The sequence below is a fragment of the Mesocricetus auratus genome, unplaced genomic scaffold (assembly GCF_017639785.1).
Source record: "Mesocricetus auratus isolate SY011 unplaced genomic scaffold, BCM_Maur_2.0 Super-Scaffold_4256, whole genome shotgun sequence".
Lineage (NCBI taxonomy): Eukaryota > Metazoa > Chordata > Mammalia > Rodentia > Cricetidae > Mesocricetus > Mesocricetus auratus.
Window position 1 is genome coordinate 27,801,793 of NW_024429182.1, and position 288,358 is coordinate 28,090,150.

At 41.0% G+C, this 288,358-nt stretch overlaps 4 protein-coding genes and 1 long non-coding RNA gene across 10 annotated transcripts; 2 read left to right on the forward strand and 3 right to left on the reverse strand.

Moving 5' to 3' along the window:
- Positions 1 to 8,651: 8,651 nt before the first annotated feature.
- On the reverse strand, positions 8,652 to 77,829 carry Pten (phosphatase and tensin homolog; the record flags this gene model as incomplete). The annotated part of the gene is made up of 9 exons (XM_005063688.4): positions 8,652 to 12,121; positions 13,965 to 14,189; positions 17,381 to 17,547; positions 23,263 to 23,404; positions 35,924 to 36,162; positions 38,233 to 38,276; positions 41,703 to 41,747; positions 57,529 to 57,613; positions 77,052 to 77,829. Coding segments are annotated over 9 exons (1,911 nt in total), but the record flags the coding sequence as incomplete, so codon positions are not given.
- Positions 77,830 to 77,934: 105 nt separating this feature from the next.
- Positions 77,935 to 81,103, forward strand: Klln (killin, p53 regulated DNA replication inhibitor). Its single transcript, XM_021230180.2, is given in 4 exon segments — positions 77,935 to 78,271; positions 79,026 to 79,183; positions 79,186 to 79,329; positions 79,331 to 81,103. Coding segments are annotated over 4 exon segments (777 nt in total). The 3' UTR covers positions 79,469 to 81,103.
- A 16,911-nt stretch (positions 81,104 to 98,014) lies between these two features.
- Positions 98,015 to 161,194, forward strand: Atad1 (ATPase family AAA domain containing 1). 4 transcript variants are annotated; one of them, XM_040745463.1, is made up of 11 exons: positions 118,863 to 118,984; positions 121,299 to 121,392; positions 124,492 to 124,666; positions 129,301 to 129,399; positions 131,064 to 131,184; positions 135,589 to 135,789; positions 141,307 to 141,413; positions 147,431 to 147,520; positions 150,385 to 150,435; positions 157,149 to 157,282; positions 159,572 to 161,194. In XM_040745463.1, exons 3-11 carry the CDS (start codon positions 124,505 to 124,507, stop codon positions 159,690 to 159,692), a joined length of 1,086 nt encoding a protein of 361 aa, XP_040601397.1. In that variant the 5' UTR covers positions 118,863 to 118,984; positions 121,299 to 121,392; positions 124,492 to 124,504; the 3' UTR covers positions 159,693 to 161,194. The 4 variants fall into 4 exon arrangements, with proteins under 4 accessions (XP_040601412.1, XP_005063746.1, XP_040601397.1 ...); XM_040745471.1 differs by lacking the exon at positions 118,863 to 118,984 and adding an exon at positions 119,844 to 119,964; XM_040745478.1 differs by lacking the exons at positions 118,863 to 118,984; positions 121,299 to 121,392 and adding an exon at positions 98,015 to 98,152.
- Positions 161,195 to 164,417: 3,223 nt separating this feature from the next.
- Positions 164,418 to 235,666, reverse strand: Papss2 (3'-phosphoadenosine 5'-phosphosulfate synthase 2). 2 transcript variants are annotated; one of them, XM_040745451.1, is made up of 13 exons: positions 235,509 to 235,666; positions 196,771 to 196,885; positions 193,752 to 193,987; positions 191,811 to 191,949; positions 191,163 to 191,281; positions 190,877 to 190,990; positions 188,837 to 188,948; positions 185,683 to 185,697; positions 180,396 to 180,601; positions 170,033 to 170,168; positions 168,384 to 168,652; positions 166,889 to 167,118; positions 164,418 to 166,161 (listed from the first exon to the last, which is right to left on the reverse strand). In XM_040745451.1, exons 1-13 carry the CDS (start codon positions 235,533 to 235,535, stop codon positions 166,020 to 166,022), a joined length of 1,860 nt encoding a protein of 619 aa, XP_040601385.1. In that variant the 5' UTR covers positions 235,536 to 235,666; the 3' UTR covers positions 164,418 to 166,019. The 2 variants fall into 2 exon arrangements, with proteins under 2 accessions (XP_040601385.1, XP_040601384.1); XM_040745450.1 differs by lacking the exon at positions 185,683 to 185,697 and having other exon boundaries at positions 235,509 to 235,659.
- Positions 235,667 to 254,527: 18,861 nt separating this feature from the next.
- LOC121134278 lies at positions 254,528 to 274,250 on the reverse strand. Of its 2 annotated transcripts, XR_005871349.1 has the most exons (5): positions 274,023 to 274,250; positions 273,587 to 273,722; positions 273,356 to 273,485; positions 256,490 to 256,624; positions 254,528 to 255,765 (listed from the first exon to the last, which is right to left on the reverse strand). It is a non-coding gene; the product is annotated as an uncharacterized LOC121134278 (long non-coding RNA). The 2 variants fall into 2 exon arrangements; XR_005871350.1 differs by lacking the exons at positions 254,528 to 255,765; positions 256,490 to 256,624 and adding an exon at positions 268,074 to 268,115.
- Positions 274,251 to 288,358: the final 14,108 nt, after the last annotated feature.

Here is a 288,358-nt window from a genome sequence, read left to right on the forward strand (position 1 = left end):
GTATGTGATATGTTACAACCAGAGGAGCAGACCACAATAGATTAAGTATGGATGTATACACAGAAAGCCAGCTGTTTTCTACTAAGCCAAATATTCAAGAGAAATCAAGAAGTGTTTTCAAAACAGCAACCCTCATAACTAAAATCTTTACACTGGAAAATGTATTTTTAAATGCAATATTTATGTATGTAATGGCTTATTGTTATTTTAAATCAGTAAATATTTATCACACAAGTAATCTGTTTTAATTTCAAATATGTTCAATATCAGTACCAAACCCTACTTAAAGCCTTTAAACATTACAAGTGTGCAAAGGGGTCCTGAGAACTAGGTTTCAGAACCACCACTGACATCATGATTCTACCCATTCCAGTTTGCAGCCTATGCTCTTCAAAGAAAACAATATGTCCAACCTGTGTAGGAATTAACACATGCATAATTAATTTAGGCTTAGCAATCAAACTGACCTCTTGTGTCGCATTACTTAGCATCACTGTGACAAAATACTTGAGATAACTTATTAAAAGGAGTCAAATTACTTCTTAGCTTACAGTTTGGGGAATGTCAGTCCATGGGTTCTTGGTTGGTCAGTTTGAACCAAGGCAAAGAGGGAGGTCGGTATGTCCACAACTTTGGAGTAAACACCCTGATGTGGCCTTGTACTTGTCAGAACAGCCTACCAGCAAGGGGACCTACTGTCAGGAGAAAAAGCCCACCAGGCCCTTAGGCCTTTGTCTCAGGTCAGGAGTATAGAGAGAAGCCTGAAGTTGGCCATCTTTCTCATCTCTTTTTGGCCCCTTTCTCTGTGAAGGCACTGACAATGATGATTGCTTTGACTCGTCTTGAGAAGTTCTCAGGCATCCACTCCTTATGTAGGAGTCTGGGGTAATCAACAACTGATTGCAGATACACTTGAATCTGTCAAACAAAACTTAAGCTGGCCTTGGTGGAAACAAGATCATTTTCTCTGATGTCATCTTTTTATGGAGTTTTGGTACACGGTCCAGTCAGCTGCACAGTTCCATTTTATTTTACTAAATAAGACTGACTTAATATTACTCATCAAGTTAAGGAATTTTCATTAAATTTGTCTCTTAATGTTCCCCCATGAGGCCATGATAGAACAGACCCAAAGGCCAGCTTTTAAATTTGAACTGATAAAAAACTTCTTGAACTGTCAAATCGGACTAATGGCTTCCTCCACAGGATACGTCCTGCAATGGACAGAGGTGGCAAAGAAAGTATCAGTCTTGCTGATGCTGATGACAAAGCCTGCCAAGGTTCTTTGAATAGTTGTGCGCTTCCTCTAATAAGGACAAAACTACCTCCCAACAACTTCTTTTTGGACACAGCCTCTCTCTACCATAGTCCTGACTATCTCAGAAATTACTGTTAGACCAGCTGGCCTTGAACTCAGAGATCTGCCTGCCTCTACCTCCCAGATGCTGGGACACGAGCTATCACACTCAGCCTCCCCAATAATTTTAGTGGGACTTGTAATTGTACTAACAATCTTAGTTGGGTGTTACAGAGTCTATTTCACTCACATAGCTAGCTCCAAGGGTGCTTTGTCACTAAATGGCCATCTTATGTTCAGAATCCTTGCCACTGGTTAAGTTTATCAAAGCCCTTACTGGCCCTCCTCAGAGGCGCTCTGCTGCCCCTCCCTATGTTATCCTTTTCCAGCTTGGAAGAAGTTAGAATGGTCTGTACCTCAACACAGGTAACAGTCATTAGGGTGACCTTTGAGAGGGGAATGAGGGACTAGGAGGGACTAATCTAATAGATTAGATTGATTGGTGTGGAGCTTTTTAGTTGCTGTCTGTGGGGTAGGATTCCATACTTTTATTCTGCTTTGGTCAGCCCCTGACAACTTCCCCCAGATTCTCCTCCTACCACCCATCCTGCTATCTGTTCTGCCTTGCCCTCTCTCACTCACGGTTTCCTACGGTTGTCTTTGTTCCCACATCAAACCATTGCACTTGCTCCTCCTTCAGCACAGCTAGCTTCTCTGACGTCTACACTACCGTAATTCTAAGCTGAGTCCCTCAGACTTGCTGAGTTAACTGAGGACCAACACTTGAAGCAATCTGGGTATTCCAGTTCATACAGTAATAATGGCCATTATTTAGTGGCTTTCGCACATTAGCAAATGTCTGTCTGCTGATACAGGCTTTTATACACAAATGACTTACCAATCTAGCCTGTTGAGAATTTTATGGCTGGAATAATGAAATCTTTGCCTTTTTAAAGATTTATTTTCATCCTATGTGGCTGGGTGTTTTGCCTGTGTGTATGTGCAGCCCTACATGCATGCAGTCCCCTGGCACCAGAGTTACATTTGGGTGTGAGCTGCCATGTGAGTGTGTGTGTGGGAACCAAACCTGAGTCCTCTGCAAGAGTAGCCATGTTCTTAACCACTGAGTCATTTCTCTAGTTCTAAGTGTTTATCTTTCATGTCCATTTTGCAAGATTTGTATCTTACACTGGTTTGCTTTTTTAACTATCTCTAACAAAGAATATTGAGTGACTTCATGTTATAAGTTATTTCAGAGTTTTTGCTTGTTTTGTATTTGATTCTAAGAGATCGTGGTCATACTATGGCAGATGCCAGACTTCTCTGTGTTCAAATCCAATTCAGTGCTACCTAGCTGTGAACTTGGGTACTTTTGTTTTTAAGGTCGAGATCACCTACCCTAAAGGAAGGTAAAGCATGTTTTGCAAACAGCAGACTCAAAGCCACCAGGTTACTATTCCTCTGCATATTTGGCTGCCCTTTTCTACAGTTTAAGCTCTCCCTACACTTTCTTCATGCTGTTCTCTTAGTTCGGGTTCTTTTTTCTTTTCCTGTACTCCTCTTTGACTTCAGGTAAGCGAAGCTGCCTTGCCACAGAATTCCCATATATTCCAAATCAGTCTTCAGGTTCTTTTTGGAGATTCAATCAAGTTGCTTGAGACTTTCAAGTGCTTCTTAGTTAAGATTTTATAATTGAGTAAATCAAGTTATGACCTTGTTTTAATCCTACTAGATTTTTATAGGGACAACAGCTGAACCCACTAAATGGTGTCTACTGAGTCTAACATAGGGGAATTGTACCTTACACCTACACTTTTACCAAAGAGTAAATCAGTCATTTAATGTAGAACACTTACAGCCAGCAGTGCTGTTGGGAGACTGAAGCAGGAGGGTTGTGCTTTGTAGTCCATCTGGGTGACATAGCGAGTTCAAGGCCAGGCTAACTGCATGGTGAGACCTTGTCTCAAACAAAAAAAGAAACGAGTATTTTTAATGCTAAAATACGACTTTTGCACCAGCCATTTATTTTATCGTAAAGCAGCCCTGTTGCTCATGTGGCTCGAAGTGGCTGCACCTTCTGGAGCACTTGCTAAAGAATGGCTTGAATGGCAGGCGAGATGCTCAGCAGGTGAAGGTACTTCCTAAGCCTGACAACCCAAGCTTGATTCCTGGGATCCACATAGTGGGAGGAGAGAACAGACTCCCCTTGCCCTCTGCCCTCCAGAGTCCCACAGCAAACATTTGCACATGCTTAAACACACAAACAACTGTCATAAATAACAAAAAAGAACCAGCTGTGGCTCCATGTTAAAGGTAATCACATAGAATGTTTGGTTTCCGACCAGTAATAATCTCATGAAAATATTAAAAATTTCAGACTTTTGAGATTGTAATTTGTGTCACTTCTCCGTTCACTTCCCTCCCTCCAGAAACCCTTCCATATATCCCTTTGCTCCTTCAAATTCAGTCTCTCATTATCGCTACATGCATATATGTTCATGCATATACACATAATTCCCAAATGGAACACGTCAAACTCCAATAGACCAGCTCAGGTGACAATCTATGCAAATTTTAAGTTAAAGGGGGACCAAAGGGTCTTGTGATAATTTTTCTAAATCTACATAAATTCTCTCCCACTTGGAAAATTCACTCAATGGTTTTATATCCTGTCTGAAAAAAGATGACTTTCAAATAACCTTACATCTATTTTTTAAATTAAGAATTATGAGGAAAAAAGGAATAGTCAACATTTTCCCTTCAGGATTTCATACCTGGAGGCTGGGGAAGATGGCTCACTGGAAGCGTTTGCTGTGCAAGTGTGAGGACTGGATGGAGTCAGGATCTCAGCACCTACATGCTCAGCAGCACACCCACCAGTAATTCCAGATGAGCCAAAAAGCTCCAGACTTATGGAGAGACCCTGCCTCAGTAAGGAGCTAATGTAGATTTATGAAGAGACCCTGCCTCAGTAAGGAGCTAATGTGGATTTATGGAGAGACCCTGCCTCAGTAAGGAGCTAATGTGGAAGACAATCAAGTTAACCTCTAATCTCCACCTATATGTCCACCCACGTGTCACACATTTCCACACATGTGAACATGTATACACAAAAATAAAGATTTCATACCAAGTCTATGGCCCTGATCTGAGGGGAGGACCCAGTCACTAGCAAAATGTTGATGGTGTAATGAGTATACAAGTTTCAAATGTTCATTGTATCAGATTATTAAACTATTTTGGATCCAAACCTTGAGATGAGGCGGGAAAGGTGGGAATTTCATCTTTGTGTGAAAATGTTGCTTCTGATATTTAGATATTGGTGTTTTTCCAGATGTTTGATTATGAGTTAAGAATTAATATACAGAGTACCAGGTCATAAACCTCATCCATTTCCTGAGTATTCAAAATTTGTCATTTTCCATCAACAAATCTTAAATGACATGACCCTTCAGCTTCACAGAAATGTTTAGAAACTTTTAACTTCTGACTGTTTTCAAAACACAACACAAAGAAAAATACCAAAGAAAATTTTAACTGAGAAGAGCAACCAATTGTTTACATTTTATCAAACCAATTTAGACAACAGAATGGTCGCAGCTACTTAGGGTAGGATAATTATAAATTCTCCTTAGTCATACTAAAAATTTTGAAACTCAAGGTGTCAGAGTCAGAATAAGGTTTTATGGAGGCTACTGAGTGCAAACTGCCTCAGTCTACTGAAGTACTCTCCTGCTGAAGCCATTCCCAAATAACCTCCCGGTCCAATACTGCAATCACCCTGGAACCTTTAGCTGACCCATTTCCCCCAAATTCACCCATTAGCCTCTATATGAGATTTTCGTTCTATTTCTCTAGCTAGATTGCAAACTTCACAGACAGGAAAAGAGCTCTTCACCCAGGTGCCACTCAACATCCAGAATAATATCGCCTGACATACCTCAGTAGCTACAGCTAAATTGGACCACGCAATCTATGTTGTTTTATTAATTCCCTCTGTTGCTAAAGGAATCGAAGTTTTTCGAAGCACATTACTTGGAATAAAGTACACCCTAGTGATGTATTATCCCAAAATGTTAATGTGATTGCTTCTTGGCTAGGTTAACTTGCTTGAAGGGGGTGGAGGAAGACCCTCAAGAGCTCTGCTCCATGTAGTATATCAAGAAGTGGGCTGACAGAGCCATGGCATTGCACAACAGGACACACTTCAAGTCACTGCAATGGGGAAGGACAAAGGAGAGGCACAGGGGTTTCTCACTGCCTCTCCTTGGAAGTGCCTCGGCACGCTGTGGCTACTTCACTGAAATGCACTAACAAACGGATGCATGGAACTCGGAGGGGATGGACACGCAGGGTGCCCACAGGCACAGTGTACCACATGCACCTCACACTTCCCAGCACACCCCAAGCAGTTTGAAGCAGTTTACTCTAGAGTCTAAACTCCACCAGGACTGGATGCACCTCTTTCGCTCAATAACATTCCAAATACCTGTTATTCACAGCAGACTTAATATTCGGTGGATGAATAAAAAGCTAAGAAACAAATCATCAAAAATAATGAACCTTTTTAATTGTTTAAAGGAAAAATATTCTCCACAGGAAGGTATTTCTAGTCTTATGTCCATTGGTAGCCAAACGGAACTTCATAAAAAAAAACTTTCACAACTCCAACTTTGGTTTAATGTACAACTTTGATATATCTTATTAATGCACACATCAAGAGGCTAACAAATTCATTAATATTCAAGATCATCCAAGATTAACATTTTATTACAACAAACTGCAAAATCCCAGTGGGAAAATTATGCTCGAACCAAATTTCATCTCTATTCTAGCAATTAAAAGCTAACTCTCCCATACACACCCCACAAACACACTTACACAAATGTGCACGCCTGCAAACTAAGTAGAGAATGGGGGTAATTTAATGGAGACAGAAATTGGTACTAAGATGGTATTTGTAAGTGTAGGAGTATCATTTAGACAACCGCACAAAACAGGCAGACAATTTCAAAGGCATACATGACAGCCAGTAAGTGAACACATTTAAACATGAAGCATTTTTCCGTAAGCTGAAACACACACCTTGCTCTAGTCTACATAAATCTAACCATTGTGACAGAGGATATCCCACATGAGAAGACATAAGTTATTTTCAATCTTAAAAAACAAAAAATATAAATCCTTGTTAAACACTTCATTTAAAAATATGCAGCTTTATTTTAAAATGCAGTATGCTTAAAAATGACAGTTAATGTCTCCCATATACGTAAGTTTAAGATAACACATTTTCTTATAAATTATAAAATGCTTTCAGTTAAATGTTTCATGAAAATTTTCAAATGACTGTCAAGAGTTTGTTATAAGCCCACAAGACTAAACACTCAGAGCTAAATGGTAGTGATTTGTGAACAATTAAGAGTCTAGTGATGCGGGTCACAGGCGCACACATACAGACAGCTGGGTGACAATAAATCAGTAGTAGATCTTGCTTTTTTAGGGGACAGGGTTAGATACAAATCTGCTCTAAACCAAACAACCGTTTGCAAACTACACGAGGAATAGAGTAAAAGGTCACTGCTCCTGCAGAGCTTCGCAAACCCTGCTTTGAAATGGTTCTCAAAGAGAAACAGCCACATTAAGCTTACTCTGCTAAACCAATGTAACCAAGCTTACTTATTCACCATCCTCACGCCAACAATAAACATTCAGGTAGACCCACAGAACTGGAAAGGTCTCTATAATGCACATGTTCCATACCTGCTATATTAAAAAGGTGACCCAATCAGTGTCCATTTCCTAAAATTAAGCTAAAAGGCTTTGGAGACATACACAGTACAGAATTAGGTTTTAAAAATGTACATGAGTAAACAAAAAACAATGATTGTTTAGTCGCTAAAACATATTTAATAATATGGGGTATGCCTCCAAGGGCAAGGAACTTGTGATGACGTTATGTAGGGAAAGAGTTCTCAGAACAGCTAAATTAAGAGCCAGAGGACTGTAATTGATGACATTATCCTGCTGTCTTCACATTCAAAGTGTTTAAAGCTACCCACCCACATCCTGATACCTGTTAAAAACAACCATAGTATAAACCATAAAAACGTGTTCTAACATTAAAAGGAACTATACCAGTAGGTTTCCTGTTACAATGTAATTCCATAGGAAAATTGACCTTTTAAGACTCCTACTTTAAAAAACAGTGTTCCATTGACCTGAGGGTGGGATTTCAGGTACTGTTCAATGTACCAGATTGGACTGGGTACTATTGTTTCCATTCAGCAGCATTTCTCTCTGCCCTAGAAACAGCACTGTTAAACAAAGCTACCTACAAGACTCTGCTTTCGATGTATCTTAAGCAGTATATTAACTGGACTTACAGGTCTTGATTTTTTGGGAACCTTTCAGAAGCCTGCATGTTAAACACTGGTGATTTTTAAATTCTCAATGGAAATGGTGATGGCATTGACTGAACCAAGGCAGCTCAAATTACATTACAATGGAATGAGGACATGATATGAAGGCAAAGTGTCAGAAAAACAAACATCTTAATCAAAATATCTTTATATTCAAGTTTTAACCCATACACACTAGCTAAGAATTCTAAAGAAAAATGTGTGAATTCATACAATCTTCAAATTTCTTTATATAATTACATCACTCAATTTGCTTTCTAAAAAAGGTCACAGAAAAACTATTAACTGTATGTAACATTAAAATTTCACAGTGACACGAATGGTCTGCTTACTTTCAAAACATCAGTACAAACTACACTGTCACAAATTCTCTGATTGTTGAAAGGATTTGCCTTACTCTTTAACCCTTAGGAATATTAGAAACAAGATTATATTTGAGCCCACTATTCTGAACATTCATCTTCATGTGGGACAGGTCCTGATGAAGCCGACCATGTGCGGATGGCCAACTGTAGAGTTGGAAAACAGAAAGCCACAGGCCTGAGACAACAAGCCCAGGGGGCAGGGGGACAACTATCTTCAGACATCTGGCTTTATAAAGCAAATAAGCACCGTTTTCCAGAAACCTTGAACTTTTTCAAGATTAAAATATACCTTACTGTGCCTGGAAAAATTTATGACGTGACGACTAACTAAGGCTCAAAGTGCTTCTTTTAACCATGAGTAGACAGATACAAATCTACTCCCAAGCTGACAAAAACCATGCTTTTCTAATAGTAGGCTCTGAAGCATATCTAGGAGGGGGAAGAAAAAAAAAAAAAAAGAAAAACCTACAGGATCTTTGTAATCATATTTGGCTGCCCATTACTGGACATTTCAATAGGTTTAACCAATTTGAATTATAAATACTCTCATTTAATAAAACAGCCACACAATGACAAGAATGAGACTTTAATCAGTTTTAAGTGGAGTTTATAACACTAAGATAAAGGGTTGTTAACAAACACAGTAACAAATGGACATCTGATTGGCATGAGGCATTATCCTGTACACGTCATACTTGTGTATCCTCAGTGCATAGCATTTACACACAGAGCCACTGCTGCACAGCACAAGAGTATCTGAAGAGGCTGAACCAGATTAAGGCTGTTTTACAGACTCAATTATTTTAGTATATATATATATATATTCTATATGAAAACAGATTGAACTTTTGAACTGGCAGGTAGAAGGCAACTCTGCCAAATACTACAGTAAAAGCCCCCGGTTTAGTGCACAGTTCCACCCCTTCCATCTGCATGCATGACACACTAACAGTATTTAAAGGTAAACGAGGCACTTTGTGGCAACCACAGCCATCGTTATGAACATATTGCACAAATTTTCTAGAACTAAACATGTAACTTGTAACCTACTTTTATTTTTAAAGCTGAAACATTTGATGCTGCCGGTAAACTCCACTTAAGTTTATAACCTGTGCCACAGCAAAGAATGGTGATGCTATTTAATTCAACTACCCTTTTACAATTATGGCAAAAATGTCCAAGAGGAATTACAGAGGACTTGGGATGGTACAGGGCCCAACTGTAAGCCTTCTTAAAAGGTGATGCCTTCAAGTCATTTCAGACACGTAAGCTGCTGCACATCCAAAAAGTCTAAGAAAGCATTCCAGAAACACAGGAGAGATTACCTACAGAATGCATTTCAGGCTAATCGTGAATACTGTCATAAATAAAGTTTTAATTAGGACTCAAAAACCTTTCAGTCATAGCAATTCTTGTCAAATTCTATGGGGATGGTAACTGAAATAAAGTAAGGAGAGTATGTATAATATATATTTATATATATATAATATATATATAATGCCATTTTTCCATTTCCAATGACTACACCATAAAATGTAAGCAAGGCTTCTCAAAAACACTGAAACATTCAAAATCAAAACCCTCATTCAGACCTTCACATTCCAAAGGAAAAATATTAACAGTGCAACAGCCCATTGTAATGTCATTATTCATGACCTGGCCCTCTGTGTTACATATTGGAACAATACAAGTTATAGTTTAGCATGCTGTGCCCAAAACTAACAAAGAGCAGTGCTCATCACTATCTCCAAAAGACCAATAGCTGCTTTTCATTTGAGTTGACTACTTTCAGCTTTTAGGAAAGACAAGGTGGTATACAAATTTCAGTGGTGAGATCTTAGGAAAAGTTGTCTCTAACTTTGTCACTTTATCAATAGTCGATCAATATTCATGTATCAATGTTTAAATATAAATGTGTAAATCCTAAGAGCTTTGTTACAATTTTTAAATTTTTACTGGTTGAGTGAAACTGATGAGGTATGGAAAATACATCAACATTATTTTCTAAGAATATTTTAGATGACCTTCTGCCTAATCTACTTACCATCAACCTATAAATGCTTCTGTGGTGGGTCCTACTCAATCTGTACTTGTTAATTAACTAGGTCAGACCACAGCTAGTGAACAATTTCAGCACCAATAAGTTTTGAAAATGGGACTTCACACCATTAAGAAATATAATGGCTGGATATTCAAATGTCAAGGTCAAGGTCTAATTTGAAAGACACCAAATTCCCAGGGGGGGAAAAATCCTCTTTAATAGTATCTTCACATTACCATTACAATAGTAGTTGTACTCTTGCTTTAAATTGTATGCAGTCTGGGCATATTGAACATATAATGATATTTAAGAAGTAAAATTGAAGCCCTAATCCCAACTCTACCACTATAAAGAAGTGACTCAACACTGCACATTAAAAAAGATCTACTCTTTCAATAGCAAGTCGATAAAGCATTTGTAGGACAATTTCTACTGAAAAACTTAAATGCCTTATTATTCGTGCAGTGCTGAAAATTTACTGCAACTCTAATTTCCTTTTTTTAACACAAACAATGACTTTTTTAATATACACATTATATGTATTCAGTATTCAAGTAAAATTCCCTAACAGTTAATGACATTTAAAAAATGTGCAAAACTGCAAAACTCATTGTAATAGAATGTGTAAGGTCAAAAGGGTGGGGCATCTGACAGCTACTGGACTGAGTAAGTGCATCATCCATCTCTACAGACAAAAACTGCTTACTGCTGAATCTCAAGTTGTAATTTCCTGTGAAGAATTACAAAATAGTTTCTAGTTAATGAGAAAAAGAAACTGGCAGCCAGCACATGAAGCATCCACAGTGGGTATATGATTGAAAATTAATAAAAATAGATGTAAGTTGTTGACTGATATAGGTACTAATAGCATCTGACTTTTAGCACTGGCCTTGATTACAGAGGAGATGGAGCAGTCATTACAACTGAGAAAGCATACGGAATAAATCATTGTCAACTTTTCTGTTTCCAGCCCATTCTTTGTTGATAGCCTCCACATTTGTATGGTTAAGTCATTGTTGCTGTGTCTCTTATCCATGACCATGTTATTTTTACATCCCTTCATTTGTGGATTCTTAAGATGCTGTAGAAGGTTCATTCCTGTACCCCAATACAAATTGAATCACTCTAGCTGCCTTTTCTAGCACCAATAATGCTCTTAAAAATGCACAAACAACAAGCAGTGACAGCGGCCAATTTCTTGGATGTCCAGATTAGTAACTGTAGCATGCTAAAGAAAGGTGCGTGTAAGTAGCTGGAGATGGTATATGGTCCAGAACCCAGCTAAATATTCCTTTCTGAGCATTCCCTCCATTCCCTCAACCCAAGTACATGCATTAGAATGTAGCAAAACCCTGTAAGAAACTTCTCTTAGCCAACTGCAAACTTATCTGTTGCCACAGGTGCAAAGGGGTAGGACGTGAACCTGGGAGTCAGAGCTCTTCAGCCACTTCAGCTGGTGACAGAAAAGAAAAGGGAAAACTCCTACGTGTACACATCAGTCTGTCTCCACTTTTTATAAAACTGGAATAAAATGGGAAAGTGCCATCTTTATTTATCCTAATTGAATTTTAAATGTCCTTTTGACACAAAAAGGTATATACATGACACAGCTACACAAGCCTTTTCAACTGGACAACAAGTGTCAAACCCTGTGGATGTATAGGGTAAAACAAGATTGGTCAGGAAAAGAGAATTGTTCCTATAACTGCAATCTGACACAATGTCCTATTGCCATTTTAAAAAAAAAAAAAGGTCCATTTCAGTTTATTCAAGTTTTTTTTTCATGGTATTTTATCCCTCTTGATAAAAAAAATCAGACTTTTGTAATTTGTGAATGCTGATCTTCATCAAAAGGTTCATTCTCTGGATCAGAGTCAGTGGTGTCAGAATATCTATAATGATCAGGTTCATTGTCACTAACATCTGGTGTCACAGAAGTTGAACTGCTAGCCTCTGGATTTGATGGCTCCTCTACTGTTTTTGTAAAGTATAATTTCACCTAGAGAAAGAAAATTTAAGATGAAAATGAAGTTATGATGAGTTTTACATTAGCAAAGACATTTACTTTCACAGACTCACTTTGAAAGTACTGTAACAAACATGAATTTGAAAGGTACTGCTTTTCAAATGACCATGAGATTGCCTACTTGCACTGAAAAGATACACTGACATGTTAATTACTATTTCTAAAGAATAAGCTATATGATTCTATAAAAGGAATGCAAACTGAAGGCAATGACCTTAAGAACTCACTACATACACTTTTCAATCACAAAAATCAATTTACAAATGCTTAAGTTTACAAATGGTTAAGTTTCTAAAACATTTGTTTTTATCTCCATCTGAGACTATTTTTATTATTAGTAACACTATACAAACACTGCTTGATAATAATGTGTTCAAGATCTATTAGCCCTAAAATCCTCACCTAAACAGAGAATGGGGGGCGCTAACAGTGGTCCAAAGAGTGGGTCAATGGTCTTTCCATGTGTGCATGGCTGCAGTAAAACTTAAGTATTTCCTTTTTAAAGGAAAAGGAACAAAGACCCAGAAGACCAGGCATCAAGTTAAAGGACAATACCTGGTGAATTGAAGGCTGGATTTAAACAGGATCTTTATCTGTAGCTTCTCTCCCATTTAAGTCATTATAATTTTTTCTTATAACCAACATTTGCTTTAAGTTCCCTGTTCAAAGTATTTTACTAATTTTACCACCTCTCCCTGCCATTACTTTAGACCATGCAAGCACAACCTCTTATATGCAGGAACTTGCTGCCAGTGGGCTCTCTTTCCCATTCATTCCCCTCTTCTATCCTATTACCTCTCCCTAGTTTCCTAGACAGTCTCAATGTAAGGGAGTAAACTGAACGTTTAAAGACAAACTGAGGTTATACCTTTCCTATACTGCACACTCCACATTGTCACATCAAGACTGGTTCTCTTGTGACTCTCTTTCAGTGGATCTGACTTCGGCCACTCAAATATATCAATCTCATTGCTGCCTCAGGGCTCTGGCATCAACTCTTCCTTTTCCCAGTTTGCCCATTTCACTCAGACCCCTCTTTACATATCATCCACTTGACCAGGCCCTCTTTGCCAGTTGCATGTTCCATAGTTCTTATCTTGATATATTTGTTCAGGTACAGCGAAAATAGCATTTATGTACAATAAAATACTTTATTTTTTAGCGACAGTTTTTTCTATTACTTGGTGTTGAACTCAACGCATCACCCATGTTAGTCAAGGACTCAGGTACATTGCCAAAGAAATATTAAAACAGTAAAACTAGAGAGAAATACATTTAAAAGCAATGGGTTGCCAAGTGAGGCAGGAGGAATGCCAGTTCCTATATAGCAAGACCCTACCTAAAAAACAAGAAAACAGAAAAACAGTTGAGAGAAATGTAAATTTATGGAAAAGAGAGGAAATGAAAACCTGAGAATACTATAGGAAACTTAAAACAACCTTAAGATCTAAAAGCATTGAATAGTAGTGCTACTGTCACTAACACATGGAATTGTCCATCTCTAATTCAAGTATTAGGAGTATTATTGTGTTCACAATCAACAGTTAAATTTGTTACATGTGAATGAAACAAATACAACAGAATTAAAAGAGGAAAAAGAAAAGGCTGAAGGGGAGGAGGGGGGAGAAAGAGGAGGAAAAGGAACGTGAGTCAGTAGAGTAATAAATAGAAAAAGGAAAGGCTAGGCAACCATTTGGGAATGTTACAAACTAAAGAGTACTAACACAGGTTTGGTTTTAAATGAGTGAAGCCAGTTCTTCAGCTACACACTTAGAATAAAACATACATTCCCATGTCAAAAATGGGTTTAACTGACCTTAAAATTGGGAGAAAAGTATCGGTTGGCCTTGTCTTTGTTTGCTTTGTCCAGATCATTTTTTGTTAAGGTAAGAACTAGATACTCTTTGTCATTATCTGCACGTTCTATACTGCAAATACTGTCAATTTCCTGATCACAGAGACTTCCATTCTCCACTTTTTCTGATGTTTCCTCTGGTCCTGGTATGAAGAATGTATTTACCCAAAAGTGAAACATTTTGTCCTAACAAAGAAAAGAAATATTTTACTCATTTAAAATATATCACAAATAGTCAACATAATAAATCATATACAATGTGGTATTCTAATTGAAGGCAAACAACTTATGGAATGTTTGTTCCATTCTTTTTTTTTTTTTTTTTTTTTTTTGAGACAGGGTTTCTCTGTGGCTTTGGAGGCTGTCCTGGAACTAGCTCTTGTAGACCAGGCTGGCCTCGAACTCACAGAGATCCGCCTGCCTCTGCCTCCCAAGTGCTGGGATTAAAGGCGTGCGCCACCAACGCCCGGCTGTTTGTTCCATTCTTATTCACTAAGTTATCTTTTACTCAAATTTCAGATAAAAATATCAACATGTAAACTTTCTTTTTTCCCTTTGGTTTTTCAAGACAGGGTTTCTCTGTATTGTTTTGGAGGTTGTCCTGGAACTCACTCTGTAGACCAGGCTGGCCTCAAACTCACAGAGATCCGCCTGCCTCTGCCTCCCAAGTGCTGGGATTAAAGGCATGTGCCACCAACGTCCAGCCGGTAACTTACTTTTTTATGTTAAAAGTCTAAGTAAAGTATTCTCTATTCTAATATCATATTTTAAAATGTTTTGAATTTAGGAACTTCCTTAGCTGTCATTCCCTTATAGGCGAGTGTGATTTTCTCTCTGAGAGCTCGCCCATGGCATACACTCACCGGTATACACTGAAGACCAGCTGAAACATCAATAGTGTAAGGAATCAAATACTCGAACATGCTTTATTGCTCTTTCCTTGTCTTACTTGAACTGTTTCTGGTAAAAAGGATACACACCACCCTCCCTGGGGCATGGATGGAAGTGGTATGGAGGGGTTGTCAGTGGAGAGTGTCGGAAGATGGGAGGGAGAGGGAACTGGGATTGACATGTAAAACAAGGTTGTTTCTAAATTTATAAAAAAGTAAAAAGAATGTTTTGAATTTACATGTTTGTAGATATAATAAAATTCAGGTGTTTTACTTCACTAGAAGCCCTAAAAAAGTTAGCACAAGCTCCCTAAGGAAATATGGCAACTTTATTTTGCCTGGATATACGTACGTACACCCTGTGCATGCCTGGTGCCCACGGAGTTCAGAAAACAATTCAGATCCCCTGGGACCGGAGTTACAGATGATTGTAAGTCAACATGTGAGTGCTGGGAATCAAACCTGGGTCCTAACTGCTGAGCCATCTCACCAGCCCATGACAAGTCTTTTTAAAACCTTACTGATCTCACTTATTTTAGCAAAGTTGTTAACTTAGCATCTCTACTTTTCTTTAAAAAAAAAAATAGGTAATATTATTCCAACTCCCAAAATGCAGTTTGTTGATTTGTACTAATTTTCTGAAACTTTTTATTTAAATCAGAGCAGGCACTTAACTAAGTCAGGAAAAGCTATGATAAATGCAAATTTACATAAAGTAATCTAAGATATACAAATATCCAATCTTCAGTTTTATGTATATAAATGTGCAATTGAGATCTGGAATAAGAAATAGCGCATTCTTAAAAGTACAAGGAGATGGTGAGGTAAATACATATTTTAAAAAACAATATAAAGTCAAGTATGGTGGTGCATGCCTATAATTACAGCACTTGGGAGATCAAGGCAAAAGGACTGCTTCATCTGAGGCCAACATGGGCTACTTAGTGAGTTCGGGTCAGCCTGAGCTACAAAGTGAGAACCTATCTCCAAGCAATCAAAACCTAACAAAGAAAATAAGGAATGAAAAATTGCACATGCGTGCACACGCGCACATGCACACACAATTTTGTGTGAACCTTGAGTCTTCTAGGAGGTAGGAAGAAAAAAACAGAGCCTTCTAAATACCCAACTTTCAAGATACTGCTGACTCACACCTACTGTATTTCAAAAATAAAGACAATAACTAAAAGATAACAAGTTATACTTAGCGTTTTTTCTTTCTTAGAGGTAGAAAATTGAGTCTATGATAGAATTAGTAATTTGGTATGGTTGGGATTTTTTGTTTTTTGGTTTTTCAAGACAGGGTTTCTCTGTATTGTTTTGGAGCCTGTCCTGGAACCAGGCTTCGTCTCAAACTCACAAGAGATCCGCCTGCCTCTGCCTCCTGAGTGCTGGGATTAAAGGTGTGCGCCACCACCGCCTGGCTATGGTTGTGATTTTACTCTTTTAACTACTTAGATCCTAGAAAATGGAACTATTTCTTCTGATAAATCGAATTAACATTTAAAAGTTTTATAGTAAGTGAAATTTCCATTATCACTTTTTGTAAAATCTAAAAATTGAGAAAATAAAATCCTGCATGCTTTACAGGTGTCAGTCAATTCTAAACAAAGTTGGTGTCTTTCTCTGAAACTTGTGTACCTTACACTCTTTTACATGTTTGCAACATTCCAAATTAAGGATATTACAGCTGAGCTTTTGCCTTCTCTTAAGTGTATCTCAAGCCTTAGCATTCTGAACTTACATGTTTAAGTATATTTTGTTTGTTTGTTTTTGTTTTTTGAGACAGGGTTTCTCTGTGTCACAGTCCTGACTATTCTAGAACTCATTTTGTAGACCAGGCTGGCCTCGAACTCACTGAGATCCTCCTGCCTCTGGCTCCTGAGTGCTGGGGATTAAAGAAATGCACTACAACAGCCTGGCTCACTTTTTTAAAATCACTTCTTCATAGCCAGTTCTTTCAACTAAATAATACTGACTAAACTCTCAGCAAATCTTGGGAAACAAAGTGTAAAATAGCCCAATCTCAAGAAACACACACCCAACTGGGTAAAATGAGGCTTGTGTCATTCATAAGATCAGAGAATAGAACAAAACAAATAAAGCGAAAACAAAAAGTCCACAAAGGCTTTGCTTATATGCCCCATCAATGTCACAGATGAGGCAAGGTGTATACAAACCTAACAAGAAATCCATCAAAGCTCAATGACTGGCAAAGAAATACTGTATCTCAGTCTCCTTAAGAAAAGTGTCTGAGGGCCAGGTGGTGATGGGAGGGAGGGAGGGAGGGAGGGAGGGAGGGAGGGAGGGAGGGAGGGAGGGAGGGAGGGAGGGAGGGAGGGAGGGAGGGAGGGAGGGAGGGAGGGAGGGAGGGAGAGAGAGAGAGAGAGAGAGAGAGAGAGAGAGAGAGAGAGAGAGAGAGAGAGAGAGAGGTATGAGGTTACTCAAGGCACAGCTACTTCTACCCAATAGAACTAAAGTGCAAACCTTTTTGAGCATCTTGTTCTGCTTGTGAAAGAACTCTACTTTGATGTCACCACACACAGGCAATGGCTGAGGAAACTCAAAGTACATGAACTTGTCTTCCCGTCGTGTGGGTCCTGAATTGGAGGAATATATCTTCACCTTTAGCTGGCAGACCACAAACTGAGGATCTACATGGTTAAATACATATATAATCATTTCACAGGAAATGCCTTTAACACTTAGATTATCAGAAACTATTTTAATGACAAAGTAACGGAAGTAAATATAAAATAATTCTTCATATCGACTGCTAATCTAAAACAAATCAATAGAAATAAATTGGTTTAAAGCATAACCACTCCTCCCAAGTAAAAAAAAAAATCACTCCTCTTTTGAACCCTTATGTAAAGGAATGCAAGGAAAATCAATTGCTACTTCATAAACAGTAAGTTCACAGAGATTAAAGGTATGTGCTACCACTGTCTGGCACTTTATTTCTAAAATGTATTCATTCATTTATAGCTAGAAAGAAACAGGACACTGTTTCATATGTTCAAACTAGAGGACTTATGTGACATAGGAATATCAATACCAGCCGGGCAGTGGTGGCATATGCCTTTATTCCCAGTTCTAGTTTACTAAACTTGTTTACTAAACTGGTTTACTAAACTTGTTCCGGGACAGCCAGAATTGTTACACTGAGAAACCCTGTCTCGAAAAATCATTAAAAAACAAAAAAGACAAAACAATACCAAAGGTATTATTTCTTTCAAGATGAGGAATTTTTAATCAGTATGACCAACGACTGAGAAAATGTGACAGCTAAACCAATCTAAGTGAAATTTCTAAATTAATAATACACAGAGGTCTATGTATTCAACATATAAAAGCAGTAACACAACAATCATCTCATAGAAACCCTTAACAAAGCATGTGGGCTTATTCTAACATGGATTTATAAGACATTTATCATGAAACCCACCCAAAAGGGAGAAACATTGCACCAAAAATCTGCCAAAGCATTTCACTTCTTTGACTAAAGGTTTAAAGTGCATGAGACATTCACAAAGCTCTATACAATAAGGATGCTAACATGAAACACATGAACAAAGCATGGTTTCAATGCTGTGGTAAAAATTATCAGAACAAAATGCCTGATAATCTTATTAATGAACTATTTTACTAGTTCAGAATCTGATACTACAGGTTTTAGGATTTGAAAACTGACAGTATAATCTCCATTTCAACTAAACAACATCTAAGGTGTAAATCTCCAAAGCTTGATCAACTGTCATAAACAATCGATAAGTTAACCACAAATCCTTATTACTTAGAACTTCCCCTAAAAATAAGATAAAAAATGTTTCACTAATCACTTTTGCCTTTCTGGGTCTGGGTTATGTCACTCAGGATGGCTTTCTCTAGTTTCGGCCATTTGCCTGCGCAAATTTCAAGATGTCATTGTTTTTTAACCACTGAGTAATATTGTGTAAATGTACCACACGAATATATGTACTCACTCATAAGTGGATATTAGACATAAAGCAAAGGACAAGCAGCCTACAGTCCACAACCCCAGAGAACCAAGGTAACAAAGAGGACCCTAAGAGAGACATAGATGAATCCATTTAGAAAGAGAAATATACAAGATCTTCTGAGTAAATTGGTAGCATGGGGGGCAGGGGGAAAGGAGGAAGGGAAGAGAGGAGAGGGGAGGAGGGAAGGGAGAATGTGAGGGGAAATGCAAAGGAAAAAAAGGAAAGAAAAGAAAATCTAATTGAGAAAAAAATTAATAAAACAGAAAAAAATGTTTCACTAAAAATAATTAGCCTGATCATGCTGTTTGCTGGCAAAATGTGAACTTTTGAGACTTTGGATTAGGAAAGCAGTTCAACACTCTATGCAAAGCTTAATGGACCATACTAATAGGAACACAGAGGACAAATTATGATGTGTTGGAGTAGAGGCTAGGTAGTGGAATACCTGCCTAGCACACAAGACCCTGGGCTACCCTCTCTGTCTTGTGTGTGTGTGTGTGTGTGTGTGTGTGTGTGTGTGTGTGTGTGTGTGTGTGTGTGTGTGTGTGTGTGTGTGTGTGTGTGTGACCCTGGGCTACCCTCTCTGTCTTGTGTGTGTGTGTGTGTGTGTGTGTGTGTGTGTGTGTGTGTGTGTGTGTGTGTGTGTGTGTGTGTGTAGCTGTTGAGTGATTTTTAACTGGGTCTGTGTGGCGGTTAGAATAAGAATGGCCCCCAGAGGCTCATATATTTCAATGCTTAGTCATCTGGGAGTGGCACTGCTTGAAAGGGATTAGAAGCTGTGGCCTTGAAGTAGGTGTGACCTTATTGGAGGAAGTATATCCCTGGCTTGGGTTTCAAAAGCTCAAGCCAGGCCCAGTGCCTGCAGATCCATATGCAAAACCCTCAGCTCCTCCTCCAGTCCCAAGTCTGTCTGAATACCACCATGAGGGGAATGAACTAAGCCTCGGAAACTGTAAGCAATCCCCAATTAAACGTTTTCTTTTTTAAATCCCCAATTAAATGTTTTCTTTTTTAAGAGTTGCTGTGATCGTGGTGTCTTTTCACAGAAAAAGAACACTGACTAAGACAGTTTCCTTAGTTGCCTTGTACAATAAAACAGCATAAAGTTTTTTAAGGAAATGAATAAATGGTGCCAGCCTACAATCCTACCACCAGAGAGTCTGGGAAACAGGGAGGATCCTAAGAGAGATGTGCAAGGTACCCCAGAGAAGGGGAACCAGACAGGATCTCCTGAGCATGGGGAGAGGGGAGAAGGAACTGAGAGAAAGAGATGGGGAGAAGAGGAGGGCAGGGGAGGACATGGGGGAGCAGGAAGGTTGAGTCGGGGGGGGGGAGAATAAAGGAGAGCAGGATGAGAGAGATACCATAATAGAGGGAATCATAAGTTTGAGGAGAGATCTGGCACTAGTGAGATGTCCAGAGATCTACAAGGATGACACTAACTAACAATCTAAGCAATAGTGGAGAGGCTACCTTAAATATTCTGCCCCAATAATGAGATTGACCACTACCATTATATGCCATCCTAGAGCCTTCATCCAGTGGCTGATAGAAGCAGAGGCAGATACCCACAACTAAACACTGAACTGAACTCCTGGAAACCAGTTGCAGAGAGGAAGGAGTGATGAGCAAAGGGGTCATGACCGGGCAGGTGAAACCCACAGAAACAGCTGACCTGAAAAAGGGGGAGTTCACAGACCCCAGACTGATGGCTGAGAGGACAGCATGGGACTGATCCAGAACCCCTGAGTGTGGGTGTCAGTGAGGAGGCCTCGGCAATCTTTGGGGCCTCGGGTACTAGATCAGTATTTATCCCTGGCATCCAAATGGACTTTGGGAGCCCATTCCACATAGAGGAATGCTCTCTCAGCCTGGAAACATGGGGGAGGGCCTAGGTCCTGCCCAGGATGATGTGACAGACTTTGAAGATATCCCATGAAGGGCCTCACCTTCCCTGGAGAGTGGAGTAGGGACTGGTTGTGGGGGTGGGGGGGGTGGGGTGTTGGGGAGGAGGGAAGGGTGAGGGAGCTGGGATTGGCATGTGAAGCAAGCTTATTTCTAATTTAAATTAAAAAAATAAATGATTTTTTAAAAAAAAGAAATGAACAATTGGAAGCTTTTCCTAAAGCCACTGAGAAAAATAATCTCTGGTATGAGATTCACACTGGGATGGAAGTCCTAAGAACAAAACTCTAATGTTATTAACGTTCTTTTGACTTCTGAGGTACACATCTGAAATATAACCTTTGATATGTTAACTATGTTCTAAAGAAATGTATCCCAACAGATACATGGGTCATCATTACTAATACTTATAACCTACACACAACTTTCCTTCACTTAGAAATATTAAGGCAAAGACCAAGAAAGAAAACTGCAGAGATATTTTAGTTTCCATCACTAGTTTTATCTGTTCACTGATGCCTCCTCTTCTCCCTGAACCTACCCCACTCTTCCCCTTTCTCAGGCTTCACCCTGTGCTCTCCTTCACCCTTTCCTGCCTAAACAACATACTCACCAAAAGGCTAAATCACTATCTTGTTCCTGACGTTTCTCCTTTCTGATTCTACTCAAGTACTACACCTGAAACAAACCTCTAGCCCCACTGCAGATCTTTCCATAAACAGCTTGTTTCATTAGATTTAAAAAACTTTAAAGTGATAATATTTATGTCTCCAAATTTCAAACGTACTTTTCATGTCCTTTCTGTGAATCAGCCACCTGAGTAAGATAAGCTAAAAAAAAAAAAAAAAAAAAAAACCAAAGCCCATTTCATTGCTCTAGCAAAATTTGGCAAATCACATAGCTGGTTTTAGTCCCGCCTCCTATGTCACAACTTTCTATAGAGTATACAATTGTCCTTAAAACACAGCTAAAGTCCCTAAAATCATCATGACACCAATATTTCAAGTCTATTCTCTCTCACTCAAGATCCATTAACAGTCAATCACACCTTCATTTCTTGTCTAGCTTGTTTCCTTATGCTGTGCTTCAGTTCAACCATCTCCTATTGCCAGCAATATTACCTTCAAACTTAAAACTTAATGCCAATCTAAGCTACGTGTTCTCCAATGGCAGACTTTCTCCATGAAATTGTTTCCAAAACCTTTTATGAACACAGCATTTTTAATTTATGCATGCAAACCCCCATAAGCTGTATTTTAATACAACTTCAATATACAGTACATAAATAAGTAACTAGAAAATTTAAAAGATTAAAAAAAATTATTAGTCAATAACTTTAAGTCTAGAGATGTGAATATAATATTGTGAGCCCAAAAGTCAAACAAAACAGAATTGAATCATAGACAGACAGCGTAGAACTGACAAGAAACCTCAGTAGGACTCAGGTCAGTGTAAGCACCTGGTAAGATTCCTGAGTAGAGCTTTTCCTTACTAAGCATCTGCATCATCTTATACTGATACAGACTATAAGAAGCACTTCTCCACGAATCTAGTGAGGCTCCTAGGTCAATCATGTTCAACCATTCATTGTGCCTTGTACTCATGGTTTTTAAAATTATACTGATATGATCAGTGATGCTCCTTAGAACTTTCTGACAAGCTATATTAATAAATCTGGGGCCTGTGATAAAGTTGTCACACTCATGGTAACACACCCATAAGACAAAGATAGATGAGTTCAAGAAATTAATTTTCTCTATGTAAATTAAATTTACCTAAATAACTTAGCTTAAAGCTAAAAACTAAAATCACTAACAAATTGCAAAACATCTAACGAGTGACATCTATCCGAAACTATGACACTGCATTGCAAATACAGATAAAATATATTCTTTTTTTTAATATTTTATTTATTTATGTATTGTGTATACAGTCTTCTGCTGCATGCCAGCCGAGGGCACCAGATCTCATTCAAGGTGGTTGTGAGCCACCATGTGGTTGCTGGGAATTGAACTCAGGACCTCTGGAAAAACAGTCAGTGCTCTTAACCACTGAGCCATCTCTCCAGCCCCGATAAAATATATTCTTAAGTATAAAATATGATTGACCACTCCCAGGAGTCACTTCATTTGTCTTCCTCAGATGAAGGACTTGGTTCCTGTCCCAAGACCAACTTGTGATCCATTGCCACTCTCATGCTGGCCTGTAAGCATTTCTTTCAGCTTTTTGTTCAGAGCAGAGATTGCAGTTGGTGGCTGTAACACAGAACATTTCTCCCAAACATATAACTAGCTTCAAGAACACTCAAATTTACCATTCTTAGTTTTCTGAGCCCAACGAGCTGAACAACTGAGCTAATTAATTCTGACACTTTATTTCTAAACTTTTACATAAACATTTTGATACAATTAAGAAAAGTTTTCCAACACACACAGAAGGATGAGGATTTAGAGGACTTACTGCAAGTTCCGCCACTGAACATTGGAATAGTTTCAAACATCATCTTGTGAAACAACAGCGCCACTGGTCTGTAGTCCAGGTGGTTCTTTAACAGGTAGCTATAATAATATACATAGCGCCTCTGACTGGGAATAGTTACTCCCTAGTGGACAGGAAAAGAAAAAAGGTAAGTCAAATTTAAAAGAAATAAACAGAAAAAAAAAGTAAGTCAAATTCAAAAGAAAAATTTCATTGAAGTTATTGTACTGAATAGCTATAACTGAATTATTCCAAAGGTTTTTCTAAGTGGCTGATACTCAAATCTAACTCAGTATTATAATCAATGAAAGCAATAGCAAAAGAAAGGAAAATATCACATATTCTTAAAAGGTAGTGATTAAGCACCTCATTTATTCAAAGATTAAATACTGCTCTAATCTATAAACCCAATAAGCAAAGGCCACTGCATATCCAAAGTAAGAGCCGATGGCCTTTGTACTATAGCTATTTTTTTTTTATACCCAAGGTTCCTCACAAAGATGGACTCCAGCACAATTCTTCAAAAACCTGCTTACCGACTTTCTAAGCAAAAGCATATCAGGGTCAGAGTCAGCATGCTAAAGAAATGTCCTGCGTTTGTGCAGAAAAAGAAGTAGAAAATGAGATTCTGACCTTAGAGCACAACAAAGGATATGCAGCTGAATGATAAACAAATACAACAACCTGTTAGCAGAGGTACTAAAGTGCTACGGAATAACCTTTTTGTACAGAGTTTTGGCTATCTTTTGCCAAGGTGCCTTCTGATTGGTTTAATAATCAGCTTGCTGTCCAATAGTTAGGCAGGTTCTTCAGGGCAGAGAGAGTGCTGGGACCATGAACGGCAGAATTTTGAGGAGATGCAGAGGAAGTACGACTTGAGAAGGTGAGATAACAAGCCATGAGCCACACGGCAGCATGTGATGGGTTAATTTAAGTTGTAAGATCCAGTTAGTAACAAGCCTAAGCTATCAACTGAGCATTTATAATATTAAGACACATTTGGGAGTTGGCAGGTGGTTCCAATGAAAAAATTCCACGTACACTAAAGGGCATCCCTGTGCTATCTAGTCCTTGAAGAAATTAGGAAAGCATAAAATAAATGGCTTAGAAAAAAATGAGGTATTGCAAATGTTTAAAAGACATAATTTCATATGATATTAAAAGGGAAACCTAACCAGGTATGGTGCCCCACACCTGTAATCAAACCACAGAAGCAGCTGAAGCAGGACTGTTGTTAAGTTCAAACCACAGCTACACAATTAGTTCCAGGCTAGGCAGAAGTAGATAAAATCCACACACCCCCCCCACCCCCTACCACACACACAGGTTGCAATGATTCAGTTGGTAAGGTGCTTGTCTTACAAGCATGAAGGATCCAAAACCCATGAACTTATGTTTTCTTAGCTTTTTAATGCTTATTTTATATGTACAAGTGCTTTGCCTACATATATGTATGTACACCATGGGTATGCCTAGTGCCCACAGAAACCAGAAGACACTGGATCCCTTGGAACTGGAGATACAGATGGTTAAGAAAAAACCATGTGGGTGTTGGGAATTGAACCTAGGTACTCTCCAAGAGCAACAAGTGCTCTAAACCAACTCTCCAGGTGACCCGATAGATAGATAGATAGATAGATAGATAGATAGATAGATAGATAGATAGATAGATAGATAGATAGATAGATGATAGATAGATAGATTAGACAGACAGACAGACAGACAGACAGACAGACAGACAGACAGACAGACAGACAGACAAAGGAACCGTGCAACCGTGCATGTAATTATAATCTCAGCACTGGGAAAGTAGAGACAGGCAGATCCCTGGATTCACAGGCAGCCAGTCTAGCCACCTTGGTGAGTTCCAGACCAATCAGAGACCCTGCCAGAGGATGAACACTCATTCCTACATGCATACACGCGCGCGCGCGCACACACACACACACACACACACACACACACGGGGGGGGGGACGGACGGACTAAAACAGATAAATTTTAAAAGCCCTGAGTTTTCTTTAAAAAAAAAAAACTCACAATGCATCCACCAATGAGTAATATTTTTCTACTACACAATATAATTTAGGGAAAAGATCAACTTAGAACTATAAGGAAAATAATTAGCATCAAGTCTAACAGTAAAAAAAAAACGAACAGCAGCTTTGGCATGGTGGTACCCATTTTTAATTTCAGTTCTTGGGTACAACAAAGATCAGAAGTTCAAGGTCAGTCTGGTCTATGTGAGGACCTGTCTCAACCAACAGAAAGAATTATTTTTAAAAAATGATATTTGATGTTCATAAAAACATTTGCAATATTCTTTATTTACTGATGGCATCTAAACCTCTATTGTGTTAAGAACTCTAGACACAAACATCCTTCTTTGGGTGAGCAGAAAATAGAAAAGCTAAAAAAATATATAAGACAAGTGTGCTGACTCGCAAGTACAGGAGTATGGGTTCTGGTCCCCTTCCTTTCCCTCTGTCGCCTATCTCTTTGCTCCATATGGGTATCAAAGTAGATAGAACCAGCCACGAGTGGTGGCACACAACTTTAGTCCAAGGACTCAGGAGGCAGAAACTGGTGAATCTGTAAGTTCCATGACAGCCAGGGCTACAAAGAGAGACCCTGTCTCAAAAACAAAAATAAACAAAAAAATGGATATAAACCTGAAATCATCACTAGCTATTTAAGATTTTGGACAGAGCTAGGCATTTGTGGCGCACGCCTTTCATCCCAGTACTCAGGAGGTGGAGGCAGAGACAGCTGGTCTCTGTGCGCTAGCCAGTATGGTCTATATAGAGTGAATTCAAGGACAGTCAGAGCTGTTATACAGAAAAAAAACTGCTTCAAAAAACAAGCAAACAAACAAAAGATAGCATAGCAAGTAAGTTGGAAGAAAGAGCAGACAAAAGATAGATGAGGACCATTGCTGCTGCTGCTGCTGTTGATGTTTAACAACATAAACTTCTGAACCATATGAATTTGTTTCTAGTCAAAAGATTAAATTAAAAAAATTAAGTTGTATAAAGCATACGGTAGCACATGCCTGTAATTCTAGTTCTTGTGAAGTAGAGGCATGCTGGGTCAAAGTTAAGCCTCAGGCCACATAATGAGACCCCCATCACAAAAACTTTAAAATAAAATTAATTTAAAAAGACAAAATGCAGCCGGACGTTGGTGGCGCATGCCTTTAATCCCAGCACTCAGGAGGCAGAGGCAGGAGGATCTCTGTGAGTTCAAGGCCAGCCTGGTCTACAGAGTGAGTTACAGGACACCATCCAAACAATACAGAGAAACCCTGTCTCGAAAAACTAAAAAAGAAGGAAGAAGAAGGAAGGAAGGAAGGAAGGAAGGAAGGAAGGAAGGAAGGAAGGAAGGAAGGAAGGAAGGAAGGAAGGAAGGAAGGAAGGAAGGAAGCAAAGAAAGAAAGAGAGAGAGAGAGAAAGAAAGAAAGAAAGAAAGAAAGAAAGAAAGAAAGAAAGAAAGAAAGAAAGAAAGAAAGAAAGAAAGAAAGAAAGAAAGGAAAAAGGCAAAATGCCAGTCAGTGAGACCGGGTTATCAAGTTAGTAGCTGATGAGGTTCAGATATTTTTCTCTTGGCCTCTATTTTTGGTACACATTTGTGTATAGTAATAAATGGTTCTCAACATTTTAGGTTTTCTTGAGTGATGGGTAGGATGTGATTAACACAGCATTTATATGCCTAGTCCTTTTGAAAAGAGCGTGTGGACAAGTAAATGATACAAAGATCAAGTGCAATGTGTAACCAGAGCTCAGCCACTGCTGAGAGGCAGTGGACGCACAGAGTGAAGCTCTGTCCCATGCAAAGGCCTTAGGCAGCAAGGGGAGACTGGAGTTCCATGCACCAGCTAGGGTTCTAACTACCTGGCTAAACACAAGCACACATAGGAAGCAAGAATTAAATCCATTTACACTATTCATCTTTGAATCTCGCATCTATTCAGTTACCAAAACCCAGATTTGACCCTAAAGATCACTCAAAACACTAGCTCTGGTTTTCTATAGTCACTGTTCTGATTACTAATCCAAATGGTTTCCTGTGTCCCTGTTTCATTCACTTATGTTTTCGTCTTCATTTTCTACTGCTTAATAATCTTATTGTGACTGTATCTTTCTTCAATGACTAAAAAATTAAGAAAATGGTTTCACATTTCCATAAGGACTTGAACTTTAAACTGCAGTTCTACTTAAGTGTCATCAAGAATGAGGTAATCTGTTTCTACTTTCAAGGCTTGTGGAGAGGATTTGAACTTAGTCTAATAAGTTATTGATCGAAGTGAGTGGATACTGTGAAGTGTTTATGTGCTAAGTTTGTTACTTTCTTCACTGAATACATATCTTGCTTTGTGCTCCCTCAGAGTTTATTTAAGATTTCTAACACTGTTGCATCTTCTTATTTTAAGGTGAGACCCGATCTACAGAATCTTTGTGACAAGGGTTAAGCAGATCATTTCTGGCCACCATTCTTTCCTTTCCTTAAGTAGAGTTTTCTTTCAGAAGCTATCATTTTCTCTGTGGTTTCAAAGTATCAAGCCCTGTTCTTCAATTCAGATATATGAGCCAATCAGAGGATTCCAATCCCCAGCAAGAACATTTGGTTCTAAGAGAGGTACATGCTTTAATCCAGGGAAATCAGAACCTGTCCTGGAAACTTTTACTCAAACTGTAGTTCTCTTCCCTTTGCAGGTAAAGTAATTAGAATGCAAGCCCAAAGGTACTGGGACCACAGCTGACCATTACTTGAAAAGTCCCTTTCTGAAATAAATATAGGCAAGAAAGAAAAAAGGAAGAGAGAGGGAAGGAGAGATTCCTAACATCTGCTGAGCATTTAGGTCCAGACCTGAGCATACAGGTTGTATTAATCAATACATGTCTCCTTCTGTGTAATCTTACTTTGAGTTGGGTTTCTCTGACCTGAAACTAGAAAACTCACACATTTAAAGCAGCTATTTTTCTTTTTTTAGACATTATTTTCTATTTTAGAAATCAAAAGAAAAATTAACTTAGTACAGCAGGGAGATTTTGAATATGACAAAGAGAAACTGCGACTTAGGACAGCTTGATCTTTGATGATTTTCTTACTTTGAATTAAGTAACGGCTTAAATCTTTCAAAGCATCAAATAGTACAACTTTATGAACGTATAGACTAGATGATAGGCTAAAATAGTATGCATCACAAAAACACTCTACCCCATGACAGCTGATGTCAGTCACAGGAAATTCAATTACACTATAAATTTTTTGCTTGCTTTGTTTAAGGACAGTAACCATAGTTTGTTTGGTTTAAAGTAAAAAAATAAGGTTATGATATGGGGGAATTTAATAAATGAAACAGAAAAAATTGTTAATAAGTTATAAAACTTCACTCCTCAGAGAAAATAATGAAAACTCTTGATAGCAAAGTTATCATTATTATTTTATAAACTTGACAAGCTGAGGTACTGAGGTCATCACACACACACACACACACACACACACACACACACACCTCACACACAAACAAAACACACACTTTCACACATAGGTTTCCAATAACCAATTTGGAAGCAAAGAAAAACAAGAGTGAAATCCTTTCCATTTTTTTCCTTAAAACTTTAATAAGAGAAAATAAAATTAAAGCTTATTTTACTTGCCATTACTCAAGGGCAAGGGAGAGAACAGTGACTCTAAATAAGGTTAATAACAGTGTCTTTAATGCAGAAGTTTGGGAAATCATTCCAAAATATGCACTCATCAGCATTCTTAAGAGTTTTCCCTCTTTCTTTGCCAGTGTACATAATGTAAACTATGTATTGCTGTACTGAAACCTAAGTGCATTGACAAACAGAAAAGAACAAATGGGAACCAATCCCAGGAGGTGACTTAGAGCATGGGGGGGGGGGGGGGGCAAAAGTACCCCAGAAGGTGACTTACAACATGGGAGGGTACCCTCGTGGCTTTGCATTTGGACAATTTGTCACTTTCATAAGGTATCAACTACACAAGCAAATAATTTCTAGGGAAATGGAATAACATAATTGTTTAGCTTTACTGAATAAAAGACATGAGTTTTTGCTCCCTTCAATAGTTATTTGTCTTCATTGGAAGTATCAACTACTGGACTTCTCTGCAGTATTAAAAACCTAAAGCATTGTTTGGACATTAAGAACACACTGCTAGGCTGGGCGGTGGTGGCGCACGCCTTTAATCCCAGGACTCGGGAGGCAGAGGCAGGCGGATCTCTGTGAGTTCGAGGCCAGGCTGGACTGACAGCCTCCAAAACAGAGAAACCCTGTCCTATAAAAACAAACAAACAAACAAAAAAACAAAAAACAAAAAACAAAAAAACAAAAACAAAAACAAAAACACAATGCTACATTTTATGACCAGCTTGTATATCCAATCTGCATCATAGCATTTTGTATATTTTGTATATCCAATCTGGTCATAGCATTTTGAAAAGCTATGCAAAGTCCACAAATGTTTCACAACATGTCAAATGCCTCCTCCTTTAAAGTAAGAAGAAATAGAAGATTCTGCAAGAACTTAATTTTCTTTAGCTTATTATGGTCCCTCCATAGTTAAAATTAAGAACATAGGTAAAATAATAAAGACAATTCTAGTAAAATTCATTCCATACAAACTGCAAAATAGATTTTAAAACTATTCACTTCCAGTTGTTTACAATTACCCAAGCGCAAATCCATAGACTCAACCTAAACGACAAGGGGGCAAGCATGACTAGGGAGGGATTCTTAGCTAGCATACAAAATGTTAGGTATTATTATGACATTCTCAAGCAAAATTTCATTGTGTGTACTGCCACATGTTTTAAGAAAGAAATCACTCTGAGTAATCAGTTATATTTATTATAAAGGTACTCACTTCTCAGGAAGAATTTCTCAGTTGTATCAAAACAGCTATGCCATACTTAGCTAAGTTTTCTTGTGATGAAAACAAGTTAAAATGTATCCATTATTTCATTACCACACTGACCATTACTAGATAAATGAGTGATACCTTTATTTATTTTTTGTTAACAACGTGTTCCATTATGGCATTTCCACACATAGGAATCATTGCACTTCCTATTGATTCGTCTCCCCTCCCCCAAATAGCTCCTTCTGCATTTATGTCATGCAGCTGCCTTTCCTCTGCCCATATTCCCTCGAGATCGCTTCCTCCCACAAAGGTCTCCTTTCTAGCTTGATAGTGTACACACACACACACACACACACATACACACCTCTCCAAGCTAGGTTCTTCACATGAGAGAAAACAAGTATTTCTGATCAGGTTTGTTTTGCTTAAAATAATGACTTCCAGTTCATCCTTTTCCTATAAATGTCATGATTTCCCTTTTCTCTACATTTAAGAGCTTTATGAAAATTAATTGTAAAAACTGTAAGAAAATGCACAGCATTATATTTATAAGATGCACAATCTCATTCTATTCTCCTTATTAAACATGATCATTTATAAGAAAGATAAGATTGAGGAGCCTTTCGAAAACCATCAGCATTATTGAACTTTTAGGAGAGCCCAGAAAGAAGTAACAGCCTCAAAGTTCCTTCTGCAGTTCAGGATTTGCAAATGATATTCTAAAAAGAAACTGAACAACGTGGCAAGGGACTTGCTTATACTCTAAATGTTGTCATGAACTGTATAATTCTCATTACAAGAGTTCACTGTCCTAGGCCTTCACATCACCTATAAAGAGACATTCCTGAGGTAGGGATAGTTTAAGGCTTTTTATCCATATCTGGCTTTCTAAAGCAGGTGCAGCTTAAAATACAAATAAACCATTTAGCGAAACATAGACTGGTCAACAGCATCTGTTCATAAATTCTTTGTTTTTAAATAAACGAAAGAATAAAGGTTGAAAATGTGTATAATTTTTAAAAATCTATGTATAATTCATCCAAAACACTATCTAGGTATATTAATTACCCATCAGTTAAGCACAGTAAATCATACTGATGTGACTGTGGGATGCTAAATTACTTAAGGAGTCTCCCTATAATGCAATAGCTAAACATCAGATATACCAAGGGCTTCTCTAACAATGTGGACTGCTCTGCATTTTCCATTTACATTAGTCTATCATCTTCACTCAGGGTAAGAGAGTGGAGAGTGTCTGCAGCCCAGAAGAGTTACACTAAGGACACAAGTATCACATTTTACTAAAAGGCACTCAAGGCCTCACATTTCACCCTCACAAACACTTCCCTAGCTGTGTTTCCACTCTGGTCCCACTCTGTAATACCCCAAGACTTCTTGTCATTTCCACAAACACCCTCTCCTCCCCTGTAGAGGGAAACAAACTATTGTTACCAGGTTGTAATAAATAGAGTGTCTTTGCACTGGCAGATTAACATGACCTCACTTTCTGATCTGGGCCGCCCACATCTAACCTGGATCCTGCACCTGACCTGGATCCTGCACCTGACCTGGACTCCTATGTCTAACCTGGATCCTGCACCTGACCTGGACTCCTATGTCTAACCTGGATCCTGCGCCTGCCTTGGACTCCTGCACGTAACCTGGACGGAAAACAGAAAATTTACAGGAAAGTTCAAGTACCCTTGAATTTTGCTCTTATTCTTGAGCATGAGGCAGACTTTCCCAAGTGGTTTTCATATCGCAACATCTCGCCATCCTCTCAGACAGCTGACAACTCTGAAGAAGTGAAGGGAGAAAATACAGGATGGGTGACAGCAGAACTCAGAAAAGCCTAGACAATTCCAAAACTGTTATTTGTCTCGAGTGAAAAATCTGTGACTGTACTGGAGGAAAGGAAAAGGAAAAGGAAAAGGAAAAGGAAAAGGAAAAGGAAAGGAAAGGAAAGGAAAAGAAAGGAAAGAGGAAAGGAAAAAGGAAGGAAAGGAAAAAGGAAAGGAAAGGAAAGGAAAGGAAAGGAAAGGAAAGGAAAGGAAAGGAAAGGAAAGGAAGGGAAGGGAAGGGAAGGGAAGGGAAGGGAAGGGAAGGGAAGGGAAGGGAAAGGAAAGGAAAGGAAAGGAAAGGAAAGGAAAGGAAAGGAAAGGAAAGGAAAGGAAAGGAAAGGAAAGGAAAGGAAAAAGGAAGGGAAGGGAAGGGAAGGGAAGGGAAGGGAAGGGAAGGGAAGGGAAGGGAAGGGAAGGGAAGGGAAAGGAAAGGAAAGGAAAGGAAAGGAAAGGAAAGGAAAGGAAAGGAAAGGAAAAAGGAAGGGAAGGGAAGGGAAGGGAAGGGAAGGGAAGGGAAGGGAAGGGAAGGGAAGGGCAGGGCAGGGCAGGGCAGGGCAGGGCAAGGCAAGGCAAGGCAAGGCAAGGCAAGGCAAGGCAAGGCAAGGCAAGGCAAGGCAAGGCAAGGCAAGGCAAGGCAAGGCAAGGCAAGGCAAGGCAAGGCAAGGCAAGGCAAGGCAAGGCAAGGCAAGGAAAGGAAAGGAAAGGAAAGGAAAGGAAAGGAAAGGAAAGGAAAGGAAAGGAAAGGAAAGGAAAGGTCATGTAACTAAACATGAGGAAAGCACCAGGTACCTATCTCAGAAACAGTTTAACAAGGGCTGAGGATATAGCTTAGTAGAAGAGTGTGTGTCCACGTATAAGGCCCTAGGCTCAATCCTCACAAAAGGGAAGTAAGAGAAAAAAGAAAAAAAGTAAAGTATCTGAAGTCCCCTTTAAGAAAGAGAAACTATGTCAGGTACTAGAAACCTGGTCAACTGATGGGCAGTGGTGGCGCACACACTTAATCCCAGAAGCCACACCCACAAAGTCTCATCGTCGTAACTGCTCAATCATGAGCTGAGCAAGGAGGACAGCAGACTTGTTAGTATGGAAGAGGGACACCTCACCAGGCCTCAACCCTAGATAAAGATCTACTGGCAAATAAGGAGTGCTGAGAGGGGGAGAAACAGCCTTCCCCAGGGAAGAGCGCGACTGGTTATCCAATACCAAATGGCCAGCACTGAAAACAATATCCGACAGTTATGTACACACACACACACACACACACACACACACACACACACACACACACACACACACACACACACTAATTTGATTATAATCTCAAAAAATGTACTGAAAAAAATCTCAATGTACAAAAAAGTTAAATAAAATGGTTAAGAAAAAACTGTTCTTGAAGAAACCTCCATACTCTGTAGGCATGCTTGCCTACAACACCTCTGGTTTTCCTGCTCTACTGAAGACAGATGATCTCTCTGCCATGGCTACTCACTGCTGCATTGAGCAATAAGATCACATGAATCCTAAAAGAGCCTTGCCTACCATTTAAAGTTCTCCAACTGATAAGCACAAGTTTTAAATCATTTGTCATGAAAAACTTTCTTCTGTGAAAGACCCAAATTCATGAGAGCTAAGATTTTCAATCAACAGACTCTCAAGGGGCTTTGTCAAGAAACAAGCAACTATGAAGCTCCTCACTGCACATGGTCTACTGATATCCAGAAGCCAGACAACGCTATCAGACTTCAACCTAACACTAAAATGGACCACAATCTTTTCCTGCCACACAGTATCAATCATAATGACCTTGGAAGTAAAGAAATTAATACAACATGAACTTATCTAGTCTCAGAGAGATTGTATGCTACACAACCTAATTTAATTGGTCAGAAAACGTTATATTCCATATTTCTTTCATATGTGATAAGAGTTTTCAGCTTTTAAGATGGAGTTAAACAATGGCAACCCTTCAACTTGTTTTTAAAAATTGTGTAAAAGCAACCCTCTCATAAACTCCACTACTGAGCAGAGCAAAACCACTTACATACTTGCTGCTCTCAAGTAATAGATACTGACTCTTTAAATGGGGATAGTGGGACATGGGTTGTTAGAAGTTCTTTATATTGTTTTTTAAGTCTGAGTGCAAATAAAAGTGATCACCAAAAATTTATGATTATGATTATGTGTACACTATGCACATGTTAAATGTGAGAACACTTGCAGATTTCATCAGAGTTCTGAAAGACGTGTAACACACAGAGTTGAGGAGTCTCCAGTTTGAATCTAGTATTCTGGCTCTTGACTTTTTTTTTTACCGTATCAAAGGTATAATTTTGTGAGCTCACACCAGTAAACATTCCTTTGACGTCCTTAAACAAACTCAAAGCAGTTACAAAGACAGGGTTTGAAAACAGGGAGTGAAAGAGAAGTAGAGGACCCAGGACCACTGCAATCACAGAACTTAGCATAATAGGTATGATCGTCTCTATGGTCTAAAGGTGAGCTAGATAAAATTAGGACTTAAAAGAAAAAGTAGAAAGAGGGGGGAGGGGAGGGGAGGGGAGGGGGAGTAGCAAAACAAATTTAATACTAGATTCAATTTTCAAAGTTGTCTTACTCCATGTACAACTTTTTGACATTGCAAAATGATGTCGTCATTTACAAAGTCCACACTCCAGAACTATGCAATTGGATTACAAAAAGATTGCAAAACAATTCAATGTTTAAATAAGTCTATGATCTTATGTTAGGTCACATTCACTGCTATCCTGAGTGTTCCAATTTATCTGGAGTAGTTAAAGCATTGTCTTTGGAGAAGAAAGAATGCACAATGTTTTGTATTAAACATTTTTCAACTTAACTTTCCAAAGAAATGGATCCTCTGAAAAAGCATTAAGATTTTGCTTTTGCTTTAAATTGTATTACTGACTAACATGTCACTCATTTTTAGCCTTTTGTTTTCTGAATAACCAATGAATCGAATCTTTGATTAGTTGACTATAAATATGCATACCAAAAAGTGTTTTTATTTACTAACAAATTGAATATCATGCTTTTATAGGTAATGGCATTCAGGCTATCAACAAAATACAACTTGTTTCATGTATGCCTCTGAAATACCAGGATTACAATTTATTAATATATGCTTTTATTTAATTAAACCTTATTTATAAAGATTTCCAGTATAGTTAGTGGATAATTTTGCTAGTGTTATTAGAAAATACAAACATGAGGAAAAAAACTAAATGAACTAATTACAAACTTTGGAAGTGTTGGCATATTTTGGTAATCATAACACTTCAGAGGCCTGTCTCAACTACATGGAGAGATCCTACCTCAACAAAACAAAAGAAGGATTAAAAATAGGTATTAGCTCATCTCTTAAATGCAGCGATTCACTGGGCAGTGGTGGTGCACGCCTTTAATCCCAGAACTCAGGAGGCAGAGGCAAACGAATATCTGTGAGTTCAAAACCAGGCTATTCTAAGCTAGTTCCAGGACAGCCTCCAAAGACACGCACAGAGAAACCCTGTCTCAAAAAACCAAAAACAAAAGAAGAGATACACAAAAAAAATTTTTCTATTTTAGACTAAAAATAAGAGTTGAACACCTAGACTGCACAACATAGGAGCAAGAGTCAACAGCATATAATACTATGTGCTTAGCAACTGCCAAGTCGATCTCAAATGTTCTCAGTACAGTGAAGGAAGAAGACAGCATGCCAGGGGGTGAGGAATAGACTAAGTGGATACAACTGTGGTAATGACAATGTACATTTCTCAAAACATCACACGTGAAATGTTAAGTACATCAGACTTTTATTTTTTAGTTACACCTCAATAAAGCAAGAGGGGGAAAACCTGTTTCCCAATAAATTCTTGGGTCCACAAAGAGGAAAAAGAAAACAAGACAGCTTACCTTTTTGTCTCTGGTCCTTACTTCCCCATAGAAATCTAGGGCCTCTTGTGCCTTTAAAAATTTGCCCCGATGCAATAAATATGCACAAATCATTACACCAGTCCGTCCCTTTCCAGCTTTACAGTGAATTGCTGCAACATGATTGTCATCTTCACTTAGCCATTGGTCAAGATCTTCACAAAAGGGTTTGATGAGTTCTAGCTGTGGTGGGTTATGGTCTTCAAAAGGATACTGTGCAACTATTGCAAAAAGATAACCTCAGTGTAAGAAAAGATAGCTCCTAAAATTTTAATTGAAAAGTAGGTTAACTCCAAAACTGTTACATATAAAGTTGCTGCTGCTTTAAAAAAAAAAAGCCTAACTTTCAGGGAAATTTAAATTATTGCTTATTAACCTAGTTTTTAAATAAGTCATTAATTAATTCTTAAGTGTATTCGTCAGGTAAGGAAACAAGTATTGTGTTCTTCACTCCATAAAGGAGGAATCTACTACATGAAGGGAACACGTCACAGCATATCAGTACAGCTGAATCCAAATGAATGTCACACAGGTCTCATGCCAAGAAGTAACTTCTAACAGAAGGAGTAAGAACAGATATTAAGGCATCATCACAAAACATGTTCTGAAGAAAGAATAGATTATTAATGGTCAACTATGGAAAAGACTGATTTTATTTCATAATAATACCAGGTGATGACGACATCATCATCATCATCATCATCATCATCATCATTATGATCATTTTCAAGAAAGGTTTCACTATGTAGCCCTGGCTGCCCTGGAACTCACTCTGCAGACCAGGGTGGCCTTGAACTTAGAGAGGTCCTCCTGCCTCTGTCTCCCAAATTTTGGTATTAAAGGCATGAGCTACCATTGCCTGGCTCAGTGTCTTATTTTTAAAATAATCTCACAAATATTATAATTGTTTATCCATGGTTTGAAAGGCATATATGTATGTTGTGTATGTGTATATATATATATGTATATATATATATCCTCTCTAATTACTCACAAAAAGCATACAACTGTAGTAAAGTTTATCAAATTAAGTTTTAGATTTTTTTCACATGAATCATGTCTTTGATCCCTATAGTCAGAGTTGAGCTTTATGAAGGTGGTTGTTATTTGTCTAGAAACACAGCTTCAGTTCTATTCCTCTTGGCTTTTATCTTACTAGTATGTCTTGATGCTACTCTATTGAGATATTTAGATCCTAAAGAACTCGAGGGATGTTACTCAGTTTGAAAAGTGCTTGTTCAATAGTACTAAGCCCTGGGTTCATCCCTGCTCTGAATAAACATAACAGCTGAGGATAAGGCATCTGCAATCCCAATACTTAGGAGACAAAAGCAGGAGGCTCAGGGATCAGAGGTTTAAAGTCACCCTCAACTACACAATGAGTTCAAGGCCACTCTGGGACACTGAGATACTGCCTTAAAATTTAATAATCCTGATGGATACTGTTGTTCTAATTATCTGCTGTATTATCTAATGCAAAAATTATGATATATCCCAACTAACCTATCCTGAAATGGGATAGAACAGTCCATTTGATCCTCCTTGTGAAAGGGGAACTCTCTGGTTAACAATGGCATGCAGTTACATAGGTGACAGGCTAGCTTTCACTTAATCATCTGCCTAACTGTGATCCCAATCTCATTTCCCCAGTGACACAGAAGACCATTCAAGAGAATCTGTTAAAATGTACATTTAAAACTAAGTAACTTCAACTGTGGCATGCTTCCTAATAAGCAGTAGCCTACATCTATTCCAAAAAAGAAACATTCCTAGAAACTTGTTCTCACTTAGTTCCCCATGCTTCAGTTCTCAGATCATCATTAACACACATGCTGGATGACAAACATCAATCCATCACCCACAGTACCCATTTCTTTTTTACTTCCATGGCAGTCTCTGCAGGCTCTGGGACAGAATGGACCCAGCTTCTCTATCCCCTCCTCTTTTATGTCATTCATTATTCTACACAGAACACTTAAAATGGTTCTGCGTCTTCTTATACTTGTTTACAATGGCACCAATAGTCCCAAAGAGTAGAAGCCCCTCCTTATCCTAGTTTAGTCTAGTCATCTCCCCTGGTTCTCAATCTACTCTGATTTAGCTTTCCTGACAAATGTGATAGGTCTATATGACCTAAAGAACAACTCTAAAATTAAATTCACTTTTAAAAATTGCCAAAGGCCATTAGGATTTTTATCTCAATACTCTAGATAATTATCACTATACAGCAAAAAACAGTCTATTGGGCTTAAGTTACATAATATACTATGTATGATTACATTTATACATACCTCTGCAGTTAAATTTGGCGGTGTCATAATGTCTTTCAGCACATCTAAAAGAAAGTTTAAATGTGGCATAAAGTTACCTTTCACACTTGGAAGGCAGAGTATTAATATTACCAACATTTGTTCACCCATTATACTACGCCAAGCATTATGCTAAGTGTTCTTGTATTCACTATTTCAGCTAATTTCAAGAATTCTGAAGTAGGTACTACTACTACTACTACTACTATTATTATTATTATTATTATTATTATTATTATTATTATTATTATTATTTTATAGTTAGGGACACCAAAGCTTAATAAAAAGATTATATGCATTCATGCGATTTATAGAGTACATATGTTTGTTCACCCAATTTGTGACATCAACATGCAACACCATGAATTCAACTGCACTGACCCTGTAGATTTCTTGGATGAAAACTGTACATGCCTTTAGAATATGTTTTTTTATTTCACAAATACCTGTGAATAGCTACTTTCGGTATTATTTTTACCTAATAGATGATTGTATACAATCTTAAACCATTATTTAATAAAACATACACGGTGAAAACACAAGAACAAAGAAAATGTAAAAGACAACTGAATGATACTAATTTACTTAACACAGTTCTTACTAAAAATCAGACCTTTTATCCTTTTGTATACAAATGTCATTTTTGTCAATGATCTCTCAGAGTACAAATTTTAGTATTAGATCACAATTAAATAAAGCCAATCAGAATAGTAAAATGCTGACACCATTATAAAACATACATATTATCTTTTCAGTAACACTAGTGGTTGTTATTATGCAACTGGCTCACTCAAAATTACCAGGCTATGAAGTAAATATTACTAGGCTCAAAGGGTTCCCTACAAATTGGTGGGGTCAACAGCATCCTGGTGACTCCAACTACTAACAAAATCAGACATTTAAAAATTACTAAAATGAGCTGGGCATGTTGGCACAGGCTGTAATCCTAGTACTTGAGAAGCTATGACACAGGAAATTATATCGTTAAAATTAGTCTTAGCACCGGGCAGTGCCTTTAGTCCCAGCACTTGGGAGGCAGAGGCAGCCAGATCTCTGTGAGTTCGACGCCAGCCTGGTCTATGGAGCAAGTGCCAGGACAGGTTTCAAAGCTATTCAGAGAAACCCTGCCCCAAAAACCAAAGGGGAAAAAAATTTAATGTTTGCTACACAGTGAGTAGGTGTTCAAACTTTTGAAGAGAATAAAACATGGAGAAGTAAAAACAAAGACCTATCAAGCAAATGGAAGGGGCTGCTGGCATAAACTGTGGGTAACCTATTACCATATGTACCTATGTGTCCTTGGCCACCTCACTTAACTTCCCTAGTCCTGATTCTCTATCTGTAAGATGAGATCACTACTAAGTGATCTTTCAGGTCCTTTGCCATTCTGAAAGCCTCCGTACAGGTGACATGGGAGTAGGTTAATATGCACTAAAGGGTATTCTCAACTAATAAAGGGATAGTTCATTAAATTGGGAATCAAATGCTTAGAAACAGGGAGTCAAGTTTCTAGGCTACGACCCAAGGCCACCTTTAACTATACTAAAATAGAACAAAGGAGATAGCATAAACCTAATCCCTAAATTCTAGAAGCAGGAAGCCACTATACACAGGAATGAAGAGAATTTCCTCCCTGTTCTTTGGAGATGTTAAACAGGCATAAAATTTCAACACAGGCAGAATGTGCCTTCTAGCATCTTTCTTCTTCCCTAGTGGGACTCTAAATCTCCAATCCTGACAGTGTGAGTCCGAAATGATTCATTTAATGAATTCCAGCTTTCAACAGTTCTTGTCCTTTTTTTAGTCAGCTTCCCAATGCAGCTGTTCAAAACAATTTTGCAGTTCTCCTATGCACTTTTAATTATTATAACTCTACCTAAGACAGCACACACTACCACCTGGCAAAAATGACTTATCTTCGTAACACAAAGATCACTGTACTATCAATCTCCTAACTTGCCATGCCCCAGTCTCTTCAGTCCAATAGCTAATAGCACCTACTGATTTTGATTAGCAGAAAAGCCTCATGGGAATATGTCAAGATCTTCAAATATATATGCTTTCAAAGAAAGATAACATATACAACTGCAACCTTAAAATTGAAAGAAAGAAAACAAAACCAGGTATGTAACAGGGAGGGATAGAAGAAAGTATCAGAAGCAAGCACAGCCTAAACATCCTGCCCTTTACAAAACCATCCTATGGGGCCCAATTACTGTTACAATTCTGTCACTGCTCACTCCTATAATACTTTGCTTAACTTTTGAATTAACTGTGTGCTACTCAAGGGTTGGAATTAACCTTGTGAGCACTGTTATCTATGTAATTTACCATGACTAAAGGAATGCCCCTAACTAAACAGCTGTACCTTTCTGAATCTGAAGTCAACAAGAATCACGAGACACAATATTGGTACTACTGCATATGAATATTCCTAACTCCTATCAAAACAGAATTACTATTGAAGACTCAAAGAATAAAAGCCACATCTAGCAATCTAACAAGGCACAGAAAGTCCTCTAGATAAAAATTCAAATGCCCACCGGGCAGTAGGTGGCACACATAATTAATACCAGCACTGGGGAGACAGAGGCAGATGGATCTCTGTGAGTTTGAAGCCAACCTGGTCTACAGAGTGAGTTCTAGGACAATCAAGGCAACATAGAAAGGCCCTTGTCTCAACGCCTGCCACCAGCAGAAGAGAGAATATTTGTGCTTATATTTGATAAAAGTCTACAAAAAATGGTAATTATTAATTGGTATTTATAACAATGCACAAAATTCTCCTGTATAAATCACATATATAAAAGACAAAAAGGCATACAGAAAAATAATTACAATTTATGCACTTTTTAAAAATAAAAAATGCTCAGTATTTGGGCAAAATAAAAATGTTCTTCAAAGACAAAAAATGTTTAATGATTTTTCCCCCTTTCTCTTTTTTACATCTCTACTCCAAAAGTCAAAAGAAAACAAAGGTTTAAAGACAGGCCTACAAGTTCTAATAGACAATCCCTAAAATCCTGTACCAGATAGTTAAGCAATGCTGGGTAACTTATTTAGTTTATACACAGAGAGTATTCAAATAGCTGTCTCAGTCAATTGACCTAATGAGCACAGAGAAACACAGGTCTGTCCACCCTGGAGTCTGCCTCCATAGATGCCATCATTAACACTAACCCCAGTGCTGCTATGGATTTCATTTCAAATTATCACATGATTATAGGCTCAAGGATGGGCTAGGCGCCAAGTCTTTTAAAGCAGATCAAGTAACATGAATCTGCCAGCACTATTGTACCTCAACACCACACTTTCTAGAACCAACAACCCTCTCTATCAGACTTCAATTGTTTGAGGAATCCAGCGCTATCAAAATATATATTGAACTCCAACAAGGAAATAACTTTTACTTAGGTATTTGAACATACATACAAATAAGAAAACATACTTACAGATTGTATATCTTGTAATGGTTTTTATGCTTTGAATCCAAAAACCTTAAAACAAAACAAACAAACAAAAAGCCACCATTAACAAAAATGAGCTAACATTTCAAATTACAACAATATTGAGCAGGACTAAAGCAGATTTTATTTTCCCTAATCTCAAATACTATTAATAACCCAAACGTATATGCTCTCCAACTTCACATCATTCATTAATATTACATTACACAGATGCATACAATCTGAAGTAGAACTGGACTTTATCAAAAACTATTTTCATATCTTCTGTCTTCAGTCTCATAAATTATGATAATGTCTTGAAAAGGCAATATTAGCAATTCCCAAGTACACCTAGCTCATACTGATTTCCACAAAAAGCATAGTAATAATGTACTTTTTTAAAAAGCTTAAAATTTAATCTTGAGACAGGGTTTCTCTGTATAGCTTTGGAGCCTGCCTGGAACAGCCTCTGTAGACCAGGCTAGCCTCACACTCACAGAGATCTAAGTGCCTCTGCCTCCTGAATACTGGGCCTGACAAATTTAGTCTTCTTAATTGAAAAAGAAAAAAAAAGATATTTGAAAAGTACAAGTAGCAATATAATCCTGTACAAAGTTTAGCAAGCATTTTTCACATGTGTATTCTGTCTTGCCCCTCATAAACATCACAGGGGTGTAACTTTTACACAGAAGGGAAGTAGGTCTCAAAGAGATTCAGAGACTTACCTAAAGTTTGTAGGGAAAGATTCAAACCCAAGGACAACTCCCTCAAGTCAGCTGTGAAACTAAACAATAATTACAGGTACCAAAGCACTTATTACATGCCAGGTATTATTTTAAATACTTTATATGTATAAATTTGTTTAATCTTCAAGACTGTAAAACAAGGCTCAGCAAGGTAGAGCACTGAAGAATTAATTATGAGACAAAAGGAAGAAGGACAGTTTCATGTAGCCTAAGCTAGTCCTGAATTTGCTATGTGGTGGTAGATAACCCTGAACTTCTGACCCTCCTCCCTTCATCACTGGGATTACAGGTATGTGTCACCAAGCAGGGTTTATGCAGTGCTGGGGATTAAACCTAGAGCCTCATGCATGCTAGAAAAGCATTCTACCAGGTAACTACATCTGCAGGCCCAACCTTAGTTTTTCAAGATGAAGGGATACATAGCCAATAAAATTTACTTTAGGGAAAAAAAGGCCCCAATGGAAACATACATATCTTTATGTAATTTCTAAATGGCAAACATATTACACGATTCTAAAGTCTACAAGAAATAGATGGCATAAAAACAGAAAGATATCAAAGACACTGCCATTAAGAACACTAGCTTCTAAAAATAACAAAGTCTGATCTTCAGGAAAAATTACTTACAGCCTACAGCGCTATACCAAGACAGACTATATAAATCACAGGTGAGTAGATAATACAAGTATTGGTTAAGCAACAAGTCATTTTGTTTTCCATACACTATTCTCAGGAAGTTGTAAAGATGCTGAGAGTAGAAAATAATAAAAGGAGATAATAGGTTCTAGGAACTGGGGAACCGGAGAAATGAGAATCCCAAGAAGGATGGGTAAAAAGGATATGTCAGGCAGGCTGCACACAGGACAGCAATTAGTTCTAAGTCAGGCTGATCAGATGACTCCAGGAAAGGGAGAGACTGATTAGTACCGAACGTGCTCAACCACAGTAGTGGGTGGTGATGGTGCATGCCTTTAATCCCAGGACTCTGGAGATAGAAGCAGGCAGACCAGAGTTCCATGACAACAAGGGCTACAAAAGGAAACCGGGGGGGGGCACGACGACGGGGGGATGGGGGGACAGAGAACACAGAAAAAAATGTGCTCAACCACCAACCACGGTGAGATTTATAGAACTATCAAGAACATGTAGATGTGTTAGATATATTAGTTTCCAGTTTTATGTTTTAATGGGATTCTACGTGTGTTTCTTCATCTATGTGTTTCTTGTGCTTTTTCTTTAGCTCTTTTTCATTTTTTTAATTTGTTTTGTCCTTTTCCTTTGGGGGGGTCCTACTCTGGATTGTTTGCTTTTATATTATTTTACTCTTTTTAGGTGTCTTTGTTTTCTAAAGAAAGAGAGAAGAAAGGGTGTGAGTTTGGAAGAGAGAGGAGGTGGGGGAGGGAGACTGGGAGAAATTGGGGAAGGGGAACCAAAATCAGAATATACTGTATGAAAAAAATCTTTTTCAACTTAAAAAAAGGAAAACTAAACAATATGACACAACATACTTGCGTCCTAGTCAGGTAACAGAAGTGGGTATGTATCCTTGGAATACAATATAAAACTAGAAAAATACAGCAAAATATTAGGAACTTTATACCTTTTAACTATAGCAGTTTTCTTTTTAAAAAAAATATTGGAATGCTTGGTCAGTTCTCTTTTACAAGAAAAATTTTTAAAGGAAACTACAACTCTGGAAATGTCAGGAAATGGAGAAAGTGTTCGTGTAATTTTAGAGTTCATGTCAGACAAGGAAGGAAATACTGGCATAGTGAGATATGATACCAATCTGTAAAACATTTCAAATGCTTCATTTCATCAACAGCCTGTGAATCTACACCCAAATCTAAAAGAAAAAGACTACAGACAGAATTTAACTATAAGTCAATAGGGCAACTATAAACTATTCTAACAAAAAGAAAGAAAAATGCTATTTTAAAAAAGACAAAAACATGAAAACATACTTTGATGACTTAAAAAAAAACCACTGAGTGACACACTTGTAAACCCAACACAGAGAAGGCAGCCAAGTCTTATAATGAGTGTGAAGTCAGACAGGATTAGAGTAAGACACTATCTCAAAAAAGCAACAGCAACAGTAATAACAATGCTAGGGATTTGGTAAGACTGTCTAGGATTCTCTTTCGCAATAAATTCAAGACCAAAAACAATAACAACAACAAAATTTTAACAGGTGCATGCCTTTAATCCCAGCATTCAGGAGGCAAAGAGAGATTCAGGGCAACCAGGGCTACATAGAGATCCTGTAATATATTAATAAAGCAGAATTAGCAATCAGTAATTCTGAACAAAAGATAACCCATCAATTTCTGTAATCAATGCTTATCTGAATCTAGCGGCATAGAAGGGAATTATAAAGCTGTCTACAAATGGAATCAAAGCAGTTTCCTTTTTAGAGTTAACAAAAATCATTAGAGGGAAAAACAATCTAAAAGATAAATAAGTTGAAAAGAAAGCCAGAAAGCCAACACACATATTGCCCAATTAGATTTGGTAATTTATTAACAACAGAAATTAGCTGTCCATATCTCTGAAGCTGGAAAGGTCAAGAGTGTACACACACATACAAGAAAATTGAGAAAATAAATAATATTTTTAAAAGAGCTTTCTTTCTTTCTTTCATTTATTTATTTTGTTTTGTTTTGTTTTGTTTTTTGAGACAGGGTTTCTCTGTATTGTTTTGGAACCAGTCCTGGAACTCGCTCGATAGACCAGGCTGGCCTCGAACTCACAGAGATCCACCTGCCTCTGCCCCTGGGATTAAAGACATGAACCATTCCAAAGGTCTGAAAAGGGGATAAAGTAGTGTTTGCTGACCAGATAGCAGGTGTTTCTTTCCTACCCTGAATCCTACAGAGCAAGAAGCAAGGTACAAGAGAACAGATTCTTCAAAGATCCCACTGGAAGAGCGGACAATTCCCAGGCAGTCACCAGGATGTAGGCAGGGCAGCAGGAGCATGTATAACAAGAGTCTAACAGCAATGTCCTAAAAGACTGCAGCCCCTACAACCTCCTAGACATGCTGTGTTACCTAAATTTCTGCTTTCCAAGACATGAACTTCCTAAGCAGCGTTATGACTTTCTGACTAAGTTAAAGACACTTTCTGTCCTTTGTAACCAAGAACTCATAATTCTTTTTAAAGAATACTTCCTATAGTGTGTCCCCTTTCACAGTTGAACATTATGGTTTCTTGGCTAGCATGTGAGCCACAGGAAGACTACCAGAGGAAAGAAGCCTTTAAAAGTATACAGCACAGCATTTCGAAAGAGGTGTGTGTGTTGGGGGGGTAGATTTCAAAGAACTTGATTACTTAGGGAAACATTTACCACTTCCTTCACTGTCCTCTCAGGAATTTCATGACCACATTTGGCTCAGCTTTTATGTCTGACACAACAGAAAGGAAAGGGGGGAAAAGGCAAGAAAACAGTACTTTCCAAAGAGAAGTGGGCAAGCTTGCCTACAGATATTTAGAAGGTAGAAGCTAAAGTATTAGACAAAAGAGGCAATAAATACTCCTGAAAGCTGCACAATCTAAAATACCATTTCATAAATCATGACTATACCACACTTGAAGCAATTTTGACATGTATACCCCCTCCACTACTCTCTCTTACCCCTGTTCCTACCCTTGCTGAACCCCTTCTTTCCAACTTTGATGTCAGCTGGGCAGTTGTGGCACAAACCTTTAATCTCAACACTCAGGAGGCAAATGCAGTTAGATTTCTGTACGTTTGAGGTTAGGCTGATCTACAAAGTGAATCCCAGGACAGGCAGGGCTACAGAGAAAAACAAAACAAGAAGAAGCAACTTTGATGACAGACAGACAGACAGACAGACAGACAGAGACAGAGACAGAGACAGAGACAGAGACAGAGAGAGAGAGAGAGAGAGAGAGAGAGAGAGAGAGAGAGAGAGAGAGAGAGAGAGAGACACTTGAGTTTTACTGAGGTTGCTTACCCAAGCCTGAAGTAAATTTTTAAATTACTTTTTAACCTAATTCCTATTTCAAATACTAGAAAAGCGTTGCCAAGAAAAAAAGATCAAAAAACAAAGACAAAAACCATTTTAAAAAAGAGGACAGAAAAGACAGACAGCACCAGAAATCAATGTTCACCTACCAACCGCACATACAGAACTTTTTCCACTCAGGCTCTGGAGTGTCTAGGCAATGGCTGACAGTTTCCACGGGTTAACTTTGGGTGTGGGGTGTATGTGTGTATGCCTATGTGTGTGTTTACCTTTGTGTTGGGTGTGTGTGTGTGTGTGTGTGTGTGTATGTGTGTGTGTGTGTGTTTTTTACCTGTGTGTTGAGTGTACATGTGGCACAGGGAGGCCAGGAGCAAATGGCTGGTATTGCTCTATGACTGCAACTTGTTTTGTCTTTGAAACAGTGTCTCACTGAACATGGACTTCATTATTTTGGCAAAGCTAGCTGGTCAGCAAGGCCCCAGGACCCAGTCCTCTTTGTCTCCCTCCCCATCACTGGTATTACAGAAACATGGCATGCCACCCGGCTTTTACACAGGTCCTAGGGCTTTGAACTCAGATCCTCATGCTTATACAGCAAGCACTTTACCAACTGAGCCATTTCCACAGCCCTGATTTTAACCGTTACCAGAGGGGTCTACTCATCCAAGTCCATAATACACAGTCACTGACACCACTACAGAGGCCTGCAACCAACTTGCAGAAACCATAGTCAGTAATAACGGCCATGTGTTTCAATATTAGCAATCTGTGTTCTGGTCACTAATTGCTGCTTCTGATCACACATGTGTAGACAGAAAGGAAGCTGATCTAACTAACCATACTTGCAAGCCCCACCAACTGAAGACTTCAGGGATTTAAAATCTAGGGCCTTCTTCTGCAAGCCCCTCCCTTTTGCCCCCCCCCATGCTTTCATCCTTCATAAAGTCAAACATTTAAGAGTAGTAACACTGGCCGGGCGGTGGTGGCACACGCCTTTAATCCCAGCACTTGGGAGGCAGAGGCAGGCGGATCTCTGTGAGTTCGAGGCCAGGCTGGACCGACAGCCTCCAAAACAATACAGAGAAACCCTGTCTCGTAAAACCAAAAAAGAGTAGCAACACTGAAGAGTAATAACGTAGACAATAAAATTTAGGAAGCCATTCGCTATACCCAGAAAAAAAGCCCCAGACCTAAGAAAAAAAACTTAAGTTTATAGCATAAGCAGACACCCAGCACAGAAATAAATGCCCACCAGAAAAACTGGGCAAACTCTTGATTTGTAGAGCCTCTACTCCAGAAGAGCAAAATTCCAGTTTTTAGCCACCCCTCTACCAATACTTACAAGACTGAGACAAAAACATGTGCACACACACCCCAAAGTGTGTATCACTCAAAGGTGGAAAAAGAAGTTAAGTCAGAAAACTGTCTGCCAGGTACAACAGGAGTGACACACATATGAACTCACAGAGACAGCGTGTACAAGACCTGCACAAGTTCAAGCTAAACAAAATCCCAGGTAAAGAGGACACAAAGTCCTTCCTGCCCCTAACCAAGAAATTATTTGTAGTTGATTCTGACTGGAAAACAGAAAATCAGTTTTCTCCAAGAGTGTCATTGGGCATACAAACCACATTCCAGGTCAGCCCCCATGCCCAGGTATTTGGCCAACAGACTCTATGTTTTTTGTGCTCTGTTTTGTCTTTTTGGTTTTTTGTTTTTCGTTTCTGTTTTTCAAAACAGGGTTCTTTATGTAGTTCTGGCTGTCATGGAATTCACAGAGAAACACCTGCCTCTGCCTTCTGAGTGCTGGGCTTAAAAGTGTGCCACCCTGCCTGGTATTTTGTTTTGGTTTTCATTTTTTTCTTTTTGAAAAAGACAGAGAAAAAAGAATATGAAGTTGGGTGGCTAGGGAGATGGGGAAGATCTGGAAGACAGAGGAGTAGGAGAAAGAATATAACCAAAATATATGAAAAATGTTATCAAAAATTTAATAAAATATAACCCTAGCTGTCGCTGAAAACTACAGTAGAGTAAAAATGTATTAGAAGGAATCAAAAGTAGATCTGAGCACAAATGTTATAAGAGTAACAACTTTTTGGTTAGATCTAAGGTCTGTTCCATAAGATGGAATCCACATCTAACACTGTCAAAATAAGGCCAAGAGCCTGTGGCTAGATAGGTCACGGACCTTACTATTGCTCTGCTAAGTGGAAACAGTAATAGAATTGCTATACCAATACATCAGTATACTACTCAACCCTCATCAGAGATGCTTTTTCCAAATGGCAATTAACACAAAGACCCACAACAGGTCCAGCCCTAAGAGTATTTTGTATCCCAACCCTCCCCTCAAGAAGCAGGGATCTAAGAAGAAGAGGGGCAGAAAGACTATAAGAGTCAGAGGTGATGGGTGACTTCAAGGAAACAGTGTTTTCCAGGCACAATAGGGCAGATGCACACTACAGATGCTCACAACTGTGCCAGCACGACACATCTGTAAAAGTGCAAGCCAAATTCCCACCCCTAGCTGAGGAGCCAAGGCATTTACTACTAGGAGTGTAGTACTACTACTACTACACTCCAGGGCAGGCAACACATAAAGTAGTAGTTGTCTACCACTAATTTGACCTGATTTGGGGGGAGTGGGGGCGAATGCAACATAAAGTTATATGGGTAGAGGAGGTTGGAATGGATCTGAGTAAACTGGGGTAGAGGATAAAGATGATCAATACTGAAAGCAACTTACTGAGGAAAAGTAAAGAGATTAACCAACCTGTGAGACACCATCAACTGGGCTAACTTATTTACCTTGAAGATTCCAGGAAGAGAATTATTTGCAGAAGTAATAACCAAAAGCTTCTCAAATCTGATGAAAGATACAAAGACCTGTGGCTCAATGAACCACAAGTCACAAAGACTCAGACTTACTCGACAGATCACAATCAAACCATCAAAAGACAAAGGCAAACCGGGGATGTATTCATTTGAGAAGAGTGTTTACCTGACACACACAAAGCCTTGGGATCATGCCCAGTTCTGCATAATCCTCTTAGGGTGATGCTCCCCGGCAACCCCAGCACTAGCCAGGTGGAAGCAGGAGAACCAGAACTTCAAGTACATCCTTGCATATGTTAGTGAGCTCCAAGTCAGCTTGTACTATGTGAGACTCTACCTTCAGAAAAACCCAGTTGATATCTGTGAGTTCGAGGCTAGCCTGGTCTACTGAAATGATAATTAATCACAACAAACATCAAATCTAACAACACTGTAACTTTAGCTTATAATTCCACATTTTGTTTTCCACATGATTTTAGAAGGCATTTTAATAATCCAATTATTTTAAATTATGGATTTGTGGCACTAAAAAATACAATTTTATGGGTTTTTTTCTAAGCTAACAGGAAACAAGGATGGAACTATACAGGAACCAAGGCCTAACTACTCCTGAAGGTAAATGGTATTATAACTTTAGGATGTTAAACGTAATCCCTATGGCAACCACAAGGAAAATGGCTCCAGAATAAAAACACCAAAAACAAAGCATCATCTGAAAACAAAACAACAATAAATAAATAAATAAATAAATAGAACATCAACTGAGCACAAAAGGCCATCAGACAAACCAGAAACAAACAGCAAATTGTAGGACACTAACTCTCCTTGTATCAGTAAGTGTGAACAAGTTAAAGCCTCCAATCCAAAGACTGAGACTGGCAGGAAGCATACAAAAGACATGATCCAACAACGTATTCACAAAACACAGGCAGATTTTTAAATTCACAGGCACAAACAGATTGAAAAGGGGCAAAAGAAAAAATTCTGTCAGAAAAGAGTGAGATTAGTATTAGAAAATACACTAGATTTAAAGTATTAGATAAAAATAAATAAAAGAATACAGCAAGAAGAGTCTAATAATTGTAAGCATTTAGACACCTAGTAAGAGACCACCCAAATACCTAAAGCAGCTGGGCACAGAGTATAACCTCCATAATCCCAGCACTTGAGAGGAGGAGGCAGGAGCATCTAATGCTCAAGGCAGGCCTAGACTGCATAATACCCTGTCTTTGCGAACTCAAAAACATAAAGCAAAAATTAACAAGGTGAAAATAAGAAATAGTTCTAAGGTAGTAACTGCACTCTTTGATGCACACAACACTTGGACACAATAGTGGACAGACAGGAAAAGTGGCCCTTGAAGAGCACTCACTGTACTACCCCCCACACCCTGTTCAGCAACAGAAGACTGCGTCCAGACACACTGTAGGTTCAGACACAAACGAACTCCCGCAGTTTTTCTTAACTGGACACCAACTCAAAGAATAAATAAAAATGAATAGACATCAAATAAGGTATTTTCTACATAACAGAATATCAGAAACAAGTAGAAGCGAGGCAGTGGTGGCACATGCCTTTAATCCCAGGCGTGGGAGGCAGAGGCAGGTGAGTTTGGGGCCAGCCTGGTCTACAAGAGCTAGTTCCAGGACAGCGAGGGCTACACAGAGGAAACCCTAATCTTGAGAAAAAAACAAAGAAATCAGTAGAAGAGAAAGTAAAATTTCCAAACATTTACTTGTTCTTCATGGCTCCTGGAAGCTAGAGATCAGAATTTAATGTTGATCCTCTGGTGTGTTTTAGAAAAATGATAGAGAACACAAGTTCTTTTTGTTTTTAAGGTTTTTTTTTTTTTTTTTTTTTGGTTTTTCGAGACAGGGTTTCTCTGTGGCTTTGGAGGCTGTCCTGGAACTCGCTCAGTAGACCAGGCTGGTCTCGAACTCACAGTGATCCGCCTGCCTCTGCCTCCCAAGTGCGTTTTTAAGATTTTTAAAAATTTTATTTTATGTGCATTAGTGGTCTGACTTCTTGTACACATGTAGAGCACATGAGTGTCTGGGAACTGGAATTACAGGCAGTTCTGGGTCACTTTATGGGTGCTAGGAACCAAACCCAGATCCTCTGCAAGATCAGCCTGTTCTCCACCTCCTGCCATCTCTCCAGCCCCTTACAGTACATTTTTTTACACAAAGTTACAGTCTTTAACGCCTTGTGATCAGTCTGCTAGCAGAAGAAAAGTGGCAACTTAACAATGTGTTTAGTGACAAAGGTCAGGCATTACACAACCTAGCTGATCTCTCACACAGGAGAGTTCAGTTTTGACAGTTCTATCAGCTTTTTAAAATAAGCTAGAAATTCATGTTTCAGCAGGGTGCTTCCTGATTTTTAAATATAGTCCAGATTTGTACAAAGGTTTCCAGATTTTGTCCTCTGATACACAGAAAACCAGATATTAAGGAAAGCAGCTCTGAGCTCTGCACAGTGGTAAAGCACTAAGGATGCAGAGTCAGGAGGATCATGAGTTCAAGACTGGCCTTAGCTACATAATGAGACCCTGTCTCAAATACAATAACAAGAAAAAAAGAAAAAAAATCACAGACATGGACTCAATGTTCAGCCTCTTGCTAATTCCAAGATGTGGCAACTGAGATTTAAATCACTTATAAAAGTGAAACAGGGATTAATTAGATTCATTCTAAAACTTAGTAAGATGGTATATGCAAGCTAGTAATACAATAGTTAACACATATAAATAGCAAGTAAACTATTAAAATAGTTGCAAAGCTAGATTTGTACCCACAATATTTTTATTATCTAATACACTAAATCTCCCTATGAGCAAAGAAATACAGCCTGCAAAAGTGAGAGGCAGTCAATGAAAATAGGGCTTTCTTCAGGAGTGATAAAAACGTTCTGGACTTTGGTATATGTGGTGACTGCATCACCTCTGGCTATACTGTGAAAATACTAAATGTCACTCAAACTACACAGTTCAAAAACAAGACTGACTGTTATATGAACTCACTTTAGGTGGGAAAGAGGCAGGCAAAGTGAGGGAAGGACAAGAAATGTTAGCATGGAAGAACAGAAGTAACACATTCTTCCCTCTTCGTCACTGTGAAGCTGGCCATATTGTTTTCAAGTCTTATTTTTAATTGACAGTCAATAATGTATTAGGATAACAAATACTTCTTACTTATTAAAATCAACATACATTAAGTTTGATTGAGGAATGTACATATAATTAAGAATCAATTGAACATTTGCAAAGTTTCTTCAGAGAGAAATTGTATATGCTAGCAGCCAAGAAAAAACAGACTCTTAAATCTCTAACAGGTTACACATGGGTAAAGAAGCCAAGTACACAAGACAATAACAGATAGTCTTTTGCTAAATCATTATGTCATAAGACAGAGCTCTGTTTCCTTATTAAAAACTATGGGTAAACTGGGCTTGGTGAATATGCTTGTAATGCCATCACCCATAAGTGGAAGCATAAGGGTCCTGAGTTCAAAACCATCCTGTAGGCCTGGGTCATATAGCATGACCCTATCTCAAAATAGAAAAATTACAAAAATGCTCTCACGATAAACTTTACAACAAACTGCCACAGATCCAGACAAGGAGGAAAAAAATTTATACATACAACGTTTTCATTTTCAACATTTCCCAAATTAAGCTCCATCAAACACAGCCTAGGAATGTGAGGGTTAACAAATTACGAAAGAAAACCAAGAAAGCATGGAGGAAACAAAAAAGGTGGGAAAAGGTGCACATGGTGGCATTGTAAAGTATCTGCGTACAAGGCAGTTTGCCTCTGTTACATCTACATGCTTCTGATTCATTGGGGGCAGAATAGTTCACAGTTTACAAAGATACTATGCACCAGTCTGTTAAAAGACTGCTTAGATTTAGAAGCAGGGCACTTTCTTCTTGGCCTAAGGGACGATGTAAATGCATAAATCAGACCAATGAACTATCAGAACAAAGACCGGTTTCACATTACCCCTAGCTCAGGTTAAGACCCTAGTGCAAGAAATAAAGTGAGGAAAGAAAGAAAAAAAAAACTATTATGGAGGTGCTCTTTATTTCCCTCCCTTCAGTTGCCCTGACATGTCCTCCATCAGTGCTCATTCCTCAAATTAAGCAAATCATTTGCAATTAAGAAAGCAAACAAAGGAGGCTGGAGAGATGGCTCAGCAGTTGAGAGCACTGGCTGCTGGTCTTCCAAGGGTCCTGAATTTAATTCCCAGCAATCACATGGTGGCTCACAACCATCTATAATGAGACCTGGTGCCCTCTTCTGAACTGCAGGGACACATGCAGACAGAATGCTGTACACAGAATAAATAAATAAATGTAAAGAAGAAAGGAAGGAAGAGAGAGGGAGGGAGGGAGGGAGGGAGGAAGGAAGGAAGGAAGGAAGGAAGGAAGGAAGGAAGGAAGGAAGGAAGGAAGGAAGCAAGCAAAGCTCTAGCCAGGGGCTGTTAGCACATGCTTTTAGTTCTAGCACTTGGGAGGCAGAGGCAAGTCGATCTCTGTGAGTTCAAGGCCACCCTGACATACAGAATGAGTTCAAAAACAGTCAAGGCTACACAAAGAAATCCTGCCTTGGGAAACAGAAAAAGAGCAAGCAACTTGGTTCATTTCTCCATTTTCATTGATTGTTTACATTAATTCCTGATCTCAAATGGAGAGGTTAAATATCTGCCACAAATTCTCAAACGAAAAATTTCATATTACAAGAATACTATATATCCCAAACCTTTACTCATCACAGGACAATTTAAGCTTGAGGATATATGCAATTCAAGTTTGCTTCACTCCAGGTAAAGATATAGTACAATAACAATAACAAAGAATGAGCTTTATACAGTATTTCTTGTTTGGGAGAAATCATAAGAAAAATGTAGAACTAGATAAAACAAAAAAATACTTTAAAATATCCTTTGGATACCCCACTAGACAAAGTGAGGAAAGTTTAACTGAAAAGAATTTTATTAATAAAAGAACAAAGATGTTATAGTTTGAATTGGGCCCCTCCCCCTCCCAATTGTGGAGCCTTTTGGAAGTTAAATCTGGCTAACAGAAATCAGTCACCTGGGCAGCTATCTGAAGAGTCCCTGCTTCCTGTCCGCTACCATGAGGAGTCACTGCCACACACTCCTTCCACCATGAACTTCTGCTACAAGTTCATGATGCCATGGATGGAGGAGTGGAGTGTCTCTCTCCTGCCTTCTCAACCGTGACAGACTGAAATCCCTCTGAAGCCACAAGACAAACGAAACCTCTCTCCCATTACCTGTTTCTGCCAGGTTATTTCGTGACAGATGTCAATAGTAACTAACATAAAAGGTATATGAAAATGAAAATATTTCTACTGAGATGTTACCAACTTTAAAGCAAAAAAAATGCTATTGATTATTCCTAATAAAAACAATATAGTGGAAAGAAACTAAAGTAACCAGTTATTTAGATGTTGGACATAGATACCTTTGGAAAAATCAATCCTAAAGGAATGTTAACTAAGGTTTATTTGCAAGGGCTGACATGGTAGCACACGCCTTTATTCCCAGCACTCAGAGGCAGAGGCAGGCAGATGTCTGTAAACTCAAGAACAAACTGTTCTACATAAGGACTTCCAGGCTAGCCAAGGCTACTTAGGTGAGACCCTTTTTTAAAAAAACCCACACATTAAAAAAATATTATTTGTAGTCATTTTAGTCTAGTGTAGGGAAAAATGTTATCTTCTCATCTAGTTACTCTTCATCCTTTACTACAACAGAGGGCGTTAAGACTGGTAAACAGAAGCTCTCCATGTCTTACTGATCATTTTTCTTAAAAAACAAAGAACAACAAAAAAAAAAGATCCATTGAGGAACATAGATTTATATACAGCTAATTCTCCACACTGCTATGCTAAAAACATTACAGTAAAGCCGGGCGTTGGTGGAGCACACCTTTAATCCCAGCACTTGGGAGGCAGAGGCAGGCGGATCTCTGTGAGTTCAAGGCCAGCCTGGTCTTCAGAGCGAGTGCCAGGACAGCCTCCAAAACTACACAGAGAAACCCTGTCTCGAAAAACCAAAAAAAAGCATTACAGTAAGAACTAGCTAAATAATCCAAATAAGAAACTTTTTAAGAAAAACATCTGACAAAGCCCATAAGGCTAAAGAAAACTAGATAGATAAAGCTAGACAGAATTAATTTCAGTCTTGGTTACTAATTACAAAATGAACATGCAAATCTCTTAATTTGCAAGCATAGTGTAAGAATTATGAAACCAGAAGATTCGGTACCAAACTAACTTCCCAACACAACATATTTTTGGCTGAGTTATTATAGTATAAGTAAACCAGTGGTAAAAGTCTAGAAACTGGAACTTGCCAGAAGCATGAAAGATGATCAATCACTCTCACTGACTAATTCATATTTAACAGAAACCAATATAAAATTAGCATGCCAGATTAGTCAGAAGAATCTTACATGGCCAGAGATTTATCCCTCTACTCAAAGTACTTGGAACCTTTTCTGATCCAGCTGAAGTACTAATTTGGCTTAGTTGAATACAAAATTGATGTGAAATAGCTCATCTTATGAGGTATTACATGCAGGGCATAAATAATTCTGCATCAAAGCAGAAAATACATTATCTGGTGACCCACATCTGACCAGACTGCTCATTCCCCATATTCTGCAACTCACAATTCAAAATTCCCTCCCTTTCTCTTTTTTCTATGACCTATTTCATTTTGTCTGTGTCATCACTGACTATCAAGCTGCAGCTCCTATCCGCCTGCCAAGCAAAGTACCCTTCTGTTGTGTGATATTTTGGTTGCATTCTGACACTCCCTAACTGACAACAAAGTTTGTTTTGAATCAGAGGACAGAGTTAGCTACCAGCTGACCAAAATTAACCATAGAGGTTTCAGTGAACTGAGGACAGATAGACATAGGAAGCAGAAAGATGGGGCTGAGGGAGGATCTCAGCCTTTTTGAATGGAAGCATGTGGGGGTGGGGGTGTCACTAGCCTATTCACCGCCACTTCTCTGAACATTCAAGTTCTTACCCAGATATCTTACTTCCAAGTTGTTATTGTTAAAGAATAATAGGATAAACACTTCACCCTTCCACTATGTTCTACCAAATTATGAGAAGGCAAATGTATTTCCCCACTTTTAAAGTTTTTAAACAGTACCTCTGACAGTAAAACCTAAAGTTTAATGGAAACTACGTGGTAGTACAGCGGTTTGGGAGTTTGGCTTGGTAGATTTTATAGATAGTGAAACTTAAGCCTGAACAAAACATAAACAGTACTATATTAAGTATCTAAATAAACACAACTTAATACAGTAACAATTAACCACTTGGGAAAACTGATAGCTAAGTCATATAAAGATATAAAGTCATGTATTCATACACTATTAAAAAAGCATTCTATGGCTGCATTAATATTTTGTTAAGTTACAAAGTGCTTTTCCACCTATTTAAATCCACATGATCACAAAGTAATTAAAAGTCCCAAGTACAAAGGAAATAGTCCAGAATTTTAACTTTTAACTCCATTAAGTACTTCAAACCAGCACGGCAAACATAGCAAGCCCCAATATTAATGAATTATTAAAATACCATTATAGTTTGTTCTAAAACTTTAATGATCACTTACATATATTTTTATTCTGAAATTAGAAAATATATTAAGACTAACTGTCCAACAGTCAATTTCATATATCCTTAGATCATAAAGTATTTTTAACTGGACCTTGAGAAACACTTTTCTGAATTAAATGACAATTACACTTGGAAAATTATGTAAATTATAAAACTCTTAGTTTTTCATATGTCCAACAATTCCCTTCTTTAATCACCGTATCAAACCACTAGCACATGTGTAAGTTCTATATAAACATACATGGCTGATCAGTCACCCACACCTAGTATGAATAACTAAATAAACCTACTCAGGGCTTAACCCAAATATTAAATAAAAAACTCGTTCTGTAATAGAAGCTAGGCACTAACCTGGTAAGAGGCATCATAAAAAAATACATGACTATATATGAAATCAGTTCTTATCCAGTGAATTGCATCCTACTGAGAGCTAGCAAATGCTTTAGGTTAAAAAACTTTCAGAGTACTATCATAATGAAACAAACTCTACATCATAATTTACGTACTGTTCTGTGTTTTAGGAATCTTTTCTAAATAAAACATATCAATATAGTTTATTAATATATGAAATAGAAAATCAAGAGTTCTTACCTTACTACATCATCAATATTGTTCCTGTATACACCTTCAAGTCTTTCTGCAGGAAATCCCATAGCAATAATATTTGGATAAATATCTGAGTATTTAAGTTAAGGAAATACCTAAAATATGCAACTGTACATATATTCATGCATTTTTGAAACATTAGCTTCCCCCACTATAGCTATAATCATAAAAGGCTGTCAAATGTCTGTCTGCAGCCTACTATGTATAAGAAACACTGATAATCACATCACTCTAAAAGAGATTTTCAAAACAATTTTTCAACAAAATACTGTTAAAAATTCTCTATTTAGTATCTTGAGAAAAAGAAAAGAAAACCTAAAGCTGGGCATTATACAAAAGCCTATAATCCCAGGACTCAAAAAGCTTTCAAACTGGAGGCTATCCTTTGACATGGAACAAATTTCAGAAGAGCCTAGATTATAGTGACAAGCTGTCGAAAGCGTACAAAATTAAACAGTAACAGTAAGTAAGGAGTCGGAAGGCCTTTAATTCCAGCACCTGTGAGGTAAAGACAGGCAGATCTCTGAGTTTGAGGTCAGTCTGTTCTACAGAATGAGTTACAAAACAGCCAGGGCTACACAGAGAAACCCCGTCTAGAGAAATTTAAAAAAAAAAAAAAAAAAAAGGAAATTAAGCCTAAGACAAAAGGCAATTTCCATATTTACACTGTTAAGACAATATAAGGAAAATATAACCTCTGTACTTTGTAATTCCAACCGCTGGTAAGCCATGGTGAACTCAAGCACAAAAACCTGAACCAGCCTGAAAAGATTAAGCAGCACAACTTTTTTTTTTCCAGACAGGGTTTCTCTATATTGCTTTGGAGCCTATCCTGGAACTCACTCTCTAGATCAGGCCGGCCTTGAACTCACAGAGATCCACTTGCCTCTGCCTCCCGAGTGCTGCAATTAAAGGCATGCACCACCAATGCCCGGCTAGCAGTACAATTTCTAATTTTTCCTGGTTAACAATGATTAGAACATATTCTGGAGCCATTTGCCTCCCACACGTAACTCAGCAATCAATCTCCAAGCCACTGAAAAAGCTGTAGCCCATATACTACACGGCGCAGAGCAACATCTGTGGTGGCCTGGTATCTTTAACTCCAACTCACAAAGCCTTTAGGTAAAAATGTTAACTTGCAGGAATAATATAGATAGCTAAATGACATCATGCAAGAGTAAATGAGACAAATTAAAAATTCTGCAGAGCATAACCTAGCATCTCCAGCAAGTCAAGTTACAGCCTCAAAGTTCCTAATTTCTTAAGTGCTTGTATAGACATATATACTTGAATAACATTTTCTGTACCAGGAACAAATTTTGTCATTGTAAGAACACATAATTTCACTTCAACCAAAAAAAAAAAAATAGAAAAGTTCCAAAATAAACTGAGTATCATTTACATATCAAATATTGCCTGTCACCTATTATTCTAAATTAGGAAAAGGGTCATACCTAAAAATATAGCTCTTCTTTAATTACTAAAATGTGCTGGTTATATTACGTTCAGTAATGAGGAAGCAAAGCAAACAAAGAAAGGTTTAACCAAGACAAAAGCAATACAACTTCTGAGACATTTTTAAAAAGAGTAAGTTTTTTGAGAAAAATTGAAGAAAAATGGAAAACACAAGCAAAAGACTGAGTCACCAAAATAGAGGTCCAAAACAGTGGTATTTATTACTACTCTGAAATTCCCACTCAAAACATTATAAATTAGTTTGATCAAAATATAAATTGAGAGGTTGGAAGAGATAGCTCATTGACAGAGGGTTATGCCTGTACAAGACCCTTGTTTCTACACAACACACCCAATATATATATATATATATATATATATATATATATATATATATGCACGTACACATTTAATAATCTATGTTTTACTGAACAATGCTACTAAGAACTGAATTTTATTAAAAAATACAATTATTACCCTTTTCAGTGAATGTTAATATATTTCTCTTAGAAAAGCATCGAAAAGGGTCTCTTGAAATGTGGTCATTCTATCTAGAACTACCTTCAAATTAAGCTTTGTGCTCTGAATACTAATGAACTGAAAGTTGGCAAAAGATTGGGTTAGTTTCCTGACCTCTTTTCTGTTGCTGCTGGGAACTCCGGTGTTCGACCTCTGGGCACTAACCTCAGCTTAGTTCCCTTCCTAAAGAAAACCATTGGTCAGTGACAAATGAATGCTTCTTAGTTACTAAACTCAGCTGGCCCCTCCATTCCTGAAACCATCCAAGTACTGAATGTTCTATGCAGTGGGCACTGCCATTGTGAGGCTAAGTCAAGACTACTGACCTCATGGAGCTCCTGTTCTTTTAAGAAAGACAGGCACACAGACCTACAGTGGTACTTGAAATATTACATTTTTAAAACTTGAGATGTTTTCAGAGGGAAGAGTTAATTCTGCAGAATAAACTGCCACCAAGTGAGTACTATGGTAGGTAACCCTCCCAAGAGCTTTATCATACATTACTGACAAAAGAAAACCCAGGGTTTGAAGAGATGACTCAGCAGTTAAACACACTCGCTGTTCTTGCAGAAAGAGGATCCAGGTTTGGTTCCCAGGACCCATAGGGCAGCTCACAAACATTTGTAACTCCAGTTCCAGGAGATCCTATGCCTTTATCTGGCCTCTGCGGATACCAGGCACACGTGGTGAACAGACATGAATGCAGGCATAGCACTGGCACACACACAAAAAAAATAAAATTTATATTAGAAAAGAAACACTGCTAGAAGGGTCCGAGCAAAGACTATAGAAGCGAAATAGAAATCCAACTCATAAAGACAAAGAGAAAGATAGGATTTACATAAAGCACGCACAGGGTTAAGGATGCCATGGCAAGCAGTTCCATTTAATCAGGCATATGCACAGAGTTGGAATCAGAGACAAGAACAAGTGCAGAGACAATCTTGATCATGGCCTGTACAATCAGCAGACAAGACCTACTTGCATTTACCATTTCTGTCTTCCCTTGCTATCCATCAGTGCTTTAAACAATGGTGGTTAGAGCTTGCTTGTTACATATTACAAAGAAAATACTGAAATTTAAAAAAAAGAGGGAACTAAAGGGGCTTTAAGAACAATATAGGGTTGCGTAAATTTTCTAACCATGAAATGACTATTTTCATTTGATACAGAACACCAAGGTTACATGTCCAATTCTACAACATAAAGCTGACAATTGCAGGTAAATCCATGTCTGGGCTTCATATGCTAGTTTTGCTCTCCTGTGAACTAACAGTATCTCTTCGTTAACTTCTTTACTAGTTGCTTCAAGTGACATATCTGAAAATATCTTTGTGTTTATAAAACGGAAACAGGCTCTATAGTTGTAACTGAGAAGTTATTATTATCAGAGTTCTTCCTGTCCACTGTGATGGCCAAACACCTAAAATTCAGCACTTGAGAAGCAGTGAGGAGGCTCACCAAAGCTCCGGGTCAACCTGGTCTACATAGCAAGTTCCAGACCAGCCAGTCAGAGGATAAAATCTTTTCTCAATTAAAAACAAAAACAAAAACAAAAAACAAAAACAAAACTCGGGGCTGGAGAGATGGCTCAGAGGTTAAGAGCACTGACTGCTCTTCAGGGGTCCTGAGTTCAATTCCCAACAACCACATGGTGGCTCACAACCATCTAAAATTCAATCCGGTGCTCTCTTCTGGCATGTAGGCAGAGCACTGTATATGTAATAAATAAATAAATCCTTTTAAAAAACTACAAATAATTGTATTCAGGCATCACGGCACATGCCTCTGAAGTCTGCAATCCCAGCACTTGGGAAACTCGAGACTAGAGGGTAGCAAATTCAAGGCCAACCTGGGTATACAGACCCTGCAGGTAAACATTGCTAGTAGTTTTTCTGCTTAGTAAACAATACTATAAATTGGTGCACTCGACAAGAAATATCTAAGATACAACTATAAAACTCATGTGTTTTCATTCTGCTCTAGCAATATAGTTGAGGAAAATATACCACACAAGAAAGCATAGTCTACAAAGACTCAGAGCAGTGCCATTCATAAAAGAAAATGGAAATAACTACAACAAAGTACAGAAGCAAACCATGGCATTTAGCATAGCTGGTAAAAACAGTAATTATAACAACTTTAAAAATAATAATAGGCCAGGGGCTGGGGAGATGGCTCAGAGGTTAAGAGCACTGACTGCTCTTCAGGGGTCCTGAGTTCAATTCCCAACAACCACATGGTGGCTCACAGCCATCTACAATTCAATCTGGTGCCCTCTTCTGGCATGTAGGCAGAACAGTGTATATGTAATAAATAAATAAACTTAAAAAAAAATAATAGGCCAGGCACAGTGATTCACACCTGTAATCCCATCTCCAGGGGACAAAGGCCAACAGACCCGAGTTTCAGAAAGGCCAGCCTTGTCTATATAGTGGTCTTGGCCAGCCAGAGCTATATAGAATGTGTCTTTAAAGAAAATCACAAACAAAAAGTATCTCTAGGGGCTGGAGAGATGGCTCAGAGGTTAAGAACACTGGCTGCTCTTCCAAAGGTCCTGAGTTCAATTTCCAGCAACCACATGGTGGCTCACAACCATTTGTAATGAGATCTGGTGCCCTCTTCTGGCATGAAGGCATACATGGAGTGCTATATACATAATAAATAAACAAAATCTTTTTTAAAAAGTTATCTCTTAATAGATAAAAATTTCATTTGTGAAAAGATCACAATATAAACAAGGATAATAACTATACAATGACAATATATATAATAATGTGAACATAGACAGTAACTAACATATTTTCCAGTGACAATCTTTCTTTTTGTGGAAGGAAGGTTTCTTACTTAGGCTGGGCTAAGTCTGCAACTTGCTCTTTTGTTTTGTTCTGTTCTTGAGACAGGGTTTCTCTGTGTAGCCAGGCTGGCCACAAACTCAGAGACTCACCTGCCTCCGCCTCCCAAGTGGTGGAGATTAAAGGCATGGGCCGCCACTGCCCAGCAAATTCCTCTTGAGCCTCTGCCTCTTCCCCTAAATTTGGGATTACAGGTACCACCCCCTAGTATCAGTGACAACTTTTGAGACAGAAGCAGCCTGGCATGCTTGTAATGCCAGCTTTTGGTAGATTTGAAAAAGGAAGATCACAAGAACTAGGCCCTCTGGGCTTCCTATTAGTGCAAGACTAGTCTGGTTAACTTAAGGAAAACCTGACTCAAAAGTTAAGAAAGGAATGGTTACTTATACTTAGTTCAATGGTAGAACGAACCCTTTACCTTGCATATGAAGTCCACTGAATTCCTTCAAATTTAAGAATCCTTCTGAAAGCAATTCAAATCCTATGTACATACAGATTAAGAATAAACGCAATGAAAAAAAACTTTCAATTTATTCTGAACTTTAAGTTTGACTTATCCAGTCCCTTTTACTGTCAGCAATTCTGGAATCCAAAGAAAGGTTTAGAGGGTACGTTTACTAGGGACTTACTTAAAAGTCCTCTCTATTTTTCTACCTGTTTTTTCTTCAGAGAAGTTTATTATGAAATGATGTATCTACACTGCTACATATGTGAGCCTCTAAAGCTTTAAATTGCCCCCAACTACCTGGTTCTAATGAGTTTATGACTCTGAAAGAGTATGAAGACCGGTTTCTGGTTCCAGAGTTCCAGGGCAGTTGAAAGACACACAGGTGTACATACATGTACATACACCCCTGCACTCCGCTGTCTTTCTGATTCTCTTGCCACTAAAAAAAAATCTATGACTGGCAACCAATGAATGACAAATCAAGCAAAAATGTAGAAACAACTTACCTAACAGTTTTCAAAAACTTGTAAGCCCAACACGTATTAGGCATCCTTGTTAACAGCCTCACAAGGACTAAGCCAAACACAAACTCCAAATTTTCTATGGCAAAATCATAATGGCACATACAAAACACTACAAAAGTTAGTTAAAGCTATAACTGACCCATCATAAAGTTCATAAGGAACATCTCTAACGCTCTATTCTTTATGTTTGATGTTAGATTTCTAAGGTACTCCTATAATATGCTGCTTAAAAAGAAAACAAAAACAAACCCACTAAGTTTTAGATACTTAGTAATCATGCAAAAGACATTAAGGTCTCTAACTTACAAAAGGAAAGATATTCTAAGAGGTAAGAGGTAAAGATGTGTCAAAGGATATACCAGTAATTTGAGAACAAATTATTTGAGAAGTCATACTTGGTGCCAATTCACTCAGTAGTAACTGCATTTTGAAAAGACAGCATTCCAAAGCATCCACCTGCACTGATGTTGCAGGTTCAACAACAAGCTTAAAGACTCAGAGCAAACGTGTCCCAACAATGGATCTTCTCTTCTAATTCAGACAAAATGGCAAAATCTTTACATTTGCTTTTAAAAATCAAATTTTGCCCTTTAAAGTCTTTGAGATTATTTAAAACAGAAAAACTCTAAATGTGTAGACTAGTTTACTTTACATATGGCTTTAATGTAATACATGAAATATATCAAGTTTCTTTACCCTATACTTCCAGCCTAGATATCATCTGGAAATGAATTTTCTTTTCCAAGTGATATAAATTTGCCTCAACGATTTGTTTTGAAGTGAAGAAGAATAACATGAACCAGAATATGAGTTTTAAATCATGAAGACATATAAACTGTCACTCATAACTACAGTAATGAGAATCATATTGATGATTTTATAATTGCCTTGTTTTAATAATATGAAAAGATTACTATTCCCACAGAAAGCATTTCAACCATTATAATCAACTTTATATCTGAGTTATAAGTTATTCACCAAACTCTGAAATTATAGGCAAAAATGCAAGACAAAATTCATTTTAGGATATGAAATTTTGGGGGCTGGAGAGATGGCTCAGAGGATAAGAGCACTACTTGCTCTTCCAGAGGTCCTGAGTTCAATTCCCAGCAACCACATGGTGGCTCACAACCATCTGTAATGAGATCTGGTGCCCTCTTCTGACCTGCGGGCAGACAGACATATGCTATATACATAGTAAATAAATAAATAAATAAATAAATAAATAAGTAAATAAGTAAATAAATAAATAAATAAATGTTTTTTAAAAAGGATTTGAAAATTTTTTGCATTTTAACTGTATTGATAGATTGAAAGTAAGAACAAGTCTTTGGTGCATGTGTAAATAATAAACAAATGCCTTGTTTTTTAGTAATTTACTGGAGGGGTACAATTTTTTAAGAAAATAATTACTGACACTGTGAAAGAAAGCACTTTTGTAGTTAGTAATCTTTATATTCAAAGAACATATTTTTAAAATGTAGAAAATAGGTAAGCTAAAATTTTGAAGAAAAAAACTGAAGAAAATCAACCTTTTCAACTGACAAAGTTTGTCTTTGGTATGGTGGGACTCTCTTACTCCAGGAGGCAGAGGCAGGAGGAATTCCAGGGCAACTAGGACTATAAAAAAAGACCCTAACAGAAAGGAGAAGAGAGGAAGACAGAAAGTTCAGTACTGAGTATGATAAAAATGCCAATGAAATGGAAGGATATAAATGACAATAACGAGACAGGAAATCTTTAAGACCCCTACATTATCCAAACACTAAGTAAGCAGAATGGTTATTTCTAAACTTCCAGTGTTTGGGTAAAAGCCAAACTTAACATAAGAAAGATCATTTGCACACACACTGGCTTCCTATGCAAAAAGGCCCACAAGTTTCATGGCCTGTAATTGAGTCCTGACCAAAGGAAAAGTCATTCCAGTCAGGACCCGGGACTGTGTGAACACAATCTTCCTCACAGATGCTGGCATGGCTAGCTAGCATGGCGAGGCTGAAGTACCAAAAGTACAGCTCCAGGCAAAATTGGGTTTGAGAATACAAATTCTATTATCTACACTTAAATCATTACTTTTTTATTATATTAGCCATTTGGCACATTTAAAAAAAAAAAAAAACCAAGCCGGGCGTTGGTGGCGCACACCTTTAATCCCAGCACTCGGGAGGCAGAGGCAGGTGGATCTCTGTGAGTTCAAGGCCAGCCTGGTCTACAAAGCAAGTTCCAGGACAGCTTCCAAGACAATATAGAGAAACCCTGTCTCGAAAAAAAAAAAAAAAAAAAAAAAACTACTCAAGAAAATAAAGGTGAGTTAATATAATAATAATAAAAAAACTAAAGCAAGTGGTGGTGGCATATGCCTTTAATCCCAACACTTGGGAGACAGAGGCAGGTACATTTCTGCAAGTTCGAGGTCAGCCTAGTCTACAGAGATAGTTTCAAGACAGCCAGGGCTACATCGTGAGACTTTGTTTTGAAAAACAAACAACAACAAAAATACCCTAAAATTCAAATTCTATTAAGGCATTCTAGAGACTTCTATACAGCATACAGCATAGCTAGCATGAAGTTCATAGGGGTGGACACATTTAAATCAGAAACAACTTCTGTAGTGGTTTAATATGTAAGAGAAATGTTTAAATGAGAAAGATCTTTTATATACAGACCAGAATGAAGTTGTGGGAGGAAAAAGAGCACAGGACTTGAAAAATACTTGAAGCAAACTTTCAAAGTTGCTTTATTATAAATCAATCCCCTGGCTGAATTTTATATTATCAGGTCTTGTGCAACTTGTTAGCTGAAACCCCAAATTTTTGGTAATTTAGTATCAAGTGAAAACAACACTTCTGCTAAAGCATCCAAGCACTTCAGGCTCACAGCAGCAACGTTAACTCAAGCAGCCCCTTAGTGTCTGAGGAGCAAAGGAGAGATGATAGCAGACCTCAAGTTTCATTTTTACAAAGGCCTAACTAAAACGTTCTTAGGTCTTAAAAACTTATAATTAGATGATTCCAAAAACAAAGGTGTCAAAACCACTTATTATCACTAAATTATGTTTCTTTTTCCTACATTTGAAGAAAGGATGGCAGGCCTGGGCTCCTGGACAACACACGACAATCACAACCTGTGACCTTTTTAGCAGTAAAAAGCAAACACCCTTAATAAGGACACACAATTTTGAGCACAGTCTGGATATATTGTATCCCAATGCTTAGTATACTGCTATTTTGTGCAAATTTTCTATTAATTAGTCCACAGAAACGACAAAACACTGGACTATGTCTACCACAGTCAAAAGGCAACATGATAACACTAACAGAATATTTTTGCTATCACTAAATTTTATTAGAGCCTAAGACAACAACCATCATGCCCAGATGAAAATCTCAAGTTTAAGTTTCATCTTATTTGGGGAAAAAATTATACTTAATAATAAGCAAGTTATTCTGGTTTTTGTCTTGGCTTTGTTTTTAAGTTTTCTTAGACAGGGTCTCCTGTGGCCCAGGCTAGGCTTTAACTTTAATGTAGCCAAAGATGACTCTGAACTTCTGATTTTCCTGGAGACACCTCCCAGGTGCTAAGATTACAGGCCAAGCACACCTGGTAGTAACTTTGCTTATAAAAATAAGACAGTGGGTGTCTCTCACTTTGTTTTAAATATTTTGTTCAAAAATATTAATTCACTGATAAAGAATTATCAATTGGATGACAAGGATAGAGTCTCTTACTATATGACTTAAAATCTAACAAAACTGCTAAATGTCAATTTTTCACTATATAGTACTTGTTATCAGTGCAAATGAATACGCAGAAAACTTTGATCAATTAACAGTACAGCAATAACACGAGCAACTGTGCAAATATAAGCCACATCATTCAAAATATGCAACAGTAGCATCATGGCAAGCCAATAATCCTGGATTCAAAAAGGACCTCAACAAAGCTATGCCCACTTTAGTGTAAAAATAGTTTATTCAAATTACTTTTATTCCACTTTAATTTCAACACAGCAAAAATACTCCAATGCAAATGAAATTAACACATCAGAAGTATTTGGGGCTTGGAATAGTAATACAATCCTATAATCACAGCCCTTGAGAGGCTGGAAAACTAAAATGTATATAGTTGAGTTTCAGGCTGGCATGAGCTAGAGAATCAGATATTAATACTATATACAGGTATTATATGCTATATATAATGTGTTATCTTACAAGTAATAGAAACACTGAGTGCTAAATATACAATAGATTTCCTAGAAGTAGTTTTGGGTAGAGGCATTTTAAGGCTCGAATACTTCAATTTTTTTAATAGTAATTTTTGTAAGATGTGAATCGTAAAAATTGACCCTATTTGTCACCTTAAGTCCACTCTAAGGAACTACAGAAAAAGAGAAAAAAAAAAAAGGTAGAAATAATAATATATAGGTAAATATTTTTGACAATTTCAATTATGAAGCATTATGCAAATTATTCAAAAAGAGAAAGATACCTCAAGTTCACCATGAATTAGAAAACACTGAAATTTTGAAATTTTAATAAAAGTAATTTTCCTCTTAGTAATGTTTTTATAAAAGGAATTTTCATTTTTCTTTGTTTTTGGGGGGGGGGTAGTGAGACAGGGTTTCTCTTTATAGCTCTAGCTGTCCTGGAACTAGCTCTTGTAAAGAAAAGAAATTTTCTGTAAGTAAATTTTTAATTCATAGATTTAATCACTACAAATCTATTCAGTTGAATTAAAGCAATGAACACTATTTGCTTTTCTTGGTAAATACGAATCTACTGTGGCAGGTCATGCTGGTTTCAAAATATTTTAGTATATCTAAATAACCCCCCTTAACTTCAAGAACCAAAATTCTAAATCAGGACTTAAATTTCCTAAGAATTTAAAAAATGAGACCTTGACATTTTATTCTGTATAAAGTGAACACAAAATGAAATTGTAAAAAAACAAAAAAATAAAAGCATAGCAACTATTCTATTCCTAGAACACTTATAATTATGTTTGCGATTCCTAAAAATAAAACCAAGAAATTAAATGTCCTTTTTACTCCCTTGGTTTCTTTGCATCTCTAGGCTAATTGAAAATCGCATGCCCAATTCAAAAAAGCTTCACAGCGTGTCAGTCTTTATTTTAGGTAAGCAAAACACTTTAATTCCAACTGGCCAACAACAAACGTATGGCTCAAAAAAGGACACACACCCGAGAATCTCAGTCAAGTAGCCCCATCCTCCTTATCCCAAGAAATGTGAAGGTTTCTGTTATTACTCGTCAGAAATTTGCCATTTTGCATCAGCACATTTAACTTCATCCGATCTGAAGAAACAAAGGTTTAGAGTAAAAATCTAAGACTAAGGAAAATGTTAAACAACCACAACAACATTAAAGATACTAGCAGCAAAGTAACTCCCTAAACGATTAGAGAAAACTGTTCAAACATGAAAAAAATCCTTATTTTTAACAGTTTGATTCTAGAACTCAAAGTACAGTAGAATGAGGGTGACCAGACTATCCTCAAACATGCCTCAGCCTTGAGAGTGCAGGGATTACAGGCCTGAGCAACACACCTGACTCTGCCTGCTTCCTTTCAAGCACACCCCTCCTGCATTCCCTGTGATACCCTTCTGAACAGCAATACACGCAGGGTTTACAAGAACAAGTTTAACCTTTCTAACAGATGTCCAAAATCTCACATTGCCAAAAGACACAAGACCTTGTCAAATAAATCATTTTCTTATAGGGAAATCTTTAGTGAACAAAGTTCTTATAAACACAAGCCCCCACAAGGGTCAGAAAACCTAGTGAAGGCCAGCTCCACCATTTAGTAATAACTTGACCTTCTTGGGTCCACAATATAAGGCAAGGGTACTATACTTACACATCAGATACATTTAAGAGATCCCACTCCTGCAGATGTCTAAGTGCAATCAAACCTTCTGCCACCTCAGTTATGAACGTGCCCACCAAAATGTCTCCAGACATTACCAAAAGTTCCAGGTGAAGTAGGAAAGGATGCTCCTGAGTGAGCACACAACACTCGGAAAATATCACATACTTCTAACAAAAACAAACACCTACAAATCTCAGCTTACCTCACATTAGAAACATGGAAACTGGGGCAGGAATTTAAGCTGTATTTGGGGTCTGGCTAATTCCAAGTTGTGTCCTTTGCATTCCAGCAGACTGCCTTTTCTAATTCACTGGGCCTTATCTACAAAATCTGCATATTTCCTATATCAGGCTACTCAGGACCTATAGCTAGTGATAAAATGCACCTATAAATACTATTAGTTCAAATGAGTATCCCATGAAGGCTAACGAAATCATTCCATGGATAAAGCACTTACTACAACCGCACAAGGATCTGAGGGCAGGTCCCTAGCACCAATGGAAAGCCATGGACGGTGGTGCACATCCGTGACCCAGAACTAGAGGACAGAGACAGAAGATAGCCAGTCTAACCAAAATGACCGGTCTCTCAAAGAGAGACCCTGTCTCAAAAGATAAGGCAGAGAGCAATAGAGGGAGGCACCCATGTTGACTGCTAGCCTACACACACTCACATATACACAGAGTATAAAACATCAATTAGGTTTGTTTGATGTAAGACAATTTAATACAGAGACCTAAAGACAACCTCAATAATATCTCCCAAAACTCCATTCTATGAGTAAAATAAAAACTTAAATTCTATTTAACCCCTAGCTTAGAGTAACAGAAATACTCAAAAACAAGTCTCATAAAAGAGAAAAAAATTTTAATGGAAAAAAAATCTAAGCAAAACATTGCTTCCAACTGTAAACATGAATATTGATTTTATGGATCACTTTTAGCATACATCTCATTTAAACATACCTGATTCAAATCAGAGTTACATATCTTGAGTAAGTACATCCTATTCAAAGAGTTCCAAAGTAAACAAACAAAATTAGGTCAGCAATCACTACATTAAAAAAAGAAGCTATTCTACTTTGGCCTGAAATCTGCAGGAATTGTATTACTTTTTAAAGAAACAAGTCAGTTACTCGGCAGGGCTCCAGTGGTGCAGCACCTATGCACTTGCCACAGTACAGGTACACAAGAGAGAAGACAGAAATTCATTTACACAATGTAGCAGGCTCAGACATCAACTTTACAACCTGTGCTACACCAAAAGCACACCTAAGTTACAAAACTCAGCAAAAGAAAAAAAATCACAAGAACTCATAGTCATGAAACAGTTACAGCAGCATTCACTCTGCAATTCAAAATAAGTAAATTGAAACCCCTCTGGAAATTAAATGTTCCATTGTTGAGGACACTAAACATCTGAAAGGTTAATACACGCCAAGGAAAGAAGTAATGTTCCCTGTCACAAGCAGGAAGGCAGATTGGAAGCTTACTGCCTGTTCCCCCTCCTTGCTAAGAAAACTGCAAGCATCTACGATGGCTGAGGAGGAGAGGGGAAGAAAAAGGCACTCCCTGCAGGCCTAACAATCTGAGTGCCATTCCCAGTGCCATGCAGGAAGAAGGAGAGAACAACTAGCTAAGCTGTCCTCTGACCTCCACACTTACCCTAGTTCATAAATGCCATTTCGTCCCTCCCACTCCCAACCCCAAATAAACGAATGTAATTTTTAAAAATAGGAAAAAAATCCCTTTAGCTTTTTCTTTCTATTGCAAAGTTCTAGTTATATGGAAAATCTTGGTCAAACAGGAAAATGGGGACAATATTAGAGGATTAACACTAAAAGTATATTATGTGTCTGTTGTAATGAATGTAAATTGTCAGAGCTGCATGACTACCACAAAAAGCTGAACCTGAAAGAAAATGCTATAAAGAGTTTACATAACTCTGAGTTATACATTAGAATTCATTTATTAGTGGTGAAGATTATTCTTTGTGAAAAATAACTAGGATACTAGCCAAGACAACCTGACTCAAAAAGAGAAAATATATCATATCTGCATCATAGATCACAGATGCCATACATATATAAACACTCATGCTATAAATATGTTACATATTTAAGTCAACTTAGAGTATTATGAGAAATTTAATCTCACAATAGATAGTTTTAAATTCATTACGCTAAACTACAAGAAAGTTTTCACCTTCCCTTAAAAGTTGAAAGCAAACATTTTCTGATGAGCTTGATTAACTTGGTTTCGAGTAACTCTGAGTGAACAGCAAAATTAAATTCCTAAAGGAATTCCCTTATTAAAAAAATCATATATTGAGTCAATTAAAATTATAAGAGGTCTCAAACTGAGCAAATTCATAAACACTGCTCATCCCATAAACGAAAATACAAAAATTTCTGACATATCAGAAATTGTTAAGAGTAGTACCTCTGATTGAAGTATTTACAATGAGGTAGATACCACAGTAAGGGCACTATTTGTGATATCTGTTTGTTGTTTTTTCAGACAGTCTCACTATGGACCCTTGGCTGTGTACAACAGGATGGCCACAGACTCACTATGCAGTCAGTCCAGTGGCACTAGGACTTACCAAAATCCTCCTGCCTCTGCCACGCTAGAATTAGTCACTATGTCCAGATATTTCCATCATTTAATCAAGATAAACTTGTTATATATGTTATATATATTTTGTACCTATTTCAGGTAAAATAAGATTGGGAAAAATTAAATAGCACAGAGTCATCCAGCTACTAAGTGACAGAGCCAAAATTATACCACAGGCAGCTGGCCCCCAGTCCACTCTGTCTGCCTAAAACTAAGATGAAACAATGTATAACTTCAGAACGTGGACAAAAACCAGCTGCATTTTAATGTAATTTAAAAGACTCAACCATGCCGGGCGTTGGTGGCGCACACCTTTAATCCCAGCACTTGGAAGGCAGAGGCAGGTGGATTTCTGTGAGTTCGAGGCCAGCCTGGTCTACAGAGAGAGAGTTCCAGGATAGCCTCCAAAACAATACAGAGAAACCTGTCTTGAAAAACCAAAAAAAAAAAAAAAAAAAACCAGACTCAATCATGTTCTAAAATGACTTTCAAAGCAATCTGTTCTTTAAGGAAAAAAAATCTACTTTCTAGCATAGTAAGAGTTTGTTAACTCTATACTCACATACATACACACAGAAAATTCAAATATTTATAAGTTAGAGTCACTGTTCATATTCAAAGTGTTAGCTTCTGGTTATAACTATTTGACTAATTACACAAAGCACAGTTCATTCACAGTCTTTTTCATACCATATACATACAAGTCAAGAACATTCTTTTGCTGGCAGAGATTCAACTTTAATATCCATCTCTACAAAATGTCAACAAATGTAAGTCTAAACACTGCAAAGACACCCACAAATGTCCTAGTGCCAACCGTTGCAATGCAAGAGTGTGCTATTCTGAACAAAGCCCAAACTTACCAGCCAAAATCAAATCATTCCTAAATCACGTGTACACTGGTAACATTCCCCTAAGAAACACCTTTTCGTTCCAGTACAAATTATTTTAAAAGATGAAACTGCTAATACCCCTTCTGCAACCAAGGAAGAGAATGCAAAATTAGAAGGTGGAGCAACAAACCCAATACCCTAATTTAATCTTTTCCAATACATTCAGTACCAAGAGAACCAATAAAATTATTCCCATAACAAAACACCTTTAAATACCCAACCAAGAAAGTTATGTGGCAGTAGCAGGCCTTTAAAAATGCTCAAGCAAATGCTATTTCATGTATACTCAGTAACGGTAATATCTCCAATAGCAACTGTATCAATTTCAAAACTACCAGATACAAAGCAACTACAAAAAATACTGAATATTTACAGAAATCATTTCTGATATTATCACACAAATGGCCTAAATCATGATTTTTAGAACAAATCCTTGTAACTTTTCTTAAATGTAGATCACAAAACCAATTCTCCAATGTTTGTTCTGAAAATCAAGTTTATCAACTGGGTAAAAAAAGGGGGCAGACAAAACTTAAGAGTCATCAGCTCTGTGCAGGAAAACTTCTGTTTTATGAGCCAGTAGTTTCTATGGAAAAAGGAAAAAAAAAGAAAAAGAAAAAAATTCTATCCCATAAATTCCTTAAGGTGTATTAATAACTAGTACTTCTAATATGGAACAGGCCTAACATTTCATGGAAATGAAAAACGTCCTATGTATACAGGCTTCTAGATTTATCTTTACCTACTCTGAATTCACATACATTATTAATATAAAAACACTGTCTATATTTTGAGCTTACTAAAAAAACTGACACAAAATAAAATTGAAAACTGAGCATTTACTGAAAATGAATGTTCAAACTTTGTTTCCTACATGAACAATTTTCTAATCAAGTCATCAAAGTGATTATTTTAGAACTTGCTTAAAAATTGCTAAATACTGTTAGGCACAGCAAACAATTCCAAATTTCAAGCTGAAACATTTCAAAGTAAGAACTGAGTTCATTTCCAGAAGGTAAACTAGTTCATAATACTTAGGTATACATTTTATTTAATTATGAGAAATTAGACATAACGTTCCACACAAAAATTAAAATACACTATCTGCCTTTCTCCTGCTACTAAAATAAAAACTTTAAAGGCAATGAATCTCCACTTTCTAAAACAACTTATAAAATTAACATGGTTATATGTTGTATTTAACTTGAATTATTTAATACTTTAAAAGCAATCTAAGTCTGCATCACTATACTGCGTCAACTATTACAATTGATAGTAACGAAATTTCTTTTCCTTATATTGAATTATATTTAACTGAAAATTACTCGTTTTGATGCACTTTACTCTTAAGTTTTAGAGAAAATGAAATTTGCAGTTTATACAGCAATTATGTAGTCATGTTTTTCAGGAAAGAAACAAATGTCTATGAAAATGCAAGATAAAGATTGTAGAATCTTTAAAAAAAAATAGAATTACTTTCAACAACCACTCGCCTTTAACAAAACAGCTACATTTATAATCACTACAAGGTACGAATATTCCAGTAATCAGTATCTGAAAGGGTGCATACATCTACCAAACAGAAGCCTGTAGCAGAAGCCTGAGCTCTACATGTGCTTTGAACACATGAAATCTTGTTATCTTGCATTCAGCCTATTTTCTAGATTGCTCAGAATCAAATCCAACCAAAAAATTCTTAACAATAATTCAGTTTTGCAAAGAATTTTAAAACTCAGCTTTCCTCAGTTTTCCTGAAAAAGCACATCATTGCTGACCCTCCTATAGCGAACAGAAATACCCCTTACTAGTTTCATAAAGGAACTTAACTTAGCCAGCTTCAGGGCCAACACTGACCAGTACAAGTCTTCAATGAGGATTTTAACTCCTGCCCCCCAAACAGAACATACTGACGAAGAAAGAATCAAGCAAGCCCCTCTGGCTTATCAAAATTATTGGGAGGACAACGCTTAGAAGAGCAACGGCTTCACCGACTTTCTCCCTATTGACTCTTTTTCATATCAACATTTGGCTCAATAAAACCACAGCTCTGGAAATTAAGTGTTATTAGTCATTTGTTGCAATATTTGATACTGCTTTCTATGCATATCATAACTAAAAGTACAGTTTCAGAGTTCTAACTCACAGAAATGGCACGTGCAGAAGCCCATGTACTATGAAATCAAATAAGGAACTGCAATCACGTCACTGCTCATACATTAAAATGTGGCAAAACAATTTTGAAGTTCGACACACCTGATAATTTTAAATCAAGTGGGAACAACAAAAAAGGTGTACTGTGGAAGCTAAGAGAAGCCTGTCTACCAGGCACTCAGATTTTTCTTTGAATGAGGGTCTATTTTTTTTTAATTAAACAGATACCTGACTAATTCCTTCTATATCTAGATTACAATCACTAATTTATACCAACTGCCTTGAAGCAAGCGGTAACTCAGAATTTTCTCCATTACCTTTCAGAAAAGGTCAAGTTCATCCTATGTAAAGCTTTGAAATTTAAACTGAGAATTAAAGCAAGCTTGAAAATTCCTCTCAAAGCCTGCTTTTTAACTTAACAGAAAATTAGCCTGTTTCTAAAGTGAGTTTCATCTTCATTTCAGAACAAAAACTCGGTCAAAATTAGCTATGCATGCCTACATGCTGCTAATGCAATAAAAAAAAAAACCCCAAACCTCTTCTAAATGAAAACATTTTCTTACAAAGAAAAAAAAAGGCCTCTCCATAATGCTCTAATTCTTAGCAGGACATGTATAGACAAGTCGCTGACCTTCTACCTTAAGAAATGTCTACTGGTATTTACTAATAATTAACTTTTACCAAGAATACCTTATTAACAATTATGCAATTACATAATTTTAACTAAATGTTGCCCATTGCTACAAGTCACACAAAAAATTAATTGGGGTCGTTAACAAAAGGTCCAACAGATTTTCAAGCCTGTCACTTCAGACCAGCAACTTGTTTTTCACACACCGGCCTCCCAAAAGCTCTCAATATCTGTCAATACTTCCTCCCAAAAGGAGGACTGTCTTCCTATCCCTGATCAAAATCAATACCATACCTGAAACTGCAAAGATAAATGCTTTAAGATAACCACGAACTTTTGAAGTACAAAGACCTAACTTTTAAACAATCAGAACTATACAGCGTTAAAAATTCTTGAGTTTCTGTCTTATTCAACAAGCTGACTCAGGAAATTACTGCATTTAAAAACCTACCATACCTACAATCTGAAGCCAGTGATCCACTCTTGCTAGTATTTCTGGGCATTAGCTGGTTAAATTATACTTGACATTCTATACAAATCAGGGTAAAACCCATGGATAGTCAACGGGTCAGAGCATTTGAAACATAAAAAATATGAGCAGCAAATTCCAGTTCATGGTAATAGTTAAATTTCATGTGAGGGCTGAGGTTTAACCTCTGTAACCATTCGCCACACGCAATATCCTTGAACTCACACAGACATCATCTGGGACCAAAAACTACTCAATTTCTATCTATCATGTATGACAAGGCCAAATGAATGTAAAATACCGCTGAAATGCAAAGCTCATGTTCCATCCCATGTCTCATCAGGAAACAAAGTCTAATTTAACAAAGTTCTATTAAAAGCTCCAATAACGCAAATTCTGGCACTGTTGATATCAAACTACAGAACTTCTACATTGTAACTCCAAAGTGGTAATTACCCCAGTTTAAACACATAGACCTACCTTTACCCTCAAATGTGCACCATCTACGCTGAGGATGACTATGCTTATAAAGTTATGCAAATCAGTCCACTAGTCACATTTTAGAAAAATCTATCAACGCAGCCCAGGAAACTAACAATCACTGCAAGATTCTGAGGCAATATGCGTACGTGCAGCACGGACTTTCATTTTAATCTGATCTACACCCAAGATCTAGGGCCTAAGTCACGATCTAATCGAAACATGCACAACCTCACGGCGTCTGATTTTTGGTTCATTTAGAAGGCTTGGATTAACGAGCTCGTTAATCCAATGTATAATACTCTGCATTCACAGACAATAGATTTTAGGAAGCGACCACAGAGCTAGACAAGAAACCAATCCGTGCCTTGACACTTGCAAGCAGGCATGAGTTCCGTCTAGATGAACACTCCCTAGGTTGAATACACTGGAAGAGACACAAAATACAAGATCTAGAAATGCGACCAGTATTAGACGTTATAGTCACCCCAACTACGGAAATTTTTCGCATCCGTCTACTCCCACGTTATCAGAGTGACAGAAAAGCAAAGAGGAACAGCCGCAGAAATGGATACAGGTCAAGTCTAAGTCGAATCCATCCTCTTGATATCTCCTTTTGTTTCTGCTAACGATCTCTTTGATGATGGCTGTCATGTCTGGGAGCCTGTGGCTGAAGAAAAAGGAGGAGAGAGATGGCAGAAGCTGCTGGTGGCGAGGCTTCTTCTGCAGGATGGAAATGGCTCTGGACTTGGCGGTCGCCGATGCCCCTCGCTCTGCTGCCGCTTGGCCCTGGACCGCAGCCGGGTAATGGCTGCTGCGGCGGCTGCTGGATGGTTGCAGCGACTGGGCCTGCTTCTCCTCAGCAGCCAGAGGCCTGGCAGCCGAGGCAGCGGAATGGGGAGAAGACGGATAATCCTCGCAGCAGCGGCTGCCTCCTCCGGCGGCCTCCGGAGCCCGGGCCAGGGGGGGTGCGGCGGCGGCGGACGGGAGGCTCAGCACCGGCCCGGGTCCCTGGACGTGCCGCCGCCGCCGCCGCCGTGTTGGAGGCAGGAGAAGGGGAGAGAGCAACTCTCCGGCGTTCCCAGCCCTGGCAATGGTGACAGGCGACTCCGACCCCCTCCCCGGAGCCGCGGCCGCCGCCGCCGCCGCCGCTTCTCCCCCCCGCTCCAGGAGCGGGAGGTGCAGCCGCCGAGCCTGCGCCGGCTCCCGCCCGAGCCCACGGCTTCCACCGTCTGTCTCTCTCCGAAGCCGCTCAGAGGCTGCCCGGTTAGAATAGACGACGAGGAGGCGAGGCCCGCCGCCGCTGCCGCCGCCGCCCGGCCGGCTCCCCGAGGGCGCTGCCCCCGCGGCTGCTCACAGGCGCTGAGAGGGGCTCTGGGCCGCGGCCGCCGCCGTCTCTCATCTCCCTCGCCTGCGCCGGGCCTGGCCTCACCGCGGCTCAACTCTCAAACTTCCATCATGGCTGCAGCTTCCGAGAGGAGAGAGCTGAGCGCAGCCGCCTCCCGACGCCCAAGCGCGTATCCTGCCGCAGTGCACAAAGAGTCCCGCCACATCACCGTGCGCCGGCCGGCCAGCCCGCCCCCTCCGCCGCCCCGCCAGGAGAGCCGGCCGCCTCCGAAGCCGGAGGGGAGGAGAGAGGAGATCGGGAGGCGGGCGGGCCGAGCCGGGGGAGAGGCGGGGCGGGGCGGGGCGCCGGCGGGACGGGGCGGTGAGCGGCGCCGAGCATGCCCAGTGTGGCCGCGGTTGTCTCCGGGAGCTGCGCCGGCTTCGGCCTCAGCGCACAGACCCGGCAAAGGTAGGGCAGGGCTGTGACCGAGGGGAGCTGCGCTGAGCAGGATCGCTGACTGCTCTCCGGTGGATCGGACCAGCTGGTCGTGCTAGGCAGTGTCTCGGGAGCTTCGGGGCCAGGGCCCTGCGGCTGGGACACCCATCCTGCCTCCCTCCGTCCCTGGGTTTCTTTGGAGTGGCTTGCATTCCCTGCCCTGCGCCGTGGTCGGATTGCAGTGCTTCGCTAGGATTTGTCAGCGACAGTCTTTACCTAGATAGTGCACCTCTCCCTCCCCCCTCCACGGTGTCCTCAAGGTGTCAGTCTTTGCACAAAGAACAACCCCCTATTGTGTCTCCGGCGTGGGTCACCTCATCGGGCTCGGGTTCCCTGCCCCACCTCTTCCCAGGCGGCTGGGATCATTTGCGCGAAAGATGAACGCTCCCAGCGAGCATGATGATTGTGCATACGGGGCGTGTGCATACACGTCTCCCCTGAGTATCCAGGGCCCAGAGGACACCCCTGGGTGGACAAAGTGGATCTCCATGAATAGGGTGCACCCCACACGCACCCTTCTACTGCTGGGTGATGAAACCCCTCAGCTCCCCGCAGCCGTGGGGTCCACCGGATGGATCAGCCAGCTTCCGTCTTAAACGGGCTAAGCGTCCCCTCCCGTTTGTGGCCGCTTTGAAAAGCCAGCAGAATTGGGTCGCTGTGGGCAGGTTCTGCTCCACTCGGACGTGCACGGTCCGGGAGCCAGTTGCTGTGTCGGGGTGTGGAGTGTAAAACGGTAGGAAGCTGCAGCCTGCGAGTGGGCGGGGCGAGCCGGCCTGGGAGGGCTCAAAGGCGAGGTGGAAGGATACACGAGCCACGGTCGGAACTACTTTCAGGAGGAGGTCACGTGTGGTCCTAGTTGGGGAACTTTCCAAATTCCCATTCCCCTATCTGTGTGCTCCGGAGGCAAGAGCTTGGACCCTTCTGCTCTGCTAGATGGCCACCCCGGGTGGGGGCGGCCGGACCCCAGCTCATTCCGGTCGGAGCGGAGGATAGCACCCACGGGCGGTCCGCAGGAGCGCTGTCGGGGCCAAGCGCCTGGGGAGCTGGTTACACAAGCACCCACATCCAAGCACGTGCCCCCGCCACCCCTCTCTGCTGGCCGCCGCCAGTTTGTGCACGGTGACGCGGAGAGTCCTCAGGCTGCTCTTCCCTTTCGCTTGCAACCCATAGAGCAAGCCAGAAAGCCGAGACTCCTGCTCTGGATGTGCCCACACCGCGCGTTCTCAACCGTGGGAGAAGAGGCTGGGCCTTAAGGGGATCTGACGCATCTCCTTTGCTAATGAGATGGACCCTCTGTAGGTCTGTACTCGCGGGGCAAAAGGGTATCTCCTGTTGCTGCTGGCTGCCTGGGCTTACCGATGTTGCAACAAACTTCCAGTCACTGCCCCTGAACTGGTGAGCGCGCCCCACCTACTGTAGACTCAGCCAAGTGACTTATCTGAGCACCTAGTCAATGGCTGTCCGCCCAGAACAAACCTGTCAAGTAAAAGCTTACTGCCGGGATTGGTTGACCTGTCGCGGTTGAGAGAGCTGTTTCAGAAACGCTGATAACTAGAGTGCAAGCCCCTCCTCCCGGACGAGCCAGCCACAAAGCAAGCGATCACCTTGAGCTTGGAGAAAAATGACATCAACACCAACGCAGGGATTTCTTCCTTTTTGTTCTTTTCCCAGAAGACTTAGTTCTCAGGGTGACAATTTGAGTCCGAAAGTATCTGACTTGAGACCTAAGCTGAGGCACTGGGTCATTTTAGAAATTTGGAGATTAGTAATCTATTATCATGGGTATTGCAGTAATTGCGAGTAGGTGTGTAGGAAGGCCAGCCGAGGGATTATGAAGTATAGGAGAAAGAAAATTGCGTATGTGCACAGCATAGTTGCAGGCAGCTCCTGAAACCTAGAAACCTCAAGAGGCCTGTCTCAGAGAGCCACGGGCCATTACCTAACTCCAGGACTGCTAATTAAACCAGGGATATTTACAGTTCTATTAGAGATCTCTGAGGCCACTCAAACCTTGCACTTAGATGCATCCTTTTAAGATCTCTCTGCAGGAGTCAGCTGCCCAAGCTAAGCTAGCATTGATGTTTATTGCAGGCTGTTTTTGTGCACGGTTCTGGTCAGTTGGAGGAGGCAGGGAAGACAGATGAGAGCAATTTGAAAACAATAGAAAGCCCTCCATTTGGTTTCTAAAGATGTAAATCAATCTAACCCACACAGCCTAATCTAAGATGGAGATCTATTTTACATATAACCCCCAAAGTCACGGTGGTATATGAGATGCAGGGTAAAAACCTAAGGTGTGCCCAGAGGAGTATCTACTACTGCTTGGTGGGGAAAATAAGGACGAAGTTACATAAAGAGAAGTAGGTTGAGGAGGGGGGAAATGACCCACATTTGTTCCAGTCCCCAGAGTCCCTATTTTGCCTCTTCCCTGGAGCCATCTTGTGTGACATAGACTAAGAGTGTCTAAGACGTCCTCTAAAGGAAAAGAAAGGCATTCATTCCTAAGCTTCCTGATGCTGGGCTGGAGGAAAGAGGATCCGTCTCTGTTCCCAGAACATCACTCTAGAGCACAGGGGATGAACATCCCAGCACTCAAGTGCTGGAACCTGACACCAGCCCAGAGACACTTGCAAGTGAGGGAAGAAAGCTGGAAGCCAGTTAACTGCTTCCCTGAACAGGTTCCTCCATTCTCTAGTGGTGAATGAATAGATAACCATGTTGGCCCGGTGTGTGGCCAGGCTGACCACAACATCAGGTATTGCTGGGTGTTTTCTCTCACAGCATTAAATACCTTTCTGAAAGAAATACTGACTTAGCCTTTTAAATTTTTTGGTGTTTTTCACTTCTTTACTCCATTCAAAGGATGCGAATAGGTCAGGAGGGAGAAAAGCCAGATAGCAATAAAAAATATTTAAGTTCAAATGAAAGTATATCTGGTAGGCTGTCCTGATACTACAATACACTGGTTTCCTGGCACTTCATTTCCTTACCTGTCTGGATTTAAAACACCCCAGGGAGAAACAGAAGCCTATAACAAAGGAGGAATTATATAAAGCTCTAGGGAGACTAACTTTATAGAATAATTAGGGAGTATGATAAACCAGCTTTAATTATAGTTTCTACCAGCTGATTCCAAAACTGTATTGTTACTACACATCAAAGATGTCTGGAGAAAAGTCTTCCCTGGTTTCTTTGATAAGTGGGACACCAAAAACTGGATGTGGATAATAGAAATAGTTGATGGCTGTTGTAGGTTCTGCACTAAAGTGTCCTGTGTGTGAGCTCTCCGTTGCCCTAATGCCTTTCTCCTCTCCCATACTCTGACCCTTCCACAAGAGAGTTAAATCAAGTGCTTTAATTTTTAAGCAAGTGTTTCTCTCTCTCTCTCTCTCTCTCTCTCTCTCTCTCTCTCTCTCTCTCTCTCTCTCTCTCTCTCTCCCTCTCTCCCTTTCTCCCTCTCCTAAAAAGCACTTTCTAAATAATAGAAAATAATGAATTAGGTTACATATAATTGGCTTTGAATTTAAACTGGCCTGTTCCACAGTTCTGAAGGCTTTCTATTATTTGTTTATTTAGTTTTCTAAACTTACATTTATTTATTGTGCGTGAAAGCATGCACCAGCACATATACACAGGCCATGGCACACTGGTGTATGTTAGAGGACAATTTGCAAGAGCCTGTTCTCTTTTGACCACAGCTTCTGGGGATCTAACTCAGTTGTCAGGTTTGATGGAACACACCTTCGCCCACTGAGCATCTTACCATGCCACTTACTGTTCTTGTAAGTACAAACAGTTTGCTCAGCCTTTCCTCCTATAAGTCATACACATACTGTATTCTAGGAGAAAATTTCTCTATAAGCTTTCCATACCCTAAACTCTCCCAAAGCTTTTACAAATGACTCTCTGTCACATTTCCTATCTCAGGAAAGAGATATTCTGTATGATAACATTAGTTTCAAACAAACAGAGGCTAAACTGGGTACTGGGGTGCCACGAAAGCAGACCACAGGGCACTCAGGAATTATCACTCAGGGAGGGACACAAAACAACTTTATTTCCATTAACTTTGACTGTTAGATCTTCTACTTTGTAACTCCAGTTCTAGCTCTATGGAACATAGTTTGCTCTAGATCGTCAACTATTTCAGAGGAGGAGTACCTCTTTTGAAAGAGGAAATGGACAAAACTTGCTTAAATTGTCTTCATGATGACAAGGGAGCCTTAACTCCGTTCTTGTAATGATTCAGTCAACAAACACTTGGCACTTTTCTGTGCTCCTCCTGTCTTAAGCATTTTGAGTAGGGCAGTAACTGGCCAGCAGATCCACATTCAGTAAGTTGAGTCAGCTTTAGGAATATGAATCCTGGGGTTGGGGATTTAGCTCAGTGGTAGAGCGCTTGCCTAGCAAGCACAAGGCCCTGGGTTCGGTCCTCAGCTCTGGAAAAAGGAAAAAAAAAAAAAGAACTAGAGGAGGAACATGAATCCTTGGACTGAAACTATTGCAACCTCCTCGCAGCCAATGTAACAACTATGATGCTTGATAACTCATTCGATTATCTATTGCTTCACAACAAATCACAGTAAAAAAAAAAAAAATCCAGGGGGCTGGAGAGATGGCTCAGAGGCTAAGAGCACTGACTGCTCTTCCAGAGGTCCTGAGTTCAATTCCCAGCAACCACATAGTGGCTCACAACCATCTGTATTCAGATCTGGTGCCCTTTTCTGGCCTGTGGAAATACATAGACAGAATACTGTATACATAATAAATAAATCTTTAAAAATTTTTTTTGACTTAAAATGGCCATCTTTGTTTTCCCACAATTCTTGAGGAAGGGTGTGGCTGGGCAATTCTTTTCCCCACTGATGAGATCAAGGGACAGACATGGTCTACTAAGCTGTGAGTTTCGCTGGATCTGGAATGTCAAAGGTAGTTTCTACCTGTGTATCCAGGAACTCAACTGGAGTAACTAAAATGATGAAAGGTCTCCCTGTCTTCATGTGATTACTCCAAAACTGAGCCTATAACTTAGCTATCATGAAGACAATGGGTGCAGTTTCTCATTTTACAGCCATCTGTATCTTTATTTCAAGGGCATATTGTATAGTTGGTCCCTGAAACCATTTCTTACACTGAGAAGCTTGATAACTAAAGAGATACTCCCAGGACCCTAAATGTTTTAGAAGAATTGAGGTTTGTTTTGGAGGCTGGCTCTTATTTATCCCATGTTGGTCTTGAACTCACTGTAGCTGACAGAAATCTTTCACTTTTGATCTCCTGCCTCCACCTCCAGAAAAGGTACATGCATTTACTACAGAGCGAGTTCCAGGACAGCCTGAGCTACATAGAGAAACCATGTCTTCAAAAAACAAAAAAAAGTCAATTGAACATATACCTATGTAGATAAATATGCTCATATAAATATACAGAAAAATCTGAGAGAATAAACAAAAGTCTGAAAAGGAAGGGAAAGCATTTCGGAGAGAGATTGACATCTCTTGATCTGTTATTTGTTTCTTTGTATGGTGAAGGTTTTTTTGGGGGGGGGTTCTTTGTTTGTTTTGTTTTTTTCAAGACAGGGTTTCTCTGTATAGCCCTGGTTGTCCTGGAACTGGCTATGTAGACCAGTCTGGCCTCAAACTAACAGATCTGCCTGCCTCTACCTCCAGAGAAGTGGAATTAAAGATGTTCTTTACACTGATTATTTTTATTTGCATAAGACAAAATAGTGATTTCACCCAATAGAATTAAAACTAAAAATAAATGTTTGTTATCAAAAGAATATCAAATAACCAGAGGAAGTTCAGCTCTAATTTCATTTTTAAATAAGTGAGCTCACTAAGACATTTCCAATATTTAAGCCTAAAGGTCTGCTCAGTGTCTGCCATAAATAATATCTGGGAGAAATGCTGTGTTCTACAGGGATACTGTGTGCCATAGAGATGCTTTGTACTACAAGGATGCTGTGTACTACAGGGATGCTGTGGATACAGGGATGTTGTGGATACAGGGATGCTGTGGGCTACAGGGATGCTGTGTGCTACAGGGATGCTGTGGATACAGGGGTGCTGTGGGATACAGGGATGCTGTGGATACAGGGGTGCTGTGTACTACAGGGATGCTGTGTACTGGGGTGCTGTGGGATACAGGGGTGCTGTGGATACAGGGATGCTGTGTGCTACAGGGATGCTATATGCTATATGAGCTCTGTCTTGATCCAAGTATCCTCTCTTCCCTATATTAACTGCTTCAACTAGGTCTGTTTTTCAGTTTTTGTACTACTTAGCAATGTTCTGCTCAAAACATTCTTTTCCCCTAGAAATAATTGTATTTCAACAGCATCACAGTCTTCTTCCATCCTATATGATAGCAGACTTCTCTGTGATAGAAGGATAGAAGATTGAGAAGAAATCTCAAAGACTCATCCACCAATCTCATTGTACATGCAAAGAAACTACAAACAATGATTTATATGCTCCCATTACACAAACATTACAGATACTTAGGAGCCTGGGAAATTTCTTTAGTTAAACAAAAATGAAGCAAAAACCTAGCTTTTATTGAATCTGAACAAGGTACCACTGGGAAATTAAACTAGAGATGACTTTTTATAACATTTCTAGCCCTAGAGTTGGTCACAGACAAAGGTGATGAGATGTGATTGGTGTTCATTTTCTGCCCTGTGTTTCCTAAACTTAGTTCCAACAGTGAGCCTAAAAATCAAGCATGAGCTGGGTAGTGATGGCCAGCACTCAGGAGGCAGAGGAAGGCCGATCTCTGTGAGTTCAAGGCCAGCCTAGTCTGCAAGGCAAGGTCCCAGACAGCCAGGGCAGCACAGAGAAACCCTGTCTCAAAAAACCAAAAGAGAGAGAGAGAGAGAGAGAGAGAGAGAGAGAGAGAGAGAGAGAGAGAGAGAGAGAGAAGGAAGGAAAGAGAAAAAAGAATCAAATGTGAAACCCTGAGTTGCCACATGTTCTACAGAATAATTGGAAAAGTATTTCCAAAATGCATGAAGAAGGCACACATCAGTGAGAACTGAAAACAGAAAAGAAAAAAAAGGACGTTCTTAGGAAGAAAACACCAAACTTCACCACACAACAAAGGGAACGCTGCCACCTGCTGAAGGAGACAATGAGCATTGAACACAGTCCCAGGCAGTCCCAGGCAGGCAGGGGAGAGCAGTTAATTGCAGCTTTCAGGCCTCACTTGTGCTGGGTAAGACAGTAATGCCCTACTTTCCTACCCCCTTTCTTCCATGAATAGTTATGGATGTAACATTTTTATTCCCACCCTCAAACCTAAGTCTCACAATGCTGCGGTGTTTATTTAAGTATTACTTGCTGTGGGTTAATGTTTCCAGTGGCTCACCATTCCTCCTCCTTAGAAACAGATAGATCTCTTTTTCTCACTTTCGCTCCTTGCATCCCTTTCTTTTCTATTGTGTTTAAATATCAGGTGGATCTCAGAGTTCCAGGCTAGCCTGGTCTACATAGTGTGTTCTAGAACAGAACCAGAACTACATAGTGACACCTTATCTCAAAAACAATAACAAAAATCCGTACACACATAAAATTTACAAGAGAGAAGGCTAGGAGAAATCGCTGTTGTACCTTTATCTGTCTCCCTTTTTCAACTATACGTCCACTTTCCTAACTCCTGTCCTCTCTCTTGCCTCTCTACCCCTCCATTTCTCTCTTCTTTATTCTCCTATTTCAAGACACCATCACGCTGTTGCTTGGTGCCTTTGGTTTTCCTGTCATATGAATGCAATACCTTTTTCGCTTGCTTGTGTTGAGACAGGGTTTCGCTATGTAGTCCTGGCTGTCCTGAAGCTTGCTTATGTACGCCAGGGTGGCCTCTGTCCCACAGAGATCTGCCTACCTCTGCCTCCCCCGTGCTCATGTCTTTAATTTTTTTTAACCTGATTTTGGCACCTAGACATAGACCACATTTAGTTACGTGGTTACACTAAATAACAGCCCAAAGCAGCTATAGACCTTTTCAATCTAGGGTGCTTTTTGTTTTTTTATTAACAGTGTATCAAGATCTATAGAATAAGTTTGCAAGGCACTTTTGAATATGAGTATTTTGCCCCTAAGTAACTGAGGTTTCTGTGTCTGCTAAGAACATCAGAAAGAACACTACAGAAAAGCCTAATGTTGTCAGATCCAACTTGGAAACTCTTTTCTAAAGACAATAAAAAGAGTTTTCTTAGCCGGGCAGTGGTAGCACACACCTTTAATCCCAGCACTCAGGAGGCAAAGGCAGGCAAATCTCTGTGAGTTCGAGACCAGCCTGGTCTATAAGAGCTGGTTCTAGGACAGCCTCCAAAGCCACAGAGAAACCCTGTCTTGAAAAACCAGTTTTCTTTTATGAATCTTGGTCACTTAATTGTATATCATTAATGTATTCTTGTGACCTTGTTGATTGTAAGATACAAGACTGTCTGAATTTCAAATCCTGAGTATTTTACAATATTGAACATGAACTGATCAACTTAACTATTTTTTCTTGGTTTTTTGAGACAGGGTTTCTCTGTAGCTTTGGAGGCTGTCCTGGAACTCACTTTGTAGACCAGGCTGGCCTCAAACTCACAGAGATCCGCCTGCCTCTGCCTCCCGAGTGCTGGGATTAAAGGCGTGCGCCACCAACGCCCAGCCAGATTTATTTTTTGAATATGAGTATTTTGCCCCTATATATATCTAGGCACCACATTGTCGTAAATGATTGTGAGCCACCATGTAGATGTTGGGTATTGAACCTGGGTCTTCTGCAAGAAGGAGTACTCATATCCACTGAACCATCTCTTCAACCCTGTGATAGAGTCCTGATATGTAACCCAGGCTTTGGTTTCACGGTCCTCCTTCTTATGAGCCTGGATTACAGGTATAGACCACCATATCCAGTTAAACTGTATGTCTTTTTTGTTTTAATTAAGAACTTAGTCTAAATTAAACTCTCTTGCCTTACAAAAGCCATTATATTAATTTTGAAAAAAATTACATACATTTATTTTATATGTTACTTTTAAAATGTACTTTTCAACTATCTTCAGTTTGTGGAGAACTTTTTTTTTCTTCAACGCCAGTTTCCTTTGATAGAATCCTTGGCTTGAGTCTATATTATAAATTAGGCAAAGAAATCTTGATGCTAGTTCTCCAAGAATACAGAATGCTTCTTTATTGTTTTTTATTTTTTATTTTTATTTTTTGTTTTTTTTCGAGACAGGGTTTCTCTGTGGCTTTGGAGGCTGTCCTGGAACTCGCTTGGTAGTCCAGGCTGGTCTCGAACTTACATAGATCCGCCTGCCTCTGCCTCCCGAGTGCTGGGATTAAAGGCGTGCACCACCAACGCCCGGCGCTTTTTTTTTTCCTTTCTTTTCTTCAAGACAGGGTTTCTCTGTGTAGCCCTGGCTGTCCTGGAACTCACTCTATAGACCAGTCTGGCCTCAAGGTCACAGAAATTCACATGCCTCTGCCTCCCCAGTGTTGGCACCTCCACTGAAGAGTATTTCTAATAACCTTCTTGTTCCAAACATCTATTTGCTTTGCAGTTTACAAGGACAAAGGATGACTTTAAAGCATTTGAGCAGCAGGGCGTTGGTGGTGCACGCCTTTAATCCCAGCACTCGGGAGGCAGAGGCAGGCGGATCTCTGTGAGTTCGAGACCAGCCTGGACTACCAAGCGAGTTCCAGGACAGCCTCCAAAGCCACAGAGAAACCCTGTCTCGAAAAAAAAAATCATTTGAGCTTCAGAGCACAGGGTGTAAGTGAATTACAGTGCCATCTCTACCCCTTATGTAGAGGACAACTTCAAAGAAAAAAAGTGGAATTCACGAGTAGAAATACTTACAGAAATTGTCACAAACCAAATTTTAGAAATAAATTAAATGGCTCACAGAACTCTGGAGGGCTGCTCCCTCACCAGTCACCAGTTATCTAAATAAAGTAGTGACAGAATTGCTCAAAATGTAAAGATGTGGGTGCTGGAGAGATGGCTGAGCCATTAAGAGGGCTCGTTGCTCTTCTGAAGTATCTGCCTTCAATTCCCCACACCCATGCTGCAAGATCATGGCAGCTCACAACCATCTGTAACTCCAGCCCGGGGTATCCAGTGCCCTCTTCTGGCCTCCACGGGCACATATGGCACATATTCAAGCAAAACAGCCATTCATATAAAGTAACAATAAATTAAAGATACATACACCTTAAACATACCAATTTCCAAAGCAACAGTTCCCAGGCCTCGAGAAGTATGACAGTGCCTTCAGGAATGTGCTTCTGCACACCTCAGGGGCACCAGCACTAGCAGTTCTGAGCAGGAACACGGGCAGTAAGAAACGCTGCTCTATTGTTATGGGCATGGATTCCAGATCCTCAACTGTCATGGGTACTCCCTCCTAAATCTTGTCTTCCTAAAGACCAGCCTAGTGGTTTTCCTAGCTCTGTGCCCTGATCTCCTCTTTCACAGCAGCAGGCTCACCCATTTAAATAGAAAAGGCATCGGAATGGGGATACAATGAGCTTCTGTACACTTGGGTTCTGCATCTGCAGATTCGTCCAAAACATGAATCGAAGATACACAGGAAAAAGTAACCTCTATTCTGAATATGTATAGACAGTTTCTGGATGTTATTCTCTAGAGCAAGTATGACAACTGTCTACATAGCATTTACATTGTATTAGGTGTTACAGGTAATCTATAGATGGTTTATGTGAAGGTCTAAATACAGGTTATATGTAAATTCATTGCCATTATATATAAGGGTCTTGAGCACACATGTACTCTGGAATGGGAGAGTGGTCCCAGAGGCAAACTCTCATAGGTGCTGAGAGAGGAGTGCAAAACCTACAAGGAACTAAGGAGACAATCCAAACTAATGAAATTGGTAGTGAGGAGCTGAATGATTTTTACTCATAAACTCTCTCTCTCTTTTTTTTTTGTTTTGGTTTTGGTTTTTTTGTGTTTTTTTGTTTGTTTGTTTTGTTTTTTGTTGTTGTGTTTTTTGTTGTTTTTTTGTTTTTTTTGTTTTTTGAGACAGGGTTTCTCTGTGGCTTTTTGGAGGCTGTCCTGGAACTAGCTCTTGTAGACCAGGCTGGCCTTGAACTCACAGAGATCTGCCTGCCTCTGCCTCCGAGTGCTGGGATTAAAGGCGTGTGCCACCAATGCCCGGCACTAATAAACGCTTTTTTTTTTTTTTTTTTTTTTTGGTTTTTCGAGACAGGGTTTTTCTGTATTGTTTTGGAGGCTGTCCTGGAACTCACTCTGTAGACCAGGCTGGCCTCGAACTCACAGAGATCTGCCTGCCTCTGCCTCCCAAGTGCTGGGATTAAAGGCATGCGCCACCAACGCCCAGCTATAAACTCTTTTGAAAGCAATTTTTTCCTGTTAAACTGAAGAAGAGTCTATTCAAATTGTCCATTGATAAATCATTGAAACTAAAAACATCAAGTGATGTATAGAATGTAATTTGGAAAATTTTAAAGTAAATGAGTAACATAGCAAAGCAATTCCTTCCACTTACCATCCACTTACATTTTTGAATACTGCTACCCAGGGTTTATAAAATAAAAGTAGCCAGGCAGTGGTGGCATACACTCTTAATCCCAGCACTCGACAAGGATCTGTAAGAGTTTGAGACCAGCCTGGTCTATAGTGCAAGTTCCAGGCCAGTCAAGTGAGACCCTGTCTCAAAAAAAAAGAAAACAAAAACCCAAAAAGGTTCTGGAGAGATGGCTCAGTAGTTAAGAACACTGACTATTCTTCTGAAGGATCCAGGCTCAATTTCCAGCACCCACCTGGCAGCTCACAACTGTCTGTAACTCCAAATCCAGGGATGTGACACCCTCACACAGACATATATGCAGACAAAACACCAATGCACATAAAATAAAAATAATAAAAAATTAAAAAAAATAAGAATGCTAAGGATAGGTGACATGGTGTCAGCCTTGTCTCCTTATAGAAATACATAAGGTTCACATATGACATATAACCAATTTTTAAAGCTCTACTGATCACCAACATTGCCAGCCAGGTGTGGTAACACCTATAATGTGGAGACAGAGACAGGCGACAGCACCCACCTGACAGTTTGAGGTAGCTTGTTTTGCAAAGTGAATTCCAGACCAGCCAGGGTTACATAGCAAGAACCTATCTCAAAAAGCTAACAATAATAATAACCAACATTTAAAAGTTACAATCTATCAATTAGATGTTAAAATAATAATAAAGTAATTCAGAATTTTTAACATATGGGAACATTGTGGTTAAAGACATTTAACAATTTGTTTTAGTTTAGGTTTTGATTTTTAAGATCTATTTATGTATGTAGTATTCTGTCTGCATACATGCCTGCATTCCAGAAGAGGGCATCAGATCTTATTGTAGATGGTTGTAAGCTGCCATGCGATTGCTTGGAATTGAACTCAGGACAAGTGCTCTTAACCTCTGAGCCATCTCTCCAGCCCAGGTTGAGGGCTTTTAAGGAAAGGTCTCTCTTTGGAGGACAATGGTGAGTATCAGATCAATGTGATAGTCACATCCCATTGGGTACATTTAACAATTACACTTGTTCTAGGCATGGTAGTATACACCTGTAATCCCAGAAGGAGAATTAAGAGTTCAAGGTCATCCTCAGCTACACAGGCACTTCAAGGCCAGGGGCTACAAGAGACATTGCCTCAAGGGGTAGAAAATGCTACTTCTAAATGTTATTGTTGAAGCTAGAGAGTTTGCTCAGTGCTTATGAGTACATAGGTCTTTTTCAGAGGATCTGACGGGTTCCCTGAAGGTATGTGGGCAGCTCACAACTGCCTATAACTCCAGCCTACAAAACCTCTAGCCTCCACAGGCACCCGAGATCAAATACACAAACCCACAAGAAGACACACAATTCTAAAAACAACAAACAAAAACTTTAAATGTTAATGAATAAATTACATTCTTTGTAACTACTCAGAGAATTTAATTCCAACTCTAAAATGTGCTAGAAATGTGTTTTGTTTGAAAGCAAAAGATTTTGTGGGGTAAGCTACAAAAAAGTTCGGTGCACATTCCAGCCAAACTTTCATACGTGTGCAAAAATACACACTGCGTAAGGATGTTTATGTACGTTATTTGAAATAGGGAAAAAGTAGAGGGGCCAGAGAGACAGCTTAAAGGTTAAGAGCACATACATTTCCAGAGGACCGGAGTTCGATCCCCAGCACCCACAATGGGAAGCTCACAACTGCCAAGCAAAATGCTATCAGGAGAAGAAGAAGAAGGAGGAGGAGGAGGAGGAGGAAGAGGAAGTAGCAATGGCTGTGTGTGCCCCGCCTGCTGTCAGGGGGCGGGGTCAGCATAATGCCGGAGTTCCAACAATCTCACCTCTTATTAAAAGGTGGGGTGTTTGTGGCGGTCAAGGCCGGGGCCCCTCTGAGACTGTCTCCTGAGGGGTCAGCCTTTACCTCCTGCTCTTGGCCAGGCTCTGTGGGACGCAGGAACAGCTTGAGTTCTTGAGGAGGTGGTGTCTGGGTCTGGGGCCTGCGCTTTGGAGTTGGGGCTCCTAGGACATTTGGAGGGCTCAGCTTCAGGGGTGACCCCATCATATCCACCTCGGTTACTCCTAGCCTTACAGCTCCCTGGCTTCACCTTAAGCAGGCTCGAACTGCAAGGCCGGATTTGTGTTTAACCTCTCTTATTGGTGGCATGGTGCTATCCTAGCATTCTGGTGAAGTTTGTCACCCTTGACCAGCTTACTGGTAGTCCGGCTTACTCCATTATGGAAAAAAACTGTGCTGCCTGAAAGTGGTGGGCTTTTGTCAAATTATGAAACACAACTCTTTGAACGACCTCAAAATTGTGGTCATAACCTATCTAACTAACTCCTGTTCTGCTATAAGTTATGGAAACTGACTTAGGAAGATGCCGTGTTGAGAGCCACATGAATGCTGGAGAACTCATTCAGTCATTTGGTTTTTCACACGAGGAACTCCTGAGGCCCTTGGATAAGTAAATTGGGACATCAACAAGATCTATGAAGTAACCCTTGGTTCTTCCCAATTCTTGGATTTTTCTAGGACACCAAGACACCTCTTCAATTAAGAATTGGTTGAATTATGTGGATACTAAAGGATTTTTTAATGTAAAAGTTTATAGATTAACAAATAAACAACCTGCTTGTGTTTGCCTAGCCAAAAATAAATAAATAAAATAAAATAAAAAGGTGGAGTGTTAGACGTGGCAAGTTAGGCAATAAGGGCATTGGAGTTCTCAAGACGGCTTCCTGCTGACCTGGGGGGCATTAACCATATTTGAGGGACCTAAGAAAGCTGGGGTGTTGCCACATCCTAGGGTAGCTGATTGCTCCATCGCAGTCCAAGCTGTATGGAACTTTCTGGTGCCTTTTAGAACTGTTTGGGTGGGTCCAATTCAGCTCCCTGGAACTTATAAGAATCCTTTGAGTTTGTGAAAACATAAGTATTAGACACATTAGCAGCATATTTACGTTAGAAGTGACTTGGCTGGAAAGCATTAATACTTTTAAAACTGACAGATAAAGCCGGGCGTTGGTGGCTCATGCCTTTAATCCCAGCACTCGGGAGGCAGAGGCAGGTGGATCTCTGTGAGTTCGAGGCCAGCCTGGTCTACAAAGTGAGTTCCAGGACAGCCTCCAAAGCCACAGAGAAACCCTGTCTCGAAAAACCAAAAAAAAAAAAACAAAACAAAAAAAACTGACAGATATTTTTTAGCATAATGAAAAGTATCTTAATTTTGACTTTGCAGGTCTCGTATAGTGGTACATGTTGTTCAGTACTCTGTTGGAGTTGGATTAGTAGTTTATCAGAACTTAATATTGATACTATGAACAGTAGCATAATGAAAGAGATAAATCTGGAACATACTTCATTCTTTTTAATGTTTCAACTCACTTTATTTGTCATCACTTAAACCTTTTTATCCGCAGACCTTCATAACTTTAATTTATACACCTTACATTGCCATCTTATATAGATAAACCTTAAAATACCTGTTCCTGAAATCTGTTTTGTGACAGAGCTTTGGCTGTTGTTTTAGCTGGCAAAGCTACCAGTTGTCAAAAGCATCAGAGTTCTTGAGAAGGATAAGATTTTACCTGAGTTAATGATTAGAGAATGAGAGAGACTTCCTAGCTGACTGCATGGACAGCCACTCCCAAGTTCCTCTATAGTTGTTGAGGGTAATGACTTTAAGGACACCTGCCTTTTGCTGATAGAGTGAGACCTGTGGATTAGGTTCTTTAGGAAGACTTCCCTACTGTTGGCCCAAGCAACATGGAGAAAAGTCGATTCCACTGTCCTCTTGTCCATGGTCTGAAGAGTCCTTTGCAGCAGTTGAGGTGAAAGGCAGCGATGTTCGGTGGCCAGCTTTGCCACTTTTGTGGGTGGAGTTTCTTCAGTGTCCACAGTCTTCTCGGAGGAAATGGGTGGGGCCAGCAGCTGGCCTGTCTCTCTGTTATAAAAAGCTTTTTTTTTTTTTTTTTGGTTTTTACGAGACAGGGTTTCTCTGTATTGCTTTGGAGGCTATCGGTCCAGCCTGGCCCCGAACTCACAGAGATCCGCCTGCCTCTGCCTCCCGAGTGCTGGGATTAAAGGCATGCGCCACCACTGCCCGGCTAAAAAGCTTTTTAATAAAACATTTAAATGCCATGTCCTCTAGATCTCTCAGCATTTGAGGGCTGTCTGTCTGTTTAGTATATCTCAGCAGATAAAATTTGTCTTTAATGACTTGCTTAGGCACATAGGTGGCTAGAGAAAAATCCCCTTTTGTAATAGAAGCTTTACCTTTGTGAACAGCTTACAGGAAGGACTGGGTGGTATAAATATTTTGTTAATTTGAAATATACCCTTATAACTTTAAATGTTTGCTGTCATTTAAAGATATATAACAATTTAGAAATATTTGTGACTTGGCACACTTAAATTTAAGTTGCATAGAGTTAGGTTACATTTTTAAATATAAAGTTAAATTTAAATCACATGTACAGAGACAAGCAGACACATCCAGATAAAAGTAAAAGGGAGAGCAGGCGTTGGTGGCACATGCCTTTAATCCCAGCACTCGGGAGGCAGAGGCAGGTGGATTTCTGTGAGTTCGAGACCAATCTGGTCTACAAAAGCTAGCTCCAAGACAGCCTCCAAAGCTACAGAGAAACCCTGTCTTGAAAAAAAAAGAAAAGAGTAAAAGGGGGAACCAGAGTGTATTCTCTGATTCACACATGGTAGAAAATAGATTTAAAGAGACAGTAGACTTAAACTGCCAATGACACAAAAGTAGATCTGCTGCAGATAGAACAGGGGGCCCTGGAAAGGCACAGTATTCCATAAACAAGCCATGCACAACAGGGCCAGTGAAAGAAGAAATTAGAGACAAATGGCAAAAAGTAAACAAAAATAAAAGGCAAAAATAAATAAATGAATTGTGTCTATCAGTAGGGTTTGTCGGCAGAAGCTGGATAAACTGAGTAGGCATGCCTACAGCTAGGTCACGTGGTCAAGATGGCTGAGTCCATAAACACATTCCCAAGGTAGGCTGCATGGCCAAGATGGTGGCTCCCATAAGCACATTTCAGTCTGCCAGCTGAAGTGGCCTTTTTTCTCCACAAGTAAGGCAGAAAGATGTGTGACCATAGTAGGTCTGAGAAATGAATGCATCAGTCTACGCATCCAAAAAAGACTACTGTAGGTCTGAGAAACAGATCCAGTAGTAGTGTATGCATCCAAAAAAAAAACCACCATAGGTCTGAGAAAAGGATGTACAGACAGTGCTAGGGTACAAACCCCAAGAGACCCCTCGTGGGTCTGAGAAACAAATATACAAAACCCAAAAATCTCATTCGTGGGGGGAAAAATGAAAAATAAAAAAATCTCAGAGCGTCCCCTGCAGACGCTGACCCATGCCAGCTCACGTTGAGCTGCTGGCATCTGAACCAAACCATGATGGGAAGTGGCAGGACATCTCTGGCCAGCAGGAGTTTTAGCATGCAGGGGAGAGAAAAGCAAGACAAGTGAAAAAGAATAGAGGCCGCATTCCCAACCATGGACCACTGGTAAAATGTAGGGTACCAAAAACAAGACACAAGGTTTGATATAGGGGGGCACAGCTTCCATGACAGGGGCAGAGAAGATCCGAAGTCTATAATCTCCAGCGTCCCAGAGACTAAGAGAGGATCACATACAAAAGGCAGAACTTCAGGAGTATGGTCACCCAATACTGGGATTTTCCACCGGTCCAAAAAACATGAGAGACCACAATCTCCATACGAGTAGAGTCCTGGCTCATGGCAGCAAGGAAGGGGTGGGCTTACCAGACAAGGTGGTATCAGATCCCTGGAACTGGAATTACAGACAGTTGTGAACTACCATGTGGGTGCTGGGACTGAAGCTGGGTCCTCTTGGAGAGCAGCAAGCACTTTTCTTACCAACTGAACCACCTCTCTAGTCCTTTCTAGGCATGCTTGAGTTAGTTAACTATTTTTTGGCTAGTGTGTTTATTGTACAAAAGATTTTGAAATTTGTGGCCGGGCGTTAGTGGCACACGCCTTTAATCCTAGCACTTGGGAGGCAGAGGCAGGCAGATCTCTGTGAGTTTGAGGCCAGCCTGGTCTACAGAGCGAGTTCCAGGACAGCCTCCAAAACAATACAGAGAAATCCTGTCTCAAAAAACAAAAAACAAATTTTTATATGTGTGGCGGGGGAGGGGGGCCCACAGTGTTTGAGAGTCAGTTTTTCCTACCATTGTGCGTTCCAGGGCTCGAACTCAGATCATCAGACTTGGCAGAAGTGTTTTTGAGCCCATAAACTAGTTTTATTATGACATTTTCATATATGTATATAATGAATACTTTGATTATATTCATATACTCCCATCATCCTCTCTTCTCTCCTTGCCTGCTTCCCGTTTGTACCAGAAACTTCTGCATTGCCTGAGAGAAACAACTTGAGGGAGACAAGACTTACTTGGGCAGTTTTAGTTCATCAAAGTAGGGAAAACACAAAGGAGTTTCTGGCAGTGGGGGCATGTAGTAGAGATTCCTCACAGGGCGGTGGACAGGAACCAGAGGACTAGCCTGGATACAGCCTCCAAACGACGGCCTCTAGGGACCCACTTCCACCCGAAGAGCCCCTTTGCCTAAAGGCTCCACCACCTTCAAAACAGTGCCACAGACTGGGAACTAAGGATCAAAACATGAGCCTGTGGAGATAGTTCACATTTAAGCCATAACATCCTAACACCATTTTACCTGCTTGTCTTTCTAAATTTTCTAATCCAGAGTCATTAAATATGAGAGATAACGTTATTTGACTGTTGAGTCTGGCTTATTTGACTTAACATGCTGATCACTAGCAACATCCGTTTTATTCTTGTGTCTAAAACTCCAGTGTGAATATATCAGCATTTGAAGGCAGATACTCTTGGCATTGGCTTACCGTCATATTTTGCTTCTTTGTTTACCATTTCTCTTAGGGTTTCTATTGCTGAGGTAAACACAATGACCAAAAGCAACTCAAAAAGGAAAGAGCTTCAGCTTACATGATGTCCAGTCACATTCCATAATGAAGGGAAGTCAAGGCAAGAACGAAGGAACATGAAGGTAGAAACTGAAGAACAGACCATGGAGGGGTGCTGCTTACTGACTTGCTCTTCACGGCCTGCTCAGCCCACTTTCTGGTAGCACCTGGGACCACCAGCACATGGGTGACACCACCTTCAGTGAGCTGGGCCTTCCCACATCAACCATCAATCAAGAAAACGCCATGCACGCTTGCCCACAGGCCAGTTCAATGGGTGCCATTTTCTCAGCTCCGGTTTCCTCTTCCCAAATGACTCTAGCTTATGTTGGGTTGACATAAAACTAACCAGGACAACTTTCCCCACAGTCTCACTCAGACTGAAAGCTCCTTGGGGGTCTAATTAGCTGAAGGTTTAAAAACACCATTTCTGGAGCCAGAGTTTGCTTTGGGATTTTGCAGTACCACTTGCCAATTGTGAGAGATTTGACAGTTATTTAATCTCTCTGTGTTCCAGCATTCTCATCTTAAAGTAGGGTAATAATAGTAGGAAGAGAGGGAGGGAAGGATGAAGAGAAGGGGAGATGGAGATACAAATCTTGCACATCATAGAATATGTCACTCTTTGCTGCCACCCTAACACCTTGGTTTGATATTTGTAAGCTACTTCAGTACTTACTGAATGATGAATTACTATCAACAAATATATGACAGGTGATGAGAAATAAGAATATGAATTAAGCTGTCAGAATAAAATAATCTTGAGGATAATTTTTGTTTGGTTTTTGGATTTTGTTTGTTTGTTGTTTTTGAGACAGGGTTTCTCTGTGTAGTCCTGGCTGTCCTGGTACTCCCTCTGTAGACCAGGCTGGCCTTGAACTCACAGAGATCTGCCTGCCTCTGCCTCCTGAGTGCTGGGATTAAAGGTGAGTGCACTACTGCCCAGCTTTGAAGATAGTTTTGTGTCTTTTACTAAAATAGTTTTACAGCATACCTGTGTCTCAGTTAGGAGCTTAAGTGAGCTGCTTTTGCCTCTGGAATCCTATGTTGGTATTTCAAGGATGGTCCAATCACATTCACATGCTGAAGCCTTCTCTTAAGTCACAATAATGTCCAACATTGTGACATGAGCAAGAATGCCCACAGCCTATTCCCACTTACTCAAAGTTCTAAATGAGAGTCAGCTTCAAATGTTACCTCCCTTATGGACTAGCTAGTTCCTGGCATATGTCTCCCACAAACTAGAAGGATGCTAGTCCCAGCTGAAGTGTACGAAAAGCAAAGCAGCGTGGGCTCCCCAACAACCAGCCTCATTCAGAAGGTACAGTGACATTTAGAATCAAAACTTCATTCTCATTGTCTAGTTTATAACAATTAGTAATTTTTAAAATATTTTTATTTATTTATTTTATGTGAGTATGAATGTTTTGTCTGCACATATCTGTTTGCCTGGTGCTTGTGGAGGTCAGAAAAGGGCATCAGATCCCCTGGAATTGGAGTTACAGTGGTTGTGAACCACCATGTGGGTGCTGGGAATGAACCTTGGTCCTCTGCAAGAGCAGCCAGTGCTCTTAACTACTGAGCCATCTCTCCAGTCTCCAGTTACTAATTTCTAATTTTCACTTCAATGAAGCTGTTTGCATCTCTACCTGTTTCCTAATGAAAACATGAATTGTGTAAATGTCTGTACATATGTTTCCTAATGCCTACCAGTTTTTACATGTCAGATCAATGCTCAGATCAGTTTGTTTGTTTGTTTGTTTGTTTGTTTGTTTTTGAGACAGGGTCTCTATGTAGCTGCAGCTGTCCTGGAACTCACTCTGTAGACCAAGCTAGCCTCAAACTCACAGAGATCTGCCTGCCTCTACCTCCCAGCCTCTTGAGTGATTGGATTAAAGGTGTGTGCCACCACCACCCAACAGAAACACTATATACTTTTCAAATATAAGACTTAAACATATAAATATAACTTGTCAGGTGGATAAATATTGTCTGAAATAAAGCCATCCCTATGTCTCTCTGCACAATCAAGACATGTTATATTATCTTTCCTCCGAACAATCAGTGTGGGATGTTTTCTTAATTACTATTTCCATCTCTTGTTTCCTAAAGGAATCGTCAATTGCCAGGCTTAGCTGATATTCTTTTTTCCTGAGGTGGGGAAGGGGACACATGCATTTATTAATTAGAAACCAAATTTTATAGCTTCTTCTCACTGCTGCAGTGAAATTAAGCAAGGTTCTCTGGGATATGGAGGCCTATTTTTATTCAAGAGTCCAAGTTTTCTCTTTCAGTCTAATGTATTGATGGAGTTATTTTCTACTTCTATAATTTCCCCTTAGATGAAGCTGAGTATGGAGGTATATGTCTAAAATCCCAGTTTGGGGGGACAGTGGAGCAGGAGGATCACCCCAAGCGTGAAGCCAGACTGACTGTGATACACTGATACCCTGTCTTAAAAAAATAAAAGAAAACCTGTAATATGGAAGCGGATAAGCCATGGGTTTAACATTTGTCCCAATTAGCTTGCAACAATGCAAAGTCGTAATAAAACTTAACACGGAAAACCCTACCTTAACTTGTGTTCTCAGTGTACAGCTGGGATCAGCAATAACCTTTCTGTTTCCAAGTGAGTCAGCAGTTAATTTGTGTTCCCTGGGCAATAGTGGCAAAGGTGAAGTATGACCTGGAGGGACATTACAGAGCAAGAAAGGAAGTATGGTCTCCAGGAAAGAACAGATAAAGAAAGACATTAGCCTTGAAGATCAGCAGCTTCCTCAAATTCCATTGTGTCGAATGATCGCAGTTCACACTTGGAAAATCTTTGAAGAAGAGAAAAGAATGAAGCATAGAGAATGAAAAGGGTAGTTGGGCAAAAAATTGACTACCTGGAGCCGGGCGTTGGTGGCGCACGCCTTTAATCCCAGCACTCAGGAGGCAGAGGCAGGCGGATCTCTGTGAGTTCGAGGCCAGCCTGGACTACAGAGCTAGTTCCAGGACAGCCTCCAAAACAATATAGAGAAACCCTGTCTCGAAAAACCAAAAAAAAAAAAAAAAATTGTCTACCTGATAGACAGCAGCGAATACAACACAGGAAAGTGTCAAAGCTCACTGATCTGTTCTAGAGTCTTCATTCCACTTGAGATTAGGTTCAACAGGCAGGTTCTAGCACAGCTTCATAATTCTGCTCCAGTTAGGAGGTTATATTATGTTGTCATTGTGCTGTGGATTGAACCCTGGGTCTTGTACATGCCAGTAAAAGGTGCCTCCAGTATAATTTCACTATCTTTCTTGCTGGTTCACCATGGTCAAGAATTGCTTATGTTGTGAACCAGACATGGTGGTGTATGTAAGCCCAGTACTTGGGGAGTCAGAGACAGTAGTTCATGTTCATCCTTGGCTGAAAAGTGAATTTTAGGCCAGCCTGTGACAAACATTACCAGATAATAAATTCATTACAAACTATTCTCTGTAGAAGATAAGCAAATTTCTTTGTGGTCCTTCATGTCAACTATAAGTATTCAAGACTACCCTCATTTATTTTATTTCAATGAGTGATATATGAGTGAAACAGACTATGGGCTCCTAACTATATTTTCTCTCTGATTCAAGTTTCTCAAAGACATAGAAAGTAAAAACAATGGACCCCAATGGGACCTAGCTCACTTAACATTTATTTACAGTGAAAAACTAAGCAAATTAATCAAAGGGACTGAAGATCAACCAAGTGGTAAATTAAATCAAAATGGACATATCAAAATACATATTTGAGGCCTGGAAGATGGCTCAGTAGGTAAAGGCACTTGCTGCCAAGCCTGACAACCCAAGTTTCATCACCAGGACCCACATGATAGGAAAAAACCAATTCCCACAAGCTGTCCTTTGACCTCTACGTACAAAATGTGGCATGTGTGCACTTCCCTATCACACACATACACACACTCGAAATATGTAATTAAATAGTAATTGTATGTATGTATGTATAGATGGATGGACGGATATTTGAGCCATGGTGCCATATACTGATATTCCTAACACTGGGACTGCAGAGGTCAGAGGACCACAGAGAGTCCGATCTGTGTAACACATTCTAAATCAGGCAGGACTACCTGGTGAGACCCTGTCTCAAAACAAAAGAGGGTAGGTAAGATAGCTCAGTGGGTCCAGGCACTTTCCATCAAGGCTGACAACCTGAGTTTGGTTCCAAGGATCATGATGTTAGAAAGACAGAATTGACTCCTGTAAGTTGTCTTTTGACCACCACTTATGTGCCATAGCACATATATGTGTCATAGTACATATATGCCCTCTGCACACACTTACACTCACAATAAGTAAATAAAATGCATAAAAATTAGAAACAAAACAGAAAATAGAGCTGGCAGTATAGCTCAGATAGTAGTGTTTGACTGTTATACATGGAACTCTGGGTTTGATCCACACCACCAGGTATGCCAGGGCATGCTGGTAGTCTTAGCTTTCAGGAGGTAGAAACAGGGAGATTAAAAGTTCAAGGTCACCTGGGCCACATAGCAAATTGGAGGCCAACCTGCAATACATGAAATTCATCCTTCCTCTACACATACACAGACAGACAGACAGACAGACAGATACACACACACACACACACACACACACACACACACAACCAAAACAGTATTTGTATCTCTACCAATCTAGTTTGGGAAGAGTTTCTTTCTTTCTTTCTTTCTTTCTTTCTTTCTTTCTTCCTTCCTTCCTTTCTTTCTTTTCTTTTCTTTCCTTTCCTTCCTGCTTTCTTTTTCTTTCTTTCTCACTTTCCCTCCTTCTTTCTTTCATTCTTTTCTTTCCTTCCTGCTTTCTTTCTCTTTCTCACGTTCCCTCCTTCTTTGTTTCTTTCTTTCTTTTCCTGTCTTGGTGTTTAAGTGAATGTAATCTATTAATAAGTCATGTTCAGGTGGAATTATAAGGAAAAGTACTAATTGAATTGGGAACAAGGACATGATATATTGTGTCATGTGTTTCTTTGTAAATATTCTGACAACTGTCTTAATGTGCTCAAGATGCCATAGAAAAATGTTAAAGGATGAGTGGCCTATTGCCTCACTTCAAAATGACAGCTGACAGATACAGCTCAGAGATAAGTTCAGGGCCAAATACAAAGATGCCAGCTGACTTGATTCCCATTGAAGATTTGCAAATGGCCATTTTCCTCTGTATCTTTATGAAGAAAAGAGAAGGTGAGAGGAGGGGAGAGGAGAAGGAAGAAAAAAATAACAGGAAAACGAGGCAAGGGAGCAGAAAGGTTGTTCCTACTTGAAAGGGAACTTATCCCTCCTCAAGGGCCTCAGTATCTCATATAATCCTAATTACCTTGCAGAGGCCTATCTCCAAATGCCAGTACACTGAAGGTTATGGATTAAATTTAGGAATATTAAGGGACCACAAACATTCAGTCCATTAAAACTGAAGCACGATATTCTGGGCAGAGTTCTGGGTAAGTGGAGTGAGTACTCTGTCCTGTCTTTTTCTTGGGAAGATAAGGAGTTGTATGTGAACTGAGAAAGAACATATTTCAAGGCACCCCCCAAAATTAGCAGTGAGGTTTTCCAGATTTTTTACTCCCAAACAGAGTTTTCTGGTCTATAAAAAGGTAATCTAAAAATCAGAGCCTCAGAACCCGTACCACAGGAGAGACAGAGGGACCTCAGAGAGCAGATAAGTGTTGGCCAGATGTGGAGTAGAAGAGAGGGGATAATTAAGAAGGGGTCCCACCAGGGAGGTCTTTGGAGCAGTCAGACTGATCCGTATTCTGATCAAGGTGGTGTTTCCATGGATTTATTCTTTTATTAAAATTCATGGAGCTGGGCTGGAGAGATGGCTCAGCCGTTAAAGGCTAGGTTCACAACCAAAAATTCATGGAACTATACAAACATACACAGACTATTTTGCTGTATTCTAATTTAAGGGATTAAATGTGATCCTGTTTTATTTTAAAGGTTTCACTTATTCATGTTGTGTGTGTTGGGGGAAGCCATGCCTGCACAGTGCTCACTGTGGGGGCCAAAAGATCATACTAGGGAGTCAGTTCTCTCCTTCCACCAGGGATTAAAATCAGGCCCTTGGATTTGGTGGAAGCGCCTCTTCCCATTGAGCCATCTCATTAACCATCTGAGGCTGCTATAATAGTAAACAAGAATTTCTAAAGGAACATATACAGACATGTCAAAATCAGGAGGCATTAAGCTCTCAAAATGACATAGCTGAAATATAAATGCATCAAGCTCAGAAGCCTGGTCTCCCCGAGAAAGGGGTTGGATATTGCTTCCAGTCAACATTTTGATTTCTTCTACCTCATAGCCATGGTAACTCTTGAAAGCTAATGAGATGGCCCCGGGCAGTAAAAGGCATACAAGTCTGCCGGCCTGAGTTTGCTCCCTAGATCCCACATTAAGGTGGCAGAAGAGAACCACTCCACAAAGGTGTCTTCTGACCTTCACACTTGCTGTGGCACACTTCAACACACACGCACATGCACACATGCACACAGACTCTCCTTCACAAAAAGTTTTAAAAAGAAACTTTCTGTAGTGCTTTCATAAGATTTCTCACTGTAGAGCTAAAAGCATTAACTTATCATATTTTAAAGGACCAGTGATAGCCTAGGTATTATTTTGACAGGAACAAGGTACCGTGAGTAAGACGGCAGGCTCTGGGCTGAGACTGCCTGGTTTAAGTTCCTGACTGGATAATTTGGGTGGTTGTCTACTTGACACATCTGGGAGGAGGGTCCCTCAATTGAAGGACTGCCTCTATTAGATTGGCCCTCAGGCATGTCTGTGAGATATTGTTTTCATTGTTCATTGATGTAGGAGAGCTATGCCCACTATGCATGGTAGCATCCCTGAGAGCAGGGCTGGGGCTGTTTAAGAAAGGCAGCTGAACATTAGCCTGGAAGCAAGCTGGGAAGCTTTGTTTCTCTGTAGCTTCTGCTTCCAGCTCTGGCCTTGAGTTCCTGTCTTGGCATCCCTCGATGGTAGACTGTAACCCGAAAGATGAAGTAAACCTTTTCCTCCCCAAGTTGCCTCTGGTCATGGTGCTTATCACAGCAACAGAAAGAAAACTAGGACAGACACCTACTATTTAGTAAGATAATTATAACCACTTTCATTTCCTTATCTGAGAATGACTACATTACTTAGTGCATTGGGTTATAGGAATTAAGTGAGTTAATAGATATAAAGCATTTACTCTGGTGGCTGGCACATATCCAGTGCTAGATAAGTATTCTGTCAATCATAGTACTTTACAGACCCCTACATGACATTATAACTAATTAAATGCCCAAATTACATTCGTACAACAACGATTTTTTTATTAAGTTTATCAATAACTAGAATACACTTTTAGTTGAAAGGCTCTGCATTTACAACTGTCTCAAAACTGTGACAGGTACGGTATGCAAGCCAAGCTTTGCTCTGTCTCTGGTGAAGAACAGAAACATGTTCTAATTGACAGCAAATCCAATAAGCCTGAAAGCACTGAGTGCTTACAGAAGGAAGCTAGTTGGAGCCTAAATCATGTTGCTAGATCTATAGTGTTCACACTGACAGGTCCAGTCGTTAAGTGAACAACACCGTCTAGATTCACAATGTAGCTGTACTGGCTTCATCTGTGCGGCTCCACTAGTAAGACTCAGAGCAGCGACCAAAGTTCTAGGGGGAAAGATTTTTCAGTCTGTAAAAAATACCCCACACTGAAGCATCCTCTGAACACGCAGGGGTCTGCTAGGGGAGTAAGGGAATTCCACATCACCAAGAATGGAGAGAAAATGTCCATGGCTGCTTGGTGGGTAATTATGATCACAATCGTCTCCTACTGATTATTGTGTGTGTTCCAATTCCTTATGGACATTATCCTCAACCCCATCACAAAACCTATAACATATGTATTATGTGCATTTTATACAAGAGAAAATGAAGGCTCAGGGAAGTCAAATGAATTGCCCCAAACAGAAAGTTAGTAGGGAAAGCTATGATTTGATTTATGTTCTCTAACTGCATAGAACATGCGCATGCACAGGTACACATCTTTTTAAGGGGACTCTGGACTGAACTTGGGGCATCATGCATGTTAGGCAAGTGTGCTACCACTGAGCTAAATCTTCAATCCTGTAGCACACATTCCTACCATAATTCTACACTAACTTTGCATGAAAATTCAACATTTAATATTTCTTTCAACCTCAAGAACTTATGATTTACTAGAAATTTACCTTCCTAGATATACAACCAGCTCTTCCCTAATCATTTCTCTAGTCCCAGAACAGGGATCTTTCTCAAGAGGAAAGATGGCCCGTGTCAATCTTTTCTGTTTTTAAACAGTCTCATAATGGAGCCCTCACCGAATTTGCTATGTAGACTAGCCCAGCCTCCACCACACAGAGATGTGTCTGCCTCTGCTTCCTGGGTATTGGGATTAAAGGGTATGTCGCCCTGCCAGAGTCCACTACAGGCTTTAGACATTAGCTGATGACATTCTTATTTTAGGTTGGTGAAAGCTGGTGGTCTATTAAACTAATATATTCCAAGATTTTAGAAAATAGTACAAAGGATAGTAGGTCAGGCACACAAGTGGACAAGAGAATTTGGAGTATTATATCAAATATATAATTAATATATACTAAATATATAATACTCTCCATCCTGCATACTTAAGATTATTCATTTCAGTGGAAACCATTTATTACTTATCTACCCAACAAATGCTTGGCAGAAACAGAATTTGGGATGATACTAAAATGGAATTTCATAAAAGCCAGGCATGTAGGTCAGTGTTAGTGCGTTCACCTTGAATACACAATGATTCAATTCCCAACACAACAAAACACACACACACATTTGCCAAGAATTGGGGGGAAGGGGTTGTGAGTGTGAGTTCAAGTACTCTAATTCTTGATTTATTAAGACGAAGAGGGAATTATTCATCAAACTAAAACACTGTAATTGTATGGCATGCTTTTATATACAATTCAATGAAACTGACTAACCTGTTTGTTTTCAAGAGTCCCAAGCATGGGGCTGGAATGAAGGTGGGCTACAGTTCAGCAAAGTCCACCTAGACAGAATTCTAAAGCAGCTGTTAGCCGGCTAAGACTCTCTGTCTACATCTTTTGAGCTTTTTATAAAGCACCTTGGAGAAGAAAACACTGAGGAGTCAGCCTCTTAGCCTCCTTTACCCACCCTCCATCCCCTTTTCTGGTTCTTCATAAACCCGAGAATTCAGGAGACATAAAGAAATGGGTGTGAGCATGCCTCTGGCATTGGGTTGGTATTTAAACTTAACAAGCGGCAGGCAGGAAGGTAGAAAGGTTTGTGAAACTCTATCAGGTGCACTATTTTGGAGCTGAATGGGTCTTTCAGCTCCGCCAATTTAGTATAGTTGGTTTCCTGCAGCTCTGTAACTCAAGTCACAGGCTTTGCTTCTTTTCTTTCTTCCTGAGTCCTCTGTTTTATTCTCCTGATCCAGAAACAATGACAATAGGAGGGGGGAGGGGTGGGGATTTTAAGCTTGGCTTGCCAGTGAGCTGCTGCCGGTTCCCCGTGGTGAAAGGAGAAGACCCAGCAGGGTTTTCAACGCCTAAAATTAGTCAACTTTGCCCTTGGTTTTGCCTGTGGAAGAAACACATTCATCTCTGAATCAATCGATTCTCTCTCTCTCTCTCTGTCTCTCTCTCTGTCTCTCTCTCTGTCTCTCTGTCTCTCTCTCTGTCTCTCTCTGTCTCTGTCTCTCTGTCTCTCTCTGTCTCTCTCTCTCTTGCTCTCTCTCGTGTGTGTATGTATGTGTGTCTGTCTGTCTGTCTGTCTGTCTGTCTGTCTGTCTGTCTCTCTCTCTCTCTCTCTCTCTCTCTCGTGTGTGTATGTGTGTCTGTCTGTCTCTGTCTCTGTCTCTGTCTCCCCTTCCCTCTCTCATCAGGAAAGCATCTGAAATTTTGAGAGTATATCCATCAGTTGGTAAAGTGCTTGCAAGGCAAACATAAGGCCCTAAATTAAAATCCCCAGGCCCCAAGAACCGTGAGCAAAGGCAGCCAGCACCTGCAACCCCAGGGCTGGGGGTTAGAGAAAGGAGATTCATGGATCTCTCAGCTCAGGGAAAAGATAGACCCTGTCTCAAAAAATAAGGTGGAGAGTGATAGAAGGCAACATGTTTACCTCTAGCTTTTACACCTGTGCAGACACATAGGAACATGACTATAGATGCCTAAGCCATATCCACAAACTAATATTTTAGTAAATGTGTTGAGCTTCAGTACATTAAATTTTACATGAATAACAACTCTGATGTTATCACTGAAGGTAAAAAGTAGGCTGTGGTTGTCAGAAAAAAGATGAAATGCCATGCTGGGCATGGTGGCTCACCCCTTTAATCCCAGCACTCTTGAGGCAGAGGCAGGCGGATCTCTGTGAATTCGAGGCCAGCCTGGTATAGAGTGAGTTCTAGGACAGCTAAGGATACACAAAGAAACCCTGTCTCAAAAAACCAAGAATAAACAAAGAAATACATTTAAAAAATGATAAATCAGGCCGGGTGTTGGTGGCGCACGCTTTTAATTCCAGCCCTCGGGAGGCAGAGGCAGGCGGATCTCTGTGAGTTCGAGGCCAGCCTGGTCTACAAGAGCTAGTGCCAGGACAGCCTCCAAAGCCACAGAGAAACCCTGTCTCGAAAAACCAAAAAAAAAAAAAAAAAAAAAAAAGATAAATCAGCAGCTCAATGAATACTTCATATTTCTATATGTGTGTCTTTAGAACTCTATGAGAGCAAGGGCTGTACAGACAATAAAAAGCTATTGATAAGCAGACCGAGCACTGCCAGTGAACTGGGAAATAACATCCAGTTATTCTCATGGATGGATCATCTTTTCAATTAGTTAATTTTAGGGTTTTTGTTTTTTTTTTTGTTTGTTTGTTTGTTTGAGACAAGCCCCTGTGGCCCAAACTAGCCTAGAATTCAGTATGTAGCTCAGACTGACCTCAGACTCCTGAAAATCCTCCTGCCTCAGCTCACTGAGTTACAGTTGTAGCTCCCACACCCAGCTTAATATTTTAAACTTATTTTAGGGTCATAGAAATCAAATTTTAGGGACCTGGAACTGACTTGTGAAGCAACCTCGTTTCTTATCTAAATTTAAACTGGAAAATAAAATTAAAAAAAAAAGAAATCAAATTTTATAGGCTTTTGTATACAAATAGTATATAGATGAGTGAGACGCGGGAAGAGGGGAACAATTGAAATTGGAAATGAGTAAATTAGGAGGTCATAAGAACAAGTCAGAGGTTAAAGTTTCAGACAGGATGCCACAGTTGGAAAGTGTAAGGGGTCAGATCCTTTTGTAAAGTCAAAAGAGATGCATAAAGCTACTCTCCTTAGAAACTTCTGAGAGTAAGGAAATATTAACTTCACCATATAGTGAAAATATCATCTGTGATATGACACTAACATGAATTTTGGTCACCCGCTAAATGCCAGGCATCAACTTTGCATTTTATATGCATTGCATTATTTAATTCTCAGTGCAAATCGATGGCACCTGCGTTGTACTGTTCTCAAAGTAAATGTAGGAAACTGAGGTCTGTGAGCAAAAGTCCACAGTCACCCTGGTATAAGCTCAAACCTGGGGCTATAAATCTTATGTTCCTTTTTTTTTAAACAATATATTTATTTTTTTATGTGCATTGTTACAAAGGTGACAGAGCCCCTGGAACTGGAGTTATAAACAGTTGTGAGCTGCCATGTGTTGAACCCTGGAATTGAACCCCAGTCCTCTAGAAGAGCAGCCAGTGATTTTAGCTGCTGAGCCAACTCTCCAGCCCAAATCTTGTGTTCTTAAATTCTGTAGCTATCAAGACTGGCCCTGGTATGACTATTATCTTATAAAGTTACCATGGACAGATCAATCCTGATGAGTCAGCAATATGATCAGTAAAACAACCCGTCCACTGCCATATCCCTGAACTATATCCTTCCTGCCATCTTGCCCCATCACAGGATAAGTCCACAGGACTGTAACCTGAGAAGCCCAATTAGATATGCCAAATTTGAAAAACAGTAACGAGAACATTTTAAAAGCCCTTCTATGCCCTAGGCACCTTCTTTTTTAAGAGTTCACATCTGACAGGAGAATGCAGATTCCACATACGGCTTTGTGACTTGAATACCATACTAATGGTGAGCATGCTGAACTATAGACATGAACAGAATAGAGGCAAATTGAAAGAACTTCCACTTATAACATCTAATCTCTTAAAGTCCGCTTGTCCATTTAAATCTGTTTCACATACGCTTCAAGATTAAACGTTATACTAGAGAAAAGGCTGTGTTTGGGTGGGGGAAGGGGCTAGGGTTTTTGTAAGCTTAATTTTAAATTGCAAACCACCGGTACATGGTATTTTCCGAAGCTTCCAAGGGCGGTTTCCTAGAATCAGGTAAATGAGAGCAAGCAAGTGACCTACTTACAGCCAAAGCTGCTCCAGGTTATAAAATGTATCCTGGAACCTGGCATCTGGCCTTGTTTTATGCCTCATCGATCAATCTGTTGTTACTGGAGAGAACATTTCAACTGTGGTTTCTAAAGAATTCCCATCTTTGTTATTCGTATCCAATCCTTCTCAACTCCTCCCCCATTTACAAAACCACCTGGAAGGGCATTTAAGAAGGTCTCCCAAGAATCCCAGGGCAGTCACTCTATTGTCTATGCCTTGAAACTTGCTAATGAGGCTAAGGTACGGTTAGACAGCTTGTTACTGGTTTTTTTTTTTTTTTTTTTTTTGGTAAGCAGTTATCCACAGAGAGTACCATTTGAACAGTTTAGCTTGAGTGATATATGAAAGATGAACAGAATATTGTAGATCTAAAATAAATACCTACGTTCTAGAAAAGTGGTTTTGCGTAGCAGGTGTAATGAAAAACGGACAATTAGCAGTTCTGATTGAGAAAAGGGTTATGCAGAAATGCCAGGTTATTGTGGCTTAGTACTCTCCTACTAACACGAGGTATTACATGACTTGGTTTACACACTTTAAAAAATCATGTGCAATGCTTTAAAAACACAAAAGCAGGGAAGGTGGGATTACACCAAGCAACATGCTTTCCTAATTTGACTGCTATCTTTTAACCCTGTGCTTTACATGGACTTCAACTATCAACTCACCTTCCTAGTGCTTCCAATCTTTTGAGGGCATAGTTTTCCAGTATATGTGCCTGTGTCCTATCTTATCATTCCTACTGGAGAGAAAGCAGTGCCCTATGGCTTCCGGGACAGCTTCATACTCTTTCTCTATTTTAATTATTTGCCCATGCTATTTAATTTTCCTTGTCAAAATAATTAAGATGAGTCTTTTCTATACTCTAATAGTTTGAAAAGCACCATGGTTACCAAGTAACAACTGTAGCGGCTGAATTACTGCTATATGATTTTATGGATTTGTTGAAGTTCCAGTCTTAGTAAGTCACTGTTAAGTAAATTGCTTCCCAGTGAGCAATAAATAAAGACTCAGGTTTGACATGTTTGCTTCTGTAAGGAGTTCTAGATGTTATAATGCTTGTTTCTACCTCCAGAGCGGCAGCTTGCCTCTGTCACCAAAGCAGTTACGTACTCACCTGTCAGCTCTGGGACAGGTGCACCCTTTAAAAGTGCCTGCCAGGCAGGGCTCATGCTCCCTCTTGCCTCTTTCTCCTCTTTGTCTCTTCTTTCTTGTCTTGCCTCTTCTTTTTTCTCTTGCTTCTCTTCTTTTGTCTGTCTGCCTCTCTCAAGTCCCCACTCCAACATGCTCTTTCGCTCTCCTCCTCCCCCAATAGACCTCCTGCACTAACTCTGTTGCACTTGGAGTGTTTGCTTAGTGGCATGCCTTGGCAGGGCCCACTAAAAAGTACCCACGATTGCCCCCTTTTTCTTTTTCTTCTTCTTCTTTTTTTTTTTTTTTTTTTTTTTTTGAGACAGGGTTCAGGGTTTCTCTGTATTGTTTTGGAGGCTGTCTTGGAACTCGCTCTGGAGAACAGGCTGGCCTCGAAATCACAGAGATCCACTTACCTCTGCCTCCCGAGTACTGGGATTAAAGGCGTGCACCACCAATGCCCTGCCCCTTTTTCTTTTTATTTATTCTTTCACTTCCTTTCAAAGAGATTTTACTCCAAATTTTACCATGAAAACTATAGAAAGGGTGTTTTGGTTTGGTGGTTTAATCTCTCTCTCTCTCTGTGTGTGTGTGTGTGTGTGTGTGTGTGTGTGTGTGTGTGTGTGAGAGAGAGAGAGAGAGAGAGAGAGAGAGAGAGAGAGAGAGAGAGAGAGAGAGAGAGAGTAGACTAAATTGTTGTACAGCCTGGCTTCAAAGCTTTCCAATTCATGACAATCTTCATGTCTCAGATGCCCAAGTTGCTGGCGTTACAGGTTGAGCCACCACATCCAACTTGCTTTGATTTTTTTTTATCTTAGCTGGTTTATTGACAGAGTGGCCTTTGGAGACTCTAGTGACAGAGATTCTGGTAGAAATACATCTAAGTGTCCATTCAATGTGGGGGGGGCTATTTTCTTAAAGTTGTCTGAAAGCACCATTGTCTGTGTGGTTATTGACGAACTGGCTTATGCAGAATTATTTTTTATAGTTCTGGAGGCTAAGAAAAGCAAACATAGGGAGTTGACAGGTCCTATGTCTGGTGAGGACACTTTTCCTGTTTGTCAGATGTCTTCTCAACGTACTGTCACATGACAGAAATATCTGGCATTTACTAAAAATGCAGTTCCTGAGCTACAGTTTGGAACTGTTGGACTGGAGTCTTTAAGGCTGAGAGGCAAAAATTCTAATTTAGCCAAGTTGTTCAGGGGAATCGACATACATTAAAACCTGAGGACACCTCACCTAAGAAATTCTCTGAACCAACCCAGTGTCCTGTGCATTGATTTTTATTGTATGGCAAACTAATCTCTCCCATCTATTAACAACAAGCACAACCCAGACCAGAAAATTTGGCAGCACTGGGAGAGAACTGCAGCAACTGTTTCAAGAAACACTGGTGTGGAGAAGCGCAATTAAAAACAAAAACAAACAAAAAGCCCCCTACAATTCATAAATTAATTATACGTTCTTTTCCTTAAAAAGAGGGAAGACTGGGGAGACAACTGGGTTGCCAAAATGACTGCCACATAACTATGAGGTCCAGAGTTTGAATGCTTAGCGTCCATGTAAAAAGCCAGGCACAGGCCACCCACCCACAACCTATAGGTTCCTATCAAGGCCATATCCAATTTCCCTGCCCAATCAGGTCCTATACTTATTGTACCATGACGTACAAAGGTGAGTCCTCCTGGTTCTCTTCTCCTTTTCATGTCTCTCCCCAGCTCCCAGATCTAGTCCAAGTCCCACATCTAATGCCCTGACTTACTCAGAGTGGCCCCTCTGGTACTATCCCTAAACTCCAGTCTTGGACCAGAACACCCATTCTTGCCTGCCAACCTAGCTCTGCGTCCACCAGATTTCAATCCACCTCAAGCATCTAACCTTCAAGTCTAACCTGGCTGGCAAATCTTGTGTTCTGTCCCAGTTTGCTGTGTCCTTATCAAACAGAAAACTAACAAAAGAAGTACACATGACAGGCTCTCATCATAAAAAATATAAATAATATGAAAGATCAAGGCAGTATTCCTCCCACACTCCAAACCACCATTCTTATAGAAATGTTCTTCAATTGTCTTCTATTGTTGTGAAGAGACACCATGACCACAGCAAGTCTTATAAAGGAAAACACTTAATTGAGGTGGCTTACAGTTTCAGAGGTGTAGTCCATTATCATCATGGTGGGACATGGTGGCATGCAGGCAGACATGATGCAATACTTCAGACTGAAGAGAGGAATAGGCATAACCAAGAGATGGTAGAAAAAAAATGAAGCTATAATTATGGAAACACAGAGAATCACTAGGAATACAAATAACAAATAACACCCCCCACAATGACTACAATCAACACATACTTTTCTTTTTTGTTTTGTTGGTTTTTGGGTTCTGGTTGTTTTTGGTTTTGTTTTTTTGAGACAGGGTTTCTCTGTATAACAACCCTGGCTGTCCTGGAACTATCTTTGTAGACCACGATGGCCTTGAACTCAGAGATCTGCCTGCCTATGCCTCTCGAGTGCTGGGATTAAAGGCATGAATTACCACCACCCCACTAAGCATACACTTTTCAATAATAACTTTAAATATTAATTGTAGCACAAATTCCAATTGGTATTAATAATAAAAACCCAGAGTCAAATATTGGAGTAAATGCTGAAAGATCAAAGAGACAAAGAAGGAAGGCACAGCCACACCTTGCCTCACCAACTTCTCAGTCAAAAAGAGTTGAGCTCCTGTCTCTTCCTGTCTTATATTCCACTTTTTACCCAGTCATATCACTTGAGATCCCAAGTGCTGGGATCAAAGGCGTGAACTCTATTCTCTTTTAGACTTGTTAAAGCTCATGTAGGCCAGTGTGGCCTTGAACTTCTGATCTTCCTGCTTCCACCTCCCAAGTGCTGGGATTAAGGTGTGTGCAACCACTGCCTTGCCTCTATGGCTAACTAGTGTGGCTAGCTCTGCACGCTGATCTTCAGGCAAGCTTTATTTGTTACAGCACAAACAAAATATCACCACAATTAATGACATCAGTTCTTCAATCAAAAAACATAAGCTGGCTAAGTGGGTCAAGAAGCAAAATTGGGGCTGGAGAAATGCCTCAGTGGTTAAGAGCACTGGCTGCTCTTCCTCAGTTCAGTTCCAGACAATCACATGGTGGTTCACAACCATTTATAAGGGGATCTGATGCCATCTTCTGGCATAAAGGCATACATGCAGATAGAGCACTCACACATAAAGTAAATCTTAAAAAAAAAAAAGGCAAAATCCATCTATCTGTTGTCTACAAGAAACTCAGCTTTAAAGACAGGCATTACTTTAAAATGAAAGGATAGAGAAAGTACTGCAAAGGGACCAGAAAGCAAATAGGAAGTGCTATCTTAATATATAGTAAAACAAACTTCAAATTAAAACTAACCAGACTAAGGACACTTCATTATAATAGAGGGAATAGTAGGCTTGAGATCTAAACAGAGAGTTCTCAAAAAAGAAAGAAGTAACTAAGAAATATTTCAAATTGTCCATCATCTCTAGCAATTAGGAAAATGCAAACCAAAACAACTTTGAGATTTCATCTTACTCCAGTCAGAATGTTAAAGATCAACACAACAACAACAAAATTGTAGAGAGGATATGAGGGAACTCTCATTTACTATTAGTGATATTGCAAACTAGTTCAGCCACTCTGGAAACAAATGTGGAGAATCCTCAAAAAGTTAAAAATAAATCTACCATAGGATCAATTTACAATCACTTCCTGGCATACACCCAGAACTCTTGACATCTTATCCCACAAACACTTGCTCAGCTGTGTTCATCACAGTAGCTGAGGAATGGAAACAACCTAAATGGCCTTCGACTGATGTGTGGATAATAAAACGTGGTACAAACATGCTATGGAATACTATACAGCCGTAAGAAAAGGAAGATCTGCAGGTAAATGGATGGAACTAACTAAAAACGAGCAGACTGAATGAAGTAACTTGCATCAGTTAAATGTCTGTCCGTCTTCTCACGTGTGGCTCCTAACTCCAAATTTTCAGATGTGAGTATATAGCCTGAAGTAACTGCAAAAGCCAGTGAAGTAAAAAGAACCATTGGAGACATGGGCTTTAGTCAGGGAGGGAGGTCAATACAGAAAGAGAGAGAGGAAGATACTATAACAGCAAGCATATCTGAAAGAACCACACAGAATCATCTGGTTTTTTTTTTTTACCTAAAATTACATTTAATACATATAAGTCTGTCCATCCATCCATCTATCCATCCATCCATCCATCCATCCATCCATCCATCCATCCATCCATCCACCCATCCACCCATCCAAAGTTTAAATAAAAAATTCCTTCACCCAAACCCATACCAGGCATAAGAAACCTCAAGACTCCCAAAACATTATAGGATGTTTTGTTACCCTCTGTTGCCTCCTAGAGGTTAAAGAATAAATCCCTACTGCTGAAGACAGTATGCACCCCAGACACCCAGAGGATCCAGGCTGGAACTGAACTGAAAGTCTCTTCCCTGAGGACTTACTTCATGATACTAAAAAGTATTATGCAAACTTCCAAGGGAGAGAAACAAACAACAGTCCTATCCAGTTATGATGCCTATGAACTACAAAAATAACCAGCACTGCATGATCATCCTAAGGGTACACACAGCAGTGGCATTCATATCTTGGTGGCAACTAAACAGGTATAGTGGACCTTAAGACCCCTAACAACAAGAAGGAAATCATGCCTGGTACTGGAAACCTAGCAAATTATCTAGGGCTAGTGAGGTCAGAGATCTTGGAGGAGAACCGATAACCCCTTTACTAAACCAGCACAACTCCTAACTTCATTCTAAACATTAATCCTTATACCCACAAATAAGTGTAATTCCCACCCTCACCAAAGAAAATCTCTTTGCAACAGACAGAGACCATTTCACAAAACTACAACTCACCAAAATGCAGAGAACAAGTGATTATGTTATACCTGGCCTCAACTTATACATCTGCAACATAACTTCTAGACCTAACAGCCAGGGGATACTGAGGAAGAAGGGACAGAAGGATTGTAAGAGCCAGAGGAACAGGATCTGTGCTGTGAGATTTTCCTTCCCTGGAAATGACAGGGATGTTGTATCCATGTGTTCTCAACAACATGGTTGCCAAAACAAGACATGCTAACACAGAAGGGGGAAAGCTCACAGGGCCCCAACCCAAAGACGACAGACAAGGAGTGCTGAGAGAGGGAGAAACAGCCTTCTCCAGGAAGGAGCCCCTGCCAGTTGATTATCCAATACCAAGTGTCAGCCATGAAATATATGTGCAGGTAACATGGCATAAACTGAACAGGTTGTACACACACACACACACACACACACACACACACACACACACACACACACACACTCGCAAACATCAACAGGTGAAGAAAAAGAGGCCAAGGCAGAAAGCCATGGGAGGAGCTAGAGGGAGGATAGGGAAGGAGAAAAATGATGTGATTACATTTCAATTCAAAAAGTAAAACTCTTTTAGAAAAAAGTCAGGCGGGCCGGGCGTTGGTGGCGCACGCCTTTAATCCCAGCACTTGGGAGGCAGAGGCAGGCAGACCTCTGTGAGTTCGAGGCCAGCCTGGTCTACAAGAGTTAGTTCTAGGACAGCCTCCAAAGCCACAGAGAAACCCTGTCTCGAAAAACCAAAAAAAAAAAAAAAGAAAAAAGAAAAAAGTCAGGCGGGGGAGGCCCTGGGTCCTGCTGGGAATGAAATGACAGACTCTAGAGATCCCCCATGGAGGGCCTTACTCTCCCTGGGAAATGGAGTGGGGATTAGGTGGGGGGGCTGTAGGGGCTGGCAGGGGGGAGCGGGAGAGGGAGCTGGGACTGACATGGGAAGCAAGCTTGTTTCTTTTTTTTGTTTTTAATATTTTATTTATTTATTATGTATACAATCTACTGCCTGCATGCCAGTAGAGGGCACCAGATCTCATTCAAGGTGGTTGTGAGCCACCATGTGGTTGCTGGGAATTGAACTCAGGACCTCTGGAAAAACAGTCAGTGCTCTTAACTCTGAGCCATCTCTCCAGCCCCCGCAAGCTTGTTTCTAATTTAAATATATAATAAAAAAGTGTTAAAAAAAAGTCAGGCATAGTGGTCTATGCCTTTAATTCTAATGCTGGAGAAGTACAGTTAGGAGGATTTATAGGAATTTCTGGTTAGCTAGCCTAATGAACTCCAGGTACAGTAAGAGACCCTATGTGGTGGAGTGGAATAAAAGATACCCACTACCAACCTCTGGCCTTCACATATAAATACATACAAATGTACACATGCCTGCATACACACATAAAAATAAAATAAAAAGAAAGTCCAGAACTTCTTTGATTAATATTATACATTATGTATTGCTTATTGCACACGTACTGTAGACCAGATGTTGTGTTTTGTATTGTCATATTATATAGAGATATCCAGAGATGAAAAATTGTGTGTATTCACTCTATTCCATTCTGTAAGACCTAGGTGATGTTTGGACTTCTGGGGAGGAATGTGTGATTTGTAAAAAGCCTGTGATTTGATGTCTTAAGGTCCAAATGCAAGACATTTCCTTATGATTTGTTAAATGACAACATCAGGTCCAGCAGCCACAGGAAAAGGAAATAAGCAGCAATATATATTTTGATCATGTATACTGTCATATGAGACCCCGTCTCTCCCCATGCTTAAACTGGAAACATTATCTCATATTTCTACTTAATAACCCACTGTCTTTGCCTTACCTTTGCTGTTGCCGTTGTGTATGTAGTCAAGGATCTGACTTTATCTGAGGGGGGAGGTACCCACGATAGTGATAGTTAATACTATCAAGTTGGCAAAATCTAGAATCACTGGAGACAAGCCACTGGGCACACTTGTAAGAGATTCTCTTGACTAGGTTAACTGATAGACTCATCTTAACATGGGAAGTCCAGATAAAATGTAAAGAAGTCCTGGGGATTTGCTTTCACTTGCCTTTACAAGTGGCTGTGAGCTCACCTTCTCTGCCACTGTGGATTGCTGCCTCTGGCATCTTTCACTGATAGCAGACCCAGATCCTTCCAGGGGACTAAAGACTAGTGGTGGCTCTCCAGGAATCCTTACAGCCTTTGGTGTCAGGTTGGGACTGCTGAAGAATCCAGCCTCAAGGAATGCACAGCTATCAGGACAATCAATCTAAAACAAACACCCAAACAAAAAACAAAAACAACCCTCTTTTGATATCTATGCATTCCATGTATTCTGTTTTCTAGACAACCCAATGCAGTTCCCCCTACGCCCCAAGACAGGGTTTCTTTATATGGTCCTGGAACTCTCTTTAGACCAGGCTGGCCTCGAACTCAGAGATTCTCCTGTCTCTGACAATCTAGTGCTGGGATTAAAGGTGTGTGCCATTACTGCCCTGCTCCCAATATAGTCCTTTAACAAGCAACTTCTCAGGCTCTGACAGCACTGCTGGGCTGCGTCTCCCCCAGCTATTGACAAGAGCGTTTGCTAATTTAACAAATTTCTGCAGATGGAGGCAGTGTGTTACTATTAGCCCAAGGTTTTACAAAGCAGTCCTCCTTCCTTAGACACCCAATGTTGGAAAACTGACTGCAAAATCCCTTAGCTATAAAAGATAACCCTTTCAACAGAGCGACACAACCTGCTTCCTCCAGGAATATAATGTTTTAAGGAGCCTGTCTTATTCCTTCAGAGTCCCACTGCCTTTGTCTGAAGTGATGTTCCTTTTTGTATTCAGGGCAGAGTTTACTATCTCATTCCTTGGTAGTGTATGCAGTCAGAAGGGGTTGGTTTTCAGATATGGCTCCTTGGAGCCTTGGTGTCACGTCCCTTACTATGCAAGAGGAAGGGGTAAAAGATAAGTCATCGGAATGCAAATTCTGTCACCAGATGCTCTATTCTGACCCAACTGCCAGACCTGCCTGGTCCGCCTGGCTGCTCAAGCGTTCAGTGGAGTCTCAGGCGCCACCTCCAGGTGTCAGTACAGAGATCGGGGAGGAAGGTGAGCTCACCCTAGAAACCGAAAGGCAGATGGTGAGGCCACCCGCGTCTGCGCAGCAGCATGGGGACTTGCAGAGGGTAGGGGAGCTTATCAAACCAGGAAAGCGTCTTTCTTTGCCTTCTGTAAAAGGGCCCGGAGCACCCAGCTCCACAGCAGCGCAGGGATTTCATGTGTCAAGCGCCTTCCCCAATTCAGTTTCCGAGCCTCTGAACCTGAACTCAGAGCCTTTGGGGAGCGTCAAGTATATCCTAACCACCTTTCTGAACGTAAGGGCACAACAGGCACTAAAGTATAACAAGATGGGAAAAGTAGATGGCCCGGCGCTGCGTCGCCACGCCTGATGCTTGGACCTCAGCGCTCGGCGTGAATTGCGCATGCTCCGCGTGGGGGCGGGGCTCGGGCCGGAAGCGTTCTCTCCCAGGCGGCATTTCTTTCCTGTGCGAGGCCGGCTGGGGCTCCCATCGCCTCTGGTCCTGCCTCTGGTGAGTAGCGGGTTCCCGCGGGGCCGGGTCAGGTGCGTCCCCCATCCCTCGGGTCCCCGAGGGCCTGGCGCTCACCTGGGGAGCCCAGCCGGACAGTCACCTGCCCCTCAGCCGTCACACGTGAGCGCCGGCCCGGCCCAGCCGGATCCAGCGGATTAACCTCCAAGGGCGTCCGGGGCCTCGCCCTGGCTCCCGGCCCGGCTCGAGCCCTCAGGTCTCGGCGCTAGCGGGAGACCGGGGCCGCACGCAAGGACATCTCCTGCAGGCGGCCTGGTCACTGGAGGACTGGGCGCTCCGGGCGACCTCAGGACCAGGCTCGTGGGAAGGCGGCTGGGAGGAACCTGTCCGCTCGTGCGGCTCCTGCTCCTCCCTCTTTGTGCAAAGGCGGAGGAGGTGTTTCTTTAGGACTGGCCATGCTTTCACAGAAGATACTGATGTTAAGTCAGTCATGACCTGTCCTCTAAGCAGAGCCTGGCAGGCGTTCATTGTCACGGGCTGCGTCTGTACGGCCTTGACAGAGGCAGAACTAGGACTTTGAGTAGAAAGATCATTCTTAGAATACTGCAGTGACTTAGGAAGAAAATATTGCCGTGTAATAAACGTTAATAAGTTACTCAAAGATACGGTATCCACACTGAAACCAGAGCTTAAAATGAAACAACTGAAAATGGCATTTGTCTAAGGATAATAATGAATCCTACCGGTTTTTGTGGCGTTTCTTGGTTGTACACAGCAATGTGTATTTTTTTTTGCTAAAATTAGTTTATGCAAAATTTAAATACATTCTCTCTGTTTGCAGATTTTATTGTACACACTTTTGTAATGATAAGGAACTGTAACAGTCTTAACAGCAGATGTCAATGCTATGTGAATGATAGAATGATGTACGTCTCATCTATTGAGACGGTATAAAATAGTTCCATTTACTGTCTACAATCAGGACGTTTCAGTTTCGATTCAGGATTCTGAAGTCACTTAAGGTACACATGCAATAGTCTTAAATCTGCCTTGAATCACCGTTAATATTGGAATAGGAAGAATTGTCTCTTGGCTGTTTTTTGATAGGGTTAAAATTGTTACTGACTTCTTGTCTTTAAGGAAGTGTTCTTTGGAAACAGCCCATAGCCCTGATCTACCTTTGTAATTCAGTGACTACCCAGTAGATGGCAATTTGAACACACCACTTTAGGCTTTTTTCTTTTGGAAGCAGGGATGTTTTGTGTAGTTGAGGTTAATCTTGAACCCTCTGCAGCCCAGGTTAGCCTTGAACCTTAACTCTTCATTATAGTCTCTGGAGTGCTGAGGTTCCCAGGCTTTTGCAACTGTACCCAGCTCTGACCAAGACTTTTTAAAAAACAAAAACCTTATTGAAATATCATGACTTTTCACAGATTAAGTTAACAATGCCTTTACACCACTTACTGGATTATTATCAACTGTGTTTGCAGCTTTATTGGGATAAAGACAAAAGAAGTAAAATTTCCATGTCCTTTGAGAAGTTGACTGTCATGTATCCTATTTTTGAAATCTGTACTAATGGATAATACTATGGGCACTAATCCATACTGTGATTTTGCTACATGAGGCAATTATAATTTGGTGACTAAGTTCCATATTTCTTTAGTAACTAATATAATTGGACAGTATTTTTGAGTAATTATATATTAGTTGTTATTTATCAAATACAGTGGGTACTTTTTTGTAGGTTTTTTTTGTTTGTTTGTTTTTTTGTTTTTTTTTTTGGTTTTTCGAGGCAGGGTTTCTCTGTGGCTTTGGAGGCTGTCCTGGAACTAGCTATTGTAGACCAGGCTGGTCTCGGACTCACAGAGATCTGCCTCCCGAGTGTTGGGATTAAAGGCGTGAGCCACCAACGCCCGGCTTTTGTAGGCTTTTGGTAAGTTCTTATTGAATGAACAATTTAGCATCCTAGGCCAAAGTTTCTTTATCTAAAATGAGGGCTTTCTGTTACTTGTTTAAATAATTATTGTGATATGAATGGCTCCTAACAGAGAAGTATGAACATTGAGTTGGAAATACTTTAGAAATCTGACAGTGCTGTTGGATGACTGAAAGAATTGGGAGGTTTTTTCTACTTCACAGCTATAAATAAACACTAGAGCTATTCCAGAGAAAGCCAATGAGAAACATTTTAGCTTAGCAGTAGTAAGAAAAGTGTTAAAGCTAGAAGAAACATGAATATTAGTCTTTGCAATACCCACTTGGTACCTACCACTAAGCAGTCTAGATCTGGTTTATTTATTTCTACATGAGTTAATATGTATGTGTATTTTGTTTTCTTCTCCCCTTCCCCCAGCACTTACCAAGGCTTAATGACATTGTTGGACACTGATATCCTATCTCCTAAAATGTGATAGTCACATCCTTCCTGCTAAGCTTATTTTGTGAAGGTACTGCCTTTGACATTGGAATGAATTCCTATTGTAAACATGATTGTTGTAGTTGCTCAGAGATGTACCATATTTAAAAGTAGTCTCATCACCTCCCTTTCCCTTGTTTGTGGTTGTATTCTTTTGTTTGTGATAAGGTCTTTTTTCTTCTTCGAGACAAGGGTTTCCCTGGAACAGCTCTGGCCGTCGTGGAACTTGACTTGTAGACCAGGTTGGCCTCAGACTCGCAAAGATTAACATATCTCTGCCTCCTAAATGCTGGTATTAAAGGGATGTTTCCACACTCCCTGTGATGGGTCCTCTCATGTAACACATTGTTTGTTGAGACAGGATCTCACTGGAGCCCAAGCTGTCCTACAACTCATTGTGTGTACTCCAGACAGGCCCTTTACTCAATGACAGTCTGTCTCAGCCTTACAAATACAGGGGATACATGCATGAGCCATGTCCAGATCCTCCTCTTGTTTTCATGTCACATGTAGTTAGTCCATTATCTTTTCCTGTTCCCCTTCACCCTTCCCTTTAGACTAGTGGTTCTCAACCTTCCTAGTACAGTTCATGTTGTTGTGACCCCCAATCATAAAATTACTTTGTTGCTACTTCATAACTGATTTTGCTGCTGTTATAAATTGTAAATATCTGATAATGCAGGATGTCTGATATGTGGCCCCCAAAGAGGTCTCAACCCATAGGTTGAAACTGATGCTTTAGACTGTCTTCTTTACTCTCATTGTCCCCTTTGTGCTTCCATTCCCTATATTTATGCATGTGTATATTTCTAAATTTAATTGTGTGTGTGTGTGTGTGTGTGTGTGTGTGTGTGTGGTTTCCTTTTCTGAGACACAGTTTCTCTGTATAACAGCTCTGACTATCTGGAACTCACCACTATAACCACTGACCCAAAATTTAAATTTAGATTTCTGGGAGAACATGCAATATTAGTCTTTCTGATCCTGCTTATTTACTTACTATAATGATCTCCAGTTTTCATTAATTTTCCTAAAAATGTGATAATTTCTTCTTTCTAGCTCACTAAAATCCCATTATGTACCACACTTTCTCTATCCGTTTATCTGTTGATGGACATTGAGGCTAGTTGTGTATCTTGGCTATTGTGAGTAGTTTAGCAAAAAGCATTATTGTACAAGTAACTCCTGGCATGCTTATAATTCTTTGGGTGTGTGGTATAGCTAGTCTTCATGTCAAACTGATTTTCTGTAGTGGTTGCAGCAACTTTTTATACCCACTCTTATTGCATAGCGAAGATTCTTGCATATCCTCATTAGCATTTGCTTTATGTATGGATGTTCAGTGAGGTGTGATGGAAAGTCAAGGCAGTTTTAATTTGCGTTTCTCTGGTGGCTAAAAGTGTTGAACACTCTCAAATATTTATTGTTCATTTGTAGTCATTCCTTTGATAGCTGTCTTTCAACTCATTAGACTATCGTTTAGTTATTGGGTGTTGTGTGTGTGTTTTTAAGTTTTTAAATGCTTTATACATTCTAAGTATTAATCATTTGCCAGATGTGTAGTTTGCTGTAGTCGAACTTGTCCTACCAGATGACAAATAACTACATGGTGACTTATATTTATTATGAAAGTTCATCCTTTAGCTTAGGTTTGTCCTACTAGCTTTTGCAACTTAAATTAATCTGTTTTTATTAATCTACATTCTGTTACATGGCTTTCTACTTCTCCTTAATTCTGTATGTCATTCCCTCTGCTTCTTTCTCTTCCCTCCTCCAGCCCTCTCTTTCCTGGATGTCACATCTGTCTCTCCTGCCTAGCTATTGGCTGTTCAGCTTTTTTGTTTGTTTGTTTGTTTTGTTTTTTCGAGACAGGATTTATCTGTATTGTTTTGGAGACTGTCCTGGAACTTGCTCTGTAGACCAGGCTGGCCTCGAACTCACAGAGATCCGCCTGCCACTGCCTCCCAAGTGGGGCTTTAATCCCAGGCTGGGATTAAAGGCATGCAACACCAACACCCGGAGGCTGTTCAGCTTTTTAACACACCAATTACAACAATACATCTTTACAGTGTGCAATTATCCAACAACACCCCCCCCCCAGCAAATAGTGTAAGCAAAAGACCAAACCTAGAATCTTGCACCTGCTAGGCTAAATCCCCAGATCTCCAAACTTGTATTTTCTTGGTTCAAATTTTTTGAAATTTCTCTTGCTTCATATTTACTTTGTTGTTGGAAGCAAAGGATGGTTCAAAGAATTTAATGTCACTTACCAATTAAGAAACTGCATATTTCTCTCTGTGATGAGTTTAAGGCTACCCTGGTCTACAGAGCTAGTTCTAGGACAACTGAGGCTACACAGAGAAATGCTTATCTCAAGAAACAAACAAAAACAGCCAGGCAGTGGTGGTGCATGCCTTTAATCCCAGCACTTGGGAGGCAGAGGGAGACAATATCTCTGTTAGTTCAAGGCCAGCCTAATTTTCAAAGAGAGTTCCAGGACAGTCTCCAAACCTACAGAGAAACTGTCTGGAAAAACCAAAAGAAAAAAATTGCATACTTAAATTTGAGCTCGTTTTTAAAAACCTGAAACATAAGCATGTGAGACAAACAGTCAGTGTTTAGTTACATTTCAGTCTCAAAAAAAACCTACTTGGTATTTGTTATACATAATAGTATTCTTCCTGTAACTAAACCTGAATCTAATCTACTTCAGTTTCTAAGGGAAGCTTTTAATGTGTTTGTTTACTTAACATTTAAAAATCTCAGTGGGCCCTGGTGGAAGACCTCATCCTTGGGGAGTGGGTGGGTGAGGGCATGGGAGGGCAAGTGAATTGGGCGGGGATTGATTTGTAAAATAAGATTGTTTATAAAAAAAAATCTCAATGGGGCAGTGGTAATCCCAGCATTTGAGAGGGAGAGGCAGGTTGATTCTCATGAGTTCCAGGACAGCCAGAGCTACACAGAGAAACCCTGTCTCAAAAAACAAAAAAAGATGGTTGTCTTTCAAATGAGATGCTTAAACAATAAACAGTGTTTTATTTTGACCAGAAATTTATCTACTTTCTCTCCCAATTTTAACAAGTAGTATTATTTCCTAGTGACTTTTCTTTCTTTCTTTATTTTTTTTAAGGTTAACAGTCAAGATGGTACATGCTGAAGCTTTTTCTCGTCCATTGAGTCGGAACGAAGTTGTTGGTTTAATTTTCCGTTTAACAATATTTGGTGCAGTAACATATTTCACTATCAAATGGATGGTAGATGCAATTGACCCAACCAGAAAGCAGAAAGTAGAAGCTCAGAAACAGGTACGATTGCTGGGTATAAAGGTCATGTCTTTTATGCTAGCAGATATTTTTTACCCAAGCTAAGACTATAAATACAAAACTCATGTAAAAAATCATTGATATATCTTTTCAGTATCAACCCTAAAAGTCTTTTTTACTCTGTAAACAAACATCAGAAGAAAAATGAATGAAAACACAGGATCTTTTTTGTTCTTGTTTTGTTTTTGTCTGCATTGCTTTTTTTTCTTCTTTTATTGAAAATAGATATTTTTTCTCACATAATATATCCTGATTGCAGTTTCCCTTCTCTGCTCCTTCCAATTCCTACCCACCTCCTCTCCTATCTGTATCCGCTTCCTTTCTGTCTCATTAGAAAACAAATAGGCTTTTTTTTGGTTTTTCGAGACAGGGTTTCTCTGTGGCTTTGGAGGCTGTCCTGGAACTCGCTGTGTAGACCAGGCTGGCCTCGAACTCACAGAGATCCGCCTGCAACAAATAGGCTTTTAAGGGATAATAATAAATTATAATAACACAACACAAAAACTAACACATTGAAATTGGACAAATCAACTAAAAGAACCCAAGAGAAGATTCAAGAATCAGAGACCTACTTGTTCATATACTCAGGAAATCCCATAAAAACACTAAACTGGAAGCCATAATAATATCTATGCAGAGGACTTGGTGCAGACCTGTGCAGGCCTCAGTTTCTGAGATCGTGAGTTGTGATGGAGTTGTTTTAGAGCAGCAGTTCTCAATCTGTGGGGTTGCATATCAGACATCCTGCATATCATATATTTACATTACAATTCATAACAATAGCAAAATTGCAGTTGTGAAGTAACAACGAAATAATTTTATGGTTGGGAGTCACCACCACCTGAGCTACTGTATTAAAGGGTCTTAGCATTTAGAGGGCTTGTCTTAGTATCCTCCATCCGCTCTGGCTCTTAAGTGCTTTCTGTTTCTCTTCCATACCATTCCTTGAATCCTGAGGGGATAGATTTTATGGAGATATCCCATTAGGGCTTAGTGTTCCAAGGTCTCTCTACATAATGTCTGGCTGTGGACCTCTGTATTTGTTCCCATCTGCTGTAGGAATCATTTTATTGCTAGTAGTTTTGTTTATTTGTTTAAGAACAGTAGTATTTATTTTTACCCTTGGTCCCTGGGCTATCTAGTGTCATGTTCTTGGTCACCCAAGCCCCAAGCAGTGTTGGGTATGGGTTCCATCTTGTGGAATCGGCCTTAAGTCAAATCCCATATGTGTTAGTTACTCCCACAAGCTTTGTGCTGTCATTACCATAGCTTTAGGGCCCAGCATATCTTGCACACAGGGTACCATTGTAGATCAGGGTTTATGGGTGAGTTGGTGTTTATGTTCCTCATTTGGTAGCATGCTTTGTACCTTCCTGTACCAGAGATACTAGAATGTAGAGGTGAAGGCTCTATGGAGTCACCAGCTTAATCTCTCCATGTTCAGTGAGTCATGTAAGTGTTATCTTCAGCAATGGAGCCTTTCTGTCAGTTTGTGGAAAACAACCTATAGTCTGGATTGTTTAGGGACTTCCATGGGACCCCTTTGGCTAACTACTCCATAAGATGTTTAGTTAGTTGGGGTGTTGTCTCCCCCATTATTTTATTTAGATTACCCTCATGTGCATATATTTTAGTAAGCTTCTACTGTACTAGGTTTTAATACTAACCCTCAAATGACTATTAATTTTAGCTGTTTCTCCCTGTATTTCCTCCCTTTTTCCATCCATTTCTTCTTGTTCCTCCCATCCCCCATACTCCAAATCTATATAAGTGAATATATTATATCATATTTGTCTTTCTGGGTCAGGGTACTCCATCCTGCAAATTGCATGACTTCTTCCCTCCCTCCCTCCCTCCCTCCCTCCCTCCCTCCCTCCCTCCCTCCCTCCCTTCTTCTTCCTTCCCTCCTCCCTCCCTCCCTTCCTCCCACCTTCTTTCTCTCCTTCCTTTGCTTTTTAAATGGCTGAGGAATACTCTATTGTGTAAATGTACCACATTTTCTTTATCCATTCTTCTCTTGAGGGACATCTAAGTTGTTTCCAGTTTCTGGCTGTTATGAATAGTTCATCAGTGAACATGGTCGAGGAGTGTCCTCGTGGGAGGATGGAGTATCATTTGGGTATATGCCCAAGAGTGGCATAACTGGGTCTTGATAGATTGATTTCCCTTTTCCTGAGGAACTATCATGCTGATTCCCATAGTGGCTGTGTAAGTTTATACTCTCACCAGCAATGAATGAGTGTTCCTTTTATCCCATATTGTCACCAGTATGAGTTGTCCCTTGTTTTATTGATCTTAGTAGTTTTGGTTTGCATTTTCTTAATGGCTAAGGGTGTTGAACATTTAAGTGTTTCTCAGTCATTTGAGTTTCCTTTTTTGAGAATTCTGCTTAGATCTGTACCCCCACTTTTTAAATTGGATTTCTCTCCCTCCCTCCCTCCCTCCCTCCCTCCCTCCCTCCCTCCCTCCCTCCCTCCCTCCCTCCCTCTCTCCCTCCCTCCCTCCTTGTTTTTGTTTTTTGAGACAGTTTCTCTGTAACAGCTCTGACTATCCTGAAACTCACTTTTTAAACCAGACTGGCATGAACTCAGAGAACCAATTACCTTTTGAATGCTGGAATTTAAGGTGTGCGCCACCACCACCTAGCATATTTTCTTTCCTTGTTATTTATTACGTATGCAGTGTTCTGTTTGCATGTTTGCTTGCAAGCCAGAAGAGAGCACCAGATCTCATCATAGATGGTTGGTTGTGAGCAATTATATGGTTGCTGGGAATTGAACTCAGGATCTCGGGAAGACCAGTTAGTGTTCTTAACAATCACTGAGCCATCTCTCCAAACCCATGCATATCTGGTTTTATATTCAGGTCTTCAACCCATTTAGAGTTGAGTTTTGTGCAGGGTGATAAGTATAGATCTGTTTGTATTCTACACTTAGACATTCAGTTTGATCAGCACCATTTGTGAAGGATGCTGTCTTTTTTTCTAGTATATTTCTGGTTTCTTTATCAAAAATCAGGTGTCCATAGATATGTGGATTAATGTCTGGGTCTTCAGTTCGATTTCATTGGTCTGTGTGTCTTGTTTTTGTGCCAATACCATCCTTCTTTTATTACCATAGCTCTATAGTACAGTTTGAAATTGGGCATGGTGATACCTCCAGCAGTTTCTAGCTATTCTGGGTTTTTGTGTTTTCATATGGAACTGAAAATTGTTCTTTTAATATCTGTGGAGAATTGTATTGGAACTTTGATGGGGAGTGCATTGACTCTGCAGATTGCCTTTGGTAGGATGGACTTTTTTTTATTACATTAAACCTACTGGCCCATGAGCATGGGAGATCTTACTGTTTTCTTCAGTGTCTTAAAGTTTTTAATTATAAGTCTTTCACTTGCCTGGTTAGAGCTACCCTAAAATGAAAATACAATTGTTCTTAAAAAATATATATCCTTATTAAAACATTTTTATCACGAACATGATAGAAATAATCTAGATGAGAATCTTTTACAGAGCAAACACAAATAATTATTTTTGGTAACGATATACATTTAGTTTTGTATGGCTAAATGTAAACACAAGCTTTCAGTCTTAGACTTGGTACACCACCCAAAATTCTTAGGAATTAGCTTAAAAATGTTACTGGTACTAAGTTGATTTGACTGTTTGCAGCTACTGTCTCTTATGACCATTTCTTTTCTTTTTTTCCTTTTTTGATTTTTGAGACAGGGTTTCTCTGTAGCTTTGGAACCTATCCTGGAACTCTCTCTGGAGACCAGGCTGGCCTGGAAGTCACAGAAATCTTCCTGCCTCTGCATCCCAAGTGCTGGGATTAAAGGTGTGCACTACCACTGTCCAGCCACCATTTTTTTACTGGGTTGATACCTACTTCTTTACTAGGTTGATTTCTGTTTATCTGTAAAATCTAAATGTCTTAAGTCTTTCAACTTTTTCTTGCTATTGAGCATAAGATATTTATACTCATGGCAAAAATATCACTATTTCAAGCTCTACTTCTTTTAAAATAGTAGTATTTTACATAAAAGGAAAGAAGGAAACCATGAAAAGGCAATGAAATGGTATAAAGGATAAAAAATAGTATGGAACAGTTAAAGATATGTACAGGTCACTTTCCCTTTCCCATTTTACTTGTCTTACCTTGTATTCCCCATCATTAGTTCCTTTCCAGTGAAAACTGCTGCCTGACGAGGCCTGCTTTACAAAGCAGATAAGCACTTATGATGAAGATATGTGATTGCCATTGAGGCATAAAAGATAAGACAGTATATAAACTTTTTTTGTCCAGGCATTTTTGTTTTTCTTTTAAAGCATTGTAGAATTCGATACATTATTGTCTTAGCCAGTGATAAACTAGATACCTTTAATAGCTGACACAAAGCTTTATAATATTTATAGATAGTGAAGAGAAAGTAAGCGTGTTCAAGAGCTACAGGAGGCCTGGAGAGATGGCTCAATGGTTAAGAGAAGTGGTTGCTTTTCCAGAGGACCTGGATTCAAGTATTATGTCTTCTGTTCATTGCTATTCAGAATTCTTCATCTGTTTTGAAGTGTCAGTGTCTAAATATCATATCAAAGGTGGTTTGTTTTTTTTTCTTTCTAGGCAGAAAAACTGATGAAGCAAATTGGTGTGAAGAATGTGAAACTTTCAGAATATGAAATGAGTATTGCTGCTCATCTAGTAGACCCTCTGAATATGCATGTATGTATCTTTAGTCTTACTTGACTTTGACTTTGGCTTTTTGGTCTGGCAGTCTATCAAAGATCTGGAAGACCATGACTAATTTCAATGGGTCTCTAAGAGATGTCAAGAGTGACTTAGCATGTTGCATGCACACATGTGACTCATTGAACGAATTAGACACAAGACAGGACAGCAATAGAGAAAAGGAATAGAACAGAGCCTGGAGAAAGCCAGGCTCACTTTTCTAAGAGGGCTTTCCATTATTGTAGCAGGCTGTGACTACATGTGCCATGTCACTACCAGAAAAGTTACTGGAGACATAATTCAGTGTTTTCACTAGGGCCTGTTCATATAGACTCCTTTTTCATATGTATATCAAAATTCTGTGCTCCTACAAGGAAAAGAAGTATTCTCCATAAACCCTATTGTATGCAGTTTGGGAACAGTGAGCTGTTTTTATCAAGGAATAATAGGAAAATTTCCCAAATCTAAGTTTCAAGATAGTAGGCAAGGATCAGCCTGTTAAAGATATTGCCAAGCCTGCTGTGTTACCTCTGCACACAAAGGCTTAGTGAAATGTGTGTAGTATATGAAACTTCTTTATTCATATGGTCTTTGCTCTTGCTAGATCCAAAGCATATGGATCTGGCTGAGTCTAGCTAGCCAGTTTTTCCCCAGAAGCCTCTGCATCCTACCTGCTAGGATTACAGGTGGCTGCTATGCTACCTGCCTTTATGCATATATGGCAAGTATTTTTTCCTGTCATCTTCCCCAGCTCAACAGTTGTACTTTTCATGAGTAAAACTTGCAAGTTCAATTTGGTGGGTATGCATCTTATTTCTATAATGAATTCCTGTTGTGTTTTACAATGAAAAGAATTATATTCATAGTGAATTCTTCCTTGGTAGCCAGTGATAAATTATTTGTGTAAGTTTGTTCTTCAGTCTTTTTGTTTGTTTGTTTTGGTTTTGTTTTTTCAAGACTGTGTAACAGTCCTGGCTATCCTGGACTTTTGTAGACCAGGCTGGCCTTGAACTCACAGATGTGCCTGCCTCTGCCTCCCAAGAGGCCAGCATCACCATCACCTGGCTGTTTTTAGTATTTTTTGTTGTTGTTTATATCGTAGTGTTTCTTTTTCATGAGTGGAAAGAATTTACCTTATTCAATCCCTAAAGGCTTTGTATGTGTGTGGTTTTTGTTTTCTTATTGCTGGAATTGAATCCTGCAACAGGGCATTGTATACTAGGCAAGGTCTCTTACTCCTGAGCAATGCTCCCGGCTTTGGGTGTTTTTTTTTAATTCAGTAATAAGAAATTGTTAAATTCTTTTTCTTTTTCCAGTGTCATAGTTTATTATTATTATTATTATTATTATTACTTTTTTTTTTGAGGCTGTCCTGGAACTCACTCTGTAGACCAGGCTGGCCTCGAACTCACAGAGATCTGCCTGCCTCTTTCTCCCGAGTGCTGGGATTAAAGGTGTGTGCCACCAATGCCCGGCCATAGTTTATTAATTTAGTTACTCCCATGAATAAGTGAAAAGTTTTTATTCATTTTTATCTACAGCTTTAATCTCTTATTTACATGTAATTATCAAATTATAAAATAGTTTGCCATTGGGAGGGTGTGTGCATTCCCACATATACAAGTTGTGAAATTCATGTTGACTTTAACTTTTGCCAGGTTACTTGGAGTGATATAGCAGGTTTAGATGATGTCATTACAGATCTGAAAGACACAGTCATCCTACCTATCAAAAAGAAGCACTTGTTTGAGAATTCCAGGCTTCTGCAGCCTCCTAAAGGTATGGTTAGTATATGTATTTGCCTAAGCATTAAGAGGCTAGAAAACAAATTTTTGATTTTAGGGACTGTTTTCCCTGAAGTAAGATTCTTAGTAGAATGCTGAGATGTAGTGAATTGTTTTATAAAGAATTTTAAAATATTCACTCTTCTACTTCTAAAATTTTGGTGAGTTCTACTTCTTATAATACAATTGTATAATAATCCCTTTATTTGAAATGCTTGTCTACTACATGTAAATAAATTGAAATTTGGGAAATTATGTCTAAAATATTTCAAAAAATCACAATTTTTTTTGGTTTGTTTTCAAGCAAAGCCAGTGTTTTGTGGTTTCACAATTCTAGTGGTTTTATTTTTTCCTTTTAGTGATCTGTTTTTAGATGATAGTGCTTCTTACAGCGTTTGCAAGAATGAGCTGGAAATATCTGACTTTATATTCACATTAAGTATGACTCTGAAACAGCTTCTTCATTGTAGTTTCATTTTAGGAACTGCATCTCTCATGGAGTTGAAAATGCTTCTGACTGCATCTTCAAATCCTTCTATTTTTATTCTTGCAAACCTTAGTTATGCTTAAGCCTTGTTAAAGGTAATTTAGATAATGTGATAAGATAGTTTTCAGAAAGGAAAGTTGAGTTGGGCATGGTGACTCATGCTTGTTGTCACAGCACTTGGGGGTGAGGCAGGAGGGTTTTGAAGTCAGGGCTAGACTGGGCCACAGAGCTAGACAGGATCACAAAAAAGTAAAGCAGAAATTTAAGTTAGCCACTAATTGGGTAGTATGTTTGTTGCTACTGAAAATTATCTCAAATTTGAATTTACTTATTTAAACATGTGTTATTTCTTAATCTAAATCTTTTAGTTACTTAGAACGCTTAACCATGCAAAGCCTTTATAAAAAAAAAATGCCCATTTTAGTTGATCCTATGTAAGTGTAACTAGATGCCACCATGTTGCATATAGTCCCAGCATCAGAGAAGGAGACTGTTAGGGAAAAGGCACGAAGATTAATCTTTAAAGGGGTGTATGAATTTTTTAAAAAGATTTATTTATTTATTACATATACAATGTTCTGCCTACATGACAGAAGAGGACACCAGATTGAATTGTAGATGGTTGTGAGCCACCATGTGGTTGCTGGGAATTGAACCCAGGACCTCTGGAAGAGCAGGCGGTGCTCTTAACCTCTGAGCCATCTCTCCAGCCCCAGTGTATGAATTTTTAAACTTTTTTTGGTTTTTGTTTTTCGAGACAGGGTTTTACTGTAGCTTTGGAACCTGTCCTGGCACTTGCTCTGCAGAGCAGGCTGGCCTCGAGTTCACAGAGATCCACCTACGACTGCCTCCCAAGTGCTGGAATTAAAGGCATGCACCACCGCGAAATTTTAAGCTTTTACAAAACAACATTTTTTGATTTGTTGCATCTGTTAATGGAAGTATCAGATTAGTTCAGAAAATCTGAAAAGTTTGCACAGTTTCTCATATGAGCTTGCAAAACTGTTTATTACTAAATCATACATAGTAACGCCATGGAGACCACTTGACCAAAAAGAGAAGAAATGCTACTTTGAATAGCCTTGTGAGAGTGATTGCTAATGTAGTAGATCATTTTAGTGTTGGTGAAGCAGCATCCACACAGGAATAGAGAGTAAGACATATAGATAATTCCAGTGATAGCACTCAAAAGCTACTGTAAGACTTAGGACCCTGGTCATGAAACAAGACATTAACATCTCCTCACATGCACTTTGTCATAGTTGTCTACCAATGGGTTATGTCACATTTAATTCTTAGACATTAATAACTGAATAGTTAAGAATACTAATTGGGGTCTGGAGAGATGGCTCAGAGATTAAGAGCACTAACTGTTCTTCCAGAGGTCCTGAGTTCAATTCCTAGCAACCACGTGGTGGCTCACAACCACCTGTAATGAAATCTGGTGCCATCTTCTGGCCTGCAGGCAGAACACTGTATCCATAATAAATAAAAACATAAAAAAAATACTTTAAGTATTTTGGGGAACTAGAGAGATGGCTCAGAGGTTGAGTTACTGACTGCTCTTCCAGAGGTCCTGAGTTCAATTCCCAAGCAACCACATGGTGGCTCACATCTGACATGCAGGCAGAACACTGCATACACGATAGATAGATAGATAGATAGACAGACAGACAGACAGACAGACAGATAATGATTTAAAAAATACTTCAAGTTTTTAAATGTAAATGTTGGTTGGCTGGGCAGTAGTTGTGTACACCATTTTGTCAGCACTCAGAAGGTAGAGGCAGGAGGATCTCTGAGCTGGAGGTCACCCTAGTCTACTGAGTAAGTTCCAGGGCAGCCAGGGCTACACAAAAGAGTTTTTTGTGTCTCAAACACACACACACACACACACACACACACACACACACACACACTCTCTCTCTCTCTCTCTCTCTCTCTCTCTCTCTCTCTCTCTCTCTCTCTCTCTCTCTCTCTCTCTCTCGCTCAAACAAAAAGGAAAACCTGACCTTGTTTCCACAAACTTTTTAAAAAAGATTTATTTATTATGAGTACAACATCCTGCCTCCATGTTGATACAAACAAAAGCCCCCTTATTTTATACACTTTCAGCTACACCATCACTTCACAATATACACAGTACTTTACGAATTTGACTTGTTTCAAAGCATTCATTTGTCACTGAGTAGTTTACCCCTGTGGTGTAGCTGTATTAATTCTTAGCAGATGAAAGTTTTCCAATTATTTCTCATTATAGACTACAATTAATATTCTTATTTATTTAGTTATTATGTATAGAGTTCTCTGTCTGCATGCATGTCTACACACCAGCCCCTAAAGTATTTTTTGAAGGGAAAATGTACCACGTTTTTCTGTTTTTCTCTTGCTTTGAACTGCGCCCACCCCCCAACCCCCAACCCCCATCCCCTTCGCTGTCCTGGCCCTGGTTCTTACTCTGTAGACTGGGTTGGCCTTAAACTCAGAGATTCTCCTGCCTCTGCCTCTCAAGTGCTGGGATAAAAGGCATGTACCATCACAACCCTGCTTGCTTTGAATTTTACTTTTGTTGAGTTTTGAGACAATAAACTTTTGTCTCAGTTTTGAGACAATAAACTTTCAGTTTATTTTGTTACATATCATCTAAAGACATTGTCATTTCTAAAATATTATTGTCTGAGAAAAATTGATCATTAAATATTTAAGATTGGATTATAATTCTAAGTCTGCAAATAATTTATAGCTAGGACCATAATTTTAGTGATGATTTAGAAAAATGCTACTTCATTTTAACTGAGAAACAATAATGATTGCCAAAATGACTAGTCTTAAACCACCTTATTTTCTATTTAGGGGCATGCCTTTAACCCCAGCACTTAGGGAGGTAGAGACATGTGCATCTCTGTGAGTTCAAGGCCAGCCTTGTCTATAAAGTGAATTCCAGGACAGCCAGGGCAGTTTCATAGAGAAACCTGTCTTGAAATAATTTTTTTTGTTTTTTTCAAGAGATTATAGGGAAAAATTGAAATGGTGCTAAGTGATAATTACTTTTTAGACTAGATGATTATCTGGGAAAAGACATGCCTTACGTCTGTGATCAGTGGCAGAAATTGTTTGCTGCAGTCTGTTGGAGATTGCTGTTACCTGGAGGTTATTGTCAGGATGCTGTGTGCTGTCTTAGCTTATAAAGGTGGAAGGCATTGAATGGTTTTATTGGTCAGCCATTAAAACTTATTGGTTATGAGTTTGTACTGCAAGATAATAGTTTTTAGGATCTTGACCTGGACCTTTACATGAGAGAAAGAGTACTATGATGCTGTAATCTCCAAATCACCCATCCTTGGTGACACTGAGCCTAAACACAATCCATTCTTTTTTTTTAATTGATTCATTTTTATTTTATTTGCATTGGTGTATTGCCTGCATGTATGTCTTTGTGAAGCTGTCAGATCCCCTGGAACTGGAGTTAGACAATTGTGAGCTGCCATATGGGTGCTGGGAATTGAATCTGGATCTTCTAGAAGAGCAATCAGTGCTCTTAAAACTGAACCATCTCTCCAGCCCCACAATCCTTTGTTTTAAATTACCTTTTCTACTATTAAGAGAATAGAGGAACTGATTGAGTTTTTTTGTTTTTTTGTTTTTCCACAACAGGGTTTCTCTGTGGAGTATGGAGGCTGTTCTGGAACTAGCTCTTGTAGACCAGGCTGGTCTTGAACTCACAGAGATCCTCTTGCCTCTGCCTCCCAAGTGCTGGGATTAAAGGTGTGTGCCACCACCGCCCATCTGATTGAGAAAATTTTATTGTATGTGAAATTAGTGCTATGTTTATTACCATGTATACTAAAGAAAAATCTCTTATTATTGATGATATTGATGATATTGATATAATGAAATAATGTTGTTTTCTAGGTGTTCTTCTGTATGGACCTCCAGGCTGTGGGAAAACGTTAATTGCCAAAGCTACAGCCAAAGAAGCAGGCTGTCGATTCATTAACCTTCAGCCTTCGACACTGACTGATAAGTGGTATGGAGAATCTCAGAAACTCGCTGCTGCTGTTTTCTCCCTTGCTATAAAGCTGCAGCCTTCCATCATATTTATAGATGAAATAGGTATGCTATTTTCTATGTGAGCATCCTAAGTCACTTTAAAGGTGCTATGTAGAGAGCCAAATTTAATTTTAGTATTATTTTTGTCTGTGGTAAACCAGAAGACTTGTTTTTTTTTTTTAAGATTTATTTATTCATGTATTTTATGTATATGTGTGCTTTGTCTTTATATACACCAAAAGAGGGAATCAGATCCCATTGCAGATGATTGTAAGCCATTATGTGGTTGCTGGGAATTGAACTCAGGACCTCCGGAAGAGTAGTCTAGGGCTCTTAACTGCTGAGCCATTTTCTAGCCCCAAGATTTGCTCCTTTTAAAGAATTTATTATAGGTGAGTGTGTTATTACACACATATAGAAGTCAGAAGGCAGCTTGGTAGAATTAGTTCTTCCACTTTTAACCGGACTGGAAGATCAAACTCAGGCCACAAGGCTTATGCAGTCATAGCCTTTACCTCTGAGCTATCTTGCTAGCCTCAAAATATATATTCTAATATGCCATGTATAATTTCCATGAGTTTGTTTACTCCCTTATTTGATTGCTAGATATCTTTTCTCAATTTCAAATAGTGCTTATGTTGTAGACATACCCATGTATGCATGATTATCTATGGTAAATACCTAGAAGCTTGGGATTACCTGTTCTTGAAAATGTTGCTTGGGGTATATGCCATATGCCTGCCATCGCAGCATTGAAGAAGCCAATAGAAGGTTCAAGAGTTCCAGACCAGCGTTTGAGAATGAAGTTCATTTGATAGAATGCTTGCCTAACTTGTTCAAACGCTTGGGGTTCAGTTCCAACATCATAAACATAAACTGGGCCTGATAGCACACACCTGTAATTCTAGCATTTTGGAGATGAGTCAAAGGATTAAAAGTTTAAGGTCATTTGTAGCTATTACATAGTGAGTTCAAGGCCTACTTGGTCTACATGAGACTGTCATAAAATAGAAAAGAAATTGTCTTTTTTTTCTTTGTTTTTTTTACAAATATTGTGAGGTAGGAATTTAATGTCATCTTTCTCATTTGGATAGACAACTTAGAAAAAAAATATTTTGCCTTTTATTTCCTGAATTTTAGCAGACTCTAAATTTTGTGGCTCATCAGTATTTCTGTTCTTGGTAAGATATAATATTATGAGGGCTGTAGAGATGGCCTACTGTTTAAGAGCACTTGCTACTCCTTCAGAGGACCTGAGTTTGGTTTCCAGCACCCTTGTTAGGTGGCTCACAACTGTCTAATGTCCAGATACAAGAATCCAGCACCCTCTTTTGGCCTTCATAGGTACCTACAATGTGGTGTATACACATACAGATATTCATAAATTAAAAAAAATACATGTAAATATTAAACTTTTTTTTACATTAAAGTATGTCTCCCTCCTCCCTTCTCACAGGGTTTCTCTGTATAATTGTCCTTGATGCCCTGGAACTAATTTTGTAGACCAGGCTGGCCTCAAACTCACAGTGATCCACCTGCCTCTGCCTTCCAAGTGCTGGGATTAAAGGCTTTTGCTACCACCCCTAAAATTATTCTTATATTGTTTAATTATTAGGGTTTTTTGGGGGGGAGGGCTGAGGCAGGGTTTCTTTGTGACTTTGGAGGCTGTCCTGGAACTAGCTCTTATAGACCAGGCTGGTCTTGAACTCACAGAGATCCTCCTGCCTCTGCATCCCAAGTGCTGGTATTAAAGACGTGCGCCACCACCATCTGTCAGTTTTTAGGCTTTTTACATGTAATTTATTATTGCTAAATTATACACTTTTCTGTAGTATGATAGGCTAAATAGAGGCATAGAGGTTCAGGATTTAGTTTAGAGATAAGAGTACTTACCTAGCATACACAAAGTATTCAGTTTCCAGTACTGAAAAACAAAACAAAGTTAAAACTGGTTAAAAAAAAGCTGGAGAGTTGTCTTAGGTGTTAAGAGTTGTTGAAGGCCAGATGTAGTGGCACACAGTACCCAGGAGGCAGAGGCAGTTGGATCTCTATTAAGTTCGAGGCCAGCTGGTCTACAAAACAAGGACAGCCAGGACTATTAACAGAGAAACCTAACCTAAGGAAAAGAAGAGTGATGGCTGCTCTTCCAAAGGACCCAGGTTTGGTTTCCAGCAGGCCCCTTGGGTGTAATTTTAGTTCTTGGGGATGGGATGAACTCTGCTGACATCTGCAGGCACCCATAGTCTCTCTCATTTACACACTCTCAAGAATAAATCTTTTCAAATAAAAAAATGCATGTATAAAGAGAGAAGTTACCTAATATGTTTTTGATTACTTACTTGCTTTGTGTATTTGTTCTTATCAATTTACTCTTTCAACTCATTTTGAGGTTTTGTGTGTATCTTAATTGAAGAATAAAGCTTATAGCTGGATTTTTTTTTAAACTTTAAAACACAACTTTCCATTAACTGGAAAGTATCTAATTTACACTAATTATGAAAACTAATATAGTCACATTCATTTCCAATTTGCATTCATTATGAAAGCCGATGTAGTCAACATTCATTTCTGTTACATGATTTTGTCCTTTTTGTTTACTATTATGATAGATAACCTCCTGCCCCTTAGAATTTTCCTTTACCTTCTACACATTTGAAGTTATCCTTTTTCTTCTATTGAAACAATTTATAAACTTGCTTATCTTATAAAAGGCATAGTGGCTGATACCAGAAAATCCAGCACTTAAACCAAGACTTGATTTCTGTGAGTTCAAGGCCATCTTGGACTACAGAATGAGACTCTGCCTTAAAAAAAATACCCAAAATCTTATTTATGTACACACACACACACACACACACACACACACACACACACACACACACACACACACACTTCTTAGGCCAAGTGTTGGGATCTTGCCCCCTTTTAAATTGAGTTGTTAGCTTATTTTTGGATTTTAAGTGCTTGTTTTGTGTTTTGAATAGAGGCTTGTCAGGTACATGTTTTGCAGATACTTTTCCCAGTCTATAGTTTTTTTTCCAGTCTCTTAATAGTATGCTTTTGTAGAGCAAGCTTTCTAATATCAATCAATTTTTTTTAGGAGATGATGCTTTTGGATGTTGTATGTAAATTAATGTCACCAAAATTAATAAAATTAATGTCAGATGTTGGTGTTTACTACATTCCTAGTTTTGGGCCTAAGACTCAGACATCAGTTCTTGAGTATGCTGGGAAAATGCTCTTTTTCTAGATTATAGCCTAGCCTTTGTGTATTTGACATATGGTTGTCCTGTTGTTGAAGCAAGATTTGTCAGATGCACATTAGCTTCCTTAAATATACTTTATCTAACTTGATCGTGGTGGTACATGCCTGTGATTCTGGCATTAGAGAGGTAGAGGTAGGGGGATCAGGTTCAAGGTCATCTTCAGGTACATAGCAAGTTCCAGGCCAACCTGGGCTTCTCTAAGAGTGTGTTTTAAAAACATATATGTCTTATCTTTTGTTCTCTTTTCATGTTCTCCCTTCTTCCTTGCTCTTCTGTGATGGGGTCTCTGAAATTCAGTCAAGTGATCCTCCAGCCTTAGCTTAGTAAATGCTAGGATTACAGGTGTGAGCCACTATACCCTGATTATCTAATGCCGTGTTAGTATTTGCATTCTTTTACTGTCTTGTTACTATTCCAAATCATAGCTATTTAAATTTTTCTTTAGTAAGTAACATATAGTTTGTAGTCTATTTACATTGAATGCTAATTATTGGTATAGCTCTGTTTGTGGAGCATTGTGTGGTTTTTATAGTATTTTAAACAGTTACTTTGTAAACAGTGCTTCTTGTTAGTGAAGATAATTTAAAAAGGTTAAATTAGCTGAATTTATAATGTTTATTTTCAAAAAGTGACTGACGATACTTTAGTATAGACATTAGTCTGATTCATAGTCCTATAGAACTGTTTAAAAACATCCAGAATATATGTATGCAGGACTATTATGTCATAGTGATATGTAGTTTTTGGAATTACTTTCGTTGTTTTGGTTTTGAAATAGGCTCAAAGATTTGGGAACTCTATATCTTAGGCTGTCCTGGAACTCACTGTAGAGATCCCAGGCTGACCTTGAAAGTTACCATTCTATTGCCTTAGCCTCTTATGTTCTGGACTGAAAGGTGTACACTACCATGCCTTGCTTTCTTGGAACTTTTTTCTTTTTCTGTAATATATTGGACCTAATATATTGTAATACTTTTTATGCCATTTTCATATGCAGTTGGTAGACACTGAACTGTTGGTTCAAGGCAAAGATCTGATAGTTATATGAGTGATTTATTATATGGCTAAACAAAGCATTTGAAATGGAGATTTTTTTCCCCTTCTTAGTGTTCAGAAAGAAACTTTACATTTTTTTCTTTTCTTTTTTTTAAATTTTCATTTATTTTTTTTCTTTCTAGCTTTTGGAGGTTTTTTTTAAATGTATTTATTTATTATATAGTGCTCTGCCTGCATGTGTGCCTGCACTGCATGCCAGAAGAGGGCACTGGAACACCTTATAGATGGTTGAGAGCCACCATGTGGTTGCTGGGCATTGAACTCAGGACGTTTGGAAGTGGAGCAAGTGCTCTTAACCTCTGAACCATCTCTCCAGCTCCTTTGGAGGTGATTTTATTCTGTATCCCTTACTGACCTAGAACTCACAGTGCAGCATAGACTGGCCTCCAACTGTCAGCTATCTTGTCTTGGCCTCTGGAGTGCTAGGATTACATGTGTGAACCACCTTGTCCAATTTTTTTCCTCCTTGTAAGAGTGAATTGTATCTGATCGTGGTGGTGCATGCCTTTAATACCAGCAGTCAGAAGGTAGAGGCAGACAGATAGATCTCTATAAGTTTGAGGCCAGCCTGGTCTGTAGAAAGAGTTCCAGGACAGCCAGGCCACACAGAGAAACCCTGTCTCTAAAAAAAGCAAGAAAAGAAAGCATTTTATGAAATGAGTATTTGAAAGTAGATCATAATTTAAAAGGGAATATTAAATTGTTTTCAAAGGCAAGCATCCCTGAGAAGCAAAAGTTATACATTTTGTTTACTTAAGGCTTTTTGTCATGTATACATATATATACATGATGTTAACACATTTGTTTAAAACATCTTGTTTTACATTTTCTCCCTTACTAGTATTTTAGGCATTTCTTCTTTTGTTTATTACTGAGAGAGTATGGGGAGGGGGAGTGTATGGTAGCGTAACTAAGAACATAGAGGGTTCTGGTAACTGGAAAGGTTGGCCACCCACTTGAGCTCTCTCCCAAGGCCCTCTCTGGCCCCCTGTCAACCCTCTCATATTAGAACCCTTTAAAAAAAATCTCTTCTGTATTTTGACATGAATTAACTTTGGGATAGAAAGATTATGAACTGATTGTGTTCTAATTTATTCAATAACCTACCAGGATTGTTTTTAATTAGGATAATACCAGAAACACCATAAATAATCCCCAGCCCTCTCTCTTGTTTTATGAAGTTGACAGCTTTTTAAATTATACAATGGATAAAAAACTCCATCATTAGTTACTGAGATTAAGGACCTTTTTCTTTTAGACTCCTTTCTACGAAACCGTTCAAGTTCTGACCATGAAGCTACAGCAATGATGAAAGCTCAATTTATGAGCCTCTGGGATGGACTGGATACTGATCACAGCTGCCAGGTATTTGAACGCAGTCTTCCCTGAAAGTATGGCTTTGTTCTCAATATTATTGGGCTGTGTATTGAACTTTTATATAAAAATCTTTTTCATTATTTTTACATTTAGTGTTAAGTAATGAGGATCCAAAAGAACACGATTTTTATAAACTTTGCCTGTCTTAATGATTACCATCAGGTTTATATAACTAGAGGAGTATTGGAAAAGATTACCATACATGGGATAGGGATGTCGTAGGTTATTTTTATTAGGGAGAAATCACTTACATGAGAAACCTATAACCCAGGTTCAGTGCTCCCAGCATCCAGTCTCAGCTGCTCTCTAAGACCCAACCAGAACTTGGAGAGACTGCGCCTGCCTCTCCTCAGGCCTATATCTCACACACCCCCTGTATGCACCTGTGGCCGTGCCCAGATGGGCGTGATCAGCGCCACAGGTGCCTAGTAGGATCTCTCCCTACAGAGGAGCCCACACACTCTGGGTAGTACAGTTGACTATAGTACATATAGTCAACAATGATATGTATTTGCCTCTGTCACTGCTCCATCAATGGTCATAACCAAAAAATAATGCTCTGTGTGTGGAGTAGGTTCCTGAAGAGGAAGGAGAATACAAGATTAAAATGGAGAGAAATGATACTTCATGAATAGTCTTAACCCTGTATAGATTGCATAAGCCAAGCTTAATTTGGGTCATTTCTGGTAAAGATATATGTGAAACAAAATACTGTAATCTGATCACCTGTGTTCAGTCCCAAATGTAGCTATAGGACTAGGAACTCCTCGTCACTAAACAAGACAGAATCAAGCAGCCCACGGTGGCCCTCACCTGTAGTCCTAGCTAAGCCAAGAGGGAAAGTTTATGGCCAACTGGAGCAACATGGTGAGATCCCATTTCACACAAACCTGAAAATTTTGTAACTGTAGCCAATCTAATTTGTTTTGCTTCCACATTTCCCCCATATATTCTGACTTCTGACATAATCACTGCCATAATACTGAATATATATATATATACACACATATATATATACATACATACATAAATACATACATACATACGTGTATATACATAAATACTGAATATTTTTAACTTGGTGTTCCTGGTTAATCTTTTTCTTTTTCCTCAAATAGCCTTATTTTTTGTTTTGTAAATGATTTATTTTTTCTGCATTGGTGTTTTGCTTGCATGTGTGCCTGTGTAAGGGTGTCAGAGCCCCTGGGACTGGAGTTATCTACCATTGTGAACTGCCATGTGAGTGCTGGGAATCGAACCTTTGTCCTCTGAAAGAGCAGCCAATGCTCTTAACTGCTGAGCTGTCTTAGCCTGGTGGTGGTGGCGGCACACACTTTTAGTACCAGCACTCAGAAGGCAGAGACAGGCAGATCTCTATTTGAGGTCAGCCTGGTCTACAAAGCTACACAGAGAAACCCTGTCTCAAAAACAAAACAAAAAAACTCAAAACCAACTTACAACATTGAGGGAGGAGAGATGGTTTAGCATGTACTGGCTGTTCTTGCAGAGGACCCAGGCATAGTTCCCAGCACCTATGTTGTTGCTCACAACCACATTTAACTCCAGTTCCAGGGGATTCAGTAGGCATGCAAAGCAGTGCACATAAATGCATTCAGGCAAAACATTCATACATATAAAGTAAGTCTAAAATATGTATGTTTTGTTAAATAACAGAAACTGAGTCATTGTTGTTCACTTTCACTAGAGATGGGCTGGGTATGGGGTGTCTACCTATATTCCACAATTGGGAAGGTAGGAACAAGATTTCAAAAGTTACGGCTAGCATGAGTTACATGGTAAGATACTACCTCCAAAAAAAAAAATTTGCTGGCATAGTACCACAAGCTTACAATTCCAGTGTCTGCGGCACCAAGGAGGGAGAACCTCAGTCGTAGACAGTGAGGCCTATGTGGAGAATCAAGGACTAAGGATGTATTTAGTGTTTTCCTGCCATGCCCTCAGTTCAGTCCCCAGCATTGCAGCACAAAAATAAAAAGAACAAGTAAAACTTTACTTACTTTGAGGGCTTTGTATTTAATAAAATACTAATAAATCGCCTAAGTGCTAGATGCAAATGCAGTGAAAGGGAGAAAACTACTGTAAAGATGACAGACTCTTTGTCATCGAGGCTGGCTTCGCACTTTAAATCTTTCTGCCTTTGTCTCCCGAGGGCAGGAATTACAGATGCATGCCACCACAATTTTTTCTTTCAATATAAACATGTTCAAGATTTAGCCGTGTTACTTGCCTGGAAGTTATGAAGTCTCAGGAGTTATGTGTACCTATGTCTTTGTTTTAATTTAAAAAATATTTAGTGTGAGACAGGATATGCATAATGCAGCCTGCATATAGAGGTCAGAGAACAACTTGTAGGAGTTGGTTCTCTCTGTCCTGTGTAGGTGTCAGGATTCTAACTCATATCACTAGGTTTGGTGAGAAGTGCCCTTACTCCTGTGTTTGCTACCCAAGAGTTGAGACCTGTTTCTACTAAATGGGTTTCAAACACTTAAGCATTTTTCTCATGAGCCCAGGCCTTATATATCCATTTCTCATATGTTTCCCTGACCTGTAAAGTGATGTACACTTCAAATATGTGTGTGTGTGTGTGTGTGTGTGAGAGAGAGTGTATGTGTGTATGTGTATGTATTTCACCGTATTACCTACCAGAAGTCAGAACTATATTGTTCTCTAGAAAATGAAATCACATTTCCTTCTTTTTCATCACCTCTTTGAAATACAGTTTTAAGATGAGGGGAGCAGCCTTTAGTATAATGGTTAGAGAAGAAACAACACCATAAATGTGGGTAACATTTATGGAAACATTTTCTATTAATAATTGGCTTTAATGAATGTATAAGATTGGACTAGGCCAGTGGTATGTGTGTGTAATCTCAGCACTTAGAGGGTGAAGTGAGAATCACTACAGTTTGATACCTGCCTGACTTACTTAGTGAGTTAAGGTTAGTCATATCTTCATAGGAAGACTGTCTTAAAAATAAGCTGGGCCTGGTAGCTAGCACACACCTTTCACCCCAGTCCTGGGGGGCTGAGGCAGGTGGAGCCAAGCCTGCCCACATAGTGAGCTCCAGGTCAGCAAAGGCCACAGAGACCCCATCCCAAAAATTAAAGTGTGAGACTTATTAATGGAAATACCTTACAGGCTGCCCAAACTTAGTTTTCCCAAATAGTGATGTTTAGTATGTTTGAATGTGGGATGGTTAGGTCATATAAGAGAAGATATGCTATGATGATACCTTTTCAGAGTTGAGGGTTCGGTTCTTTATAGCAGATGCCAGAGGCAGGTGAGGAGTCAGTCTCCAGGGCTATGTCATGCCGAGCTCCTCAGCTCTGGGTGCTTGTGGTGTGGCATTACAGTTTGCAGAAAACCACAATCCTGTTTTTTATAAGTGGCAGTTGCTGTTTTCATTAAGATGTGTTTGGTTTGAGGAGGAAAATGTAGATGTTGCCCTTTTCTTTTTTTTATCATCTATAGAAAGGGTTAAAATTTATATTTATAATTTTGAATCAGAGGCTTAGATCTATTCTACTTTTTCATGAACCAGTTAGCTTTTCTTTCAGATTACCTTTCAATGACTGTTAATAGTGCTCAGACCTTAGGTAGCTTTCTTACAAACATATGGTTGCAAAAGAAGCAAAAATAGTAAATAATTGATGAAGCCTGTCATGACAACTGGGCACCTTAGCAACTAATGATACATTCTTCCTCTTGGGAGAAGCGAGACATAAAGAATAATGGTGTTTTTAATATCCCTACCAATAAAGATTTGAAGCATAAATCTAGATCTTATCTTAAATGTGAAATAAAATTATTTCCATACTTTGAGTTTTTTAAATTTAACAATCATCTAGATTTTCTTCTTTAAATACTAAAGATATTAATGTTTCTGAAATGAGTTTTAACTCATAATTTAATACATGTATAAGTGCTCTTAACAAGCACTCTTTAATATTTTAAAGAAACTACAAATAGTTTCAGTTTTTAGCATGAATACCTTACTATACACATTTATTAGGTTATTTTAGCTAGATTAATTTCAATTCATTGATTTTTGTTTATAGTACTTCACCTTCCATATTTTGATCTTTACTTTGCTTCAGGCTTTTTTATTTACCTGGAATTTACCTTAAAATACAGCTAATTTAGCTCACTTTTCAATATTTTGTTATTGTTTTTTTGTATTTAGAGCATTGCCTTAGAGATACATGTGCCTTTTGTGTTTTTTGCAGTTTTTAAAAACCTTTGTTCAATATTAGTTCACATTTCTCCTAACAGTATATCAAAACATCCTTACATATTTTTTGTGTTTGTTTTATTTTGAATGAGGCAGGGTCTCACTGTATTGCCCTGGTTGGTCTGAAACTCACTATGTAGACTATGTTGGTCTTGAATTTGGAGATCTGTTTGCCTTTGTCTGGGATCAAAGCACTTAGGAGACCATGACCAGCTCTTTATATTTTCTTATTCTATTATTAACTCATTAAGTCACTTTTAAGCCTTCTTTTACATTTGGTAAACATTTAAAATTTTATCACTTTAATCAAATAAATTGTAGGAAATCAAAGAAAAATGAATATGGAGATTCAGATTTTGTTTAGGAACACAGAATTGCATAATGTATGAACTTAAATATATTTGTACTTACATTTTCCTCCCTCTAGGTGGCAGACTTGGTTAATTAGCAATAATTTTGCTCTGTGATTTTTGAATATCATTAAATGTAAGGAGATAAATAGGTTAAATTGGATATTTTAACTTGCTCTTGAGTTGGGAAATCTAAAACTGTCAGGCAGAAGTAAAATGTTGCTAGGTAAATATATTCCTATATAATAATAACAAGTTAATTTTGTGTAGCAGGAGTATGCTGTCATTTGGTTATTGATAATGTTAAGAAATTTTCATCAGATTTGTGGTATTACCAGATGTGGTGGTGCCTTTTATCCAAGCCCTGGGGATCAACGGCAGGCAGGTTTCTGTGGGTGTGAAGCCAGCCTGCACAGTGAGTTCCAGGAGAGCCAGAACGATATAATGATACCCTGTTTCAAAAAATCGAAAGAAAGAAAGACTGGGGGGAGGCGGGGGGGACGACAACGGACGGACAAATTTTCTTGATTTGAGTATCTTTGTCTTTATTTCTGTTGGTTTTTAAAACTGTTTTTTCATTTCCACATCCTTATAAGTAAGTATCCTCAGAAGTTAGTAGGGCTAGCAGTGTATGTTTCCTATAGTTTTAAATTCAGTCTCTCTCCTTTTCCTCCCTTGTCTCTCTCAGGGTCTGGGGATTGGTCACAGAGCCTCACATATGCTAGCCAGGTACTCTACTACTGAGTTGTCTCCGGAGCCCCTGTCTAGCAGTTTGAGGTTTGCTTTTGCACTCAGCTCTTGTTTGAAGTTACATTCTACAACACTTTTAAATTTACTTTACCATCCACTGGTAGTACAGTGAGGCAGTGTGAAGCCCAGAAGAAAAGCCATGGATGGATATTAACTGCCATCAGAGTCCTCATACTTAGGGGAAATAGTTTTCATAACATTATGGAAGAGCTTAAAGGGTCCCTTCCACTCACACTCCCAAGATGTATTCAGTTAATAGCCAACCATATTTTGTAAAATATAAATAATTTTAGCAGTTTTATAATTCTTTGGTGTAGGTACCCATTGATCATATTTTATGAAATACAAATGTTTTTTAAAAACTACATTTCTTCACTAATGGTTTTCTAACTAAAGAGTAGATGTTTTAGTTGCTAGAAATTCACTAGTCTTTCCAGACATGCAGTTGCTTTTGTTTTTTGTTTTTTTAATTTTGTGATTAACTTCAGTTTTATCTGTAAAAATTTGAGTAATGCTGGGTTATATATAGTGAGGTTTCTCTTTAAAAGATTAGCTTAAAAGCCATTGTCAAGTCTTAACGATAAGGACCTCAAACAGATAATATTTATTGTTGGTAGAATTTAATGCCTTGTTTTTGTCTTTGTCTGTTTAGGTCATAGTGATGGGAGCTACCAATCGCCCTCAAGACCTTGACTCAGCTATAATGAGAAGAATGCCTACAAGGTTTCATATCAACCAGCCTGTAAGTGGTCTCAATTATCTTGTGTAAAGGAAAACAGTTGCCTTTTAAGCAGGATTTTATCTGTGATTTTTAAGGATTGTTTTGTTTCTTTGGATTATTTATGAAAAAGAGATATAAGAAACTGTACTAGGCTGTGCCCTTTCTGTTCCATTTAAGTAAGATCAGTACTTTTACTCTTTACCCAAGAATATACTTAACTCAAAATTACTGGCATGCTTTAGCAGTTTACCTTAGGAAAATACAGAAGAAACTCTAAGGTTTTGGATAAACACAGTTGAATTTGTTAACTAGAGGTTAAAGGACCATTGTTTTCTGAATAGCTAGCCTACAGAAGAACAAGTGAGACTTATTATTAACAATTACTTGGAGCTTCTCTCTGATGGATAATGATTCCAGAACCACTGTGCTGTGCTGTAGCTGATTAAGGTAAAGTGTGGGTGGCATTCAAGCTTCACTACTTTTGTTTGGTTTTTGAGTCTAGAGTCTCACTCTGTGACTTGAAACCCATTACATGGCCCACAGTGACCTCAAACTCATGGCAGTTCTCTTGCCTCACTTTCCAGAATTCTGGTTTACAGGAGTGAACTACTACACATTTCTTCATTACTACTTTTTTCTAGCATTCTTTTTTTGTTAAGAAGTACTCTTGAGGGGGCTGGAGAGATGGCTCAGCGGTTAAGAGCACTGACTGTTCTTCCAGAGGTCCTGAGTTCAATTCCCAGCAACCACATGGTGGCTCACAACCACCTTGAATGAGATCTGGTGCCCTCTACTGGCATGCTGAAGATTGTATACATAAAAAAAAAGTGGCTTATTAACAGAAAAAAAAAAAAAAAAAGAAGTACTCTTGAGTAGGTTGTTATAACTTCTTTTTATTTTTCAAGGCAGGGTTTCTCTGTGGCTTTGGAGGTTGTCCTGGAACTCACTCTGTAGACCAGGCTGGCCTCAAACTCACAGAGATCCGCCTGCCTCTGCCTCCCGAGCGCTGGGACTAAAGGTGTGAGCCACCAACGGCTGACTGTTAATAACTTCTTAACACCCTGTAGTTTCTATGGAAAATCATGTAATTGTGAATTTAGTCAACTTTAATATTAAATGCTAGGTTCTCATGGTAGCAGATGTGTTCCATATGAGCAAATATTATATTTGTAGACACTTATGGGAATTTAGGTAGTTACTCCTTTCAGATTTGGTAATGAGAATATTCTAACTCCATTCATAATCTTAGAATTTTTCATCAAACTCCATTAAAACCTTTGGCTAGATCATCTGTCCCACTTATATTCTGTAAATCACCAGATTCCATTGATGCAGTGAAAATGGGTTCCTGAAGGTTGAAGGTGGTGGGCTCTGTAAGTCGTGTGTCCTCAGAGAACTCTTGTGTTGCAGGGGAAGCAGACATTCATAAGTAAATAGTGTAAGATGTTCTTTAAAGGTATGTATACAGAGCTGTGAAAGTCTGAAGTGGTAACAACAGCTAACTATTCTGTGAATTCGTGGGATTTACACAGATCTGTTGGGCCTTAAGGATGTAGGAAGCTTATAGATGAATGAGACAAGCAAAGCCTTCCTGTCAGTGAGCAAAGGTAAATTGTGGAAGCAGGCTAGTGGGTGGGCTTACACTTAAGCACAGAAAAAAACGGATGTATATGAGTTGGGAAAGGGAGACTGTGACTGTTTAAGCGGACTTTGTGTGCTTTACATATCAATTATATAGTTTCAAGTATATTAGACTAATTTAACGAACATTTGTTTATATGAGTCTGAATGCCAAGGTTAGTGATCTGTATCAGAAATTCAGTTGTAGGACTGGCAGGATGGCTCATGGGTAAAGACACTTGCAACCAAACCTGAAGATCCAGTTTTGGGAAACCACGTGGAAGAAGGACAAAACATTATAGAAGGTTGTCATCTGTCCTCCCAAAATGAATGTAAAAAATTAAAAATTGATAATAATTCTAAAGAGAGCCAAGGGGTTTTTATTCATTCATTCACGTACTCACGTATTTATTTATTTATTTATTTATTTGTTTATTTATTTATTGTGTATACAGTCTTCTGCCTGCATGCCAGCAGAGGGCACCAGATCTCATTCAAGGTGGTTGTGAACTCAGGACCTCTGGAAGAAGAGTCAGTGCTCTTAGCCACTGAGCCCTCTTTCCAGCCATGAGAGCTAAGGGTTTTGATGTGTCTGTTGTATAAAAATAGGATACAATACGGAAAGTAACAATTATTAAAACTGTCAATGTAACACAGTGTGCATTATCAAAATGAAGTATTGCGAGTTTCATGAAATTTGTTAGAGATTTCTATACTGTTAACATACAAACTGGAATTTTGTCATTGTTCCTTTTCGGCTAGTACACCTAAGATGGTAATTCTTTCTTGCTTAATTAAAAATTGACTAAAAGGTGTTATATGTTCGTGAGCCTTCATAAATTTAATAAAGAAAGGAAAAAATGAAGAATATAGGACTGTATAGGAAAAGCTGGCATAGATTACATGACTATAATGTTAGCACTTGTGGTATCCAGGCAGAAAAATTGCCTCAAGCTTGAGTCCAGCCTGGTTTACATAGTAAGTTCAGGGCAGGCATGCCCTGTGTAAGAAAAATGGGAAAGACATTCTTGCTTTCATATATTCCTTTTTTTTACTTAATAAATACTAAAGGTGTATTCTTTTCCTGACATGAATAAGAAACAGAATGCATTGGACTAACTACAGATAGCTACTGTATAATACCTTGCTTTAACCTCTTATCAGCATATCCTGTCAGTTGCTATCCAATAATTTCCAAAGGGAAAACAAAAATTAGTTGACTGGTAGTTTTTTAAAATGCTAATTGGAAAATTTTCTGATTTTAGGCTCTAAAACAAAGAGAAGCAATCTTGAAACTTATACTGAAAAATGAAAATGTAAGTAGAGAATTATGATTTATTTTCATCCTAAAATATACTTCTGCTTATAAATTCTGTGCTGTTAATGTAACTTGATAAATACATTATATTTGAAGTAGTTTTTAAAGAGCAGTGTTCACAGATTAAAATACTGTGATATTTATGCCTGTGCTAGAATGTGCGTTAAAGAGATTTTTCTATTTTTTTTTTATTTTTACTTTTTTGTTTTGTTTTGTTTTGTTTTCCCGAGACAGGGTTTCTCTGTATTGTTTTGGAGGCTGTCCTAGAACTAGCTCTGTAGACCAGGCTGGCCTCGAACTCACAGAGATCCGCCTGCCTCTTATTTTTACTTTATTCTTGTATTTTTATTTCTGTTTCTCTTCTTTTGTTGAGACAGTTTCTTTGTAACATCCCTAGTTGTCCTGGAACTGCTTTGTAGACCAGGCTGGCCTGGATGTCACTGAGATCTGCCAACTTCTGCCTCCCAAGTCGTGGGGTTCACTGACTGGCTTATTGCTGTATTTTTAGACTGAAGTTAGATTTGAAAAGAAATAACACTAGGTATGGTATGTACACTTACAGTGTTAGTATTCAGGAGGCGAAGCAGAAGGACTGTATATTCAAGATTAGCCAGGGTTGCACACAGTAACATATAAATAAAGTGTACTGCTGTATATTCTCTCTCTGTCTCTCTCTGTCTCTCTCTCTGTCTGTCTCTCTCTGTCTGTCTCTCTGTCTCTGTCTCTTTCTCTCTCTCTCTCCCTCTCCCTCTCTCCCTCATTCCCTGTCTCCTTCTCTCTTTGTGGTTTTTTTAAGTCAGGGTTTCTCTGTGGATTTGGAGGCTGTCCTGGAGCTCGCTCTGTAGACCAGGCTGGCCTCTAACTCACAGAGATCCACCTGCCTCTGCCTCCCGAGTGCTGGGATTAAAGGCGTGTGCCACCACCGCCCGGCTTCTCTTTTTTTTTTTTTTTTAATTTAAATTAAAAACAGGCTTGCTTCACATGTCAGTCTCAGCTCCCTCTCCCTCCCCTCCTCCCCTGTACCCCCAATCCCCCCAGGCCCCACTCCACTCTCCAGGGAGGATGAGGCCTTCATAGGGGATCTCCAAAGTCTATCATATCATCCGGGGCAAGGTCAAGGCTCTCCCCATGTGTCCAGGCTAAGAGAGCATCCCTCCATGTGGAATGGGCTCCCAAAGTCCATTCGGATGCCAAGGGTAAATACTGATCTAGTACCTGAGGCCCCAAAGTTGCTGAGGCCTCCTCACTGACACCCACATTCAGGGGGTCTGGATCAGTCCCATGCTGGCCTCTCAGCCATCAGTCTAGGGTCCAAGATCTTCCCCCTTGTTCAGCTCAGCTGTTTCTCTGGTTTCACCAGCCCAGTCATGACCCCTTTGCTCATCACTCTTCCTCTCTGCAACTGATTTCCAGGAGTTCAGTTCAGTGTTTAGCTGTGGGTGTCTGCCTCTGCTTTCATCAGCCACTGGATGAAGGCTCTAGGATGGCATACTAGGAAGTTGTCAATCTCATTATTGAGGAAGGGCATTTAAGGTAGCCTCTCCACTATTGCTTAGATTGCCAATTGGTGTCATCCTTGTAGATCTCTGGATATTTCACTAGTGCCAGATCTCTTCTCAAACCTATAATGACTCCCTCTATTATGGTATCTCTCATCCTGCTCTCTTCTATTCTTCCCCCGACTCAACCTTCCTGCTCCCCCATGTCCTCCTCTCCCCCTTCCCTTCTCCCCATTACTTTACCCCAGCTCCTTCTCCCCTCCCCCCATGCTCCCAGTCCACTCAGGAGATCCTGTCCCATTCCCCTTCTCTGGGGTACCATGCATATCTCTCTCTTAGGATCTTCCCTGTTTCCCTGACTCTCTGGCGGTGGGATTGTAGTCTGGCACTCTCTTGCTTCATGTCTAAAATTCATGTACGAGTGAGTACATACTATGTTTCTCTTTTTGTGACTGGGTTACCTCACTCAGGATGGTTTCTTCTAGTGCCATCCATTTGCCTGCAAATTTCAAGATTCCATTTTTTTTTTCACTGAGTATTACTTCATTGTGTAAATGTACCACATTTTCTCTATCCACTCTTCAGTTGAGGGGCATCTAGGTTGCTTCCAGGTTCTGGCTATTGCAAATAATGGTGCTATGAACATAGTAGAACAGACATCCTTGTTGTATGAATGTGCATCTTGTGGGTATATGCCTAAGACTGATTTCCATTTTCCTGAGGAATCTTCATACTGATTTTCAAAGTGGCTGTATGAGTAAACACTCCCACCAGCAGTGGAGGAGTGTTCCCCTTTCTCCACATCCTCTCCAGCATAATCTGTTGTTGGTGTTTTTGATTTTAGCCATTCTGACAGGAGTGAGATGGTATCTCAGAGTTGTTTTGATTTGCATTTCCCTAATGGCTAAGGATGTTGAGCATTTTCTTAAGTGTCTCTCAGCCATTTTAGACTCCTACTGAGAATTCTCTATGTAGTTCTGTACCCCACTTTTTAACTGGGTCCTTTGATGTTTTGAAGACTTGCTTCTTGAGTTCTTTGTAAATTTTGGAGATCAGCCCTCTGTCAAATGTGGGGTTAGTGAATATCTTTTCCCATTCTGTGGGCTGCCTTTTTGTCTTGTTGACTGTGTCCTTTGCCTTACAGAAGCTTCTCAGTTTCAGGAGGTACCATTTGTTAAGTGTCCATCTCGGTCTCTGTGCTACTGGTGTTATGTTCAGGAAGGGATCTCCTCCTGTACCAATTCGTTCAAGGGTACCTTCCACTTTCTCTTCTAAGAGGTTCAGTGTGGCTGGATTTATGTTGAGGTCTTTGATCCATTTGGACGTAAGTTTTGTGCATGGCAATAGACATGTATCTATCTGCAGTCTTCTACATGCCAGCATCCAGTATGCCAGCACCATTTGTTGAAGATGCTTTCTTTTTTCCATTGTATAATTTTAGCTTTGTTGTCCAAAATCAGGTGTTCGTAGGTGTGTGTGCTGTATATTCTTAAGAGTTTGATTTTCTTTTCTTTTTGCCTCTACTTCCTGAGTGCTGGGATTAAAAGCATGTGCCACCAACGCCTGGCTAAGAGTTTGATTTTCTTATAAAGTATTTTGCCCGTTTTTAAAGTGCAGAATTATTTTTCATAAAGATTGATAAGGTTGTGTGTTGATTTGTCTTTTGTCTATATGAGTTACTGTTAAGAGAAGCTTTTTCTTTGCTAGCCACTTTGGTTCCCCCCCCCGCCAGCTGCCTGGACTCTGCCGCATTGTAGTCCCCAAATAAACACACAGGACGCTGTATTAATTATGAAGCTGTTAGCCTTTGCTTGTTTCTTACTGGCTAGCTCTGACTTAAGTAATTACCCCATAATTGTTAATCTAAGTATGTCTCTTACCGGAGAATAGTTCCGGGCTCCTACCCCATGGCGTTACATCTCGAACTCTCTTGTGTTTCTCCTTCCCAGAATCCTCCTGGACTCCTAGTCCCACCCATCTAGATTCCTATTGGCCAACAGTGCTTTATTAACAAATGTACAGGACTTCCCCCATCAAGTTACAAACTTTTAAGCCTGTTTGTTTGTTTGTTGCTTTTTGAGACAGGATTTCTCTGTGGCTTTGGAGTTTGTCCTGGAACTTGCTCTGTAGACCAAGCTGGCCTCTAATTCACAGAGATCCACCTGCCTCTGCCTCCCGAGTGCTGGGATTAAAGGGATGTGCCACCAATGCTGGCCCAGTTTCTTAAGTCTTATTGAGGAATTTTCCCTCTGTTAATGTCTTCTGAGTAGAAGCTGTAGTGTGGCCCGTTGAAATGACACACAGTTTACCCATTAGTCTGTTCATCTTTAATTGCAAGTGTTCATTACTAAGAGTCATTGGTCTGGCTTGAGACCTCTGATTTCTGCCACATCATAATAGGCTCTCACTGGGGCTCCTCTTGGATATCCTTTTGTTGTCCTGTGTCATAGAGATCCTTCATATGCTCCAACAGTTCATAATTTTGGGGGTGGGTATTGGGGTGGATCAACTCATAGTCCTGGTTCTGGGCCTGGGTGGTAGCTGGGTCAATGATCTTGATAGCTTTCCTTCATTGTCACTACCTGGAGGAGCTCTCCAGCACTGCCTGGGCTAGCTCACCCAACGCAGCCTACAGCACAGAGTCCCCACACTCACATCACCAGGGTCAGCCAGCTGTACTGTTTTGCCCAGGCAAGGTGTAGGGCCCTCTCCCGGTATCTGCAGGAGCCATACAAGGTGGGGGCAGCTCTGCTGCTCTCATGCCCTCAGGGTTGGTTCAGCTGCCTCTGGACAATAAGGTCAACAGCTGTAATGCCCTCAACAACAGGGTCAGCTCTAGTGTGCTTGCCAGACAAGAAGCAGAGACTGCTTTCTCACGCACTGCAGCCAGTGAGGGTCAGGGCCAGCTCTCCCACTCCTGTGACCCTGGGGTCAACTCCCACCTGTCGCAGGTAGTAATGGGGGGTAGTGTGGGGGGCTGCTCAGTCTCTTGTGCTAGCTCCACATTGTTTTCACTTGGAGACAGCTGTAATATATTGTATTGTTAGATCTTACTGTCCTTCAGCCCAAGAGTTTTTATTGTTTTCCTATGGGGATTTTAGAATCAGTTTGTCTTGAACAAAAAAATTATTTATATGATGGATCAACTTTTATAACAGTGAAGCTCTTTCTGTTTTATGTCCTTTTGTCTGATAATTTTCTTGTTTCCTTTATACACAGTGCTTTAATTAGTTTATTTTAGCTGTATTTTTATTTTATTTTATGTGTGTGACTGGTCTGCCTGCATGATTTAAGTGCAACATAATGTGTGCAGTACCTGTGGAAGGCAGAAGAGACAGTTTGTCCCCCAGAATGAGTTACAGTTGGGATGCCATCATGTCAGTGCTGGGAGTGGAATCCTGGACCTCCTCAAGAGCAATCAGTGCTTAACCACTGAGCCATCTCTCCAGCATCCTTATTTGTTTCATGTGAGGCTATTTTCTGCTGCTATAACAGAATATAGTAGCGTTACTTAGTTCACAATTCTGTATGTCGCAAAGTTCAAGTACATGATGACAGTATATGGTCACAGTCTGATACTTCATGAAAAGCACAGGGGCAGGTTATCAAAAATAAAGCAAAAATAAAAAGTAAAGAAAAATCCCAAACTTGCAAATTTGATACTAACTCATTCACAGGTAACGTTAATATATTCATGACGGTTCTATCGTGAACCAAACACCTCCCCTTAGGCCCCACCTCTCAGCATCACTTGAATTTGTCACTTATTCAATTATATGTACTTTATGTAGAAGTTTAAAGAACATATCAGTTTAGATCCATGATTATTAACAATCTGGGGATAAAAAAGCTAGATAGCCTTTCCTAAGAAATCTACATATATTCATGAAATGTTTTACATAGTTTCAGGAAGAGAAGACCTGAATTAATTAAATTAGAGATGAGACAGAAGACATTACAACAGATACTGAAGATATTGAGAAAATCATGAAGGCATAGTTTTAAAACTGTTTATCAAACTAGAAAACCTAATAGAAATATGTGGATTTTTTTATGATTTCTAAATTTATACCAAGATGCAATAAATAATTTAAACATCTCTATAATAGGCAGTGAACTTGAAGCAGTAATTAAAAATCTCCCGTAGGGGGCTGAAGAAATGGTTCAGTGCTTTAGAGTGCTTGTTACTCTTGCAGAGGACCCAGGTTCCAGTCCCAGCATCCACATGATGGCCCACAATCATCCTAACTCCAGGTCCCAGGGTCCTATTCCCTCTTCTAACCTCTATGGTCACCAGGCACACAGGGTGCACATACAGGCAAAACACGGATACAAGAGCACATCCAAGCTCTTCTAATGAATAGTATCCTTATTTCTCCTTTTGGAATTTATTTGTTTGTTTGGGAAAAGTACTCACTTTCTGTAGCCTTGGCTGCTGACTGACCTGGTACTTCGTAGGTAGCCCAGGTTAGCCTTCAGTTCCCCTCCTGCTTGCTGAGGTCATGAGTGAAGGGCATGTGCCCCTGCACCCAGCTTCCTTTGTCTTTTGCCCTTGTTTAGAAATACTGTTCTTAACCAAACCTTCCATAGCTAGAAATTGACTAATAAAGGTAGCATCTCACAGGAGTGAAGAAAATCATGATAGCCGATGTGTATATGGGAAGAAAATAGGGTTGAACCCTGCTTCTGTAACCTGTCTACCCTTCCCCGGCCTCTATACTATTAACAGAGTATGAAAATTTCTCAGCTTACTTGCAGGATTAGATGAAAATGATACCCATAAGGAGCTTATAGAAATGAGACCTCAGATTATAGATGATGATCACAAGTAAATTATTTCCTTGTTCATTTTCTCTTCTTTGACTGCACATTGGTGTGTTTGAAATTCCCACAAACCTGTTAATTAGGTGAGTGAAAGGACAGAACCAATCACTACATTGAATTAGTACTGAGGTTGCATTGCACTTGAAATGGATCTTAGTGTAAAGAAACTTCCAGTAAAGACACTTGTGCATGTTACAATAGTAATGACAAATAATAAAAATTAGGTATCTTTTGAAAATTAGAGTTTTTAATTTCTAAGTTTTTATGAAACTAATAATACTTTTCTATTTCTCTTGGCTGTTATAACATATTTAATAGTAAGTCTCTGGATATTTGGAAGTATTTTGCTTTATATATTTATTATAAGCGTGTTTCATGTTTATTTAAGGTGGATAGACATGTAGATCTTCTAGAAGTTGCCCAGGAAACTGATGGGTTTTCAGGAAGTGATCTAAAAGAAATGTGTCGAGATGCTGCCCTCCTCTGTGTCAGGGAGTATGTCAATTCTACATCAGAAGAAAGGTAACTATTTAGACTTGATTTCTGGTATTTGTCAAACCTTTTTAATTAGGTAATTGTTGTTTTGCTTTGTACCAGCCTACTTATAGAAAAAGATAATTGAATTAGCAACCCATTCCCTCCTTTTTAGCCTTTTTATTGTTTGCACATATATGTATGTTTATGTGTGTGTATGCAGGTTGATACTAGGTATCTTACAGTTGCTTTCCACCTTAGGTTTTCAGATGATAGAGGTCAGCAAACTCCAGGGTCCTTCTGTCACCACCTTCCCAGTTCTGGGATTACATGCATGCTCCATCTGTTTATTGTTATTATTATTATTTTATAATGTGAGATCAAACTCAGGTCCTCATGCTTTCTTTCTTTCTTTCTTTTTTTTTTTTTTCCTTTTTTTTTTTGGTTTTTCAAGACAGGGTTTCTTTGTGACTTTGGAGGCTGTCCTGGAACTAGCTCTTGTAGACCAGGCTGGCCTCGAACTCACAGAGATCCGCCTGCCTCTGCCTCCCAAGTGCTGGGAGGTCCTCATGCTTTCACGGCAAGCACTTTACCTCTGAGGCATCTCCCAACCACGGTTGCCCTTTTTCTAAAGGGGAGTTCTGTGAATGGAGAAATTGCTGTAGGGATGTTCTAGAATTAAGGGACAAAATGCTGAATTTCATTTGATAAACAATAGAATGAGTCACAAAAACTGAGGCTTGCCTTCTTTGCTAGGAAAACAGGATTCTCTAGAATCTGCAGATGGTTTCTGTATATGAAAATTCAATTATGTATAGAAACAAGTGTTTTCTTCCAGGAGCTTCACATATACTGAGTTATCAACATACCATTTCTCATGTCAGTAAATTTTACTTGAAATCTATTTAAAGTGTGGTGAGTTTGAGAAATGATTTTTGTCACCCTTCAGCAAAAATAATTTAGCCCCTAATTAACTCCTGTGAGAAGGAGTCCCAAAAGGCCTGTCCCCTGACACAGTACTACACTGTTTTTTTTCATAGTGTCAACTCTCTGATAAAGAATTTCTTAGTAAAGCAGTGTACCCTTTGAGATTATGGTAAAGGAGTCTTACTCTGAAGTTTTCATACCAAGTGGCCCTCAACATCTATGGTGCCATAGAAAGCCTCCCTAACAGCTCATCTTTCTTTCTGCATGAAGTCCCTGCCAGACAGTAGCATGGCTCTCACTCATCATATTGCTCCCTCCTGCTCCACGTTAGAGATGCATTCTCTTCATGTGTTCCCATATAATTACAGCATTTTCACCAAGTTGGGAATGTTTTAACATCATCATCAAAAAAAAATTAAAAGTAAAAACTATCTTCCAAAGGTCTTTCTTCTAACAGAAAAAATTAAAAAGAATAATAAACTTTGTTTAAATTAATTACACTAATGATGAAAGATAAAATGCCTTAAAGCCCCAAAAATGTCAGTTTGAAATCTAGCTATCACACTTGAATCATCTTGTTTTCCCGGAAATGTTCTTCCCCAAGTGTCTGTGAACTACCAAGTAGCAGAATATACCAGGTTTTCTGTTTCTTTGTTTGCTTTCTGTTTGTTTGACCAGGATTAAAGTAAAGGGGACTTGAATTAGTTGTTCCTTAATAAAAATGTTGAGTTTTATTTCCTCTTGTAAAAGGTTATACATGTACATGAATATATGCCTAGGAATTAGGTTTTGGTTCTATTCACAAAAGTAACAAAGTCACTTGATTTCTAGTTGGAATTATGCTTCTGTTTGGATAGCTGCCATTCTTGGTGGGAAGTGATTGATTTTTGCACAGCCATTTCGCTTTGCTACTTGTTACTACTTGGTGCTTTTTAAAGATATCTTTTAAGGAATCTGGAGAGATGGCTCAGTGGGTAAGAACACTGGCTGCTCTTGGAGAAGAACATGGGTTGGGTTCCTAGCACCAGCACGGTGGCTCACTACCATTTAACTCTAGTTCCAGGGAATCTGGTGCCCTCTTCTAACCTGCAAGGGCACCAGGCACTTAGATGTTGTACACGTGTAGATGCAGTCAAACACTCATACACATAAAAATATTAAAACGATGTCTTGTGACTTTCATTTACACGTTTATTTGCTCTTGTATATAGATAATTTCTAGAAGACCGGGCCTGATGTGTTCTCATTGTCTTTGGGATCTTGAATGGCAAAGAAACTCTTAGTATACTCTTATATAATCAAAAGCAAATATATTTTTAGCCAGCTGCATCTTTTTAATCTTGGTAAAATATTTGAGGTAAGTGTACTCTAAAATGATTTGGCAATCTGATGGCTTTGTTTACATTTTAGTCATGATGAAGATGAAATCCGGCCTGTGCAGCAGCAGGACCTGCATCGGGCAATTGAAAAGATGAAGAAATCAAAGGATGCAGCGTTTCAGAATGTTTTGACTCATGTTTGTTTAGATTAGAAGTAAAGATCATTTTTACGGTTCAGTGATCTCCTATGGGATGTACTCTCATCCTTACAGCAGTGAGAGAGATCCTGCTTGTGGTTTTATACTCAGATCCTAAGTTATTACGGTCTGTCATGTAAATGGTATTACTGCTTGTCAGAAATCATGAGGAGGAAGTTCAGTCCAGGCTGAGTGTGGGTGCTTGTTTGACCTTTTTAGCCATATGCTGTTATATAGCCTTATAGAGTCTAAGCTGGTCTTAAAGTAATAAATAATTTGTTGTTATTAGTGAGAAGTGGGATGTGGTTAGGTGCTGGTTTATAGACATGTGAGAACGAATGTAAGTGTTTATGTATGAGTGAATATCAGTGTATATATCTCCATTTTTCTTTGATAGTCTGTAGATAGGTTTGAATACAGAAGCTTTTGTTTTTTAAACCCCAACTGTGGAGTCCAAAAGCACCAGATAGATTGCCTGTAGCAAAACTTGGATTTAAGGCAAGATCTGACAGGTACAGTGATTCAGCCATTCCTAGTTGTCACTTGTTTTGGCCACTTTGAAGTTGAAAATTTCCTCTGCAGTTGATTGAATCAACCACATCTGAATATGTACATGTGTCCCAATTATAATGGTTGTCAGGAAAATCGAATAACAAAGCAGGATTTCTCAGTGATCAACACTGAGTGGTTGATTGGTAGGCAGACTGATTGATCAGCATGGATTTCACCTCATTATGCTCTGACACCAAGTAGGCACTTTTAAATTTTACATTGATTTACATTAAGATGGATTGAATCCTTTCAAAACAGTGGGCTTGAGAAACCTCAGTGCTCTTTATATGTGTACATGACTTTCAGTGTAACAGTTCTATAACTATGTTCCTTAAATGTTGTTTAGAAGTTACATGTTCTTTAATTATGTTCAACTTTCATTTGGTCACCCAAGCAAAATGATAGTTTATATAAATAGTCATTACTAAATGTATTTAAAGAAATACTCATTTTGTAACTTAAATTTAAAAATTTTCTCAGCATAGTATAAATTGTACAAATATACACATCAGAATTCCTGTGTTGTATCTGTAGTCCCTTGATGCTATGTGAACCACATATAAAACTCTTCTGTTTTCAGACCTCAGTAACCAGAATTCTGTTGCAGGCACCTCAGCATACAACAGAGCAGAAGATAATGGCCACAGCACAATCTTTAGGTGCCTCTGAATCATCAGAAAGATTAAATTATGGCAAAAATGGTTTTGTTTTTTATTACTTGTTTTATTTCTTTGAAGACTAAACCTTTATGGGTTTATTGGATTACTTTCTCTGGTAATATGTCTTACAAGACCTATTGAACTTTATTCCTCCATTTGTGCTTTGGTGGTTGTAGATTGCAGGAGGATAGGCTAACAAAATGCAAGCCATGCAAGATTGTGAAGATGTTGTAAGACGAATGCTAATACACGACACCAAGAAACATGTGCTTTTTATAATTTACAATAAAAGGTCCTTCCTTTTGATTCTGTTTTACACTCAGTCCTTGATGTTTCTCAGTTACTTTAAATTGTTGCTTTTTGTTGTTTGTAAAATTTGTGTTTGGACAGTTTTTATCTTGCAGTTGAGATTTCACACTTTCACAGGAGACATTTTAATATTAAATTATTCTGTTTTAATAAGAGTTTTAGTAATTTTAATGTAATGGCATGTTTAGACATGAGTTTTTTTTTTTTTATGCATACACATGTATGACTTCAGACCAGAAGAGGGCACCAGATCTCATTACAGATGGCTGTGAGCCACCATGTGGGCGCTGGGAATTGAACTCAGGATCTGTGGAAGAGCAGCCAGTGCTCTTAACCTCTGAGCCATCACCCTGAAGTCCAACATGAGTGTTATATATACTTCTTTGTGTCTTTTCATCTATTAAATTCAGATTATCCAATTGTAGTAGTGAATTTGTTATGGTTCTAGTCCCAGATAAAGAGAAATAACAGTAATCCCAACAGCCATGATTCATGTAGGGACATTGAGCCATAATGTAAGTGAAACTATTTTCATATGATTTAAATAACCTTTACAGTGTATAACTTCCATTCTGCTTTAGACATTTTGCATATGTGGTTGGGTATTAGGTTTTAAAACATTTGCTTTGGAGCTGGGTGTGGTGGTGCATGCCTTTAACCTCAGCACCTGGGAGGCAGGGGCAGGCAGGTCTCTGTGATTTCAAGGCCAGCCTGATCTACAGAGCAAGGTCCAGGACAGCCAAGGCGAGAAACCCTGTCTCTGGAAACAAAACAAAACTCTTTGCTTTGGGTTGTACATGCTGAATGAAATGCACACTCTGATGTAGAGCCAGACTTCTGCTAACAAACTGTACACTCCAAGACTGGCTGCTCTGTGTTATCTATGAGGCACCTTTGGCACCTGCTTAAGGGAGTCATTCAGGGTGATAGCAGAGAGACTCAGCTGAGGGCCTGCACAGTTACTGCTCAGATGTTAGCTCTCACGATATGGGTGGTATTATTTACATACTAATGTGGGTATCTTGTTGGCACAAGTGTATCTCAGTCTCTAAGCTATTTCTGTCATCTCTAGGCCTGCACTCACAGGACTAAAATGAAAAGGCTTGCTTATGGGATGTTTCTGTGAAATCTCACTGCTGGATGATTTACAATAAGGCTTGGTGTCTGCTGCTGTTTCCATGCCTTTTAAAATTAGGATTATAAACTCGGTGCTTGAGTCAGTTTAGTGTGAACTTTCTTTCCTGTCGAATCCCACTCCCCACCTTCAGGAAGATCCAGACTCATTAAGAGCTGGGTTAGAGTAATCTAAATATTCTTCATGGACCATAATGAACCAGTATTATTTAACATCTGTAATTCATGGGTTTGATGCAAGATGACAGTGTCTTGAGGCACTTGAGGCTCAGTTGCTTGTTCAAAAATAATATTGGTAGGAGTTTTTTTTTTGCTACTGTGATTGAGTTATTTGTAGACAGTTTTTATAGCTTTCTTCTGGATGAAATAAATTGAGTAATGTGTAGTTACAGCTTTTTTAGTCTTAAGTTGGAGTATTAAAAAGGATTAAAAAATGAGGATATAGCCTAAAATTCTAGCATTATCTTGGTACCTGAAAGCTATAGAATCTTTTATGTACTGGAAAAATTCTGTACAAAGGTTTGGAGAAATGATGTAGTAGTTAGGAACATGTACTGTTTGTTCTTGCAGAGGACCTGAGTTTGGTTCACAGCACCCATGTCAGGCTACTCGCAGTACCCTATTATTCCATTTTCATGGGAGTCTATTGCCTCTGGCCTCTCTGGGCACCTGCACTCACATGTACCTGCACACATGCCTCGTGCACGCACACACACACACTTTAAAATAATAAAGATACATCCTTTTAAAAATTTTGCACCAGTCTGCATGCTCTTGGAATCCTATTCAAGAGGACTTGAACCACATGAAACAGTCTCCTAACTGAGTTGACTAAAGTGTAGCTAATGTGTACAAGAGTCACTTCATACAAATGAAATCAAATCCAAAGGAAATCATTTCACAATGTGAATTGAAGATAGCCTGGTAAACCTGGTAGATGTTGCCCAGTTCATATTAATGTCCGGTAAGAGTATCATTACTAAAATTCTGAGGGGGGCCTTTTTTTTGTGAGTGTCTAATATTTAGTTCTAAACCTCTTTTTGAGGAGACTGAAAAGATGGCTCAGCCATTAGGAGTGTGCTTGCTGCTCTTCCAAAGGAGCCAAGTTTGAGTTCTAGCACCCAATCCCCTCCCTCACAGTTTTCTGTCAACTTCCACTGAAAAGAATCCAAGGCCCTCTGCTGGCTTCTGCAAGCACCCACACCACACGGCACACATATAAGTAGAAACAAATCTGCTTTGAGACATTTTAGTGTTTGTGCTTTGAGCTAAAGCGCAGTGAGTGTTAGTATGCTGTGTGGGATGCATCAAAAACACGTGTTTGTAACCATGACAGCTCAGGTGTTTAGTTTGAGATAGGGTCTCCTCGCTTATCCTGAAACTTGAGCACCCCCTGCCTGTTTCCCTAGTGCCATACACCCAGCATGTTGGCTCAGTTTTAAACCAAACACTAAAATATATTGTTCGGGAGTTGGTGGCGCACGCCTTTAATCCCGGCACTGGAGATAGAGGCAGGTGATCTCTGTGAGTTCGAGGCCAGCTCTGGTCTACAGAGCTAGTTCCAGGACAGCCTCCAAAGCCACAGAGAAACCCTGTCTCGAAAAACCAAAACAAGAATGGCGCATAGCCAGCTGACTGAGATGTCACAGATAACACGGTAAATAAAGGCGGTGTAGCAAGTGGGCATGCAGAAAATGAGAGGGATTTCCTGTGGACAGGCTTGTAAGGACTGCTGCATGGAATCCTGTTAGTTCCTTCACTGGGAGTGCTGGTTATCATGTCCAACTTTACCTAGGTAAAGCAGCTTAACTGTTAGAGTTTTTATACTGTCTGGTGGGTATCAGAGAGCTATGGAAAATGAAGTACAGTACAGGCTCTTATTTCCAGTGAGTACGAGTCCTTCCCTATAACAGTGCCCAGCTGAGATTATGAGTCATTTACATCTGAATTTCAAGTTAGAAAATGAATAATGGTGAACTGCTTCTTAATAAAACCCTAAAAGAGTTACTGCTCTCAGTGTCATGACCCCTAGTAGCAACCATGGTAGCCAGCCAGTATTCACCGTGACAAAACAAGAAGACTTGTCTGGTCTTTGAGAGATTTATTGAAGTAAGAACAAACATCATTTGGACACTGAAACAGTTATACTAACTCTAGTACTAGAGCAGAAAGGCAGCTTTCTGTGTCTTTAAAAATCACAATTTTTTTTTCATTTGGTAAGGCACTACAATGCCATGTTCTCAATGAATACATAGTTTCAGAGGCAGCAGTGAGAAGCTGTGACAGAGATGAACACAGGCACTATACAGTTGAAGACTCACTTTGCTGTGGTCATGGTACGTAACTTACTCTCAAAAGAGCTTTTATTAGCTTTTTTAAAAAAAACTGGCAGTATGAAAAAAAATCAGCTTCTCTTTTCAGTTTGAGGTCTCTTCCAGAGAAACCTGTATATAAAATGTTTTATGTTACATTTTCCTTTGAACAATGAACCATACATAAAATACAAGAATTACCTCTTAGAAAATAAAAATTATCAAGAGATTTCTCAAAACAGGCGCCACCTGGAAGCTTGTAACATTAAGAGTTTGGGATACCCTGAACCTTTCCGTCTCCAAGAAGGCCACTTTTTAGCATTCTCCAGGAGACCTTCGTTAAGTAGCTTCGAGGAATCAGAACCAGCTCCTGTGCTGTCTAATGTAGACAGGGACCTAGCTTAGGAGTGTGGTGGTTGGGCGCTCAGTGTCAGCAGGGTTTGGTAATGGCTATTCTGTGTTACGGTCTCAGCAGCTCTCAGTCATCTCTCTGCATTCAGATGAGGTTTGGGTTTTACCTTTTCTGCAGAAACCAACTGTTTTAGCTTCTTAGTCTAATCTGTGGGTCAGTTTTGGTTACAGCTGCAATCAGATAGGTGCCTCTTCAAGATAACTATGGCCACAGCAAAGTGTGGGAAATGTAGTTTTCAACAGTATTCCTGATGGAGAATTAGTCCCTGGGAGGAATTCTTTTCATCAAAGCACACTACACTACTGGCAAGTGCCACAATACTGGAGTTACTATTCATAGAAGGCTACTAGAACTTCTCTTCCTGCAAGACCATGTCATTTTCACAGCAGAAGTAAGTCACATATTTCTTTAAGATTTAATTCACATCTTCACACATATTTCTTCCAGTTGCATCTTCACTTCATACGTTGGGCAGTGAGACTTTATAGTCATGAGGTAAAAAAATCCTTATGTGAACCACATTTCCTTTAGGCTGACAGATTTTTTTTTTTTTGTTAGTTACATAGAAGAGGCTGTTTGTATGGTTTATTACTTCTGGTAAGTGACATTATTACTTCCAGTAAGTTCCAGCTTGGCAAAGTTAAGTATGCTTGTGTTTGGGCAAGTCAACTAGACACTTGTCAGATTTTCAAGAAATCTGACACAACGGCTGGGATGAAGTAGAGTAAACTGCTTTCATTCTGGAATGTATAACAATGTTTTTACCTAAGATTTAGTCTCCGGTATGGTTCTCATATACATAATGAAGTTGGTTTTAAATTATAGGCACAACTTTTTGCCTCATTACAAAATACTAACTTTAAAATTAGTCATCGAGAAGCAATTGGATATAAAGCATTTAATCACAAAAATAGAAAAAATCATTAGCCGAAGAGCATTTCAAAGAGACCAGAACCAAGGATACTTAGTTGATCTTCTCCAGAGATCTGTAATAATCTGTCAACACTTTCCATGCTTTGGGAGCCATGAAACCATCTGGGGGGTCTTCTCCTTCCCGGGCAAGCTTCCTCATACGAGTTCCTGAGATGAAGTCAAACTGGTCGTGCCTGTCATGGTACAGCAACAGAGAACTCAGTGGGGGTGAGTAACAGCTGACCTAAAGTTCCCTGGGGTTAGCTTAAGGGTTTTTTCTGTACATAGCTGCATGTTTTAAGATGGGCAATTCTCTGCCTTCAGAATCTTACAGAACAAGAGGAGTAAAGGCAGATAGATGTGTGTTCAGGTCTTAGACATCTGTTCTCATATCTTCATGCCAGAGGTTATCTTGTGTGAATTTAGTATGGGGCATGAACGTATCAGAAATGCTCACTGAAATCTTTTTTTGTGGTACGTCCTTAAAATGCTAGGTGCTCACAGTGTATACAGAAGCCATATGTGTGGAAAGGAACAATTTTGTTACTGTCTTGGAGTTTCATGTAGCCCAGCCTAGCCAAAGATAACAGTGCAATTTTGGTCACCCTGCCCCCTGCCTCCCTTGTGTTGAGATAACAGGCCTGTGCAAGTTTGCCCAGTTGTGAGTGTGCTGAAGATCAAGCCCAGTGCTGTGCCCATGGTTAGACAAGTGTTCTATTAGGAAGCTACATCCACAGAGCAAAGAGAAATAATTATGGACCAAGAACTACCAGTAGAGGACTCTGATACGACGTTGGGACACAGCGTGTGCAAGCACAGGTCTTAACTCTCCAGGGAGCACACAGACTGGAGACTCCCAGAGGGTCAGAGTTTTGCCTCATGCCGATTATCATGTCAATTAAAATTTTCTCTGAAACCTACCTTGCTGGATCATAAAAGTCCATGGCCTTTTTAGTTTTATTGTAGGCAGCCACTCGGAATGGAATGATTTCCACAGAGGTGAGACCAGGGGCCATACTCAAGACCTTGCCCCCGTGGGTAGGTTCATAGAGGTCATTCTTTGTCTCAGGGTGGGGCATTCCTGCCGGATCCCTACCCACGATGTAGAAATTGGCCCCTGCAATCATCCTGCATCTGCAATGCCACTGGACCTGGAAAATATCACATAGTGCCCAAGTCCACATGTTGCTCTTTATGGCAATTAATTTTGCTTTCAAAGTAATTCAGAAAGGTGGGTCAACTAAAAGTAGCAATGAAGCCCTAAGCCTTGAGCGCTTTTCAAGATGGGCTGTGTTGGGTGGGATAGGAGCTTTTAATCTCTCAATAAAGCAAGCAGCTCAGGAATAGTTACTGTTAGAAAGGACTGCAAATTACATGTTTTCAGACAAACTAAAATGTAAGGGATATTAAGGATTCTAAGCTACCAGTAATGAACTAACTACCTTTCATGTATAAGTGTTGGTTCCAGCTCAGCATCCTTGCCATCTTTAAAGTTGTGACAGAAATACAAAGGGTGGGAGGAGAGCTGTAGAAAGTGGAACTCTGATACAACTGAAGAGAATTTATTCATTAACCTCAGTGTGGAGCACTTAGAAGGGTTAATCACGACCCTTCCCATCATAGTCCATTGTACAGAGGGACCGCTGGTGGGCTGGCTCACTGTGATAGGATGATGCTTCCTTTTAAGGATATGTCTCCCTTCTAAGACGTCCCTGGGGCATGGTGAATCACATAGAGTACTTAGAAATAATAAATTGTTAGCTTGGCGTGGTGGTTTGGATGAGAAAGGTCCCCTTAGTTTCAGGCATTGGAACACTTGGTTCCAGGTTGGTGCCACTGTTTGGGGAGGTTTAGGTGGTAGGTACAGCCTTGCTGGAAGAAGTTATTCACTAGGGATGGCCTTTAAGTTTAAAAAGCTCCACCTACTTTAGCATGTACTGTGTGCTTCAGTTCATGCTTGTGGTAAAGGATACAAGCTCTCAGCTTCTGGCTCCTGTCCCCAAGTCTGCCTCTTGCTGCCATGCTACCCTGCTATGATAGACTCATCACTCTGGAACCATAAGTTCACATAAACTCGAGTTTATGCCTTAGCTATGGTGTTGTATCACAGCAACAGGAAGGTACCATGGATAAATACTACTTGCTCTGACACCAGGTGAACTGTGCTACCTACCTACCTACCTACCTCAATCACATTCCTACCCCCATATTCAAACAATGTGTTTATGTAGGACTTAATGCTGCTAGCATCCTTACAAACACAAAATTGAAACAATTAAGCTGGGATGGGGGAAAGAGTAACTTTTGAAGACTGTAGACTCTGCTCATTAAGAGTGAATCCACAAATTTAATTTTGTAAATAGTTTTAGACTCTTGTTCTTAGTCCTTTACCCAGCTCGGGGAATTAATTGCTCACCTCTGTGGGACCAGCGTACAACATAGGAGACGGAAAGATGGCAACAACAGTTGACTTGGGATCCAGGACTCCTTCCTCCAGCACAGCTGCATGCTGTTTCATCCTCCAGTTTAGAGGCACGTCGTCGTCCTTGGTCCAGCCCCCCAGAGGGTGTAGCAGGAGGACTGGGTGCTTGTAGCCCCTCTCCAGGAGCCTGCGGCGGGTGTCCTGCATCAGCAGAGCATGGCCATTGTGGACAGGATTTCGTAACTGGAATGCAAACACCGCATCTAGGAAGGAAAAGCCGTGGTTCAAAGTGAGGTATGTTGCTTGTCCATAAGGAGGGATGGGGAAAGATGAAGCTTTGCATTGTTGAGCTCCCCCATTCAGTCTGCTAAGTCTTGATAGTTTGAGAACGTGCCTAAGCGGATAGGGATGTTAATCTGACACCGTCAACACTGGTCGATTGCTTGGATAAGATGGGATGCAGAGGCAGGAGGCCACACGGGAGAAAACACGACTCAGGAATTAAAACAGGTGCTGTCTACACCCTTCCTGAAACACCAGTCCTGCACCTGCTGCAGGCTCATCTTCACCAGAGCACAGTGCATGGGGGCCACCAGCTACAGATGAAAACAATGGCGCTTGTGATGGATTCATGAAGTCTTATTTTGTTCTGGTTCCAAAATGTAATTCATATATAACCATCACAGAAAACTTAGACGTATATAAAAGCCTAAAATGAGAATCGCGTCTCTCTCAAAATGTCTAGAAAGAAAAATGAAAAGATTTCCTTTCTTGTTCTACTGCCATACCCAAGAGGCAGGTGGTGTCACTGGCAGTTTGGTGCTCCCAGAGTCCTTTGTGCAGAAGTAGGTTAGGTTTTTTTTTAACTTTGTTGTTTTCCATAGTATGACTGTGGGGTGTGTGTGTGTGTGTGTGTGTGTGCAATCTGCTTTTGCACTTAATGGGTGCACTTTAGTAATTATTCTGCACTGCCTACTTAAAGACGCTGCATAGTGTTCTGTATGTATATGTAGCACAGCTGTGATATAAACAAACCAGTAGATGTTATCACATGTAAAAAGAGAAACAGCTGGGCAGTGGTGGCTCCATACTTAATCCCAGCACTCAGGAGGCAGAGGCAGGTGGATCTCTGTGAGTTGGAATCCAGCCTGCTCTACAGAGTTAGTTTTAGGACAGCCAAGGCTACACAGAGAAACCCTGTCTCAACAACAACAACAAAAAAGCTGGCCTAGAGAGATGGCGCCAAGATTCAAACTGTGTTACTGTTTCAGAGGACTTAAGTTTGATTCCTAGCACCCATGTCAGTCAGATCACAAACTGCCTAGAACTCCAGCTTCAGAGAAATCTGACCCCTCTGGCACCCACGCATACATGGCAGACACCCACACAACAAACCATTAAAAGTAATACATTTTTTAAATGCCGATCCACCCAGGCATGGTAGCACATGCTGTAATCCCAGCACCTGGGAGTACAGGTAGGATCAAGAGTTCAGTGTTACCATTGGCTACATAAGGAATTCAATGCCAGGCCCTATGTTAAAACAAAACAAAACAAAACCCAAGAACCATTCCTGATACCCTTGAATTTTTGACTACAGTACTAAGCAGTATTGGCAGATGCACTAGTACTGGATTCCATACCAGCATTCATGTCTTTCCACTTCTGCTTGAGCTCCAGTGGCGTTAGGCGGTATTGGTCCAGCCCGTCATCCCACCGTATTCTCTCCAGCACCTGCAGGTCTCCACCAACGAGCCAGTCCCCACCTTCCATCACCATCTAGAAGGAAAATCATTGAAGTTAATAGTAACTATACTGATTTTTAAATTTCATTTGAAGTGTGTGTGTGTGCACATACATATTCATGTGTACAAATGCCTGCATGTGTGGAGGCTACAGGTCAGAGTTGGGGAACTTCTTCAATACCTCTTAATTTTTTGAGACAGAATTTCTCACTGAACCTGTGGCTTGCAAATCTGGCTAGACTGGTTGGCTGATGGGCTCCCAGGAGCTGCCTGTCTTTAACCTCCCTGGCCACTGGGCTATTTCTCATGGGGATGAGGCTTGGGTCCTTGTACTTGGGCAGCAAGCTCTGTCCTGGCTGAGCCTTCTCCCCAGTCTGTCTGTTTTACTTAATGCCTGTTTTAACTCATCTTGAGTTGCTGTTCTGCAAGTTTCTAGCAGTATTTATCAAATCTTTAATCTCTGATGGCCTTCACCAAAGTTGCTGGGGACATAAAGCAGGAGCATGGACAGGGTGAGTCCCAGCAGCGCATTCCCACAACACAGAAATTAAGGACCTTCCCCCCAAAGTTTCTGTTTATATGAATTATATCTGTCAGTTTCCATGTTAGAAATTTAAACAGAGGAACTTCATTTAAAAGTAGTAATGAAGCTTTTGCAGGTAAAGAATAAACTCCTCTCCACTCTCTTCCCCCAAATAGGAAGGACATTGTTACTTTTACCCATTTGCCATTCACTCTATGACTTAACAGGAGACAGCCAGATTTTCATAGTTACAGCATTTAATCTGAGCCAGTGAGTTTTGGCTGAGCTATATAAAGAAAACCCAACTGCAGGTACCTAGCTAGAAGAAGGAAGAGGGTTTGAGTAGCATTTTTATGCGATTGTGGACATTCTTTGATACTAACACATGTACTGCCCCCTTTTTGACAAGGTCTTACTGTGCAACCCAGGCTTGCCCCCAACTGGGGACCCTCCTACTTGAGCCTCCTGAATGATAAGATTATAGACATTTACTGCCACGCTCGGCTTTTAAGCACTCATTCCCCTTTGTGTGAGACACCTTTCTGTTCCATATGTGTATGACGCGTGCACGCATGTAAAGTCCAGAGGTCAGCATCGGCTGTCTTCCTTGATTGCTATCACTGATTGGTAAACTTTTGCAAATTGTATGTGTGCGCATGCGCGTGTGTGAGTACGCGCTTGTGGACAACTTGAAGGCATCTGTTCTCTCCTGCCATGTGGGTTCCAGGGATTGAATTCAGGTGGTTAGCTTTGTCTTTACCCCTGAGCCATCTTGCCATCTCTTCCTTATTTTTGAGACAATCTTTTCATTTAACATAGAGCTTGTCGATTCAGCTAGACTGGCTGGCCAGCAAGGCCCAGAGATGTTCCTGTCTCCACTTCCCTCATGCTGGGATTACAGGCAGGCTTTGCTATGTCTGGGTCTCATATATGGGTGCTAAGGATGGGTAAAATTCAGGTCTTCTAAGTTGGGTGGTGCTGGTGCATGCCTTTAATCTCAGCACTTGGGAGGCAGAAGCAGGTGAATCTCTGTGATTTTGAGGCCAGCCTGGTTTACAGATCAAGTCCCAGGACAGCCAGGGATACACAGAGAAACCCTGTCTTGAAAATCAAACAAATTCAGAACTTCTTGCTCAACTAGCAATCACTTTAGCAACTGAACCATCTCCCCAGCCTCCCAATTCTAGTTTCTTAAAGGTAAATTGCAGCGTGGAATCTTAAAACTTATGTTTATTTTTCATACTCTGTTTTACTGAAACTCCATTGTTTTTTAATGATTCTTTTATCCAAGAATTATTATTATATTATTATTATTTTATTACTATTATTATTTTTACCATAACATCTTGGTCAGCTAGAAATGTTGGTTCACTGAGCTTGTCAGTCTCAAAGGCTGACATATTTTAGAATTTTAAACACACACACACACACACACACACACACACACACACAATGTTAGCATCACTGATAGTCTCAGAAGAAAATCTTCTAAGTATGAACTTGCTGTCATACTCATAGTAATGAAATAAATGTTTTTGTTTGAAGCCTCAAGGTTAATCATTTAAGTACTCTGTTTTTCTTGAAGCAGCAGGATTTTGTTCATTAAAAAAATAAATAAAACTTGCTAAATATCCAAGTCTGTAAACATGCATTTCTAAACCCACATTTTTTTTTTTTTTTTTTTTTGGTTTTTCAAGACAGGGTTTCTCTGTATTGTTTTGGAGGCTGTCCTGGAACTCGCTCTGTAGACCAGACTGGCTTTGAACTCAAGAGATCCGCCTGCCTCTGCCTCCCAAATGCTGGGATTAAAGGTGTGCACCACCAACTCCCGGCTGTAAACCCACATTCTTGACACCAGGGTTTCAATGGTGTTCCAATGGCTGTTTTCCTTAAACTCAAACAACTTGACAAGAACTTTTCCTTACACCAGTCATCAAGGATTGGGGTGTATAGCAGAAGCATCAACTTCCCTGTTTGCAGTAAGTTATGAAGAAAAACACATGGGTCTCAAAGGTCGGCTTCGTAGTATAGTTGTCATAATTGATCAAGGCACCAGGAGTTTGCCAACTATTGCATTGTACCAGCCATGCCAATGGCAACACAGGAAGAAAAGGCTAACACTGTTACATGGTTCTGCACAAGGTCGTGAGTACTGCTAGGTGCTAGAGTTCTAAGAATCATGCTCTGAGAACCTCTATTGGCACCTTCTTAGTATTGTCTAATATATTTTACATTGTTCTCAATAGAACTCCAAAGTAGATTCCTTGGAGGAAAAGTTGTTTTCTACCATGTAATTATTATTTAGTACAATTTCCATAGAAATTGCCCACAGATGCAGCCTCCTTCATTTATACCCACTTTATAAAGGAAAGTCCAGTGAGCAGTAAAATGTAGCAAAATTTGGGTATATAGTGTAAAACAGACATTTAGCTATAACTCCATTTTCTCATAAGACCTCTGCTAAGGATGCCAAGGCCACTCTCTGTGGAAAAGGACGGCCTGTTGAGCAAATATGATGAGGAAGCTAGATACCCACGTGCAAAAGAATGAAATGGTCCCATATGCTATGTGCAAAAGCTAAAAAGGATTAATGATATACATAGGAGACCCAAACTTACAAAATGCTTAATAAAATAAAGGGAGCAATCTGCATAACATTGGGGTTGACAGTGAATTCTTGGTTCAGGCACCAAAAGCACAGACTACAAAAACAAATATAGAAAGCTGGGACTACCCTGAACTGAAAACTTCTTTGGTCTACAAGACAATCAACAGGGTGAAAAGGGAATCTGTACATAGCATGACTATTCCAAACCCTATAACATCATAAGGGGCCATTCCTACAACCTGGGTGTAGTGGTACATGTCTGTAACACCAGCACTTGGGGCTGAGCAGGGGATTGTGAGTTTGAGACCAGCCTGGATTTTATAGTGAGATCATGTCTCATATAAAGAACAGAAAACACCTCCAGAACAATGATAAGCAAAATAACTCATAATTAAAATGGCAGAGCTAGTGAGACACCTCTGCGTGTAAAGGTGCTAATTCAAGTCTGATGAGGTCGATCCCTGGGACCTACCTTGTAGAAGGAGAGAACCAACTCCAACATGTTCTCTGATGGTCACACACTCATGCACTCCCCCCTCAAGAATATACACAAACATATAAAAACAGACTGAGCAAAAAACTTGAGTCAGCATATCTCCAAATATGGTCTGTAAATGGCCAAAGCCTGCAAATAGCCACTACCACCAGCTGTAAAGCAAATGAGATGCAAATGAGACACGGTGGCATACCTTTTAGGATGGCCATTATTGAGCAAACAAACTCAGGAAGTATGTGTTGGTGAGGATGGAGAGGAATTGGAAAGAACCCTTATGCACTGGGCTCTGAAAAGACGAAACTACTATGGAAAACAGTATGAAGTATTATTTAAAAAAAAACAAGACAAAAACAAACAAAACCTGCCAGGCAGTGGTGGCACACGCCTTTAATCCCAGCACTCAGAAGGCAGAGGTAGGAGGATCTCTGTGAATTTGAGGACAGCCTGGACTACAGAGTCAGTGCCAAGATATACTCCAAAGCTACACAGAGAACCCCTGTCTTGAAAAACCAAAACCAAATGAAGAAAATTGTTCATAGAAATCCAAATGTCCACCAGTGGATGAATGGATACATAAAAGATGGAATATAGGCCAGCCTTTTTGCCTGGGGGGGGAAGGGGAGGTTAGGGGGTAAGGGATGGAGGGGTAGGGCTGTTTGTTGTTTATTTGTATGTTTTTCGAGACAGGGTTTCTTTTGTGTAGCCTTGACTGTCCTGGAACTAGCTCTTGTAGACCAGGCTGGCCTCAAACTCACAGAGGTCAACCTGCCTCTGCCTCTCAAGTGTTGGGATGAAAGGTGTGCATCATCACCACCTGGCTACAGGTCAGCCTTTAGTGTGAAAGAAATCTTGCCCAATAGATAATCCTGAGAAAGTACGACAGTCACAAAAAACAAAACAAAAACAAAAACAAAACAAAACAAGAAACCCAAACTAGTCGCAACACAGGAAACCCTGAGGACAGAGAAAGTGAAGTAAGTCACAAAAAGACATATATATGATGTCATTCATGCAAGGACAAAATGAATCCCTAAAATGTTGATACAGTTGAGGGAGGTAAAAGTGACTGAGAAAGCTTACTTACAAAACACCTAGCAGAAAAAAGTTGGCACAATGTGTTGTCCTGGCTCAGCTTCCCATTACAGCCAGATGCTGAGGTTTATAACAACTGCATTCCAGAGGATTCAGAGAATGGAAGGTTAGCCTAGTGTGATTACTATCACATCTGATATCTCCAGTTAATTTTTATTGTCACAAGTGGAGTAAGCAAAGGTGTGCTGTCTAGAATCTAGTGCAACCAAAGCATGCAACTGGCATCCTCTGTGGCATAGAGTAGCCTTCACAGCAACAACAAAAAAGACATATGGCACTGAGTTTGAGAAACCATGGAGGTAATTGTGCAATGGATTTGTCTCTGTTTTCATGACCTCCCTTCTAAACTCTGTCCTCAGGCAAACCATTGCATACTCATATTTTCAAATATTAGTATTACAAATGACTTTGTTCTTACCGCTTAGAGGGATGTTTGAAAGAGTTGACCCAGGTCCCTTGGAGTTTTGTAATGCTCTGAACTCTATGGGTTTTGATGTAGACAGCACTGAAACGCCTTTCCTCACCACCCAAAGTAGAACAGGCCTGTGAAGAGCGATGCTGAAACTATCCTTTTAGTATCCTTTGGACTCTCCAAAGGTACTCTGTGTTAAGATGCTCGGACTATTCCCAGACCTGTGTCCAGCTCTCAGGAAGGAAGACTCAGTACTTAGAATCATCATCCACCCCCTTCCAAGCCATCTGACAAAGCTCTAAAGGGACTTGAAGATCATTCGAGATTAACATTGTTTCCAGATAGAAGGCCATTTAACATAAAGGAATTGGCAGGGTCTAGTTGCCCACGGCTATTGTGCCAAAGTCAGAAGCCAAATCTGGAACTTGAAAAACCCAAGCTTTCTTCCCTGCCACATCCACTGGCTCTCCTCAGTGGCCCCCTGACTGATATTTCAGCATCACCCTCAGTAATGCCTGTGACAAGTATGGACAGTACACACTGTTCTGGGAGACACAGAAGGCTGTTGAGTCATATTGATGAGTCAAGGGAGGTAGTACTAAGACCGGAAAGGAGGAAGTAAGATGAGGATGCAGGAGCGGAAGTAACAAACATGATGTAACAACCAGTTGGAGTGTCTGGAGGAGAAATGTGTGGCTGCTGGTGGTACAAACTAAAAGGTAAGCCATTGCAAAGGGATCTCAAATAGAAGTTGAACAGCTCACTCTGGCTGAAGAATAGACAACGGATTAGGCACTCACAAAGCAAGAAATAAACAAATGTGAAATCTGGCCCAAACTGCAACAGGAGTGAATGAATGTGTCTGAGTAATGCTTGGAGGAAGAGTTGTCAGAACTTGGTAGTCGAATGGAACAGGGAAGGAGGAAAAGCAAGAATGGCATGTAGGTTTTGTTTGTGGGATTAGTGCATGCACACAGAGCTGTTGGGGAGGAGAATGAATCTGGGGATTGACTGACATGTTGAGTTTGAAGCACTTTCAGGACATATCTAGATAAAGCTCTCACTAACTGTAACCAAGTGTTTCTTAACATTCACAGCATGTGCAAATCACGGGCAACTTCAAACTCCTGAGGACCAACTTGGCCCAACACCAGCCCAGCCAGAATCTGTGAGACCTGCTCTGTGCTATTTGAGGCAGGGTCTTGTTATGTAACCCATGATGGCCTTAAACTTGGGATCCTTGTGCTGCAGTCTCCCTGGTCCTGGAACTTCAGGCGTGATCCATGATGGCTGGCATAATCTGTGCAAATTTTAAGTTTTTTCTGGTTATCCCATTGATCTTGCTGTCTTCCTGGTCTTCCTATGGAAGACCAGGCTGCAAAAATCCCTGTTCCTGCCTTTCATTGGAAAAACATACTTTGTTCTCTTGCTTTCTACATCTTTAAAATAAGAGTAATAATTTTTCTTACTTTACAAAGGAATTGTGAGAAATTACCAATTGGTAAGAGAATGCCATGGATAAAACATGCTAGGTTTCCTCCAAGCATTGTTTCCACACATTCTAGCTGTTCCTCAAAATGAAAGTATGGAAATACTTTGTGACTCAAAGAGACTTCTTGAGTAGAAGGGTCATGGGTTGTTTGAATAGGAATGGCCCCTATAAGTTCATATAGTTCAATGGTTGGTCAGTAGGGAGTGGTGCTACTTGACAGGAAGTAGGAGGTGCGGCATTGTTGGAGTAGGTGTGGCCTTGGAGGAAATATGTCACTGGGGATGGGCTTTGCAGTTTCAAAAGTTCAAGCCAGGCCCACTGTCACTCTTCCTGCTGCCTGCAGATGCAATGTAGGACTCAACTTTTCCAGCATCATATCTGTCTGCACATTGCCAAACTTCCCACCATAGTGACAATGGACTAAGCTTCTGAAACTGTAAGCAAGCCCCAATTAAATTTTTTCCTTTATAAGATTTGCAGTGGTCATGGTGTCTCTCCACAGCAATAGAGCAGTAAGTTCAGGAATACGCCTAGGTAAGGAGTTGCGGTACAGAGACAGGCCATTTCCTTAGAACCAACCATTCTCTGAAAACATTCTGAGTCCCATTTGGAAATACAAGGGCCACAGTTATTTTTGTGAATAAAACTGTTAGAAGACTTTTGTCTCCTTAAACAACAACAACAAAACAAAAAAACCTATCCTAAAGTATTAGTGTGAGTTTCAGGGTGTTAAAATAAGAGTTCTTAGCCAGGCTGTGACAATACATGCCTTTAATCCAAGCACTTGGGAAGCAGAGGCAGGTGGATCTCTGTGAGTTCAAGGACAGCCTGGTCTACAGAGTGAGTTCCAGGACTGACTCCAAAGCTACAGAGAAACCCTGTCTTGAAAAACCAAAAAGAAAAAAAAAGAGTTGTTTACCCAATAAAATTCATATTTTTCCCAAACATACCTTTGGGAAAGCCAAGTGTAATATATGTGGGCTAATGCTTTCTCTCTGGTTGTCTATGTTCCATTTTTTAGCACTAGTTCCTCTAATGGCTAATAGTGTAGAGTCCCTGACAGTACTATCAAATACACAGGTCACCCCACCACTCTCCCTTGCTTCTAAGAATCTGACCGCAACTGCTGACATATATTCCAAGACAAGATGGAAAGAAATAGTCACTCAGGTTCCCTATGGCACTATCTGGGGTCAGTTTAATGTCTTTAGTGCAAGTCATGTGGATGTTAAGATGTTTGACCCAAAGAGGAGAAATCTTTGAGCAGAGATAATGATAGGCCGTTATTCTTTGGGCCACTGAAGAAAGATAAGGTCCCAATCCTGTGTGATTACAATCATAAAAGAAATGGTCAGAGATGTAATTGAAGGCAGAGTGTCATATTCCTGGAGCATTTATCTCAAAGACCTTCTGCCAGACTTGGGGGGGGGCATGGGAAGGGCGGGTAGTGAAACTGCCCAGATGACTTTGACCTGCCTATGCATAAAGGCAAGAGATGTGTATCTTGAAGGCTGATGGTTGTGTCCAATAAGTGGAAAAGCTGCTTCCCTTGCTCTCTGAGCTCTTTCTTCTGTTCCGATTAAGAAGGCTCCAAAGGCTACTAACTTGGCCTTGAGACTGTCTTTCCTATTTTGTAACATTTCACAGTGGAAATTTTTTTTTTTCTGTAAAGTTACAGGGCTGGAAAAGCTGCTCAACATATTTTGGCCTCATCTTTTTGCCAAAAGGAAAATTAAGAACAGGATACTTGGCCCATCACAGGGTCCTTGAGAGCCTCTAGGGCTTCACTGCTCACGATGGTACTGCGAACCTGAAAGCTAGCCTAGCTGGGGAACTGAAGAAGTCACATTAGATTAGTAATGTCTCCCTTGTGAGGAGGCCTGGGCAACCTATGGGGCCCTGGGATCAGTGTTTATCCCTGGCATACAAATGGACTTCATGTGTCCATAACACAAAGAGGGATGCTCTCTCAGCCTGGACTCTTAGGGGAGTGCCTGGACCCTGCCCTGAGTGAAATGACAGACTCTAGATATCCCCTATGTGGAAGGAAGTGGGGATAGGGTGGGAGGCTGGGAGGACGGTGGGTGAGTGCGGGAGGAGGGGAGGGAGAGGGAACTGGGATTGACATATGAAACAAGCTACTTAAAATTAAAATAATAAAACAAAATAAAAAAGTAATGTCTCCCTTTGCTTCCACCCTGATGCCTGTGTCTTGGATGCAGAATGGATTTGCATTCAGTTTCACAGAATTTTGTGGGAAATGGACTGTATCAAGCGGCTCTCCTTATACCTCCCCACTCCTACTTTAGAACCTACTATAGTTAGGAGTTGCTGAGGGATCTGTTTTGGTTTTAGGGAGGAGAGAACTAAATGACCCTAGTCAGAGCAACATTCTGATGAGAATGCAGTATCTTTTTTCTTGGAATTTTGTCCCTATGTGTACTGAGCTTTGTTTATGGAAAGATGTCGTTGACCCTCTCACTGGGCACAGAACATGAACTCTGAGTTGTTTTCAGGGGTTGTTTGGGTTCATTACATGTGTTCCTTATACACTTTCAGCATGAACAGGGCTGCAAGCTCTAGTTATTATTTTGTGTCAGCTATGGTTTTGATATTTTACTCATGGTGCTAGACTATTTATCATCTGCCCAGTCCTATTTAGCTAAGGCAAGGATCTGATAACTTAGGAGATCAAGACCAGCTTTCAAACAAAAATATCGCCCTCCCCCCTTTTTGACAGAGTCTTCTGTAACCAAGCCTAGCCTCAAACTAGCTATTTAATGGAGGCTAGTCTCTGATCTCACCTCTCCCTCCCTAGTGTTGGGATTCATAGGATTAACCCATCATTCCTGGCTTCAGAAAATATATTTCTTTACTCAACCATGAATTTGGGGAGATGGCTCAGGCAGTAAAGTTCCTGCTGCGTAAACATGAGGAAGGACCTGAGTTTGGATCCCTAGCACCCACACAAAAAGTTGGGTGCAACAGCACATCCTTGTAATCCTAGCCCTGGAGGGCAGAGATGGACAGATCCTGGAGTCTGCTGGCCAGCTAGCTTAGCCAAACTGGTGAGCTTCAGGTTCAGTGAGAGACACTATCTCAAAATAACAGGTGGAGAACGATTGAAGAAAACACCCCATGCCAATCTCTGACCTCCACATGTGTGTGTACATGCACGTACACTCTCATGCACATGTGCATACACATGAACATATATACCACATATGCACACATGCCAAAAATAAGAATAAGAATTTCCATTTGGGGAGATGGTTCAACTAGTAAAATGCTTGTCTCATAAGTGTGAGGACCTGAGTTCTAACTCCTAGGACCCATATAAAAAGCCAGGTGCGGCGGCATGTGCCTACAGTCTCAGTGATGACAAGATGAGAAGCAGTGACAGCAAGACTGTCGAACGATGCTGGCAAGCTAGTCTAGCATGCCTGGGAAAGTTCCAGTCCAGTAAGAGACCCTGTCTCAAACAGGAGGTTGAAGAAATGACACCCAAGGTTGTCCTCTGATCTCTGATATGTGCAATTATACACACACACACACACACACACACACACACACACACACACACACACACGTGTACCCCACACCCCTTTAAGAAGCCCTCCCACAGGATTGGTACTTACTTTGATGTGGGGGTGCTTTGCAGTGGCTGTTCCCCACACTCGGGAACAACGCTCCTCTTTCCTATGCTCATAGAACTCAGGATCTTGTAGTATAGCCACCCTCCGACCTTCATACATCAGGGCAAACTTGCTGCACCCTTCGAGCCGCAACTTGTCATCCACAGAAACGGGCAGTACGATGGGAATGCTCATGTTGATGACTCCATCTATGGAAAGACCCATGTGATGCGTGAGTGCCAGATCCAAGGTGAGCACCCTTCAGGGATGGCTAGTGTGTGCACAGTTCCAAAGCCCCTGCTTGGGCACCAGGCCCAAGTCCAGCGCAGACATGATGCTCCTCTGGTTTCTCTAAGACTGTGATGGGGACTCCTTGACCGATTCCTGAGGTAGGTTGCCTCAGTAAGTGATCTAGTTTTGGGGGGCAGGATGGAGATATCTCATCTGACTTGATTTTTTAGTCCTGGTCCTGACCCTAGTGCACTATGAAAACTTCCCTTTTGTTGTTTTAAAGTTTGTTTGCTTATTTATTGTGTGTGTGTGTGTGTGTATGTGTGTGTGTGTGCATGTGCGCACACACACGTGCATGGATGGCTATACCCAGAGACCAGAAGGGGATTTCAGACTCTCTGGAGCTGGAGTTTTAGATGGTTGTGAGCCTACTAACTTGGATGCTTGGAACTGAACTTGGGTACTCTGGAAGAGCATCAAATATTCTTATACCACTGAGTTATCTCCCCAGCCCTAAGTTTTACTCTTTAAAAATCAAATAAAGATTGGACAAACTGAAAGCTGTTCTTGGTCTTGGAAATGAACCTGTGTCAGTGTTGGGCATTACCAACATAACTGAACTGAAAAGAAAGGTTAAAAAGAAATCACAGAGTTCACACCCCAGACAAGCAACAATCAACCCCTTGAGGTTGGTCTAGATGCAACTCTATCTTCAAATGTTTTCAGACACTGTTCATCTCACTTCTCTGGGATCACAGTCTTGCTGTCTCAGCTACAATGAACGCCATCGTTTAAAATACACTGGTGTAGGGCCTGCCTGGAGAGATAGATACTCCATGGGTAAGAATACTTGCTGTTCTTGCAGAGGAAACAGATTTGGTTCCCAGCACCCACACAACAGCTGCCACTGTTGTAACTCCAGTTCTAGAGGATCAGACACCCTCTTGTGGTATTCACAGGCATTGCATGAATGTGGTGCGCAGACATACGTGCATTCAAAACATATGTATGAAATAAAAATAAATAAATCACATGGGAGTGAAAAGTGGTACAAAGCCCCTTACTAAACTTTACTAAACTTGTGTGCACTTTCTCTAGAGAGTAAGACTATCTCACTGCTGCTAAGTGTCTAGAAGAAATTTAGAGGAATCTGGCTGTTCTAATTCCTCTGTGTGTGACAGAAGATACAAGATCAGCTGTTCAGAGAAGCTACATCTTTGTCACAGGTCAGCAGCTTGACCAAAAGAAGAGAAAGGAAATCTTGTAAACACCAGATATAGGACCTGGCAGTTAACTGTGTGTCAATGTGGCTGGACCCAGACATTTGAGCAAATATTCTCAGTGTTTCTGTGAGTTTTACTCTTCAATGAGACTGACATTTACGTTAGTGAGTCCTGAATAAAAAAAAATCATTCCCCATGATGTGAGTAATTCTCATCAATCAATGAAAGGCCTGGGGAAAAGAGACTAATTTCCCCAGAAGAGGCAATTCAGGTAGCAGCATGACTGAGCTAAAACTCTGTCTTTCCCTCTGACTCTCCAGCCTGCAGGCTGACCTTTCAGATTCTGAACTTGCTAGGCTCCACAATCACATGAGCCAATTAAAAGCAATCCACACACACACACACACACACACACACACACACACACACACACACACACACACACACACACCCTGCTCTTGTAGAAAACTCATGCTACACCACTTATAACCCCAGCTCCAGGGTTATCAGATTTCTCTGGTCTCTGTGGCCAGAGACAAATAATGTAAAATAAGCTTAAAAATTGCAAATTAATAGAAGTATCTCACTGTGGAAATCAAAACACCCACAGGTATCTCACAAGTTTCCTGATGAGGGGTGTGTGTGTGTGTGTGTGTGTGTGTGTGTGTGTGTGTGTGTGTGTGTGTGTGCGCGTGCGTGTTTTGGTGAGTTGGAGATTTAACACAAGACCTTTCACATGCTAGGTGAGCAGGGTACCACTAAGGCACATCTCCAGCTGTTTCTATGTGCTGTGTGAGTGAATAAGAGGCTTTAAAGATCATGGGGTTTACTTTGTTGTTGTCACTATGTTTTTGGGATGGAGTCTCTTGTAGTCCATACTGCCCTAGAACTACCAGCTGATAGACCTTGCACTGCTGATAGAGCTTCCTAGCACTGGGACCACAGGCTGGACCACCAGGCCCAGTTAAGGGGTTGCTGCTATTTTAATATGAAATTAGTCAGGTGTAGTAATCATGTCTGTAACCCCAGAATTTGGGATATAGAGATAGGATGATTAGGACTTCAAGGACATCCTGGACTATAATAGTGAGTTTGAGGCTAACCTGGGCTATCTGGGACTCTGTCTCAAATCCTCCCCCCCAAATAAGTGTGAGCATTTTGAAGAATTTTTAGATAAAATGGTTAAAAAGATGTAGTTGCTTTCCAGTTTGATGCTTAAAGGTATAAAAACTGGTTCTCATTTCTTAGTGATGCCAGACAGTGTGAAAACATGTAAGGCTGTGGCCTCTTTCATTTCCCTTTTGTACGTGTGTTCAAAGTTGTAACTAGTCTATCTTTCTCTCAGCTGTGCTTCCGGTTGAAAACGGAGGGCTCTGGTTCGTGTAACACGAAAGACTCAGCATTAGGTCAGGGTTTGGGAGAGAATGAGAGGAAGATCAAAGAGGAAAACCTCCAGGGGCAGAGAATATGGAGTCCTCAAATGTCAAGTCCTCTTAAGTGCTTCTGACCTGTAGAGATCTGAGTCGTGTTCCTGTGGGACAGAAAACTCCCTAACTGCTACGAGCCCAGTTGTAGGCAGGCATACCACTTTGTCTTCTTTAACTCTCTCAAGTTAGCAATCCCTAAAAGAATGTCACAGGTCAGACAGCAACTGCCAGCAATAAAGACATCCGGTCGCCCGTAAAAGCCTGCAGTGTACAGTAGATGCCATTAAAGGTTGCAAATTAGATGGCATACAGGAAGATTTTGTTGTTAGAGTAACTCTGCTTCACTAGAAGCCAGAGCACCCAGCCCTTTTGCAGAGAACCCCTAACTCAAAGCGGGGAGTTCTTGAATGATGAGTTAGCAGTGTGCGCCTCCCCAGGTTTCTTGGGGAGCGCACTGTAAAGTACAGTATTAATAGAAGTCTGTGATGAACTACAACTAAATCTACCAGGAAAGGAGAGGTTAACCAAGAGCATCATGGGATCCAGGGGTGCTCCAGTCCTAATGAGAAGTCATGCTCTCCGTGGGGAGAGAGGCCACGATGCTCAGTTCTGCTTACAGAGACTTGATTAAACTGAAGTAAAGCAAACTGCAAAGCAGAGGTCAGAGGGAGTGTCAGGAAGCCTAGCCCTGCCTGCAGCATGCTAGCAAAACTGACATCCTGAGAACACGTTGCTTCCCAGCTGCAGACTCTGATGCAGGATGAAGGACTCAACCTGGGGCCCACATGGACAGGAGTCCTACTAAGTAATAATGCCCACTGCTCCCATATGCCTGGGACTGCATCTCTTCATGGGCACAGGTATACTTAATTTGGTTCCCTATTGTCTTTCTCTACTCTTGGTTTTTGTTTTTTGTTTGTTTTGACAGTAGTGGGGATTGAACTCAGGGTTTGGCTTCATGCGGGGAGGCAAGTGCTCTACCACTTAACTACAGTCCCAGCCTTTTTTTCTGCTCTAGAAGATTTATTTTTATTTTTAAATTATATGTATCTGTGTGTTAGTGACTGCGATTGCCTATGTTAGTAAGAGGCACTGGATCCCCTGGAGCTGGAGTTACAGGTGGTTGTGAGCTGCCCAGTATGGGTGCTGGGAACCAAACTCCCACCCTCTGCAAGAACAGTGTGTGCTCTTAACCACTGAGTTATGTCGACAGCCTCTTCTCTGAAAAAAAAAAGATTATTTTATTTCATGTGTATGGGTGCTTTGCCTGCATGTATGTGTGTGCAGTGCCAGGGCGGGGGGGGGGGGGCAGATAACGGTGTCAGGTTCTCTGGAACTGGAGTTACAGTTGGTTGTGAGCTTCCGTGTAGGTGCTGGGAACCCAACTCAGGCCCTCTGCAAGAGCAATAACCACTGAGCCATCTCTCCAGCCCCTCTAGTTTTTTTTTTTTTTGATACATAAACATATCCAACAGTTGAGCTGTGCTGAGCATCCTCTGTGGCTTCAAACATTCCTTCAGCCCTTGGCCTTTCCCTTCAGTTCTCTTAAGAGTTGCCTTATTTCATTATGATTTATCTCATTTTGGAAGAGTATTGTTGCTTTTAACTTTAAGACATCCAACAGATAATGTCCTATCTAACTGAATAATTTTTTTTTGCTTTAAACAGTTGTCAATCCCTTTCTCTTTAGCACTGTAGATCTGTTTATTGGTTGCATAGGCTTTTTTCTTTCCAAGAAATGCAATTAGCATTATTACATAATTTGGCTTTTTAAAGGAAAAATATGATAAAAATAATATCAAAGATAAATGATATGTTTGGAATTTTACTTCATTCTGGTACAATGTAGAAATTTATAGTCCCAGTAAGTGTATATTTGTTTTCACTTCTGTAACTATCAATTATGATAGCTTGCAATTAAGTCCATGCATAATCATACATCACAAACAAACAAGGAATGATCATACACAGTCCAACCAGATATATTTACTTTAAATTGAATCTAAAATGAATTGCCTCATTGACTAAAAATGTTTTGCTAGTGAGACAAAAAAATTTAATTTCAAATTTCTGGAACTAAATGGGGACCAGAAGTCATTAGATAATCATAAATTTAAAAGAACTCATGAACAAAATGTGCAACGATAATTTAGAAACAAAGTTTGCTTATATTAGCTAAACTCAACATAAAAAATAATAGTTTCATCTGAATCAGAAATTTCCTGTTGTTTGTACTTGAATAATCAGAACAGTGTGATATGGTTTTACTATAACTGGTTGGATTATGATTTGAACAATTCCAGCTGCTTAATTTGGATTTTTAAAAATTACATCCTTAATAATTTTTTAAAAATTAATGTAACATATCTAATTACAATAGTTTAAGTACTTGGAGGGTGAAGTACATACCACGGAGGGCCACGCCTAGAGAAATACAAACATAAGAAACATGTTTTCAGGTCTCCACCATGAGAATCTTGAAGTAATAGTATTAAGTACATTCCTATTATGGTACTTCGCATATACCACATGCAAATATATTCTCAGCTCCTTTGTATGCACATGACACCAAATATATAGTAATACATTTTTTGTGGAATATTTTTTCAATGCACTCTAAAACATTGTTCAAAAGGAATATCTACTTGAAATAATTGTAAAACATGTTAGTCACTCTTCTAATTTCGGCAAGACAACCACATGGTTTCCAAACCAGACTTTGGGAGAGTGTAGACACAAACAGTCCTAAAATGTAGAAACCCAGATGGGATTAGAGAACCTGATGGGGTGTCTAGGAAAGTAGACACAAGTGTTGGAATTCTCAGAACCTAGATGCGAATTCAAATTCAAGTGAGATTTCTGCCCTTTCCAACACTTACTACCTCATGAGGACTCAATAGCTTCATGCAGGTTAAATGGGGTAACCTATATTAAATATATGTGGGGACCCTCATTCCTGCCTGGAAGATTCCTGATGAAGACTTTAAATAGTGGAGTTGTCTTCATCCCACTGAGTAACTATTGGCCAACATCTGTGACATTTATAGGAAGGTCTGTGAAAACCCTGAAACTACACTTCCAGCAAGAGAGAAAGTGACAGAAGACAGAAGACATAGATATGAAAATAGTAACTTGTAATACCATGAACATGAACCAATGGTTGCTTTGGGGGATTGTTCAGTTTTGATTTTGTGCTAACTAGACAGATGACACTTTTTAGACTCAGGGTAAAATGTGAACCTTTCAGGTAATTAAAGCTAACAAAATGTAGGAGACAGGGTGAGAAGGAAATCTGCTGCTTGCTGGTTGCAGGCGATTTACAGTTTGATGGTAGAAAGACCTGTGGCTGTGGCTGTGCAAAACATCTCAGTGTCCATGGTGGTGGCACAAAGCTTTGTGAGCTGTCTAACATGAGGTGATATCTGTATGAATGATAGCTCACTACACCTTCATATACATATACATATAATATATATACACGCTATATACAAATTTATAATATATAAAAATAATGTATATAATCACTCTGGAACTTAACTGTCTTCTTAGTCCAAAGCCATCGCACCAGGCATGTACTTCAAGGAGACTATGGCCTGGGAAGTGCTTTGGCTTAAAGTGATGGGGTAAGACATTGCTGCCATCGGCCTCAGAGAAGCTGACCTGTCTGCTCTACAAGCTCACTCCCTCTCCAGGATCTCTCTGTCCACAGCAGCTGGAGGAAGCCCCGGATGTGAGAGCTGGGAAGGGAGCTGTTGCTAGCCAATAGCTTTGTCGGGGCTGACTCAAGCTGACAGGACTCCGGATAAGCCACTTCAAATTTTCAAGCCCTCTTAACTGTCAGTAGTAGGGGTTTGTTTGTGTTACTAGCTAACTTGTCTGGGGCTTTACTATTGGATGAGCATTTTTTCTTAAACTTTCAATATCCCCAGGGAGGTAGGCACTGTAATTCTCATCTCCATCATACAGACGAGGGATCTAAGCCCCTTGAGTTGAGGTAATTGGGAAGGTTCATAGCTACTCACTGGCAGATTAATAAATCAGCCAGTTCCAGCTTCACAGTTCACACTTTTACCTGCTATTATATTCCACTTCTAGTTAGGACTTGAATTACAGGCCCGTGCTCGCTTGTCCTGGATCTCAGGCTCAGGACCCTTAACTTCCATTGACACTGACCCCAGCAGCCCCATCTACCACTCAGGCATCTTTCTTTATGGAGAAATTCCTGTACAAGGTGCTCACTGGAGTGAGTCTTCCTCTTTCAATGTGGTTCCCCCTTGTCCCGTGGTCACGTCTCCATCCGGGATGCACACTCATAACCAACATCTCGGATATGGCTGGCTGCTGGGTTGAACAGCATGTCCTTGGTGCAGCTATGTCCAGCATTTATCAAAATTAAGATATTAAGATTAATGTCTTATTTCCTGTGTAGGCAACCTGGCCTTCTGGATAGGAGTCCATTGGAAAGGCCAGCAGGAGGGCAGCCTGATGTAGAAGGGGTAGCAGACACGAACCAGTCTTGACTCTGGTCTTGGGGCCTCACCTCTAAGCAGTGTGAATGTGAGCAACTCATTTACCCTGAGCTTAGGTTCCTCATCTGACAAGTGGGTAGTTTCTAGGGATTTATGAAGATCAATTAAAACAGTACATGTTACAGCAAGCTAGACTTAAAGTGTGCTTTTGGCTTGTTACTTAATTTGAGAAACAAAGGCTTCTGGTTGTAGGGTATGCTCAGTTACAGTAGAGGATGAAGGCCTACTCCGGTCAGTCTGAGAATTCTGCTTCTAGGCCATTCCTAGGCAGCAGCATAAGCCCCAGAGTATCTTCCAAAGGCTGAATATCTGATTTGGTCCTTTCTTCCTATTAGACCGGAAGCTTTGCCCAGGATTATATAATTGGTGAGGTTCTACCAGCATCCTTCCCCACCTGGAAACCATTTCCCCATGGTCTTGGAATAGAAAACCCGTATCTGAGGACCTCAGGAGACTCCAGGAAGGGAATTCTTAGAGAACAGCCTGGGATTCTTCTGAGTAGCACTTGCTTCCAACCTGGACCAGAATAGCTTTTCAAAAACCATCAGCCTGTGGCTGGAAGGTTACCATCACATTCCCTTGTCAGGGTCCAGACGGCGAAACAGTTTTTATGTACGCCATGTAAGAGTTCAAGACTGACAATTTCACAGCCATCAAGGAAAACATACTCTGTGACACCATGGAGGAAGGGAGGTCCCTGTGAGTTAATAAACTGATGGGCTTGCTCCTAGATGCTCCCAAATGAAGCTTCTGACTATGAGATCCAGCAAAGAACATGGGATAGGGGGTGCTCGGGGTTGGAACATTTTCCTGGCTTCATGTACAAGTAAGGTCTTCATTTCTCAGTAACTTGGTAATAAATAATAAATCCTTGGAGAATGAAAAAAAATCCCTAAAAATGGAAACAGACACAGTAGAAGGGACACACTGTAAACAATCTAAAGATTGTTTCAGTAAGATCTGCAAACTGGGGGTTAACAGTCCTGTCTATGTGCAGACTCTTACCAAGCAGTAAGAGACAACAGACAACATACCGTCCAGCAGAGTGTCGAAGTGTATAATTTGCAAGTACTCCTTCTCCCGCATGAAGCCTTTGAGGGGCGTGGCCCAGCCTTCACTCAGAATCTGCACCCACTGCAGATCCAGCTGGAAAACACAGGAAACAAGGGGAAGTGTCCATCACCCATCTTTCTCAGTCCCCAGGATATGCCTCCCTATTCAGCTGGCGGGAGGGGGAGGGAAGAACCTTCTATGTTTTACGTGTCCCCACTTAAAACTCCATGGGCTTCTGAGTCAAGGGCCAGCTACGTGTAAGTCTAGAACTTTCCTATAAGCTGGTGATCACAGGATTCTGCATTGAGATTATTTAAATACTTTCAGCTGTAACTGTTCCCCCCATGTGCAACAGAGTTAAAAATTCATTGTCCTGCCCCCCTCACAACATGAAGGTTTGATGTACTTTTCCATATGATGCACTTTCTGGCCATTTGACTGAATTGAGCAAGCCATTGACTCTATGGTTAAGGCCAAAGTTGTTATCATGGTATGAAAATCTTTTAAGCTCTGGCTCCTGAGGCTCATGGAGGGACTTCCAGCTCCGTTTCCTCCCCAGTTAGGATCGGTTTGCCAACACTCAAGGCAATGTATGGTTGGAACCCACAGGCACTTCCCAGTTGGTCGGAGGATGAGGGCTACGGTCCACCCATCCTCTAGGCCACCTGCAAAGTTCTATTGGCTCTTTAAAACTCAACACACAGGTCACCGCTCTGAAACCTTTCCTGTCACCCCTGTGACCTGAGGAGTGACTCCTTAGGTTCTGAAGTTCTCTGCCCCGCAGACCATTTTGTTGTTGGAACTGTCACCCTGCACTGCTTTGACATGCTTACTTATCTGTCGAGGGTATTGGGATGCTTGGGCTCTCTGTACAGAACCAGGTCTTACGCAGCTGAAGCAACCTGTCTCATAAAATCTCTACATTTCTAATGAATAATAAAATGATAGCAAGAGAGACTTGACTGTCTTTTATGCACAAGTAAGGCTGATCCATAAAAATGCTACCAGCAGGTCAGTAGCTGGGGCTTCATTTCACCTCTTCCAGCTAATGAGGTCAATGCAAATGAAACTGCCATCCCCTTTTCTCAGGGGGAAGGGCACAATCTTCAGAGGAAGCTTCTAAAAGAACTTGTTCTTGCATACCTTGTATCTTATATTCTCCACACTTGACCTTGGTCTCCTATATGGCTTTGAGTTTCACAGCTGGGTGGCTATGGACATATTTGTTGGTGACAGTTTTATTTAAGAGGATATGCACAGAGCACCTCATGGGTGTGAGCTGATTGTTAGTGATAAACTTTCCCAAAAGACTTCTCTTGGACCTGTTGGTTAGTTAATTCTTGCCTGTGGTGGCTGTCACTTTGCAGAGGAGGCAGTCAGTTCTAGCCACCAGAGCGTGCTCTCCACGGTGAAGAGTCTAGAGTAGCATCTAGTCGGGACTAGTACCACTTTCCCAATTTCATGGACTTGCACGTATCGACAGAGCCGGCAGACACACAACAGAAAGGCTCACATTGTTTTAGATCAGGGTTGCTTTTGGCATTCCTGGCACCCTGCCTCTATTTCATCATACAGAGGCGTAGGGGAGCCATGCAAATTGTCCTATGCAAATATGGCTGTTGCTTTCTTGGTCAGAGAGGAGGCAAGAGGGGGAATGTCTTCATAGACTCGCCTTTACTGGATATTTCTTACGGTCAAAAGAAATGGTAGGGCTTGCAAGATGACTCAGTGGCTGAAAGTGCTTACTACCAAGCCTGATAACTTGAGTTTGATCCCCAAACACAGTGGAAGGAAGGAGGAAAGGGACTCCTGCATGTGGTCCTCTGACTCCACTCATGCAGTCACACACACACACACACACACACACACACACACACACACACACACACACACACACACACACACGGGGAGGGGGAGGCTACACAAAACACACAAATAAAGGTAGTTCTAATGAGGAGTTGTATAATAGTTTATAATGTCAGATACTAACCCTGAGTCCTAGCCATTCTGTACTCTCTTACCTTGGTAATTGATAATGCTGGAAGAGTCTCAGCCTCAGCTCGGACCTGATCGACTTTGTTTTCTGGCACAAAGAGTTCATGGATGCCCTTGATGGTGGTGTGGGGTACAATGTTCTGCAGTGAAATGGAGTTGGCAAGAGTCACAAATAAGAATGGTAAGGGGAGGGTTTTAATGAAGAAACTTGGGTTCTCTTTCAACAGTCTCTCTCTCTCTCTCTCTCTCTCTCTCTCTCTCTCTCTCTCTCTCTCTCTCTCTCTCTCTCTCTCTCTCTCTCTCTCTCTCTACCTGCTCTTGCAGAAGCTCCACAACCTGCTGCACACACTCACTTACTGAAGACAAGTTGGTCTTCAGCACACACTCTGGAGTCTCAGGTTTCTCATAATCAGAATCAATGCCTGTGAACCCTGCAGGGTACAAGATCTAAATCATATCTGTGCCTGAGGCAGAATATTCTCAATCAATAAGACATAATATGCACTGCAATAATATGTTAAACTGAAAATGTGATTTATGACTGGAAGTACAAACCACCATTCTTGACCTCTTGCTGTAGACAAGAAAATATACAGCTCTATTTTTAATATGGAGAGCCTCAAGCTAGCCATGATATCTGGCAGAAACCAAACCTTCTACTGCTGACTGGAATCCAAAAGGAAAGCAAGGAGGAAACTCATTGAAACCCATTCCTAAATCCAGGCTGGCGCATGTGCATTCTTTCTGAGCTTCACTCCTTGTGCCTGAGGTGCCATTCTTCAGAGATAAACCCCCACGTTTTAGTAGCCCCCACACACCCTGGACACACTGTGCTTTCGTAAGTGTGAGCTTCTGCAACTGTGACACAGGGTACGTAGCTTCAGACAGAGTTCTAAGGACAGTACCAGAAGATTGGCAGGGTAAGTGACCGTCAAAGACGCTGCTAGCTATCTCTCGTACCTTTAATCTCTCCAGCTCGAGCCCGTTTGTAAAGTCCTTTCACATCTCGGCTTTCACAGATGTTTAGAGGCGCATCTACAAAGATCTCAAAGAATGGGAGTCCTGCTAGCTCATGGATTTTGCGGGCATTCTCACGATCCTGAAAAGCAGAGTGTTTATAACTGTAAAATGCAAGGCCAGGGTGGAGAGGCATGCCCATAAACCCAGCACCAGGGAAGAAGAAGCAGAAGGATCCGCAGGTTCAAGTATAGACTTGGGCTGGGCAGCAGTGGCGCATGCCTTTAATCCTAGCACTCGGGAGGCAGAGGCAGGCAGATCTCTGTGAGTTCAAGGCCAGCCAGGTCTATAAAGTGAATTCCAGGACAGGCTCTAAAGCTACAGAAAAACCCTATCTCGAAAAAACAAACAAACAAAAAACCAACCAAACAAACAAACAAAAAACCCCAAGTCTTGGATACAAAATGAGTTCAAGGCCAAGCCTGAGCTACAAGAGACCCTATCCCACCAAAAAATGTTTGGTACTATTTGAATATGTCACCCAAACTTCATGTGTTGGTATTTTTGTTGGTTTGTTTGTTTGTTTTGAGGTAGGATTTCTCTTTGTAACTTTGTAGATCAGGCTGGCCTAGAATTCACAGAGATCTGCCTCCTGCTGCCTCCCAAGTTCTGGGATTAAAGGCATGTGCCATCACTGCCCAGTCCAAGTGTTGGAATTTAATCCTTGAGTGCATATATGGATGGTTCTTGGAGGTGGAGCCTTTAGGAGGAAATTGAGAGTAGTCTTGGTCATCAGGGAGGGATTCTGGTTATAACAAGAAAAATAAATTGTGGTGTATGGTGGGGCACAAACACAGTTTTAATCCCAGCACTTGGGAAGCTGAGGCAAAAGGATTAGGAATGAGCCTGGCCTGAGGATATACATAGCAAAATAACTAGGGGGTGGTTATGGGGGTGGGTGGGTTGGATTAGCCTAACTCTTGCTCTTTGTTGCATGAAATGCAGTATGAAGCTCTCATCAGATGCCACCAGGCGCTGACACCATGCTCTTGGGTTCTGAAATTTCCAAAGTCATGAGTATAATAAGTCTCTAGTCTTCCTAAATTCATCAGGTCTGGGGTTTCGTTATAGGAGAAAATGGGTTAGATCCTTCATGGCAAAATACAACGTACACTTGGGTTTGATAATCTCCAGACGTGTCCCTGGCAGAGTCCTTCCAGAAAGCCCAGAGATGTCACTCTGGTAAACACACGGAAAAACTTCCCACAGCAGCTACAGAACGCATCTCCTGGTTAGCAGAGCTTATGGCTCTTGATCCAGGAAGGCTTTGCTAGAAACTTCCTGCTTTAGAACCCACAAAAGCTGGCTCTTTGAATTGGCTGCTCTGTTTGGGTCACCTAAACATTCTCGTTCAGAAAACTGAAATAACAGGCCGGGGATGTCCTGCTCAACTCTTTATTCTGACCACACGTTCTTGGTGACAGTCATCCATAAAGGCTTCATGTCAACTGGGGCACTTACTTCTGGCAATGAGGCAACTCTCTTTATAAAACCAATAGCAAAGTCGGGTGATGGTGGTGCACGCCTTTAATTCAGCGCTCGGGAGGCAGAGAGGCGGAGAGGCACAGAGGGGCGCAGAGGGGCGCAGAGGCGCAGAGGCAGGCGGATCTCTGAGTTCGGGACCAGTCTGGTCTACAAGAGCTAGACAGCCTCCAAAGTCACAGAGCAGCACTGTCTCGAAAAACCAAAAACCAAACCAAACCAAAACAAAACAAAAAACAATAGCAAATAGAGGAAATGCAGGGCCCGTGAGGAGAGGGAGAAACGGGTGGGAAAGGAAAAGTCTGATCTCCCCAGCTCCGCTGGCTGCTGGCTGAGGGCCACAGCGGAGGGAGTGAGGAAGGACATGTGCGTCCATGCCCTGCACTGGGCCAAATCTTTTACCTTTGTGAACGGAGAAATGAAGCTGGTAATGCAGATCAGGCCGGCATCAGCAAAGAGTTTGGCCACCTCTGCAATCCTGCGGATGTTCTCTTCGCGGTCCCCGGGAGAGAATCCCAGGTTCTTGTTAAGGCCATGACGGACATTGTCCCCATCCAAGGAGTAACAAGGGATGGCATGGGACACAAGGTATTCTTCCAAAGCGAAACTTATGGTTGTTTTTCCAGCGCCAGAGAGACCTGTCAGAGCAGAGATGAGATGGAAACAGAGTAAGATGAAAAATGATCAACTCGGGAATTGAGGCACAGCATGTAATCCCCGTGTTCGTGAGGTGGAGACCAGACAATCAGGAGTTCAAGTCTAGCCTCTGTTCTAGGAAACCATTGTCTCAGTAAACCAAAGTCCCTCAAAAGATGAAAACCAATGAGATAACCTGGCACCATTATACTTAACTCTTAGTAATATTTTAGCTTTAAACAAAAACCATTAAAATCTGGAAAGAACACAAAACCCGAGTTCTTGCATTTATCTTGAATTTTGGAAGTTTTTTCAGAGCAACCAGGGTTTGTAAATAGGCAGACCTGGTGGCATAGATGGTGGACTTTTGGCCTGCAAACCTTTTTAAAGATTAGAAAGGTGTTCTTACAAATTGAGGTGCTGGCTGCTCTTGAGAAAGCAAAGCTGTGGTGACAGGAGATTTACCTCTTCTGGGAGCACCTAGTGGAGAGGGGGATTGGCGCCCAGAAAACTGGCAAGCCTGTGGATCCTGCTGGATAACCACCACCAGGCAACAGAAACCATTTGCTGCCCTTTGGCCGTAAGAGTTTTCAAAATAGACTGTCAAAATGCAAAGGTATTCATGCTGGCCAAGGCTGAAGACTTTCTGAGTTCTTAGGTGCATGCCCACTCTGATCCAATGACACTTCATGTCTTTATGTGAAGATAGATGTGCCAGCGAGCATACTGTATGATCAAGCCACTCTGTAATTTTCTAGGTAAGGAGAACATGGTGGTGGTGGTGGGGCACAAATGATCTAAGTACTCAGGGTCTGACCTACCCCAGAAAGCTTGCACCTTCACAGCTCACTTGTCCTAAAGTGAGCATGATGAATATTCCAAGACACAAGGCTTCAACTGCACAGAACTCAATGTGGAGAAGAAAAAACTGGGGGAGAAAGAGAGAAAAAGGCAAGAAGGCACCCGGGGATGGGAGGGTGCAGAGCAAAGCCAGGACAAGCTCAGGGGAAAGGGAGCATGAAGAGGGAGGGAATCTGCAAGAGGTAAATAAATTGGCCCCCAGGTTTGCAGGCCCATTTTAAAAGTCATGCTCTTGACTCTGACAGCGGACCATAGAAGAAATGTCCACTGTAGCTTCTGGGAACCTACTGAACCCCTGCAGTTTCTTTCTTTCTTTCTTTTCTTTTTTTTTGGTTTGTTTTTGAGACAGGGTTTCTCTGTATTGTTTTGGAGGCTGCCCTGGAACTTGCTCTGTAGACCAGGCTGGCCTCGAACTCACAGAGATCCGCCTGCCTCTGCCTCCCGAGTGCTGGGATTAAAGGTGTGCGCCACCAACACCCAGCAAAGTAAACCAATTTTTTTGTTTTCCTTCTCAAAGGGGTGCACATTAGAGAACATGAACTTCACGTGTCTGTCTCAACACAGAAGTGCTTCCCTGGTGAACAGCTGGGGAAGGCAACGGATGGCAGGTGAGGCATCTTGGGAATACAGATGTTCCTGCTACTACAGCCCGAAGCTCACAGAGCAAGCTAGGGGAACACCACAGGTAGAACGATAGGCAAGTCCATCGTGTTGGCACTTGGGGCTCCGTGCCCATTGTCTAACCTCACCTTAGAGGATAGATGAAGTTGTTTTGATGCAAACACCAGCTGTGAAGGAAACCAGGAAACCACAGGCACCAGGAAAAATTCAAGAATAGCAAGGAAACAAAACAAAATAACCCTGGGTGTGTATCACAGTCCTATAACACCACACTGAAGGGCTAAAGCAGGGGAATCATGAATTCTAGTCTAGCCCACGCTTCACAGTGAGACCCCGTCTCACAAACCATGAACAGTGCAAGCCAACAGTAGCAAATAGAAATCGGCAGGAGAAATTCAGGCAGGTCCTCCAGCTCTGTCCACATTCTCGGTTAGACTTTGCCTGTGTGAGCAGAAAATAGCATACACGCCTCTCTCACTGCCCGAATAAACATGCTTTTGTCTCTAGTCTCTTCCCTTTTTGGAAAGTCCTGTCTACAAAGTGAACCTGGATTTCCTGTTCTGAAGCCTGACTCTGTCACTGTCTGAAGCCTGGCTATATCAGCTATCAGTTTAGGTAAGAACTCAGACATGGGATGGCAGGGGTCTTAAGGCCTAATTACAAGTTTGTCATTAACCTCTAACTTTGGGACATGTGGATTGAAAAGGACAAGAAAGGGGACATTCACTGGGTCATCTCAATAACAGCAAGTTGTTTCTACAGGCAGAAGACAACTCTTGGCCAGGGTACAATTTCTAGTGATCCTTCTCACACAGATTCAGTTTGTTAGTGGAAAAGGCCCCCGGAACATCAAGACATCAGAAAACTAGCTTGAAACATCTGTAACCTGACAGACTGCCAAACATTCATAGTTGAATTAGGAAAAGCCCTTTTGTCATGACAGGAAATGGGTTTAGGAGTGATGATGAGCAGCTCCTTAGAGCTGAAAGAAAGTGTCAGTATTTGCTTGCCTCATCTTGTGCTGCCTGAGAATGGTAACTGATAGTCAGTAACCTCCCACTGCCCACCAGACTCTGGCTCTCATGGACAGGAGAGTGATGACGGACAGTCAAGCATCTACACAGCTCTTCAGTTCACTTCATTAAGCCTCAAATAAACATCTACTGTGTGTAATATGCCACCCCGGGTTCCTTATAATCATATCAAACATCAATTTTCCATCTTAAAAACGGTACCTGGAAAAGTGTGTGCGTGTATGTGTGTGTGTGTGTGTGTGTGTGTGTGTGTGTGTGTGTGTGTATACCTGTTAGCCACACGGTACATCCTCGGAATCCTCCCCTGGTTCCAACCACCTGTCCTCTCTTATTCCTGCTCACATGATGGGCCTGGTAGACCACATTGGTGGATTTTTGCTGATCCTACAAAAGAAGATAAGATTGAGCATAATATTTGATTAGTAAATTGCATATGCTTTGCATGGATCATATACATGTATTTTGACTTTAAATTGCAGAGTTGAAGTATGCATGTAACATGGGAAAAGTCCCACCCTCATCGCCCAGTGTTTGAACTTTTTCCATCCCACTCATTTATCTACACATAAGTCAGGAGAATTTTCATTTCCACAAAATAATTAATTTTGAAGTACTATATAATATTACAGTGACTCATAGAATGCAGTCTGCTATATAACTAACAGAATTATGTCTCTGGCCTTCCCCAGCTAGAACTTGAAAATAGAGTACCAGTCATTAATGTTACTAGTTTGTCTGAACTCTGCTTTTAGAATAACCTCCATGCCCTTTTCAGACTACCCAAGTAGTCTGTCATAACTGATTCCATGACAGTTAAAATTAGGTACCTTCTGTAGGAGGTGGAGGGCAGTTAAAATTGGGTACCTTCTGTAGGAGGCAGAGGGAAATGTCTGCAGCTTTAAATGTCTCTTGGGCTTGAATAATAACAACCAAATATCCCAGCAGCAAGGGGAATTCTAGAGAGGGTGATTTGACCCATTCTGTACCTATGGAGATAGTGACATGACAAAGTCTTAGCCAAGCCAAAGCCAGATGTGGTAGCTTACACCTGTTATTCCTGGGAGGCTGAGGCAGGAGGGTTGCCTGGAATTTGAGGCCAGCCTGGGCTACATAATGAGTTTCAGATCATCCTGTGCTATAGTGTGAAATGTCTCAAAAAGAAAAGAAAGCAAACCAACATGGCTCCTCCCTATCTAGCCAGCAGTGAGCCTGTAAGAGTTTAGTCTTTAAACACAGTGGCTACTGCCTCAAGAGAACTAAACTCTGTTTCTTCTACTTTCCTAGGGTCAACATGTAACCTTTAAGGTCCCCAAGAGAAATCAAAATGTACTAGTTATGAGGCATGGAGGCTAGTTCACACACCACACACCTGCATTCGTGTTATAGTAACATTAGTCTAGCTAGGTAACAGATTATCAGATCTTGTAAATTCTGATTGGAAGGTAAAATGTCTAATTAATAGTAAAAGGTTAAATAATACAGTAAGCACAGTTTGGGGTGGACATTTATACAATATAACCTATTATTCAGGAGAGAAAGAAACTATAAGCAAATTAACAGATTTGGGACTATCTGTGATGTAGTAATTTCTGAATTGTAAACATCTATTCTCTCTGCTTGTCTGTCTGTCTCTGTCTCTTTCTCTTCCTGTGTGCCTTTCTCTTTGTCTGTTTTTCTCTGTCTCTTTCATGTGTCTATTTTATTTACTCTTTCAGAAATCATATATGTATGCAATTAAACATCATGTCCACCCCTATTTCCCTCTTCCAAATTCCAATTCCCCCAAGCACACTTCCCTCACAACTTCATGTCTTTCTTCCTTCCTTTCTTCCTTCCCTTCTTCCTTCCTTCTTTCCTTCCTTCCACAGCCCACTTCCCATATAGTACATCAGTATGGGGCCATCCAATGGAGCATGGATGAGTGTCCACATCCCCAAAGGATAATACTTCTTGTCGTGGAACAATCTTTTTGTACACTGTGGATATTTGTTGCTCTCATTGATCTAATAAAGGTCTAAATGGTCGATAGTTAGGCAGGTAGAGGTTAGGTGGGACTTGGGGATAAAAAGAGAGTTCCAGGAAGAGGGAGTCATGAGGAGTTACCAGGAGATGTGGAGAGAAGCAAGATGAACATGCCGTGCTGAAAAAAGGTACCTCTACATGGCAGAGTGTAGATAAGAAATGTGGGACAATTTAAGTCATAAGAGCTAGTTAGTAACAAGCCTAAGCTGTCAACCAAGCACTTATACTTAATATTAAATCTCTGTATGGTTATTTGGGAGTTGGCAGTCCGAATGAAAAACTGCCTACAGATTCTTTTTCCTTAGCATCTGTCAATAGCCAATCGCTCCTCAGCCTGACTGCTTTCATCTTGTGCAGGTAACCAGGGCTGCTATGAGTTCATGAGTGCAATAGTCATATCCAGAGGAATACATTTCTCCTCCCAACCCTCCAGATTTTTCATTCTTTCTGCCTTCTCTTCTGGTACTTGATGGGGGAAGTCCTTCTGAATATATGTTTGCCCTATTGGTTGATAAATAAAGCACTGTTGGCCAATAGGGAAGCAAGATAGGTGTGACTAAAAGGAGGATTCTGGGAAATGCAGTCAAGAGTAGAGATCCCGGGAGGAGAGGACAAAAGTCTGGCATTCTCGGTGAAATAAGACCTTATAAAAATACATATTAGTAATTATGGGTTGATAATTAAGTCAGAGCTAGCCATTAAGAAACCATAGCAAACAACCAACAGCTTCATAATTAATATAGCATCCTGCCTATTCATTTGGGACTGACGTGGCTCTGGGACCAGGCTGGTGGGAAGAATGCATGCTACAGGTCCTGAAGTTGCATGCTAAGCATTTTACCCACTGAGTCATCCTTCCTGGAGATCCCAACACTGGTCCTGAAGTTGCATGCCAAGCACTTTGCCCACTGAGCCATCTTTCCTGCCCCTCAATGAGCTTAATGTGCATTTACACACAGTAGAGTGATGAAATCATCAACACTTTTTTTGGAACAAGTCCTAGTGGATCCTAGAAAACTCTGGGCTACATGGGCTACATGAGCAAATTAAGTCATCTCTTTCCTCTCCCTTTAGATACTAAAAAGCCAAAGAGGGCTATAGCTAGAGTGGGTTGACATGGATAAGGAAGTGAATATTTTCTGTCAGTGCCAAAAAGCCATCCAAATGTGGGTGCTGCTGGCTAGTAGTCACTTTAGACCACCATGAGAGGCTGTAGACATTGGATTATAATCATTCACTTCAAAAACTAGAGGGAAGTAGGAGCCTCCAAGACCCTTGTAGGAATCAAGAATGGCAGGACACCCCAGGGGAGCAGGCCTCTTTGTGTGGTAGAGCCCCCCTCCATGGGGCAGTTATGAAACAAGCATAACAATGCATCTGAAGGGTTCAAGAAGAATGTGACCCGAGGTCCTGTATGAGAGAGAGTATCAGCCAGGTTAACTACCTAAGTCTTCAAAAGTGGTCTTCTGATGCCCCATCAGACAAACTAGTCAAAACCTGGAGGTGGTAGACACCCCCAGCACACTAGACAGGGTTGCACTAGAGGGCGCATCAATCTCTTTATAATTCAAGGAGAACATTCCCATCTCCTTATTCCACCTTTGCTGTTTCATTAAACCAGGATTACTGTGTCTAAATTATCAGGACTAGAAGTCAGTTGGTTCTTCTGCTCCTTCATTGGTTCTTCAGTAGTGTTTATTAAGCTCCTACTCAGTGCTAGGACAATCCTGGGCACCAAGCAGGCAGAGTCCTTGGCATCATTTTGGGTAAGAAAATGAAGTATCTCCATTTCCCTAAGGAGAGAAGAGGGTGCACACACACACACACACGCACACACACACACACACACATACACACCACACCTCCCCCAACATGCATACATATAATGTATTCTATTATAAAAGTATATAAAGAGTACCTGCATGTCAATCATAAAAAACCTCAGTGTTAAAATGATCTAATGAATCATATTACAGAGTCACCATGTAGTGCACAAATTCATCAGTTACCAAAGAAATACAAAATAAAACCAAAACAAGATACCAATACCATCTAATGGCAGTTAAAGTATGTCTCCTATATTAATGTTTGCGTGCGTGGGTGTGTGTGTGTGTGTAAAAAGGAACAACTGTCTTACAAAATGAAATGTTTACCTCCACTATAGCCATTTACTCAAGAGAAATGAAGATGTGTGTCCTAAAAAAGACTTGTGCAAGAATGTTCTTAACAATTTTACTTGGCTAAAAACTGGAAAAGTTTGTCATCAATTAAAGAAAAGGCTCATACACCTGGAATAAAAACCCAGCTCAAATCAGTCTACAAAATGGAACACTATTAGAAGCTAAAATGATTTGGCTGGCAGATATGTGCAACATGGATGGAATGAATGGAAAGCCTTATGTCAACTCCAGGAAGTCTTAATGGAAGACTATATATGTGTGATTTCATTTATAGGAAGGCCCAAAGTAGGGGACACAAGCCAACCGTGTTAGAACAGCAGCTGCCTGTAGGGTGACTGCAATGCTTCTGACTTGATAGATGTTCATACTTTCTTTACTGAAGGCATGCATTTCACGATAGGTAAGGAAACAGGAAGCATGTAAGATTTAAGATGGGGGAACCACCTTGCTCCATGCTGATGTGTTGCTGGGAAAGGACTCAGTTTGTAATTACAGGACATTAGACTCTGGTATCCTTTCCACCGGTACACATGAGCTCCAAAGATTTACTTTGTCTCTTTTTGGCCCTGTTTTCTCTGTGTGTGGGCAGAAATCCAGAGTCAACTTAGGCTCTGTTAATGTTCTGTGTGTACTTTGACACCATACTGATGTCTTTCCCAAAGTTTTTTTTTTCCCTGTTTAAAACCAGGTCAGCAAAAGCCAGGTGTTGGTAGCGCACGCCTTTAATCCCAGCACTTGGGAGGCAGAGGCAGGCAGATCTCTGTGAGTTGGAAGCCAGCCTGGTCTACAGAGTGAGTTCCAGGACAGCCTCCAAAGCCACAGAGAAAAAAAAACCCAAAAAACAAAATGAACAAACAAACAAACAAAAAACAAACAGGTCAGCAATCTACAAGTAGAAACTGCTCTAAGGTGTCATTGTAGTTACTTATTTACTGTTTGTTTATTTAACTAACAGTGGTGGAACTTGAAACCAGGGCCTCACACATGCTGTCTGAGAACCCTGCAATTCAGCTGCAGTTTCCAGTTCTTTGAAAAGTTCGAAGCTTGCTGTGCAGTCTGAGGTGGCTTAGAACTTGTTATTCTCCTCCCAAGTAACTGGGGTTACCAGCATGTGCCACCATAACACACCTGGCTTTTAAAAGTTGCATCCTTCAAAAAAAAACTTTTATCGGTGTGTGTGTGCCTGCTTCTCTATATTGGCACCACATCTGTGCAGTACCCTTGGGGGCCAGAAGAGGGCGTTGGACCCCTGGGACTTTAATTAAAGGTTGTGAGCTCTCCAGTGTAGATGTTGGGAACTGAATCCAGCTCCTTTGCAAGAACACCAAATGCTCTTAACCACGGAGCCATCTCTCAGCTCCTGTAGTTGCCTATTAACCACGAGTTTTATAAATTTTTTTCACTATAGCAATATTAGAAAAAATGTTTTCCGATGGTCAGGTATTGAGTTCTTTTGGTTCAGCAAAATATTTTACTTATTCATTTCCAAAATCAATCTTTATGTTTTACAAAGGCAAATAAATAAAATAGAAGTAGATTTTTGAATGCTATTTGAACAACAGATGGGTGGGGTGACCAAAAAGACTCCTTCCCCATTGGAAGCTTTGCTGTCTCTGAAGAGCACGTGGTGTTCCAAGCTTTGGAAAGAAAATTGCTGGCAGCATGACTCTCGCTACAGCTCTGGAAAACACACATGAAGAGAGCAACTGCCTACCTCCCTGTGTATACAGGAAGCAATAGTCCATTCTCGGTGTCGTTCTAACAAGGTCACCCAGCAGGAACCTCACAGTTGGTGACATACTTTTACTTTGGGTCTCAAAGAAAAATCATTCAAAAGTTCCTGTTTCTTTTAGATCTCTGGGGCAAGGAAATTTCCCTTCAGCAAGCAAAAAAGTATTGTAAGTATGGAATTGGGAGCCACGCAAACCTGGACTGGAAGCTGCTTCACCCCTTGTGCTGTGACACATAGCGCGTTCCTCTGGGGTGGAAAAAATGGGACGGTGCCTCCTGTGGTTGAGGCGGTTAAAGTTAATGAGGACCAGCTGGGGACCTAGTGACAGTTGGAGGTCTAGGCCATCCAGAGTTGGGAGTTTCTGATGTTTGGGCTCTCTCTGGGGCAGATCTGGCTGGCAAGGTGTGGCTCTTGATTGCATCAGACAGGAAAAAGGACAGCATTTAATGTGGGATCACGAGTTTCGCTGACAACCAGGATGCAGCGACTCTTGCAGTACAGATTATGGGGGCTCACCCAGGAAGCACCCCAACCCGGCTCATCCCAATTAAAGGCACCTCATTTCATCCAATGTGTTGCCCTGATTTTGCCTCTCTTGGAGTGGCAAGAAGAGGAGTGAGGCCTTTGCCCAGGTTGACTTCATGAGCTCTTTAGAATCCAGGTCAGATCACACAGCCTAGGGGCAGCATTCCTCTGCTGACACTCCCCTGCCTCCTATTGGTGGTGCAGAAAGGGGAGAGCTGTAGAAATTCTGGAACTTAGGATGAGGCACCCTGGGTCTTGGCAGAAAGCCTCAGCCTTGACATTGTCCAGAAGAGAATAACCTGAGGGAAAGACTTCAACATGTTCACAGGAGGATGGGGGCCATCCCAGAGCCATAGCCAGCGCCACAACTCACGCTGAGGCGTGTAGCAAAGGGGAGAGCCCTGAAGGAAGGAGGGATCCGAAAGCGCACTTCAGCCTAAGTCAGGTACAGAGGCTGCTCGCCAGGAGCGCAGAATTGTTGTTTTTAAAAAGGAACAAGCGCATTTGAGTTCTCCCTTCACCGTGGTGTTCCCTGCACAGTGCAAACAAACCACAGTGTCCCTAAGAACAACCCACTGGCTTTTGAACAAGTGACCCTCAGGGGTGTTTCACCACCCTTGTTGCTCTCTTGCAGCTGAGTGTTCCTCCGGTGGAAGTAAAACTGCAAATTTCTTTGTGAACCGGGAGGCTTCCCTCTGACTTTTCTCTGACACACTCCAGCTTTAAAAGAATCCCTATAATCATAACATGGGAAACACAATCCTTATTCAAAACTATTCATAGCAGCGGTTATGGAAAAGGATTTTGTAACCAGAAAATAGGCTGCTTTCAGGGATTCCCAGTTTTCAAGTTCTGAGGTAAATTACAACCAACAGGACAATAGCCATACCAATAGCCATACCAAGCAATCACTAAGCAAACTCACAACAGATAACCTTGACACCTTAAGGCCAGTCCCTGCACACAGAGTCCCTATAACATGTCCAGTGAAGTGCTGCCAGGCTACCCAGCGTTTGTAAGTATTTCACTAAATCACACTGGCTACTGTACGTAATCTTTAATTGCTGCCTGTGTAGTCGAGTCTGGTAGACGCTGAACACGAAGGCAATTTTCTCTGCTTTGCTGCCGTTACCACCCAGTGGACATTCATTTATTCAGTTTCAGTCTTGTAGTTACTGGGGGACAGACAAGCTTTAAGTGAAGAAGGTGGTAGTTTGAATGTAATTGGCCCCCATAATCTCATTAGGAGGTGCGGCTTTGTTGGAGTGGGTTTGATCTTATTGGAGGAAGTGTATCACCGTGGGGATGGGCTTTGAAGTTTCCTATGTTCAGGATACCACTGAGTGTCTCGTAAACTTCCTGTTGCCTGCAAGATGTAGAACTACTCTCAGCTCCAGCACCACATCTGCCTGCATGCCGCCATGCTCCCCATCATGATGATGATGGACTGAACCTCTGAAACTGTAAGTGAGCCACCTCAATTAAATGTTGTCCCTCAGCTTTCTGTAATGTGACAGAAATACTAATTTTTGTCAAATAATAATTGACAAAAATCCTGAGATAATGACTTATCAGGAAGGAAGGTTTATTTGGGCTAATGGCTTTAGAGTTTGTAGTCATGCTGTAGAATATTATTTTAATATGGGTTACATTTGTTTATGCTGTGGAACATTTGTTTAATGATGCAAAGGTGTGTTGTATTCTTTTATGCTGTGTTTGTTTAACTCTGTAAAGCTGTGTTACTTTGCCTTTCTAAAATGCCTGATTGGTCTAATAAATATCTGAACAGCCAAATAGCTGGGCTGGAGAAAGGATAGGCAGGGATGGCAGGCAGAAAGAATAAATAGAAGAAGTCTGGGAGAAGAAGATCAAGGAGCCAGAAAAGGAGAAGGAGAGGAGGACATCAGGGGCCAGTCACAGAGTAAGAAGTAAAGAAAGGTAAAAGAACAGAGAAAGATAAAAGCCCAGAGGCAAAAGGTAGATGGGATAATTTAAGAAAGGCCGGCTAGAAATAAGCCAAGCTAAGGCTGGGCACACTAGAAAGACTAAAACTCCGTGTGATTATTTGGGAGCTGGTATACTTCCTTCCAGGGAGAAATTTCCACATCGTATTGAGGTGGGGATAATTACTCATCCTAGAACATCATCTTCTTCCTTCTGAATGTCTCATGGTCTTCCATGCTTGGTTTCTAAACATTACTAAAAGCTCGCTAGCACAGCAATCAGTCTTCTGCTATTTTTTTCCCTCTTAGAACTCTGACTCAAATAAACCTTGCTACATTTATGTTAGGGTAAACCTAGACAGACATCTTTGTCTGGTTGGCCTTCACTCGTCTTCTCTTGATTGTTTTGGCACCTTCAAACCCAATTTATAATCCAGTCAAAATCAGCCAAAGCCTTTCCTACCTTGTAAAGATCACATCTCACCATGGGACATAGCGGAGCCACTAAAGTCCCACAGCAGTCCCAAGGCCCCTGCTGAATCAACTTCACTTTCAACTATTGTGTGCCCGTGATGCGATTGGACTCAGTGAACTGGGCAACAGATGTCAAATCACTCATGCTCATTCCCTCAGTAATGCTTGTCCTGTGTCTGTTCCAGTGGTTCTCAACCTGTGGGTCACAACTCCTTTGGCAAACCTATATCTCCAAAAATATTTACATTGTGATCCATAACAGTAGTGGAATTATTCTTATGAAGTAGCAATGAAAATAATTTTGTGGCTGGGGGGTCACCACGAGAGGAGGAACTGTACTAAAGGATTGAAGCATTAGGAAGGTTGAAAGTCACTGAGACAATAGAATCCATTGTTTCCCAGACTGCGATATTTGTGGGAACCTCAGGTGGTGATAACTAAGTGTTCCTAATGATTCATTTGAGCCAGTCCACTGGGGGCTGATTTCCCTGCCAGCACCTCCTGTTCTACAGCCTTTGTCTCAAGGAGAGATGGGAAATTACAGTGCTTAGTTTCTATTTTCACAGCACATGGATCCCATCTGCACCCGTGTTACAGCGCCACAAGCCAGGCAGTGAGAGGCTCTGTCCCCTAGTCTAGTATCTCAGATGCAGGGTTTCTCCTAATCACTACAGTTTCCTCAACTGGACCATTACTAAGGCCTCTGCTGTGTACTGAATCATGAATTTTTCCCTCCCTCTGTATCAAAGGTGAGACTGAGGAGCATCTGCTACCATTTCTACCTGCCCTTTTCACCCCAGTATCTAATTCTTCCCATGGATTCCAAGTTTCAGAATCCCAGAAAGGGCTCTTAGTACAGACATGATTTGATTTCTGTTTCTAAGCCACCCAACCTCTTCTTCATGGCAGGGCTCTCTTGAGCCTGCTTTCCACAGAACTTCCAAAGGACACTCAGGAATCTCACCTGTTCCTGAGATTTTGCTAGAAACCCCAAGTCTGTATCTTTAGATACCCAAATGCATAGCATTGATGGTTCTCTCCAACCACTGAAACAGCACAATCAAGATAGAATTCATCCTCTTGTCTTTGTCCCTCACCCACTTCCCCTCCTCCTCTCCCCTTGGCAATAACTCACACTGCTACTTGTCTGAGGAGTCATCCTCACACGCTTCACTCTGCATTACAAGGTACCAACTTATCTCTAAACCTTCTCACCAAGTCCAGGCAGTTATTCTCAACACATCCTGCTCCTGTTAGTAGGTTGTTTCCAAGAGCACCCCTCCCACACCTTTCAAAGTGGATTCCATGTCTCTCTCCCATCAGTCGCCTTTACTGCCAAAGTACGTTTGTTTCCCTCGCTTCAAATCCTACAGTAGACCAAATGGCCTTCAGAGTAATCTCCATGAACTTCATGTTGGGACACAAGCCACTGCTTTCAGCCTCTCCCATTGCCCCCCTCCTGTTTGTCTTACTAAACACCCCAGTCTTACTTCAAACTGGTACTAGTCCTGCTTCAGCCTCCCAGTGCTGGGTTACAGAAACATGGCACCATGGTAGGCCCTTCTATTGACAGTCACGTGAACCCCTTCCTTCTTTCTGGAACAGGATATGAGGCTCTAAGCCTTGGCCAGAATTCCCCTCGCTCGGCATGCACTCTTTCTCCGCACAATTGTTACTCATTTACTAAGTAAACGTGGCTTAAAAGTTACAGCCAGACTTCGGTCACCCTTCCCGCCCACAGCCTCACTCCGCAACTTCCTCCTCTTACCCCACTGGATCCTGTTTGGCCTCATCTCGGATTTCTCCACGGGTACCTAGTTTCTCCTTGTGGGAAAATACAGATGCCTGGGGCCCTGGCTACGAAATTCTGACTCAGCTGGTGAGAAGTAGCATCCAAGGGCTGTAGAAGGGTTTTGTTTTTTAAACAACACCATCAACAACAAAGTGTCTCAGACAATTTCACTGCTCAATCAGATCTAGGAAAGACTAGCCATTATGTCCAAACATAGGTCACAAACGGTTGTTTATAGGAGTTTCTCTGCTCACACCTGCCTTTGAATTCATGTGCCTGGAATAGTATAGGACACCAAATTTAGCAAATAGATTGCTGGAGAGATGTCTCAGTAGTTAAAAAGCACTTGCGGTACAATCATGAGGCCTAGATGTCAGAGAGTGGCACCTTCTAACAAGGCAGGTATCCTGCAAACACATCTAACAGTGGTTCCAGGAATCCACTACTCAACGCTGCCCTCCATACGTGCACAAACATGTCCATACACTCACGCATACACACGTACAAATGAAATAAAATTTATGAGTTGGGAGGGGGTGTCGGGGAAATAAGGGAGGAGTTGGAAGGGGAAGTTACAGGTAGATATGGTCATATTACATTGTTTATACATATAAAATTCTGAAAAATAAACATTTCATTTTTAAAGATGTATTTATTTGTCTTTTATATATATGAGTGTTTTGTCTTTACGCATGTAAGTGCCTGGTGCCTGTGGAGGCCAGAAGAGGGCACCAGATCCCCTAGAACTGAGGTTACAGACAGTTGTAAACTGACATGTGGGTGCTGGGAACAGAACCCAGTTCCTGAGCCACTGGAACATCTCTCCAGGTGAAGAAATATTTTTAAAGTATGTATAGTTATAGATTTGAATATGGTTTAAGGCTAAAAGCCCGACAAAGTTGATTTATATATGTCTAAACTCAGCAAAGGGAACACATCAAATATCGAAATATTTGTGTAGTAATTACTCAATTAAGCTGCTGTTAGAATTAGTGTATTGTATCAAATAAATAATATTAAGCAAATTTTAAGCTTAAGAAAAGAATATATAGCTGATTGGTGGTGGTGCACGCCTTTAATCCCAGCACTCAGGAGGCAGAGGCTAGTTTCAGGACAGCCAGGGCTGTTACAGAGAAACCCTGTCTAGAAATTGTTTAATCACTACTTAATCCTGGCTGATCAAAACTTCTTATTGGAGTAGAAGTGACTTGTTAGTAATTGAATTCTACTTGCATGATTTAGTTTATTACAACCCTAAATAAGACACTGTTAGTTACATTATCTTTTCATATATGTGACTTTGTGTTTATAATTTGTCTATAAGAATAATATTTTTTGTTAAGATTTATTTATTATGTATATAGCGTTCTGCCTGCATGTGTGCTTGCAGGCCAGAAGAGGGCTCCAGATTTCATTACAGATGGTTGAGCCACCATGTGGTTGCTGGAATTGAACTTATGGCCTTTGGAAGAGTAGTCAGTTCTCTTAACTACTATGCCATCTACTTTAAAGATAAAAAAACAAAACAAAACAAAAAAAACCCAAAGCATTTATTAAGCACCAGTTGTTTGCCAAGAACTGTGGGCGGGAGCTTCAGAAAGTAGCTCAGACACATGCCCCTTACGGTGGCCTCTGAGTTTTTCCATCATACCTGTAGTAAGTACTCAGCAAATACTTTGGATACTGTGGGGATTAAAAACACCAAACACCTAATTAATTAAAGTTGCCAGGTTAAAAAAACAATATATTAGTTATGCTCTTTGGACATATTTGACACTAACAAAACTGTTAATTTATCTGAAACTCAACTTTATTGAGACATTCCTGTTTCTTATCTAGCATCCTAGTAAGGGTTAACCTCTCAGAAAATAAGCCCTGAACACTGTAGATGTTTCCCTCTCTGCCTTGTTCAACTGCACTTGTATGTCACTGATGAAATTCTCTCTTTAGGAACAGATTTCAAAGGAATGTCTTTCTCCTCTGATGTTAATCTGTTCTTGGTTTCAATCTTTTCAGTGCTAAAAAAAAATCCAGAAACAGAAACATAAACATCAGCATTGTAGGAGTGCAATCCATCTGGTCTTCAGAGTTCACTCTTCGACAGTTCATTTTGGAATTACAGACATAGTACACTTTTGGACTTTAGGTATCTTCCTCCAAGACTTGATATCTAATGTTGAGAATATTCAGCTTCTACATAAGGCCTTGAAATTAGTTGCAAACGGGCTTGTTGGCCAGGAGGTAAATGGAGTTTGTGAAGGTGTGTGAGCTGGCTGTGAATGGGACCTAAGGGAAGAGAATGCAACCTCACACCCCAGAACCACCGAATTCAGACTTTCGACCACAGCAGCACCCTCCCCCTCTGCCAACCAATGAGTAAAGAGTCCCCCACCCCCATCCTCTTTTTGGAAATCTGCCATGCCCCTTCTGGCTGGCACAACTCACAGATTCTAGAGTGGAAAGGAGTGAGTGAGAGGAAAGGACAAAGTTCTACAGAGGGCAGCCTGAACATTTTTTAGTAAACGACTCAGAGAAAAACAATCTGTACACATATACCTAATCACCCATGTCATTGATTTCCACCCCCAATTAGACCGGAAGGTCTCAAAAACTACTCCTTATTTTCCATTGAGGAAGCAGGGACTATGATGCACTCTGGGCAAGCAAGGGTGTAGCTTCTGGCAGGAGGGGGCACTGGGGTTACCTCCTGCACTCTTGTCACTGTACCAAGCCAATGGGACCCTGGCGGAACTAGCAAACTTCCACACTGTTCTGAAGTGCCCAGGGAACGAGCATGAGCCGAGGACCTGATATCACACAGCGAGTATAATTGGGAGTGGTGAGGCATTCACGCCCCTTCATTTCCATCCCACAGGGTTCTTGACATACTCTTCCTGTAGCTCCTGCCTGAGTGGGTCTCTGGGTGAAATGGCAAGGAACACACTTCTGTGAAGATTGTATAGATGAAGCAAAGCAAAACAAGACATAGCTTGGCATTTGTTTTCCTATAAGCATTAAGGCGAAAGTGCTACATGGGCCAAGTGGGTTCTTCCATCAGGAAAACAAAAGTGAAACAAATTGAAAATGTCCTTAGGTTTCTTCATTCTCCATGTGGAAAAAATGGAACCAAAACAGAGGGAGCCAAAGACACCAACCACAGCCTAAAGATGTGCCAACCTCCTGCCAGGAGCCAATCCAACTTCTAGATATGCTGTGGAACTGGGAAACCCTGCCTGAGTCAGCAAAGTGTCTCCCGGGATTCAGATGTATTAGCTTAAGAAGCCACTTGGGAGCTCCTCCCTAAAGAGAAAAGGCTTTAGTGCCAAGGTTAGAGATGAGTCTGTGGGAGCTGGATGTATCACCTGCTCAGCTCCCAAATGGTCGCACCGGAATCCTTTACACAGAACAAGGAAGAAAGCTGAGCATGGTAGCTCATGCCTGTAATCTTAACATCCAGGCAGCTGAGACAGAAGGATTGCTGGGAGTTTGAGGCCAATTTGGTCTACAGAGTGAGACTTGGTGAAAGATCCAAAATGAACCACCCACATCGAAAGAAACGACAAAAAGGGATGGAGTAACAGAAAGAACCCAACTGTCAATCAGCAGGAAGCTGAGGAAGCAAACCATGATGTCTTTATGACGGAATATGATACAACAATGACAATAAACAAGGGACATAACCGTTAAGGACAGATCTTAGATGTGTCACTCCAAGAGGGTAGTCACAGAACACATACTGTAAGATTCCATTTATCTACACCTCATAAACAGCCTAAGCAAATAATCCATAGAGTTTTAAACCGTGGCTGACATCCTCAGTATCCGACGATAGTGAGCAAGTCATACTATAAATGGGATCAGTCATGGGTACATGACAGTTGCTCCCTGGGGAATCTAAAGCAGCCTTAGGAGGTTAGATTCCTACCTGAAAACTGTGGTTCACCTCTGAGACTACGCCTGAAATGATAGTTGTCTAACATGACATAAGCCACACGCTCTTTCATTGTGCTCATACATGCATATGAGAGGAAACATTTTACAATCAGACAGGAATCTGGCTCCTGAGAGTGAAGAATAGGAGTCAACAGCAATAGCAACAGCAATGCACTCAAGCAGGGTTAACCCAGTGCTCTGGGTCAGTCTTCGCTGACCATGCAATTAAATCGTTGAGCAGACCTGTTTTTGCTGCATTTTATTGGCATAGCCAGATACAATATAGTTGTAAATAGGCCAAAAAGGCTACATGGACTACAGGTCAGCTTCATTCTTCCTTGCTAGTACCTAGGAGACAAAAGCTATTGCATCTGAATAAATGGAAGAAGCTTGAAATAACTTGTAATGACAGCCTGGGTTTAAGCCTTCACAAATCAACATCAAAGACAAAACTTTTTTAATACAATCCTGCAGGCACACAGAGCAGTCGCCTAGCTCCCTACTGCAAATTCACACTGCTGTACTCCAGTCCTGTGGCAGAAGCCTGGTGAACCAAGGCATAGTCCCTTGCACTTACAGGAAAACCACAGTATCTGAAATCATCCTTGTGGGCTCCTGTGGGTCTGGGTCTAGATCACATATGAGCATTTGCACACTTGGCCCTATCCTCAGAACCCACAGGGAAAGTACAAATGTTATCTGTGAGCTGTGAGCCCTCTGCTTTCAATCCTGAATGGAGAGGAGAGGCCTGAAGATACCTTCTTTTTAGCGGCTCAGCTGTACTTCAGAAACTTTCAAACCACCCATGATTTCCTACGTGCTTTTTCTTCTAATGGCTCCTACCAGTCACCACCCAGGGAGAATAAAGAGAAGCATTTCACCATCCCACCTTTAAAATCCACACTGCCTGCATCTTCATTTGAGGAAGATGGCTTGACACCAGAGGTGGGAATTTTCTTCACTTTCTTTATGCTTGTTTGTAGCGAGCACTTCCTTCCTTTTTTTTTAAAACATTTTTGAGTGCCATATTTCATATCTTTTGTCTAATAAAATGATTTTAAGGACTTAATCCTAAAATTCCAATAAATCCCATGTTTTTGAGGTGGGCAATCTTCCCAGAATGAACTTGAACTTGTTTTTTTTTTTTAACTTGAAAAAGAATTAAAACAAAACACAATCACACTATGTAATCAAGCCTTTCTTGAACTCACTATGTAGCCTAGGTTGTCCTCAAATTTGTGATCCTGTTACCTCTTCAGCAGGTCTATTGGGTGTGTGATTCTAGAGGAGGGAGGGAGCTAACCCTTTGTTCTTCTGTAAACTGAGCATTAGGCTATCCTGACCAGCCTGAAGTTCAGATCCTTTATTGGACAAATGTCAAAATGGACAGTAGATATGGCATTTATTGATAGAAATACAAGCCTGAAATTCGTTGAGTGGACAAAGGTAAAAATGCTACTGAAAAAGCACAAGACATTTACACTACCCCCCCCATTATTGAGTGGACAAAGGTAAAAATGCTACTGAAAAAGCACAAGACATTTACACTACCTCCCCCCATTACTGAGTGGACAAAGGTAAAAATACTATTGAAAAAGCACAAGACATTTACACTACCTCCCCCATTACTGAGCGGACAAAGGTAAAAATGCTATTTAAAAAGCACAAGACATTTACACTACCTCCCCCCATTACTGAGTGGACAAAGGTAAAAATGCTATTTAAAAAGCACAAGACATTTACACTACCTCCCCCCGTTATTGAGTGGACAAAGGTAAAAATGCTATTTAAAAAGCACAAGGCATTTACACTACCTCCCCCCATTATTGAGTGGACAAAGGTAAAAATGCTATTGAAAAAGCACAAGGCATTTACACTACCTCCCCCCGTTATTGAGTGGACAAAGGTAAAAATGCTACTGGAAAAGCACAAGGCATTTACACTACCCCCCCATTATTTGCATAGATGTCAAGTTTTTCTGAGTGCGAGATTGAATACACGTCATGAAAACAACAACTAGATAGTGAACTAAACTGGAGAGCAAAACACGCCAATTCTTTTAGGTGAAGCAGTACAGTTGGCTGCTGACTGGTATGAAATAAAACTCTATTAACAGTCAGAAACTTTAGAGCCAGCCCTCCCCTCGGTCCCTTTAGAAAACAGGAGAAGTTCTGAATGGCCATGAAGTACCACTTTAATTGTAAACTGAAATATGACGGCTCAGATGCTAAGATTTCGATCTATAAGTAAAAACCAACCACAAATGATGCAGATGAATTGCACCAGTGCTTTGTGGTGCTATCTTTTTGTACAAATAAAGCCTGTCTGAATATCAGAGGGTGGAGCTTGCCACTAGCTAACCATAGAGGTCTGGAGGTCTGTACAGACAGGCAGGAAGTGAGATGGCTGGGCAGAGAAGGGATTGTAGGCAGGAGGGAACAGAAGCTTTCTCTTTTCAGCTGGGAAGCTGTCGAGGGACGGTGTGGCTGTGACTTGCAACTTCATCTCTCTGATCTCTCAGCGTTTTCCCCTACAGCTGACTCCTGGCTTTTATTACTAAGACCTATTAGAACTCCACTACAGTGCTTCATAAATCATGTTCTTCATATTTGTCCCTGTGATGTTCCTGTGATTTCGTTGGGGAAGGGAGGAAAAGGCATGGGTCAAATAAGCTGGCTTTGTCAGCCATGTAGCTGTGCTCCAGAAACCTTGGAGAACTTCCCTCAAAACAGCTCCACACTGGAGACAACCCAAATGTCTATCAAGCTGTAAATGAACCAAAGGAAAAAATGTGTCTGTACAATGGGCTCCTACTCCACAATACAAAGGAATGAGTTGCTGTCACTGTAGTGACCGGTCCCCCATTTTAGTAGCCATTACAGGCTAACATGTGCTTGCATGGACTTGCCGCTCCTGTCCTGGTCACTAAGAGGTCAGATGCCCTCCTCCTAGCAAGGAACCAATCAGAAGTTAGCTGGCAGGGCTGTGCTTTATGTTTCTGGGTGTGCTTTAGGGCCTATGGGCCATAACAACCAGTTGACCAATCAACACAGGGCGGGTCACCCAAACCTGGAAGCACACCAATCCTGAGACTGTTTCATACCCCTAGACACTCCCCTTACCCTGCCCTTTAAGATCCCTGCCTCGAGGTTGCTTGAGATCTTTTCTCCAACCATTCAACATGGTGGTGGGTGAAGGGCCCGAGCTAATGGGGTTAGCTCGTTAAACATCCACAATAAAAGACTCTTTGCTTTTGCATTGAAATGGGCCTCTTGGTGATTTGGGGGTTCAGAATTTAGGCACAATAGTCACCTGTGTGTGATAAGCCTTGAAAATAAGCTAAGACAGAAGACCACATATCCTATCATTTCACTAATGGAAAAGGACAATATCTGGAGATGAAAGTACTGGCAGTTTCTTGGGTCTTAGGGCAAGAATGGGAACAGTTGCACCAGGGTCCGGGGACTTGTGGTTTGATAGACAGGTTCTGAAATTGAGGCAGTGGCTGTGGGACTCTACAATTTTTCTAGGAATCTGTGGGTTTTCTAGTTAAAATAGTGTGAAAATTACTCCTCAGTGAAGCTGCCTTTAAGAAAGGTCTTGTCGGTGTTGGGGAGAGAATTCCACTGGTAAATTGATGCTGTACAAGCACTAGGACCCGGCGCCTTCATAAAATGTTGTCTGTGGCGGTGCCCGTAGGCGCTTTCATAAAATGTCATTTGTGGCGGTGCCAGTAACCTCTGGGCTAGGAGGTGAAGGGCAGAGGTGAAGGATGCCTGGGCCTTGCTGGTCAGTCAGTCTAGTCAAATCAGTAATCTCCAGGTTCAGAGAGAGATACCCTCTCACTTATAGCCTCTGTAGGCACATGCACACATGTATAGACACACAAACATGGACACCACACACACACACACACACACACACACACACACACACACACTGTCACATTCCTTGATGAAAACCATGAGAGAGAGTAGCTCATTTCCCTCTTTTATTTAGAATCTCTCTCAAAAAAAATTTTTTTTCCTGAGGCAGAGTTTCTCTGTTTTTTTTTTTTTTTTTTTTTGGAGACTGTCCTGGAACTCTCTCTGTAGATCAGACTGGTCTTGAACTCACAGAGATCCGCCTGCCTCTGCCTCCCGAGTGCTGGGATTAAAGGTGTGTGCCACCAACGCCCAGCAGAATCTCTCAAAATTCTTACAACCATCCTAAACTCTGAAATTTTGACTATGCCTGAGATCATACACAACAATTGGTTTCCACTATAACACTTAATTTCACCATTACTACTCCTCTCACTGGGAATCCTTCTGTCTTGGTACAGGGATCTCGTGATACTGACCCATGTTAGCCTCAGTCTGGCAATATTCCATCCTCTGCCTCCCAAGTGCTGGGATTATGGGTGTACACCCCCATGCCTGACTGCCTGGTGATCTCTTTAATTTCTGAGTAAGCATGAGTTCAAGAATTCCAAAGTCATGTCTAGATTTCACAGGGCTCATGAGTATACAAGCTAGGCTCTAGGAAATACACAGTAGAAAATATAGAATAAAAGTCCACTGCCTCGTGTCTCCATCCCAGCACTGGTTATAGTTATTCCTGATCATTCTTGCTTGTGAGAAACTAGCTCTTCCCTAGCCAGTGTGTGAAGGTTACAAGGTCCAAATATTAGCATCTCCTCCAACATGGGACAAAATCAGTAACAGGAATGGACAGATTCTGACCACCCACAAAGTGTGTAACATAGCTGCATAGGGTTAACGTGAGGCAAAAGGAGACACACATAGAAGAGTGTGCAAAGTTGAATTCTGTTTAAGAGCATTCAGAATAGTCACGCCGAGCACGAGGGAGGCACTAGGGAGTTACTGTATTTCCACATGTGGGTGCTGGTTATACAAGCATGCTCACTTCATGAAAATGTAGTGAGCAGTATACTTAACGTTTACATATTTTATTCAGGTATATTATCTTTAAATCAAAAGTCATAATATAGGTGTCGGTGGTGCTACAAAAACAGGGCATTTCAAGGTGACCCTGGAGGGACTTAACACCTTCCTAACAGGGTGCCAATTCATCCTTTAGGAGACCCACCATGGCTCCTACTGGCCCACCCCTAACTGTGAAACAGAAGTCCACTGTATTCCACAGATGAATGAGAGCCTGTCCCAGCCACACACTTCGTTAGCCAGGTGCCAAAGCCAAGACTGATCCTCCAATTCCAAGTTTTCAGTTCAGACTCGCAAAGCACGGTCCTCAGATGGATTTCAGTGTGACACTGAGCTAGACTGAGATCAAACATGGGAGACACACCCCAGTGAGAGAGAAAATGATGGTGCCGTTCTCACACCTGGAGGCTAACAATAACGAAGCCTTCGGAAAGTGCCAAGGTGACACGATGACAGCTGCAGTCGATTGTATGAAGGTGTCCCACTGACTCATTGACATTCCTAACCTCAGCTGACCAATAACTTTCCCTTGCAATAGTGGGCCAGATAGGAAAATGGAATTTGTGACCATAGTGACCTTTGATTCCATCTGGGTTAGAGAAGCAAAATCCAGGACCAATCATCTCATCAATAACAAGTAAGTACACACCCCATACATCTCCACTAAGAGCCTTAAGGCACTGAGTTACTTTTAGCCTCTAAGCTTTAGCTACATTTGCTGATGTCTGCATGTGAATGCTCTTATTTTACAGATAGAAGATGGACAACTGATTCTCACAAGCACATTGTGTCCCGGCACATCCTGTGAGCAGGGCTAACTGCCACTTATCCTGTCTTTTCAGGGTTCAGGGTCAGGCCGAGGTTGTATTTAGGTTTCTCTCCTGAAACGTTTATGCAGACACGTGGATGTTATGTTTATGTTGCCTCTAGGGAGGCTGCAGACAAAGAAAGGACACACATTGGGTGATCATAATGCTTGCCAGACCATGAGCAACAAAGTCTAGTGTTTCTGACCCAGAAACCTCAAGTTTTGTGCTAACATCCATGGAACTATGGCAAGTTAATTGGGAAAGGACTAAAAAAAATCTCAGTTTCCTGCCTTGCTCTTGCTAAACTAATTGCTACCTATAGACTAAGGGGAAGGGGGAACTTACACCTTCAGTTATATACACACTGGTGACTCCATCAGTTTCCAAGGGGTAGTTCCAATTCAGTGGTCTCAGAAATGGCCTTGGTTATACTAAAAAAAAGTCAAAAGCCATAAATTTGGAAAGAGACAGATAGGCAATTTGGATTGATAGAGGTAGGAGGAAGACAAGAGATGGTGGAGGGAGAGTAGTCAGCTATAAATTTGTATAACACTGTCAAAGAACAAACTCAATTTTAAAATAAAATCCGAGACTGCTCTATATTCCTGACAGTATACATTATCTTGGTCTCTCCAATTTCCTTATAAATGCATTATACATAAAAATTATTTACATGTGTAAGCTTTTCTTCTTTTCTTTCTGTTTTTGGCTTTTTGAGACAGGGTTTCTCTGTGTAGTTCTGGCTATCCTATAACTCACTTTGTAGACCAGGCTGGCTTCAAACTCACAGAGACATGCTTGCCTCTGCCTCCCAAGTGCTGGGAATAAAGACATGTGCTCACCACTGCCTGACATACATTTCTTTTCTCTGTATATTTTTTATTTTCTTTGAAGAATAAATCTACATACACTGCTCTCTTTGATGGAAGTAATAATACAGTTAGTTTAATCCATACCTTTCTAGAGATGTTAAATGGACTTATAAATGTATTTTCTGTTTTTGTCCAAAATGTTACTTGACTATGCGTATCATTTTACTTCTTACTAAACAGAGTGCTTGGAGAGTCAGCAACATTGGTATATTATGTCATCAAATCATTTTTAATAATTTTAAATCAACCTACATCATGCATATATTATTACAGTGACACAGTATACTGTACAATCTTCGTATTCATTGACGTTTACCTTGCTTCTAACATTTTGTCATTATATGATGTCAGAGATGTTCTTGTGCATATATCATCAAACAACGACAACTGTAAGACAACTTAGGTGCAATATCTTTATTTTAAAGAAATGAGCATGAGAATTTGAGTTGCTAGCTTAAAGACCACGAATGCCCTAATTTAAATTTTGACAGGCTGTGATGTCTCTACTGATAATACGCTGCTCTGCTTGGGTGTGCCCCAGGGCTCTCCTCAGAGCCTCTCCTGCAAAAGCCTTTACCTTTGCCCACTGAGAAACAAAAAGCAAGTCTCTTACTCTCACAACTTCATTTCTTATAATACACAAGACTGGGTAGTCTTCACACATTTGGAGCCACTTTTACTTTTCTAAAGCTCTTATTTTCCTTAATTAAAAAAATGTATACATGATTGTCTATTTACTTTTGAGCTGGGATTTTGCAGTGTGGCTCGGGATCACCACACATTTGCAGTGACCATCCTCCTTCAGCCTCACGAGTGGGCGTGTGGCACTGTCTGCTGCTAAGGCCTCCCCCCCATTTTATGCATTAGTTTTTAGAAAGCATTGGCTTAAGGGGCTTTTGATAGTTTTGGAAAACAGCCCATGTCTTCTAGGAGCTGCATGTTACTTCCCAAGGAACCTATCTTCTGATTGTGTTTTGAAATTTTAATATTGAAAACTTTTTTTTTAATCGTACTCATCTGGGTCAGAGCACAGCTGTGGTGGTTGGTTCTCTCCTTCCAAGAACGTGTGTCCCAGGGATCAAACTCAGGTTGTCAGGTTTGTCAGCAAGTGCCCTTACTCTGAGCTGTCTCACCCAGCAGCCTCCAAAATACTTGCATGTTAAAGATGCGTGGCAGTGTCTGAGTGTACATCGTCACCATTGTGAAGCTATAGTTACCTCTCTTGCAGTACTGTGTTATTTCTGTGCTTGCTTCAAACCCCTGTTTTTAAATCAATTCTCAAAACGCTTATCTATATTTACAAGGCTAAGCATGTCTTCAAAACCAGATTCTTTTCTCAGCCCCACGGATGTGCTTTTTAGCCTTCATCCTTCAGTTGTTACTGACCTTTGGCCTTAGAGGCAGCATGGCTCAAAGCCCGGTCCGCAAGCACATAGAGAGTGCTAACCTCACACAGTGAATGCTGTTACCCTACAGAGACAGCAGCCAATCCTCCAGCGGTAGCTTTAGTGTTCTTGTCGTTACTGAGGATTGAACCTAGGGCTCATGAGAGGCGAAGGCCTCTGCCGCTGAGCTGGCTCCTCAGCCTTCCAGCAAAACTCTAAAAGAAGAAATTCACCACACAAAAAGGCAGCATTATGTTCCTTACAACAAGGCACATGAGCCAGACAAGACAGAGATTTCTTTAGTTATTTTTGTTGGGTCTACACAGGGCTGGGGAGGGCTTGGAGAAGAATCGCCTTTCCTGTCTGTCCACCCAGTTCCTATACACCACGTCACTTAGTCTCTCATTTCTAGTCCCAAGCACCATGACATTCATTTTCCATTCAGAGAGAAAATGAAGAGAAAGCACAAATTTTAAATTTCATATACACATTCATTTTCAAAGAGTAAAACTAGGGAGCGGCAGAGACCCACATGGAAGCTCCCAACTGTCTGTAACTCCAGTTCCAGGGCATCTAACACCCTTACACCAGTGCACATAAAATAAAAAAGTTAAATAAAATTATTTTAAAATAGTAAAACTAAATTCACTTCAAAATAATCTGAAAGGGGAAAAAAGTAATAAGAAGGTTGCTGCCCACCCCCGAATGCAGCTAATCTTACAGAGCAGAAAACCCACCAGTAAGAATTGAGACAAGCGGCTGGAGGGATGGTACAGTGACAGTGATTAGACACACTTGCTGCTCTTCCTGAGTTCAATTCCTGGTTCCAACCTTGGGTAGCAGCTCATAAGGTACAACTCCAGTCCCAAGGTATGATGCCTCTTCTGGCCTCCATTTTCTCTCTCTCTCTCTCTCTCTCTCTCTCTCTCTCTCTCTCTCTCTCTCTCTCTCTCTCTCTCTCTCTGTCTGTTTCTCTCTGTATCTCTCTCTCTCTCTCTCTCTCTCTCTCACACACACACACACGCAAATAAATATTTTAAAAATTGTTATGAGCTTGGATTATCTAATCTGAGTAAGCCTAAATAGCCACAACACACACCTGCCCTTTGGTTTATTCATACACTGAGAGTCAATAACCTTTATGAAGATTACAGATATATAAGGTAACATTAATTTTTAATCCTCATGTGATAAAGTTAACAACCATGAACAGTGAAAGCAATGGCAGGTATCTGTGGGTTCGGATGAAAAGGTACAAAGATTATAAATTAATTTATGAATGCCAGAAGCTAACTCAGAGGAAAGATAAGCTTGCCTCTGGAAGTTTCTTCCAGTGTAGCCATTAACATTCCAATCTGCTAGATGTGCTAAGAGAATACTTCTAGATGTGTTCCTCTCCTCACAGTTACCGTCAATAGTGAGATCTCTCGCACGCTACCTTGTAAATAGCCTCAGTTGAGTCGTACTCCTTTGTCGCAGGAGAAGAGGGAAGTTTACAGGGAAAGACTCTAGTATAGCTGATGAGCACAGAGTGTAAGACAGGACAGGAAGGGCCAGCTTGGGAAAGCTTCAGCTGGGTGTTCAGTTTGCCATCTGTGAGGAGCATGGTGACCCTAGAGGTCTGCATTGGCTGGAAAATTGCCTGAGAGATTTTGGGGAGGGGGAAAGAAGGCATTCTGAGGCAGAGAGAAGCCACTGGCCATTGCCAAGCTGGGCCCTGGCATGTCATGGGAGCTTCCCTTTTCCATGAGGAATCAAGCCAGGCTGGACTGAGGCACTTCCTCATGAGCTTTTAAAGACTGTCGCTTTGGTCCAACACAGACCAGTCCTGTCAGATGCCCTGGAAACAGGATCCAAACTCAGTAGGATTGAAAAAGACAGATATAACCATTGCTCTCACCCAGATTGTGGGAAAGTAAGAGACACATTCAGATCACTTACAAGAAAACACAAAGAGAGCCCATAGGGGAGATGTACTTTCTAACCCATGTCCATAACACATAACAATGAGCAGGCGGTTAGTGTCCAGATGAACGTCGGCTTCTCTGTGCACGAATAATAAATACACTTGACTGATTACAGGATGATATGAAAGGCATCAGGCGGCTGAACTGCACTAGCATTTGTATTTCTTACCAATTCCAAATCTAAAAAACACATGCATGGCATATTTTGAAAATCCAAAACAGAAGTACTTTTATTTTTTCGTTTTTTAAAATAATTTATTTAAACTATTTTATGTGCATCGGTGTGAAGATGTCAGACCCCTGGGAACTGGAGTTTCAGGAAGTTGTGAGCTGCCATGTGGGCGCTAGGAATTGAACCCAGGTCCTCTGGAAGAGCAGCTAATGCTCTTAACTGCTGAGCCACCTCTCCAGCCCCACAGAAATACTTTTTTTTTTGGTTTTACAAGACAGGGTTTCTCTGTATTGTTTTGGAGGCTGCCGGTCCAGCCTGGCCTCAAACTCACAGGGCCTCTGCCTCCTGAGTGTTGAGATTAAAGGCGCACCCCACCACCGCCCGGCCAGAAATACTTTTAATACAAACTATAATTCAGTGTGAAATGATAGGTATATAACTTGCCACTGGAAAATATTGAGCACCACAGGATACAAACCAAGGGGATGCGCTAAACGAGAGGAAGATGCAATACTAAATAATCGCTACCAGAAGCACTAAAACTTTTGACTGTGAGGGCAGTATACATCAACTCCTATAATAAAATCACATGAATTAGGCCTCCAAAAGTGAGTAAGGGCCTGGAGAGATGGCTCAGAGGTGAATAGCACTGAATGCTCTTCTAGAGGAACTAGCACCCACACGAGGGCTCACAAACATCTGTAACACAAGTTCTAAGGTATCCAACGCCCTCTTCTGGCCTACACAGGCTCTGCATGCATGTGGTACACTCACATGTATGCAGGCAACACATCTATACACATAAAATAATTTTTAAAAAGTAAATCAAACTCTCCCTCACATGACCTGGAATCATGCAGTTTAGCAAGCAGAGCTAGGGTTTTTAAGGTGCTGACCTTCTCAGGGGTTCTGTGAAGCCCTGACACTGTGTAAAGCATGTGCGGTGCCCACGTGTTTGAATGCACAAACATTTCTCTTTTTTGAATCGGGAATGTCTTTGGGGGGTGGGAGTGGTGGCATATGTCTGTAATCTAGCATTGGGAGGTGGGGGTTGAAGCAGGAGAGTCTCATTGATTTGAAGCTAGTTTGGGAGATAAAATAAAACCCTGTCTCAATAAAATAAAAAACAACAAACACAAAATCTTTGCTAGCCTAGGGTCCCATCTTAAGAAAAAAAAAGTTTCTAAGTACATAAAGTACAAAGGATTGCAACAAACAAAAACCAAGTTACAATTATCTAAGTGTTTCAAGTTCTACAATTATCTAAGTGTTTCAAGTTCTAGTCCGGTAATAAAAACACTTACTCTATCAGCATTAAATGGCAAGATCTAGCTGTCTGTGGAGAGAGCTATAGTAACAATCTTGGACAGCTATACTGATAAAGAGCTCAGATATGCTGTAATATCCGCAACAGCATATAGTGATACAAACATCTGTGGTTTCTACTGGCAACATGATTATAAATACTATAGTTTCTTGTGGCTGCTTATAATATGCTGAATTTCAATTGTAAGTGTAAAATACGCTGTATCCTTTTAAGTTTGAAACGTTGAACTCTCTGGAGTGTGGTGAGGAACCTTGGTCCTATATCTATATCATGAGCCCTCTTGAAAAGTCTCCAAGAGGGTAGAGGACGTAGCCAGGAGGTGTGTGTGCCCCCCCCCCCCCCCGCCATACTCAGTAACTTCATGAACTAGTCTCTGACCCTGCAGATGACTACAGCACCCTAGGCAGGCCCCAATAAAACACAGAAAGCAAAGGGCTCTTGGACACAGGACAGCAATGGAAGGCTCTGCAGAGCTCTGCAACTAAAATACATATGCATTTATTATTCATTTTGCACACTTCTAGTGTTCTACACAATTCTTTAAAAATGTTCAGCTAAGCTGATAAATCAGAGGGGAAGAGACGAAAAGAGAAAACAAGACAGGGACATAAAATGAAGTGTCACTAAAGGTCACAAATTCAGCTCTGGGCAGCATCTAGAAGCAAAAACCTGGGGAGTCACAGAATTCAGAAAAAAACAGTAACCTCTTCATTAAGACAGACCCCGAACCCTCATGGATCTTTATAGAAATAACACTTTATAAATTGGGCTGGCAAGATGACTCAGTGGGCAAAGGCGTCTGTTACCAAGCCTAACAACTTGAGTTCAAGTCCCAGGACAGACATAGTGGACAGAGTGAACTACTACAAGTTGTCCTCAGACCTCTACACATGGCAAAGAACTTCATGCCCCCCATAGACAACCAACAGATAAATACATTAAATGTATTTTTAAAAAGATAATCCCACAGATCTCTACAAAGAGAATATTGTAGTTAAAGAACCTGAACAATACTAATAGGAAACGGGAAAAAGTTTCACAAAAATTCTAAAGCAGCGTATATCTTTTTAAAAACTAAACAGTGGCAATGTAGCGAGGCTGATAAAGCTCTCCAAATGCAGCCACCTCCAGCTGAGCAAGTGCTAATGTCCTGTAGGCCTCATCATCGTCATCAGGAGGGAACACAGAACCCCCAGCGGCCCACAGCAGAAGTTGGCAAACACTTCTTGAGGTGTCCAACAGCATATATCCTGAGCTTTGCAAGAATCACAGATTCGGTGACAAACCATTTTGAGAGCAGCTGTGGCTATCTTAAAATGAGCATCCTGTGTGCCAGCGAGGTTTATTTATAGACACGGAAATTTTAATTTCTCATATGTCTCACATGCTGTGAATCATGGAGGAAGTCCCTCTTTGATTTTTCCTTAAACCTTCTAAAAATAAAGAAATACTTAGGCTACCAAAGGAAGCAAGGGTTGGATTTGAACCACATAAAAATAAGCATAATTAGGTGAATCGATCCACGTGTTTATAACAGTTTGTAACCTTGGGCCTTCTGAAGAAAGCAAGGCCATTTCATGGTTCACTTCACGATGAGAAGGGCCCTTCATTATAAATACCATTCTGGTATTTCTAGCTGTTCTGTGTCTGAGAGGAAGTTTAGGCTTCTATCAGCTGACCATTTGTTTCATCTTTTTAATTTAGTGTCCTCATCTATGACAAGTGATCTCTCTTTACAGAGAGCTGCCAGAATAATTAGTAAAGTGCATGAATGAAGTCTTGACAAGTATGATGAAATAAAGAGTCATGTGTACCCAGAGGAACCCCGCTCTAATACGAGGGGACAGTTACCCTCATGGAAACACAGTGCGCTTCACACTGAGGCTCCTGAAATGTGCGATTCCCTTTGCACAGAGGGTTCAATAGGGATCAGTGTGGCCCCCAATACTCACCTCTGCGGTCAGCTGTGTTGTGTTACCTGTGTGTATTTGCTTAAGTTTTGTTTTTTCCAATTGGTTCTATTAATCAGGCTGTGTATATGACATGGGCTCCTTGAACCACAGAAGATTATGAATCTTTGCTGAGGCAGAAAAATGCCAATGTAACCTCCAGAACATCCCAGAACAGACCAAGAGCTTGTTGGCCTTTGGGACCTTGTAACTCATGAATGCTCAACTGTGAGGCACTTACATAAAGAACAAGGCAAGGTCTAGAGTTACATGTCAGTTGCAGCAGTTATTTGGAAGTACACTTATACTTGAGTACATGCATTCATTCACGGGAACAATAAAGCCTTGTACTACTAAGGTGAAATGGTGAGTTTGAGTCCAAAGACTACTGTTTCTAAACCTAGCCACCGGGCCTTATCCAAGCTAACATTTATTGCCAATTAATGACATTTGCTAAAATCCACATCTTCTGAAGTTTATACAACTTTCCAAATAGTCCCTGAGGAAAATAATTTTCAGTGTGACCCCAGTTTTTTTAATGTCTTCACTTCATTAATCTGTATTCACACAGACAAAATTGAAACGTGTATAAATAACCCAAGTGTCCACTCTCACAATTGTAATATCTTTTACATCTATCCTATTAACTGGGAGGGTAGGGCTGGCTGAAAACAGGGCAAAAGACTCTAAGAATGTCAACTACTTCACAGATTACCGTGAGGAAGAGCTGGGGCACTTTATGGAAAGGCCTTGTATAAATGCTACCTCCCTTCTCCTACTTAGCCAAGTCCTTCAGATTTACAGTGTGCCCTTTCCGAATCCCCAGGGAGTTTACATTCTCAAAGAGAATTAATAACACAAGAGATGTTCACAACACTTTGTGTCAACACTGAGGGGAAAAAAATAAAGGATGGGAACCCACGTCTCCTCATTCATTTAACGTGGCTGTACCAAGAGGATGCATCCTCCTGGTAGACTTTTGAGTTCCATTGTGAAGTCATGGGCAGTGAAAGTCAATATTTACACAGTGACCACTATTCCTTTCGTTTAAATAGTATAATTCTTCTCCAGTAAAAACTCCAGTTTTACTTCCTGTAACATACTCAGCCGCTTCCCTCCTCCACAACAAACATGGACTCTGTGCTCTTCCACAGTGGGCTTTAAGGAGTGGGAACTTAGATTTTCTTAGCACCCAGCCTAGCAATGTTGATTCAGTATTGACAAAACATTTGAAACTTCCTCATACTATGCTAGAAGAAAATGATGTCCCAGATTTCTCTTGCAAACGTTACATCAGATGCCTTTCACAACCTCGTGACTTCTAGTAACTTCACGGCTTCCCAGGGAAATGGAAGTAGATCTGGTGGCGTGAGCTCTTCAGCCGTTGGGTCAAATTTTGACTGGTCTAGTTTCCAGTTTTCTCTTATCATCTATAAACTGTGATTGACTCACAGACTGCCTGCTTTCATGGAAACAAACCATTTTGTCCATATTCACTGAATACTAGCAAAGCAGTAAGGCTAAGCCATAGAAATCACTGCCCATTCTAGGAAAGTTGACTCACTCCTGCCACCCTGAGAAAAGAAGATGTGTCTGATAATGGGAACAGAATATATCCACTCATTTGTACCATTTACTCTTTTAAAAAAGTGCTGAGGGATGCCTTCTAATTTGAATTCATTATTATTGTCTTGAGATATTAGGGGTAGGTACCTGCCAAAATATTGTTCAAATGAGGCGCTAATATATCATAAGTTCTGTGAGCCAACTGGGCTTGTTACTTGGCATCGAGCCTCACTCCCTCTGTGACATTAACAACTTAATTAGGGAGAAGCTAGCAAGCTGCTTCTGTGAGTGACTCTGAAGACGCACTCACTTCAGCTGAGTAAGCTTCCTCTAGACTGTTGGTCATACACTTGCTGGTGGCTTGGTAAGGGCTGAGCGAGCTAATGTGTACCATGCCCCAGTATTGGTGCCAGGTAAATAAGCACTTAATAAATACTGGTTAAAAAGATAGATCACAGTAGAAGCAAATTTTGTATTGTCACAAAACATGTTCAAGAAGTGAAATGCCAGATAGACATGTAGACTCCACGGTTAGGATTTTATTATCCAGCTTTTATTTGCATGGTTCATTTAAATCAAGGGATGGCTATGAATGTTTTTCTTTGTCTATTTGGTAACTACTCAAAACGCTGTGGTAATAGGGACCCAATGGACTGAGAGCTGTAATTACTGGTATAGATGAGGGGGAAAATACTCTTTGGGGACTCAGTGAACTAAGCAGATACACCCTGGGGCCTTGTGACCACTGTCATCAACTTCCTGATGCCTCTTGAACCTGGGAAACAACAGCAGTGGATGGGTGAACAGATAACGCTGACCTGAGGTTTGAGCATACACCTGAACCTAGTCCAGCTTTTGCCTGGGATGACTTTATCTGTATTGCCCATGAGGCAATTCTCTCTCTCTCCCTCCACCCTTCCCCCACTCCCTTTCTGACAGGGTCCCAAGTATCCCAGTCTGACCTCCAGCTTTTCATCCCCCTGCCTCCATCTCCTGAGGGCTGCCATTACAAGCTTTTTAGCACCAAGTCCAGTTTTGCAACATGGACACAGGGGCTAACCCTGGGCTTCCAAATACTTAGCAAGCGCTCTAGCAACTGGATTTCCCTGATACCCTGTTTTTAGATTAAGAAAAAAAATAATAAAAAAGCAATCCAAAATGGCTTGAGAGGGTTTAAGGAAGCATGAATACACTTTTCTGAAGACAAACTGTCTGGAATATTTTGGCATTGCCAAATTACATCTTTCAAATACTGTTCTTTGTTCTGTATTTCTGTCTCCAGATTAGAGCAAAGTGCTCACCTTGAGTGGGGAATGTGCGTGACTCACTCACTGATAAACCAACGAGGAGGTAGTATTAATATTTATCTTATTTATAAAAAAACATTTCTTGGTGACTAGAAATCAAAACAAAGTTGTAGGGAGAGAGCAGGGCCACTTTCAAAGGACATTTGATAACAAGAGAAGTGCCAGACGTATGCTGTGTAGTTAGGATTGCAGTCCAACGTGATGCCACTGAGTTGTCACCAAGACGGCTCCAGGACCTAACAAAGCTTGTGATTGCTGTGAGTCAGCTGTAATGCATGACTTTAGAGGTTAGTCCTTAATTTTCTGCAGTGTTACTATTCATTGAACACACACACACACACACACACACAGACAGAGACAGACAGACAGAGACAGAGACAGAGAGAGACAGAGAGAAACAGAGAGAGAGAGTAGTTAGCTTAAGCTTTTGCTTTTTGGTTTGTTTAGGACAGCTTGAGCAGATTAGTGAGATTCTGTCTTAAAAGGTGAGAACAGAGAGTTCATCTCAGTAGTGGAAATTTTGTTTTCTTACCCTGCATGAGGCATTGGATTCAATCCTCCACATCAAACATGTAAAAGTGAACTTAGTAGAAAGAAGGGTTAAATACATAAAGAAGGTCAATTGGAAACTACTGTTTTTGGTTCAAGCCCACTGTAGGACTTATGGGGCAGAAGGCTCATAGGACGTGAAGATTGTGGGTGGGAAGGGTACAGGCACCTCACTTAGAAAAAAGGAAATACTATGTTTAAAGTAGACTTAAGCCATTCTACAAATAAGGAATGTAGGACTTCAGTAGGTAGGCTAAATTGTGGCAAGCGGAGTTCCTGACTTAGTCATGCAGTACATTATTTGCTTTGTCAGCAGACAAATACATAAATGAGAACTTGACAGGAACCTAAAAGGGACAGGATAAAGACCTTGGGAGCAGAGGGGGAGCCATATACAGAGGACTCCAGCAGGGAACTAAAAAGAATTTTTTTTAATTGTTGACTTATGTGGGTATGTGTGTGTGTGTCTATATGGTGTGTTTGTATGTGTTGTGTGTGTGCGCGTGTAATGAGCATAGTTGTCCACAGAGCAGAAGACACTGGGTGTCATGGAGCTAGATTTACAGGCTGTTGGGAGCCACCTGATGTGGGTGCTGGGCACTGAAAGTGACCCTTCTGGGAGATCAACATATATTGCTAACAGCTGAGTCACTGCCTCTCCAGCCCCATCACTGATGTCTTAAGTTGCTAGTTTTGTTGGAAATTGTGAAGGCATAAGTTGTCCACACATTAACAGTGATTGAAGCAGGGCATAGATAAACGAGGCAGGTATCATAATTTAAAAAGAATCTACTAGATACAGGTTAAGAAAAGTAATTGTTGCTTCATTGATTTATTTCTTTTCTTTCTTTCTTTGTTTCTTTTTTTTTTTTTGTTTTTTTGTTTTTTTGTAACAGGGACTCACTGTGTAGCCCTGGCTGGGTTGGAACTAGCTTGAACTGGCCTTGAACTCACAGTGATCCACTTGCTTCTGCCTCCAGAGTGCTGGGATTAAAATTATACACCACCATGCCTGGCAAAATTGAAATGTTAATAATGAAATATGGAAAGCAGATAATGACTAGTTAAAACTAATGTTAATGCAGCATAGAAATGAACATTATGAATGAAGCAGTATTTTATAGATACATTTAGACCACTTTATTTTTTTAGTACCAGTGCCAACATTTGTACTAGACAAGGTGAGCTTGCTACTCTGAGACAGTAGTTACACTTTCACAATGCTGATTATTGGGAACCAACTTCATCAGTAAACTCACAGACACGTACACCAGGCATCAACAGGGGCTAGTTACATACCTTGAACTTTTGCGTGGAAAGAGAAGATAAATAGGTACTATTTATCCTAAATTGGGGGAAATAGTGATTATGAAGCCGCATTGTGAAGGAAGAGCAAATCAGTAGTAAATCCTAGATTTATGACAAACCAGTCAGCCATCTGGGAAGGTTTTGTTTAATCTTTATTAGAAGAGAGGCAAGCGGAGTTCAGAGGACAAAGTGACCCGGAGAGGAACTGAGCTCCTTCTCTAGGTTTAGAGGACAGGGAGACCATCGGCTTCAGGGATGCTGAAGGGTGAGGACATTGCTGTCTTTCTGATCTTACAGGGAAGAGTCCTGGGTGAACATCAACTGTCCCCAGTGCTCCTCAGAGTCCCAGCACAGCCACAACAGAGCAGAAACTGCCACCCACACTCCTGAGCATAGTGAGGAAAAGTCAAGGAACTTTAGAGTCCCAGGGCTACACGAGAGCAACACAGTGAAGTTACAGGCTCAGAGAGGAGAGGTGTTGACAATGTTGAGATGACAACACACAGAGCATGTCAGGGAATGCGCATCTCTAAGAATAAAGACTAGATAGACAACCCTACCTCCAGCTTTGTAGAGGAAAGAGAATTCGATTTCCTATTTCTGACTACTTAGCAAACTGAAGGTCTCTTGTCGTGGAGTATACCCTTGTAAGAGTGACACCATGGGGGATCACGCTAGCTCATTGGTTAAGAGTACTTACTGCTCTTACAGAGGACCGGGAGTTTGGTTCCCAACACTCACATCATGAAGCTCACAACTGCCTATAAGAAGAGTTCCGGGGGCTCTGACATTCTTCTCTGGACTGCACATACGTGTGGCATATACTCACACAGGGATACACATATACACAGAGATAAAAATAAAATAACTCTTCTGTTCATTTGTTTTAAGACAGACACAGGTGTGGCCAGACGCATGCAGGACACGAAGTGTTAGTGATTATTGGAGTTGAGAAGAGGCGGGGACTTGTGTCTCCACAGTGATGAGTTAGCTGTTAGGTTTCAAAGCTGGGACAAATGGCCAAGGTGCCTGCATCCTTCAGTCCCTACCTGTTACAGGGTCCTCCTGCCTGGATCCACCCCCCCACAACCCAGAAAGCTGGGCTGCTTTTCCTATGTAATCCAACCATTTTGGTTATTCAAACCCTTTGTACATTTGGGCCTCCTTGCCGCTGCACCTGGTCTCCTTTCTCTTCTTCTCCCCCCCCCCCCTTCTTCTCACATGGCACAGTTCAGTCTGGTCATGTCCACTCTGGCCTCTGACTACACTCTCACATATATCTCCAATGAAACTTCCCCTCCACCATATCCGGGAGCAGCCATGTTCCTTCCATGTTTCCATTCCTTTTAATTTTTTTTTCATTCATTAGCCTCCTACAGATAATAACTAAAAGTGCTTGTTATAGTGTAAAACACTCTAATTAAAAACAGAATGTAGCTATGGGATGGAAAGAAACTACCAGGGTGAAATCTGGAACAAAGTGGGAACCCAAAGAGCAAGGTTTGCGGGCACTTTTTTCCGTACGGGGCATATTTGCTGGCAGGAACGTATTTGTACTAATTGCAGCAGCCTCGTTCATAGAAACAGAACAGAAATCAAAGTGTGGGACACACGCACAAGACCCTTTCCTGTTATGCCGGGCTGCTAAGAGTTGTGCCCTGAAAATAAGGGCGAACCAGAATAAAGCCACCTTCTAGCCCTTGGAGGACAGCAATGCTGGTGTACGAAGGGCTTGTCAGGGTGCGCAGAACTTTCTGTAAAGGCTGCATCTACAAGGCAGGTCTTAGGTACAAACTCTTAATTCACACCACCTGGGTGGTATTTCAAAACGAGTGAGGTTATGTCCTAATGATTGCGGACCAGGAGTGAAGCCAGGATCAAAAACAAGTCCTTCCTGGGAAAGGGTGCATAGCCTCAAGGTATTCTGGGAAATAGCTTTTAGGGGGCAATAATGACAAATCCCTAGTGAAAAATGAGCAAATACATAAGAATAAAATAAAAAGGGTCAAGTAACAGATCTACTAAAAATGCACATTTTAAGTTGAGGTCCTGATACAGTTTGCAGCTGTGAATTCATTCATTCTACGTGGCTCAGGCACTTCCTGAGGGCCAAACAGTGTTAGGGGCGCTGGGAACACTGCTGTCTCAGCTGTCACATGAGCAAACCACCTGGGCACTAAAGGTCTGCAGACTTGCCATCCTATTGAAGTTTATTTACCTTGGCTTTCTGTGGCCTCTGGAGAGTTCCAAACACAGTCTAATGGGTGCCCTTAGCTCTTAGTGGCAGATTTTGAAATAAACAGAAGTCTCTTAGGGCTGAAGCTGACATCACTGATTCCTCTCTCAGAATCTCATTCCCCAAGGTTCCATGGTTGAGCTAAACCTGATTATACCTGAAGAAAACCATCACAGGAACGTGATAAAAGACAAAGCTAGCTAGCTCAGAGACATAAGCCTTAGGTAAATATCCCTAAGTTTGTGAAGATCCAAGCAGGTGACCTATTATTGGGAATCATAGCATGAAATGAAAAACATTGATTTTGAAGGCACATTTGGAAATAATCAAAGGCAGAGGAAGGGTGGAGGAGAGTTAGACCAATATTTAGTTATACGTGATCCGCTTGTCTTCACCAGTGTGCTAGCAAAAAATATCAGTAGTACAACATTTGGGTTACCGAAGTGTGTTTGTCCACCCAGGTTTTCACAGTGAGTATTCAAACTGTCTGCTCCATACACCTGCATTTATGTTCTCTTGTTAAACATTCTAACAGTTGTCATTTACTCAGCCCCCAGTAACCCGTGCTTTCTTAGTTATGCCAAACCACAGCAGGACAGTATAATAATAATAAAGACAGGAGTCAGCCACGAAGGTGGCACAGGCCTCTAATCCCAGCATTCAGGAAGTGAAGCCGAGAGGATTGTGGGTTTGAGACCAGCCTGCGCTACACAATAAGACTGAGTCTCAAATGGTAAAGATAATCAAGTCTCACTTATCCCATTTCACACACGAGAAGACAATAGTCGCGAAGGTCACTTCCCGAAGAAGGTGCAGAAGAGCCCGAGTGTTAGTATTACTGCTTCAACAGACCTGGAGTTGAACCGTGCTCTGCCCACATTTCTCCTTTCCTGGAGGTGAGGCTCAGTGACTTTCCATAGTGAGGGGTGCTGTGGGGATGAGAGGAAGCCTCGTGCATTGGAGCGCACAGCTCTAGCAAGGGCCGGCTGCTCCCTCTACCCAGAGATGCTTCGTCTACACATTCATGTCTTGACTTAGCCACTGTCTTCAACTGGTTTTTGTTGTTGTTGTTTGTCCTAGAATTGGCTCTTGTAGACCTGCCCCTGCCTCCTGAGTGCTGGGATTAAAGGCATACACACCCACCACCCAGCTCAACTAGTTTTAAAAGTAGCTACTTCATAAAGCACCAACTTTTGAGTAATGAGAATGCACAGCATTACTAGAGCCACCGAGAGCCCTCAGGGTTTAGTTCCCCTTCCATGCATTCCCAACACCTACTTGTTTCACCCTCTAGAGAAGAACGGAATAGCTCAGTCTTAATTTTCACTTGCCTGTCTCCAGAGCATCACAACATAATCTGCTCAAGAAGAGAGACCCTGACTTGGCCTTCCCTTCTTTGCTGGTCTCTCAGACAGCCTGCGTGTCCTTCCCCGGGTATCTGTGTATACACGGGATAGGGCTGGAGATTAGCCAGGGCTAGAGTTAAGTTAAGGCCAGAAGAGATATGAGTGACATCTGTTTCTTTGTTTCCATGGTAAAGATAACTGACACAGAAGGGGTGGCCGTCTTTCCTTTATTAAAAGAGCATTGATTTTTATTTCTAGAGCTTATGAATAATCTTCATGCACTCTTTCATTTAGTCTTTACCATTTACTGGTCCTAGAATGGTATAATGTGGAAGACTATATTCACACAGTAAATAGGCAGAACCTTTGAGGAAAAGAAGTTTGGTTGTTGACAAAGATTTGCTAAAGCACTATTCAGGTCTCTTTGTTACATACATCCTTACTGGTCATCGGCCCACGTCTTCCACTCAGGTTTTCACACTCACCACCATCAGGCACACAGAAGGGGCCCCACAAACATCTGAAGCTATTCAGGTGGCTATTATAGAAATAAACTGTCCTCTACTGACCAGGCAGAAAGCAGCATAAAGGTCTCTTCAAGTCCATGAAGGCAAGCCCTTACCTAAGCTGCCTTCTGAGGGGGCAAGACTTGCTTCCTACGTAACTGATGAGTTCAGAGGTCACATGTGTGGAAAGGTTTGTTTTGTTCTGTAAGGTGTCAAAACCTAGTTGAGTTAACATTGGCAGTTGGAGCGATTTTGATTTCATGTGCACTCACAGCTAGCCCGTGACAGGACTAACAGCAAATCCTGGGCCATTTGGGAATTTGGGATAGTTGTTGGAAAATAATTGTTAGGCCAAGGGAAAGTTGGGAAATTCTACTTCAGTCAGCTCTTAGGGTATTAAATGATCACTGCCTCAAAATGAAGAAAATAGAAGGAGGAGGAAGAGGAAGGAGAAGGAAGGAAGGAAGGAAAGAAGGAAGGAAGGAAGAAAGAAAGGAAGGAAGAAAAGAAGGAAGGAAGGAAGGAAGGAGGAGGAGGAGGAGAAACACAGCAACAAAAAATAAACTAAAAGTTTCAAATTGTGTAAACACAAAAACCAAATGCTGGTTCTCAGAGTCCTCCCTGGTAACTGCAGCCTCCAGGAAAAGGCCCTGCCCTCAGCCCTGTGCTTCACAGACTCTTTCTAACAGGAGGTGTGAAAAAGAGAGTTCACTTTCCGACTGATGCTTGACAAAGTTCCTCCTAGGAACTGGAAGTTCTTGATGCAAGTGAGAAGGTGAGACTAAAATGCCACCGACATTAAAAAACTGACTGCTACAGCGGAATTCAGCACTTGGCACCTAACAAGACTTTGATCAAGAGATACAGGAGCACAAACCAGAGTCATGAAACACATTACATACAGTACTGAAGGTCCCTCTACTTTGAAATTGCCCATCAGAGGCAGCTGGATTCCAACTGTTGTCCCATCCATAGCGATGCCACCTTCCTCCTGGACACTCTCCCTGGTCCAGTGTGTCCCCCTCCCCCAACACAGAGCACCGTATTTTCTGATTGTCACACCTCCAGTTCCTGCATGACTCCTCCACTATCCTTTTCACTTGCCCAGTCCTCAGCAACACAATTCCTCAAGTACACCCATGAGTAGCATATAATAGCAACCATTTATTGAGTACCTACTACGTGCCAAGTACGTGTTTAATTGCTTGGGAGGACTTACCATTTCCTCAGCACCACAGTCATTGGAGGCATGCAATGTGGTGTTAGTGGCCCGCGTTCAGCAGCCGGTTAGATGGGTGGGATTATATTTAAGGCTCGAAGACCACATCTGAAGTGACCCAAATACTGTCTGGGAGGTTTCTTCTAACCCAGAGCCTGTGATTACTACTGCTTTCCCTCCACTTTTATTGGGGTACAGTGTCATTTTTAAGAATGCAAATTTTAAAAGAGTCAGAGTTGTTACGGGGGGTGGGGGTGAGGAAGAAACTTCAGTATACCCTCATCTTTCTCATGAAAAGGGAGACTGCCCAGATTCGCCGGGAAGAAAACTGCAGCCTCTGGAAACCCTCCCCAGATCTTCCTTCCTTATCAAACGGAGCTCCCCCACCCCCATCGCATGCCGATAGGGAGATAATCACGCTAGAGGGTTAAAGCCTGCCGGTATGGAAATGCAGTTTCCTCCAGTTAGCCTAGATAATTGCAGTTCTATGAAAGTCTATCATTAGTCCACTCCAAGAAGGGCCCCAAAGTTAGAAGAACCCCGGTGGCTGTCCCTGACGTGTAGCCAGAGATCAGACCTGGTAGAAGCTCAGCCCACCACCCACTCTGCGCGCGGAGGTCCTGTGGAAGACAGGGAGGGTGGACAGAGACTGGAGGAAGAAGGGACTTTCCTCCAATCGGGTCCTGTTTTCTGATTGGGACCCACTTCGCAAGCTCAGGAGGGCTCTGGCGGGCAGGGATTGGAGGTTCCCAGAGGTACCCGGCAGCTAGGGGCTCCCCGAACTTAGCCCGGGGAGGGGAACGCGGGCTTAGCCCCACGTCCCTGCATGTCACCGGGCACCCGTGTCTTCCCTCCCTGCTCCGGAGCTTCCCGGGGAGGGCGGGACCCACTGCGGGTCCACAGGGCAGGAGGGGAGGGCCAGGCAGGCGGCTGGCAGCCTACCGTCTTCTGTTTCTTGACCCCCGACATGCTGCGGCTGTGGCGGAGCCCGGGTCCAGGACGCAGAGACGCGGATGGCGGCGGTGGCTGCCGGGCTCCAGGGAAGGAGGTATAAAAAGGCTCCTCAGACACGTCGCACTTCCCTTGACCGGCCCCCTTCTCCTACTCCTCCTCCTCGCCGCGCTCCTCTCCGCCCCGTCGGCTCCGCCAGCAGCGCCCAGCCCCGGGGACCCGGCAGCCGCCAGGGCGGGGTTCCCCGCTGGCGTCCCGCCAGCTCAGGTCTAGGACAAGCTCTGGACCCTGGGAGCATCATTCACAGTCCACTCCATCTCGCATCCTGCATGAATCCCCGGGACTCTGGAGTGTACTGAGTTAAGGGAGAGCACATTTGAGGCCACCGGGCTTGAAGCTGTGGAACTCACAGCTAAGCTGTACTTAAACCTTAGGGATGCTTACTCTGCACTCCCTGGTACTGTGTGCACATGCCACCATCGTGACCAGGCTTCGGGCAGCTTGTTCTTTCTCTCCATTTGGCAAATGAGGTTACTGAGATATTTAGAATTTCCCCACATTATATTCCAAGAGAGGGGATTCAAAGCTGATGCAAAGTGTGACCCCCAGCCGCCCGGCACCATTACAACAAAAGAACAGATAACACGAAGTTTGTGAATTAATTATTCCTGGCTTCGTGGTCCGGGGTCCTGTCCAGCCCACAGTGGTACAGACCCATCAGAGGACTTACTGTTAGGTGTCACAGAAAAAAAGAAGGAAAGGAAGGAAGGAAGGAAGGAAGGAAGGAAGGAAGGAAGGAAGGAAGGAAGAGAGAAAGTCAAGTCTGCAGGCCCAGACCTGGAGGCTGGACAGTGGCAGGCCTGACACCAAGCTGCTCTTCATTCCAAGCATTTCCCTGCAGTAACTTTTTTTTCCCCTTTGGTTTTACGAGACAGGGTTTCTCTGTATTGTTTTGGAGGCTGTCAGTCCAGCCCGGCCTCGAACTCACAGCGATCCGCCTGCCTCTGCCTCCCGAGTGCTGGGATTAAAGGCATGCACCACCACCGCCCAGCCCCTGCCGTAACTTTTAGGTTTTGTGAGATGTTGCTCTCTGGAAGAACCCAGGTGTCAGGACCCACTAATTCGGAGAGGAACTATGTTGACCAGCACCTTTGGGAGCAGTCGCTGGGTTTCCTGTATGGTGACTCCCTGCCTGAGGACACAAAAAGGCCTATACAACAGTTACCTCAAAGGAACCAAGAAGGCCCCCCACGTCCCTGCTTCTCTAACCTCACCTTCTGTGAAAGAAGCTTTCTCCAGAGGTGAGGGACGGAATTTTTCTTTTATACCCAATTTAATTCTAAAAGATGGTCAGTTTTCTTTACACCTGGGGACTTATTGACTGGTGTCCCTTCTGCATGGGAAAATGACAAAGAAAAATAAACGAAGAGTCAAACTTTAAAAGGCAGCCCTCGTGTTTGCTGTCTTCTTTTCATTTTGAGGAAATTACAAACACCTCTTCACAGCTCAACTGGGGACAAAAAATGGGTTTGGGTTTCTGTTCTATACACAGGATCGCAGATACCAATTTGTTATATATGAGGTTTAAACAGCCACATCTTGCAAGTGTCCCATTGGAGAAAATCCTTTTATATCAGATGCAACCATATCTTGGATCTTGTTAGTCTTGCCCTAAGAGAAGGTAAATAAAGTGCAGACTAAGAAATCATGAATTTTCATGACTGTTTTGTTTTTCCTGTTTCATAAAGAAAAATTTTAACTGAGTTCTTCAAGCAAAGATGGAAGCTGGAGTAAATCCTTAAGGCCTCTTCCTGGAAAAGAAATCGTCATTCCCTGTCGTTGTCCTAGATGTACAAGAAACTTTGGAATCATTTACCTAATTTTTCTCTCTAGCAGTGTACATCTGACACTCAGAAAAAGGAAATAATTTGAATATGATCTGTTAGAGGCAGAAATGAGACTCAAATTCAGGACTCTCCAAATCACCTGATATCTATGTCACTAAGATGGTTAGGACAACTATTTAGACACCCCATGATAATCCAAGTTTTTGCTCAGAAGAGTCAATTTTCAAGTACTGCCTTTGAACACACTTTTTGTTAATCTCCTAAAGATGAAGTATTGGAAGTTTCAGAGCCACTGGATCCAAACCAGGTGGCTGTGACCCTTGAACGTGACAGATTACCAGTTTAGTCGAAATTCGGAGCAGCAATTCACTTAAAAACAAACACAAACTTTCCTTTCCATCCCACTACCTTCTTTTACTCCTATAAAACAGCATTTCCGGTGAAGAGACAGGGACAGCCAGAAGCTTACATTATACTCAAGGTTCTGCCTGAAGGAACTGGCGGGACTCACTACGGGCAGGGGAAGGCTTGCATTGGTCATGTTTTTCCTAGCCTCTGCTAACATCCTCTCCAAGACTGCGTTCCTTACCGGGCACCACGTGGTACTGACTTACAGTTCTCCGAATATATCACTCAAGGCATTCACACGAGGGCCCAAGTTTGCCCGTTTGCTTTTCTTTCTAGAAACTTGTGAGGCTTGAGTAACCTCAAAAGGCAGCTCAGGCAAGCCGATCCATTTATTGCTTAGAAAGGTTGGAATCAGTCCATTCCTCCAAATTCCACTCCTCCAAAACATCAGAGGAAACTCAAATAATTCCAGTTAGCGAGTATGTCACAGGCTCCCCAACATATTTTAGGGGTGCTCAACATTTCAGTCAAGGATCTAACAAGGAGACACCACCCGTGCATGGTCATGACAAAGGAATTCAACCATGTTGCCCCCTAGTGGCTGTAATGTGTAAGTGTTTGAGGAAAACCTGAATTGTTGAAACTCCTTACACAAACATAGGTAGCATTCCATTCATAAAGAAATCCTATCCTGTCGCTTCTGAACAGGCTTCCTAGAAGCAGGCAGCAGCCAGGCAAGACACTTATAGTCCATTAAAAGAAATGGATCCTCTCTATTCTGGTCTCTTCAACTAATAATGCATGTTTGGAACAGGTAAAAAATGATAAAGGCATGCCTTATCTGTTTTACTGACTTAAAACACATATATGTCAAAAAATATTTTGAAGGGCTATAGGCTTATATCATGGGGTGGGGTCTACTGATGGGCGTTTACATACTACCCCCATTAGATATTTACAATAATTTCCTACTTGGAGTTGCATAAACTGGAGCCTACAATTAAAAGAACTTGGACCTGAAAACATGGATCTGCAGGTGACTCGAGATCCAGGGGACCTGATGTCCTCCTCTCACCTCATTGGGCAGCCCCTACCTGATGGGGGATGTCCTTTTGTATGCTGTGAATATATATTTCTCTTATTGGTTGATGAATAAAGTTGTTTTGGCCAATGGACAGGTAGGATGTGTCCAGGCAGGAAGTATAGGCAGGGCTACCAGGCTAGGAGAATGCTGGGAAGAGGAACACAGAGCGTGAGTCAAGAGAAAGATGCCATGTAGCTTCTGGGAAGATAGGGTGCCGGGAATTCTCCAGTAAACCATGACCACTTGGAGATACACAGAATAATAGAAATGGGTTAGTAATTAAGAGAGAGCTAGCCAATAAGAGACTTGAGCCATTGGCCAAACAGTTTATACTTAATATAAGCCTCTGTGTGTTCATTTGGGACTAAACAGCTGCAGAACCAGGTGAGAAACTTCTGTCTACACCCACCACACACACATAAAGTAATACTAATAATGCTATTAATACTACTTAAAAATCCTTTTAAAAATTAAGAGCATTTAAAAATCAATATGAAAGGCAACATCGATCTTGTTTCCTTCAAGAGATAGCAACATATTTTCACCCTGTATTTGTATGTTGCCTATGGTGATATGTTGTTTATGATTTATTAAAGCCACTGGAGATCAAAATAGTAAAGCAGCCCATACTAGTTAGCCATAGCATTCAGGCGCACACCTTTGATCCCAAGACTCAGGAGAAGGCAGATGGATCTCTGAGTCCAAGACTACCCTGGGCTACTGAAGAGTGAATCAGAGCTCACGCCTTTAATCACAGGATTTGAGAGGTATAAAAGGTAGAGGCATCCAGTCTGAGAGTTAGTCTCTAGACACGTTGAGGAGTACAGTCTGAGTGAATCTGAGGAGCAGTGAAGTCGGGAGCAGTGGGAGGATCGCACTTTTGGTCTGAGCTGAGGAAGAAGTAAGAGCTAGTGACTGCTTTGCTTGTCTGGTCTTCAGCTTGAACCCTAATATCAGCCTCTGAGTCATTTATTTCTCATGCTGCAGTTGTCTGTCCTATAGCTGATTCTCTGGGAACACAAAGGAGGGGCAGTGGAGACTTGGGGAAGATTAAACATGACCTGGATCTTTAAAACCTGGTAGGGTTGTGTGAGCCCTCCCTCCTCCAAAGTGGGTGGTATGAGAATTTAAAAAATTAAAGGCAGAAAGGCACATGAAATCATATGGTGCGTTCAGCAGATTACAAAGGTCTGCACTGCTGATTTTAGAAGATGAAACAGAAGAAGGGAGAAGGTTGGAATCGAGAACATGTGGTTCCAATCAGGCAGCAACATGAATTTGTGTGTTTCCTCATCAAACCCATCAGAGTGTGCCCGCTGTGTGGCAGGTCCTCAGTGGAACTGTGGAACACTTCTGAGGTTCAAGGGTGAGAATTAACTGTCCTAAGGCATCCAAAGTCTGGTGAGGAAAGTGCGTGTGTGTGTGTGTGTGTGTGTGTGTGCGTGTGTGTGTGTGTGTGTGTGTGTGTCTCCGAGGAAATGTCTTTTTTCTTCTTCTCACAATATGTGCATGTGGTGTGTATGCAAGTTTCATGTGTGCACACATGCAAACGAAGGCTCAGGGTTGATATGGAGAATCTCGATTGCTGGTCCACCTTATTCTTTAAATTAGAGTCTCTCAACCAGACTTAGAACTCGCCAATTCACCTAGCCTCCATAGCCAGCTTGCTCTGGCAATCCATTCCTGCACACCTAAATTGGAATTACAGGTAGACCACCATGCCCACTCATTATTTCCTTGGGTCTCAGGGGAATCTGAACTCTGGGATACTTATGATTTAACTGCTGAGCCATCTTCCCAGCTTCTAGGGAAATGACTCTCTTAAGAGCTGGTGCCACAGGCTTGTAATTCTAGCCACGTGAGAGACTGAAGCAGAAAGATGGAAAGCTTAAGGCCTACCTGGGCTATAGAGACAGAAGAACTGGAATAAATGGATATCTGGAGGGCAAGAGCAAAAAACCCAAAAACTAGGGCAATGGCTGCAGACTTTGAAAGCATTTATGTTTGATCTGAGTTTTCAAGGGTAAAAGGAGGCCAGAATAGGGCTGACATGCCTCCTCCTGGCTGACAGCTGAGGCTGTCTTGGACTGTGGACTATGTTCATTTCCTGTCCTCATGTTCCTGGGTCTCCTTCCTAAAGAAACCCAGCCTGTCACTAACAGTTCAGTACAGTCTACAGAGAAAAACCAGATGTGGTACATCAACAGCAGACCTGGCCATTCAATAGCTGCCTCACAGGGAAAGTCTTATAGATAAGCCAGGCAAAAGGAATGCCCTTCTCCCATTTCTCAGGTGGAATCCAGCCCAAAGGTATTGTGTGGTCTTTGTATTAATTTATACATATGGCTGAGTGGGTAGTCTTCTGGCCTCTACATATATACAGTATTGAGGACATGCTCTCTTGTGTACACACACACACACACACACACACACACACACACACACACACACACGCAATGTAAAACAAAATAAGACAAGTACACCTAGTGTGATCACTTGCTACATAAAATACAAACAGATGATTGTAGAATTCTAAGTTTCAATAAAGGGCAATGAAAACAACAGCTGCATTGGTCTAATGTGAGGTAAACCAGTTCATTAATTGCTGAATTTCTCAGCTTTAAATGGGTTCTTTGAAAAGATGCTTAACAAAGTGGCAAGGCACTTAATTCATGATATTTAGGAATTTAAATGACTGGGAAAATATCCAACTAAACTTAAGTTATTAAATTATTCAACTATTGGTTTATTTAAATAATGTTTTAAGCATAATTTTTTTAGGAATTATATTTTAAGGAAAGGAAGAAAAGAGAAAGAAGGAAAAGTGAAAGGAGTAGAAATAGTACTATTTAGACCAAAATTGAGCAAATATGCCAAAACACGGCTTTTGAAGAAATTGAAGTGTGAAAAAAGAAGTTTATCTTGAATGATGGGGGAATAGAGTGTCTTTTGAGACAGGATCTCACGTACATAGCTCAGGCTGGTCTCAAATTCATTGTGAGCCAAAGTTGGACTTGAACTCCCAATCCTCCTGCCTACAGTGCTCTCATAGTGCTAAGTGGGTGGATTTTCACCTCCATGATGAGCAGTATCTCACTTTAATACCCAAATAAAATTCATAATGCTCCACATCTCCTAGGCCTTCAGGTTCCTGAAAGTATTATAAAAGTTTATATAAATCCTAAACATTTTCTGAAAAAAAAAATAAAGTTCTATGTAAGCGCCTATATTATTTAAATGCTTTTAGTCACTCAAAATGCTGTCAAATTCATTTCTTGGTTTTCATGTAATATTTCTATCACTGAATACTACAAATACAGCTACAGTTAGAGATACCCTGACTTTCTTAAAGACTAGATACTCGCTGCTCCTCCCCAACCACCCACTGCTCAGGGTTCTCACAGGAGGATAATAGATCTACATTTCTACCAAGTCCCCAGATGACACAAGCGAGGCTGACCAAGGACCACACTCTGAAAACCTCTGCCCTCCCTGTAGCTCCTCCACACCCAGTTTTAAAAAAAGATTTATTTATTTATTTATTTTTATGTATTCAGTGTTCAGCCTGCAAGTATGCCTGCAGGCTAGAAGAGGGCACCGGCTCTCACTACAGATGTTTGTAAGCTACCATGTGGTTGCTGGGAATTGAACTCAGGTCCTCTGGAAGAGCAGCCAGTGCTTTTAACCTCGGAACCATCTCTCGATATCCACAGCCTGGTTTTAGAGTAAACCCCGAAGTAAAGTAGAAAGAGAACAGTGTGTGTGTAGGAGGCAGCATTGGATACTTCTTCAGGGTTTTTTGTTTTGTTTTGTTTTGTTTTTAAAGACAGGGTTTCTCTGGGTAGCCTTGGCTGACCTTGAACTCACAGAGATTGGCCTCCATCTGCCTCCAGAGTGCTGCGACTAAAGGAGTGTGTCCGACATGAAGGCAGAATGGTTATTAGGAAAGGAGAGGGCCAGTTAAGGTGGGGGACTATGAGCAAGGCAGACGACACGGGTGAGGTTTGTTCCTGGGGACACAATATACTGGTCATCGTGATTGTCCAAGGAGCTTGGAACAAACAAAACACCAAACAGCCCTGCTGTCTAGGCTTTACCTTCTCCCAGACCCACAGCTGACAGCGTGGAGGGGCCTGCTAAAGACTTTGCCATACCCTGTGGGGGTTCTGCAGCTCAGCCAGCTGGGAACCTCAAAGGTTCTCCAACTGTCGGGTACAGAAATCCCCCAGAGTGCTTACAAAAGCCCGCATTCCTGACTTTCACCCTGGCATTCCTCGGCAAGGTCGTTTAGCTCTAATTATCATGGAGGACGTTTTCACTAGGCTGGGTTCTCTTTCTCCAAACGCTTTGTTTAGTCTGCATCCTCGGAGAGTTTTTAAACTTACAACACCATCCCAAGGAGGGAGACACTTCGCTCTCTGTTTACCATTCTGAGACCAGAATGTTCCTGCTTGAATGCTGCTGACTATAGGGAAAAGGGACGAGAAGTACGAGAGTCCATTAGCGCTGTTAAAACACGATCAGGATATGCTTTTAGAGTTTTTAAAATTAAGTTTTAGTCAGCATACAAAACAATGGATTTCATTAAGACATTCTACACATTTATCATGGCATACCTAAAAATAAATGTAACCAAGGAAGTAAAAACCCCTACAACGACAAGTTAAAATGGTGAAAGGAAAAAAAAACTGGAGCCACTAGATGATGGAAAGGCCTCCATGCTCATGGATAGGGAGAATTGGTATTGTGAAATGCCTGTACTGCCTATGTACGTGCCCTGTTCATATCTATCTTCCCATGTCCCCTTCTTCCCTCAAATGGTGCTGCTTCTGTTTTCAAGAGACACACACACACACACACACACACACACACAGATTTAAAAATATAGATTAGCATATGAGAGAAAAATGTGATGCTAGTTTATATAGTTCTGACTTGTTTTATATCAAATTATGATCTCCAGTTCCATTCATTTTCCTTCAAGTGACATAAATTCTTCTTGATATTTGAATAAAATTCCATTGTCTAGACACACCAATTTTCTTTATCCATTCAACTGTGCGTGGGCATTTTGGCTGGTTCTGTATTTTGCCGATTGTGAATAATGCAGCAGTAAGCAAGTGTCTCTATAGCATGCTTGCATATAGTTCTTCAGGTAAAGACTTAGGCATGGCATATACACATAACATGGTGGATTCACTTTCAGTTTCTGGAGGACCCTTTAACTGGCTTCACAGTGCCCGGCCGGTTTACTTTCCCATCAGCAGTCAGTGAAGGCTCCTCTCCTCACACCTGCACCAGCTTTGGTTGTCATTGGCTTACTTGATGATGCCCATTCTGGCTGCGGTGAGATGGAGTTTGCATTTTCCCAATGTCCAACGATGTTGACCCTCCCCCCACCTCCCCACCCAAGTATTTACTGGACATCGGTATTTTTTTTTGCGAGAAGAACGGGTGCTTTTTATATTTAACTTTTTTAGTTCTTTATAGATTCTGGATATTAATTCTCAGATATTGCATTGGCAATGGCTTCTTTCTATTCTCTAGGTTGTGTCTGCTTTGCTGTTCAGAAATATTTTTGGGGTTATTTCCTGAGGCTCGCAGGTCCTTTTCAGAAAGTCCTTGCCTATGCCTGCATCTTCAAGTGTTCTTCCTATTTCCCTCTGGACATGGCTCTTCTCTTTGAGAGACGATACAGAGGCAGGCCAGATCCTCTAAACAGTTATGTACAGGACATAGCAGAAGAACCCTAGGTGTAGAAGCAGAAAACCTACGTTCATATCTTCTTCCCTTTCTGTTCCCTAATAGTGGGCAGGGATCATGGCCCCAGGAGGACCCAGGACCAGTTAAAAGTCAGCTTAATGCATCGAACATATGTGGCTTGGATCCCCCTCAAAGTTTGCAGGCCTCCTATAGTACAGAATTTTTCAGGAAGTCAAGCAAGGAGCTTTAAGCTAGTTTTGTATGAAGTCTCAACTCTCTCTTCCTTGCTGCCTACAAGCAGCGAATGCATTGCCTTTTGCACAGGTAACACACACGCTTTTCGCTGGTGAAAGGGTCCCCCTCCTCTCTTGTACACCAAGGAAATAAGGGCACCGCAACATTAATGATGAAAAATTGGCACCAAATTAAATCTGCACATATAAGCCTTACTAAAGTGACCTTCTTCAATCAGTTTCCCCCTCAATTTAATACAACATAGAAGTTCTCCCATTTAACTGCTTCTGGGAAAGTTTCCTTATTTTCTAGGAAGCCCTTCTCCCCACATTAATGTGAAATAAGTCTTTGAACTTATTTTTCTGTTTCTAGCTAGTTTGACTACAAGACCCACCCCCTAAACCTAAAAGAGTAGAGGAAAAGGTTTTGTTGTGCTGTGTTTCCCTTGCCTAGTACTAGAAAGTCCTACCTCACATGTGCACCCCAATTTCCATTGCCTAGATCTCTCTGCCGTATCCAGTGAAGCATGGAATCAGCAGGGTAAACTGACACGTGTGTAGTCATTTACAAATTCTGTCAGATACTTATTGTAAATACGGTATGTCTTCTCTAATTTCTGACAAATTCTTGAATCTGTAGCCAACTGAGATATGTAATTAAAGCGTGATTTACTAGATGGGAATGTGCCCTGATCTACTCCTGCCCCCAAATAATTTATCATCAGTAAGTAAGTTGAACTATTGCCCAAAAACTTATACAAGTTGTACTCACCAAAGTGAGACTTCTTGCAGCTTCCACTATGCTAGAACTTCACACATTCACTAAAGTCACAGACAACTACTCTCCCAAGTGTTAGCTTTGTGGACTGGAGTTACAGTTCAGTTGTAAAGTGCTGGCTCAGCATGTACAAATCCTGGCTTCTATGACCCCTTGCCCGCCCCCAACAACAACAACCATAGACAACAATTGTGTTTGCATAGTGGAAGAATTTCTTCAGTTTTCTGCGCTATGTTTTTGGGTTTTTTAATTTTTTGTTTTTCTTTTTTCTTTTTGGTTTTTCATGGCAGAATTTCTCTGTGTAACAGCCCTAGCTGTCCTGGAACTAGCTCTGTCGACCAGGCTGACCTAGAGCTCACAGAGATCTGCCTGCCTCTGCCTCCCTAGTGCTGAGATTAAATGTGTACTATCACCCAGCTTCTGTGCTATTTTTAATGTAACATTTGCAAACATGATCCATCTTTAAATTAATATTCATTTTCCATAAAGTTATCTTTTGTCTTTCTTTTTATAAGATGTTTATTATTAAAATGATATTTTAGTTATCTGAGACAGGTTCTGTCTGTGGCCTTGAATGCAGAGATGTACCTGCCTCTGCCTCCTGAGTGCTGAGGTTAAAGGTGTGCACCTTATAGCCAGCCTGTGTCTGTTATTTTTAAGTTATGTTATACTTGTGTTCATAGTGCTAATGCCCAAGATGGCCAGTAGTATTAGATCTGGAACTGGAGTTGCAGGTGGTGGTGAACCACTCAGTGTGGTTTGCTAGAAAAGAAGTTGGGGTCCTCTGTAAGGACAGTACATGTTCTTAACTGTTGAGCCATCTCTCCAGCCCTTTGATTTTTTTTGCCTGTCTTATGTTTTACTTTGTATGCATATGGAGGGGGGGAATATACATGCACACGGAGATCAGAGGACAATTTGCAGAAGCCGATCTTCTCCTACCATTTGACTTCCTGGGATTGGATTTGGATTGTTACTTTTGGCCTTTATCCAAGGAGACATCTCACTGAGCAACCAAACCTTACTGGAAACAGCAAAAGCTCTAGCAATGTGCAAAGTTGCTGACAACACAGCAAGCCCAGAACAGTTCAAGACTGATACGCTATGGGTCATAATCAGCTGTCTTTAATTTTTGAGAGGAGGCAGTTGCTGTCAGGAACTTTTATCCCTGAGAACTCTTTTCTGGGATTGGTGCCAGGGATCAGGAAGGGCACAAAGTTGTGAATACGGGGGACAGCCCCTGGGGTAACTCATATTGTTTCCATTTCCTGTTGCGTCACCTTGGGAATGGGCTGGATTGATGACTGGCTTTCTAAAGATGGTGATATGGCAAGATGAGGTCACAGAGAGACAGGCTTCCTATTCCCCTGCCCTTACTCTTCCAGCTGCCCCTCTACCACCTCTTTCTCTGGCTGCTATGTTCGGAGCTGCCCTGGAATGAGATCCACCTGGGAAGAAAACTGATGTCTGTACTTAGGACCAGTGATGCCTGAGGCCTGTCAATAGCCACACAAGTGAGCTTGGAAAACAGTTCTTCCCTTAGTCCACGAGACTAAGAGTCACATACCACCAGGTCATTGAAGTGCAATATCTGTCCCTTGAGCCAAATACCTACAGCTTTGAGGCATAGGGGCCCAACTAAGTCATGTCTATATAAACCGAGACTATAAATGTGGTTTAGACCACTCTTTCTAATATAGGTAGGTATCTGATATACATTATTGGAAATGAATAGGATGCTAATTAGTCCCCTTTGCAGACAATCTTAACAGCTCTATGCGGTTAACTTTCCCAAGTTTGTATTGCCCAGGCCCAAAGGGCTCAGCTGGGACTCAGTGGGGTCTGTGTTCACACCTTCACTGAAGCTGCCACCCCTGAATGGTCCTGCTGCTTCTCTTGGGACATTTTGGTAATGATGAACAGTCAGCATATCAAGCACAACCTCCATTCTATTAAAGGCTCAGTCAGTAACTGGCTTCTGTCTCTTGAGCAAGCTGTTTTATTTCCACTCTGCTATGCCTGCATTGCTTGCCATTTTGTTTGCATGGTCCCTGAGGATGTCCAGGTAGTCAATGCTTAGAATGAGAATGTAGACCTTTCTTTTCCTTTGTCTTCTGGGAGATTCACCATTCACATTTTTCTGGCTTACGAGACAAAGTCACTTCTATTTTTTAAAAATAACCTTTGGTTAATTCACTGAGAATTCCATACAACGTATCTTAAATCATATTCACCCCATCTTTTCTATCTACTCCCAGATCCACTCCTACCTCCCTCTCCACCTTCATGTCCTGTGTTTAAAAACAATACGATTTTGTGCTGCTCAAGTACTCTTGGGTTTGAGGTCTACCATGGAGCTCGGTTGACTTAACCAGGTCACAACTTTAAAGAAAACTGACTTTCTCCCAGCAGCTAGCAATGGCCAGTAACACCTCAGCTACAGGCAGGGCTTCATAACCATCTTCCCACTGCATCCTGGGATTTTCTGTGGCTCAAGCTCTCACAAGTCTTGTGCGTGCTATTCTACCCACTGTAAGCTCATGTCACTGAAATATAAATTGCACACTTGATGAAGGGTATGGGTGACTTTTTATTGTGGGAAGGTAGTTACAAGAGAAACAGGCAACCCAGGTTGGTCTCAGCAGCTTCTGAGACCCGACCAGAACCCCGAAGAGAGAGAGTGTCCCCCTACACAGTCCTATATTTCCCAGGTCCGTATGTACCTGTAGCCATGCCCAAAGCAGGCGTGGTCAGCAGCACAGGTACCTAAGATCTCTCCCTACAAGTTCGTATGAGCAACAACCTCATTGTGTCTTGAAAGCATCATTTCATTGTAGTCATATACTGCCCGTAACTCTTACCCCCCTCCCTTTTCTCTTCTGAGCCTGGCACAGAAGAATGTGATGGGGACATCTCATTTGGGGACGAGCAGCCAGCAGACTCTTATTCTCTGCACATTGACTAGTTAATTACCATCTATTACAAGCAGAGGCTTCTCTGATGAAGGTTGAGGGATACCCTAACCTATAGGTATGGCTATAATAAGTCATTAAGAGTCACTTTAATACTATATCCATTTAACAGAATAATAATAGGTTCTCCCCTAGTATTGTCTAGCCAGAGGTTCTTGGTTCCCAAGAACAGCCCTAGGTGTGGCTTCTGTCATGTACAGCAGGTCTTAAGTCCTTTCAGAAAATGCCTGGTCATGCCCATGACACTTGGGCCATAAACTTCCAACATAATCCACTGTCTTAGCCCATGTTTAGTAAGAATAAACTTTATAGACTGAAGGAGAGTGGGTGCATCTATAGCAGTCATTCTGTCCTGGGGTGGTTTTGAATCATAAAATGCTGAAAAAGCACCAGAGGAAACTTTACTGACACAAATGCTCCAGGTGGTGTAACCTTGTGACAGTGAGTTGTTAGGATTCACTGTTTTGGGCTTAATGCAGAGTTGGCAAATCCAGAGAGTGAAGCTTATGACCCGAACACTGGGCACTATTGAAAGTGCTTGTAGCAGTGTGAAAGAAAGCGCCCCCCAAAGCCAGTGACACTATTAGGAGATGTGGACTATGTGCAGCCTTGCTGGAGGAAGTGCGTCACTGTGGGGATGGGCTCTGAGGTCTCTGTTGCTCAAGCTATGCTCAGGGCAACACACAGTGGCTTCTGCAGATCAAGATGTAGAATTCTTAGCTCCCTCTCCAGCACCATGTCTACTCGCATGACCACCTGCCATGATGATAATGGACCAAACCTCTGAAACTGTAAGCCAGCCCCAGTTAAATGTTTTCCTACTTAAGAGTGGCCGTGTGGTCATGGTGTCTCTTCACAGCAGTGGAGACTCAGTTAAGGCAGTGCCATACATTTATTAGGGGGTCTAAGCACTCTGCAGGTGATGTTGATGCTCCACCTCATGAAGGAGAAAATGAGGTACAGAAAGGTTAAGGGGCTAAGTAAAGGACACACCAAGATTCAGATGTGGAGTCAGGCTCCACAGCCAACACTCACTACTGCTTGGCAATCCCCAGTGCATGCAGTATGTTTGAAGCATTTTAGGTGGAATGAAATGATCATTAACTGGAAAATATTTATAGAAAGATCATTCTGTTTAAGTGAAGGAGGAATTTAAGTGTTTGTAGAAAAAAAACATACCAGTTTTCAAGTCTTTGATGATTTAAAAGAAATTGTTTTATGATGTTTGCTTTTATATATCTCTAACAACAGAGTTTACTCTTAGATATGAACTGGTTCCTGATAGACAGCCCGCTGGAGGAGTATAACATCTATATTTGATCATTTAAGGGACTGCCAGACTGTTTCTCAAGGTGGCTGAACCAGAATGCAGTCAGCCAGTATAGGAGGGTTCCAATTTCTCCATGTTCCTATTCATCACTGTCTGCCTTAAAAAAAGCAAGGCACCTCCAATGAACATGAAGTGGTATCTTGTGTTTTTTTCCTTTGCCCCCCCCCCCCGATTTTTGATGCTAAATATCTTTTTGTGTGTTTTTATCATTGATATTGCTTCTTTGCAGAGTTTACTATCACTTTCTTTTTTACCTGATTCAATTTCTCCTCTTGTGGGAAAAGCCATCGAAACTCAATCTGCCACTGGTTTCACTTACCTCAGTGCAGTTCATAATCTCCAGGAAATGGTCAGCTGGGTTTGTAAAGCATGCTATCTTCACATTATTAACATCTTAGTTTTCAGGGTTCATGACTTCAATAAAGACTCCAAGAACTCAAAGTTCATTACAGATGGGCTGATCTCAGATCTGAGAGGGGTTAGGTATCCAAGACACCATTGAACCTTTGGGGCTTTATTCCAGGACTGTAACTCGGGATGAGGGTCAGTCACAACATATCAGATGGATGATCTAGAGTTAAAAAAATCAAAATAGTGGAGCTCAGGGCCTTTCAAAACCTCCGAAGGTTAACCAACCAACATGGGTTGCCTTGATCTGTCCTTGTTTTCTCTGATAGTTCTGCGAAATACCAGAACCCTGGGTAAAGAAGTCTAGCGGCCACCCAGACCTATCTCATGCTCCCAGGTATGAGATAACAGAGCTGTGGATAAGGAAGCCAAGAAGTGCATTGGCTGAACTCTGAGGCTGTGCCAACATCGTGGCTTTGAACTCTACTCTGTTTATTTTCAGTTTATGACTCTTGGCATTCACTTTGCCTCTGTGAACCTCAGGCAAGTTAAAGTGAGATACAGAAGGGTTCAGGTCTAATGTGGATCATGGCAAACGTCAGTATTTAAGGAACGAATTCATATATTGTCAATAGTAACCTTGAAAATTCTTCAAGTTCAAAAACAAATACATCCCAAATATAGTTTCGTTCAGACAATGCTAAATACAGTTTCCTCAGATGCCCCAGTGCTGTGTTCATTATCTCCAGTGTACCAGTTCCTCGCCTTCTGTGAACACTCTCACGCCTCTGGCAGAAACAAAGGGCTTATTTTGGGGAGTCAAACCTTGGCAATCACTTTTCTGGCCTTTCTAGAAATTTCAACTCGTACGTGAGGCTGATCTCCATCATGACTGTATCTACTGCTCATCTCAGGCTCGTTGGGTGACTTGTAAGGCATTCCTCATAATACTTTGATTTTCTCTTCTAAGTATTCATGTTGGATTCTTGCAAGTTAAGTGTATGTGTGCTGGTTCTTAGTAAGCCCTCTTGTAAAAGAGCTTCAGTGCATGCCCCAGATGTCAAAGCACCCCCAAACTAAACTGCTTTGTTGACTGAGAGAAGAGCAGAGCACTCCAAGGCACACTTGGTACCCAACTGTGCTGAACAGTCACTGTCCTGGAAGCCTTGCAAGGTCTGCTCCACCTAGCATATCACTCAGTACACATAATACGATGGTCACACCAGAGGTCAGTTGGTGCCTGGGAGAAGAGTTCACTTAAATCAAGATAGACCCAGAGCATCAGTGTCCACTCCAGCAGCAGCAATGGTGGGAGGCAAGAATATAATACTGTCCTCCAGGGAGGGAGTGTGAGGACACAGGTACCATCAGCCAGGAAAACGAGGGCATCTGGAACTTGACTGGGAATACAAAGTGGCAGCTTGCCATTACTGTGGCTTATTCATTGGGAAGCTCCTCACTGAAGTGTTTTAACAATAGGGAAACACTTTGCATTGGCAGAAAAGCCTTACTGGTGTGAGACTAACAGCCAGACCAGTGAGTTGGCTCAGTGGGTAAAGGTGTTTGCCTCACATGCCTGGGAACTGAAGTTCTAGCCCTGGAGCCCACATAAAGACTAAAGGAGCAAATCAATCTAACAAAGTTGTCTTCTGACCTCCCAACATATGTCATGGTATGCTTGCACACACACGCATGCATATGCACACTCAATACACACACACTAAAAAGACACATCAGTTAAGTGTTCATCAGTTGAGAAGTGGGTAAGGCTATTATGGTATATCTGGTATAGTTTCATTATAGAATGTCTGTTCTATTAGGGGACAGACTCTAGGACCTGTTGCTAAGTGTGTGTGTGGGGGGGGAGCAAGATGCATGAAAGATGGGAAATGGAAAGGAGACTGTAGTGATGATTACATATCCTTGTTTATATTTGCTTTTCAGAACTCTACAAAGATTCACAAAATACGACTAGCAGCTGTTGCTTTCATAAAGGAAAACAGACTCCTTTAAGCTGTTTAAATATTTTGTGTGCTTGTATCAAGTTTGTTTAAAAAACATAATATTAAAATCAACTACAAGGAAACTTAAAAAAGAAAACTCCACCTCTTGTATTTTTCCTTTACCTTACCAACAGAGTGGTGTGTAATAGAATTCCTGCTGCTCTGGCCTTTTCTAGCAAAGGGGTTTTACAATCAAATAATCAAAGGTTGAGTTGGATCACTTCCACATACTAAACACAGAAATGTACAGTCTTCTTTGAAAGATCAAGCATAACTCAGATAATGGCAGCCAGTGGATCAGAGCAGAGAGGTACCACGGCTGTGCTCATTTGTGTTAATCCAATGTACTTTCTCACAGGACTCAGAAAATTAATATGTATTTCCCCTTATATAGGAGAAGGAAAAATGATTCCCTCAAACTACATTCAATTTTCTATGAGTATGTAGGACGTGGTGACTCAGTCTATAACACTAGCACTGGAGGGGCTGAGGTAGGGGACTATGAGTTTGAATCCAGCCTGAACTAGATGGTGAGATTCTGTCAGAAGAGAGAGGGAAAGGAAGTGGGGGGAGAAACATGAGTTTCCTTCTTAAACTATGTGAAGTTTAAGTTTTTCCTTCGAGTAAAGGTGGCAGTTTGCTTTGGTCTTTCATTCACATCACACATTTTTATCAACCAATGACATTCATGGTGCAAGGTTCTAGGCCTGCATATGGGAGCATGGCTGCCATATTCCCCTATAGAATCCATGTCCTGTAGTTGGAATTTTCTTTGGGTCACCAATCAACTCACAAATAAAGACATGGAGACTTATTAATTATGAATGCTTGGCCTTGGCTTAGACTTGTCCTACTAGCTCTTTTAACTTAATTTAACCTCTTTCTGTTCGTCTGTGTTTTGCCTTGGGACTTTTTACCTTTCTTTCATTCTCAATGTCTTACTTTCCTGCTTCCTCTGTGTCTGTCTGTCTGGCCCATGGTTTCTCCCTGGTGTCTCTTTTTCTCTATTCCCCAAGCCCAAATTCCTCCCCTACCCAGAAGTCCTACCTATACCTCCTCCCCTCAATATTGGTTGTGCAGCTTTTTATTAGACCAATCAGGTGCCTTAGGCAGGCCAGGTAAAACAGCAACACATCTTTACATAGTTAAACAAGTACAATAAAATATTTTTCTTTCTTTCTTTTTTTTTTTTTGAGACAGGGTTTCTCTGTATTGTTTTCGAGGCTGTCCTGGACCAGGCTTGCCTCTGTAGACCAGGCTGGCCTCGAACTCACAGATATCTGCCTGCCTCTGCCTCCCAATTGCTGGGATTAAAGGCGTGCACCACCAATGCCCAGAAAATGCAACACATCTTTACATAGTTAAACAAATATTCTGCAACAATGTCCTCCTTTCCTAGAAGCAAACCCCCCTCCTTGATTTTCCTTTGGGAAAGCACCAGTACCCTTACTGTTGGTTCAGGTGGTTTCTTCATAGAATGCCTCACAAATGAGATCCTCCACCAAAACCATTGGTAACCTTAGGAGGAGGATGGGTACCTGGCATGTTCTAAGTTCTGGTCTTAATACTATAAATAGGAGCCAAGAAAAGAAATCCTAGGACTTTCATGGAACTATTGACAAGGGGATGATCACCCTTAGTGGAGGCTGATACCAGGATGATGTACCCTTGAGGCTACAGTCACTGCACAAGGCAGCCAATTGAAATGTAAGATATGTGGAGGGAGACAGACTCTGGGAGGCATCAAGTGAACTGTGACTCCTGCTTCTCCCAAACGGAATCTCTCTCTAAATCTTACAGTTTGAGAGTTTATGTTAATTTCCTTTTTTTTCCTAATGAGATTAGCAATATTATTTTTCAAGATTCATTTATTCAATGCTCATTTCTCACTTATATTTGTCATTCAAAACTAGAATGTTCCCAACAAATACATGTGATGTGAGATGAATCATGTATGAGAAATGCTCCTTTTTCTTCAGGAGTGGCAGGCAAGGGGTTGAAAATCATTTATCTTATGATAGGTAATTGAACACATTCCATAACTGGTGCTTTAAGGATAATGTGCTATGATGCCTTAGGGCTATGAGGGAGCCTAGAGTTTGCTTATACCAACCATCTCATTCATATCTGAACTCTCAAGTCAGAGTCACTCTAAAGCACCAGGAATGGTTCTGAACTGTACTTTACCTCTCTTGCAAAAAGGTAATTTTAACAAAACAATAATAGAAGAAGGGCCTAAGGGCAAAATCAAAGTCATCCATAATACCCAACATCTAAAAGAACACTTAGGCTCCTTTTTTATGAATTCTCTTTTAATTTTAGTGAAGCATGCTGTTTATGATCTGTTCCTAAACTAAGCGCAGTGTTATAGCATTTCCCCACACTATCAGATAGTCTTCTGTGAAGTTTCATTGGCTGAATAACTTATTTGCCCTTCTCTTCTCAGATAGCTAGGCTGTTTCCAATTGTTTAGCTTTCGATGCAGCGCAGAGTTGGAATTTTTAATAGCTAAATCTTTGTAGCCATCTTTTTCTTGAGACAAGTTCCAGCCACAGAGTTGTTAGATCAAAGGCTCAAGCTCACATTGCATTTTTTTTAGGCAGCACTGGTAAATACTTCTCAGTGCAACACACAACCTTCATTAGCAGGGGCAAAAATCTTAAGTCAGCTTCCTACAAGAAGCAGGAGGCATTAAGATGGTAGATGTTGTCTCATAGCGCAGCTGGGAATCGTACATCCTGAGAGGAGGGCATGGCTATGCAACTCATGCTTGTTAATGTCTAACATCTCCTTAAACCTAAGCAGTGTGTTAGAGAAGAAAAGGTAAAAGCACAAGAGAGTCATCTGCCTCCAAACTCTCTTTAAATCCTTAAATCTATTTATCACATTGTCTTCCCCCAGAATCACTGCAGCCAAGCTCAGCCCGAGCACTCACGTCTTTGGCCAAACTCTCACATGTCTTCTGTCTTCCCAAATAAAACCATGGAAACCTTCAAGTCTCTTATGACTAATAAGTCACATTCTGAAAGCCACCTTTCTTGTCACTTGTCCCAGTGGAGCTATTCCCACAAACAGGGTCTCTGTCTGCTGAGGGTGGTCTATACTGATCACATGAGTCTAGAACCACTTTCTCTCCCATCTCTACCCACTGAATCCTGCCATCTTCCCACCTCAAATGTCACCAATTCTTCCAATCTGCCAGGCCTGCCCAGCAGATCTTTCCTTATGAGGCACCTGTACCCGCATGCCTGGTGGGCCCCTTACAGGTGGGGATACATCTCACAGAATTTTTTTTTTATCCATCAGCTCTGTGTGTCCTGTTTACAAGTCACTACCTAAGTGTCTGCCAAGTAGAGTTTTGCAGACTTTAAACTACATGAAGTGGCACAAAGGTGACTACTCTTTTGAGATCATGTTTGATGGCATTCCCTTTTCTCCTTATGTAATGGCTGTTCTTCTCCTGGTCCCGGCTTTCCCAAGCAGTCCACAGGAGGCACATTCTTGGTGGACGTTGACAGTTTGCCCTGAATTTTTGGCTTGAAGTGCAATCATCTTTCAGGATTTATGTGGGGCACAAAGTCTACTTTTTACTTGGAGAGATTCTGGAAATTAATTTGAAAATCGGACGTTTATTGTTTATTTAAAAGGAAACAAAGAAGAACGCATTAGAACAGTATTCTATCACAGAGCAGGAAGGGGTTCACTAGCACTCACCCCTAACTGAGAAGCTATGGTCAGGTGGATTCCAGTGGAGGGAGAACTAGTTTTATTTAAGGATGTAGCCCTTGTTAGATAATCCCACAACCGGGGTTATATGGGCAGCAATGGGTAGCATGAATTGGACTCAATGGATTGATTATTTTAAAAAGGGGAGGAGGAGAGAGGAGGAGGAGAAGATGATAATGTGAAATTGGGAGATAAGGAGGTGGGCATGAATCTGGGAGGAATTAGGAGCAAGTGTCAGGGTGGCTATGATAAAAATACATTGGATGAGCCGGGCGGTGGTGGCGCACACCTTTAATCCCAGCACTCGGGAGGCAGAGGCAGGCGGATCTCTGTGAGTTCAAGGCCAGGCTGGACCGACAGCCTCCAAAACAATACAGAGAAACCCTGTCTCATAAAACCAAAAAAAAATGCATTGGATGAAATTCACAAAGGCTTAATAAATACATTCTTCTTAGGAAAAGAAGCGTAGTGTCACATGCTTTTAATTTAATCCCAGCACTCATGAAGCAGAGGCAGGTGGATCTCTGTGAGTTTGAGGTCAGCCAGGATACACAGTATGACCCTGACTCAAAAACAAACAAACAAACAGCAACAACAAACCTTTGCTAAGCAGGAGCCTGAGCCAGCATCTTCCACAGTTTCTGCTTCAGGCTCATGCTGGAGTTCCTGCTCTGGCATCCCTTGGTGATGGGCTGCAACCTCTAAGATGAAATAAATCCATCCTCTCCACTGCTCCTAAAAATATAAACACAGATTTATGTTCCCTCCAGACTCCCCTAAAGCACACATAAACACCGTGTGTCAAATACAATTCTCCTCTTAACAGTGTTCCATGAAATGAGCCTCTGGAATACAAGTGACACAAGTAGTTTTGAAAAAGGCTTCAGAACAGCTTGTCCTGGCCCTGGGACCCACACAACAAGGCCTTGTCCCCTGCTGAATTGCTCTTTGCTTTGACTGAGGCATCCAAGGTTATTAGGACCCGCTGTGGGCAGCGAGGTGGACACCAGGTACCCGCCAATGGCAAAGTCTCCAGTGCATTTCCTAGACTATCTCAGAATGCATGCCCTATTCCAGGGTTCATCTTCAATCCTCTGCTGTTGCTAATTACCCATCTTTTGTTTCTCACAGCCTTACTCACATCTTAGTCTTTTTGTCTACCTCGCCCTGATTATCAGACTTTAGTATGGTAGTTCTTCCCTTACAGTGGTCTGTGTTACCTCAGAGTTGCTCACTTAAAGGAAAAAAAAAAAAGACTGTGATGTCGGTTCTTTGGTGTTCATATGGCTCATCGCATCCACGATCTGTGTGCTAATATATAAAGAGAAGAGAATCAATAGCATTATATGAATAAATAAATGGAGCCATTTCTCCCACCCATAAGAAAATTGACTTAAAAAATTCAATGAAGCCGGGCGGTGGTGGCGCACTCCTTTAATCCCAGCACTCGGGAGGCAGAGGCAGGTGGATCTCTGTAAGTTCGAGGCTGGGCTGGACCGACAGCCTCCAAAACTATAAAGAGAAACCCTGTCTCGTAAAAACCAAAAAAAAAAAAAAAAAAAGAAAGAAAAAAAAAGTTCAATGAGATGGGCCAGTGGGTAAAGGCACTTGCTGCAAGGCTGATCCCCAAAACTCGTGTGGTGGAAGAGAGACTCCCTCTGTCCCTCATATGTACACTGTGACACACACACTGTGTACACAAATAAATGCAACAGAAAATTATAAAGTTCACAGAAAACTAAATGATTAATCCTTGGCCAGAGATTCTCAAAGGGAATACGATTCACAGAGATGGAAGTTCCTAAAAGTAAAAATAATAAATGCAACACTTTGATGAATTCGGTGAGAATAAAATTAATTTTCTTACCTGTTGCACGAGCAATAGGATTTGAGTTTGAAACCCCAGCACCCACGTAAAAGGCCAGGCATGGCTGTGCACACTTGTTATATAGCAGCAGACATGTAAAGACAAGAAAATCCCTGCAGCTCACTGGCCAGCCAGTCTTTGCAGAATTGTTAAGCTCCAGAATGAATAGACCCTGGCTCAAAATATAAAGTGGAAAGCAATAAAGATCTCACCTATCATCAACCTCTGGACTCCACATGTACCTCTCCTACTCATAGGCATACACATAAAATGCAATTTCCTTTTCAGACATGTTTATTTATGTAAATGAATATGAATTTTACTATTAAATTTTGTGAATTTTTGCACTAAAATTTGTACAAATATATGCATGCATGCATCTATGTGTATGTGTATATGCAACATATGTGTTCTTGATGCCTGCAGAAGCCAGAAGAGGGCTTTGGAGCCCCTGGGACTGGAGTTACAGACAGTTGTGAACTGCTATCAGGGTGCTGGGAACATGACCTCGGTCCTCTATAAGAAAAGCAAGTACTTTTAAACCACTAAGCCATCTTTCCATCCCTAAGTAAATTTCTTGAAGTAATTTCTGAAAAAAAGGAATGTAGATGACTTGGTACGTTTTTGAAAGGACAAGCTCAAAGGAAACCAAGTAACTGCAAGATGAATCCTTTAGGGATAAATCTTAGCAGCCGAATACCCTTATAAAACAATACCCCACTTCAGTTCCTGCCTTTGCTTCCCTTGATGACGGAGTATAACCAGTAAGCCAAATATTGCAGCCCCCGTCCCAAGGACAACCTTCATATTGGCTTAGAGTCCTCTTTAATGGCCTTAACTTGATTATGCTAGTCATGAGCCTTTTCTAAATAAGATCATATTCACAGGTACAAGGGGACTTTAACACAGATAGCATTTTGGGGGACACCCCTCAATCCAGTGTATTGATTGCTAAGTTCTTAGTGACACTCAAACATTTAACTGGTGAAATCCATGAGATACCCTGTAAAGCAGGCATGCTTTTGTATTCAAAGGAATGGAGGTAAAGAGAAGAAATTGGCCCACATAGAAGTCAGTTCAACTTCAACAGCAGTCTAGAAGAATGAAATGTTGATTGGAATTGTCGGATTACAATGTCTTTCCCAAATGCAAATCAAAACTACTTTGAGATTTCACCTTACACCTGTCAGAATGTCTAAGATCAACAAAATAAGTGACAGCTCACTGCTGATGAGACTGAAAGCTTGTACAGTCACACGGAAATCCGTGTGGTGGTTTCTCAGGAAGATGGGAATCAATCCACCCTAAGATCTATCTGTACCATTCTTGGGCCCATACCAAAAGGATGTTTCAACCCACCACAGAGACGCTCGCTCAACGATACTCATTGCTGCCCTATTTATAACAGCTAGAAACTGGAGACGGCTTGGAGACGACCTGGATGCCCGTCAACGGGTGAATGGACAAAGAAAAGTGGTACATTTATACAATATAGTAATACTCAGACATTGAAAAAAATGAAATCACGAATTCAATAGTAAATAGGTGGAACTAGAAAAAAGTCATCCTGAATGAGGTATCCCAGACCCAGAAAGACAAATACGGTATGCATTAATTTATAAGTGGATGCTAGTTTTTAAGTCAATGATAACCAATCTGGAATCCATAGAACCACAGAGGTTAGGTATAGGGTAAGGGACTAATGGTGAAGGACAGATATCCCCAGAAAAAGAAAATAGAATAGTTATGAATAGATGGTGGGCAAGGGGTGGTCACTGGAACAGTAGGATCAGATGGAGAGGTGGAGGGAAGGAGGGGACAAGGAGAGAATATGGGGACAGACAGCTAAAATTAGGGGCCAATTGAGAGGAAGTATGAAATCTAATAAAGGAGAAGCTTCATAAAGTAGATACATATATGAAGGTGGTCTAAATGAAATTGCCCAAGAATGGGGAGACAGATTCCCAATTGAACATCTTTTGTCACCAAATGAAACATCCAATACCTGGATTGGCTTACATCTAATGGAGCTGATGACCAAAGAGTCCCATAGGAACCACTAAACAACCTAGTCTATTGCTCTCCAAAAAATGATGGCAAGGCTCTCTTGCTGTCGACAACACCCACACAACTCATTGACCATGGTGAAGTTGAGCCAGTGCCTACATAGAACCTTCACCCCTATGTTCTACTGCCTTTGGTACAGGAAGATACTTTGCATTACCAAAGGAGAAACCTAAACACCAATCTAGCCACAAAGCCTTTGATCTACAATAGTATTCTTTCTGCAACATATGCTAGGGCAATGGTGGCACAAAGTGTATGGGAATAACTACCCAATATCAGACTTGAGTTAAGACCCTCTCTACAACACTGCTTTGGGAATAACTACCCAATATCTGATTTGAGTTAAGACCCTCTCCACAACACTGCTTTGGGAATAACTACCCAATATCTGACTTGAGTTAAAACCCTCTCCACAACACTGCTTTGGGAATAACTATTCAATATCTGATTTAACACCCCCTCCACAACACTGCTTTGGTGGCCAAGAATCTAGATAGCCCAGGCACGCAGGGTAAGACAAAATATTGCTGTTCTAAAAAGCAAACAAACAAAACACATAGCAATAAAATGACTCCTAATGATATTTGCTGTCCTCATAGATCAGTGCCTTGCTCAGCCGTCATCAGAGAAACTTCCTCCTGAAGCAGACAGGGGATACATACAGAGAGCCACAGGAGACATTACGCAAAAAGAGGAAGACCTTGGAATACTGAGCCCTAAATCAGATGTCTCCATCAAATCCCTTCCCTCAGGGCTCAGAGGATACTGCAGAAGAGGAAGCAGAAGAATAGTAAGATCCAGAAGGGATAGAGGATACCAAGAGAACAAGCGCCTCTAAATCAAGAGAATCAATGCACACATGAACTCACAGGGCCTTACGCATCTGTACCTGTAGCGGAAAGAAGTGGACACATGTCCCCATCCCTAACCTAGAAGCCAGCTCTAATTGATAACCACTTGCAAATAAAAATTTAATTTCCGGCCGGGCGGTGATGGTGCTCGCCTTTAATCCCAGCACTTGGGAGGCAGAGGCAGGCGGATCTCTGTGAGTTCCAGGCCAGGCTGGACCGACAGCCTCCAAAACAATACAGAGAAACCCTGTCTTGTAAAACCAAAAAAAAAAAATTAGGGTATCTCACTGGGGAAACAAATACTTTAAGGGTAGCCTGTATGTCCAGCAGTAGACAGCCAACAGAAAATGAACTCAGTGTCATCTTTGGAGGTTCCTGGTCTCATAAAGTCATTTAAAATTTGTTCTTTTTAAATTTTATGTTATTTTCGATTTTAATTTATTTTATATTTTTCTTTGCATATATATTAAGGCTTCCAGTTTAGTGTTTTTTATGGGCTTCCTTAGTGTACAAATGAAAGGGTCTCAGCATCTTTATGCTTCTTTTATCTTTTTCCATCTGTCTGTTTTGTCCTATACTGATGGGTTACTTTTTGTTTATCTTATTATATATTATTATCCCATACAAGCTTGCCTCTTCTAATGAGAGACAGAAAGAGGATATTTGGATGGGAAGGGAGGAACTGGGAGGAACGGAGGGAAGGGAAACCATAACCAGGATATATTACATAAGAGGAAAAAAACCTATTTTCAATAAATGGGAAAAAAGAAAAAAATTCTTTCCCAGTCAGTGTGATTAATCAGGGCATCTCAGTTAAATGGTGCTAACATATTAAAAACCCCTTCAAAAAGTATTCAACCTGGAAGTGGTCCTTAATTAGGTTCCCTTCCCAGATTTGGGCGAGAACATGTCTATGACTTGGATGAAATCACACACCTATCAAGGTTGTAGGTGGCAATGTTTTGTGTGTGGGGTCACACGATTGCTAGAGGAAATGAAGGTTTACAAGAGGCTCTGCAGGCTGAGCCAGAGGAGCTGGAGGAGACCCTGCTAGGAGCCTGAGGAGACACTGTGAGGTATGGTCTGCGTCCAGGTCCTGGTTCTCAATGGGCTAAACATGTGGGAACAGGGCAAGTTGGGCAGAGGTTGCCGGGAAACATTTCAAAGCTTGACATGGCCAACGATGAAATGAGATGCTGAGAAAGCTTTCTGTCCCATGTTTGCACAAGTATTCAGGAAGATGTGAGTTTGAAGGTGTTCTTTTCACTGTTTTGAAAGCTGGGCTAGCTGGGCTACATGCTTCCAGCTCAGAGAGGTGATTATCCCAACGAGGTACTCACACACTATCAAGGATATGATTCATCTTCCAGAGATGATTTTTTCTCTCCTTTTCTCAAAAATATAAATAACATATACAGAGTTTAAGTGTTTATTTCCAGTAATTTAATATTGTTAAAATTTCTATCTAGGCATGGGAAGAATTTTCATTGTTTTAATCATTGTACCCAGTATACTATTGATTGAGCATCTAATATCAGCAATAATTTATAATGATAATAGTGAACACATATAGGTTAAGTGTAAGATATTGGTCTCAGAACATATTAGCCCATTTAAAAATAGCTACAGCCCTGTAAGCAAGGTTACAATATTTTCCCTAAATTACAGATGAGGAAACAGAGTCACAGTGACATCAAGAGACCTCATACTGGGGAAGTGGTAAGTCTCTAACCTGGACAATTTATATTTGGATTGCCACTCTCAACAATCATAGTAACTATTTGTTTCATGGAAAAAACAGACTTAGAACTGACTATCTATTAGGTACAATGAATGCCTACAACACACAATATATTTAGGGACTGTCTTAGTTAGGGTGACTATTGCTTCAATGAAACATCATAACCAAAAGCAATTTGGTGAGGAAATGGTTTATTTTTCTCACACCTTTGAGCCAGAACCTGGAGATTTGAGCCAGAACCTGGAGGCAGGAGTTGATGCAGAGGGCATGGATGAGCGCTGCTCACTGGCTTGCTCCTTAGAGGTTGTTCAGCTGCTTTCTTTTTTAAAAAAATTATATAAAGTGTTTATTGGCATAATCAAAGGATGCTTGCAATTTGAGAAGGCACAGCAGAAAGTATAAATGAATAGAAAATGTTAAACATTTCAAGAAACTTGCATTCTGCAACATTTGTTTTTAAAATGATATCAAGAATGTAAACCTATGCCTATACATATGGTAGATTGCTTGTCTAATATATAGTTAAAATGGAATAGTTAAAATATCATACGGTTTCAGAGGCAGGAATTCCCATATCAATCTGCAGTGTTAGGCCAACCCAAGTGGAGGGGATTTGATCCCATCTAGACTTCTGTGACCAGCACTGAATCCCAAGTACCACTGTGCACAAAGAAGATTAGATAAGAAATTGTCACTAACACAAAGAATAGCTTATATATTGGTAGTTGTCAGCATGGGTTGTTGAATATACAACTTCATAAAGACTTTTACTTGGAAAATATACTTACTTCAGAAAGCAAGTTTACTAATTCATCCATCACTCAATGGATTGTACTTGTGTGTTTGGGGACTAATTCAGCAGATACTTAGAAACATTAAAAAATTAAGTACATCTGTTTTTTTAATTTAAAATTTTTTATTCATTTTATATACCAACTACAGTTCCCCCTCCCTCCCCTCCTTTTACTCTTCCCTCTTTTCCCCTACCCCACCCCCACATCCACTCCCCAGAAAGGGTAAGGCTTCCCATGAGGAGTTAAGAAGCCTGGTACATCAAGTTGATAGCCTGCTTTCTTATAAAACTCAGGATCACCAGCTTACGGGTGGACCCACCAACAATGGTCATTAATTAAGCAAATGCCCCACAGGCTTGCCTACAGTTCAATCTTATGGAGATATTTTCTCAAATGAGATTCCCTCCTCTCGTACGACTATAGCTTGTGTCGAGATGACATTAAAAACTAACAAGCACAGGAGCCTATGAAAATATTTAACTTCTCTTAAATTTAGGAGAAAAATGAAATCATGGCGTTTGTAATAAAATGGATGAAGCTGGATGTCATTATGTTAAGTGAAATAAACCCTACTCTAAAGATAAACACCATGTGATTTCTCTCCTATGTGGATCCCACATTTTAATGTGTGAGTCTGGGTCTGGGTCTGGGTGTAAGTCATGAAACTAGAAAGAGGCCCATGTGAGGGAAAGAAGAGAACTTAAGTGAGGGTGTGTACATAATAGAATACACGTGACAGAAAGCAGAAGAGGGAGAGCTTGGGAAGAGAGGAAGAGAGCTGTAAGATAAAGTCTATATGAAAATTCCACAATGAAATCCATTATTTTGTATACTGACTGAAAATAATATACCTGGAATTGAAGAAAATATTTTGATTTCTTTTGTTTTGGAAAAAAGCCAAACTAACCAACCAAACAAAACAATAATCTCTATTACAGCTAGATAACCCCAGAGGCCAATACGGGCCTTGGCAGCTCCACCAGAGGGAATTTCAAACCAGCTTTCTTGGAAAAGGTGGTATTGCAACCAGGCTTTGGGGCTAACTGTACTTGTTCATCCTTTGCAGTGGCAGCAAAGAAGTGGAAGGGACAGCAAGGATATTTCAGAGACAGGCAGAATCAGTGTCTACAGCAACAAACAGGAAGACAAGGAAAAAACTAATCCAGCATGAGTGGGAGACGAGAGTGTTGCACGCAGGGATTTGCTACTTCACTTGCTTGCTGGTGGGAATCTGATCTCAGGACAGCAGCAGGGAAAGCACCCTGAGTCAGGGCAGGAATGCAAAATCCACTTGAAGCCACAGAGTGTACAGTCTTGTCTGGAAACAGAATAACACTGTGGAGAGCCACACAGAGGCTTGTGTGTGGAAGGCATCCTATGCGCTTGTCAGGAAAATAACATTGGCTCTGGGTTGGTAAGTGTGAAGGGTGGCTGCTCTTTTGCAAGGCAGAAATAAAACACTTCTTAGAAATGGAATTATGCAGGCAAGGAAGGCATTTTCCGTGGGGGAATGTGATCTGCTATGTGGAAGAATATTCCAGAAGCAGAATTTGCAGGTATGAAAGGCCCTAGTGTATCACCTAACTGAAAAATGTGAAAGCTGCCCAGAGTTAACTACTTGAAGGATTACAGATGAGTTTCTTTATAGTGCAGGCTTTTTTAAAAAGTCTATTTCAGTTCCACTCAGTTGTTCAGTTTAACAAGCATGTATTTGATAAATCCCAAGGGTGAGGACATATTATTATTAGAATTCAATGAATATTCACAGCAAAGAATTTTTAAAGAAACATTTTCGTGGTGAAAGCACCATTTCTTGTTGATGCAAAGTATGAGAGATCTCTGTCCCTGCTCTGTCCTTCCAATATCCCACACTCTAAAGCACTGTCCTTGAAGTGTCTCTTCTTCTGGTACTCAGCCTGCAACACACTTGAACTCAACTCACTTTTCTCTAGGGAGTGTTCTCTGTTTTCTACCTCATGCATTCGAGGTTGACCAGATGCCTCTAGGAAATACAGCAGCAATAGCCTGACCTAGTTCAAGAAGGGTAGCCTAGGTTTGGGGAGATGGTATTCAAACTTCAACACTAACTTACAAACTCTGGTGCCATAGCTTGTACCTATATTCTCAGCTCTGAGGAGGCAGACAGGAGGACCCAGAGGCTTGCTTGCCGGACAGTGTAGCCAAATCTACACCAGGTTTAATGAGATACTCTGACAAAGTAAGGTGGAAAGCAGTTGAGAAAGATACCTGACACATAAACATGTGTGCTTGCGCGCGTGCGCACACGCACACACGCACGGGGTGCACTGGTCTGATCTTTCTCAGGTTTCTGCGTGCATTTCTTCTCACTTCTTCTCAAGACTCCTACACCTGCGGTGTCCACCCCTCTGTGGTGTCCATCATTTCTTTCTCCCCGTACTCAGGTCCCACATTTCAGTACCATTTTGCCAGGGGTCTGACCTGTATCAGTCCTACGCTACAGGGGTCATCTATCCTGGACTGATGTCTTTGGGGCTGTGTTTGGAACCAGATGAACAGACCCGGGTTTGACCATAAGTGGGGGAGTGTGGATCAGGGATGTCCTAGCTACCCAACGGTGCTAAGAACGAGACAGAGACATCTTGTCATTTCAGGAGAGCTCTCAGTCCATACTGAAGACACCAGTTTATTCAAGCATCCTCTTAAATAGCTTTATAAATGTGGGGGTACTGTCAGAAGATATCTATTATCATGTATATAGGACTGACTAGAAACACTTCCTTTAACCCTAGAGATGGTCCTAGAATGCACATACACAATCCCTCAGACCTCCTGTAACATATGTCTCAGGAGTATTCAGATATGTCCCACTAGCCCCTATATGGGTGCGGGGCCTAGGTCTATTGTTACACAAACTAGAAGTCATTCACCGCTGTGGCCAGGCCATCCTCAGGTAACCAGACATCTAAAAGACAATAGGAGATTCGAGCTCCTGGAATTGAGCTGAGGCCTATATCAAAATATCATCTTCAGCCCCGACAATTTTCCCCTCAACAAGACCCCACCCCTAGATGAAGAGTACAGGGAATTGAAATTCTCCCACCTAGACCGACAATGCACCTACCAAAGGCCATAGAGTACCTAACAAAAAACCCCAATTCCAGGCATGAGAAGTCACCCTTTGAATTGTTGATCAGGGGAGTCCAAGAAACTTCCCAAACATTATATACAGAACATTGCTACTGCCCTTGGTTGTCTCCCAGAAGTTAAAGGTAAGTCCCTACTGCTGAAGACACATGCATTGAGACACAAGACCCAGAGGATTTGAGCTGGGTTCTAACCTGAAAGCCTCCTTACTCTCTGAGGTTTAGCTTTCATGGTACTAGAAGTTGTTACAGAAATTTCCAAAGGAGGGGAGCAACTAATAACTCTACCCAGATATGAACCACAATAACAACTATCATGACATGAGAACCTAAGAGGTGCAGTAGTGGCACTCATGTCTTGGCAGTAACCAATAGCTGTCTACATTGGACTTAAGGTCCTGGTCAATAACAGGGAGATAATGTCTGGTACCGGAAACCTAGTCAACTACCTAGGGCTAGTGAGGTCATGAATCGTGGCAAACCTACTACCATCACTTTACTCAACCAGCATAATTCCTAATGACATTCTAAAAATGTATCCTTAGACCCACAGATGAGTGTAGTTTCTACCCCTCATCAAAAATAATTTCTCTTTGCAATAGAGGAGACCATTACAGAAACTACAACTGGTCAAACTGCATTGAACAAGTGATTGTGTGGTGCCCAACCCCAACTGATACATCTATAACACACCTCCTATACCTAACTAAGACTCAGGGAACAATGAGGAAGAAGGGACAGAAGGATTATAGAAGAGCTATAGACAGTTAATGATTGCTAAGAGAGGGAGAACTGGTCTTCTCTAGGAATGGGCCCCCATAGATTACCCAAGCTTACACGATCATCCCTAAATTCATATACATATGAACAACACTAAATGGACTCATCAGGTTGTATTTACGTACGCATATGTATGTATATATGCATGGATGCATGTTTAACAAGAAGAGGTAATGAAGTTGAGAGGGAGTGGGAGGAGATGGAAAGGGGGACATATAAGGTAGAAACAGTGTAAACACAATATCCATTTATGAGATTCTCAAAAATAATAAGTATTGGAAAATATTTTCCCAGATCCTACATATTCCAGGAGTATCTCTATTTATAGATAGGAAATATTTCTCAAAAGAAGTTAAGAAGGGGAAGTCAGCTGAAACTCCACCAGACAGGAAGGAATTTATGATGTATAGTTTGGAAATATGTTGTACTAAAAAGTTTTCTGTAAATTATGAAAATATTAAAACTGCTCCCCTAGAATTAGATAGCTAAAAGGGTTATTTAGGGTCAGACATGTACTCTCGGGACCATTTCTTAGTCAGCCAATCTTTGTAATATCATTGTTGATAAGATAGATAGCTGTGGGTCTTCTGCATGTAGGTATTTCACTAAGTATTTAAAAATAACATTTTATTTATTACAAGAACTTCAGAAAGTCATTACAATCACCCATGGGCTTGAATGTGCCCATGATGATCAATCCAATAAGTGGCAAGGGGCAGCAAGTGGTTCAAATTCTGGGGATTTCACTCATAATTTCTGCAATTTATACCTTTAATCTTAGAAACTTATTTATTTTTACATGTATGAGTGTTGGACTACATGTATGTATGTATGATACATGCATGCCTGGTGCCTAGAAGGTCAGAAGAGAATGCTAGATCCCCTGGAACTGGAGTTAAATGTGTGAGTCTCGATGTGGGTGCTGGGAACTGAACCCAGGTCCTCTGCAAGAACAAGTGCTCTTAATGGTTGAGTCATCTCTCCAGCTCTCCAATCTGCACCTTAAAAATAAATAACAGTTAGGCAAAAGATACAGTGACTTGAATTTCCCCTTATAAAAAGGGAGCAAGTTTTTATTAGGTCTTGTGGTGGTTTAAAAGAAAATAGCTCCCAAAGCGAGTGGTTCTATTAGGAGGTGTGACCTCGTTGGAGTGGGTGTGGTCCTGTTGGAGAAAGTGTGTCACTGTAGGGGGCGGGCTTTGAGGTCTCTTTTCTCAAGCTTCAGTCAGTGTGACAGTCAGTCACATGAATATGTACCCCGTCTGCCTTGCTCCCCTCCAGGCTGGTTGTGGACTCAGCCTCTGGCACTGTAAACAGCCCCCTCAATTAAATGTTTTCCTCATAAGAGTTGCCATGGTCACGGTGTCTTCTCTCCACAGTAATAAGAAACCTAACTTAGACATGTCTGTTAAAACATATTCCTTGTACTATATTCTTTATTTGTATTAATTTTTTTTCAGCCAGGTGGTGGTGGCGCATGCCTTTAATCCCAGCACTGGGGAGACAGAGGCAGGTGGGTATCTGAGTTCAAGGCCAGCCTGGTCTACAAAGCAAGTTCCAGGACAACCAGGGTTACACAGAGAAACCTTGTCTCAAAAACAAAAAACAAAACAAAGCAAAACAAATTTTTCCTAATACTTGTTTGTTTAGGAGTTTAGCAGATAATGGAGTCAATGTCTGTACATTCCGTTGGAGCCTGTGTCACTAATATATCTGATAGTAAAATTTGCACAAGAGTGAAGAGACAGCTTCACCTGCTTGCAGTGCCTCCAGAGGGACACCACGGACGGAAAACTCCTAAAGAGGACTTGATTTTAAGTAACCTTGGAGACTCAGAAGCTCGAAAAGAAATGTACCTAGAGAGCATGCCCTCAAGTCAGGCTACAGACAGCTATCACAAAGAGCACAGCGACTCTGAACTTAACATTTCTAGGAAAGAAAACCAAAGAACACTCAGGAGTCGACAGAAGCCAGTGAGGAAAACACGCCCCCCCCCCCCAAAGATGCTGGGCGTCAGAATTACCAGATAAAAATATAAAAGTGATGGCAAATGGAGAGGGTCTAAAATGACCAGTTAGGGAAAAGATCCAAGTGATCTCATTTTGCAATCGAAAGCCATGAAAAGAAACCAAGTGAAACAGCAAGCAGCAGTGTTGTCCTAACTGGTGCCAAAATGAAAACTACGCAGCCGGAAGCGGGCCACTGACCCGGAAGCTGCTGCTCAGCAAGGAGATGGCAACCATCTCTGGGGTTTAGCATAATATCCAAGGCAAACTAGGACCCAGTAAAGCCTCATAGCAACGGAGACGGAAGGCTGTCCTCCGACTGGAGGCTGTTGGCGAAGGGCATTAGGGGTGGGCTAACTGGAGTGGGCACCATGTGTGACACGTTTAGGTGCCCATCTGGTCTTCTCTGCTTGGTGTTCACAGGAAGCCAAGGTGAAAACTGTAAAGTTGACCATCCCTGAGCTAGTCTTGCCTGCTGGGGACGGAGCTCTGCGGAGGTTGCGGGATGGACTCTGGGGCCTCACTTGGCCCAGGATTGTTATGTGCTCTGGCTACTGTCCTGTGGATACTCAGTCTCTTTCTGTGAAGATTCCACTGCTTATACTCACCGTGAGAGTTAGGATTTCAACACAGAAAGCTGGAGGAATGCAAACCTTCGGGCTACGGCAGCATTATTTACAAGCAAGGAAATCCACTCATGTACAGTTGGTGAATTTAGAATTGCATGTCATTTTGAAACAGCCTTAATATAAAGATAAGGACTATTTCTCACACTCTGAAAAATCCTTTTCTTTCCCTGTCTTCTTTTTTGCTGCTTGGAATTTATTGGGCTTTTGTTTCTGACTCATCTATTAATCCTGACAAACTCTCAGCTGTTAGTTTGACGATTTCATGTTATCATTCTCTCTCTACTTCATTCTAGAAACACAATCCTCCACACCTCGCCCTTTCTTTGCCTCATCTCTTGGTCTTTTTGGACACAATTCTGAGTACTTTTTTCTTTTCGTATTGGTCTTCTACATTTACCAAATCTCCAAAGAAAGAGACTGGACATCCAAAGGACAGGGTAGAAAGAGAAAATTTTCTTTAAATGAAAAGAATTAATTCCATTTTAAATTTTCTTGCTTTTTCAACACAAAACCCTTTTCATATGATTTGAGATGCTACACACAGCAGGCACTTATTTTACAATTGTGTTTGTTTGTTTGTTTGCTTGTTTGGAAGGAAACTGATAGGTGTTTAGTTACTATATTGCAGAAAAAGACTTAAAACAATCAAAGTTAGCATTTTTATGCTATTAGCAACAAAACTTCAGAACAATGAAAGCATTTCCAAACTCACAAAGTAATGTTTCCACACCACACACCTTTAATTTCAGCACTTAGGATGCTGAGGCAACAGGATTGCTATAAGGCCACATAACAAGCAGTAGCATGATAGCCAGGGATAGATAAGAAGACCCTGTCTCAAAAAACGTTTGCGAAATTTCTAAGAAAATGTGTGATTGGAGAAATGGCTCAGCAGTTAAGAGAAGAGGTTGCTGCTCTTCTGGAGGACCCAGGTTAAGTCCCCAGCACCCACATGGCAGCTCACAACCATTTGCAATTCCAGTTCCAGGTGACTCAACACCATCTTCTGGCTTCTGGGGGCACCAGACACATACATAGTGGGCAGACATACATGCAAACAAAACACTTATACACACAGAATAAAATAATGTTAAAAAGGTTGGTGCTTTAAAGGTCGCTGTGAAGAAATAAAAAGCCACAGAACAACCCTCGGAACAGCATAAATCATATCTGATAAGGTCTAGTATCCAAACAGAGACTATATAAAGAGCTCTCAAGTATTCAAATCACAATTATTCCTTACAGGTTCAAAGCAGAAGCAACCCAAATATCTATCAGTTGATTAGGAGGTTAAGAACATGTGGCACACCCATTCATTGGAACGTTATTTGGCCACGAAGAGAAACGAAGTACAGATACACATTACCGTAACACTGATAAATCTTAACATAACGCTAATGAGCAAGGCACACCTGTACTACATCTTTATCATTCTCCTTAGGTGAAATGTCCAGCAAAGCCACAGAGACAGAAATGATTACCAGTCCCTAGAAGCTGAGAGCGGAAGGGAGTTTGGGATGACTAGTAATGAGCATGGGTTTCTTTTGAGGGTAAGAAAAATACTGTAAAATTAGGCAGTGATAATGTGGACATAACTTTGTGAGTATAGCAAAAACCACCAAAATAAAACCTTAGTAAAATAAAAAAGGTATTATAGTAAACCGAATTGATCCAAACCTTTGAACCAAAGATTGATTTTTTAAAAAAAGTCCATTTCATCATATTACTTTTTGCTAAAGCAGAGATGTTTCTGCTGACCCTAAGTTAAATGTGCCTTTAAGATGGTTTAATGTTTATCTTATCCTTTAAATATAGCCTGCTGTCCAGTATACACAAAATAAGGTCACTTTATTTGTTTTTTGTTTGTGTTTAATTTTTCAGACAGGTCTCATGTAGCCCAGACTGGCCACAAACTCAATGTATATCTGAGGATGGCCTTGAACTTCTGATTCTTTTACCACTACCTATAATTATAGGTATGCACCTATAATTTTATGTAGTGCTGGAGGCTGAAGCCAGTTCCTCATGCATGCTCGGCAAACACTCTATCACCTGATCTATGTCCCCAGCCCACATTATACATAATATGTAATATCAGTGAAACAGTTTAGCAATATCATTTCTAGTGTATAGGAGATGCATTCACAAGGTTTTTCTATTGATGGGAGATGAAAGCTACAAAAGGTTTAAGAACATTTTGCCAATGTCTTATCAACTGAGAGGAACAATCTTGGGGAGATTGACATCAGCAGGGGTTAATGATACACCAAATTTTATCTCATAAAAATTTATGCATATAATAAAAATAAATATGAGTGTCTCTATTGGAAATTTTATATGCATAATTTATTAATTTGTCACTCAATTTAATTCATCCTGTGCTGGCAACTTAGTAAGTTTCCACAGAAGAGAGTCACACCTCACAGACCATGTACTAAAATAAGTCCTTGGAGAATAATGACGTGATAGTTTTCTTCAGCCATGTCGCTGACTGCTAGCCAGCTCCTGGCACCCTTTCCCAATTCAGCCTCAATCATAGACGTTGTTGTCTGGATAGATGTCTGGTTTCTTTCACCAGCTTGTCCTGGAAAAAGACAGTGGTGTCCCTGTAGTCTGTGGTCTGTCTCCTCAAATGTTTGCCTGACCTCATTATCCAGAACAGTCTCCAAGTGTAGACTGCCTCACAGCACTGAGTCTCAAAAGGCCAGGCTACTCCCTTGAATGTGACAAAGCAAAATAGGACCATCTGTCTGGCCAGGCTTGGAAAATACCAGGTTGCTCTGGTTTTAAAGAAAATTTATAAGCCAGGCTCTGGCCACAAACCTGAAACACTTCTGGGGAAACTTTTATACAATATTCAAAGGCCCAGAGGAAAGCCTATTTCATTGCCACAACCCTGAAACACTGCTGGGGAAACTTCTAAAAGTATTCCAAAGCCCAGCTTTGCCACTGGCTGTCCTGCTCACTGAATGTTCTGCAGGAGGAGTGAGGTCCTGTATGAGTGACACAAGCTTAGGGTCAGCCTCTTAGCCCGTGCTCAAGGACTCTTTTTGTCATGGTGCTATTGCAGGAAATATGTCCAGAGAACTCCCATTAAAAGTCTGTATCTGTGGGCTGGAGAGATGGCTCAGCAGCTGGGAGCACAGGCTGCTCTTCTAGAAGACCCGAGTTTGATCTCCAGAACCCTCATGTTGGTTCACAGCTGTCTGTAACTTCAGTCCCACAGAATCAAAGACAGTAGGCACTTGTATGGTTCACAAACACACATGTAGACAAAACACACACGTGCGCGCGCGCGCACACACACACACACACACACTAAAATTAAAATAGAACTTAATTTAAAGTAATCTATATCCATTTCCTGTCCCTGGGAAGCCCCTCGAGACTCTGATCTTTGCTGTGCCCATCTGGCCGATGGAGACAATGGAAAGAAGCTGCTGTGTAACTAACACGACAGCATATGGGAAAACAGCACCGTGCTTGGGACATAGTAGGTATTCAGTAAACACTATATCTGGTTTGGAAGCCAGAGATATCATCTCTGAACTGGATTCTCCTTCTTATGCCATAAGCAACACTTCTGGCGCTGTGTGTACAGCTTACCAATGGGTCAACAGCTACGTAGCCTTCTTCTTAGAAAGACACGGATTTTATTCACTTGGTGTTTGAACAGCAGACTCCCTGAAGGCAGAATCTGAGATAAGACTGTGTGTATGCTCATTTGCAAGTCGACCTGAGAAAGTGGGTCAGAGAAGGATGTATTATCAAGGTTACCACTGTTACCTGGACCCCTACCCCTCATCCTCAGGACCTTCCATGAAATGTGCAGAGTACCTTGATGGCTCAGATGTAGGAGCATTTTCTCACTGTTGTCCATCCTGCCCTGGGTAGATTTTTCTTTCTGAATTGACCATGTTCACCAGCTGACTCAGCACTCAGGAAAGCAAGGGAGAGAAAGCAACTGCATGGGCTTGGAAAGGAAGCAAGAAAAGGTTGGGCAGGACCAACTAAAAGTTGGCAGTGCAGAATTAAATGCAAACTGAAAAGGGCGGGGCTCTTTGTCTATAAAGGTCTAAGAATTTCAAGGCAGCACTAGAAGAATGCTAGTCTAAGCACAGCCCTTCTTAAATGAGGGGTTGCATGCTCCAAGAAGCCAGCCCTCACTCCAGCCCTGGTTGAAAATCAAAGCAAGGCCAAGGACCATAAATGTCAAACACAGATGGAAATGCATACTGAAATGGGTCTGAGCCCATCAGGGCGAGTTCCTTACCTTCGTAAAGTGATTGGCTGGAGTTAGTTGTGCTTTACTCAGCAAGGTGTAACTGGGAAGCCCAGTCAAGGATGCTATGTGTAGAGCAGCAAGTCATAGGAAGATTTTTTTTTCCCTTTCTCCTCTCTCTGCTGATATAAATGCTGTCCTGTGAGGACATAATGGAGGGGACTATCGTGAAGCTATGAGCTAGCTGTGAGGAGCCGCCCTCGCTATCGCTATCGCCATTACAAGATGGCGCCGACATCTGTTGTCGGTTGGAGTCCACCGTTTAAGCTCTGCCTCTCCCGTGGCGTCATCTGGGGTGATGAGCAAACCACCAATCCGGGCTCTACACGTCTCACTCGGAGCTCCTAGGCTTATATAAGGGGCTGGGTTTCTTAGCTTGGGGTCTCCCTCTTAGAAGCTGATCATCTGTCTCTCAAGATGCATTAAAGCTTTACTGCAGAAGGATCCGAGTGTCCTGTGTCGTTCTTGCTGGCGAGACTGTGGCGCGGGACAGCTAGCACTGCTACACTGAGGACAGGAGTGTGGAAAGGAATGAGGCTGTGAACCTTGAAGAATTCTAAGTTGCTGGTCCACCCCAATAGCACTACTTGTACCAATGAAGACCATTAACTATTATGAGGACAAAGTCACCAGAAACTAGAAACATTCCCATGCTCTTTGAGTCACAGGACACATGTCTATCTGTAGACCGGCCTTGATTAGGCCAGGGGGGAGAGTTAAAGAAGCACGTTGTCAATGTCATTGACAGAGCAAATGAAAGACATACTGGAATTACCTTCACTCTCAATATAATCTGTGTCCTTTGCACCTAAATACTTTCCAGTGTTCTTCACTGAGAGGAATGGAAAGGGAGGGCATGGCCACTGGTTCTCTCTGCCCACCAGGCAGTGACTTAAGCTGTGATTGGCTTTTATTGTATAAGATAGGATCACTGGGCCGGGCAGTGGTGGCGCACGCCTTTAATCCCAGCACTCGGGAGGCAGAGGCAGGCGGATCTCTGTGAGTTCGAGGCCGGGCTGGACCGACAGCCTCCAAAACAATACAGAGAAACCCTGTCTCATAAAAACCAAAAAAAAAAAAAAAAAAAAAAAGATAGGATCACTGAAGTTCTGTAGGGGATACTGATTCATTTGCCTGCCTCTGCCTGACTCTAAGGAGTTGTTCAGCCATGAGTGTGTAGCCTTGGTGAAACCAATTCAGAGCCAAAGAACCTGGATCTCCCTTGGCAAAGGTTTGGGAGCCAATCCAGAGGCCAGTTGGATTTTTTTTTTTCTCCAGGAAGCATTAATCCCAATGGCAGAGCTCTGAATGGACCATCCATTCTTGCTGTGTAGATACTGCTTTGTCTTGGGTTCCGGAAGGTCAAACTCAAGAGTCTGTGATCTATCCCAGACACATATGCACACACAAATGCTCATGCATGTGAAGCATGCATACACACATACAGATACACACATGCACACATTCACACGTGCACATGCACACACACACACACACACACACACAGACACAGACACACACGGTCTCATACCTTTGCCACAAAAGAATCAAAGGCAAATTTCAAATCTGAAATTTAAAGGAGACAGAAAAAGTTGATTTATTTTATAAACCCTTTTCATTTCCTGTGTACTCTATGTTAGTGGAGGGCACAGCAGGATGCTGATTGTAAAACTGGCCCCAATTACCCTAACTTCCCCTTGCAATGTGACTTTTAGTCCCTACCCACAATAAGTAGAATCTATTTTCTACCCCCTGGAAAATAGGTGCATATATATATGTGTGTGTGTGTGTGTGTGTTATTTTGTTTATATATATTTGAATATAGATATACATATATAAATTTTTTCAATGTCCTGTGAACAAACACATGCTAGCTTGCTGAAGACAAACACATGCTAGCCTGCTGAAGAATGAGAGACATGGAACAGAACTGAGTCATTCTAGCCATCCTGGCTAGGCTCTAAAACTGTGAGTAAGCCCAACCCTAGACCAAAAAAGTAGCCTACAAATGAACTCCAGCTGACTGAAGATTCATGAGGTGGCCTAGCCACAGTAAATAGAACTATATAGTTGATGATAAACTCCAGAGCAATAATTAGTCACTATTTTAACTCTGTTGAGTTTGGAATAGTTTGTTACACAGCAATAACTAACAGCATGCAAGAACCAAAGGGCACTAGTGCTCAGCCAGTCATTTTGTTAGGAGTTTATCACATATTCTGCATTCATGATTTCTTATTGAGACACCCAAAAGCCATTTATGCATTTGTTTGTGTTAAAATAATGTGGCTCATCTCTACCTGCATGTAACAGACAGACAAAACTTTAGATGATTGCTCTGTCTAAATGGCAGTTGGAAACTATATCTAATACAAGAATGATTATCTTTTTCCTGGCAGTAGCTGAGCCATGAACTAAGCCATGTTGAAAGAGGTCACTGTAGACTTTAACCCAGGACAGTTCTGACTAGGGTTAGCACACTGCTTACCCGGGTTTTATAGCATTCAACAGTCACTTATGTCTGCCAGCAAACCTGCTAGTTCTCTTTAAGGCAAGAATAATCTTACATTTATGACTCAAACCAAAACACAGTCCCCACCTAACACACTCAGAAATCCTGATGAGTTCTAGGATCATTTAGGAAACCTTACAAATAACCATGAATAAAAAGGGGGTCTGTGATAGTCAGCAAGACAAAAAGGCAGCCCACAGAATGGGAAAAGATCTTCACTAACCCCACATCTGACAGAGGGCTGATCTCCAAAATCTACAAAGAATTCAAGAAGCAAGTCTCCAAAACACCAAAGGATCCAATCAAAAAATGGGCTACAGAACTAAATAGGGAATTCTCAATAGAGGAGTCTAAAATGGCTGAAAGGCACTTGAGAAAGTGCTCAACATCCCTATCCATCAGGGAAATGCAAATCAAAACAACTCTGAGATACCATCTCACTCCTGTCAGAATGGCTAAAATCAAAAACACCAATGACAGTTTACACTGGAGAGGATGTGGAGAAAAGGGAACACTCCTCCACTACTGGTGGGAGTGCCAACTTGTACAGCCACTTTGGAAATCAGTATGGAGATATAAACCTACCACAAGACCTGCAACTCCACTCTTAGGCATATATCCAAAAGATGCCCATTCATACAACAAGGATGTCTGTTCCACTATGTTCATAGCAGCATTATTTGTAATAGCCAGAACTTGGAAGCAACCCAGATGCCCCTCGACTGAAGAGTGGATAGAGAAAATGTGGTACATTTACACAATAGAGTACTTACTATTCAGCAGAAAAAAAACAATGGAATCCTGAAATTTGCAGGCAAATGGATGGCACTAGAAGAAACCATCCTGAGTGAGGTAACCCAGTCACAAAAAGAGAAACATGGCATGTACTCTCTCATATATGGATTTTAGACATAGATCTGGGGAGTGCCAGCCTACAATCCCATGGCCAGAGAGTCTGGGAAACAGAACCTTTATTCAATGGCTGATGGAAGCAGAGGCAGACTCCCACGGCTAAGCACTAACTGAACTCAAGAAATCCAGTGACAGAGAGGGAGGACTGATGAGCAAAGGGGTTAAGACTGGGCTGGTTTAACACCCAGAAACAGCTGATCTGACAAGGGTTAGCTCTTAAATCCCAGACTGATGGCTGGGAATTCAGGATGGGACTGATCAAGACCCCCTGAATGTGGGTGTCAGTGAGGAGGCCTAGGTAATTTATTGAGCCTTGGATAGTAGATCAGTATTTATCCAGGGTATACAAATGGACTTTGGGTGCCCATCCAACAATGAGAGATGCACTCTCACCCTGAACTCTCGGGGGAGGGTCTAGGCCCTGCCCTGGATGAAATGACAGACTATGGACACCCCCATGAAGGGCCTCATCCTCCCTGGGGAAATGAGGGGATATTGGAGGGGTTGGTGGCAGGGTGCGGGAGGAGGGGAGGGAAAGGGAGAGGGACCTGGAATTTACATGTGAAGCAACCTTGTTTCTAATTTAAATTTAAATTTAAAAATAAAAAAGGGGGTCTGTCAGAAACAACATGGTTCAGTGAAGCAATTCACATCATAGACAATGACAGAGTTGGGTGTGTTTGATTTTTTTTCCTCCCTAGGTTTTAAAATAACTTTTGGGGAAACTGTACTTAAATCTCACATATTATACAATAGCTTCTATGGTGCATTCAATAGTTAATCATCATTTTTATTGTACAGACTCTTCTAGTAAAATGTAATTTTGAAATGTCATTAATAACTTGACTTACCAAGTTATTAATAATCACTGGAAAATATTTTTAGTGATTCATTTGAATCATATATTGCCCAAAACAGAATGAAAATCCCATTGTAAAACAGGTTTTCTGACGACAAACATACATCTGCCAGTGTCAACGGTTATAATGCCAAGCAGGCACACTGTTTCTTGACAAATCTGATTATTTGTACTGATACCTCGACAAAACAATTTTTCTGAAACCTACAGAAAAATAAATAACCCATCAAGTTGCTAAAGGTTAACATTTAGCACTGTCAATCTATTGTTAGCAAAGTCCTTAGCCCAGGGTGAGGGAAGATGTAAATTACTCATACATCTAAGAAACTTCTAGCAAAGGGACAGAGCGAACGGTAAGAAACTCTTTACAAAGTAAGATACCCCCGTGTAGGGCTTAAGAAGAAGTGGAAGATAAGGTCATCAGCGATGCAACCGTGGTACATTTTATTTTTCTGTCCTTGTCTTGCGGTTGGATCCTTCTCTAGAAGTAAACCTAAATAAATGCTCACTGGGGCTAATTGGAACCAGCTGCTCAGTGTTTGGTTTTTAGTCCATATTGAGCAACCATCTAGCAAAGCCTGGGGCTTTTAGAAGCTATAATCTCTTTCACCTCACAGCAAGGCCCAGGTGCAGACTGCAGCTCCTAAAGGGGGGTAGGGGGCAACAGTGAAATCGCTTCCAAAGCAAACACAGCTCACCCGATTGCAGTGCTCAGGTTTCCAGCAGCAAACCCTACTTCCTGCTGGCTCACTATCCTTCAGATTAGAAACTTGTGGATGCCAGAAGCAATGGCCACCTGTTCCATGTGTCCTGTCTGTCTGTCTGGTTATATTCCATCTTCAAACCTATGTCTAAATAGGTCTGAAGGGGAAACATAAAGAGAAAAACTTCCCAGCCTTTCTCCAAAGGGATGCCATTTCTTATAATACTTTCTAATACCATGACCCTTTGGGGGGGGGGGGTTAAATGATCCTTTCACAGGGGTCACATATCAGATATCCTGCATATCAAATATTTACGTTATGATTTATAATAGTAGCAAAATTACAGTTATGAAGTAGCAATAAAATAATTCTATGGTCTAGGGTCTTGTATGAAAGGATTGCAGCACTTGGAAGGTTTCGAACCACTAGTCTAAGACCAGTGTCCAAACACTATGCTTTTCCAAAGATGGGAAACAGGTGAAGTGGAGAGCATCTTTGTAGCTCCTTCCCTAGAAGCATCTAGCATTTGGGGCATTGTTCTTTTTTTTTTTTTAAGATTTATTTATTTATTATGTATACAATGTTCTGCATGTACACCTGCAGGCCAGAAGAGGGCACCAGAGCTCATTACAGATGGTTGTGAACCACCATGTGGGAGCTGGGAATTGAACTCAGAACCTCTGGAAAAGCAGCCAGTGTTCTTAACCACCAAGCCATCTCTCCAGCCCCTGGGGCATTGTTCTAATTCAATGAATTCATAAACAAACTTGTTTGGTCTCTGCACATCCCGGGCTGGAAGGCAAGTGTCCCAGTGAGGAGATCCTAGGAGTCTTCAAAGAAATATAATCAGGTGGAAGTAAATGCCAAGATAGAAACCAGGCACACACCTTTTTTTTTTTTTTTTTTTTTTTGGTTTTCGAGACAGGGTTTCTCTGTATTGTTTTGAAGGCTGTCCTGGAACTCACTCTGTAGACCAGGCTGGCCTCGAACTCACAGAGATCTGCCTGCCTCTGCCTCCTGAGTGCTGGGATTAAAGGCTACCACACACACCTTTAATCCCAGGATTTGAGAGATATAAAAGGTAGAGGCATTCAGTCTGGAGACTTAGTCTCTAGCCATGTTGAGGAGTATACAGCAGTTTGAGTGAATCTGGGGAGCAGTGAAGTCGGGAGCAGTCTGAGGATCGCCCCTCTGATCTGAGATGAGGTAGAGGTAAGAGCTAGTGGCTGGCTGCTCTGCTTTTCTGATCTTCAGCTTGAAGCTTGAACCCCAATATCTGTCTCTGGGTGTTTTATTTATCATGCTACACCAGGGGACAACAGAAGCCTTCAAATTAAAAAGTGTTATGACATTAGAACTTACTAGCAATGTTCAATGGAAAGCATAGTTGTAAAGTTTTTAGAAATTAATAGATGACGTTAGTAGCAGGTCCTGCACTGTTGAAGACCAAGCCTGTAGTCGCAGCACTCAGGAGGCAGAGGCAGGTGGATCTCTGTGAGTTCCAGGCCAGCACATAAGCATACTCACTCTTGCTTTCATTTTCTGTTCCTCTGTCTGCAACAAATGAAAAAGAACATAGCAAAAAATCCAAACGAATAATGCACATCAGCAATTATGAGCTTAAAAGCTTCAGAAAGTGCTGGCAGGAGGCTGGGGAGAGAAGCATCCTGTGCAGAGGTCTTTACTACTCCATAGACATTTAGACATTAGCGGAAGTCAACATTTAGTTCTGTTTTAAATGTTCAAAGGAAATATTTGCATACATACACTTATAAAACAATGGAAGGAGAAAACATATGTAAAAGCTAATGATATAAAAAAAATGCAACAGAAATCAGGACAAGGAAAAAAAGAGCCAGTGAATGGCAAAACTACAGCCATGAAGACAAGTTGGGACCAGCAGCAGGCTGCAAGTAGGTGAACTCCAAGTCTGAGCAGCCTGGGGCTGTGAGTCACCTCTGAGGGATTTTACAACAGCATCCCAAGCCTCTGAATCCACCTAGACTCGCAGCGTTTGCACAGGTTGACTTCTTACTCCTGTGTATCCGTTTCTACAATGTATTCAATTTTCTTTCTCAAGAATTCCAGTGCATAAGTAAAAAGAAATCAAAAGGACAGCTGGTGGCTTTGTGAAGCTCTCTCACTCCACTGCCTTCAACATCCTGATTTTGTGAGCCATCAGATCTATACCAGAAAAAAAAATCAGAAAAATATGGATTATATCAGTGCAATAATTTGCTTCTTTGGATGTGGTTCGTACTAGAGCCATGCATAAAGATATATCCCTAGCTCTGGCTTCCCAAGTTGCTTAACATATGTGAGCCTCAGATTACCACCTGTAGAATGGTATGATTCCATTTCCAAGGCCATTAACTCAACATCCTGGGCAGACACTGCCTATCATCATTAGGCCTACTAGGAATTCTCACACATCCATTCATCTGTTTGCAAAGTGAATTAGCTAACTATTGCTCTGCAACAAATCACTGCAACTTTTGAAACTTTTATGGTCATAAGTTCTGTAAATTAGCAATCTATGCAAGGCTTTGCTGATAGCCTCAGAACCGGAAGCATATTCATGAAGCAAAGCAATGGTCCCACAGCTAACACCTATTGAGTTCTTTCTATATCCCAGACACACCAGATGCATTCTTTTCATTATTTTTTACTTTTTTTTTGAGACAGGGTTTCTCTGTGTAGTCTTGGAGCCTATCATGGAACTGGTTCTGTAGACCAGGCTGGCCTCCAACTCACAAGAGATTCACCTGCCTCTGCCTTCCAAGTGCTGGGATTAAAAGCGTGTGCCGCCACCACCAGGCTTATTTTTTGTTTTAATCACTACAAAATTAGTAGATTAAAAACATGAAAAATTAATAGATTGACATTTCAAAAGATAAAATGCTATATCCTACCCATGGGTAATAAATGGTTAACCTGGAACTCTAGCTTAGGGCAGTGCAACTCAGAAGCTGTCCTGGAAACCACTACTGTCATTCATTTTTAGCAGTTCAGATCAAAGATTAAATGAAGTTGAGGGCATACCACTCTGAAAGTAAGAGGCAAGGCCTTGTAGAAAACTGTGACTCCACACACTCGTGTGTATGAGTTTATTCATTCCTCTTACTGCTTTTTACACTTTGGTCTCATATCTCTTTCATGCATTTTTTCTTTATTTCTAGGTGAGACCATCCCATTTAGATTCTTTTTAAAAAGAGTGAAAAGACAACCTACAAAGTAAGAGAAAATACTTGCAAGTCACATATCTGATATGTTGTTAATATTTTCACATATAAGGAGCTTCTCAACAAAATCAACTCAACTTAAAAGTGGGGAAAGATGTTATACAGATGTCTTCAAAGGACATATGTGCACACATAAGAAGCTCATCAGTATTAGGAAGTGGGTAATTGTAATAAAAATCCCAATGAGCTACCACTGGCCCTCCCCAAGATAGCTATAATTTAAAAGGTAGGCAATCAAAGTGTTGGTGTCACTTCCTGGGGGACACAAATAGTGTCTCCCTACCTCCCTAAGGTCCCAATAACAGACCAAAGTATATGCCATCAGCATTCACTTTGAGGTAACAGTAAATATATTGGACTTCCTTAAAGAGCACAGGTGAGGGTTACTTACAGGATGATTGGGGTTCCCCCTATGAAAGCTGCACTAAAAAGTCTTTACCCAGCAGGGATGGTAGTTTTTTGGATGTCTACATAGAGAGAACCCCCTCTTTCCCAGCTTTCCTCTATCTCTATATTCTGGCTTTTCCCCAAGACCCCAGAGGCCACAATTAGGGAAAAATTGAAAGCAATTGTTTGGTAGAGGTGCCTGGATACTCAGAGGAGGATCCCATGATCCTCTCTGCCCCCTCTTTCTATGAGAAAAGTTCAAAGTCAGCTCAGTTCAAAAGGAGCTCAGCAGAAATGATCTTTCCTAAGCAATTTCAACCGAACTCCTGAAGGTGGTAGCTGTTTGGCTCAGAGAATAATTCTCTACAACAGTGGGTGGATATGCAGAGAAACTGGAAATCTTGTACATGGCTGAAGGAAGGTGAAAGGGTGCTACCATGTTTAGTCTATTCCTCACAGTTCATCATATGACTCAGCAATTTACTTTTAGGAATTTACTCAAGCTGAAACAAGGACTCGGGTATCTCTTTGTACAACTGAGTTTATAGCAGCAATATTCAAGTCAAGGGTTAAAAGAGCCCAAAGTCCATCATCTGATGAATAGACAAGCACCATGAGGTTATCCACACAGCAGAAGGTTACTCATTCATGAAGGAAGACGCTCTCACGGTGCCACAACATGAACGGACCTTGAAAACACAGGGAAAAAAAGGAGACACAAAATGAGACTATGTAGATTTCTCTTGTGTAAAATATGAAACATTTAGACTAAGAAAATTAATGAGGGCAGAAAGATTGGAATTTTCTAAGCAAAATAGAGAGATATTGCTTAATGATCAGGGGTTTGTAGGGAACAAGGACACTAGCTGCTCTTTCTTGTCTAGTGATTCTCCCTGGTCCTAGCAATTCCAGAGCTTTCATCTCAGCCTCTTCCACTTTCCATGTCGAAAGAACCAAGTAATACTAGAGTCTCCAGCATTTTACAGAGTTCCCAACAATTTCTTTTAAAAAACACTTTTTTATTATATATTTAAATTAGAAACAAGCTTGCTTCCCATGTCAAACCCAGTTCCCTCTCTCTCCCCTCCTCGCCCACTCGCCTCCACCAGTCCTCCCAACCTCCCACCCAACCCCCATTCCATTCCCCAGGGAGGGTAAGGCCCTCCATGAGGGAATCTCTAGAGTCTGTCATTTCGTTCCAGGGAGGGCCCAGGCCCTCCCCCAAGTGTCCAGATTGAGAGAGCATCCCTCATTCTGGGATGGGTCCCCAAAGTCCATTTGTGTGCCAGGGATAAATATTGATCTATTACCCAAAAAACCCATAGATTGCCTGAGTCTCCTCACTGACACCCACATTCAGAGGGTCTGGATCAGTCCCAGGCTGGCCTCTCAAACATCAGTCTGTGGTCCAAGATCCCCCCTTGTTCAGGTCAGCTGTTTCTCTGGGTTTCACCATCTCAGTCTTGAGCCCTTTGCTCATCACTCCTCCCTCTCTGTCACTGGGTTCTAGGAGTTCAGTTCAGTGTTTAGTGGTGGGTGTCTGCCTCTGCTTCCATCTGTCACTGAATGGAGGTTCTAGGATGGTATGTAAGATAGTTGTCAAAATCATTATCAGGGAGGGACATTTAAAGTAGTCTCTCCACTACTGCTTAGTTTTCCAGTTAATGTCATCCTTGTAGATCTCTGAAAGTCTCACTAGTGCCATATCTCACCTCAAACCTAGAATGACTCCCTCTATTATGGTATCTCTCATCCTGCTCTCCTCTATTCTCCCCCCAACTCAACCTTCCTGCTCCCCATGCCCTCCTCCCCCCCCTTCTCCCCCTGGATTTCTCCTGATGAATATGAAATGACCTCCTTCATCTCTTTTGATTTATTTCAGTTTAAAGTCTAGTTTGTTAGATATTAGGATTGCTACCCCTGCTTGTTTCTTGGGTCCATTTGATTGGAAAATCTTTTCCCAATCCTTAACTCTGAGGTAACATCTATCTTTGAAGCTGAGGTGTGTTTCTTGTATGCAGCACAAGGATGGATTCTGTCTTCAAATTCTGTTAGCCTGTGCCTTTTTATGGGTGAGTTAAGATCATTAATATTGAGGGATATTAATTACCTTTGATTGCTCATTATTGTTTGTTTTGGAATGGTTGGTGATGGTGGAATTATATGTGGATTTCTACCCCTTTTCTCTTTTGGCTATTGGTAAAGTGGGATTATCTATTGCCTATGTTTTTCTGGTTGTAGTTAACTTCCTTGGATTGGAGTTTTCCTTCTAGAACTTTCTGTAGGGCTGGGTTAGTGGATATGTATTGTTTAAATCTGGTTTTGTCATGGAATATCTTATTTTCTCCATGTATATTGACTGAAAGCTTTTCTGGATATAGTAGTTTGGGCTGGCATTTGTGGTCTCTTAGTGTGGATCGAATATCTATCCAGGACCTTCTGGCTTTCAGAGTTTCCAAGGAGAAAACTCTGCTCTAAGTATTCTTTCTTTATTCTGTATACTTGGGGTCTTGATTATTATGTGGCAAGGGGACTTTTTTTTGTGATCCAATCTATTTGATGTTCTGTAGTCTTCTTGTACCTTCATTGGCATGTCTTTCTTTAAGTTGGGAAAGTTTTCTTCTATGATTTTGTTGAATATGTTTTCTGCCCCTTTGAGTTGGGTTTCTTCACCTTCTTCTATACCTATTATTCTTAGGTTTGGCCTTTTCATGGTGTCCCATATTTCCTGGATATTTTGTGTTAGGGATTTGTTGTTCTTAAGATTTTCTTTGATTGATGAATCTATTTATCCTAGTGTGTCTTCAACACCTGAGATTCTCTCTTCCATCTCTTGTATTCTGTTGGCTATGCTTGTATCTGTAGTACCTGACCATTTCCCCAGTTTTTCTATTTCCAGAATTCCCAGACTGTGTTTTTTTTTATTGTCTCCATGTCAGCTTTCAATCCTTGCACTGTTTGAATTGTTTCTTGTAAGTTTTGCTTCATGTTTTCCTCCCTTTCTTGTGTTTGCTGGATTTTTTTTTGGTTTGTTTTTCCTTCCATTTCTTTAAGGGATTTTCTCATATCCTCTTTAAGGGCCTCTAACATTTTCATGAAAGTGTTTTTTTGTTTTTTGTTTCTTTTTTGGTTTTTCGAGACAGGGGTTCTCTGTATTGTTTTGGAGGCTGTCCTGGAACTCGTTCTGTAGATCAGGCTGGCCTCGAACTCACAGAGATCCACCTGCCTCTGCCTCCCAAGTGCTGGGATTAAAGGCATGCGCCACCAATGCCCGGCTCATGAAGGTGTTTTTAAGGTTATTCCCTTCTGATTCATGTGCATTGGGGTGTTCGGGTCTTGCTGGTGTAGAATCTCTAGACTCTGGTGGTGTCATATTTGGTTTTCAGTTGCTGAGTATGTTCTTATATTGCCTCTTTCCCATCACTTCTTCTAGTGGGTATAGAAAGAGCCTCTTCCTTTCCTGGTGGGTAGGCGATCAGGGTTCCCTTTCCGTGGGTGCAAGCAATTCCAATACTCTCTGTCCTCTGCCCTCTGCCCTGAGTGCTGGCAGGAGTAGACTGACTCTCTCTGCAGGCTCCTGGTCTCTTGGTCGTCTGTCCCGGGCCAGGAGATCCCCGAGAGAGGGCCAGCAGGAGGAATTCAAGTCTAAGATGGGGACCAGGAGCTCATCTCTGCCCTCTGCCCTGGGTGTGGGCAGAAGTGCTCCCAACAATTTCAAAAGCTCACTCTGACTAGTAGCCTTCTCTACCCTGCACGATATTATCACAGTAAGCAATGCATGATGTTGGGTATAATAAACAGCACAGGCTTGGTGCTTCCAGCTGGGTTGAAAGATACAATCCAGAGGTGGTGGCTGACATCTTGGTTCTTCGTTTTGTTTTCGGTGCCAAGGACTAAACCCAGGTCCATGTGCATGCTAGGCAAGCACTCTCCCATTTAGTTAGAGACCCAGGCACAGAAGACTATTTCTCAAATGCACTCTCATATTTCTTTGCTGATCTCCTACGTTAGTATGTAGGAGGCATGATTTTGAATTATGTCCTTTATTCATACAGGTGATTTGAATCTTGAAGCCTCTAATTTTATATTATCCCATTGTCTTAGGGTTTCTATTGTCATGATAAAACACCATGACCAAGAAGCAAGTTGAGAATGAAAAGGTTTATTTGACTTAAATTTCCATATCACAGTTCATCACTGGAGGAAATCAGGACAGGGACTCCTGCCCATATCCCTGGGCAGGAACCTGGAGGCAGAAGCAGAGGCTATGGAGACGTAGTGCTTACTGGCTTGCTCCCCATGGCTTGCTCCCTATGCTTTCTTACAGAACCTAGGACCGCCAGCCCAGAGATGACCCTACCCACAATGGGTTGGGCCCTCCCCCATCAATCACTAATTAAGAAAATGCCTTACTGCTGGATCTTATGGAGACATTTTTTCCATTAAGGTTCCTTCCTTTCAGATGACTCTAGCTTGTGTCAAGCTGATTTAAAACTACTCAGCATACCCATGTTCTTGAGCATCTTTTTAGCTGGATATGGTGGTACATGCCTGCAATCCCAGCTCATGGACAACTGAGATCAAAGGACTACCACAAGTTCAACGACAGACTGAGTTGCAAAGAGTACACCAGGACAGTCTTAGCTACAGCAGAACATGTCTAAAAACAAAGCATCCTTTTCGGAGAATCTTCATGTGGTTTCAGGTAGGGAATATACTCAATGTTTCATATTCATGGATGAAGACAGGAAAACACTCAAGTTCAGCTACATGAGAGTGCCATACTTCCTATCTTCACTAATAACATTACTTTGATAACCATTTAGCTTATGTGTGAATTCAGTTGTCCCCTTGTCCTGGTTGGATTTTTCTCAACCTGACACAACCTAGCATTATTTATGAAGAGGGACCTCGAAGCCTTGATCAGATTAAGATAATGCCTCCATCAGATTGCCTAAAGGCAAACCTGTGGGTGTATTTTCTTGATGAATGACTGAGGTAGAAGAGACCAGACCATTTTTGGTGGCATATCCCTGGGCAGGATATCCTGTATTGTGTAAGAAAGCAGTTGGGAGGGAGGGCCCTGCATCTTGCCTGGGCAGAACAGTAGAACTGGCCCTGGTGACATGAGTCAGGGGGACCTGGATCTGAGTGCCTGAGAGCAGGAAAACTGGCCCCACTCTTGGCTATAGGCTGCATTAGGTGAAATTGTCCAAGCAGTGCTAGAGAGCTCATAAAGGTAGTGACAATGAGGGAAGGCAATGAGGGAAGGCTATCGAGCTGACCAACCCAGCTACTATCCAGGCCCAGAACCATGCCTACAAGTTAGTCCATCCTAACTCCACCAAATCTATGAACTGTTGGAAAATGTGAAGGGGATGAACCTACAGATCCAAAACAGCAGGATCTCCTTACACAGGACAGCAACAGGGTATCCAAGAGGAGCCCCAGGGAAAGGCCACTCTTGGTGGTGTAGAAGAAACCAGAGACCTTGAGCCAGACCAAGGATGTGTGGTAATGAACACTTGCAAGTAAAGATGAACAGATTAAAGGGTAAACTGTGTCTCAGTGGACCACACTTCCATGACAAGTTTTTTCCTTTTTTTTTTTTTTGATTTGTTTTTGTTTCTTTGTTTTGTTTTTGGTTTCTCTTAAATTTGGTTTTGTTTGGGGTGGGGGAGATTACAAGGGCAGAGGGTGGATTTGAGAGG

Coding starts and splice junctions, on each gene's coding strand:
- Papss2 (XM_040745451.1), bottom strand. CDS start 235,535: ATGTCGGGGGTCAAGAAACAGAAGACG. Junction 190,991..191,162: donor TGGAGCTTCTGCAAGAGCAG/GTAGAGAGAGAG, acceptor ATTTCACTGCAG/AACATTGTACCCCACACCAC. Junction 167,119..168,383: donor TGTACGCTGGTCCCACAGAG/GTGAGCAATTAA, acceptor GATATTTTCCAG/GTCCAGTGGCATTGCAGATG.
- Atad1 (XM_040745478.1), top strand. CDS start 124,505: ATGGTACATGCTGAAGCTTTTTCTCGTCCATTGAGTCGGAACGAAGTT. Junction 150,436..157,148: donor TTATACTGAAAAATGAAAAT/GTAAGTAGAGAA, acceptor TGTTTATTTAAG/GTGGATAGACATGTAGATCT. Junction 157,283..159,571: donor AATTCTACATCAGAAGAAAG/GTAACTATTTAG, acceptor TTTACATTTTAG/TCATGATGAAGATGAAATCC.